The sequence below is a fragment of the Anabrus simplex genome, chromosome 2 (genome assembly GCF_040414725.1).
Source record: "Anabrus simplex isolate iqAnaSimp1 chromosome 2, ASM4041472v1, whole genome shotgun sequence".
NCBI lineage: Eukaryota > Metazoa > Arthropoda > Insecta > Orthoptera > Tettigoniidae > Anabrus > Anabrus simplex.
The window spans coordinates 605056762-605345119 of NC_090266.1; the positions used below are offsets into that span (position 1 = coordinate 605056762).

General features: G+C 40.3%; 2 protein-coding genes across 3 annotated transcripts; both read right to left on the reverse strand.

Annotated features, from left to right (window-relative positions):
• Window positions 1-41080: 41080 nt before the first annotated feature.
• Window positions 41081-189204, reverse strand: LOC136862942 (amino acid transporter heavy chain SLC3A1). 2 transcript variants are annotated; one of them, XM_067139232.2, is made up of 10 exons: window positions 188848-189203; window positions 148323-148499; window positions 142263-142423; window positions 132658-132783; window positions 116609-116781; window positions 109198-109396; window positions 101128-101344; window positions 96006-96201; window positions 69678-69827; window positions 41081-41726 (listed from the first exon to the last, which is right to left on the reverse strand). In XM_067139232.2, the coding sequence occupies exons 1-10, from the start codon at window positions 189158-189160 to the stop codon at window positions 41639-41641; spliced, it is 1800 nt and encodes a 599-aa protein (XP_066995333.2). In that variant the 5' UTR covers window positions 189161-189203; the 3' UTR covers window positions 41081-41638. The 2 variants fall into 2 exon arrangements, with proteins under 2 accessions (XP_066995333.2, XP_066995334.2); XM_067139233.2 differs by lacking the exon at window positions 69678-69827 and having other exon boundaries at window positions 188848-189204.
• Window positions 123420-128679, reverse strand: LOC137498597 (uncharacterized). Its single transcript, XM_068226457.1, has 4 exons — window positions 128235-128679; window positions 127840-128014; window positions 123768-123912; window positions 123420-123646 (listed from the first exon to the last, which is right to left on the reverse strand). The coding sequence occupies exons 1-4, from the start codon at window positions 128453-128455 to the stop codon at window positions 123420-123422; spliced, it is 768 nt and encodes a 255-aa protein (XP_068082558.1). The 5' UTR covers window positions 128456-128679.
• Window positions 189205-288358: the final 99154 nt, after the last annotated feature.

Genomic DNA, 288358 nt, shown 5'->3' on the forward strand with positions numbered 1-288358 from the left:
CATGGCGACGATGGGATAGGAAAGGCTTAAGAATGGGAAGGAAGCGACCGTGGCCTTAATTAAGTTACAGCCCCAGCATTTGCCTGGTGTGAAAATGGGAAACCATGGAAAACGATCTTCAGGGCTGCTGACAGTGGGGTTCGAACCCACTATCTCCCGGAAGTAAGCTCACAACCGCGCACCCCTAACCGCATGGCCAACTCACCCGGTATAGAAACTAGCAGTCTTGATCATGCACTAATTGAAAATAGTTCACATCATGAAAAACATATGGCAGGCTACTCATGAACTCATAAACATGTCTGTCTGTGTCTGTTAGGTCATCGGCCGAGAGGCTGGTTGGATCCTCAAATAGCATCACCAAAGACTATGCAGTTATAGGAAAACCACAAAAACCAATGGCAGTACCAAGATGAGGCGTACTAGGCAAGATGAGGAGTGAGGTAGTCTGCCATGGCTTTCCTCACTGGGCCAGACAGTGCTGTTGTAGCACAATTAACCCTATGAGTGACACCTTTCATGACACTCAGACACACTGGTTGTGCTCTGAATGTCATTAATCAGCACCACCCATACCCCAGCAGCTTCCATATTGTCACAGCCATGGATGAGACTGGGACTTCAGTGGAAGCTACACTTTGCTCTGGCCTGTGCCAAGAGATGGATGCAAAAGTACTGTATCCATCAAGAAATGACAGAAGGCAGGATCATAAACATAAAGTTTAAAATTAATTTCTAACTGAGCTTCAAGGCTTATCTCAGTATTTCCTACTTGAACTTCAGGTCGATACTACGGCATGTTGTGGCATCAAAAATATCTATCACAGCATTGTAGAAATTAGACCTCTTCATTAAATCACTCAGAAATATATTCTCAATCGCAATCAGAGAACGTGCAGGGAGGTGGTGGTGGTGATTACTGTTTTAAGAGGAAGTACAACTGGGAATCCATCCTCTATATAACACTAATCAGAGAGAAAATATGGAAAGGATCCAACACTTCAAAAAATGAAGGTATCAGCCAAAGGAAGACAAGGGCCACGAAGGGCAAAAAAATGAAAAACTCCCTAGCCCTCGGAAATCTAATAGCGTCGGGGTCGGAAAAGAACAAGAGTTGACCGAGGAAGGTTAGATAAGATAGATGAAAGTGAGGAGCCTGGCACAAGTAAGTGAAAGCAATACCAGGACTCAGCTACGGGCCCCATAGTCGCCAACCCATGGTCCAAAGTTTAGAGACCCTGGGTCCCCTTTTAGTTGCCTCTTACGACAGGCAGGGGATGCCATGGATGTTATTCTACCGCCCCTACTCACAGGGGGTGAAAGTGCACAGAATATGTCCTGTACTTGTGAATTTCTTTAGAAGGTGTATATCCTTTTTAAGGCCGAGAAGCTTCTTTCAGCGGAAGCGCTAGATGCCGGGATGGTGAGAATGAGGTCAATCAATTTTGTTGCTTCTGGATTTGCTTTTTTAAGACCACTGGTGTGCAAATATTGGTAGAGGTCACATACATTATTTTTCACAAGGTCCGGCTTTGTGTAAGAGGACAGACGGTTCACTTTTAAGTTTCATGCAGTCAAAATTTCGTCCATAGGTCTTCAGTAACGACTGATAGGATCTGCTTGGGAACTCCTTCACGAAATTGTTAAACTGGTCAATATCAATTATCTGAAGGAACTCCAGCTTGTTAATATCAGAAAATCTACCTGATAGTTGCACGGGTATGGTGTCAATTATTTCCAAATACAATTGGAGATATGATGTTTTCTTAGTTCCTAAAAAAATCAATTCTCTGGTGCTTTTGATGGTAATCTTGCCTCCGTTCATTGTCTTGCAACTTTGACCACATAGTTTCAAAATTATTTCTTGTTGTCTGCAAAAACACTTTAAATTGCTAGATCCATTTGGAGCAGAAGGCAATATCACATATTTTCTTCTGAAGGATCTGATACAGAACATCAGATTGAGGAAGCACTTCAGCAAATAAATTTAATAGGAAATGGGAAACAAAGTCTTGCAGGGTAACATAGTAACCCTTAGCTTGAATTCTCGTTCCACCATCATATTCGTCTGCGTTATCCCTCATTTCTCTGAAGAATTCAAGGAGATCTGTATAGAGAGAGGACACAACTTCAACGACCCTACCAACATATATCCATCAGGTAGGCGCTACTGTTGGTAATCGTCTCTGTATTACTTTGTCAAGAGCAGTGGCCCTTCTAGGGGATGATGAAAAGAACCCTGCTAATCCAAACAAGGTCTGAAAAAAATCTTTGCATTCCTTGATGTGGTTAAGATTGCTGTAATAACAAGTTGAGCCTATGATATAGCAGTGAACAAATATAGCCTGGTCATATTTATCCCTGACTAACTCCTGCAATAATATATAAGTAATAATAATAACAACGTAAACGTTTCCACCTTTTCAATACTAAAATATATTCACAAAATTATAAATTCAATGGCTTCAGCAATCATTTTATAGAAAGGATAATCAATAAACACAAACATCGCCCAAAAACTACCCTCAAAAAAGAAATAACCAAACCTCTAACATTTTCCACCTTCACGTTCAACAATGATATCTACAAGTTAACCAACATCTTTAAGAAACAAGGCGTTAAAATAGCCTTCAAAACCAACAATAAGAACATGAACGTTTTATACAATACTTCACACATCAACAAGACCAGCAGTTTTTTAAAATCAGGAGTTTATAGGATCAAATGTACCACCTGTAAAAAAACCTACATCGGGCAAACCGGGAGAAACTTCATTATCAGATACCACGAGCACACTAACGCAATAAAATACAACAGGTTTTCAGCCATCGGCCAACACATGCAAGATTATAACCATAATTTCACCAATATTGAACAAGACATGGACATCCTCGTATTAGCAAACAAGGGCCCTTTACTCAACATAATGGAAAATTACTACATACACTTAGACCAATACTTTAATGCCAGTCACAATCTCAATGAAATCTCAGAGAAACCCAACATACTCTTCGATCTATTTATCACTTTCCTCAGAAACAATAATGCAGCCAACCTAAACTTAATCCTAAATTTAATCAAAGGTACTTTTCCAAGACAATTACACTTTCTCCCGCACCCTTCAGCCCCACCTTAAGCCCTCTTCCTAAGCCATATATAATTTTATATATGTCATTTCAATACAAGAACTTACTGATTTCCATGATTATAATTTTTACAACACCCCATTTATACTTTATTCTTTGTTAAAAACCTCTTAGTATGTATATTCCTTGTATTATTAACTATTACCATAATAACATCTCATTTCACTTGTTATTCTTTAAAATAACATTTTCTTAGGATTTCGCCAAAAGTGATCTTTGCTCCAATACGGCTGATGATGACCCCTAGATGGGTCGAAACTAGTACCGTGTAATTTATAATTTTGTGAATATATTTTAGTATTGAAAAGGTGGAAATGTTTACGTTGTTATTATTATTACTTATATATTATTCTCAGTTCAATACGGACCAAAAACATGAAATGCATAACCATTAATAACTCCTGCAACCCACTGTGCTGTCCTGCCATCACTGCTGCGCTATCAAATGTTTCTGCTACTAACTTTTCATCACACTGAAATTCTTGTAACACTCCTAAGAGATGTTTAGAGAGAAAGACAGCAGAACAGTCACCGCTTACATTACTGAATCTCAAAAATCTCTTTTGAATTTTGCCTTCGGGACTAACATATCTAAATAGAGTCGAGAGTTGTGCTCTGTTAGAAACATCTGTACTTTCATCCAAAATAACGGAAATAAAGTTTGCTTTCTTAACCTCGTCTTTAATTTCGCTGGTCATGAAGGTAGGTATGGCTTCAATATCATTTTGTATATCAGATGAAAGTCCTGAGAAAATTGTAGTTGTTTCTAAGTGGTGCCGAAATACGTTATCTTTCTTAGAAATGAATGCTAGTAACTCCCTGTACTTACCTCTGTTACTGGATTCTTCAGTTTCTCATTGACCCCTGAAGGGTAATCTTTGCTTTGAAAGAAAACACACAGTATCTATTAAAGTGCTTAGAATATATCTGTTATTTTTACTAGCTTATCGTGCTTGTCAATTTTCTTTCTCTAAGCTGTACTCAAACAGAACTCTATTCTGGACCTTCCGAACTGAATCATATGAGCAACAGCATTGATGTGTGCTTGAGACACCACATGGCATCTCTTTAAAACTCTGAAACTATCAAAATTGTAAACACCGTCTTTATTCCGAGCATTATTTTCTGAGGAAAATAGAATATATGGCCATCAGTACAGTCTATTCATTTTTGCACAACCACATAACCAGTCCAGATTTATGTACCACGAGTCATGAAAATATCGTATTGTTTTTTTCAATTTCTTGAATAAATTTTTAAGAGGAGGCATGGATGGGTCCATCTTTTTCAAATGTTTTTCTTTTCTTCAAAATTTCTTAACGAAAATGACGTGTTCATTAAGCTTTTTATTATACACAAATATTCTGGACCTGCCAATTCACTTATTTTTGAGATGGAAGTGACAGCAGTCATTTTAAGGGTTAATACATTGTGCATTCCTATAGGCTATCCTTACCTAACATAAATCTATATATATAAAATAAGAGTTTTGTCCGTACATTGCTCAGAATTTGAAAAGAATGGTATTTCTGTATCGATCATGTCCACAGTAACAAGAAAATGCATTTTCTACTTTTCCGTAATGTCTGTCTGTCTGTACACGCATCACGAGAAAACTTCTGAAGAGAATTTAATGAAAATCAGTATGTAAAGTCAGGTGATGAACCACTACAATCTAGGCTATACATTATTTTATTCACACAGAATTAAATGGTAGTTTAGGGGAAGGCCTGAAATTTAATTCTCAAATATTTATGTTATTAGTGGTCGTGTCTTAATGAAAATCAGTATGCAAAGTTGGCGTAATAAGTCGACATAATCTAGGCCATACATAATTGTATTCACACTGAGTGAAATGGCAGTTTACAGGAAAGCCTAAATTTTAATTTTCAAATATTTATGTTATTAGTGGTCGTATCTTAATGGAAATCAGTAGACAAAGACAGGAAATAAGTCGCTACAATATAGGCTATACATAATTGCATTCACGCTGAGAAAAATGGTAATTTAGGGGAAGGCCTAAAGTTTAATTCTCAAATATTTATTATATTAGTGGTCGTATCTTCAAAAAAATTGGTATGCAAAGTCGGGGAATAAGTCGCTATAATCTAGGCCATCAATAATTTTATTCACACTGAGTGAAATGGTAGCTTAGGGTAAGGCCTGAAATTTAATTCTCAAATAAGTTATTTATGTTATTAATGGTCGTATCGATAAATACCACATAACTAACATAACTTTAGTTATGTCGTAAGTTAGTAGTAGTTATGTAAGAAGTTATTAAATTTCCGATCACTTATGTCTTATACATTGTTACCGTACCGCATATAGTCGGAGATATTCATGAATTTGGATTTTTGTTACTAAGTCCATATCAGCGCCGAGTCACAAAAAAATGGGTAAACAGAATTTAGTGAAAATAGGTATGTAAAGTGTGAGAATAAGGAACTACAGTCTACGATATAAATAATTTTGTAAGACGCCCTAATATCACAGAGTCGAAAGAAAACTAATGTGAAGGCCTGCAATATAGAAAGCTCATAAACTTTATCAACAATAACATTACATTGGCCATTGTTTGTTGTGATGTGCTTTTTGTCTTCTGTTTCCACTCATCCCCGATAGATAGGATTACTGCTGCCAAATACAATAGAGTCTCTACCATATTTGCTGCAGCGTACCGAGGTTTTTTAATTTGCTTTACATCACACTGACATAGGTAGGTCTTATGGCGACGATGGGATAGGAAAGGAATAGGTGTGTGAAAGAAGCGGCCTTGGCTTTAATTAAGATACAGCCTGGTGTGACTGGTGTGAAAATGGGAAACCACGGAATACCATCTTCAGGGATGCCGGCAGTGGGGTTCGAATCCACTATCTCCCGGATGCAAGCTCACAGCTGCATGCCCCTAACCACACGGCCAACTCGCCTGGTCGTACCGAGTGTAACAGCCTGCCTGTATATTGGCGGGAAGTAGCTGGGGAGTTAGATAACTTTCTTCTTTAGCATGCCATTCCTCTGTTTCATACATTTTATGATATTACTGGTACGTAACACACTGGTTCATCATAGCATTCGAGCTATTCAATCCCTACTCTGAGGCACTGGTTGGAATGAGTAGTGTGCATATTTAACGGAATAATGACAGAGGAGTGTTCACGGCAGTCTGTAACCTGGTTATTCCAGCTCTGGAACTTTGGACTGTTAGATCAGCACCGTAGTACTGTTCGTTGAAAGTGAGAAAGTGTGCAGTTTTTCATTTGATCAAGTATTTTATATGATAACATTGCTTTCATTCGCTACATACCTACTGACGTTTTCGTATTGACCTATGTTGAATTCAGTTAGGAAAACCACCAAGTCAGTCTTTCTGAGAATCCCGTAGCGAAGCACGGGTACATCAGCTAGTTAAATATAAATTCACAGTTTAACAGGAGATGTCACATTGTATTATAATAGAAAACAATAACACAATAATATAACAATGCACTGGTGACTGCAGCGGAATGAACGGATGGAACAGCTAGTACCGACAACATAAGCTCTTGTTTCCAATTTCCACTGTGGTATCATGACTGGAGAACGTAGTAGGATACATCTCAGTGTCAAGGAGAAAGGCGCAGGTGCAGTAATACTCGCCTAGCTGTTAGAAGAGATTCAAAACGTAACCACTGCATGGAGAGGTAACAGCCCCTCGCTCAGCTTTCACCATGGCAAACTGCTGCAACAGAGGTCTCGCAACACATCCAGGTGAAGAAACAAAAATATTAAATATTAATATTAAAGAATATTCTATTTTTATATTTTCAAACTGTTACCAGTGGTCATCATCATCCTAAACCACCTCCAGTTTCCCGGGTGTTGTTACCAGTGGTAACAGTGGATACTAGCATGCTTCGCCACTGGCCTAAGCTAACAAGGATTTTAACTGAGAAATTGTTCTCTCCCGGGCTTCTCTCTAATGCAAGGTTATACCCTTAAGTTTCAAAAAAAAAAAAAAATTTCAGTGATGTCGTTCGGAATGAATCTGCTATAAAACCCTATCATACCACAAAATATCCATAGCTGTTTTAGATTTTTTGGGAATGGTATCTGTTTAACTGCTGCAGTATGGTCAGGGTCAGTCCAGCCCCACGGTGTAGGGGGCAATGCATCCACCTGTCACCCGGCGGCCGGGTCAGGGGTTTTTAACTGTAAATGACTAATATCCCTGGCCTGGGAACTGGGTGTTTGTGTCATCCTTAACATTCCTTTCCTCACATTCAACACTTTACACTTCCACCATTTACAAAATACACACAGGTTCCTCACATATGGTGCAAGTAGGGGCAAAAGATCTTTCTAGGTCAATGCCCTGAACAAGTAGCATTTTCTTTTAAAAGAAAAAAAATAGTCAGGGTCAAGTGAAATACCATTGCTGGAAAGGATGTGGCCTAGATATTTTACTGATGTTCTGGCCAATGCTATCTTAGCTGGATTCACAGTTATGTTAGCAGAATGTAATTGAGAAAGTGCTTCATGTCAATGAGTCATATGGTAGAAAATTCTTGACCAAAGTCTAGTAGATTGTGAATGTAAGGATATATGAATTGACATTTAATGTCAGAAAATAATGAATCCACTAACGTTTTCATTATTTGTAATCCAAAATTTATCCCAAAGTGGACATTCATAAATTCAAAAAGCCCTGTCATGGTTGTAAATGCAGTACACATTTTTCCTAGAGGGATCAAGAGGGATCTGAAGATAGGTGGAATTAACATTTAGTATAGATAAATGTTTTAGCATTTGAGGGGCTGCCTGGCCGAGGTGGTAAAGGCGTGCTCGGTTCGCCCGGAAGGACGTGGGTTCAAATCCCCGCCAAGAAGTCGTAAAATTTAAGAAACGAGATTTCCACTTCTGGAGGTGCATATGGCCCTGAGGTTCACTCAGCCTACACCAAAAATGAGTACCAGGTTAATTCCTGGGTACAAAGGTGGCTGGACATAGAGCTAACCACTCTACCCCATCACGTGCCGAGGTTAACAATGGTGGAAGCCTTTACCTTCCACTCCTCCAAGGGCCTTCATGGCCTCTATGGAGGTGACTTTGCTTTGCTTTTTTAGCATTTGCAAAGTAACACTGTGCAGATGAATGGGATAAGCATCATATACTATTTTATTGTTTAATTTTCAATAATCATTAACTGATCTTGAGGGTCCATCAGATTTACAGACAATAAATGCAGAAGATGTATAATTCGAAGCCGAGGGAACAATGATAGATACTGAAAGCAATTTTTTTATTGTCATTTAACTTTCGCATCCAGAGGGGGTCTCTAGTGGTATGAGAGGAAGGAACAGAAAGGAAGTCGAGTGAGTCAATATGAGATTGATAATTGTTAGCAGTTCCAAAATCCATGGAAATGACATCAGAGAACTTATTTATGAGTTGACTGAGTTGATCTCTCTGTGGCTGAATCTAAAAAAGTATCTTTTTAAGTAGTAGAATCAAAGTGTTCAGACGGACAATCCATATGATTATTAAAGGGATTTCAACTGTACGATTGAAGTGAGAAGATATTAAATGAACATTGGCCTTATATATGAAGCCAATATGAAAAAAAAAATCATATTCTGGAATTAACCCTGGAATTGTATGATAGTTAAAACTTACATAATTTGAATGATGTCGTATTATTCACGATCTTGAGAAAAGCACTTTTTTTGTAAAATGGAAATGAAAAATCAAAACTTATAGAACAAATTTTAATTTTACACACTATTCAAAGCTGAAAATACATTTAATATAAAATAAAAGTTTATTGAGGAACAATGTCAAACATTGTTTAGTCGTCAACATCACCTAGCAGTTAGATCCGTCTGAAAAATTAGGAAAAAAATTGAAATTATTATATTAAATATTTTTAAACAAATTTTATGTTAAAGCAGAGGGCTAAGTGATCGAAACGTTTTGGTAATAGCTTTAAAAAATCTTACTTGCAATGATATGATGTCTTGATGATGCTGCAGTTGATTCACCCACTGCAGTTTTTGCGGACATCCTCGCGGTGCTCTGCGCAGAATGCAGTGTCGCACTTGCTGCAGTAGTTGGCCGTCATTCTTCGTTTTTCAGCTTGGCATATCTTAAAAGTTGTTCTCTTGTTATCCATCGTAGGAAGAAATGGATCTGCTGATTCTTTTCGGCCAAAAACACTGAAGACCATACTTCTTAGCTCCCTCAGAAGATTTCTGATATTGCAAGAAATCAGCTTCATTTCCCATATCAAATCCTATTTATAATGAATCAATAACAGTAAATTTCCACCTTTTTGATACTTATATTTGCATTAAGCAAATCAATCAATCCTCCCCACTCCACAGCCTTGCCTTCCCCAAAGGCGGAGCAAGCTGTGGTACACACACATCATTACTTCACAATACGGAAGGCAGCATCAGCCGTCGCTCCTCCAAGGGCACAGTAGATTTTGTCAACAACAAGGTAGGAAATCACTCTGTTATATACTAGGTTTCCTTGTGCAGAGTTAAAACATGCTTTTAAAAAGCAATTCCCCATTTTATTTCAGTTCAGATTTCAGGGAAGCTCTTTTAATAATAGTAAGACAGGAATCAGCTTCAGGGATCCTGAATTAATTGAATTCAAGAGACACTTTTATAAAAATTAAAACAAACAACATTCACCTTGAAAGGAGAAAATGAATAGAACATCCTTGTAAAATAAAGAACAGTGACAAAGTAAAATTATTTTTCAAAAACATTTTATTAGTGGACAAGCTGAATATCATATATCATATTGAAAAGTGCTGGAAACAAAAACATTTTTATAACATCTGTTCCAATGAATGGATATAGTTTTAAATAGGCTAAAATCCGTTTCCCTCCCATTTCACCACCCCATTCAACCATCCACATTGATTTTAATTTATTTCAATTTTTTAAATTCACATAGATTTTAAGTAAAACAATGTACTTATGAAGATTTTATGAAGAAGATAAATACTTTGTAAATTCACCTAAGCATTGTAATACAGCTGAAGATGTTCCTAATGGAATGAAACATGTACTGTATGTGATTGATTGATTGATTGATTGATTGATTGATTGATTGATTGATTGATTGATTGATTGATTGATTGATTGATTGATTGATTGATTGATTGATTGATTGATTGATTGATTGATTGATTGAGTGATTGATTGATTGATTGATTGATTGATTGATTGATTGATTGATTGATTGATTGATTGATTGATTGATTGATTGATTGATTGATTGATTGATTGATTGATTGATTGATTGATTGATTGATTGATGCAAATATAAGTATCAAAAAGGTTGAAATTTACTGTTATTGATTCATTGTAGATTTTTTATAGTTAAGCACTGCTGATACAACTGATTCAAATAAGATGATCTTGTCATGGTTTATTATTTTCTAGAACTCAAGACCCTGTTCAAAATAATAAGTGAGTTAAATCCTCCGATGTCGATCAAGTCATAAAAAATGCAGAGTGGCGATCGTTTTGTTTTCCTTGTGCTAGATCTGACTGAAACCTTTTGGTCAATAGTATCTACTCCTTCTTTGGTCTGGTTGTAAAGGTCAATCATAACTGCTTTGCCATCTTGATTCATTCCCTTGTCTTGGTGCATTGTGGAAATAAGACAAACTATCTTGTTCTTCTTAGCCTTCTGCGATAGAAGTGTTGTTGTGTTTTTGAAAAGGTATTTTGCATCACCAATGTCCCTGTTCTTTGTTGATCTGATACTCAAAGGTATCTCTGGTTTGTTTAGGTGGATTGTTCCTAAAAGTGTCAGCTTATAAGGAGCCTTGAGCAATTCATCAGCCAGTGGAACAGTTGTGAACCAATTATCCATTGTTATGTTGCGGTTCTGTCCATGAAATGGAGCCATTACCTTTTTCACGTAGTAGTGGGAAAGAGGGCCTTTGACAGTTGTGTTTTGTTTCCCTAAGTATGGCTCAGCAACTAACATATACTTAGAACGAGCATCACAAACCATAACAATTTTTAACCCATATTTAGCTGGCTTTTTAGGCATATACATTTTGAATGGATATCTGCCTCTAAATGCAAGCAGTTGCTCATCAATGCTGAGATACGGGCCAGCCTCATAGTTGTCTTTGCCAGAAATGCCAAACTTAGATACAACATTAGGGTGAGTATTAAATATATTGTAAGAGCCTCCGTGGCTCAGGCGGCAGTGCATCGGCCTCTCACCACCGGGTTCCGTGGTTCAAATCCATGTGAGATTTGTTTTGGACAGAGGGGAGGCAGGATAGGTTCTTCTCTGGGTATTCCAGTTTTCCCTGGCATCTTTCATTCCAGCAACACTGTCCAATATCATTGCTAGGGAGCGGATTTTTATGTGCTAAAAATGTGAAAAATATTTATTTTTTTTGTGCTGAAAAACTTTAAAATATGTGATAAAAATTGAAATTATTTTCCTTTAAATATCACATAACTACTCGCGCTCAAGAAGTAAATAAGTACAATGTTTTGTATTAGAATATCGTTACTGCCGGGACAAAACCTCCTATGTGAAATATTTTAGCTTAGAACTTTGGCCGGTAAGGTTCTGTCATCTAAGGTGCAATATTGTGTGAATATTGTCAAGGCATTCTCGCTCTTCATAATGTATGTGCTGCGGGTCAGTATATCTCCAAAAATATTATCACATAGGAGGTTTTGTCCCGGCAACGACGATATGGTGCTACCAAACGTGCTCCTTAAGGCAAAATGATGTCTGTGTATGGAAATGTGCTGTATGGTATATTAATTTTTGATATTCCAGAGTAGATATTATGAATGGTTATTTTTTAAAGGTAATGATTTGCTTAAACATGGCAAAAGCAACCTATCATCTCTGAAAAAATAGTACCAGTTCGTACTCACCCATCACACGCTGGAATATTAGTTGCTAGAAGTAGTCTCAGAATTGCAGTGAACAACAAAGGTCATCTCCAAATTGTCCATCACAAATGCATGCCGATTATCTCTAAAGAACACCTTATACTGCAAAAATGATCGCTCCATATCACAGGAAGTCAGACGAGCATAGTTAAAGAGAGGAATGTCACCAACAATAACGCCATCAATTTCGCCAACATGAGCACCCTCCAATACATTAGAAATTTGGCACATTGTTTGAAATCCTCTGTTTTTCCTGAACAAATTTTGAAATTTGACCTTTAACAGTCCCTGTACCTGTGAAGCCGGGAGTGAATCTAATTTACTTTCAACAGCGCGCACTTCCTTCACTGTTTCGGACAACAGGTTAGTGGATTTTTCAAGTATGTTTATAGTTTTACACAAGAAGCTTAGATTGGCAGATATAAATGCCAAATCATTTTTCAAAGAGCTGTCTTTTAGTATCTCTTGAAGAATCTCAATTGACGACGCGTCGTTTTTATCTAGCACGTTCACAACGGATGCAAAACTTTCGAAATTGTCTGCGTAGTATACCACAGTGCTAAGCCAGGTACCCCACCGCGTAACAATAGGCAGAGGAGGAAGCGCAAGATCCGGGTTTTTCTCTTTAAAGAGATCGATTCTTGAGGGTGCTTTTACGAAGACTTTTTTGCCATTAGACACTAATTTATCCACTTGAGGATACTGAGCCCGCACAGTTTCACATAACCTGTGTAGAGCATGAACAATGCAAGTTACATATATCATTTTCGGAAAGCTCACAGAAAGGCCTTCGGCTGCCTTTTTCATGTAAGCTGCACTGTCAGTAAGGAAAAGCAATACATGGTCGTATTTTATACCTTTTGGCCAAAGTAAGTGCATGGCTTCATTGAATAACCTAGCTACAGTGACGTGGTTTGCTGCAAGCATTTCTTTACACGCTAGCAAATAAGAATGTTCGCAAGCAGTTTTGTCATTTTTCAACACACCAACTACAACATTTCCTACTTTTCTGCCACTTGAATCAGTGGTTTCGTCAATGCTCACCCACAGTTTTTCGCTATCACATACTGCCCGAATTCTCTGTAAAGTTTCTTCGTAACATTTTGGGAGATAGTTTTTCCTTAATGTGGATTCGTCTGGAGGCCCAAAATTAATGTACTTTGTTAGGAAATTTCTCAGTCCCGGATTATTTATTTTACCAAGAGGAATGTCGGCACAGACAAATGCTCTACACACATCTAAATAATACTGGGAATATTTAGATGGGCCTGCATTTGAAGTAGCTGGTTCAGCTATTAGTAATTGTCGCAAACGCACACGCGAAGCAGCCGCAGTATGCTTATTTCCAGACAAATGCTGGATTACTTGAGAACGTTGATCTGCACGTACTGTTTTACCACACGGTTGGCAAAATAATACTTTTCCATCGGTAGTGAAAATGCTTTTAAATTCCACTACATATTGTTGAAAACATGACCTTGTACTCGACTTCTCTTTTGGCATTATTTTGCAGGTTACGACACACGCATTTATGGTGAATCACTTTTCAATAAAAAGAATAGCAGCGGACACTGAAGGAAATATTTCTTATAAATCCATACAAAATCACACGACCACGGGAATGATATGTGGACCCGAACAGCTAACCTTACTCTTAGGAGTGATGAAATTCCACGACCTAATGGTGGGGCAATATTCTTCCGAGTCTCCCATGTCGTAACGGAATTACGTCACCTTATCTCTCCGTGATTGCCTTTCGCTGATATTCTATAAACAAAACCCGAGAGGGCTGACTCATAAAGAGTTGGAATGACATCATGCAAGGAAACATCTTGTGCAGCAAATCAAATCGCTGTCTAAATATAACGACGTAGCCAGTGACCAGCAAGTTTTAAAACTTATGGAGGGAAGTCCATAAATAGCCGAAACATTCAGATACATTATGTTAAATACACTGTTAAAAACAATACCGTAATCGTAAAATGAATATATGAGCATTGTTTTATAACACAGAAGCATTTTAAATTTTATTGATCAACAAATATTGGCGATTTCTGTGCTTATTATAGATTTTCTTAAAATATGTATTTACATTAAAAAATTGTGAAAAGATGTGTTTTTATGTGAAATAAGATTCAGTTTTTACACTTGGGGATGCACAATAGGAATAATGAACTTCGTAACTTGCGTTAAAACTTAGGCAAAAAAAATATGTAATTACATAAAAATCCGCTCCCTAATCATTTCATTTCATCTGTCAGTCATTAATCATTGCCCCAGAGGAGTGTGATAGGCCTCAGCAGCCGGTACAATTCCTATCCTCGCCGTAAGATGGGGACTTTATTCATTCCATCCCTGATCCGGTTGAATGACTGGAAAACAGGTTGTAGATTTTCATTTTATTAAATACAGTGTAAGTTGGTGGAGAAACTGAGGCATAATAAGAAGCATTACAATAGGTGTTAATGGTATCAGCCTGGGCTGTATCATATAAATAGCTCTAGGCAGGACAAATGGGTTTATTAATTGCTTAACCCATTGAGAAGGACATTGTTTGCACCATGAATATGCCCTGGAGCAGGAATTATTTTAAAGGAAATTTTGGTCCACAACTTTCTGTGAAAAAAATTATAATTAGGGAACTTTCAAACTTTCAAAACATAAAAAGAAAATGAATATATTAAAATACACAATATTGCATGTTAAAGCATATTTTCCAGTCTCTTTAGTATTTCAGGCGTGTGTGGTATGTTCAAAATGGTTTTCGAAATGCAGCGGTACTGTACACTTTTTGCACAACCATCTCACTTCTGCCTTCTTCTTCTTCTTCTTCTTCTTCTTCTTTAAACACACTTTGCAGGCTCTTCAGGGGAACAGTTCGGCTGCAGTGGATGGAAAGGGCATCATGAAATGAGCCTATTTCCTGGACTGTAGCCTAATGGGATCATTAGCAAGGGACAGTCTTCCCAAAATTCTGCGAACCGGAAGTGTGATGTTGTTGAGCATGCTCTCGGCAGTATCAATCCTGAAGTCAGTGAAGTGGAGCTTCTTACAACTAACATACTGATAAACAACATAGGAAAACAACAGGGCCATGTATAACACATAAAAGAATATTTTGTGTTAACCTTTTACTGTCCGATGCATCACAGGGAAGCTAGTGAGGACCTGAGCTTGCCTATCAACTCCCAACATTCCACCATAGTCTATGATAGAAAGTGGTTTCTCAACAACTTCCTCATCACCTCCATTTTTCAGTTTTTTATTTTTTTTAGTAAGCTGCATAGATATGTCAGTATGTACAGTGGAAAGAACACAGACATCCCTATGATCTCTCCACTTCACTGCCAGAATATTCTTGCAACTTTGAGCAACTGCTTCCCATTTCTGAAGTTGCAGTGATTTGAAATCTACTGTCATGTTTTTTCTATTAACCCTGACAATGCCCACTGCATGTAAACCTACTTCCAACAGTTTATGGTACAGTTTTGGGGATGAATACCAATTATCCATATAGACTACATGACCTGCGTGCATTATAGGCTGTACTAAATCTAAGACTACTGTTTCACTGACAGGGAGGTGAGGATTTAGAACCTTGTCATTTCCCATGTATATTCTGAAGGCATAACAGTAGCCAGTCCCACTCTCACAAAGTTTGTACATTTTGATTCCAAACCTGGCACACTTAGAAGGGTTGAACTAGAAATAACTAAGGAGACCACGGAACTTCAAATCAAATCAAAATCTCTTTATTTGCAAATGAGGTGTCTACCTCGGTGGCAAATGGTACACTAAAATACATTATTGTCAAGCACTAAATATTAAATTAACAAGAGAAGAAAATTTTTCCTATAATACAATATTATACAATTTACGCTAACAATGTTTTCTATTAAACACACAGCTCATCCTTAATAAATTTATATTGTTTACAAAATTCTAATTATAATATCTCCTGTACTACTTACAAATATAGTCAACTGATATACAGTATGTAGGACTGCTTCAAATGATACTATAAAACTGGTATAACATTAATATTTACATTGCATTTATTTATTTACTTTTTTTTTTTACCCGTTCTGGATACTAAGTAGCATAACGACCTGCTGCGTCTTAACCAGAGCCCCTTTTGCCACCACTTTTCAGAGTTCCTGAAGGGCCTTCACAGCTACTTGATTAGGCTCTCATCTACCACCACATTGCGTCCCATATTATAAATTCTCAGGATCTTTGTTTCCAAATAGCTAACCACTGGTCGTATTTTACGGAGTTTGTCAGTCTGCTTAGTGAAATTGTCATCAGAAAAATGAAGAAACCTGCTAATTATAAAAAATCTTTCAAAAATCATTGTTGCGCTGAAAATTGGGGTTTCTATAACTTTCACTGTACTCCAGTATGACCTGACATTTGGTTTCCTTACTTGTCCCATAAGGATGTACAATGCAATATAGGCTTTCATTTTGTCAACAGTACAATCACACCATAATGTGTCTGATTTTAGTCTACTTCTGTTACGATCACCCAATAAATGCTTCGTATTGTTGTTGGTTTCTATGGTGATCACATAACGAAACTCATCACCTAGAAATTCTGATACAACTTAAGTAACATTAAGATTATTTCCTAATCTCTGTAACACACTAGCATTCACTCCACAAACTGCAGAACATGGAATATGTTTTATTTTTTATGGTCTTGCACACATATCCAGTCCGTTGGCACATGTACATCACATTTATCTCCTCTTTGTTCCTCCTCCTCTTCATTTACATCACTATTCAATTTGTCATCATCAGAACTAGAACTACTCACTTCATGGTTACTTTCATCGAAAGAATTATAATTACCATCACTTTCAAGCACAGATTTGATTTCTTTTTCTTTCACCTGCCGACAAGCTGCCATATTCGTTTACTTGTGTCAAAGTCGAAGACTACCACTTGAAAATATCAAATGACACCAAACTATTGATGGTTATCGATATATGTATCCAGAGAATGTAAAAAGAGTTGTCACTCACACACATACAGAGTCACAACTATCTCCATCTAATGTGGAATAGGTTAAATTGCATCGTAATGCGTGAACACGGAACAGTTCTCGTTCTGCCTCACGTCCATAGTAGCAGGGCACAGAATGGTTCAGTGATTCTGCGCCAATGGGTTAAATATCAGCTCATTGGCTGAATGGTTAGTGTAGTCACCTTCGGTTCCAGAGGGCCCCAGATTTGAGTCCCTACTGTGTCATAGAATTTAACCTTAAATTGTTATTTCCCCTGGCTTGGGGACTGGGTATTTATACTGTCCCCAACATTCCTGCAATTCACATACCACACACAATACTATTCTCCACTAAAAATTACTTGTGTAGTTCCCACACATGGCAGATGCCACCCACCCTTATTGAAAGGTCCACCTTACAAGGCCTGCACCAGGCAAGCCGAACATATCCTCAGACACTTCCAGCACTAAAACCCATATGATAAATAAATTAATAGCTTATATGTTGGGGAAGCAAAAAAGTTGCACTAAGGTAATTCTGATGATTATGAAGCAATTGCTAACACATCACTGTGTGGTTGAGGAAAGTAGAAGAGAAGGAGGAAGGAAAGGAGAAGGTGGTAGTGTTTCACGTTGGTACTAACAATGTAAGACAAGCAGGTATAAGTACCAACATAGTTGGGGATGTGTGGGATCTGGTAAATGCAGCAAGAATGAAGTTTAAGGAAACAGAGATTGTTATCAGTGGAATACTGTGTAGGAGGGATACTAACTGGAAGGTGATTGGGGATTTAAATGAGACTATGGAGTGGGAATGTGGGAAACTGGGAGTGAAATTTCTAGATCCTAATGGGTGGATAGGAGATAGGGATCTGCGCTCAGATGGCCTTCACTTAAACCACAGAGGTACATATAAGTTAGGAAATTTGTCTGGAAGGGTTATAGGGAGGTACATTCAGGGAAACAGGGTGTGCTAGGGAGCGGTGTTAAGGGAACAGTGAACTGGAAATCAAGTAGGAATGACATAAAACTGTTAGTGCTCAACTGTAGAAGTATTGTAAAGAAAGGAATAGAATTAAGTAATTTAATAGATATATACTTACCAGATATTGTAATAGGAGTTGAATAATGGCTGAAAAATGATATAATGGATGCAGAAATTTTCTCACGGAACTGGAGGGTGTATCGTAGAGATAGGATAGGAATGGTAAGAGGGGGAGTATTCATTCATGTGAAAGAAGAATTTGTAAGCTACCAAAAAATTAAAGATGACAAGCACGACATTCTAGGGGTAAGGCTCATTTCTAAAGATAATAGACAACTTGATGTCTTTGGAGTGTGCAGACCAGGAAAGGGTAGCACAGATGCTGATTCAGAATTATTTGATAAGATAATCAACTATGTGGGAAATGATAAGGAAAGGAACGTGATCATAGCTGGTGATCTCAATCTATGCATATTCTCTGACCAAGAGTTAGTTAAATGGGTGGGAAGTTTGAGATATAATAAAGTAATCGTGGAAATGGAGCGAGTTATGTTTGAAAAATTGCCTTGCTGAAAACAACCACAGTGTTAAACTTTTTCAGTCTGCTGCAGTGAGTTGTGATACTCAAGCTAAAGCTTTCTTTATGATATGAAAGTTAAATGAATGAGTTAAAGACATATTGGAAAGGATATCTGGGATATCAGGATGATATTGGGTAGACTGGCCATTGAGCGGTGCCTGAAATTGAATGTTTGGATAAGGTTGCATCCTACACGTAGAAATAAATGGGTGAGATTTTGACTCGGATAGTAAATTTTGTTGTGGTCCTTCAGAGTTGACTCCCTGAAACCTAGAAGAGGCTTAGGTTGTTCAGAGAATGACATAGTCTGGTTATATGGAGAAGATTAAAGTTAGGTAGTGACTTGTTCAGAACTGGAAGTTCAAATGGGCAAAAATTGATACCAGAATATTAATCAGAAAAATGTGCCATTATAATGGTACAGCACTAGAATTTAAAGCTATAATGTAGGAAAAACAGAACACTGCTACCATGTGATGGTGGGTGGATAACAGTACAATGTGACGTACCAATGAAAGGGTTCTGCTACTAAGTCACGCGACAAGAGAGAGCAGGTATTTATTGAAGGTAATTATGCTCAAATGAAACGTTATGCTAACATACAACCAGATACCATGAAACAAAGTGGAGAAAGTATGACACAAACACGTGCCTAGGCCCATATGTAGAGATCTTTGTGAATGGTACATCAAGTTTAGAACAGGTGTACGGTAGAGGAAATTGCATACACAGACATTAAAAAAAGGGGTAGGGAAAGAATAAAAGTTAAAGAACAAAGGAGACATAGGCACAATTAATTAGAGATTCTTCACTCAGAAATAGCAATGTTCTGAGTAAGAAAAGAATGGAATATCAGTTACAAAAAGTACTAGTAATATAATATCCTCCTTGTGTCTATAAAACCTGCTATGTGAAATAATTCAGCTTAGAATTTTGGCCGGTAGGATTCAGACATCTAAAGTTCAATATTGTGTGACTAACTTCAAAGAATTTTGCTCTTGATGAAATATGTGCTGTGGGTCAGTATCAGGTGCAACAATGATATGAGTTCATACATTTGATTAATAAATATCAAAGAATCAAATCCTACTTTAATAATATTAACCTACTGAGACTTACTGTAATCCAGTTGAGAAACATATTTTACATTGGAGTTTTAGGCATGTTTAAAGGGCAGGAGTTTATGCCCCCAGCCAACATTTTCACGGTGAAAATTTTTATCGACCAACGGGACTCAAACCGGCTAATCACGGTGTCAGACCATATAGACTTCATGCCTTAATGATCATGGCCACCAGGCAGGCTATTAATTACTCTAAGTAAAAAGTTTATTAACCCACGAGTGGTTGCTATATGAGATTTTCTCTCACATTACATTTTATTGTGAATTTACTTCTCAGTGATACAAGGGAGGTGACTGCTCCCTCTTCTATCTGAGTTGATAACTGTCATGAGTAAGGCAATTCAGTTTTGAAGGGTAAGCATCCCATCCTCTAGTCGGAACAAAGATTCGTATGAGTTTGTGCGCCCTGCGTGAGAAGTCCTCTCATCGCGTAACCAGAGCCATTGGTGTTACGTTGAAGTCCAGAGGGAAAATTTCTCCTGTTGTGGGCATTAGTATTTGACTTATGTCGAGTGCAAAATGTTCTCCATTTGCAATTACTGATAAATGAGTCTTCAAAAATTATGAGTAGAGAAAGAATGCTGGGTAACAAGTGCTGTAACAAACTCCATCTAACTCAAATGTTAGAGAGAAGACCTATTGTACTTTATTCTTGTATTTGTGTTATGCTGTCAGAAGATTCTATGTTAATAACAATGTTATTGATTTTACATCCCAATAACTACTGTACTTTTTACAGTTTTCACAGATGTCAAGGTGGCAGTATTTTGTCCCATAGGAGTTCTTTTACATGCCAGTAAATTTACGACTGACGTATATGGGCACTTTCAAATACCACCAGACTTAGCCAGGATCGAACTTGCCAACTTGGGCTCAGAGAGCCAGTACCTTAACCATCTGAGCCATTCAGCTCGGCACTCTTGTGAATATTAAGTACTGACATGTGACTGAATTAATGACCAATTTCCATTAAGTAGTAATTTGTTTCTGTAATATACGGCTAATCATTTTTTTTTAAATCTAAAATATATAACGGAAAATTTGCGTCTCATTTCAGTAATTCATTTCATTCTCACACCCCACAAAATTGTAGAAGATACATTCATTTTAAATTAAGTTTAATGTGAGAGAAAGTCTTGCGTGCAACTACTCGTGTTACAATTTGGCTAGCAACCACTCACAGGTTGATGCTATTAAAAGCAATTGAAAGATAAGTTTCAAATACCAAAAAGATTTGATTATAATTTAGGCCCAAAATTATTTAACACAGATTGTCATAACAACCACAGACAGCTTTTCTCTTGACTTACAAAAATATGAATTCATCCATTATCCTATATTAAGTAAAGATAAAGTAGAGCCTAGAAAATAAAGAAGATTAATATTTTCCATCTCATGACCAAGTTAATTCAGATGTCAACATGTCTCCTGCTGTGCCAAACATGAGTTAACTCAGATTTCAAGCAATTTGGTATTCTCTACATCCAAATTCAGTCTGACACTCTAGTTTCGTTGTTTATCACATGCTCTGTTCAGAAGATGTATGATTCACAAATTGCCTTACTGTATTTTGATTATAATTAAGTGCCTTGTGACTTCCTTTCACAACTGTCTTCTGAGATGGGTGCACAGAAGTGGAAAGAAAGCATGAAGGAAGATAATATTTTAGGGAATGTTGATGAGCCTGACTTTTATGAATATAGTGAAGATCAGTGGGAAATGGTAATTAAAAATGTAAAAAGACTCTGGGATGGGTTTAAAGCAATTGCTGAGAAGTGTAAAAATAGGTTTGTACCTTTAAAGGTGGTAAGGAATGGTCAAGATCCACTATATTGTAACAGAGGAGTAAATAGACTAAGAAGGAGGTCCAGGTTGGAAAGAAATAGAGTTAGCAATGGCTGTGGAAGTAAGGAGAAATTGAAGGAACTTACTAGGAAATTGAATCTAGCAAAGAAGTCAGCTAAGGATAACATGATGGCAAGCATAATTGGCTGTCATACAAATTTTAGTGAAAAATGGAAGATTATGTATAGGTACAGGTTCCAAAAAGGACATTCCAGGAATCATTAATGAACAAGAGGGATGTGTATGCAAGGATCTTCAAAAGGCAGAAGTATTCAGTCAGCAGTATGTAAAGATTGTTGGTTACAAGGATAATGTCCAGATAGAGGAGTTGACTAATACTAAAGAAGTATTAAAATTTACCTATGACAACAATGACATTTACAATAAGATAAAAAAATTGGAAACTATAAAAGCGGTTTGAATTGATGAGATTCAATGGGTTGGCATATAGGACCATATCTGAAGTACTTGTTTGATTATTGTTTGACTAAGCTCAATAGCTGCAGTCGCTTAAGTGCGGCCAGTATCCAGTATTCGGGAGATAGTAGGTTCGAACCCCACTGTCGGCAGCCCTGAAGATGGTTTTCCGTGGTTTCTCATTTTCACACCAGGCAAATGCTGGGGCTGTACCTTATTTAAGGCCACGACCGCTTCCTTCCCAGTCCTAGCCCTTTCCTGTCCCATCGTCGCCATAAGACATATCTGTGTCGGTGCGACATAAAGCCAATAGCAAAAAAAAAATTTAAAAAATAAAAAAATATTGTTTGCATGAAGGAACTTTACCAAATGAATGGGGAGTTGCTATAGTAGCACCTGTATATAAAGGAAAGGGTGATAGACATAAAGCTGCAAAATTACAGGCCAGTCAGTTTGACATGAATTTCATGTAAGCTTTGGGAAAGCATTCTTTCTGATTATAGAAGACATGTTTGCAAAATTGATAACTGGTTTGATAGAAAGCAAAAATGAGTGCAATTGGACTTGACAAAAGAGTAACTGAATGGGTGGCTATGTTTCTAGAAAATACAACTCAGAGAATTAGAGTAAGCAAAGATTTATATGTCCCTGTAATAATTAAGAGGAGAATTCCTCAAGGCAGTATTATTGGACCTTTATGTTTCCTTACATATATATATATATCAATGATATGTGTGAAGAAGTGGAATCAGAGATAGGTTAAGACTTTTTGCAGATGATATTATCCTGTACAGAGTAATAAATAAGTTACAAGATTGTGAGCAACTGCAAAATGACCTTGATAATGTGAGATGGACAGTGGCAATGGTATGATGATTAACGGGGTTAAAAGTCAAGTTGCGAGTTTCACAAATAGGAAAAGTCCTCTCAGTTTTAATTACTGCATTGATGGGGTGAACGTTCCTTTTGGGGATCATTGTATGTACCTAGGTGTTAATATAAGGAAAGATCTTCATTGGGGTAATCACATAAATATGATTGTAAATAAAGAGTACAAATCTCTGCACATGGTTATGAGGGTGTTTAGGGCTTGTAGTAAGGATGTAAAGGAGAGGGCATTTACGTCTCTGGTAAGACCGCAACTAGAGTATGGTTCCAGTGTATGGGACCCACACCAGTATTACTTGATTCAAGAACTGGAAAAAATCCAAAGAAAAGCAGGTTGATTTGTTTCTGGTGATTTCCAACAAAAGAGTAGCATTACAATCAATCAATCATTCAATGAATACTGATCTGCATTTAGGTCTGTCGCCCAGGTGGCAGATTCCCAATCTGTTGTTTTCCTAGCCTTTTCCTAAATGATTTCAAAGAAATTGGAAATTTATTGAATGTCTCCCTTGGTAAGTTATTCCAATCCCTAACTCCCCTTCCTATAAATGAATATTTGCCCCTGTTTGTCCTCTTGAATTCCAACTGTATCTTCATATTGTGATCTTTCCTACTTTTATAAACGCCACTCAAACTTATTCATCTACTAATGTCATTCCACGCCATCTCTCCGCTGACAGCTCGGAACATACCACTTAGTCGAGCCGCTCTTCTTCTTTCTCTCAATTCTTCCCAACTCAAACTTTGCAACATTTTTGTAATGCTACACTGGGGCGAAATGCTGGCAACCATTGTCAAAAAATCCAGAAAAATCTGGTACAGGACATGCATAAGGCTGAAGGGAACTTGGGAATGAAAAGTTTAAGGACAAGGATTTTCACATTTAAATCATAAATATATTAAAATTATGTCTCTGAATAATACCGGTACAATACTTGAAGGTGAACTAACCTTCATACGCTGAGTGAGCCAGGGCCACCAAGTGAATGCAATATGGCACAGTCCATAATACCCCATAAAACATGACAAGATTAAGGGAAAGTTCAAGTTTGTTTGCAAATTTAGTAAAGGGGAACTATACACTCACCATAATTAATAGTACTCAAAATACAAAATAGTCTTAAATATTTTAATGGAATTAAACTTACCAAGATTTTGCTTTCTTTAATTCCATATTTTTCTAAAGGGGAAAGTTTATATTATTGTGATCACAGTCATTGCTTCACTGTTCATGACTGACATAATTCAGTCTTATTTTTCTCTCTCTTATCTTGTCCAGTAGAATAAACATGATGAAAGACATTGTGAGGAGGACAAGCCTCCATAAAACCTAGCAAGTCTCTCACCCTCTAATAATAATTATTGATAAAACATGGGCTAATAAGAGCTGCGTACAGCCTAGTATTTATATGTGCATAGACAGGGGAAAGAACATGCTGGAAATTTCCAGTATGACGTAGAATCAACACGAAGTTCAACATGCGGTGACGACATCAGATATGTATACTCGCTGAGAAATGAGAACAGTTACTGTGATGCATAACAAATTGCTAGGTGGACTGTAGGAGACAGTAGTGAGATGTATTTTCTTCCAAATGCAAGTTCAGAGTTGACAGGAGGGTGAGGGTAAGTGAATGTCACAAAACTTGGCTCAACTCCAGACAAGGCTGATAACTCACACACATTCGAGACAAAGCCGATGACTTGCACAATCAACTCAACACAATTAGTTCAAGATCAATGTGACTGCTCCTCACACTGAACTACTCAACAGGTATCACTCGACAGTAACACACAATGGCCAACACTAACTACAAAAAAAAAGGACTTCATCGTTATTCTCAGACATGCTATTCCTACAGTCCACCAGGGGGCTACAGAGGACTGGCAGTTCATGAGCATTTAACATTGCCCCCTTTAGAGAGCTTGTTGACCCATTCCATTACTTTCTTCAGCTATTCCTTAGTAAGGCAGCAATCAGTCCACCTACACTACATTCATCTCGTTTCATTGGCTCTATTGTATGAGATAGATGACATCATTTATTCTTCTCAAAACATGGTAGGTGCCTTCCCATGCCATGTGGTGTTTTGGGGACAAGTCTCTCTTCCTTACAGGATTATGTAGCCACACTAGGTCATTTTCATGATGTCTAGTAGCATTTGCTGGTCGCATCATGCCTTCGGCATCCCACGCAGTAGAACGATGTTCGAAATCTCGCCAGGATTTTCTTAACCCCAAGGCGACCTCCTGAATTTCCAACATGAACTTGCTATAATATTCCCACAAGGCCATGTACATCCGGAGCATCTTTATATCACTGCTCTTCCAGACATAAATCAGCAATCCATCCCTGGTCACCAGTGGATCCATTTGTGAGCAGTAGAATTTCGTTTTGGGGCTGAGGTTACTGATGTGTGTCCATCCAGGCCTCAAAGCATGGGTACCCTTCCACTTGGCTAGCATTCTAATGTCCTGTCATTCCCCTGTGCATTCATCCAAGAGGCATGACTCCAGTTTCCCTCGATCTCTAATGGTGGTACTTTGGCAGGGAAGTTATTCACCCTCCCTGTGGGAACAGAACTTGTGGTTTTCTGGACAAGATCTTTGGGACAGAGCATCGGTGTTGGAATGTAGGTGACTCTTGTGGTGTTTAGTCACATAGTTGTACTGCTGTGGTCTTTCCAGCCATTGTGCGAGTTGTCCTTCTGGGTTCTTGAAATTTAGAAGCCACCTGAGTGATGCATGGTCACTCCTGATGAAGAATTCTTGGCCATACAGGTAACAGAAATACTTAAAGTTCTTCACAATGGCCAGCATTTTGTTCTGGGCGATGGAGTAATTTTTTCCAGTTCAGAGAAGTCCTTTCAGAATGATGCCACTACCCTTTCATCATTGTCCATGACTTGATACCAGACACACCCAATGAAAAATTTACTGGTACCCATGTCCAGCACAAACTATGCTTCAACTCTGGGATATGCCAATACTGGTGCTGTATACAGGGCATGCTTCAAGTGGTCAAAAGTTTTCTGGCATTCCTCCATCCAGGTATACTGTTGGTCATTTTCCATAAGGCAATGCAGCAGTTTAGTGATGTTATCAAAACCTCTGACAAATCAGTGGTAGTAGGTGCAGAAACCCAGAAAACTTCAAACCTGGGACTTGTGCTTAGGTACTGGCCACTTCCTCACTACCATGGACTTCCTTGCATCAGACCGGACTTTTCTTTTGAGATGATATGGCCAAGGTTCTATACTTCTCCCTGAAGAATCTCTCAGTTTTCCAAAAAGTCCTGTCAAGTTCTTGAGGTGCTCTTCAAAGGTGCTTACCAGATGATGACATTATGCAGGTAGATCCGGCATGTCTTGCAGTGCAGCCCTCACAGTAAAGTCTCCATCAGCCTCTCAATAGTTTATGGGAAGTTGTACAACCCAAACATTATTACCTTGAACAGCCAAAGACCATATACAACCAAAACACAGTCTTCTTTTTGTCTTGAGGATGAATCTCAACTTTCAAATAACAACTCTTCAGATCCATCATAGAGAACCACTTCGACCCTGATATTGTGCCCAGAGTATCATCAGTCTAAGATTGCAGGTAGCTGTATTTCTTTTTGGCATCATTCATTTCCCTGCAGTCAACACAGAACTGAGTAGAGCCATCCTTATTCTTCATCAAAACTACCAGGCAGCTCGAAGGGCTTTCTGAGGGGTATGTTAGTTACTGCTCCTTAATTTCTTCAAACATCTTGTCCTCTTCATGTTGCTTTGCAAGCAGAACTTGTTGAAATGGAGCCTTGATTGGTGTACTGCCTCCTACATCAATCTAATGTTGTACAAGTTTCATCGGGCCAAAGTTGTTGTTGTTGTCCAGGTAGAAGTCATCCTGAGACCCCATCATAACATCTTCTAGCTTCTTCCTTGCTCATATTCTAGGTTGTCGATGGATCTCTCACACAATTCCCACAGGGCCTCTAGCATGATCTGTCCTGCTCTAACTCATACGTCTGCTTGGAGTGGGCTTGGAGAAGGCTCCAAGGCTCCATTTCAACAAGTTCTGCATGCAAAGCAACATGAAGAGGACAAGATGTTTGAAGATGGCTTTGCAGTGGGCAATCCATATAAAAAGTTCACAAACTCTAAGAGGGTTGACTTGGTGGACAGCAATATCATAATCCTTCACGCTGAACAGTCCAATATAAGGCTGATGAGAGATGTTGATCAGTATCTTAGCAATTTGTAACCCTTTTGTTTGAATGTTCTGATATTCTGGCTACACAGTGACTACCAAATGATCATCAGCTCCATCCATGTCCACAGCCATGTCCACCTTCATCCTAGCTGGGAAGGTCAGGTCATCTAGCATCTTCACCTGGCATATAAAGAAATACACACAATAATAATAATTAAATTAATGTCGTAATGGTCCACCTTTCTCAATACTATAATATCCAATATTATTGAATTACATTACTAAACTAGGGACTAGTTTCGGCCTTGGCTGGCCATCTTCAGCCTTAATGTAATACATCTAATAACTAAACAAATGTACAAACACACAATTGACTAAAAACTAATGTACAAACGCACAATTAACATTAAAATCTGGGATGAACTATGTGTAAAATCTAAAAAATTAAGTTAGGCTCTCACCGGGCAAGTTGGCCATGTGGTTAAGGGCGTACAGCTATGAGCTTGCATCCAGGAGATAGTGGGTTCAAACCCCACTGTCGGCAGCCCTGAAGCTGGTTTTCTGTGGTTTACCATTTTCACACCAGGCAAATGCTGGGGCTGTACCTTAATTAAGGCCATGGCCACTTCCTTTCCACTCCTTGGCCTTTCCTATCTTATCATTGCCATAAGACTTATCTGTGTCGGTGCGACGTTAAGCAAATTGTTAAAAAGAAATACCTTCCCTCACTGGTCTCTCATTGATTTCTTCATCCCCATATTCAAGCATGTTGGATCTCATGTCGAGGATGATTCTTTACTCATTGAAGGAGTCGATTCAATGATTACCTCATCCTCGATATCTACTGTCCTCTGTCCCATGGAGAATTCCATCACCGTTTTGCCAGCGTCAGACATCATCTCTCCATTGGCAGTCACATGGTTAAGGTTCACTATTGAGGATGAATTCTCCACCGCTGCACAACTGTTGACTTGACAATGGTTCTCGTTGCTTCCTGTCAACCAGCACACTCAGCAATATCTCGTCGATGACTTCATCTACCAGCAGGCAGCTACTGTAGGGTCGTAGTCCCTTTATGCAGGCATGGGCTGCTGGGGTTTGACTTCTGTCCTGAGCCAACGTTTACCTGCTATGGCTGGCTAATTGACATTTATTGGACTTCTCAGCCATCCTGGCATCATTTGGAGGATCTTTTCTTCATCAGTATTTGCAGTTCTAGCATATATGGTCTCTGTTACAACAATTCCAGCAGGTGAAAAATCTGGCTGGCTTAGGTATCATTCTATTGCCTCATTACTGGGTTCTGGTTGGCTTTGAAAAACCTTGCTGTAGATTCAAGGAAGTCAATGAGAGAGTTATCTACCTGTGGCTGTGCAATTACATCCACTTCCAAGCAATGCACAGTAGTCTGTAGTCTCAATTCCTACTTACCAGCCTCAAACTCCAAGGCATGACAGAGAACACTTCCTAGGGTTTTGTGTTGGCTAAGGTGAAGAGCCTGTTGGGTATCTGGGTCACATAGCCCGTCTACAAGGGTTAGAGCATAAGACATGGCAACTAATTTTTTCCTCATATTTGCACAGTTTTACCACACAATGGTCATATATCCTGGAAAGCATGACACTCACAGTACATGGACACAGCACAATAATGTAATGCATTGGACAGTTACCACGCACAGGACAATGGGACTGCAGCAGTGAGTCAGTCTCTGTGCAGAATGAATGTGATGAGGCAAGAACAACATACCAACAAACTGGCTCTTTACCAGGGTCACAGTACCAAAGAATATCATGGAGAGCTTGCAGAAGTTATGGGGAAAAATGTCCCTCCATACCAAACCCTTCTGAGATTGGCAGCAGCATTTCAGCATGGACATGAAACAAGCAGCAACGCTTGATTTTCCAGAAGAACTGTTAGTGTCCTGACTGATGTGTCGTGTGCAGTAATTACAAGATATGAGAATCATAATACCAATATAAATGGTCCATTATTGGACATTATAAATTTTCCAGCTAACTAATTCCTGGTTGCCAGCGTTTCGCCCTCGTGTGCCAGGTTGGGCTCATCAGTTGGTACCTAGCACACTTACCAAGACGCTGGCTAGTGCATACCGTGGAGGCCACTGCATAGGCTACTTGGAGCCACCGGCAGTGCCAATGCACTATGAGAGACTTTGTCTCCTTACCAAAAATTGATGCCTGCTTGGCTATCAGATGATATAGATGTTGATTCCCAAAGGAAATCTGAAATATTTATATTGGTATTATAAATTTACTCATTTGGGACCAATATTTTTACTCTAGAAGTCATTCAAAGTCTCACCCAAGACATTTTTTACTCGAAACTTTGAAGAAAAAAAAATAGTTATGGATTAATAGATATATATCACCTTTCAGAGGTTTAAGCTCAAAAAGACCTTTCTAAGACCATCAGTTGAGGAGATAATACATTTTTAAGTTATGTTTTCACACCAACCTATTATTTACTCTGAAAGTAATTTAGAGTATCATCCAAGACTTTTTAAACATTCGAGGTTATTTTTACCCAAAATTTTGAGAAGAATCATTTGGAATCATTTTATATATAAACTGTTAGATTATTATTTGTGATAAATTTTTAACTAAAATGAAGTTTTCTAAGACTATTGGTTGGGGAGATGATAAATTTTTAAACTAAGGGATGTTTTCACCCCTATTCTAATATTAGCACATTTTAACACACTACTACAGTTACTACAGTAATGAAGGTTATAAAAAATTTCTACATATACGTAAATACATGGACTGAAGACCTCGATGTTCCAAAGATCCAAATGAATCAACAACAAGAACTTAAAAGAATGGTTCTTTATTGAGAGAGTATGAAACCTTCCATAAAGATAATGTATAGCAGCCATCTTGCCTATTAGGCCTTGCGCCAGAAGCCTACGAAGTGGTGTATGGAAGAGCAGCCTGCTGAGGAGGAGGAGGCTCCAGAACTGTCACAAAACAACTGCTGAGGATATTCAATAACTTATGTTTATGCCAGACAATCCTTTTCCCATACTCATTTCTCAGCAGGTGTTAATTGATCTCGAGTTTGTCTTAAGAACAATAACTTCAGGCATCGTCAATCTACCAGTGAACACATTCGTTACCCCAGCTGCAAAAAAATTTTTTTTTTTTTATGTAAGCCACTGTAGCCCCACTACACTCTCTAAAGTCAACATGACCATTTTATAAGGCTGCATTTTTCATGGAAAGGTCTACCTGAGAAAGGACTTTCAAGAATATTTTCAACCACACTCTCATACATATTTCCAAATTGATATTCACAGCAGTGACAACACCATCATAACTTCATCTAGAGCAAATTTTTAAACAATGTACACCAGGCGAGATGGCCATGCGGTTAGGGACGCGCAGCTGTGAGCTTGCATCCAGGAGATAGTGGGTTCGAACCACACTGTCGGCAGCCCTGAAGATGGTTTTCCGTGGTTTCCCATTTTCAAACCAGGCAAATGCTGAGGCTGTACCATAATGAAGGCCATGGCCACTTCCTTCCTATTCCTAGACCTTTCCTATCTCATCATCACCATAAGACCTATCTGTGTCGGTGCAACATAAAGCAAATAGAAAAAAAAAACAATGTACTTACAGTTTCACTTGATGACGCTTAGTGATAGAACAGTAATTGTTTTCACAAAAATACACTGGGAACAAATATTTGTTTTTAACTTAAACAGCCTAACATAAACCGAATCAGAAAAATTTAACTGGTATTTTAACGTCACCGATATTCTATAGTTTCACTCGCTTACTGAGTATATGTGCATCAACGAAAAACGAGGGGAAAATATTCGTCACGACATAAAACACACGTTATATTCATGAAGAATTGCACAGAACTCACGAAAACTTCACCTATAATCCGAGAGGAACACTGCAAAACTTCACTACACACCACTATACAAAACAATTTTACTTTGCGCTTAGCTCTGTATTCATGTTGGGCAAACCTAATTATTTTTCTGCGGCTATCGGAAAACATACTCTACACGTGGCATCAATAAAATGCTCAAAAAATCTTTATACATGCCGAAATCCAAAAATAAAGTATATTCTCTATATTGCAATTGATTCCACAAACCGGCTCAATTTTTATTAGCAAGATGATGTTCATGTGGTTATACTGTTAACATGTTGATATTTTTCTTGTAGTCTCTAGTGTGTGGCGCTGAACACTTTGAGTGTCAAGTATTAAAACTAACATCTCTTATCTAAGCTAGCTGGCCTGTCGCAGTAAATCGCTGTCGGGGGAGGGTCCACAGAGCCACCTCAACCAAGCAACTTAAATTTTGCTGGGGTAGCTCTCTTTTGCACCGGCAAGGACATCCATCTCGCTGGAGAAGCTGAACTGCGCTAGTGCGAGAGGATTGTTGAGACAGCTGTACTTGGCTTAGACGTTCACAGTTCTTTGTAAAAAGCTTTCTAAGGAATAATATTAACATGTAAATACAAAATTATTTACATCAGCAGCAAAGGGGTAGATGGGGTTCAGTGCATGCCACTGCAATCTACAGTTGTTGGTTCAATCAATCAATCAATCAATCAATCAATCAATCAATCAATCAATCAATCAATCAATCAATCAATCAATCAATCAATCAATCAATCCATACTGAATTTAGGGCAGTTGCCCAGGTGGCCGATTCCCTATCTGTTGTTTTCCCAGCCTTTCCTAAATGATTTCAAAGAAATTGGAAATTTATTGAACATCTCCCTTGGTAAGTTATTCCAATCCCTAACTCCCCTTCCTATAAATGAATATTTGCCCCAATTTGTCCTCTTGAATTACAACTTTATCTTCATCTTGTGATCTTTCCCACTTTTAAAGACACCACTCAAACTTATTCGTCTAGGAATGTCATTCCACACCACCTCTCTGCTGACAGCTTGGAACATACCACTCAGTCAAGCAGCTCGTCTCCTTTCTCCCAATTCTTCACAGCCCAAACTTTGCAACATTTTCGTAACGCTACTCTTTTGTCAGAAATCACCCAGAACAAATCGAGCTGCTTTTCTTTGGATTTTTTCCAGTTCTTGCATCAGGTAATCCTGGTGAGGGTCCCATACACTGGAACCATACTCTAGTTGGGGTCTTACCAGAGAATTAAATGCCCTCTCCTTTACATCCTTACTACAACCCCTAAACACCCTCATAACCTTGTGCAGAGATCTGCATCCTTTATTTACAATCCCATTTATGTGATTACCCCAATGAAGATATATCCTCATATTAACGCCTAGATACTTACAATGATCCCCAAAAGGAACTTCTACCCCCATCAACGCAGTAATTAAAACTCACAAACTGACTTTTAACCCTGTTTATCAACATGCCATTGCCTGCTGTCCATCTCACATCTCGAGGTCACGTTGCAGTTGTACACAATCTTGTAACTTATTTATTACTCTATACAGAATAACATCATCTGCAAAAAGCCTTACCTCTGATTCCACTTCTTTACTCATATCATCTATATATATAAAGTAACTTGTCCTGACTGACTGACTGACTGACTGACTGACTGACTGACTGACTGACTGACTGACTGACTGACTGACTGACTGACTGACTGACTGACTGATTCATCATCGCCGAGCCAAAACTACTGGACATAAAGAAATGAAATTTTGGGCATAGATTCATACTAAGATGTAGGTGCTCGCTAAGAGAGGATTTTTGGATATTCCGTCGCTAAGGGGGTGAAAAGGGGGTTGAAATTTTAAAATGAGTGTATCTATATCTCAAAACTTTGAAAGTTTACAGATTTAAAAATTGATATTTAGAATCTCCTTTAAAAATAAGGAAACACGTATTTTTTTGTTTCCAGAAAATCCCAATAGAAGGGGTGAAAAACGGTGAAAAAGGGGTTGAATGCCTTTAATCAGAATACCAGTACTTATATCTCAGAAACTGAAGATATTAAAGACCTGAAAATTGGTACTTTTGATCTCATTGAAAAATAAAGGAACACGTATTTTTTGTTTTTGGAAAATCCAATTAATGGGAGGGTGAAAAGGGGGGGTGAATTTTTAAAAGCAGTGAATCTACATCTCAAAACATTTAAAGTTTACAGATGTAAAAATACATATTTAGAATCTTCATTAAAAATAAAGAAACAAATATTATTTTGTTTTCAGAAAAACCCAATAGGAGTGGTGAAAAGGGGTGAAAAATGGATTGAATGCCTTTAATAAGGATACTTATATCTCAGAAACTGAAGATATTACAGAGCTGAAAATTGGTAGTTTTGATCTCTTTTAAAAATAAAGAAACATGTATTCTTTTGTTTTAGGAAAATCCAATTAATGGGGGTGAAAAGGGGGTGAATTTTGAAAATGTATGCATCTATATCTCATAACTTTTAAAGTTTACAGATGTAAAAAGTGGTATTTAGAATCTTCATTAAAAATAAAGGAACATGTATTTTTTTGTTTTTGGAAAAACCCAATAGGAGGGGTGAAAAAGGAGTTGAATGCCTTTAATGAGGATACTTATATCTCAGAAACTGACGATATTACAGACCTGCAAACTGGTGTTCGGAATCTCCTTTAAAAGTAAAGAAGCACGTATTTTTTTGTTTTAAAAATTGATATTTAGAATCTCCTTTAAAAATAAGGAAACACGTATTTTTTTGTTTCCAGAAAATCCCAATAGATGGGGTGAAAAACGGTGAAAAAGTGTGAATTTTTAAAATGAGTATATCTATATCTCAAAGCTTTTAAAGTTTATAGATGTAAAAATTGGTATTTAGAATCTCCTTTAAAAATAAAGAAACACGTACTTTTTTTGTTTTCGGAAAATCCCAATGGGAAGGGTGGAAAAGGGGGAAAAAGGGGTTGAATGCCTTTAAAGAGTCTATTTATATTTCAGAACCTGAAGATATTACAGACCTCAATATTGGTATTTGGGATCTAATTTAAACATAAAGAAGCAGGCATTTTTTCGTTTTTGGAAAAACCAAATAACGAGGGTTGAAAATGGGGGTGAATTTTTAAAATGAGTGTGTCTACATCTTTAAACTTTAAAAGTTTAAACATGTAAAAATTGGTATTTAGAATCTCCTTTAAAAATAAAGGAACACGTATTTTTTTGTTTTCTGTAAATCCCAATAGGAGGGGTGTAAAAGGGTTGAATCCCTTTATGAGGACACATATATCTCAGAAACTGAAGATATTACAGAACTGAGAATTTGTATATGGGATCTCCTTTAAAAATAAAGAAACACGTATTTTATGTTTTTGGAAAATCCAATTAATGGCGGTTTACTGGAGTGAAAAATTGGGGTGAATTTTTTGAAAGACTGTATCTACAGAATATCTGAGAAAGGTAAAATGTTACAGACGTAAAAAGTGGGTATTTATAATTTCCTGTAAATGTAAAGAAACATAGGTGATTTGTTTTTGGAAACTCCACTTAAGGGGAAATAAAAAGGGGTGAAATTTTAAAATGAGAATATCTACAGTATATATAAAAAAACTTAACATGTTACAGAAGTGAAAATGGTATTTTTATCTCTATTAAAAACAAAGAAACGTGTATTTTTAGTTTTCGGAAATACTACTTGGGTGGAAAAGTGACTGAAAATGGTGTCCATTTCTTTTAATTAGGCTACTGATATCTCAAAAATGAAGATGTTACATACGTGAAATTTGATATTTGGAATCTGCTTTAAAAGTAAAGAAACACGTATTTTCGGAAAATCCAATGGGGGGAGGGGGGGGGGTGAAAGAATTGAAAAATTACTTGACTTAATTGTATGAGAATACATACATCTAATAAAAACTAAAGTTGTTACAGACGTGAAAATTGGTATTTGGCTCTCCTTTAAAAACAAAGAAAAACGCGTTTTGAAGGGGAAACCATCTTGGGCGGCGGGAGTGAAAAAGAGTTGAATTCCTTTCATGAGGACACACAAATAAAAAACTGAAGAAGTTAAGAGTCGTGATAATTGGTATTTAGAAGATCATTTACTATTAAAGAAACAAGTATTTTCCCCCGGAAAATTCACCTGCGGGGGGAGGGGGGTGAAAGGAAGTGAAAAAAATGTGAACTATTTTTATGGGGATACTTATATATCAAAACTGAAGGTAACAGACGTGAACATTGGTGTTTGGTATCTCCTTTAAACATAAAGAAACACGCCTTCTTTTAATTTTTCTTTGGGGCGGGGGTGTAAATATACTTAACGGCGGTGGTGTGTAAAAGGAGGTGAGACCAATTGATTTTACTTTTCATAACGTACTTATAAGGAGCCTCCGTTTCTCACTTGGCAGCGCGCCGGCCTCTCACAGCTGGGTTCCGTGGTTCAAATCCCGATCACTCCATGTGATATTCGTGCTAGCCAAATCGGAGGCGGGACAGGTTTTCTCCGGATACTCCGGTTTTCCCTGTCATCATTCATTCCAGCAACACTGTCCAATATTTAATTTCATTTGTCATTCATCGCTCATTGCCCCAGAGGAGTGCTTCGGCAGCCGGCACAATTCCTACTGTCGCCGCTAGATGGGGGCTTTATTCATTCCATTCCTGACTCTGTCGAATGGCTGGAAACAGGCTGTAGATTTTCGATGTACTTATTCGGATCATAAACCGATCATTTTTAATCTTTCCTGGGTTCGATTTCAACAGCCATCCTTTCCTTCGGAGAACATTCTTAGATTACAGTAGACTCTCCTGGCATATAAATAAAAATTTAAACACATTTGAGATTGACCGTCAAATTATTCACCTCTATAATAAGGTCAATAATGCACGGAAGTATGTCATTCCTATCGCCAGAAATCCCGCACACTTGCCTACGCGCGACAATGGTGCTGGTCACATTGTCAACAATGACAATGGTAGCAGATGTAATTTACCGCCAAGTAGTGGTCTTGCATCTTGCTGTGGGGTCCAGAACATCTAATGATAATAATAATAATAATGTTCTGGACCATCGTCAAATTGTGCGGACCGTGCTGGAAACGGGTCCTGGCCTGGTAATGACTACGAATAGTCAAGCCGCGGGTTCAGTACCGCCAAGGCACCCAAGACGACACCACGCCGGATCTCCTTCAGGATTTGATCCATACTAAAAATGCTTATAGGAAAAGATGGCAAAGATTTAGGGACCGAACTGACCGCGTGGAATACCTGGACCTACCTCACGAAGTACAAAATCGATTGCTGGAAAGAAAGATTGAAAAATGTGACGAACTTTGCCGTAATCTCTCAGAAAACGAGTCAGATCGCGAATTTCGGAGGATTATATATTAAACATTAAGCATTTAATTATAAATTTCAGTATAATACCGTAGCGAAGCACTGGTATCTTGCTAGTTTATATATATAAGAAAACATAAAGGTCCAATAATACTGCCCTGAGGAATTCCCCTCTTAATTATTACAGGGTCAGATGAAGCTTCACCTACTCTAATTCTCTGAGATCTACTTTCTAGAAATATAGCAACCTATTCAGTCACTCTTTTGTCTAGTACAATTGCACTCATTTTTGCCAGTAGTCTCCCATGATTCACCCTATCAAATGCTTTAGACAGGTCAATCACAATACAGTCCATTTGACCCCTGAATCCAAGATATCTGCTATATCTTGCTGGAATCCTATAAGTTGAGCTTTAGTGGAATAACCTTTCCTAAAACCGAACTGCCTTCTATCAAACCAGTTATTAATTTCACGAACATGTCTAATATAATCAGAAAGAATGCCTTCCCAAAGCTTACATGCAACACATGTCAAACTTACTGGCCTGTAATTTTCAGCTTTACGTCTCTCACCCTTTCCTTTGTACACGGGGCTACTATAGCAACTCGCCATTCATTTGGTATAGCTCTTTCAAGCAAACAATAATCAAATAAGTACTTCATTTATGGTACTATATCCCCACCCATTGTCTTTAGTATATCCCCAGAAATCTTATCAATTCCAGCCGCTTTTCTAGTTTTCAACTTTTGTATCTTATTGTAAATGTCATTGTTATCGTATGTAAATTTTAATACTTCTTTAGCATTAGTCTGCTCCTCTATCTGGACATTATCTTTGTAACCAACAATCTTTACATACTGCTGACTGAATACTTCTGCCTATTGAAGATCCTCACATACACACTCCCCTTGTTCATTAATTATTCCTGGAATGTTATTCTTGGAACCTGTTTCTGCCTTAAAATACCTATACATACCCTTCCACATATCACTAAAATTTGTATGACTGCCAACTGGCTTGCCATCATGTTATCCTTAGCTGCGTTCTTTGCTAGATTAAATTTCCTAGTAAGTTCCTTTAATTTCTCCTTACTTCCACAGCCATTTCTAACTCTATTTCTTTCCAGTCTGCACCTCCTTCTTAGTTTCTTAATTTCTCTATTATAAATAAGGTGGGTCTTTACCATTTCTTACCACCTTTAAAGGTACAAACCTGTTTTCACATTCCTCAACAATTGCTTTAAACCCATCCCAGAGTCTGATTACATTTTTATTTACCATTTTCCACTGATCATAGTTACTTTTTAAAAACTGCCTCATGAGTAAATTTGGTGGATGAGCTTGATAACCCGTCCTTCCAACCTAATCACCATCGAGCATGCGTAGGGTGGTTTGATACCACATTTACAGTAATGTCAACACTCATCACAAAATATAAAACAGCTAATAATGGCATCTGGCTTCCAGAGAAGCCTGATGGTCGGTAGATGCAGAGTGGGTCTCAACTTATAAGTGGTCACGGCTGGTCCATGTTCCAGCAGCTCTGCACTCTGACCAGCCAACCAAGCAGAGGATGGGTGGCCACGGCTCTACCGTGGCTCCATGCCTCTGCATTCGGGAGACGGACAGGGCTGGACATCAAGGCTGGCGCCAACCGTCGGCTGTCCTGAGAATGGTTTTCCGTGGTTTTCCATTCTCGTGCACTAAGGCGAACGCAGGGACAGTTCCTAGTATAGGCCACGGCCGCCAAACCCCTCATCTTCTTCGAGCATCTCCTTCACCGTAACAAATCTCCCGGCCTGAGAGACGGTGTCACCGTCTAAGGGTGGCCTTCCCTTTCAGGGGAGGAATGAAAACATTTTAGTAGTAGAGGCCTGATTCCTCGCCTCTGTAAGGGAGGGGTGTTACCGAAGATGAGTTCTAATTCTGACGACAGCATAAACACCAAGTCCCCAAGTCCTGCGAACTAACCAATGAAGGTTGAAATCCCTGACTCGACCGGGAATTGAGCCAAAGGCCAGCAAGCTGGCCCTGATAGCTTTACAGGCAGACATGAATCAGATGACGGCAGCTTTAAAAGAGGAATGAGCCCCCTTTTATGTCATTACCTTCTCACCAACATCGTGCAGATTATATAGAGACCAGCGGCTCGCCCCACCTTCATTCAGGAATAATGTGTAAGTTACGGCAATAATCCTCACACGATTTCCTCATAGACGACATTAGTGGTTTTTCAAGGCCCTTCCGACAGCCTATTTGTTAACTCGCACCTTTCCCCACATGCGATATGTAAACCATCCCTGCACTTTCACAAAAAAGGACGATGACTCCTATATTATTCGTAAAAATAATATACTGAAAAGAGCACTTTACCTTAAAATGAATGAGAAAAATAAACAATTTATTTTGATAAGGATTAGATGATTGATTTGGTAGTATAGTTTCTAATTTTAAGGTTGATTTTCCATTGCAAACTAATATATATAAACACTTTTTGAAAGCTTCCTTTTACAGATAAATGGGCTGTGTATCGTCGTGCACTTTTTTTGTAGAGCATATTGTGCTCAAAAATCCTTCCCACATGATTGGGGTTGTACAGTTGAACATTTAGGTAGCGTGAGCCAAGAAAGTGCTCCGATGCCCGTTTATTCTTTGACTTCCTTCACTGAGGTCACCTCTGCTCGGTTCCCATTTGTCACAAATTCATGTGACATCAAAATCCATTCAGTTGTTCTGGTGCTTAGCCTGCACCGGTATGAACTTCATTTTATAATTATGTTTGGAAGAAATAGTCATTAGGAGTGATTATAGATAGATAGATAGATAGATAGATAGATAGATAGATAGATAGAATCCAACTGATATTATTTTCGTACTGCCCAACAAAAATAGCATTACTGAAGCGTGACGACCTGATTGGAGTAGTATTACTGCACCCCAATAATAGAAATTTTATTAATCACAGAATCGAACACAGAATCAAAGTGAAATGTCTGTTAATCAAAGTTAGCAGGACTAAGCATATATAAATAATTAAATAATGATGACGGTTGTAAGTCTTGTTCGTATAACGTCTTCAAGCTGCCAATAAAAACAATTTGTGACCCGGACTTAGCAGCAGATGATCCGGACGACAATGGACATCTCTAGGGTGGGAACCCAAGGACTCCTGGCATCAACTTCAACTGAAGGCGCCGTGATGTTTGAGTAAAACCAAATGGTTCAGTTCAATTCTCCTGACAGGGTAGGATGTGAAACTTCCCTTGCATATAAATGTAGTGTATGTGGTTGTCTTCTTATTGTAGAACAGAGATGGAGTTTGATATTTTTGATTTATGAGCATGACCTATTCAATTTAAATTAATGCAATTTAATTAACATAACAAAGATTAATCAATTTAATGTTTAATAAGAGAATGGCACTGCCTGCTGTCATTTCTTGATGGATACAGTACTTTTGCATCCATCTCTTGGCACAGGCCAGAGTAAAGTGTAGCTTCCACCAAAGTCCCAGTCAACATCCATGGCTGTGACAATATGGAAGTTGCTGGGGTATGGGTAGTGCTGAGTAATGACATTCAAGCATGACTAGTGCATCTGACTGTTATGAAAGGTGCTGCTCATAGGGTCAGTTGTGCTGCAATAGTACTTTCTGACCCAGTGAGGAAAGCAATGGCAAACTACCTCACTCCTCATCTTGCCTAGTACGCCTCATTTTGGTGCTGCCATTGGTTTTTGAGGTTTCCTTATAACCGCATAACCTTTGGTGGTGCTATTTGAGGATCCAACCAGCCTCTGGGCTGATGACCTAACAGACAGACAAGAGAATGGCACTAAATAAATAATGATCACGAGTTCAGATACCAGGCGACGCTTCTGCATGCTTGCTTTTTAAAAACCCGCTTGATATTTCAATGGGATATTCTTATTTATTTCATATTCAAGTTGTATAGGTAAATTTATATGTAGGATTGCTATTTATGGTGATGGCATATTTTTGTGTGACAGATTTGTTTGAGATGGTCATCGAGTTTATATTATTCAGTGCAGTATTATGGGACCAATATCATATATTAATGTTATATGTTGCAGTTAATTTCTTTATTCTATGTACTCCAATGTAAAGATGCATATATGGTCGTAGAAAGGATCTCAATTCAAACCCAGGTCATGACTACGATGTGTGATAAATTTTCATAATTCATCACTAGTGATAATCCAGTGATAGTTTGGATTATTAATTAGAAATTAGAGATAATGATTATAAACACTACTGGTGCTCCAAACAAATTTGTTATATTTTTCTTGTCAAACCCACCATTATACAACCAACCATATGCATACAAGGTGTTATAATTTATAAATTGAAATCTAAAAATGAAAGTTGCAGAAGGGGCTATGATTAATACATTCATTCTATATTGGTTCCATGCTGTAGAGATATACATAAACAGCTTCATTACCTATGAAAATTAAATGTAAATAATATTAACTTCAGTTCAGTCTTTCTGATTCATTAAAAATAATTCCAGTCCAATATGTTATTTCACGACAGGAACAAATCTTTATTTTCTGTGCAATTTAGTACTTGATATAACCCCGGGCAGTACAGAGGAAATAGTCGTTAGAAGTGAACATAGATAGAATGATATATAGATAGCTAGATAGATAGATGGACAGATAGAGGGATAGATAGATAGATAGATAGATATACAGATAGATATTGACTTTATTGGTGGCTCTGGGCCCTTTCTTACAGTTAACCATTCCATGATTTGACTAAATGCAACAAAGTTAAACGATAAAATAACTGATAGAAATAGTAATCATATAATAAAATTATATTATATACCTTACTTGTGAGAACTGATCCTTTCCTTATCTCCATCAATTGCAGAGATGCATCTGTGCCTCAGCAGCTTCACTTCTGAAGTAAGTCATTTATTTTCATCTTTGAATGTGGCTTGTTACCGTCATCATTCATGTACTGTGGGCTATCTTGCAAGGTTCCTTTTGTATAGTTTCTCCTCCTCCTTCATGCAACTCCTCGGAGATGCTACAGTTACAAAACTGTTCCTTCCGTACAGTACATCAGTGTAAAATACAGCATTCAGTATTTATTCAATAAAAGGTAAGGAACGAAGTTTCATACCAAAATATATTTTAAAATAGACCAATTAGACATACTGTATTTCAAAATGTGTTCTAAATAGCTGTTCGTAAAATGTTCTCCCTTGTGCCACACTGCTTCAATGAGAACTACAGCACTTTAAGAGTCGATTGGGAAGTTTGGCACGAAAGTGAGAACTACTCCTCCCCGGCCTGGAAAGAATACTGCACGATTTGAAATCTTGCTCCTGTGAAGAAGAAGAAGAAAAGGTCAAATAACTACAGAAAATAATGATGTACATAATTCGAGGTTATTGATAGTACCACATTATGATTAGTTGACATGGCCCTACTAGAAGTTAGACAATAGTGAGAAAGAATATCGTAGAATAGCGTAGTCATTTCCAAATGTAAACGAGAAGGAAAGATGGAAAATGTTGTGTTGTGCTTCTTATCTGTAATTAGATCATTAAATATTAGATGGCAATGTGCGTCTACTAAAAAGTGTAGCCTGACATAGCTCAATGTTTATCTCAGATAGAGTTTCTAACACAGGAGAATTCTCAGCTGCGCTCTAGGGGGCTTTAAAGAATCACGTAATAGAGTCGCTCGAGTACTCAGAAAGGAACACCCTTGAAATACTAGCTGTTCCCGAGTGTAAGAATGAGAATGTACTCAAGGCCGAGAAGCAGTTGGGAAAGGCTTTTGACATGAAAGTGACACAGAGTATGGTGATTAGTGATGCAACAGCGGTTCTGGATTAAGGAGGGTGATTTGTACTTTGCTGAATGAGCATTTTTCATTAGTGCAGCGTCAGCAAAATCAGAGACGTCTGACGTCATCATGATGTCATAACCTAATCCTAATCTAACCGCCTTAACCTAACCTCAAAGGCTCCGTGGAGGAGCTCATTGTTCAGGTTAGTGGCCAGGTTTGATGGGAGAGGGCTCCCTTCCCCCAGACCGTCCTTCCATCCTCCAAAAGAAAATTTGGAGCGCCCCCTTGGTATACAAAATATTGCTGGTCTCCTTAGCTGTCCTCCTCAAGCTTGATGCCCAAGGGCGGTGAACAGCTGGAGAGACCAGCAGTAGGCCAGTTGCTCACCAGAAGACGAACTAGCAGGTTGTACTGACTGACAAATGTTTTCGTTCCCGACCCTGAAGGGGTGGGGTGGGCCACTTAGAGGATTACGCCCTCTCTCTAGCCAAGAGATGCGGGTGGGTTGGAGAGATGTGATTGAGGAAGGAGGGGGTAAAGGAAGTGAAAAAGGAGGAGATGGGAGGGGGTTTGGCTTCTTAGCTAAGGGGTTTGTAACTTTATCTTATTTCAGTATAATTTACAAAAAGTTTTTCTCTTGTTTTTCTTTCTTTCGTTTTGTTTGACATGTACATTGACATCTAAATACGTTCTACAATTTGATAGTACTTGGGATATTAACATAAATTAAAAAGTTTTATCTTTACTGTCAGGTATGAAGGTCTAAAACTTTAACACAGGTTGTAGTGAGCTCATGTCATTTTATAGGGTTGTACGAGGTAGAGAGAGGGGGATAATTGAAAGGCGAAAGGGAAATAGATGGGGCTGTTAATACAAGTTGGCGGTATGGAAAGGTGGTGGAGATATAATTCATTAGTTCGTTGACAGACGGCAGCACGTATGTATTAGTAATCCAAGACGGTGGTATAGTGTTCATTCGTTTGCTTGTTTCCAGATGGTGGAAAGTGTTCTGTTCCTAGAGAGTGGAGCATATGTAGGAAGAGTTAATTAGTTTATCGCTAGGGTGAGTGTACTTGAGTGTGTGTGGGGGGGGAGAGAGCTTACATAGAGGAAGTATAGGGGCAGCACTACTGAGGATGATAAACTTATGCTTTTGATAGCTGATAGATCGCGGTTGGTACCTCAAGATGTTTTGAAACAAAGGGCGCGTACCTTGAATGTTCATAGCTGTTAAGAGAGTGTGTCCAGATGAGCGCATGCATTTGATTTTGACAGACAAACACACAGAGCACGTGAGACTTGTCTATGCATGAGTTCCTCGATGAAATGACGAGAGACAAAGCAGAGAACTCTCGCTGTGATCACGTGGTCAGCAATCTTCACCTATAGTATGCTACCAGCGACTAGAGGCAGCATGTGTAGTAAGTTGACGGTAAGTTTTGAAACAAGGAGAGCATAATATGAATGTTGACATCTCAGAGAGTTCCTTACTTAGCTGATATAGCGCATTTTGAGCTAAAGATTGCGGTTTGAACATGTGTTTCGAGACATGGAGAGAGCTCAGTACAAATCACTTGGTACCTGTTATATCTTTTATGAGGGAGAGAGAAAAGGAGATTTCAAGGTTGTTTTTAAGATTTGAAATAAGTGTCAAGACTCCTATTAGCTTGGCAACCAGGTCTGCTTTTAACAGGGATTCAGCTCTAGAGTAATTCGAAGAGACACAGGTTCGGTTTTCCTTGATATCCAGAAAGCATTTGACAGAGTCTGGCACGAAGGCCTACTAGCGAAACTAATAGACCACAAATTCCACCCAGGCTATATAAGACTTATAAAATCTTATCTGGAGGGCCGAGTTCAAAGTAGACGTTCACAACACACTGTCAAGTACGCGTAGTATTGGAGCGGGCGTAGCCCAAGGGTCCCTTATCGGCCCAATCCTCTTCGTCCTGTATACAAACGACATGCCTACTACAGTACTCACTACCACACAGCTCTACGCCGATGGCACTGCTATCACAGTCACACGCCCTCAACTAGCGTGCACTCGGAAGAGGCTTCAAGTAGCGCTAAGAACTCTCGAGCCAAAGCTAACCAAATGGCGCATCAAGGTCAATGCTGACAAGTGCCAAGCCGTGCTGTTCACTAAGAAGAACGGACGCACAAGCAGACCAGTCAACATAAAACCGCTAAAGCTTTTCTATCAAGATATAGCATGACATGACAAAGCCAAATACCTAGGAGTAGTCCTAGACAGAAAGCTCACCATGCTACACCACATCAAAGATATCCAAAGAAAAGACTTAGCCAGCTATATCCTATACTGAACAAAAAGTCCAGTATAGGCACGGAAGTAGCCATAAACATGTATAAGGCCCTAATTAGACCAATAATCATGTACGCAGCCCCAGCGTGGGGGTTCACTGCAATGACGAATCTGGATAAGCTGGAATTAATACAAAATAAATGCATACGAGCAGCGGCCAGACTCTCTTACGACACACCAATACGCCAACTACGCAATATTGCGAAAGTCAGCTCAATAAGGCACCACATACGTAAACAGACACTAAAAATGTACAGAAAGTCATGGAGTAATAAGATCAACCCATTAGTAAGCGGGATCGGACACTATGACGTCGATCTTTACAAAAAGTATCCCACACCGAAGCAGATTCTGTTCAGCCACAGGGTTGGGTGGGCGAGGGGCCGATAGCCAACTCCCTCCCCTAAGCTGACATCTATATAACACATAAACCCATACACTGCAGACACCTATGTAAATATGTTTCAGCTCCTAGACCCAGGGACCAGGCGAGGAAGTTTAATGAGATGTACAACTTAAGAAGACGACGGCAACGCAGCCAGATGGCCAAGGACGTATCAATCCACCTCCGCCCCCGACAGAAACATGGGAGCGGAACACCAGCCTGCGCCCTACAAACAGCACTAATATCTATCTGTTTAATAAGTTATTTCACTCTTATTTAGGTAGAACGCTGGACATGAGAGCAGGCAAACAGCCGGCACTCCAATGAGAACCTGTATATATATATATTGTGTCGATTGCCACGCCGGGGGAGCGGGCTACGGGGGCCCCCCGTAAAAATACTGAGTAATTCGTCGGTGGATGCAGAGTGGGTTTCGTCCCTTAAGAGGCCACGGCTTGTCCTTGGTCCAACAGCTCTGTACTCTGACTGGCCAACTGAGCAGAGGAAAGTTGGCCACGGCTCTACCGTGGCTCTACGCCTCTGCATTCAGGAGACGGGCCTGGGGCACAGTGCTGGACTTCACGCCTGGTCCCACCCGTCGAATGTCCTGAGAATGGTTTTCCGTGTGGTTTTCCATTCTCCTGCACTAAGGCGAATGCCGGGCAGTTAGTAGTATAGGCCACGGCCGCCTACCCCCTCACCTTCTCCGCACATCTCCTTCACCATAACAAATCTCCAGGCCTGAGAGACGGCGTCACCGTCTAAGAGGCCCGCCTCACCCTTCAGGGGAGCAATGAAAACGTTTAGTAGTAGTAATTGAGTAATTCGGTCGGTAGATGCAGAGTAGGTTTCGGCCCTTGGGTTTCGTCCCTTAAGAGGCCACGGCTTGTCCGTGGTCCAACAGCTCTGTACTCTGACCGGCCAACCGAGCAGAGGAAAGGTGGCCACGGCTGTACCGTGGCTCTGCGCCTCTGCATTCGGCAGACGGGTCTGGGGCACAGTGCCGTACTACACGCCTGGCCCAACCTGTCGGCTGTCCTGAGAATGGTTTTCCGTGGTTTTCCATTCTCCTGCACTAATGCGAATGCTGGGACAGTTCGTAGTTTAGGCCACGGCCGCCCACACCCTCACCTTCTCCGCACATCTCCTTCACCGTAACAAATCTCCCGGCCTGAGAGACGGCTTCACCGTCTAAGAGGTCCGCCTCCCCCTTCAGGGGAGGAATGAAAACGTTTAGTAGTAGTAGTAGTTGAGTAATTCGGTGAGAACGAGCTTGGCAGTCTCAGCGAGAGGACGCATGTGCTTCCCGCTGACTCATCTCTTCTCGCCAGGGGAATTGTACCTTCCCAGCACTAGTCAGGCAACTGTACTTGTTGGTACATCTCCGAAGACCATCGTCTACTGCGTGTACTTTTACGTACGCAGCACGAGCTTGTCAGGAAGCACTTTTTAGTGCCACTTCTCTAACTGGCTTTTATTTCAGGAGGACAAGGATGAAGCAGCTAACCATTCCAGCGAGACCGGTCGACTACGATTGCAGGGCAGCCACAGAGGAACTCCAAGCGAGGCTGAGCTCGGTGCCCGGCCCCAGACATTAGACTCCCTTCACTGATGGTGTACAACCGGTGGGGGAAGAACATCTACCGGGAGACGATTCTCATAATCGATCTCCTAACAGCGATTGCGGAGTTCATCGGAGTGGAGCCGATTATCGAGCTAATCGGCGAGGTGATCCCTGGCTGGGGAGTCGTCATCCGCCCTAGTGAGGCAAACCGCCTCCGAGTCTACCAGAGTCTGACGTCCCAACACTTTCAGGTAGTCCGGCTACCAGGATTCAGGGAGCAGCCGGACGACACAGGCAGCCAGGAGGCAGCCACCCAGACGCAGCCGAGGACTGAGGACGACGGCGGCGCTCCCAAGCTCCGCGACGGTGCGACCCAAGTTGGATCGCTGTACTTCACGAAGTACACGCAGACCAACAAGGCCGCCAACCAGGAACGTCGACCACCTGCCAGGACGAAGTGGACGCAGACCCAGGCCTACCGGGAAGGGCCTGTTACCCGGGCGCAATCCAGGAAAGCGCCGCTGACGGCGGACGGCAGCACAGCAGTGGAAGAGGACGCCCCCTGGCGTTCGGAGGCTGCTATCCAGGCTCAGCGTGTCTGTGGAGCTGCAGAAATCGACGTGCGACCCATAGGACAGGGAACGCAGTCGGGTGTCAGCACCAAACGATGCCACCGCCGCCAGCCAGAAGGAGTGAGAAGACGGCGATGCAGCGGGGCCACCCGCTACCCTGTGATCACCAGGCCGGGAGGAGGACCATCAGGACGAGGCCTCTTTCCTGGCTGAGAAGAGACCCCCGGGAAGAAGACGCCGCCCCCGGACCAGGAGAAGGAAGACGACGCAAGCCCACAAGGAGCGGACCGCCCAGCCACAACCCAGGACTGCCCCCGGGATAGCAGTAGACCGAGGAACCCATCAGGAGTGGATCTCAGCGGGTAGCGGCAATCAGGTGAGATCCAAACGTCCCCCTCAACAGCTCTTGCAGTGTTTCCGCTGTTTGAGGTGGGGCCACCAGCAGGAGAGGTGTGGGCTCTTCGTGAGGTGCAACCGTTGTGGGGGTGATCACCACTACACGGCCTGGGCAGCACTTAAAGAGGCGCCGGTGTGCGCCAACTGCGCGGGGGGTCACCCGGCCTCCCATCGCAGTTGCCCTGTTTACTGGACCATTGCGCGGGCCCGGCGTCATGACCCACCCCCATCCAGGAGGCCCCCGCCCAGGCGGGCTTGGCCTCATTATCCGGGATCGGAGACTGGGTACGAGGGACCCCAAGGAGGCGGCGCTGTGCGGCGGGCCCTAGTGCTACTTGACGCATGGCTTTACAATACAACCGGCAAGGCCAGCGCTAGTCACGGCAGTGCCCAGACGGGCTGATCCCCTGACAACTGGATTGGCGAGACTACGGTTCATGGCTGGTGCATGATACCTCTTCTGAACTAAAACAACCACCTGGACCTATTCAGAAACCACATACTTGCATGTGCTATCAAAATTTGTCAGGTTTTACATGTAGGCTCTTTCTCTTTTTTGCCTATGTGATTTTCCCTGACCCTTAATACCACACCTTAACACCACCTTACCAACACAAACCTTGCCTGGTAACGCGTCTGACGTGCAAGCAGGCAGGTACTCCTATAGTACCTTTTCCACTCTTCCCTGCTATCTCTTTTCTACTTTGAAATTAATAGCATGTCGGAGGCAATGTAGATTGAGTCGATTGCCACGCGGAGGAGCGGGATTCCCCCCCCCTCCCCCACGAAGTAAAAATTGAGTAATTCGGCATGCCGGGACAGTTCCTAGCGTAGGCCACGGCCGCCAACCCCCTTACCTTCTCCGAAAATCTCCTTCACCGAACAAGGCTCCCGGCCTGAGAGACGGCGTCACCGTCTAAGAGGTCCGCCTCCCCCTTCAGGGAAGGAATGAAAACATTTTAGTAGTAGTAGTTGAGTAATTCGGCTGTACATATAGATAGGGATGGGCTGCGAACGGAGTCGCGAAGAGTCGAGACTGCTACCTCTGGAACCAACAGTCGCGACTCCAGCGTCGACTCCACTGATGCACTAACGCCATCTAACAACTATTGTCGTAACTGCTTGGAATTATAGTTCCAGGTTCCCCCTTGGTAACTGGTGATACGATGAATGCAAGATGATTATTAGCCAGCAAACATTAAATATTGTTTCGGAACATTATTATCGTTAGTGTTAATGTTGTAGGTCTATTTTAGCGACGATGCTGATGACGATAATAGTAGTGGTAATAATAATAATCTGACAGTATACTTTTACAAGATCGCCAATATTGATTTCAATCATTTACCGAGCTCGATAGGTGCAGTCGCTTAAGTGCGGCCAGTATCCAGTATTCGGGAGATAGTAGGTTCGAACCCTACTGTCGGCAGCCTGAAAATGGTTTTCCGTGGTTTCCCATTTTCACACCAGGCAAATGCTGGGGCTGTACCTTAATTAAGGCCACGGCCGTTTCCTTCCCACTCCTAGCCCTTTCCTGTCCCATCGTCGCCGTAAGACCTATCTGTGTCGGTGCGACGTAAAACAACTAGCAAAAAAAAAAAAATTCAATCAGTCCGGCCCCGCGGTGTAGGGGGCAACGCACTGCGTTCGATTCCCGTACGGGTCAGGGTTTTTTAATTGTAAGTTATTAATATCCCTGGCCTGGGGACTGGATGTTCGTTTTTATTCCCACTGTGTTATTTATTAATTATTGGTGAGTGGTTCAATCTTTGATATATTTTATTGCTTCTTTTTTGAGGTTGCATTTTAACTGGAGATTTCAGTAATTTAAGCCCTTGTTTTGGATGTGATATTTTATCTTACGAACTTATTTTGTTAAGTTTTTGAATTTGCACATTGATGATAACGGCGAGAGAGTCAACACTCTACACTTCCGTAATTCTATTTACACGTAGATTCCTATCATACGGTGAAAGTCGTGGCAAAAGATCTACAGAGTCGACGCCACGAACAAATATCTTTTACTTTTTTAAAACTTCAATGACGTAAAACAGAAAGAAAAAAGCGTGTGCTTAGAGTATGATTTTACAACAAATATTTTACCAATCATTGTGCGTCATAATAGCCGCTTCCGCAGTCTAGGGAGACCCCGGGATCGATTCCGGCCAGGTCAGGGATTTTTACCTATATCTCAGGTTTCGTGATGACGGTGAGGTAGGGACCGGGTCTAGAAAGCCAAGAATAACGGTCGAGAGGATTTGTCGTGCTGAACACACGTCACCTCGTAATCCACTGGCCTTCGAGCTGGGCAGAGGTCACTTGGTAAGCCAAGGCCTATCAGGGTTGTCTCGGAAAGGGGCTTTTGTATATAATAATAATAATAATAATAATAATAATAATAATAATAATAATAATAATAATAATAATAATATATTCTGACAGAATAATCTTCAACAGTCGCCAACGTGAAACTGAAGTACATAATACAAACAACTTCCATTTACTAATGGAATATTACAACAAATGTTTCACCAATTGATGTTTATAATATTAATATTTTATTATGACAGAATCGTAAGTAATCGCCAATATGAAATTCAATTATATAATAACAAAACACCAGCGAGTGTATTACGTATGACAACAATTTCTTATCAGTTATTTATAATAATAATAATAATAATAATAATAATAATAATAATAATAATAATAATAATAATAATAATAATAATGTAACAATACTTAACGTGGTCCTTGATGGCCCCAGCGAATTATAATGAAAACCTACAACCTGTTTTCCAGTCAGTGACCGGGTCAGGAATGGAATGAATGAAGCCCCCATTTTGCGGTGAGGGTAGAAATTGTGGCGGCGGCCGAGGCCTGTTGCACTGCTCTGGGGCAATGATGAATGACTGACAGATGTAATGAAACGATATTGGAGAGTGTTGCTAGAATGAAATATGACAGAGAAACTCGGAGTACCCGGAGAAAAACCTATCCCACCTCCACTTTGTCCAGTACAAATCTCACATGGAGTGACCGGGATTTGAACCACGGAATCCAGCGGTGAGAGGCCGACGCGCTGCAGCCTGAGCCACGGAGGCTTTTAGTGGTTTAATCTATGTTCGAATTATGTTATTGAATTTACCCGTATTATATTTGTTTTCATCGTTCATGTGCAATTCATAATGATTTACCATCGATATCTGTTTATCAATTTCCTGAGTACGACAAATAAAGACGTGAAATTAAATGCCTGTGATCTGCTGTGTGGATTACTTTCTGACTTGACACGCTTAATTTTATTTCATCTACACCATTACGCTCGTCGTCTTCGTTAACGATACCATATTTTAATTTATAATACTCTTAAAAATCCCAATGGCTAAATGAGCAGCAACATGTATGATATTTCACGTTATTTTCCGCGCCTCGACATGCTAGCGGCCCCGCAATGAGAGTCAAGTTAGCTTGGAGTCGCGAGGCTTCATGCAAAGCGACCGTGTAGCCCCGCAATGTGCATCAGGTTTACTTGGAGTCGTGAGTCTTCATGCGAACCGAGTCCGGTGTTCGGAGTCGATGGAGTCGACGCTCTCGATTCCAGGCTTCAGTCGCGCCCATCCCTACCTATAGATGTCGTTGGCGCTGTGGAAGAGCTATTACGTTAGAAGTAGTGATGGGCTGCAAGTGGATTCACGATGAATCGAGTCTGGGACCGTAAAACTAGAAATGGGCTAAACTGTTATTTTTCAGTAACATGTTCCAACATTCCAGTTCCACTGAGATAACATGTTCCAGTAACATGTTATAAAAATAACGTGTTCCGAAATTAACAAAGCACAATGTTACTGAACGAAGTTTCTGCTAGAAGGCGCCAGATATATTCACGGGTGAGTCAAATTGCGCAGTCTATCGAAAGAGCGGGATTTCTTGAGAATCATTCATGTGCAGTCTATCGCCATGCGCCTCTGACCACACAGCCACATGTAGCGTAGTGTAGCACGCCGAAAGCTGTATACATTGGGTGTGGAAATGACCGGAAACGCCTCCACTGATAGCCGCGACGTGACGGTTTGGATTAATTACTACCGATAAAAGTGTAGCTCTCAGATTTAGATTGGGATTTTTTAAATGAGTGATTTTTGGCTTAAAACAGCCTTTGATCACAAATATACGAAGTGAATTTATTCACGGTGTCGTTCACTGAGAGATATGTCTTTATATAGACTAACCTGTGTTGGATCTTCCATCCATTATATATCTGAGGGGAGATCTTTCAAAACGTTACGACATTATAGAATAACGATACACTACAGGAATTCCAGTGCTGTGGCTGTTGCTGGACTTGCGATGGAACAGTGTTCCACAGAATAATACAACGAAACGTATTAAGAAGCGCGCTTCTGTTGTTGCTTCGGCAGAGTACTCGTTGTGATAGAACAGTGTTCCACAGAGCTGAGGTAGTTACCTCGACAGAACACTCGTTGTGATGGAACAGTGTTCCACAGAGCTGAGGCTGTTACCTCGACAGAATACTCGTTGTGATGGAACAATGTTCCACAAAGCTGAGGCTGTTACCTCGACAGAATACTCGTTGTGATGGAACAATGTTCCACAGAGCTGAGGCTGTTACCTCGACAGAACACTCGTTGCGATGGAACAATGTTCCACAGAGCTGAGGTTGTTACCTCGACAGAATACTCGTTGTGATGGAACAGAGTTCCACAGAGCTGAGGCTGTTACCTCGACAGAATACGCGTTGTGATGGAACAATGTTCCACAGAGCTGAGGCTGTTACCTCGACAGAACACTCGTTGCGATGGAACAGAGTTCCACAGAGCTGAGGCTGTTACCTCGACAGAATACTCGTTGTGATGGAACAATGTTCCACAGAGCTGAGGCTGTTACCTCGACAGAACACTCGTTGTGATGGAACAGTGTTCCACAGAGCTGAGGTTGTTACCTCGACAGAACACTCGTTGTGATGGAACAATGTTCCACAGAGCTGAGGTTGTTACCTCGACAGAACACTCGTTGTGATGGAACAATGTTCCACAGAGCTGAGGTTGTTACCTCGACAGAATACTCGTTGTGATGGAACAATATTCCACAGAGCTGAGGTTGTTACCTCGACAGAACACTCGTTGTGATGGAACAATGTTCCACAGAGCTGAGGTTGTTACCTCGACAGAACACTCGTTGTGATGGAACAATGTTCCACAGAGCTGAGGTTGTTACCTCGACAGAACACTCGTTGTGATGGAACAATGTTCCACAGAGCTGAGGTTGTTACCTCGACAGAATACTCGTTGTGATGGAACAATGTTCCACAGAGTTGACGCTGTTACCTCGACAGAACACTCGTTGCGATGGAACAGAGTTCCACAGAATAATACAACGAAACGTATTAAGATGCGCGCTTCTGTTGTTACCTCGACAGAACACTCGTTGTGATGGAACAATGTTCCACAGAGCTGAGGTTGTTACCTCGACAGAACACTCGTTGTGATGGAACAATGTTCCACAGAGCTGAGGTTGTTACCTCGACAGAATACTCGTTGCGATGGAACAATATTCCACAGAGCTGAGGTTGTTACCTCGACAGAACACTCGTTGTGATGGAACAATGTTCCACAGAGCTGAGGTTGTTACCTCGACAGAACACTCGTTGTGATGGAACAATGTTCCACAGAGCTGAGGTTGTTACCTCGACAGAATACTCGTTGTGATGGAACAATGTTCCACAGAGCTGACGCTGTTACCTCGACAGAACACTCGTTGCGATGGAACAGAGTTCCACAGAATAATACAACGAAACGTATTAAGATGCGCGCTTCTGTTGTTACCTCGACAGAACACTCGTTGTGATGGAACAATGTTCCACAGAGCTGAGGTTGTTACCTCGACAGAACACTCGGTGTGATGGAACAATGTTCCACAGAGCTGAGGTTGTTACCTCGACAGAACACTCGTTGCGATGGAACAGTGTTCCACAGAGCTGAGGTTGTTACCTCGACAGAACACTCGTTGTGATGGAACAGTGTTCCACAGAGCTGAGGCTGTTACCTCGACAGAATACTCGTTGTGATGGAACAGTGTTCCACAGAGCTGAGGCTGTTACCTCGACAGAATACTCGTTGTGATGGAACAATGTTCCACAGAGCTGAGGCTGTTACCTCGACAGAATACTCGTTGTGATTGAACAATGTTCCACAGAGCTGAGGCTGTTACCTCGACAGAACACTCGTTGCGATGGAACAGAGTTTCACAGAATAACACAACGAAACGTATTATGAAACGCGCTTCTGTTGCTACCTCAACAGAGTACGCGTTGCGATGGAACAGTGTTTCAAGGTCACGGGAAACAGGCATATCTCAAAATATCGAATGCTATGCATACCGGTAATACATGGGCAGATAGAATAGGCGGAAGGAGAATAAATCATGCAACTGGTGATAAGACCTATGGGAAGACCCTTGCTTTCTACACTGTTAAACCATATTACAACATGGATAAAAATTGATTTAATCAAGAACCATGCTAGGTCGTAATGAAGTAAAATAACTGCAGTAATTATCAAGTTATGTATAATGATGAAATGACTAATGAATTAATAAAGTATTGAGGAAGAACTGCTACCTATTACAAATATAATAGTGTTAGTTGAGTAACATGTTATTCTGGTAACATGTTAACAGGCTGGAATACTGTTATTTTAACTGTTACGTTAAATACCGCCCATATCTACGTAAAACTCGAGATATTCGATTCCGAAATCGAGGCCGAGGACGCTGTCGGCGTTATCTGCGAGCAATGTAAGATAAGAACACGGTACATAATACTGTAGGTAGGCCAAGGGCAAGTATTGTTTCCGTTTCCCAATAATGAACAGTGATATAATGTTGCGATGCGGTAATGGACATTACTTTAAAGAAGTGTGTGCACAGTCACCCCTTGAAACGGTCGTTAATCGCGAAGCATACGCACGGTACCTTACCAAACAAATAAGTACGATATTATAGGGCAGGACAAAATACCGGAGGTGGAAACAATATAATTACGTCACTCTGTTGTACACCTCACCAAATGCCCAGAGCATTCTTTCAATCAATTGAACGCTGTGGACATTGAACTAGGGGATTCGTTGTACTAATGAACAACCAAGGTAGTTAGAGTAAAAAGAGGTAGGGATCACGCGCAGGTCTCCCCACCACGCTTCGCCGTCAGTGACGTCATCGTGAACCCTCAGCGCCTTGTCTTCTGTATGAGGTAATACACAGCTGTGAGTTATTCTGTTTTAGCAACAAGTTGGAGATAAGAGGACTTCATCGATATTTTAACATCACCTCAGAAAAGGCATTCCATTTCACGATTACGATTAGGGTAGTAATAGGAGATCAAATACAGTGTGAATCAAGCAGCGTTTCTGAACTATTTCCATCTGCACAAAAGGTTGTGACAATGCTAAGGCTGTGATCGCAGTGGAATGGCCATTCCATATGTTCATGTTCTCAACACCTATGATAACAATAACAAGGTTGGTACAAACAATTTTAGGAAACTATATACTGTGACCGTTCATGACCTCGTCATACATATATGGAGACATCCTGTAGAGAGAATATGCCGTTTTCCGCGCGGTTCTACGTTAAATAGCCGCCGAACGGGGATAATTTGACGGTTCCGGGATGCGAGCCGCGCCCCGTAGAGTCACGCGCCTCTCCTCTCGTTGCGCGTAATTGAGAAAACAGGGAGTACAGGCGCCCGTAAGTGGAATTCTTTCTCTCTCTGAACAAGGGAGCTGAGGCAAGCGAGATGTAACATGACTGAGAGGTGAGGTCACGAAACAGCCTCAAAGAAGTCGTCCCAACATTCGAGACGATATCACCCCATGTATTCCCCTAAATATCTGGTGGCACCAATGTATAGCTTTCAACTGTTTCGAGGCTATCAACATTAATAACTCGGAAACACTTGATAGATAATTTCGACTTATAGCTTCGATGAATGAGGCGATTTTATGTGGATTTGTCATCCAGAGAACCATTCTACATAATAAGAATAATGGGAAGTGCGCAGGTAGTGAATATCTTGAAGTGAGAAAGACCAGATGCCCGGCCCTGACAGGACCAGGAAAACTAAAAAAATCTCCGGAGTCAAGCTCCACCTACTTTAAATTGGTACTGACGCTTTGATAGTTACGGGCGAGCCCGTGAAGGATTCGCAATGAAAATTGACCAACGGAAAGTGGAATGTACAGGCTTTAATTTGATACTAAATTCAACGTGTAAATGTATCTGCTATCGGATCGATGTATGACAAGAGGGCGTGGACTGATTCCCCCTCCAGAAATAATTCTTTCTACCATATAGGCGAGAGGCAAGAGACCAGTGTATCCCAGTATATTCTGTGCCTTCGGTCTAATCAACAGGCCTATTCGTGAGTGAACAGTTAGTATGAATACTCAGTGTTTTACATTGTGGAAATTCCTCATCGAACAATGATACGTAGTAATAAATGACGACATATAGTGAGTGACAGTGCGTTGCAAGCTAGATGATCTGGATGTGAATTTTTTATTCGGATTATGTATCAGAGAGGCGCGGGGTGTTCAAGATATAGTTCGATCACAGTGTTGCAGTGAGGTTCGAACCGACGACATCAGTGACTGGCATTCAGCCATCATTTTTTGGTAGACCGGGCAGTGTCCGCCGTATTCGCTCTAACGCAGTGAGTTGCACATTGTATTAAAGATTATTGAAGCGGAGTGGGTCGATTGATGACCGATAAAAAAACATATTAACACGTATGTTCAAACCCTGTGAGTGCGCCCTAGTGTGTGGTGCTCCTAGATTCAACTACAGTATTTATGGAGAATTAGTGTGTGCAAGGGAAGGCAATGGTGTCGAGCTGCAGGACAGATTAACAATCTAGGGCTAGGATACTTGAATATATGAGTACCATTAGCTGAGACAGAATTATAATGCATGACACAATTAGTGCATTTATAACGCATTAATCCTTCCTCATTCCATATTTGACCTTCGAGAACTTCAGGGCTGGTGAGCGGTCCGCTGTATAGTCACTTCAACACATCAGGTATACTCTGGACCTTCCGACGACATCTGAGGATCCAATCGGCATGCGGACGAACCGGCAGATGAGGACTCTGGACAACCCTGCAGATATCAACGCCCCGATGACCGCCTAAGCTGATGGATGTACTCCCTGAGTGTAGCTGATCGCAGAAGTGATGAGTACTCTTTCATTTATCTTGATAGCTAGTCACGTGTAGGGAAGTAAAATCATTTGCATGTAAATACTTTGAATATCATTTGAGTATAACGCAGGTTTCAGGGATTATAGTTGATAAGATTTTCCTGTGAGATTTTCTTCGTGGCTGGAGCCACTCATTTCATTAATTAGGGGATATAATGCATGGTAATTACTAAGGCCCTAGTATAATTTACAGGTGACGTGATGTAAATAAAGGGGAATAAGGTTTCATAATATGATCCGATCGTCCAAGGCTGAGTTTAAATGCTACGAATCATCACAAATTTCCCGATTAGTTATTTAGGATGATACGTCACCTGATGATAGAATTTCCTCCTGTATAGATTTAAGGCTGCATACTACAAGACGGCAATGAACCAATTGTGGGGTGTACTCGAATTTCATAGACCGCGATTAATCATGAATTATTTTTCTTATTTTTTATTCTGAAGGCTAGAGTCTTCTGGTTAAATGTGTACTGTTTTCGGGGTATGAGGATCGAAAGGACGGTACTTGATTTATGAGTTCGTAAGTATAAAAGTACAGTGGTGTTCACATATGTGGATTCCCCCGGTAGCACAGATATATGGGACGATGGAAATGCCGTCATATGAATGAGATGGCTGAGGCCATATGTAGGATGTCACGCTGACAGCGCCGATGAATCGCAGAGAAAAGGTTGTTTTGCGTTAATATGAGTATTTAAATATAGCAAGTAAGTGAATAGCCTTGCTCTGTGGGGAAGAAAAAAAGGAAAATAGAAGACAGGCGAGACGAGCCGATTGACAAATTTATGGCCTAGAGGGGACGAGCGGAGCTCGCTGGCCACTGTGTAAAGGAATGTTCTCAGTCCTCCTTTCTTTCCATAGTAGAACGAAAACATGCATAATTCAAGATAAAGACACCGTCGCACATATCTCAGGTTTGACAAATGAAGGAACTCCTTCCACCTTTATTATTATTATTAAAATAAAAACCGTGATAGGGTTTCCAGGGTTTTTTTGTACACCCCACATATGGAAGTCCTGAGCTCGAAGCTCCAGGGTTCGAAGGAGACTGTTGCCCACATGTGGTAACTAAGCTGAGCTGTACCAAGATCCTGTGTTGTTGTTTTTTTCTTTCTTCTCTGGCATGGAGAAGCAAATGCAAGGTGTTATGTTATTTCTTCCAGTGAGTGTATTATATGCTAGGTGATGCAATTTATTGGTTGTCGTTTAATATGCCTGTTATTTTTAGGAACACCGTTGAAATGAAATGTCACGTGTTATATTAACGCCTAGGTAAATCCCTATGAAACAGGCGTTATGAGGGGCTAATACTCAGCGTGATAAATCAGACGAGGTTATTAGCATAGAGAATGTGACATAGCTATCATGTGTTTCAAAGTGTACTCGATAATTTCAACGACCCTCAATTAACATTATATGATTAACTTGAGTGATATAACTCGTGCCGTAAAGAAGATATGCCCCTTGTAAATAACATATGTGTAAAATGCTTAATATAATAAGATCTTCGTGTGTTAGATAATTCAAAGGGGACGCCCTTTTCAGTGTGTTTAATGATTTGAAGGTTATGAAATGATAAATGCCGATCTGAGAGAAAGACATAAAAGGACATTCAAGCTCAGACCTGATTATGAAATAGTGTAGTGTATTAATAAATATTTCGGCATATCTGTATGTAATGAAATTTCAAGTGTTTTCCTTAGTTAATTAAAAGTGTTTCTGCAAAATAGACGGTATTCCTTCTCATTAATAATGTGTTCGTATTCCTATGATATCCGAGACTCTTCCCCCATACTTGGAATTAAATAGTTTAAGCCCCTTCCGGACATACCACGTACCCAAGCTCTTGATCAAGCCGAGGAAAACTCAAGTAGGGGTGATGGTTTTCGATTCCAGGGAATGTCCAAGGGTCTCGTCGAATAAATCCTTACAGCCACTTTATAAGCCAATTAATATAAATTGTTATGCACTGGAGCCCTGGACAGGTGCAATACAGTGTCAACAATACAAGAAGCAAATGTTAGGAAACTGTCCACAACACAAACAGTACAGTAAATGTTCTCCTCCAAGTGCCAGGAACCGACAAATTCCACGTTAATATTAGATAGGATATATACATTAATGAGCCTGTAAATTAAAATTTTTAGCAGTGGTTTCATATACAACATAAGAAATTGCCTTTCATAAAAATTAACAGGTGTGTTATACACAAAGGATAATGCTGATATTTTTTTCAAAAACGTATTATCAAACACGCTTATGTATAGCATCAGTGGAATTTCATTCCTTTTTCTTCTTTTTTATCGGTATTGTTTTAGCTGAAACCCGGTCTCTTTAATGTCGTACTTTTGTTTTAAGCGTTCTTTCGAATAAAAGAACGGATTCTCATGAAGCAATTTGCAAACTCATAACTTTCGGGGAATTTCTTCTTCAGGATATCCGTAAGGTTTGTTATGATGTCAGAACCCTCTTCCAGTTCTTTCCCATGGTAAATTTGAACTCTTTTTCCATCTGCACTACCGTGTTGGACCATCCCTCTGTAGGCTGCATCAAACTGTCTCTAGACGTCTTTGAAATCTAATTTCCACCCCTTGTAGTTTTACGTGTTTTCTCTCCATAATCACTTTCTATATCAAGTTTCCGCTTCTTTACCCTAAAAGCTATATAGCCAGTGAAATCTTCAAGCAGCTCATCACGATCCTTGGTTTCGGGACTGTCCTCGAGATGTTCAACTAGCTCTTCAAGGACTTTAACGAACCCTTGTCCGCCTCGTTGGCTGAACGGCCAGCGTACTGGCCTTCGGTTCAGAGGGTCTCGGGTTCGATTCCCGGCCGGGTCGGGGATTTTAACCTTAATTGGTTAATTCCAATGGCACGGGGGCTGGGTGTGTGTGTTGTCTTCATCATCATTCCATCCTCATCACGACGCGCAGGTCGCCTACGGGTGTCAAATAGAAAGGCCTGCACCCGGCGAGCCGAACCCTTCCTGGGATATCCCGGCACTAAAAGCCATACGACATTTCATTTCATACTGCCTCCATTTATTTAGGGAATACATGAAAGTGTATGTTTTGTTCCTTCGCGTGCCTGCTATGATTTGTGCAGCCTGCAATGGCACAACAAACCATATTCAAACGTGTACACTATTACTTGCTTTTTACGTTTTATTTCATAAAATAAACACACACGGTTTCTTACGCACCACAGATATGTTACTGTCGTGTATTATTAGCTCCTAGTTTCTGCGTGCACAGCGATTCTTATTCGAACTCCCTCTACCTCATTCAGGGCAGCTTCAGCGCGAGGGTCCTGCGTGACGTCACAGCTCTGCTTTGCTACTGCGCATCTCTCCCGTGATCCCTACCTTGCATTCTACGTACCTTGCTGAACAACAAGGTATACGGCCGAAAATGTACATTATGCCATATTTACATGAATGTATATGCCTCCACAACAAAACCTTATTGCAACGTAAAAAAAAGGAACGTGGGGAAAGTGTATTTCTTATTTTAACTATACTTTCCCCTGACATGGTTTTTGTTGGCATCTGAGTTTCAATTGCTAAGCCCGGTACTTGTGAAACACGCAGTATCGAATACATTTCTCCACAGAGCATCCGGCACGTAACACCGAACCAAATCCACATAAAGTGCCAACCCCAATTAACCGGGAAAAGACCGGGAAGTAGAGGAAGAAGAAGCAGTTGCATTTTGAAATAAACGTAGATTAATTAAAACGGATTCGTTTCTTTTTCTACCACATTTTCTGGTCCCTGGAATGGTCGCGGGTGCGATCTAGGACTTACATATGGACTTCTCCCTGTTCTAGGGCTGGATGTCCTTCCTGACGCCAACCCACTGCATATAGGAATGTATTCTCCAGTGCGTGTTTCTATGGTGGTTAGTAGTGTGATGTGTTGTATGTGAATGAGGAGCTATATACAGGGTGTATCAAAATTCAATACTCAAACTTTTCTGATCGATAGAAGAGACAAAAAGAGATATTTTTATTAATGACCATAGGTCTGAAATACATTTTGAGGTAGTTGAGAATAAAACTATTGCATGTTAATTTAATTGCAATATTTTACAAAAACTGTTCAAAAGTGTGTCTTCCTGCTTCAAAACACGCTCGGCCTGTCGTTCACGTTCAGTTATATCAGGCATGTGAGTGCGCAGCTGCAAGCACCCGAGCGACGAGCTCTTCCTCGGATTAATAATAATAATAATAATAATGCTATTTGCTTTACGTCCCACTAACAATTTTTATGGTCTTCTAAGACGCCGAGGTGCCGGAATTTAGTCCCGCAGGAGTTCTTTTACGTGCCAGTAAATCTACCGACACGGGGCTGTCGTATTTGAGCACCTTCAAATACCACCGGACTGAGCCAGGACCGAACCTGCCAAGTTGGGGTTAGAAGGCCAGCGCCTTAACCGTCTGAGTCACTCAGCCCGGCCTTCCTCGGATTCAGTTAGAGTCTCATACACTCTCGTTCTGCTCCAAACGAATGAAAACATCCTGCATGTTGTTACAGCACGAACATTGTATTACGACGTCATGGCTTATTTAACAGAATACGTAATATTGATGGTTTTGAAGAATGGGATTCATAATTAATTTATACCCCTACAGTACCGTTTCTGATAATATCACTCAATAATTCGTTTCAGACCTGTGATTATTTACCAATAGACGGTTGTTTCGGTCTTTTCTATCATCCCTTAAAGTTGGAGTATTGAATTGGAAACACCCTCCACAAAGGCTCACGCAAACACCCAGTTCCCGAGCAGGAAAGCGAGTTAGACGTGACAGAAATCGCCGAAGAGACCCGAATTTAAATGCGGGACACTCTGAACCGAAAGCCTCAGTGTCGGTCATTTAGTGAAGGAGCGGGACAGATTAATTAATGCAATAAAGTGGAAAAACATGTGTATTATTGGATTCTATTAAACGTACCAAATCTGACAAGAATTCAGTTATTTGCTACTGTAGCTACATATTCAACCTAAATGGTAAAACAGTATTTTTGTATAGGCCTACTCATGATATCACTTACAATATCAATGCTTAGACTATTAGTAGCGTTCTAAAGCGAAATTAAAATTAGGAGCACACATTAATAATCAGTCGATGATCACCCTATGTCGAGCTAAGCAGTTCAGATGTTAGAGCATTCCAGTCCGTGATTTCGATCCCGGCTCACTCCGGTGGAATTTGAAGGTACTCAAATACGTCAGACTTGTGCCAGTAGATTTAATGGCACGGTAAAGAACTCCTTCGGGACAAAATTCCACACCGCGGTCTCTCCGATGTTAGGGGACGTAAGGCAAAACCGTATGACGTGCCGCATGTTTGTGTTAAGCGCTGGTAATTTTAATAAAGGGTTGGGATTGACTTTTTTCCAGAAAGAGAAGATCAGTATGTGCGCTTGATTATTTGCTGTAAAAACTCACTTAGTACCATCATGAAGCAAAGAATACAAGAGTGCGTAACGGGAGAGTTGCCGCAATGACGGTGATACAGCGTGCACCCGAGAGCGTTGACGCAATGATGTAGAAATGACAGACTATTCATAGAAATAACTACTTTTATAACATCTAGTGTGCAGAATATGTACAAAACATTTGCTAAATGTGTTACGTACTATTATAGAATGAACAGATATAAACTGAACATAAATTTAAATTCTAATTAAACTTAATGATTGTAAATCGTTCAAAGTCCCGATGTTTTTCAATTTCATCATTATTCTTTATTAATTACAATTTTTAGATGTGCTTTGGGCTTTCCACAATTATCACAAGTTTCTTATTATATACCGTACATGTCTCATGTAGCCAGTGTTTTCAAACCGTACACTGGAACTAGGTCCGCCTCTGTGGTGTAGTGGTTAGTGTGATTAGCTGCCACCCCCAGAGGTCCGGGTTCGATTCCCGGCTCTGCTACGAAATTTGAAAAGTGGTATGAGGGCTGGAACGGGGTTCACTCAGCCTCGGGAGGTCAACTGAGTAGGGGGGGGGGTTCGATTCCCTCCTCAACCATCCTGGAAGTGGTTTTCCGTGGTTTCCCACTTCTCCTCCAGGCAAATGCCGGGATGGTACTTAACATAAGGCCACGGCCGCTTCCTTCCCTCTTCCTTGTCTATCCCTTCCAAACTTCCCATCCCCCCCATAAGGCCCCTGTTCAGCATAGCAGGTGTGGCCGCCTGGGCGAGGTACTGGTCATCCTCCTCAGTTGTATCCCCAACCCGGAGTCTGAAGCTCCAGGACACTGCCCTTGAGGCGGTAGAGGTGGGATCCCTCGCAGAGTTTGAGGGACAAACCGACCCTGGAGTGTAAGCAGATTGCGAACGAACGAACACGGGAACTAGTCTGTTTTGTGCATTGTCACAAAATAGTTCTTCCAACATTCTGCACACTGATTACTGTCAACTTCAGAACATCCTTTTTCCTCTTCATACCCACAGAATTCAAGTTCTTTACCAATCTTCTATCCACCATAGAGGCACCTTTCCCTTTCTGTTTCTGAGCACGAAACAACAGGTTTTTTTTTCTGGTGTCGTCAGCATTCCAGCTGACCTCTTGCTTGATTTATTTAATCTCTCAAGAGCGGGAATAGGGCTTATTGTATGAAGGTTTTCTTGAAGGAGTTTCTGGTGTCTTCGAATTTGAGGTTTTTCTGAATCCATTCTCAATTTGTGAATTTTGGGGTTATGGCCTTGGATGTTGAGGGTCCTAGCGTTGTCACTATTTGGAAATTTGGAGGGAGTTTCTGTCGTCCTTGATGTGGAAGGCTTTGAGGAACCATTCCCATCCTCTCTTGAGTTGGCAGATGAAAAGGTACTTGAATGTCTGAAACATTTAAGGAGATTGAGAAAAAAGGATCTGGAATAGCACTGGGATCAAAAGGAAACATGCCCGGTATTTTCAACCAATTCACAGCATTCTCAACGGATGATGTATTTTCCCAAGCTTCACCGAACAAACGTCCCGTTTGGTATCTCGTCGGCTTTCTCTTGGGATGTGTCCTATTCCAGGTATCAGCCCGCCAGCTGGAAATACCGCTTGAATGGTCCAAGGAATGTGCGGGCCAGAGGTTGCAGTGCATGCGTTGAATGATAATAATAATGTTATTTGTTTTACGTCCCACTAACTAATTTTACGGTTTTCGGAGACGCGGTTCCGGAATTTTGTCCTACAGGAATTCCTTTGCGTACCAGTAAATCTACCGACACAAGGCTGACGTATTTGAGCACCTTCAAATACCATCGGACTGAGCCAGGATCGAACCTGCCAATTTGGAGTCAGAAGTTCAGTGCCTCAACCGTCTGAGCCATTCAGCCCGACTGCGTTGAATGTGGTGGCAAACAAAGAACAATTACATCGCTTCCCTCCACGAAAGACAGTAATTCCAAAGAGCTGGTATGTCTGCAACGCCTATCTAGAATCAGCAAGTTGCTTTACGTCGCACTGACACAGATATGTCTTATGGCGACGATGGGACAGGAAAGGGCTAGGAGTGGGAAGGAATCGTCCGTGGCCTTAGTTAAGGTACAGCCCCAGCATTTGCCTGGTGTAAAAATGGAAAACGATCTTCAGGGCTGCCGACAGTGGGGTTAGAACCCACTATCCCCCGAATACTGGATACTGGCGGCGCTTAAGCTACTGCAGCTATCGAGCTCGGTGCTAGAATCAGCAGATTGGTTCCGGGCATACGTTGGAGCAAGTAACTGGTTATAAACCAACGCAAGAAGAGGTCATTACTGATGTAACTAGATTTGGGGTTCATGAAAACTTCTTATATTGGAGGCAAACCATCTTCGAACTCAGCCTTCTTGTTGGTTCCTTTCAAAACCTTAACTGGAGGAAAGATCCTTCCATACGCAAATGAGCAGGCAATTGAATTTACAGTTTCTACGTACCTTTCCACCGCAAGTTACTTTCTGTACAACTTTGGAGCCTTTCATTGCAATGACTTTGACGGTCTTATTGATGCAGCGTGCCACCCTTGAGAGCACTGCGTCTTGTGTCGCAAATCTATCGGAGAGACGCCGCACCCTCCTTTCAAGGTTGTATTGAGATAGGAGTGGTGAAATCCTCATGAAGAACCTTCACAATATCCAGTACTGTCTATTAAAACTACTAAATGCAAGTAATTGAATAAAACACAGATAACAAAAATATTAATTAAGGAATTCTTAATTTTTTGTAGGGAAAATATTGTACTTACATGTTTAAAACCAGAAAAACATTGAAAATATACGAGAAAGCGTGTACACAAGCGATGAAAACCTTTGCTACCGAGCGAGCTCAAATACTTTCATCACATTTAGTGACATATAGTGGCATATTTTCCAATTAAATGGGGGTGCGGCAAGTCAAACGTTGCGGCACGTCACCCGGTCTTGCCTTACAACGAATAACATTATTAAGGTCACCCTCCAGGACATTCTTGAAATGATGGCTTGTTCTACACAGAACGTACTGGAAGCTTGCAACTTGTACTTCAGTGAAATGATTGCAGCGTCACAGTAACATTCTCTTGCACATGATAGAAATTGACTTCATAATTAGTGCGAAATCTTGCGAGTAGTTCTTCTGTTACTGGAGATGATAGGCGTCGATGCATAAGTTAAGTAGAAATCAGATTAACGTTGAGGCAATGGTTTAGGTCATCCACATCCACTCCGTCTTCTTGTAAAAGCGTTATTTAAATATGCATTACCTCCAAAATGTGGAGTAGGCCCATCATGTAGGTACCACATTATTTTGAGTACTTGTTATGGGGCATTTTTCAATAACTAGGGTAAAACATTCCTAATGAACACATGATGAAACTGAGCAGTTAACCTCTGTGGTAGTAAGAATTGACCCTCTGCAAGATTACCTTTTACGATACTAGCCCAAATATTGACCTGATATTCACTTGATATAGTGACGGTTTTGTGCAGCATGAAGGTAGCGTCTTGACCATGGGTGATTGTTATGAACGTTGAACATGCTATCTTGTGTAAACAGCGCTTCATGTGCTGACTAAATATTCTAAAATAAATGTGATTTAAGCACCATGTGCTGTTATAGTAGCCGTTCACAAAACTGTACTCTAGAAGGACGGGCAAGTATAGGGATACGATAACACGTGTTTAATAAACAGAATAGGTAAAACTTTAAAGTCATGTAGGACATGAGAGACTTGCCTCTGGGATACACTGATTTCTTGTGCAGTACTGCGCGATGGGACCCTCCTGTCTCTGTCTCTGCCTCTGTACAAATTTTCATGCAAAACATCTCCAATAGTTGTCATTTTAGATATTTGCGCTGCATTCGGGAAACGTATGGGTTCGAACCCCGCCACCGTCGGCTGTCCTGAGAATGGTTTTCTCTGGTTTCTCATTTTCACTTCCAGGCAAATGCCGGGGTAGTCCCTATTCCACCTATCCTTACCCAATTTTCTTTCACCATCATTCATTTAATCTCCATTATCTCCACAAGTGAGATTGAGGTCAGGAAGGGCATATCCCCGACTCCGCAACAAGAAACGGGAAAGGGTAGTTAAACAACAAAGCAATGAGATGTATATTCTGATATTGAATTGACGTGGCATATGATTACAACATTGCTTTGCACCTCACATGGCGTTTGAGTTGCGTTATTCATTCCCTTGGTCAAGGAATAAACAAAGAATCAAGCTGCTGCTTGATCCGCTTTTTCAAAATTTAATTGGCTATCTTTATTTTCTTGCATTTTCTTAATTATCTGGCGTCCGAATTGGTGTGGGTTAAGCCGAGTTTTACGGCTGGAAGCCAACACTATGTTAAGATATGTATTCACTATTGAGTGTTCCCGTGATAGTTGATAGTGCCATGTGTTGTATGTAAATGAAGATGTGTACTAAGACTCTCAAATATCCACCCCGTGGAAAAAGAAATTAACAAAAGGCAGTCAATAACTCGGGACCGTCCAGAAATTGTACCCTGGGCCCTACGCAATAAGTTAAACATTCAGCCGGGCAGTAGTTAACACAATGATTCACTTAAAATGTTGTACAATTCTTCAGATGTGGCTGATCTCCAGGATAAACCAACATGGTTACATTTAATAAAAAACTGAAGTGTTACAGGCGAACAACCACAAAAAGATTTTGTATTTTTAAAATGTTAAATTTGAATAATTCTAAAATATCTATAAACGTGCCTGTTAATCCTGTAGTGGTTCATCTTTCAGAAAAAAACCTCTGCTTTCAACTGGAATGAAAAACTACCCGTATTTGCTTTACTTTTTGGATATAATGATTTTTCCAAAACATGAAACAACATCTTGAAAAGCTGTTAGTAAGCCACTGCATCATACAGAATCATTATTTTTCACAACGTATCAAACGTGTCGGAATGCATTCGATAACGCTGATTGCAAAAAAAACTTTTTGAAATTCTGAAGATGATCGGAATCAAATATGCGAAAAAGAAGGATTATCTACAATCTGTACAAAAATTAGTCTGCAGTGATAAGAATCGGGGGCTATGGATAAAGCATCAATCCTGAAAGGAGTGAGGAAAGGCTGCAATTTCCCCCCCACTCTTTTATAATGTTTACACATCTTGAATCTAAATTCCTATTACACACCTTCAGTGCTTGAGGTGGCGGGGGTTACTAGTATATAACATTTTGAATGCGAACCCATGTCCAAGAAGGTACCGTTTCACTGCTACAGGCAAAACAACACCGCGCGTTCAAATATCCATCGTCTGCTACGACCAGAAAAAATTCCGGCGGTTAATATATAATAATAACAATAATAATCATAATTATAATAAAATGATTCCCTCTCTGACCGATAAGTAATATATAGAATATAATTTCCAAATCTAAGAATAACAAATGTAACAAGACACATATGAATATTTTGTAAGACTCTGCCCCTCCCAGAAATTGTCTGACACTTTTCTAGCGAAAAATATTAAGTTTAAAATATAAATTGGCACTTTGAACCTTATTAATTTTAGACCAGATTCAGGCATTTCATTTTGACGCCTATATGAGACGTGCGCGTCTCTGAGGATAATGCCCTACCTGGAATGAATTTTTGTAATGGCAAGACACATAAACCCAGCCTCCGAGCCATAGGAACTGACCAAAGAAAGTTTTAAATCCCAGACATGGCCTAGAATCGAACCAGGGGAACCTTGGACTAAAGGCCATCATGCTAACTAATTAACCACGGAGCCGGACACCTTTCTACTGATAAGTGGGCCTACACAATTTGAACTCCAGAGATGAAGAATGGTCGGGCCTTGTAATGTTTTGAACATCACAGCATGTACATAAAATTATCAAATTGTGTAATTAATTGGAAAGATGTATATAATTAATTTATTGTAGGTCATTCTAGATTATTATGCGTATATATAGGGTTTATAGTCATCTATTTCACATTATCATCTCATTTATTTGTATCACGGCAACAATGATATCTGAACGAGTTAAGTCTTGAGTAAGGTATTACAACATCACCCGTATTACTAGCTTGCAGCAATTTCCAGTAGCTCGAGGGCAGTGGGCCGGACACACCATGATAATTTTAGCCCTTTACCACGAAAAGGACTTCATCGAGTATACAGACTTACCCTGCTCCACCAATTTCGAGCGAGGCAGTTAGCATTTTTGAAGGTTGTTACCTGACGCTTACGAAGCCCGCGAACTTTCAACCTATGTGAACGACCGTTACGAAACAAGATGATGGATACACAACGATAGGAAGAAGAAGGGATAGAACATCAGATCTTACTGGACCATGCGATATGAGAGATGGAGGGAGATTGTAGTGCCTATATAATTCAACGACAAGAGCTCGAGAGGTCTTAACATCGGAGCTCGTGAAGGTCTTAACGTCTTAGCGTCTGAAAGTTTTAGCGTCTGATGGTCATAATGAGAGAGGAATAAAGTCTTTCTCGTAGTTCTTATTACACGAGAGAAGACAGGACAGATAACAAGAGGAGGTTATCCTTTTTCTTTACAAGTTCACTTCACGTCTGAGTAGAGCATTACTGAAAGTTACTCTCATTGAGAACTGGCTATCTCAATGAGGAGAGATAAAGTTAGCGAGAGACCCGTTTTGACTTGTCTAGAACAGGATATGTTTTTGTTATATCTTTAGTTACGCTACATTTCTGTAATACGGAAGAATACAAGTGTATTCTCTCCATGAACGCAATCCAAAAAGGTTTTGATATTGAAATTAGGGCTCATTACCACGTTATGTAATGAGTATTATAGGAAGTGTAAAGGTCAGGAAAGTCGTCGTCCAATTAGGAGGCAATGTATGAATCGGAAATAGGACTGGTACTTACTACGAGAGATGACAACGGCAGTACGAGAGGACCAAGAAACAGCAGCTCCTACATCGAACGTGTCCAGATATTAAAATCTACAAATTGTGAGTTAATTGCATAAATTACTGCGCAAGTCCCTCCGTAACAGTTCATTTTATTAAATTTGATTTCGTTCAGTTTTTCTTTTGTTTCCGCAAGTTCAGTTTTCGTAAATACGCCATCACGTTTATCATCCTCATAAATCGTTATTTTAATTGGTACTTTCATAAAATTCTTATTAATGATACTTACGGTAGTTTCCTAGTTAGCATGTACTTAATGGTACTGTTTTGTCACCCCACCTCTGGGAGTATATAGAGTCCCATTACTTATTACTATTAATTGTCAACTATTGTCTTCAAGCCATAAGTTTGAAGGGTGGCACCCTAGAGATATTGTTTATGGAGAGGAAAATGAGCGAGTATTTATTTACATCAAAATAAAGGTGACCCGGCACGTCACAACCTACGGGTGATATTGTTGTAATACTGATTGATATTTTTCTTAGTCACAAACCATATTTAAGTCATTGATTAGCTAATCTACATATCTGAATGTTGCTAAAAGAGCTGTACTAAATAAACATACCTGATTCTATAATTATTCGTTTTGTAAGCTGTACTGTATGCAACAACAGATGACATAGGCGGAACGTACTTCATAGCAGTAAGGTCCACAGTCACTTCGTCGTCGTAAAAATTCACAGCAACCAGAAACCCAGGCACCCCTTTCCTAATTCTGAAAATACAGTAATAACACATTGACAATATTTATCACTACAATTTCATTGATTCTTAGATACAGTCAGGCAAATAATTATTTCAATCATTTCAAATGTATGTTTGTTCAATACTATATTAATTATAAACTCATTACTAAGCAAATCACAGCAATTTAACCTAAGTAACCTTAAAGGATACGCATAAATTTTCTGATAAACAGTAAGAAAACTATTCGAAACTGCCCTCCGAGTGTTCCTCAGATATGCTATCCAGTAGTGGACATTAATGCGGACGCACCGCACCCCTTCCCCTTCCCAGTGCTTGTAATTAGGTGTTTCCTTACAAGTTCATTAATGCATTATGATGCCCAACGGGCATGGTCGTAGTTATGCCAGGTGGCATAAACAGCTGAGTCGTAGGTAAACACAGGTATCGACGGGTCCTAACCTCACGAGCTCAATTCCCGCCCAGGGCGTATGTTTTATTTGAGCATTTTAAAGGTATGTTTCGCTGTTCATCTCATACATGTTGTTGCTAGTTAAATTGCTTATAGTTAATTAATCTTAGTAATTTCATTCTTTTGTGTTTGTTATGAAACACTAACCGATTTGTTTGTCGATTCTTGCGATGTCTACGAGAATATTGTGATACAATTTTACTACGTACAGTTTGATGATATCCTTGCGTGTCGGTACGTAGCCTCCGGACTGTGTTGGATGTTGTGGACCAAAGGTCAGCCGTGTTGGCGCTGCGAAGGCTGATTTTTCGGCAACAGAAGCTGGTTGTACAAGACCATTCTTTTAATGAAGTGTCAACTGAAACGAATTTATAACTTAAAAAAGTAATATGAATATTTACTTTAATCCAAATGCATGTTTCTTAAGATACCAATTTTAAGAACATTACTGAACAAATTAACCACTTCCCAGAAACAAATATGAAGAAAATATGTATTGGGCCTACTCACGAAAAGCATTTGTTCCAATACCTCGAACGATACCTTCATATGAACTAATAAGAATGGCACGGAAAGTAACAAGTACTTGCCTCACATAGCAATCGCCAACATTCACGCGCACACAAACACTTGATCACAATTTCAGTTGCCGCGAAACTGAAATTTACAAAATGCTTTACCTTCAACTTCAAGGCTACTTTACACACATATATCAGTTAGAAATGGCACTTCATCCTATAACATTACATACAAAAATAAATTCAGTACGGTATTCGTAAAGACATAAAATAAACACCAGGAAAGTTAGCAATTTTTATATTTTGTGCTTGCGTTCTGCTAGGGAAGGAAACTGTGTGGCCAACTCACAATAATGAAACAGAACAAAATTCGTTAGAAAATCCTAGATTGTTAAGTTACAAATAGAGAAAGATGTATTTCTGTTGCTAATACGAGTTTAAATAATAAGTCGCTAAGTTTCCATTTTAACACGAAAGAACGAAGAATATATTGTCGTTAAAAGGTATAACAGCTGTCAGAACAGTGAAAAAATCGCTATTGCACCCATAAGCGAATGTGCTTAATAGATGCATAAATTAAATGTTTAATAATTCGCATATGGGAATACTGCAGAAGGCTGGGAAAAGCTTGCAGTCTCACAAAGCAACATTCAGGCGCCGTTCAGACTGAAAATATATCCACAGAATACGTCTTAAGGCACGAACAGGAAGTAGCTGGCCTGAGTGGTACGTCCAATTATGTTTATGATGCCGCCGAGAAGTGGAAACTTTCTATCCAGTTCCCACGTGAATCCGCACATCGGAATCTGCCCTACCTAGAAGTGCGACAGAGAAACGAATAATGCCCGTCATCCCTTAGCAGAAAGTGGAAGAATCCAAGCTGCCAAGAGCGCGAACGTCTCAGCCAATCACAAAATTGCAAATTTTAATGTCTTGTCATAGCGGGAATCTACAGCTAGTATTTCGCGATTTGGTGCCCGAAGTAGCTGTGAAAGATTGTGTCCTGACTTCCAAACAATATTTGAGGATTTATCAGTGCAAATGTGTGGTTAATCAGTGGTTAAATAAGAAATTTTCAATTTTACATGGAAGAGTGGTATCGCCCAGGAAATGAACAGTCATGGCGGGAAGGTGCCATACTCTTGCAGAAAATAGAGCCAGTGACGCGCGCCATCGTATAAATTAACCTGTGATCGTTTCTCATAACGCAATGTAACACGTAAATCGGACCAAAATTAGGAACGTTTAGAACAAATTTCCTAAAATTCTAACCTACGGACGTATGGTAAATCGGTCCCAAGTGCAGGATTATTACGCCACATCCCTACCACAGGACTATTTTCGAAGTGGGGGAGGACACTTTACAAAACCAACGACATCAGTGTGGTGAACCTTCAGTCTTGTACGAATCTTCAGTCTTGTTTGAGAATTTACTCTTGTCCGAACCGACAGTCTTGCGGGAGAACTTAAATGTACGGAGGTGACTCTACGGAACGCGATAAGAGACAGTTGTTGGCATCCGAGTGAGTAATGTATTTACTTGTGTGAGTAATATCTTAGCCGAAATGAACACTTTGACAAACTTTTATTCAACTTTAGTTTATGCAGAGATAATCAGGCAATTAAATTAACAGATGACAATGATAGTTATATTCTCAACACTTGCCTTGAATGAACTTATAACATGCTAGGACCGAGATGGACAATGAACCTCTTCGTAACACGTAGCTGCATAACATTTTCCCTAGTTCATGTGTAGCTTGTATATTTCGTGGAAAAGTCATATTTGGAGGACGATTATTATAAAAATTCTCCAAATATCATCGAGAACATTACATTTAACTTTTTTCCACACTTTCATAGAACTATTATTGCAAGTAAGATATTTGGGAGCAGAATTAGTCAAGCCAGTTACAGGGAGAAGGACTTTGTTTTCGCTAGTGGAATGCTGCGGCACTAAGACCTTGAGTCCAGTGTTATGGTCAGAGAAGGTGAATAACTAATAATCCTTTACACAAACAAACTGAGAGGGGTGAGAGAGACGACAGTAGGAGGCTAGGCAGGTAGCGGAGTCCAGACTTTCAACTTCACGTCAGATGCTCAATGCAGTGTCATTGAATAATCTTCATAGGAGTGTTAAAATGCGAGTGCTAATATAAATGCAGACGTGTGCAACGCTATCGTAAAAATGCATCAAGTTTGTGCGTGTGACATCTCGGATAACCACATCAGCTTGAAGATGGAGTACTAAATTCATCATGACGGAGGCCGGAGGGTGATCCGACCTGCCTCCAGCACAAATAAGGTAAATGAGCAGAATATAAATATGTAAATATGTAGGACTATGAACAACCGATGATCAAAAATGTAGTTTAGAATTTTAGATAGGATTGTAAATAATTCACGTGTCGGATGGTATTAATTATAGTTTGATATCATTTTCATTTTTGAGTTAAACGTGAGACTACGACGATTATATTTGATGACTCGGAATATAAATGCCATAGTGTCACAATGATAGTAATTATAAAAATCATGATCGTAATAATAATAATAATAATAATAATAATAATAATAATAATAACAATGGTAATGAGTGTTATTTTGTTGACGTTTTGATTTTGTAGATACCGCCATGTTAGTTTAAATGTTCACTTTTGCTATTAGCGCATCCAGTTTATTATTTCATGTTATGTAATCATTATTCAGATGACCGTTTCCGGTAGCTCTCATACTTTGTACTTAGCGACGATATGGTTGATACGCAAAATTTAATTTCTTTATGTAAAAGTGGTTACACATTTCGATAGCCGTGATTTTGAGAGGCAATCTCGTTATTTCAGTTAAATAATTAGTGACAGGAAGCCATTGATAAGTTAGCTCTAATATTTCATAATGTGTGAAACGGTAGATGATCAAAATAACGAGCAAAGTAATAGTAATATCCCTGATGATCTGCGTTGAAAAATGGAAAATGTGATATTTGGAACATGTCATGAATAATGTCGTAAAAAATGGAGATGTGAACGACACAGTTATTTCGCCCGCCTGATACGAGCGAGGCCGTACGATGAGTTACGATGATCTATTACCCTAACACATGAAATCTTATTTACATAAATGAACATGTCAATGGAGAAACACTGCTAGGGCTTTACGTCGCACCGACACAGATAGGTCTTATGGCGACGATGGGATAGGAAGGGCCTAGGAGTTGGAAGGAAGCGGCCGTGGCCTTAATTAAGGTACAGCTCCAGCATTTGCCTGGTGTGAAAATGGGAAACCACGGAAAACCATTTTCAGGGCTGCCGATAGTGGGATTCGAACCTACTATCTCCCGGATGCAAGCTCACAGCTGCGCGCCTCTACGCGCACGGCCAACTCGCCCGGTGAGAATATTGATGAATAAATAGAATTGAGAGATGAATAATTTAACCGAGAGTGTTAAATATGCGACGACATGTGTGATGGTTGTAGGTGAAAAGCCTGTATTGCTTCAAATAGTTTCCAGGGAAAACAGATGCTCGGAAATATGCAAGTTGGAGTCCGAGGTGAATTGTGAACAGAGCGACCGATCAATGTGTGTTTCGACATTCATGTATAATCATTGATGACATGTAATACCAATAATTATTGTCCGTAAAGATTGAATAGTGTCATGGCCAGACATTTTTCGTCTGAGGTTAGAAGATTGCCATCAAATTCACATAATTCTGCTACTTGGATCAGGGTAATATTTTATATTTCGATATTGCGCATTTTTTATTTTAAAATTTTATTAGGCAGCGATTTTTGGGATCTGGATTTTTGTTATAATATCCTTTCTTTGCATATATTTTGTCACCGTATTATTTTAGAATCTGGTGATACGTGAATAGTGTTTGTATTTAATTTATGTAAATAAAATAGGTGTAGTCAGGTTATTTTAATTTCATTATTTCTTGGGAGCAGTGTTTCTCCATTGACATGTTCATTTATGTAAATAAGATTTCATGTGTTAGGGTAATAGATCATCGATTAGTTCATAGTCAAAACCACAGTAGTGGTATGCTCACACCAGAAGACCGTTAGTAATCACCAAGCCTTAGAAATCCACTACATTTCAGTTAAGCAAATGAAGCGATCTTTAATAAGCAGTTGTATCACAAGTGCCGCAAATGAGTTACATAAATAAGATGGAATCTGCCTCCATCTAGAGTTGGTACCACACGAGTATGCATTCGCAATAAAAATGCAGGCAGCAGCAAACTAGGTAAGGTTAACGATGTAAAGGGATCGCTTTCATTTGAGATGTAAACTTGAGGCACTTGGCCTAATAAATTTAAGTATTTTAAGCGTCCAGACTATCACAGTTAAATAAGTAAGGTTTAACTAATTAAATGAGTGATGGTAGCACTCAGGTTTTTGGTTCAATAAACTTTCTTGTTTTAGCCACGAGTAGCTTAAGTATGTGGCAAAGGTTATATAACGGATAAAGTACCATGTTCATGGTTTTTTCTCTCTTCTTTTATTGTTACACATGGTTAGTGCATTCTATTATTATTTTAGAGTTGGGTGTTTCCCAACTGAATTTGAATATGGGTTAAATATTTGATAGACACCTCAAAGTCAATGTCAATTTGATGAATTAACAAATCAACTAATTAATTACTCAAATTTATTTTGAGAGGACATTTTCCAAGGTATTGCAAATCATTTATTCAAATGAGGCTGTATTTCTGACCAGAGTTTTAAATGTGGTCACGTCATCGTGGTTCGATGTAATCCAGAATATTTAAATTTAATCGACCTTCAGTCGAAATTTATTAAGGCAGATAATTAACTTATTGTAATGCACATCTTTTAATTGTTTTAAATTTTAATTGCATTTCATATTATTTTATTTTACAACATTTTACTTTCATTTTACACTTTGCAAATTTTGTTAAATAAACCATTTTATTTATTTAAATTTAAATTCAGTCTTTGGGTACCGTCATTTAATAGTTTAGTTTACCCCATCTTTCATTTCCTCACCCCCGATCGACCTGTGGCCCATCAACCCGAGGGATCCAAGAACGCACCACGCCTGAGGAGAACAGTCTACATGAGGCGGTAGGTATTTTTAAATGTCATTATTTGCAGGAGCAGCCGGCGCACATATCAAGAAAGAAGACCACCACATTGGGTGCCTTGAAAAGGGCACACTATATTGGTTAGACTGGGTGATGTTTACGTTGAAGTTGCTAAATGCTAGTGGCTGAAATATAAAGCAGTCCGGATATTCTTGTTAGATGCTGCACTCTAGTGGATGTATTTGAAGCGTTGCGTTGCGTTGCGTCACGCGCCAACTGACACACTCTCAGTTCTTAATAACACATATAAAACCCACAAACCCAAGCAAAACAGTTTTTTTTTCAGTGTCTTATGTCAAAAATCGGTGCCCATGAGATCTGGCTCACATACTCAGACAAGCGCCGCCAAAGCGCATATCAGTTGGCGTGCTCGAAGGCAGAATGAGATAGGCACAAATTTTCTTGAAATTTCTTTTAAACTGTTCTTGAGAGGAAAAGATTTAATCATTTGATTTAAGTGTTTTGTGGTAAATTACATGATCGACCAACTAAATTAGAAATCTCAGTAGTATCTAATCCTCTAGGCGTGTAAATAAGCATGGTTATGATCCCACCGTGATGTTGCATGATGCAGGATGGAGGCTTCAACCAACGTCACTTCGAAAAATTACAGTATCGCCCGGTATCTGAATATCTTTAACGTTTGCGTAAGTTCTGTTAATGTATGCAAAAGTGTAACTTAATTATACCGACAAACAATCACGGTACTCTTTGTGTTATGTAAAGAATGACTGCGCAATTGGATTGGAGGAGAGTTGTGTTTCGTTCTGAGAAAATGAGGTTACTCCGTTACTTCCGGGCGCGCGATTCAAATTGACGAACTCACTGTATTTTCTGTGCCAGAGCGCAAGCTGCTGCCCGCTGCTAGGCTTCAGAGGAGGTAAGAGAAGGGAGGGAAAGTGCTGTGTATGATAAATGGAGACAGAGATAATGCTCAGTGCGAATGCATAAGCTTCTCGTCCGTTTCGAGCAGTCGTTTCCCAGGCCCAGAAGGCAGCTTTTCTTTTTATGTTGCTTTTTTCTACACAGAATGGCTACTAAGTTTGCAACAGAAATTACTAAGATAATGGCTCCATTTCGGTACAACAACTATGAAACTGGTGATGTGCAACTAACCTATGGGGCTGTGAATGGCAACGGGAAAGAAGCCACACGGATTTGTGGCGTCCGGCACCCTAATCGCCGCCAACCTCATCATTGAACCTTGTTGTCCAATGACAGGTGACTGCGAGCCTCATATCCTCGACACTGGCAGAGCGACATCGATACGGAGCCCATAGTTTGATGAAACAACCTTAGAATAAATACCCGAGGTCTGCCGCAGGGAATGTTGACGCTTCTCATATTATTATTATTATTATTATTATTATTATTATTATTATTATTATTAACAACAACAAATACATCGCAATTCGGAAATATCCCCGTGGCAATGATCATTTAGAGTACTGTGATAGTAAAGTTTAAACATAATTACCCGACAAGAACAACAACTACTACAAGAGTACAACAAGAAATTCCATGGAAAGAAAATATTACAAGAAATACTAGTAGTATAAAATTCTAAATCCAGCATCATCATATACAATTTCACACACAACTTAAGTATTTTAGTGCTTAACACTACGGCTTACAATACTATACTCTGAGCTTACTACTAGCTTGACATTAACACACCATCATATACAAATACACACGTACCTAAAGTATTTAAAAATTTAAACTATAACTTACAACAAGAACAACAACAACTGCAACAACAAGAGTACAACAAGCAATTCCATAGGAAGAAAATATTACAATGATGGTTTGCAGGGTATGGAAGGATCAACAATTGGTGCACCCTTATCGATATCAATCGGTTCAAGATCTAACACCGCTGGATTACCCACAATGTCTAACCTCTGCAAGGTGGGTCTTAAACAACTGCGAAAATCTTCCACACGTCTTTCCACGGATGAAGCTATATTTCAAGAGAATGCGTGATAAGCTCCATAAATCGGCATTTTATGGAGGAAGAAAACCCACATGTGCCAGTAGTGAGCACGTTTCAGCAGAAGATGGTTTTCTGTGGTCCCGATTTTCACCCCAGGCAAATGCTGGGTCTGTACCTTAATTAAGGCCACGGCCGCTACCGGCACAATCCTAGTGCTTTCCCATCCTTGCGTCGCCAAAGATTTCAATATGTTAATGCGACGTTAAACCACTACAAAAATAAAAATTATCATCGTTTTAGTGTTTCGGCCGACATTGTTGGTGACTATTTACTTGGACCGTACCATCCTTCCTCCTCACCTGAACGGTGAGGAATACTACCGGTTCTTGGTAGAATCACTGCCTGGATTATTAGAAGAAGTTCCTCTGAATATTCGGCAGTGAATGTGTCTGTCTCATGATGGCTCTCCACCGTACTTCACTCGTCGTGTCACGCAGCTCATAAACAATCACTATTCATGGAGCTCGTAGGTCGTGGTGAGCCAGTTAAATGGCCTTCGCGGTCGGCCGATTTAACTCCCATGGATGTTTTCTTGTGAGATTACGTGAAGATTTTAGTTTATTCGAGCTCCGTAGAAACATAATATGAACTTGTACCAGATTCAGGCAGCTTTTCAGGTCGTTCCTGCCACATCACACATACTGAACAAAGTCCAAAAGTCACTACTACGCCATTGCGAAATGGGCATCGAAGTAGAAAAGGTGGGGAAGGGGCAGGGCGCATTTTGAACATTTACCGCAATCAAGCCGTTGGGTGTATTATTTCATTCGTTCAGCATTTCATTCCATTTACAATATGAGTAAAGGAATGCACGACCGTAGGGCGGCAGCGTTGTATCTTCGCGCATCTTAAATAACAAAAACGTTATACAGACTGCTTGGTGTTTAAAGGGGCCTAAAAGCTAACTTTATCGGCCCGTAATACAGACTAACAGACGAGAGGAACGACGATCAGATGCATTCCTTGACTGACAAATGTGTCTTAATTACACTGTGTTCTTGTACTGTGTGTGTATTACGGCTGCTTAATACACAAACTGTGGATATTCCCTGTAAGGGAGTCAAATGAGAAAACTTGGCATTCACGCACTGTAGCAATATGTCCTTGCCCGACTTCACGCCGTCTGATGCGGCAGCAAAACCGTGCATGCTGTTCATATTTATATCTCAAAAAGTAATTGTCCGATTTTGAAAATACTTACATATTTGAACTTGTACGCAGTTGATCTTTTAGGCCAGCTGTATGAATGCGTGCCGTTCCATTTAAAAATATGGAGTTAGTATCAATATCTCGGTTATTAATCACCTCATGAGATTAAGTAGCACGTTGTTTTACAAGTCCCTGGGTACCATGTATGAATATAAAAACAGAATGTCGATATCTTTAACGGTTTAGAAGTTATTTCTGTGTAACATGTTAGGTGAATAACCCTGTATACATGCCTTGCAATATTTTGTTTTTAAATTCATGAATTATCTGTCTTCTTGAACAGGTCTGGTATAACCTAGTTATTTTTGAAAATCGCACCGAAGAAAATATCAGGCTCCGTGCAAGTATGGTTACATGAACAAGTTCTCCATGTAGAAATGCGCGTAGTGAGTGATATATGATGGTTACCGGAAGATTTCTATTGACCGCAGTGATAATGTTGCAGATAGAAGACGAGGATACTTTCTCATCAACCGAATAAACATAGAATTGAATTCAAACCTGACTGCATTATAAGAACAGGCGTGTTTGATAATAGACAACCAGACAACCCTCAGACTATTATTTACACTGAAGAAAATGGAAATTGCAACACCCATAACGAGTGGCGCTACATTACTGCAATTGAACATGCTGGACGAGGGTTAGGTTGTGATTCGATGATTACACTTCCAGGTCCCTCTGACCGCAAGTTTGGACAACAATCACTACAGGATATGCCCACCACGAGTTGATGAATTCGTCGAGGCATGGAGTCAATAAAGCCCTGGATCGCTTCCTGAGGAATTGTGGCCCATGCTTGCTGCACTGCACGGGTCAGTAGTTCCAGAGTTGTGGGTGGCTGAGGACGGTTGGCCAGTTGTCGACCCATCATGTCCCACACATGCTCAATAGAACTGAGGTCCGGGGATCTGGCGGGCCATTCTAAGGTTGTGATGTCGTGGAGAGCTTCTCTGAAGATGCGTGCAGTGTGAACCAGGGCATTGTCCTGTTGAAATATCCCATTAGCAATGTTCGCCATCATAGGGACAACCACTGGATTGAGTACCCTATCAACGTACTGTCGAGCAGTCATAGTGCCCTCAACAAGCACTAATTGTGATTTCACATTAAAGCCAATAGCTCCCCAGACCATAATGCTTGGTGTTGGCCCCGTGTGCCTCTTGACAATAAGATCTGGGCGGCCCCTCTACCCATTATGTCGGCGCACACGATTCCGGCGATCACTGCGGGCAAGACAGAAGCGCGATTCTTCACTAAAGACGACCCTATGGATTCGTCGACCCACGTCGATCCTTCTCGGCACCAGGCCAGCCTTACACGTCGCTGTTGTGGTGTCAATGGAACAACTTCTGTAGGGACACGGGCTCGTAAGCCAGCTGCACGCAGGCGATTACCAACTGTTTGTTGTGTAACGTGGGGTGCCACAGCTGCTCGAATTTGCGCTGCTGTTGCATGGGATTCCATGCGGGCCATCCGAATGATGCGGCGATCCTCTCTCACAGTTGTCTGTCACGCTGGGCCTGTGCCAGGTCTACGAGTGTGGGTACCTTGATTTGACCACTGCTGCCATACACGTTGTACCGTAGATGCCTGTCGGCCAACACGTGCAGCTACAGTCCTTAGCGATAACCCAGCCTCACATAGCCCAATTATCCGACCCCTCTCAAACGGCGACAGTTGTTGATAGCGTGCTCTTCTCTGTCGTCGAGACATGTTTGACGGGGAACACTTCACCGCACAGACTGCAAGTCAACTGCGCTACACCAGAGTCCGTATACTGGAGTTGATTCCTCCGCGACCAATCACGTGGGGAGACCTGTAGCAACAATCCAATGGGTCTGAAACTTTGATCGTTTACATACCTACATGGCATCGTTCCATATCTTGCAATTTCCATTTTCTTAAGTGTAATTAGTTAGTTACCGGATAACATGATTCATATATTGCAGTGTACATGACAACATAAGGTGTTCCTGATATTTACCAATCATTCTTCCTTCGCTCGTTATTACTTCGCAGCGTTTCATAGATCATGGTAAACGTTTTGTATCTTCCGAACATGTGGGAGCACTGCAAGTTCAGTGTATACATTTGAAAACCTGTGTCACATTCTACTGAACGCCATCGTCTGATAGCGTCTGTGTGTACTGGTGGCTGGTTAACAACTCGCAAAAATGTTAGTGTGCTACGCTCTAAGATATGAATAAGTAAGGCCGAACAGCGATCAGACGTGAAAACAGAACTTCTCTGAACCACAAATGCACGTCAGTATCATGCAGAGCTGAGAGAAGCGTTAAGTGGTATCAAACTGCAGAGGCCTTCTAACATGGAGTAGTTGCGATTGTTGAAATGTCGCAGAGTTGACGTCGCGTCTCCACTCATCCACAGACCCTGTTGACCGTTACGAAAAGGTAAGTAACAGAAGGCAGACGTAGGGCTGTCCAAGAATAATTCACATATGGTTTTTCTGTGTAGCTTGTTTTCGATTATGTACTTGTCAGCTTGCATTCGGGAACATAGTGGATTCGATCTCAACTGTCACAGGCGTGAAGATGATTTTCCGTGGTTTCCCGTTTTCACACCAGGCAAATGCTGGGGCTCTATCTTCATCGAGGCCACAGCCGATTCCTTCCCACTCCTACCCCTTTCCTGTCCCATCGTCGGCATAAGACCTATCTGTGTCGATGAGACAAAAAAGTAATAATAATACATTTTTCGATTGCTTCTTGCCACTGAAACCCCTTGTCAAGACCCGACTTGGAGCTAACATTCAGATGCATATTTCAGTCGCTTTTAAATGTATCAAGAGGATACACGTTGCTCGAGTTTTATCGGAAGAAACTGAACCCATCATTCACAGTCATCGAAAGGGATACCCAAATTTACTAGCCAACCTATCCGCGGGATACGTTGTTGTGGAAGGAGCATCCTTTTCTCATCACAACTTGATGAGCACCCAGTGTGTTCTTCATGTTTCTTACCCACGAGACAAGAGCGCTGAATTTGAATTGCAATCTCTTTGGACAAGAAAGGAATGCAGATATGCAAGATCCTAGGGGAGAGTTTCGGATGGATTCGAGCATATTCATGGCTAATTTCTAAAATTAGATAATTATCTAGAGTTAAATTTTAACTTGGATTTGTATCCGGGAGATAGTAGGTTCGAATCCCACTATCGGCAGCCCTGAAGATGGTTTTCCGTGGTTTCCCATTTTCACACCAGGCAAATGCTGAGGCTGTACCTTAATTAAGACCACGGCCGCTTCCTTCCAACTCCTAGGCCTTTCCTATCCCATCGTCGCCATAAGACCTATCTGTGTCGGTGCGACGTAAAGGCCCTAGCAAAAAAAAATTAACTTGGATTGGTACAGTGAAACGACCAGTAAATTTAAAGGAATTGTCATGTAATCAAATCTCTTCTGGCCAAAAATGGAAAGATTGTGCTAGACCGTGGGAAGATACGAAGCTACACGTCTATGTCGTATTGGAGGGGGAAAAGTATTTCTTCAATCACGCTTCAGTGGTTTAGACCATTTAGAGGCGAATTAAAATTATAAAATCAAGAGATTCATATTCCTCGAATTTTTCTGAACATTAGGAATACCAAATCCGGAAATGATACCCGTGGTATAATGAAATTGTGTAATGTCATGGAATTTTTTCCACTTTTCGCGCACCAAAAGCCCAGATATACTAAGGGCGAAAAGAGAGCAAGAAGCATTCCTTCTTCGGCGAGTCTAACCATATTTGAAAAGAGCGGGTTTTTATGTATAATGTCCGTAGGTGGCAGCACTCTCGTATCGGTTGAGTAGTATAAGAGGACAGTTCCGCAGCCACCTCCCCCTCAGGCTCTCGGGTGAGGCTTCCACCTCATTGACTGCGCTGGCTAAGACTGCATGCTTAAACTCACATCCACCATCTTGTAGGGGGCTTAACCTAACTTTTTACTCGTAAGAGCACAAGCCTACCTCATGGAGGTGCCTAACCTCAGTTTTACGGCCGGATCACCTTCCTGACACCCGAAAGCGAGCTTAACCTCACATCCACCATCTTGGAGGGGCTTAGCCTTACTTTCACGTGCAAGACAGCAAGCCTAACCTCATGCAAGGGCCTAACCTCAGTTTTACGGTCGGATGCCCTTCCCGACGCCAATTGCACAAGATGGCGGCTATACACAGCTCCTTATGAGGCGTGTTAAGAGCGCTTGCGCAAGATGGTGCCCGCAAGATTGCTGCTATACTTAGACTCTTATGAGACGGCTTACGGACGATTGGGCAAGATGGCGGTTATCCAATTCTACAAGACGGCGCTATACACAGCTCCTTTTGAGACGGCTTAAGGGCGCTTGCGCAAGATGGCGGTCGGAAGATGGCTGTTATACATAGGTTCTTATGAGACGCCGTAGGGACGCTTGCGCAAGATGGCGCCTATCTAATTCTACAAAATGGCGACTATACATAGCTTCTTATGAGATGGCCTAGGGGTGCTCGCACAAGATGACGGCTATACATAGGCTCTTATGAGACGCCCTACGGATGCTTGCGCAAGATGGTGGCTATACATGGGCTCTTATGAAGAAAGCTAGCTTAGAGGCTACTGCACAAGATGGCGGCTGCTGTTATGAAGATCCTTATGCATGTGGTGGAGGGTAATTTGAAATTCCACATACTCTTGTTTGTAAACAAAACCACGTGAATTTTGACAGCGGCCATCTTTAATCAACAGAGCATCGTGCCGCCATCATTAGCTACTACCTTCGAAATGTGGTGGCGGGCAATTTGCCAAATTCCCCGTGATATTTTGACAACTGTCAGCCGCCATCTTTAACTACATGCACATGGCTTACTACTACTACCTTGACGGAAGTAAAACATTATAGGGCGGGACTTAGCCACGCCGCAAGTAAACAAACTGCCCTTATTACGATCATAGTCATAAAGCAAGCTGCCCTTTTCAACACACTATCAACTTAGTTTTTAAACTAAGATGCTGTTAGAGATGCCATCCATGGGCGATTGCGCAAAATGGCGGCTATACATGGGCTCTTATGAGACAACATAGGGGCGATTGCGCAAGATGGCGGCTATACACAGGCTCTTATGGAGAAAGCTAGCTTAGCTGCCACTGCACAAGATGGCGGCTGGTGTTATGATGAAAGCTAGCTTAGAGGCTACTACACAAGATGGCGGCTATACATGGGCTGTTATGGCCTTCTCCTCTGTTAAGGCATAGTTCTATCGAACAAGTTTAAACATCCATCGCGAAGGCTGGAGTAAGCACGAACTATTAACCTGCGGTGATGACGTCATCATAGTTGTGCATGTTTAGACTTGATCGTTGACTGAAAGCTTTAGTCTTCGAGATACAGTGATAGAGAGTAGAGCGCAAACATGACGAGAACATTAATAGTTGATGTACAAGGCTTTAAAGTAAACAGCAACAAATTTGTGTTTTAAAAGGTGGCTGTGTTAGATTGCAGTGTGTTGTGGGCACCAAAACTTGTTAGTTTAGTATTTAGTCCACCTTTCCCTTACTGTTTGCAAACATATGAAGATAAAAAGCAGACTCAATGGATTGACAAAAATAGGTTTGCAGTGCGAAGAAACAGGAATACCTTATCGTTTTCTATCTTTAATGATGAACGCACATATGTCAAGAGCAGGTCTTGTTTTTTTAAACGGTTGTGAAAAGAAGGAATGGTTGCGTGATTATCTACCATCATCGTGTGAAATTATCGACATGCATGAATTAGGGTGTCCTTCATTTAAAACTCTTCCGAAGGAGCAAAGTAGAGAAACAAGTAAACAGTCTTTACAACATGTGTGCATGCTCTTTGATTGGTTGTGTTGTAGTGCATGCCGGGAGGTGAACATCATATGTAAACTGCAATGTCGAAATAACGTTAGTGTGAAAGAAACATGTGTAGAGTAAAGACATCATGTCATTTCTAACAGATACTAAGTGTAACGGAGTTGAAAAGGCAATCGTAAAGTTTTATGCATACAAAAAGAAACTAAACACTTTTACTGAAGAAGAGTTAAATGCATTACCAAAGGCATTTTTGGTTAATGTAGCTGCGAATGCTGTAAAGAAGATTTGGGATAAGGTGCCTCGTGATTGGACACAAGATCCTGCTTTGTCAGAGCTTCAAACGTGTAGTTTACATCATGAACACGTGAGTTTACGTAGGAGACCTTCTGTGAGACAGTGTTGTACATGTCAACTGATTAAACTGTATCACGGACCTAAAACTAACGAGTTGGCTTCGCTTATAAACACTTATCATGGCTGCGAAGAGAGTAAACAAGAAAAAGGCGAAGAAACGTGCTGGGAGAAAGGTGAGGAAGCATGCTGGGCATGAGGTCATCAATAAAGTGATAGATCTTCTTCCCTTCGAGCTTCATCTTCCTAGTTATGAGTACTGCGGCCCTAGAACACGACTTGACGTTCGCTTGGCACGAATTGTTCCTGGTATTAATATGTTAGATGCTGCCTGCAAAGAGCATAACCTTGCTTATCGACAAAACAATCCTGAGCTAAGACGTGCAGCTGATAAAAATCTACTTCGTAAAGCTATGCTGCATGTGTCGTCACTTAGTGCTACAGTTGCTGAGATGATAGGAGCACTTGTTGTTGTCGGTACAATAAAAGGAAAACTGTTACTAGGTAGTGGCAAAGGCAGTAAAATAAAGAAAGGATAAAACAGATTTACTTGAAGAAAAAATGTATGTATATATTCTAACATAAATATGAATTGACAAAACATATTACAGGTGTTGTTTAATATTAATCCTACAGCTGCTCGACTAAGTGGTATGTTCCGAGCTGTCAGCGGAGAGATGGCGTGGAATGACATTAGTAGACGAATAAGTAATAATGCTAACTTAGAAGAAGGGAGAGGTAGAGGATCGAGAGTTAAAAACACACACAAAATTTAAAGTGCATCCTCTTTATTAATCCATGAATGAAAGCTCTTATTAAAACCAAGCCATTTAACATACAGTTTATTGCCACGACGTCGAATAAGACTTTCAACTAAATAGTGATGAGGATATTTTGTTTTCTGCAGTTCTTCAATGTTTTGCTAGGGGCTTTACGTCGCCCCGACACAGATAGGTCTTATGGCGACGATGGGATAGGAAAGGCCTAGGAGTTGGAAGGAAGCGGCCGTGGCCTTAATTAAGGGACAGCCCCAGCATTTGCCTGGTGTGAAAATGGGAAACCACGGAAAACCATCTTCATGGCTGCCGATAGTGGGATTCGAACCTACTATCTCCCGGATTCAAGCTCACAGCCGCGCGCCTCTACGCGCACGGCCAACTCGCCCGGTATTCTTCAATGTAGAATCCTCCTTCAATAGGCTGTCCTCTGAGATCGCGAAGTAAATACGTAACTGGATTTGCAAACTTAACACTCCTGATTTGAAAAATTTCAGTGCTCCAGTTGGGAGTGTACACTTTTGCAAAAGATAGACCTGTGTTTGCTGATGCGAACAAAATCACCTTCTTTAAAGCGATAGCGGCGTGGATCAGCAGTTTTAATTACAAGGTGAATAGCATCTAGGCGAGGTGTATTCCTTATAACAACACGTGGATTTGTTCCGATAGTGCGGTGAGGTGTATCGTTGTACGTAGATACAAGTCTAGGTAGCAGATCAATCCAACGATATGAACCTTGTGCTGTAAATTCCCGTCACATCATTGTTTTCAGTGTAAGATTAAAGCAGTCTACAACACTTGCCTTGAGATTGTTGAACGTAGAGTAGTGTTGAATGCCAAGTAACTTGAGGTAAGAAGAAAAATCCTTGTTGTAAAACTCTTTACCTTGATCAGTTTGAAGAAGCCTTGGGCAGCGTTTCGATTCTTCAACAATATGTTTAAGTGCTTCTTTGACTTGGGCTGCTGTCTTAGAACGCACACGTTGTGCAAAAGCAAACTTCGAGTACACATCGATAACAGTAAGTAGATACTTATACCCCTTATTGCTAGAGGCATATGGAATCATTTCTACTAAGTCTGCTTGCCAGAGATCACCTTTTCCTCTTGTAATAACGCGTCTGCGACAGTAGGTGTGACGTGCTGCTTTGTGTAACTCATGTGCAATGTTTACATTTACAGGGGAGATCTTCTCTTGATGAGCCATTACAAAATAATACCGGCATGTCGTAATTCTCTCTCTATTTCTAGAATTTCTGATTCGTGGCCTGTGTGACCATCATCTTGGGATGCTCTTAGAAGTTCTGATCGTTCAACAAATAAGTTTGGATCATTCTAATATCTTACATCTACATACGGCAATAAAGGCTTGTAGATAACATCAAGACCACGTGCAGTCGGAAACAGCTTAGAAATAAACTCCCGATACTTGTAACTCTTATTTGCATTTACAGCTTCTATTCTCTTGTAATTACGTCGTGTTATGTCAGTAGCAAAAAGTATTGCTTTATATTTTTTAAGATCATCTTGTAAAATTATATCCTTGTCAGGTATTCGTGAGAAAAGAAGTTCTAAGAGTCCTTTCGTAGGTTTATAGGTAACACCTTTTACAATAAGTTTGTTGGTATTAAACTTAACATTTGAATTTCCTATCCAGAAACAGTCGTCTTCGTAGCGAATACCGTAGGTGGTGTCAGTTTGCCCTGTGAAAATGTTTTGTATATAAAGTGCAAAGAGAGATCCATAGGTGTCTTGAATAAAAGTTCTAAACTGATTACGATACTCTGGCGTGATCATAACCTCAGACAAAGGTGGTAGATCTTGCGTCGATGTAGTAGGTGTTTCAGCAATAAAAAAACTCAACACGCTTAGATGGTGAAGTATCGCTAAGATCTTCTTCCTTGTCCTATTCTTGATCTTTATCTTGCTTCTCCTCTTCCTCATCTTGCTTCTCTTGTTTATGCTTCTCTTCTTCTTCATGCTTCTCTTTATCACATGACGTTTGCATAGAAGCAACACTTGAAGTTGACTGCGGCAATGAAGTAGAATTAAAAATTTCTTTGAGTGGTGTACTTAGTTGCGTTTATAAAAATAAATCCGCGTCTGCTTGAATACGTTTAACCTCGTTAAATTTTCGTCGAATATTGTTTCGAGTTTGGATGATACTCTTTGTAATCTCCTTGCTATATGTTAACATGATGATGGGTTTTGACCAAGTAGTTACTGTAATTCTGTGTTAATGCATACAAAATGATCGAAACCCATGCGATATCGTCCATGCTGAACATCACTTTCTTTATCAATAACTAAAAGGCTCTAACGATGTGATACCAACATGTAGCACACATACGTTTAAAGTCATTGAATGTCATATCAGTGTTAACATGATCATCATACACATGTCGCATGTTGCACTCATCTTGCCGAAAAAGTACAATAACATTTGCGTTGTCGCGTATCAACTGCTTAGGCACACGAGAATATGTTTGGCATAAATGGATGCAATCAACATCCCAAACTAAAGAATGCACGAATAACGTTTTGCTGTTCTGTTGCGACATCGTCAAAGATCATAAGAGAATTAGGAAGCACATCGTCCGGTGATGGTATTTGCTCATGTGAATTAAATTCAAAATATTTTATTCCATCTTAAACCAGATCGTGCATTACAGTTTGTAGAATAGTATATAGCGGTTGATAGAGTGACTTTGCGAAAACGTAAATATTCTCGAAGCGTATACCATTTAAAGAAGTAATGAGTGTAAGTAAAAGATTTGTTTTCCCGCATCCCGACGGGCCTGATATAATACATCGAACAATAATAGGAAACAACGTTCCATGACGTTTTCTTGTAGTTGTACTACAACTAGGTAAGCGATGTTGCACAATGTCGCTAACAGGTAGTGTATCTTGCTGCTTTATAATCTTCATGTTAACTGAATCATAAAGTGGGCAATAGTAATATAAACAAAACAAGAGGTAACAGTTAGTTTATTATTTGCCCTTAACGAGTAAAGTCGTGTGCAGAATGGTGAAACAACGATATCCAAACGACATGAAGCAGAAGAAAACTGTCGGATGGAAAGTTGTTATAAAGGCTGCACAAAAAGCTATTCGAGGGGAATACAATCCGCGTGTAGCTATTACTAAGGCACTACGCGCAGCAAGAGCGAGAATTTTTCCAAAGTGCAGAGCAATGTTTAGTAATCGTGCACGAATTATTCCTGTACCAAAACGAGGAGGATTTCTTCCTGCGCTGTTTGCTGGCCTAGCAGCTTTAGGGTCATTGCTGTGCGGTGCTAGTGCTGTAGCAAGAACTGTTAAGGCTGTAGAAGAAGCGAAACAAGAGTTGAAAGAGTTTGAACGTCATAACAAGACGATGGAGGCAATTGCATTACGAGGCAAAGGTGTTTTTTTGCTAAGGGCTTTACGTCGCACCGACACAGATAGGTCTTATGGCGACGATGGGATAGGAAAGGCTTGGGAGTTGGAAGGAAGCGGACGTGGCCTTAATTAAGGTACAGCCCCAGCATTTGCCTGGTGTGAAAATGGGACACCACGGAAAACCATTTTCAGGGCTGCCGATAGTGGGATTCGAACCTACTATCTCCCGGATGCAAGCTCACAGCCGAGCGCCTCTACGCGCACGGCCAACTCGCCCGGTAGGCAAAGGTGTACACATGAAGCTAGTACCATACAAAAAAGGGCTTGGCATCTACATTTCTTCAAAAAAGTCTACTGAATGCACTGCCACATCGAGCTCTGGCGCATGAAGAAGTTTTTACGTTTGCTAAACAACTAGGATTTCGTTATTTTCGAGAGGTGTATATGCGCGATAAGTACCAGCGTGCCCACGTGAACCTGAAAGTGCCGTAATTAATTTGGACAAGAGTCGCGGACCTGGAACTCATTACGTTGCTTATTTAAAACGTATATCTAAAGTATGGTATTTCGATAGCTATGAAGACTTACCTCCTCCCTTTGAGCTCATACGTTATTTCGGAAGCAGTGCAAACATTGTTTATAATAAAAACCGTGTGAAAAAATTAATACACGCATGTGCGAACGATTATGTCTTATGTTCTTATATCACACCCAGACAGTAGAGAAAGAGCGTTAGTATGCATGTGATGACTATCGGTGAAATAACGTTTGCTGTACGTGGAGAAGGACCTGAAACAACCGTCTATTTTAATCCACCGATCGAACTTGACTATCAGCTACATCGTCTTGGACTAGTATCGTTTGATAGCTACAATAAAATCTATAATGTGCGTGATGGTGTAAACAAGTTCTATTACGATAAGTATGTGCTAACGCTACACTCAGGCAGTTACTCAGTAGAAGATATTCATGACTATATTGAAAGTACGTTAATTGATCACTTTGGAGAAGAGAGTTTTAGTAATCATAATTACAGGTTCTCAATCACTGTAAGCAATATTACACATAAATGTGTTATTGAATCATCATTTAATATTGTATTCAAATCACAACCTGATTCGATTAGACCATTGCTCGGATTTTCATCAAGGGAGCTCCTACCGAACGTACGCTACGAATCTTCACTCTTCGATGATTATCCTGTGAACATTACTTGTAATATCATTACAGACTTGAATAGTAATCTACAATCTTCGAACGTCCTGCACGACTTTATTATTGCAGAGGAACATGGATATACTATTCGTGAGAAACCAGCAGTAGTTCTTTATCATCCTGTGTCTGTAAAACACATTAGTAACATTATTCTTAGGCTTGTAAACAAACATAAGTAGCTTATTCATTTAGATCGGCACGCGTACGTAGGTTACAAACTTCATCTCAAGCCAGTATGAAAAACAACTATAAAACACGGCGTACATTCCGAAGACGTACTACATATTTGCGAAGACTCATCGAGTTAACAGATAACCATAAACAGATATTCCAAGATTTAGGTTAGGCGCTACAGCAATAAAATGGAGGAACTAGACATTATGAATACAGTAGAAACTTGTGAAGGTATAGTATGAAGTGAGCTTCATTCCTATCAACCTTTTACGTTTGGATTAAATAACAATGATGAAATTCACTTTATTATTAATCAGCAAGATGTATACCCCTTACCACATGAAAGCTATTTCTATGTTGAAGGACGACTAGATAAGTCAGACGGAATCGGACCAAACACATCACAACTAAACAAACATGCTCTAGCTTTTCTCTTTTCTGAAGCGCGATATGAAGTAAACAATGTCGAAATAGATAGAACGAAGAATGTTGGTATTACAAGTGCGATGAAACTCTACCCTTCTTTTTGTGATGAAGAAAGTAATCTTTTGCGGATGGCAGGATGGTGTGCAAAAGCTACTAACAACTGGATGATTAATGAAGATGGAACTTTTACGGGTATGTTATCACTGAAACATATTTTTGGCTTCGCAGAAGACTTTACACGTATTATAATCAACGCAAAACAAGAGCTTATTCTGATCCGTGATCGAAGTGATTACAATTCTCTCAAAGCAGCAGAAAAACCAGTGGAATCGAAAATTACACTTCATCGTATTTTGTGGAGGATTCCGCATGTAACCTTATCCGATCGTGAAAAACTTCGATTGCTGAAGATTGTAGAAAATGATGCACCATTACCTATACGTTTTCGAAGTTGGGAGCTGCATGAGTATCCTGTGTTACCACCTACATATTAGCATAGCTGGCCTGTTAAAAATCACGTTTTACTGAGACGCCCCTGTATATTATTTTTGGATTTCAAACCAATCGTAAATTCAATCACGAAAAAGATAGCTCACTGTTTGATCACTGTAAATAAAGACATGTTAGACTATATCTCATCGGAATTGCGTATCCCTACGAAAACATAGACATTAACTTTGAGAGAAAAATAAATCTGGGATGCTCTATGACATGTTTTGTAAATTCCAATCATCATATTATCAGAAAGAAAATCGTCTGCTATTTTCGCCTCAATAATTTAAAAATAAAGCACCGATTGTAGCTATAGACTGCTCTTATCATGAAGAATCTATAAAAGAATCTCGTTTAGAATTTGAAACATCTGAAAACATTCCTGCTAACACAGCTGCAACATTAGTGTGTGCTTCGACATCGTACGCTATGGAACAGAAAGAGTACAACAAACAAAACTGTAAATGTGCATGCTTTTTGCGTGCTCATACGCAACATCTTATTTATCTCACACGGGTAAGTGAGGCTATTAAGATGTTCTATAAACATAGAACCTCATTAGAAATGCCAGAACATCTCATTCAATACTTACCGCCAGGACTATTATCTACGTACGCGGCCCCTTACGTACATGGTTTTTGGGACATCCTTCCTCTACACAGTAAGATGTCAATCGATGTAGCTTTATGCAGAACCTGTCAGCGTCATTACAAGCATCGAGGGGAAAATGGTGATGATGTTTGGGATGAACCAAATCCGAGGATTGAACACTGTACACAGTGTATGGATGAACGTTTTCCAGTACCTGATGACGATGATTCAGAAAAGGAATAAACCACATGAATAACAACAAGGTGAAAAGTGCATTATCTCTTTTGTAAAGCATAACATACTTAGTATAATATATTTCTAAATGTTTTGTTTAATTTGAATGTTGCAGGAGACATTACAATTTCGGAAGCATGCTACCTCTTTGCAAAACGTTGTTAAGAAGCATAGCAACCTTGTCAGCAGCAAAACGAACACTATTGTAGTACATTGTAAATACCTACTTTATTGCATTCAAAATGTTGTATTTACTGCATTCCTTTGCCTCCTTACACCTACTCATTATTGAGAACACGATCAAGTCTAAACATGCACAACTATGACGACGTCATCGCTGCAGGTTAAAAACACGTGCTCACACTAGCCTTCGCGATGCGTGTTTGAACTTGTTCGATAGAGATAAGCCTTAACAGAGACGAAGGCCATAACAGCCAATGTATTGCCGCCATCTTGTGTAATAGACTCTAAGCTAGCTTTCTTCATAACAGCAGCCGCCATCTTGTGCAGTAGCCTCTAAGCTAGCTTTCTCCATAAGAGCCTGTGTATAGCCACAATCTTGCGCTTTCGGCCCCTAAGCCGTCGCCACCATCTTGTGCAATCACCCATAGCCGGCATCTCTAACAGCATCTTGGTTTAAAAAACTAAGATAATAGTATGTTGAGAAGGGCAGCTCGGTAAGTATGCTGAGAAGGGCAGCTTGCTTTATAACTATGATCGTAAGCAGCGCAGCTTGCTTGCTTGTCCTGTTAAATTCCACGCTATAAAGTTTACTTCAGTCAAGATAGTAGTAGTAAGCCATGTGCATGTAGTTAAAGATAGCGACTGTCAGCTGTCAAAAAAGCACGTGGATTTTTCAAATTGCCCGCCACCACATTTCAAAGGTAGTAGCTGAAGATGGTAGCACGATGTTCTGTTGATTAAAGATAGCCGCTGTCAAGAAAGCACGTGGAATTTTTTCAAATTGCCCGCTACCACGTACCTAAGGTAGTGGATAAAGATGGCAGCACGATGCTCTGTTGATTAAAGATGGCCGCTGTCAAGAATCACGTGGCTTTGTTTACAAACAAGAGCACGTGGAATTTCAAATCGCCCTCCACCGCATGCATAAGGATATTCATAACAGCAGCCGCCATCTTGTGCAGTAGCCTATAATCTAGCTTCCTTCATAAGAGCAGCCACCATCTTGCGCAAGCGTCCCTAGGGGTTCTCATAACAGCCTATGTATAGCAGCCATCTTGTTCAAATACATAGCTGCCATCTTGCGCAAGCTCCCTTGAGCCGTCTCATAAGAAGCTGTGTATAGCCCCCATCTTGTAGAATTAGATAGCCATCATCTTGCGCAAGCGTCCATAGAGCGTCTCATAAGAGCCTATGTATAGCAGCCATCTTGCGGCCGCCATCTTGCGCAAGAGCCCTTAAGCCATCTCATAAGGAGCTGTATATAGCCGCCATCTTGTGAAATTGGCGTCGGGAAGGGCATTCGGCCGTAAAACTGAGGTTAGGCACCTCCATGAGGTTAAGTGTGCTCTCTTATGCTAATCTCCATTGCCCTACTACTCAAATAACGTCTCGAGAATACCCATTCCCCTACTACTCAAGATAGCGTCAGGAAGGGCATCCGGCCGTAAAACTGTGGTTAGGCCCTTCCATGAGGTTGGGCTTGGTTTCTTGTGCGTGAAAACTTAGGTTAAGCCCCCAAGATGGTGGATGTGAGGATAAGTTCGCTCTCTTAGGCGTCAGGAAAGGCATCCGGCCGTAAAACGGAGGTTTGGCCCCTCCATTAGGTTAGGCTTGCTCTCTTACGCGTTAAAAGTTAGGTTAAGCCCCTCCAAGATGGCGGATGTGAGGTTAGGCTCGCTCTCTTAACCAGCGCAGTCAATGAGGTGGGGGCTCTCCCGAGCGCCTGAGGGGGAGGTTGCTGCCGAACTGTTCACTTATACTACTCGGTAGGTTGGCAGTAATGCTCTATTTTGTAGACGCTTCGTGCATTTCGCATACCAGACAATGATTTACCAGCATGCACTTCCCCTCACACTACTGTTACAGCAGCATACTACACGTCAGTATTGGCTACAATGAGGAAGCACATTGCAAAGGAACGACCAGAGCTTTCTCGGACTGGGTGGCGACTTCATCATGACAATACACGGTCTCACGTCGCCAATTAAGTCATGCAGTTTCTGGCTCGATTCAACATTACCTGTGTACCGCATCCACCTTATAGCCCTGATCTTACACTCCGTGATTTTTCTTTATTCCCATCACTAAAGGCAAATTCGATTTGAGAAATCTGAAGCGATAAAGAGAGCGATTCTCAAGAACCTGACAAAGAATAGTCTGCAGCATGTGTTCAAGGACTGGCAGAGACGCTGTAAAAACAGTGCTTTGAAGTAGGAGGGGACTACCTTGAAAACGATATTGTAAACATTGAAATGGAGTAATAAACATCTCTGAAATAAACCAGTCTCAGTCTTTATTGATCAGCTTTCCTACTATCGTATGCCTTTCTGAAGTCGACGAATGTAATGACATCATTCTTGTTTGATGAACTGGAAATATTTCATAGAGTTTTTAGATTTAAAATTTGCTCTACGCATGATCATCCTTTTCTGAATCCACCTTGATATTCGCCGATTTCTGGATCCAGTTGAGATTCTGCACGTTTCAAGCGAGCTTGGGATAGAATTTTAAAGGCTATTGACAGCAGTAAAATTCCACGATAATTGTTGGAGTCTGTCTTGCTTCCTTTTTTGTACTGTGTACTCGCCATCTTCCATTCTGCAGGGATTTTTTCATTTCGCCAGATTTAATGCATAATTTCTTTGAGTTTTGTGATTACATTTTCTCCTGCATTTTTTATAGTTCTGCATTAATTTGATGTCTCCTGATGTTTTGTCATTTTTCAATGAGTGAATTCTCCCTTTAATTCCATTTTAGCCTACTTCTTAAATTTTATTTCAAGTAGTAATTAGATTTCATTAAGCTACCCGTCGATTATGTCAACAAGTGACCGAAGAGCACGGAACCCCCTGAGAATAGAAGATTCTACATTTGCAAGAGCCAGAGGCCGATGTTGACTATCGGTAAGAAAGGGTACAATACAACACAGTTGTCGTGACTTATGGAATGACCCTCGTACTCTTCTCTCTTCGCACAGTACCCACAGTCCTCCCGCCCGCTTAGCTGCTATGACCTCCAGTATTCCGTGGTTTCTGATTTTCACACCAGCCAAATGCTAGGGCTGTACCTCAACTGAGAATATGGTAGCAACCTTTCCAGTTCTGATCCTTTCGCATTCCTGCGACGTTAAACCACTAGAGAAATTAAATAATCTCTATGGATTATTGTTTGCAACATCACAACACTCCAAAGTTGATCATTTTATTGATGTGTGTTAAATAGCTGCTCATTGAAGTTTAGGGCTAGAACGGGGCTGTACTCACCTGGTATACGTGAATACATGGTCTCCCAGTAACTTCAACTCCGTTTCACCGTTCATAACAGCCTCAGTGCTGCGCGATTCGACCAGAGCCCGATACAACTTCATGTGACTCCAATCGGCTCGCTCCTCCATCTCAACATTAACAGTGGGGTAGTTGCCGTTGACAGGAATCCATGTGTGATTAGCGCTGGAGAAACCTGTGGGCACGTAAGAAAGTCTGACAATTTTAAAATGGCTGACAGAGAAAGGATTCCATTCCCGCTTACTGACCATATACTGTAAGACAAATTAACCAAGTGGTTCAACCAACATCTTTTTTTTTCTAGTTGCTTTACGTCGCACCGACACAGAGAGGTCTTATGGCGACGATGGGACAGGAGAGGGCTAGGAGTGGGAAGGAAGCGGCCGTGGCCTTAATTAAGGCACAGCCCCAGCATTTGTTTATAAATTATAATCAACGAAAGAATGGCATAACTCTTTCGCAACACTACATTTATTTATAATCCCTAACGAAACAGAATGCCGCTGGGCTGAGTGGCTCAGACGGGAAAGCACTGCCCTTATGAACAAATAATCCAAAATTTAGGCCTAAGTTATATCCTTTTCAGATCACGAAAGCACCTAGACAAGTGCAAAGTAAAAATTTCACTGCCCGTAATTTCAACCCTGAGTGGAACAACATAGTTAGCTGTATGCCTGACAGCCTTTGCTTTCAGGAGTTAACCTGAACTCATTTCTGTTGTAGGGAGAGTGACTCTCAGGACTACGCTCCACGTAACTGTTGAAAGACACATTTCTCGTCTTTCTCGTGAACGATGCAACCCTCATCCCACCAGGTGAACTAGCACATATAACACAAAACAATATTCAACTATATTATATTAAAACAAAAGATATATTAAACATTTAAACAACGCATATATTTGCATATCGGACTACTGTTGAACAATGCGGGAGGAAGCCCACTGCTTCCAGTATTGGAAATTCCTACTTGACTCTTGAACATACCTTATTCCGTAATATAATAATACATACATTTTCATCATAGGCTGCAATGCCTTACAGCATTCAGTCTGCGAGCATCTGTGAGTTTACTAAACGCCTCTGTTTGTCACTAGCTCTGTAGTCTCGTTTACTTCTATTCCTCTTATCTTTCAATCATTAGAAACAGAGTCTAACCATTGTCGTCTTGGTCTCCCCCATGACCGAGTCCTTTATTCTCCTCCATTCGCTTCACATGACTTCACCACCAAAACCTGCTTATGCGTACAGCTTCATCCATCGAGTTCATTCCTAAGTTAAGCCTTTATCTCCTCATTCCGAGTACCTTCCTGCCATTGTTCCCACCCGTTCATAGCAGCCATCATTCTCGCTAGTTCATGTTTGTTATTTCTATCTTATGAATAAGATATCCTGAAACCATCCAGATTTCACTCCCTTAAAGCAAAGTTGGTGCGAAAACAGACCGGTATAATTGTAGTTTCGTCCGGGAGCTGACTTCTTTCTATAAAATACTGTTGATCGCTCATTGTATTAGCTTTGCTGTACCTTGATTCAATCTCGCTTACTAAACAACCAACCTGGGAGAATACACACCCAAAACACTTAAAACTGTCTACCTGTTCCAGCTTTGCGTTCCCAACTTGACATTCAATTCTCTTAGGTTTCTTAACTACTGACATCACTTTAGTCTTGGAAAGGTTAATTTTCATACCATATTCATTGAGCCTATTTTCAGGTTCAGGTTGCAGGCTTTCAGAACAATCTGCCATTAAGACGAAGTCGTTAGCATAGGCCAAACTGTTTACTCCATTCCCACCAAACTGAATCCCTCCTTGCCATTTTAAAACGTTCAGTAGATGGCCCATATAAAATATGAACAACAAAGGTGAAATATTACAGACTTATATAACCCCTGTAAGTATTCTGAACCTCGTCGCCATAAGACCTATCTGTGTCGGCGCGACGTAAAGCCCCTAGCAAAAAAAAAATGTATTCTGAACCAAGAACTCATTCCACCACCAATTCTCACTGTAGCCCAACTTGATTGCTTTTCATAATCGTCCTTAATTCCATAAACCCCCAATACAGCTAACACATTTTCCCTCAGTACACTGTCATATGCCTTCTCTAGATCTACGAAACATAAACATATTCCTCTCGTAGCACTTTTTATTACCTTTCACATAATGAAAATCTGATCCCGACAGCCCCCACGTGGCCTGAAATCGCACTGGATTTCATCCAACTTACTTTCAACCACTGATCGCACCCTCGCCTCCAAAATACGAGTGAAAACCTGGCCTGGTATACTGATCAATGAAATACCTCGATAGTTGTTACAATTCTTGCGCTTCCCTTGCTTATAGATAGGCACAATTACTGCTTTCGTTCAAACAGATGGTACCATACTAACATTCCCTCATAAACTTATTTGTCTATGAAGTCATTTTATTCCTGCCTTCCCGCTATATTTCACCTTTTCAGGTCTAATTTTATTTATTCCTGCTGCTTTATGATAGTGGATTTTTTTCAACCATTATTTCCACTTCCTCAAGCGTAATTTCGTCAACATCATTGGATTGCTCCCCATTGCAACGTCACCAGAAGGATTTCCCTTTACATTGAGAAGATTTTCAAAAATATTCGTTCCCCCTGACCAGTTATTCCCTGGGATCTCTTATGAATTCACTTTATTTACCCAAGAAACTATTCATTTCCTTTTTACCCTCCCACTCTTAGATTGTTCATTACTGCCCAGAAATGTTTCCCTGCCGCTTGACCTAGCCTTTCCAGGTTATCACGAAAATATTCCCACGGCTTCTTCTTGGATTCAACAATTATTTGTTTCGCTCTGTCTTTCACCTAGTTACAATTCACTGTCTGCATCAATCCTTGTTTGGGGCCATTTCTGATACACCTTCCTTTCACATTCCACCAAGATGTTCGCTTTTTCCCATCTTTATATACAGTTGTTCCTATTCATTTCCTTGCTGTTCCTAGTACAGCATCCCTGTATGCCAGCCATTCTCTTTCTATATCCTGAACCTTCTTACTGTCTATTGTTTGAAACTTTTCGCTAATCATATACATGCACTTCTGTCTAATTTCCTTGTCCTGGAGAATTTTTTAACCTTATTCGTCTGCGGGCAGATTTCGCTTTCTCTATCCTAGTCCTAGACATACTTAGTTCACTACAGTATCATCAATAATTCCCCGGAAAAACCAAGTATTCTTAACCAATTTCCTGAATTCAAATTTGGTTGTGATACAGTCCGTTTTGGACATAGCGCTCCTACTCTCCGATATGCAGCGGTGAATTGGTTTGTGCTTGAAGAATGTATTCGTATTCGTAATAGCTAATCCCATACCAGCACAAAAGTCCAGCAATCGCTTCCCATTCCTAATAGTTTCCATATCTTCCCCACATTTACCCGTCATCTTTTCGTATCTTTCAGTTCTACTTCTAACTTTCGCATTGAAATAGCGTATTAGCACTACCCTATCCTTGCTGTTGACCCTGACTACGACAACACTCAGCGCTTCACTTGTCAAATTCATCCTCTTCTGCACCCTGACACGGTGAATACACTGAGACAAATCACGTCCTAATTTCTCCAACAGCTAAAACCTCCCACATCATTCGCTAATTTACTTGCCTAACAGGAACGATGTTGCGTGCGTGCAATATTAATCCAGATGAATAGTCCTACCAGGCACTTTGCCATTCCCTTTCTAATACCTCTTAAGGAAACTTTATAATCTCATAACTCTTCCCCGTTATTTCCCCTCACCCGAATATCATTATCTCCTAACATATTTAGAAGTATCCTCTTTCCTGACTCAGCCAGTTTTAGATTCTTTCTTCCATAAACCCCATTAATATCGATAGCTCTCCATCGAATTCCATTTAATTCGCCAAGTTGTTCCCAAGGACTCCCTCGCCTGTCAAATTGAAGTGGTACTCCATTACTCCCATAGGTCCACGGCTTGGTTATGTTCTGAGCTCGGTAAATTTCGTCAAGCACGATACTACCTGCGTACACATACTTCCAGTGAGAACCTCTCCTCTAACAGGACCACCGATGGATTGTATAGTCCTAGTAGCCTGAGCACAAAGAGGGCCATGACTCAGAATATGTCCGAGATGACAACTCCTATTCCATAGTAACTGGTATACCGACTCTCAGGACCACAAACTAGACCACTCAGCCTTTCCCCATGGTTCACGAACTAGGGCGTGACTAAAGTACTCAAACCACGAACCATAATTACTGTACAAAATTTCATTGTACTGAATCAAATAAATCGGTTAGTAGGCAAAAGCCTGCGAGGGCTATAGTTGAATCCTTCCCTCGGCAGATCTTACATCCAATCCATCACATGTCTCATCTTTCGAGGACCCCGCTGCCTAGCCATACGGTCCACATATATTTCAGTGACACGTGGTCTGTGAGCGGTATTGCTTGAACCGCTGCGTCCCCATAAATACGGTTCCACGAACCCTAATTTGGATAGAATACTTAGTTCTCAGTCAAAAGTGACTATCTTAGGATTGGCAAGACCTCTACATCACCAGTGTAAAAGTAACTGTGGCCATTTCATAGCAATTAATTTATTATAGAAAGATTTCCAAGAAGAGCAATTTATAAGTAGGAAGTCATTTTGGTTTTGTTTGAAGCGAATTATAGACGTACTGAAATATATAGTTTCCAGATTTTGATTAGGGGAATGGCATCCCAAGTAGTATCGAAATAAAGTTTAATTCACTCACATTACAGTATAGACAGCAGAAATCTGACCATCCATTAGGTTCCAGATGTAAACTATTCAAGAACAGGGAAGTTGGACTATCTAGGTAGCCAAAGGAGCGAATGGACAATACGAAGACAGTCACTGTATACACACTCAGTTACGAATACCACTAGGACGAGGCATCAGGAAGCGCAGTGATTCAATTATTAAAATTTCGTACTTCTACCCGTTCTCCAGTTCCTTATTTTACTACCATAACCCCTTAGTCGATAAAAAATTAGAAGATATAATCTGAATTTGTGTCGCTACCAGAAAATGTAAAAATAATGGACTCCATAAAAAAAAATATTAATTACTTACATACATACCCGCATGTTTGTCAGCATTCCACTGCATAGGTGAGTAGGACACCTCCTTTGAATGCGTGGATAATGTATCTTGTGTATCATTAACATCCTCCATTCCGATTTCATCACCATAGTACGTCAAAGGTGTACCAGGCAATAATAAAATAATCATGTTAATAGCATCAGCTAAGGATGGACCCACTCGTGATGCCAAACGGTTTACGTCTTTATCACCCACCTGTTGAACAGACATCGTTTACGGAAAATTAATACTGGAAAGGAAATGGGAAGACAAATTTTCATATTACTGCAAAAGAAGTAATCAGTACTAGGAAATTGTTGCTTGATCTTTCTAGTCTAGAAGGATACAAGTTAAATTGCTCTGCAGATGGCGCTATATCAGTGCCAAATCTACGATAGCCCAGAGATGTAGTACTAAAGAGAGGTGTGAGGGGTTTCGTTCCGGAGATGGAGAAAAATTAGTACCAGTTTTATTTTATTTTTATTTTTTTGCAATCTGATTTATGTCTCACCGACACAGATAGGTCTTATGGCGACGATGGGATAGGAAAGGGCTTGGAGCGAGAAGGAAGCGGCCATGACCTTGACTAATTAACAGCCCCAGTATTTGTCTGATGTGAAAATGGGAGGCCACGGAAAACAGGTCTTCTACTATACAGAGGAGTAAGATGAATTGTTCCAAGATGGCGCAGTATTAATGCCAGATCTTATACTATAGGGAGGGGCTAAGGTAAATTATTCCGGAGATAACGCTATATCTTCTAATACAGAGAGATATATGCTAACTTGTTAAGAAGATGGCGTTATATCTCTGTCATGCCTTTTTGTTACAGAGAAGTAAGGAGTTGGGGTTGACGCTAGGTGAGTGCAGGCAATTTTTACACATGTTCATCGTTCAATCAATCAATCAATCAATCAATCAATCAATCAATCAATCAATCAATCAATCAATCAATCAATCGATCGATCGATCGATCAATCAATCAATCAATCAATCAATCAATCAATCAAACGATCGATCAATCAATCAATCAATCAATACCGATCTGCATTTAGGGCTGTCACACAGATGGCTGATTCCCAATCAATTGTTTACTTGCCTTCACTTAAATGAATTCGAAGACGTTAGAAATTTGTGGCAGGGGCTGCCTGGTCGAGGCGGTAAAGGCTTGTTCGGTTCACCCTGAAAGACATGAATTCGATTCGCCGTGAGGAAGTCGTAAGATTTAAGAAACGAAATTTCCACTTCCGGAGATGCATATGGCCATGAGGTACATTCCGCCTGCTCGAAAAGAAATCCCAGTTAATTCCTGGGGGCAAAGACGGCCGGGCGTACAGCTAACCACTCTACCCAACCAAGTGCCAAGGTTACGGATAGTGGAAGCCTCTACTTTTCACCCCTCCCATGGCCTTCATTGCCTGTATGGAGACTGCATTGCTTTGCTTTCAGAAATTTATGTAACACATCCCTTGGTAAATTCTTAGAATCCCTAATTTATCTTCCTATAAACCAGTACTTACCCCAATTTATCCTCTTGAATTCCAACTTTATCTTTATATTATTACTTTTTCTACTTTCAAAACCTGCATTATTCCTCTACTAATGTTATTCCATGACATCTCCCCACTGATGGCTCCGAACATACCGCTTAATCGAACAGTCCGTCTGCTTGCCGAAACATCGCAGAAACAAAACCAGCTTTTAAGTTGGAAAGGAGTGCCTGACCAACTGATGAGCCCAGATGGCACATTTTGGGCGAAATGCTACACACGCACGCAACCTAACAACATAGGAGCTAGTTCCTTTGAGATAATCTCCTTAATCCCATGTCTTCCCTGCCCAAAGTTTAGAACATTTTCGTTAAACCCACTCTTTTGTCTGAAATCACCTAGAATAAATCGTGTTTCTTTCCATTGAGTCTTTTCCAGATCTCGAATCAAGTAAAAGTGGTGAGGGTCCCATACACTGGAACCACACTCTAATTAATTGGGATCTTACCGGTGACATATAGGACCTCTCGTTTACATCCTTACTATAAACCCTAAATACCCTCATAACCATATAAATAGATCTGTAAACTCTATTTGCAACCCCGTTAATGTGATTACTCCGATGAACAATTTTCGAGATATTAGCAGATAGGTGCTTACAGCAGAGCACTTTCAATGTACCTTTAAAGGTGGTAAGTAATGGCAACGACCCGCTGTGCTGGACGGATAAATAAAGTGATTAAGAATGTGGTGCAGTTTAGAAAGAAATAGAGTCAGGAAAGATGGTGGCAGAAAAACGAGATTTAAGGAACTTACTAGGAAATTGAATTTATTAGAAAAGTCAGCCGAGGTAAACATGACGGCAAGCATAATTAGGAGTCATATGCGTTTTAGTGAAAAACTGAAATGTATGTATGGGTACTTTAAGCCAGAAACAGGTTCCACGAAAGACATTCCATGAGTCGTTAATGAACAATGGGAGGGTACGTGTGAGGATTTACAGAAAACATAAACATTTAGTCAGCAGTATGTAAAGATGATAATAATAATATCCAGGTGCAGGATGCGACTAATACTAGCGAAGTACTCGTATTTCTTCTGATAATAAATATACTTACAAAACGATACCGAATTTGAGAGCTGAAAGAGCAGCTGGAATTGTAAAAATTCCTGGGGATATACTAAAGGCAATGTGTTGGGATGTACTAACATATCTGAAGTAGAAAGTTGAAGATTGCTGTCGAGACTGAGGGCTATTAGACTAAACAAAACAATGATTGAATAGGTGGCTAAATTTCTAGAAAATATGATTCAGAGAATTAGAGAAGGTGAAAAATTATCTGATCCTGTAATGATTAAGATTACTGTTTACATAAAGCAGGTGTAAAAAATGGAGAATTGCTATAGTAGCCCCAGTGTACAAGCTAAAGGATGGTAAACATAAAGCGTGTAATTACAGCCTGGTCAACTTGACACGTGTTGCTTGTAAGATCTGGGAAAGCATTCTTTCTGAGCATATTAGACACGCTTAAGAAATTACTGACTTGTTTGATGGAAGGCTGTTCAAATTTAGGAAAAGTTATTTCGGTAATGTTGAACTTGCAGGATTCCAGCAAGACATTGCAAACGTTTTAGTGTCAGGAGGTCAAATGGGCAGTATCACTATTGATCTATCGAAGGCTTTTGGTAGGGTAGATCATGGGAGACTACTGACGAAAATTAGGATTATTAGATTAGACAAAAGAATGCTAATAATGTGGCCAAATTTCTAGAAAATATAATTTAGAGAAGGCGATTCATTATCTGATCCTGTAATGATTAATACGAGGGTTCAGCAAGGCATTATTCTATAGCCTATATGTTTTCTAATATACAGGGTTATTCACCTTAAGATGCTACCCGGAAATAACAATCCATTGAAGATATCTATATTCTGTTTCCATATTCGTAAATGCTATTAAGGGACTAGTAAACCTTTACGCTATGTTTTTTCCGTGAGATTAGTAATAACGGAGATATCGACACCAACTTCATTTCAAAATGGTACGATAGTCATTTCTGCCACTAGCAAAAAAATCAAATTGTTACAAATTGAGGCTTGTACTTAATTCATTAATTGGCCAATTACTTTTTTTAAATATTAATAATACATACATTGGCTCCAAGAAGTATTCGTCTGTTAATCTCCGTAATGTCATACGCTTAATTATGACGTCCAAAAATATATGCCTTACCGACGTAAATATAAGCTAACGGTTGAGAATGTACGGCTTTCATATTCGTTAAGAACAAGCCAATGGACAGCAATAATTGCTATTCCGATTAAAAACAAACATCAGCGACATCTACCCTCCAATATGTATTCGTCCGCATGCACTAACTCAAATACCGCAGGCTAGCCGCAGTCCATCCAGGGCAGACACCGATCTTACATGGTTCAGGCAGTGTATTATCGCTTGTGTAAGACGTACTGAAGAATGGGACGGTAAAACAAGGAAACAACAGAGGAGGAATGCCGGATTGCCGTACGTCAACTTAAAGCAGGTAAATCTTATAAAGGCATTAGTGAATTAATCTGCGGACCAATTACAACAGTATGAAGCATAATATACAGGTTTACTGAAGTACCAAAATGCTCCCCGAAACGTCAGTCCACCTATCTTGACTGAGAAGGAAAAGAGGCTAGCGGTCCGTCAAGTTAAAAAGGATCCAAACTTGAGTGCCCCGAAACCAGAAGTTCATGTCGCAAATGAATTAGGGAAGACTGTTTCAGAGATATATATATATATTATTTTTTTTTTTTTTTTTTTTTTTTTTTTTTTTTTTTTTTTTTTTTTTTTTTTTTTTTTTTTTTTGCTAGCGGCTTTACGTCACACCGACACAGATAAATCTTATGGCGACGATGGGTTAGGAAAGGCCTAGGAGTTGGAAGAAAGCGGCCGTGGCCTTAATTAAGGTATAGCCCCAGCATTTTAGCCGGCCCCGTGGTGTAGGAGTAATGTGCCTGCCTCTTACCCGGAGGCCCCGGGTTCGATTCCCGGCCAGGTCAGGGATTTTTACCTGGACCTGAGGGCTGGTTTGAGGTCCACTCAGCCTACGTGATTAGAATTAAGGAGCTATCTGTGATAGCGGCCCCGGTCTAGAAAGCGAAGAATAACGGCCGAGAGGTTCGTCGTGCTGACCACGCGACACCTCGTAATATGTAGGCCTTCGAGCTGAGCAGCGGTCACTTGGTACACCAAGGCCCTTCAAGGGCTGTAGTGCCATGGGGGAGTGCCCAGCATTTTACTGGCGTGAAAATGGGAAATCAGGAAAGCCATCTTCAGGGCTGCCGACAGTGGAATTCGAACCCACTATCTCCCGGATGCAAGCTCACAGCCACGCACCCATCACCGCATTGCCAACTCGCTCGGTTCAGAGAATATTGCAAGGAATGTTCTCAACTCAACTGGCTTACGTAGAAAGCCATACGTTAACAAAGTGAATAGAAAGAAGAGACGTACATTTGCATAAACCAACATAAACAGGAATTTCGAATTCTGGAAAAGGGTCATCTTCACAGACGAAACTAAATTAAATACGTATTTTCAAGTCGGATGGGAGAGTGACAGTTCGGAGACAAAAGAACAGTCACTTCTAATAGTACTTCGACAGACTTTGACGGCACAGCGATACGTCACAGACCTTCTGAGTCCGCACGTCCTACCCCTCATGGCACAGCACCCTGGGACAGTGTTCCAACAAGATAATGTGCGTCCACACACAGCACGTGTGTCTATCGACTGCCTAGAGCATGTTGAGGTCCTCCCCTGGCCAGCAAGATCCCCGGATCTCTCCCTCATTGAACACGTGTCGGATGACATTCGAAGGGGACTCCGTCCCACTACCAACCTGCGGAATCTGGATTGACAGCTACAACAACTGTGGACGAACGTACCTCAGGAGAGGAGGCAAAGGCTGTTTGACGCCATTCCGAACCGCATAATGGCATTCATTGTGGCCTGGAAGGGTACGACACCCTACTGACCTAGCACCAACATTCCACCTGTAACTGCCAATGGCCTTGCCTCTTTCATCCCATATTGTAATCAGTGCAATAAAGGCACATGGACTTTCAGCATATCTAGTTTCATTCATTTTCAACCACTCATTCTTGGTGCTTAACATTCTTTTTTCCGTCAGTGTACTTGCCCATGTCACACAGTGAGTTACTGGAACTGCCTGTCTTCATTTTCCACATATTTCTGACATGTGATTATAAAGTTATTCATTGTTCATTGGCCATCTTAATTCTCTTCGAAAAATTAAATAGATCCGATAGTGGCTGTTATACTTGTGCTAGTAAGCATTGTGGGGATTTTTGTTGTAAATTGTATCTTTTAAAGTTCCCTACAGGTAATTTTCACAGGGTATTAAGTCGGGGAATCATGTGAGCTATATATTTTTTACTCATAACTCTGTCGTTAACTATTGAATTGCTATCAAGGAATTATTGGCAGTAAAAGTTTTTTTATAGTCCCGACGGAAAAGCGCAAAACTACTTTTCCTCTCAGTTAATTCAGCGAAAATGGATTGCGAAGTGTTTTGCACAAATCTTCCTATATATCTACCCCATAGTCACGTTTCTTAATATGAGGTCGGGGATGACGTGAGATTAATTTCTGTGGCATTATTTTACGGCCAGGTACCCTTCCTGAAGCCAACCTCAGTTTAGGAGTTAATGGTGATGAAATGAATGACCGTGAGTGAAATTTGGTAAGGAGGTTGTAGCAATCAGCTGTGGCCTATGAGTAGGAAGAGAAAATGGGAAATTTGCACAAATATTCCACTACTAATTGTTATTGTGTCATCGCTAACAGCGCACCACACATCCATTTTCTGACCATGAAAGGGTTCCTCATATGGCAGATTAAGTTTATCGGCACATAGGCTATTCAAGCCAGGTGAATCAAATTTCATCCCGAAACAGAATGAGATAAGGATCAATTTCCGGTTATGCACCTGATTCAAAAAAATTCTACAAAGTATAATTTCAGATATAGGATTACCTGGTTAAATTTTGTGCAAAACAGCCCAAGTTACTTCGTACAGAGCCATAAGAAAAATTCCTGCTTGCTGGGAAAGATGGTTGTGAGATCATTTAGGGGAATTTTCTATGCGATGTGCAATATGAATAAGAGTTTCTTCCGTGAGCACTGTACTTAGTCATTTTAACTTCTAATGGTGAACACCTTCCGTTCGCGAAATTTATTAACTAATATTACGCGATGGAACACCTATAGGAGTTTCTCTTCATATAAACTACTGACAGCTCCAGTGATTCACGTAAGGACACACGAATCGTTAATTAGCAGTAGTTAGGTCTGTAACGTGTCATCGCTATCAAACTCACCTGTTATGGAAGTTTCAATAGTGTGATTGGATAGAAGACAGGATTTTCCGTGACGGCCCGTTGACAGTGAAATAACACAAAAAAGTTAGTCAACCGAATAAAATTTACAACACAAAATTAAAACATGAATGTTGAAATATAAACATCATAAAATACAGAATTACTGGCTTCGTCAACCCAAGTGAGCATGTTCAGATTCCCCCAGTCACACAAATAAAGATAGAAATGACTTTACCAAACATACAAATGTCACGTACAAGTGTTTACGATTTGTTAACTCATCACAGCCCTAGAAAATTAAAAGTGGATTAAATAATCGCAAGGTAACAACGTTACGTGACCTATAAATCAAAACATTATACTGATTCCTAATGTGGATTACAAGTGCGTTACCGAGCTCGATAGCTGCAGTCGCTTAAGTGCGGCCAGTATCCAGTATTCGGGAGATAGTAGGTTCGAACCCCACTGTCGGCAGCCCTGAAAATGGTTTTCCGTGGTTTCCCATTTTCACACCAGGCAAATGCTGGGGCTGTACCTTAATTAAGGCAACGGCCGCTTCCTTCCCACTCCTAGCCCTTCCCTGTCCCATCGTCGCCACAAGACCTATCTGTGTCAGTGCGACGTAAAGCAATTACCAAAACAAGTGCGTTACTACTCGCAATATATATGCTCATTCTTCAGTCCCTATTGTATGTCATTTTGTTGCGTTCCACGAAATTAACTTGACTAGCTCATTCGGCTTAGTGTTATTTTTTACAATCTGCTTTACGCCGCAGCGACACAGATAGGTTTTATGACAAGGATGGGATAGGAAAGGGATAGGAGTGGGAAGGAACCGACCGTGGCCATAATTAAGGCACAGCCTCATCACTTGCCTGGTGTGAAAATGGGAAACCACGGAAAACCCTCTTCAGGGCAGCTGACAGTAGGTTTCGAACCCACTACCTCCCGAAAGCAAGCTGACAGCTACGTGACCCAAACCGCACAGCCACTTGCTCGGTCTGTGTTTAAATTCATTTTCTGGTGATTTGTATTTGCATTGAAGTGACTTGAGGAAAATGAGGACGTCAGCTTCATAGGACGAAGCACGCAATTCTAAGTTTAATAACGTCTTTGTTTCACCTCTTATATTTTAAATTGTTCTCGAATAACTGACTTTGTTTTCTTCAGAACTCTGAGTAACTTACCATCCAATTCGGCCATGCAGTTCCAGGAAGGATATCTAACCACATTTGCACATTGTTGAACATTTCTATTGCCGTTATGTTGGATTCAATGTTCGTAGAAAATTTCGTGCTGATAGCTAAATGTGCGAGAGGTTTCGATGTGTTTCCGTAATACAGCGGAAGAGCGTCCAGTGGGATGTCGTCCTCCACCAGCAACACCCTTTAAACAGCAACGTGAGATTTAAATCAAGACGATTGGAAATTTTAACCGTACAAAAAGAGAAAATACATTTTTGGTGCTACGAAGATAAACGTCCAACTAAATATAAATTAAAAATTGAAATGAAAGAAAACATTAAAATGTCTGATGATATGGGAATCCCATTTCTATAGTATTTCTTACCTCACCTGGACCTGTCAACTTGCTTCATAGATTGAGATAAACCACTTAGTGATTAATTTAAAAAATATATAATCTACAGTTTAAACAAGAAACAGCATTAAATAAAGAATATAGTAATCAGTACCTGAAATTAACATGTGGCTTGATAATAACTGAAGTTTAAAGAAATGTTCACAGTGAATAATCTAATAATATATTAAATCATCTTGGTTATTCTTGCAGTAATGGGAAATCAACTTTTGAATTCTTTAAAATAATACCAGAGAGTTCCAAGAGAGCAGCAACTTGGCTCCTTCTATGTAATTTCAAAAAAATGAGTACTTTTTCTCAATAATCTTGATGCCAATAACCAAATAAATGTTGGATTCTTTGGGAAACAAGTGCAATTCAGTTTTAACGCCGAGTACCTTGGTATCTTATTGTGTATTGGGACACTCTCTGACACATAAAACACACAGAGAGTTGGTTAGTCAGAAAGTATAACGCTGCGAACCCAAATAGCTACAGCTCTGGTCTTTTTTAGCAGTAGACTACAGCATTCAAGCCTGGTACAGAAGTATATCCGTTTCAAAATATGACGTACACTTAAACTAAACTGTAAGGATCATACGTAGCATCCTAGGAAATTCTCTAGTACGAAGATTACAAGTTCTAAGCACCGTTCCGCCATCGGAATTACGGAAACCACAACAGGGGGCAGTAAAAGAATGGAAGAAGATCCATAATCTCTGTTACCTACAGGATCTCCCTATTCATAATACCATCAACCAGTGTTCAGAAACCTTTTCAAACTCACGACACCGAGCTCGATAGATGCAGTCGCTTAAGTGCAGCCAATATACAGTAATCGAGAGATAGTGGGTTCGAGCCCCACTGTCGGCAGCCCTGAAGATGGTTTTCCGTGGTTTCCCATTTTCACATCAGGCAAATGCAGGGGCTGTACCTTAATTAAGGCCACGGCCGCTTCCTTCCACTTCCTAGGCTTTTCCTCTCCCATCGTCGCCATAAGACAGATCTGTGTCGGTGCGACGTAAAACAAAATAGCAAAAAAAAAACTCACGGCACACACATGACTTGACACGGCGCACAACAGTACAGTATTATTCCCCTCTAAAACACGTGATATGAGACTGTTAATGTTGTAGCCTTTAATTGCCATTAACAACTGCCATCTGCCTCGTTTGCATCAGTGGCATGTATTTGTAGGCTCTTAATCTCAGGGCCTTCACGGGATCTCCTTGACACTTCGTCGAATGATCGACAGGATGCAAATGAAGGCGTAATATTTTAAATGAAAGGCGAAAATAGTACTGACTCAAATTTATTTTTGCTGAAGGAATATATGATATTTACGAAAACTGAATGATGAAAAATAAGAAAATGTTCGAACAAACTAATAATTAGTTAAATTAATTGAAAACTACATGGTTTCTCAGCATTCACTAATTGCATTTTGGGGCTGCATTGCTTGAAAACCACCATAAAAGAAATTAAAATCCTCAAAATTACCGGTTTCGGCTTCCATATGACTCTTTGGGTTAGTCCACTTGATTCGTGAAAGTTCATTTTCTCGTCACTGAGCTGCAGACTTTTTAAAACTAAGTTATCCATCGACTGAATACCAGCGCAGGATACAATCGCTGAATGGACCCTTAATTGCATCGGAGTAACCTCCAGTTGTACGTGGACCCGTCCCTAACTATCCATTTATATTTGAAGAAGTCAAATTTGCATATGGCAAAACATGGCGCTTCCAAAATGTTCATTTCAAGTAATTGAGGAAAATACATGCGACTGTATCACTTGTGTCACTGCTTGTCATCATGAAAATACAATAATGAAAATGCTCAAACACGTATAAATACTGAAATTGTTCAAAGAAAGAGATAATTAATTAGGAAAGTAATTTAAATTAGTCTCACAAAAACAGACTTACTAATTTGCAGGTTACTTCTGAATTCTCTATATGAACTTGCTTAAATAGGCACGCACGATTTAAATTTAAGAATAAATTAACATTTATTGACAGATGCTGATGGTGGGTTTGATTAACACAGAAACAACTTATTAACAACTTGTTCTGAAAGAAATGTGGATAATATTCCTCTTATCACATTAACGCTCTGTAAAATTAAAGAAAACACAGGTCAAAAATAAATGTATATAAGCTGTAGATTTTTCTTAAATATTTCAACTCAACCGATAATGAATCTGATCTGCATTCAAATAACTTGTGACATGATAAACAATAAGAATTCACAATAGTATCCTATAATAACCATTAGACACAACACGTTGAAAATCATCTAGAAATTGTGAACACAAATATAACTGAAATATGCTACTCACTCAAACATCCGTAGAATAGTGGTCAAAACTATTCAGTGTTAGTTGGAGTTTCATATGGAGATTATAAATTACATCAGCTAGATTACGCAACACTGAATCAGAATGAGTGTCCCTATGAATCGGTAAATCGCACCATGACCTATCGTGTACCGCACTGGACATAACTCAACCACTAACGACGAGCTTCCAATACAACAATACTTTCCACTACAACTCTCCAAAATAACTATCAATACTTACAAACCAAGAAAATATCTTCCTGTTTATCAATCATATCCATGATAACTATCACTATTTATAAACCCAAACGTTATCGGCGTGAATATAAATCCTCTCTGTGTCCAGCTATTCAATAAAATAATATGATAGTTGACAACACCCCTGTGTTATGAACTGTCACTGATTAGCATCCAAGTAACCTTCTGAAGTCTTGTTGTTTGAATTCTTATTGTTTATCATGTCATAAGTTATTTGAATGCACATTAGATTCGTTATCAGCGGAGCTGAAATATTTAAGAGAAATCTATACCTTATGTAAATGGTCACTCATGAGGATCCACTCAACATGCATTACACCTATCCTCAACTCTGTAATATACTAAAGTGTCCCAACCTCACCAACATCTATAAACTCCAAGCGGTGCTGCGACCGAACAGGGCGCTCTGAGAGTACAGCAATACATCGAAATTAACACAAAACAACCTTAACAAGAGGTTTTACAAACTAACCCTTTTCTTATAACTTCAAATTTCAATTCTTTGAACCCTAAGAAGTTACTTAACACTCAAAAAGCTTCACTTCAACATGTTAGACCAAATCTACCAGAAAACTTTCTGGACATACAGTTTAATACGGAATCTGAACCATACGACCCCACCAAAATATCACTTCAAGCCGTACTTAAATATCGGGGCTTTCCGACAGCTCCTGGTATAACGCACATGACCTTCAACGCGTCTCAGAGTTTCACAAACTTATCATGGACCACAAAATTGTGCTCTAAACAACAAATTACCACATGGGCTCTACAGACTACTATGGACACTATCCACTCAAAATCACCAAGGTAATATACAGTTCGGAATGGCCCATATTAATCCAGACTGATACTATAATTTCCAACGTTCATTTCTACTCGGGTCTCAAATCTGTTCTAAATTACATCGAACTACCACATTTCACTCCTAAAGAATCTGTTACTTATACAAATTCCTCAGGATTATTCGTATTTTATGGGAAAACTTACACATTTATTATAAATTTCGCATTGCAACTGGACATAAAAATAATGACAATTTATGCTTTCTGGACACAGCTGTATTTACTTAACGGTCACTCTATGAACACTCAAGTGTGTGACTTGGAGAAAATGCCTGTTGAAACTTATACACTTTTCTTCGTGTGAGAACATGGACTCTAATTATTTCTCAATTAGGGGCTTGGAAGAATTTCACGTCACGACGAATTAACAATTAAAACTTTACCACCCATGAAGAGGTGTCAATATTTAACAGACATTCAAGTCAAATTGTAAGACTTAGTGGCATTATCAGTACAGACAGGACTGTTGGTAGATATTTCTGTAGTATCACAGTTTATTTTAACATTGTCTAATTCTGAAGGAAGACTTAGACTGAATTGTATAACGGTTACGACACGGTGAATCCAGTCCGGTATTTGAAGGTAGAACAGCACTAATTACTTGTCTGATCTATTTTCTTAGGCCAGGTATGATGTATCAGCTGAATGCGGATTAGACCCATTATGAAGTGTTATTTCCATGTTTTATTTTTGACTCCTTGTGCAAGTTGCGAAATAATCACGGAGATGTGTAGCAAGTGCTTGTCAAGAACCTCGAGCACGCAATGAGAAAGATGTGACGTCCACATGGAGTATAAATGGGGCGGTCTTCAGTGACTGAGGATAATGGGTTCAATATAAATCCATAATGTCTTCAATCTATTATTATTAAACCGAAATAGGCTCACGCGTTTATTACAATTTATGAACTCCAATTCACTGTATATAGTGAAATAAAATAAAATATTCTACTCATACCATTTCCATGTGCCACTTGCATCTGCTTATCTGCACACAGGCGGCTGATCCGTGGTGAATCATTGGCAAAAGTCTCAGTTCTTCATCGACAGATCAGTCCGACTCCTTGGCTGAATGGTCAGCACAGTGCTCTTCGGTTCTGAGGGTCTCGGGTTCGATTTCTGGCCGAGTTGGAGATTTTTACTTTAAATAGTCAATTCCATTGGGCAGGGGACTGAGTGTTTGTACTGTCCCCAACATCCCTGCTTCTCACACACCACACACACAACACTTCCATCCACTACAATAACACGCAGTATCTTATACACGGCAGATGCCACCCACCCTCAACGGAGGATCTGCCTAACAAATGCCACACCAGCTAGAAATAGCCGCACGGAATTATATTATCGACAGATCCGAGTCTCTCCCTCTTTGGTGTTTTAATATTAGTCAATGTCGAGAAGCCCAATTCACACAAATACATAGCTGAAAATAGCAGTAACATATTAACTGCCATCTCGGAGCCGGCTACTCAGTCCATATTGCCAACCAAAATTAATCCAAAGGCACTGCAAGGAATTTGAATTTCATTGTTGTGTCTGCTTTTAATTCTACGAGTTCCTCTTGTATATATTATCGGAAGAGATTCTGAATTCGCAACGAATGGATCACGGACGCAGTCGAAACCTTGAACACTTGTCTCAGGAATACTCCTTGAACTGGAGGATTTCTAAATGGTCTTTAATTAGATCCATCACCACTTTATTCTCGCAAGCAAGTGGTCACACAGAAAAGAACATCTCCTCAAACGAACCAGTTTCAATTCTCTGTATTCACAAATCCTTGAACTTTATCCATACTAGTAAGAATAGTTTCGTTCCTACCTTGCATTTTTATGTCCAGTTCGTTCAGTGTACGAAAACATTGCAGCGACACGCCAACTACTCACCCATTCATCGTTTGCAAATAAATCCGCGTACTCGTGCTTCTCAACAGACAAAAATGCACGTACCCCGTCTTTGAGGTAAAATATCCACGTTAATGTTTGTCCTAGTGATTACCACCGTACTTTTGTATGTACCAGGATGTAGTATATTCTGATTCCATTTGAAGACATAAAACAGAAAACAGCCGTGAATGGGGGGGGGGGGGGGGCGGGGGTCGCGATTTTACGAGGTTAATGCATTTTACTACTTCGTCCCGCACAACCTTCAGATAAGGTGGCAAACATTTAGCAACAAATAGATTCAGTGTGAATAAGACAATGACCACATCGTATGTTAGGATTAACTTCGCGTACTTGCGTTACAAATCCATTCACTCGGCCATCCATAGAAATGGCTCCTTCTGTACAAACCCTAACACAATCCTTCCATCATAATAAATTTTAGAGCATATGTTTATGAGTCACATGGAATATTTATTCACCAATGGCTCAATCGGGAAGTTTTTTTTTTTTTTTTGCTAGGGGCGTTACGTCGCACCGACACAGATAGGTCTTATGGCGACGATGGGATGGGAAAGGCCTAGGAGTTGAAAGGAAGCGGCGTGGCTTTAATTAAGGTATAGCCCCAGCATTTGCCTGGTTTGAAAATGGGAAACCACGGAAAACCATCTTCAGGGCTGCCGATAGTGGGATTCGAACCTACTATCTCCCGGATGCTCGGGAAGTTCTTTGCAGAAAAAAGGAATTAGTTGCAATAAAGAATAAGTAATTACCATCTTACTTCACCAGTGCTGTGGTAGAGAAATAGAAACTCATTAAACAGACCGCAGTACAATAAACGCGACAGTGAATACAATATGTAAAATGTCACGTCACTGCTTTTCTTGTGACGGCATACCGCTTGCAGAACACAGACATAAACGATACCCCTCAACTATGAAAATCATGAAACTCCGTCTACGAAAATATAGATGATTTCCTTGGAGAAGGAAATGGAGATCAAACACCAGTCAACCTGTTATCGTCGACCCAAACTAGAACTACCAGACTAGGCTCTTGAGGTACGGGTCAGGCTTAACCGAAGAGAACAAGTCATGTGATATGTAACTCGATTACCTACACATGAAGATTGCTATTACCTGCATCGTGCAGCCGAGAGGAGAAATAAACAGTGCGTGACAGTGTAATTCATTGTCTTACAATTGTACTTACCATCTCTAATTTTATTCATGTTAACTGTCACATCGATACACTGGCATGAAAATAAATTAGATGATATGTACTCTTCGCTTGCTAATTAAAAACATATTTATCTATTTATTATTTATTTATTTATTTATTTATTTATTTATTTATTTATTTATTTATTTATTTATTTATTTATTTATTTATTTATTTATTTATTTATTTATTTATTTATTTATTTATTTTTCAGAATGACGAAGGATATATGACAGAAGTGAAGTCAAAACGCAATTTTCGAACACCAAGGATGTTCAGAAGACGAAGAGGAAGAGTGTTTATGCATAGGAAATGTTCACACAAAATCTATGTTTCAAAGTTTAATGCACGATTTACGTCGTGCAGATAGGAACATTTTAATGAATTAGATAAAATTTCACAAGCTTCGTACAAAAGTGTCTAGATTGATTCATTTACTCACAATTTAAAAAAATTGCCAAATGGTACATACTTTGTCTCATAGACGGAATTATTATCCATCACTTCTCGAAATTCCTGCAATATGTCAAATCCTTCCACGTTGTTGAAGGTGTAGTTGTTAAAAGTATCATCCTCAACCAGATGCGACACATCTTTCAGCCGGAAGCCATTAACACCACGCTGCAGCCAGAGTGATAAAATATCCTGAAACATTCAAGAATACTCTCTTCGCATACAATATTTTCACATATATTTGTGTGGAGAATATTCTAACACAATTTGTGAGACAGTGCAAAGAGGATGTCTGAATATTCATAACACATTATTATACTCATCATATTTTAGTGTCTTTACATACCCGTACAATAAGGGATGTTATTAAACAGCCGTATTTTGAGGGTGTTAGAGGAATGTAATAAATATTGCATTGTTCTGAGAAATTGGTGCATTATAATGGGTAACTTTCTCAATAGGCAACCATTCATTATGTCAGACATGGTGGAAAATTGCGAACTGGTTTGACAGAAGGCTGGTGGGATTTAGGAAAAGTTATTCTACTGAAGCTCAATTTGTACGAATCCAGAAAGATATAACAGATATTTTAAATTCAGGAGGTCAAATGGACTGCATTGCTGTTGACCTCCCCAAGGCTTTTTATTGGGTATATCATAGAAGATTACTGTCAAAAAGGGGGTTAATCGAACTAGACAAAAGAGTGACTGAGTGGGTGGCTACATTTCTACAATATACAACTTAGAGAATTGGAGGAGATGAAGCATTATCTAATCCTGAAATGATTAAGAGGAGAGTTCCTCAAGGCGGTATCGTTGGACATTTATGTTTCTACTTATAAGTGTTCTGCATGCACTAATGAAGAATGGGATGTGCAATAACTTATTTTCACAGGGGTATTACTGCCCATAGGTTAGTTATATCAGAATACAAAGAGATAACCATCGATGGCCAGTAGCTGCGTGTTCCTGAGTGCTACCCGTGAAATGCGCCCCCTTGCGTTAATAAGCCTCGTTTTCGAAAGCTCAGTAGTAAGCTGGTATTGGGCACGGTAACACTACTGTTTCTATCAACATCTTGACAATAGCTGGTGCGTTCAGCAAAGATGAAGAATTTTAATCTACGGAAGATATGGTCGGAACGCAGCCGAAGCTCGCAGACGGCACGCGCAGGAGTTTCCAAATAGCCGCCTGCCTTCTATACACGCATTTCACCAAACAGAGTTGCAATTAAGAACTAATAGATCGTTCAAGACATATACCACATACGAACAACTTTTCTCTAGATTGGAATGTCTGTACGTGTGTACATTAATGAGTTATTAAACTTTATTTTCTGCATCTTTGGTGTATTTTCAAACGCACCCTGTTACGGGAAGTGTGTAATCAAATGACTGCTATTTGTTTCAAATCCGAAATACAGCACCTTGTAGCGCTGCTTTGTAAACCACCAATTAGGCATCCCATGCATTATTAGATCATGCGGGACACTTATAAGAGAAAGTACGTGACTGGAGAGCCAATTGGTATATAATATATGTAAATGATAAAGAACTGGAATCAAGGATAACTATTTTTCCGGGTGATTTTATACTGTATAGAGCAATAAATAAGTTAAGGATTATGTTCGACTGCAATAATACTTCGATAAAAAGTGAGGTGACCTGCATGTACCTATTCAACCACATACCAGCGCTTATATTTCTGTCAGTACCGGGAATTGAACCCGAGCCCCAAGGACGGCAGCTAATAATGATAACCGTTTTGCCACGGAGGCGGATACCTCGGCAATATTGTGAGAAGAACAGCAAACTATGGTATGATGGTAAACGGGGCGAAAAATGAGATTGTGCGTTTCACAAGGAGGAAAGGTCCTGCTGCGGGGAATCAGTGTAAGTACTGCACCCAAATTACCTTAGGCGATATGGTGAAATATGTAATTACCGAGCTGGATAGCTGCAGTCGCTTAAGTGCGGCCAGTATCCATTATTCGGGAGAGAGTGCGCTCGAACCCCATTGTCGGCAGTCCTGAGGAAGGTTTTCCGTCGTTTCCCATTTTCACACCAGGCAAATACTGGGGCTATAACTTAATTAAGACCACGGCCGCTTCCTTTCCTATCCCAGCCCTTTCCTGTCCCATCGTCGCCATAATATCTATCTGTGTCGGTGCGACATAAAACAACTTGTAAAAATGTATATATATTTAATTTATCTAATTTTTATTAGAAAAAAGCAGCATTTGACAATTCTAGCTAGGAATGCAGAACTTTTCACAGCCCACCGGCGTAGAAAATTTACTCCACCATAGCAGACTTAGAGCACGCTCAGTTGGGGGGGGGGGTGTTAACCAATTTGTCATAAGTGCACTTAGCAAGAAGCCGCCACCCTGGCGTTAGGACCTGTGCACTCGCCGCTACATCCTGGGAACCGAAACTTTCTAAATTTTCCACGCGTCTTTGTTAGAGAGAGAAACCTGAGAAGTACGACGACGAAAGAATATAGTCGAAATCCTTTGAATTAGATGGGTACAGCCCGTAGAAAATGGCACAGCCAATCCAATTGCTCCATTATTAAGCGCCGAAATATTCCGTTGAGAATATTTAGCGTATCTCTGGAATTTGTGAAATGTTGCACGTGAACTGGGCTTCTAATGACTGTATGAGAGAGAATACAATTTTTGGTGGACTCGTTTAAATTTATTACAACTTAATTGAAATACAGTCTTCGTGCGCGACTAATCACGTGTTGATGGCGTGAATAGAAACGGAAGTAAGGAAGTGCCGCCATCAAACAAGTGGTCGATGTTTGGTTTAATGGTGCACACGCCAAGTGAATTACACAAAATGGTACGATCATAAACCTACTTTCAGATCCGAACCGTAATACCAGCAAAATTAGGAACAACGGACACCTGCTAATGACTTGTCGAAGCCTCTGAATTAGTTTGTGGCGCTCCGTAATACACCGGAAGTTTGAGATATAATCACGTAGTCGGACCACTGATCTCTATACACGGATGGCTGGTAGCTTGGGTAGCAGTAAGCCGAATAGAAGATGACTGGCGTAGTAAGATGGCAGCGAGCGCACGGTGCAGTAGACCACGAGGAGCGCGCTTGCTTTGTTTAAGCTTAGTTCCTTCGAGCATATAAACAGATAGAGAGGTCGCTCCCTATGTTTCTACCGGCCAGTCGTGGCACCAACATCAAGCTCTGAGCGATAAGCTGATGTAGGGCAAAACAAGGCGGTCTTCCATAAGAAGAGCATTACGGAGTGTTTTTAAATCCCGTTTTAACGTGCCCCTTATGATTAATTGATTTAAACTATTCAAGATGGTGACAAATGCTATTCCCTTGGAATATTTCCTTTCCTTTTTGAATGAAAAGTGTTAAGTATCACTATATATGTGTAATATTTGGATGTGTTTACATATCAGTTAAGCGTTACGGTGGCATGATTAGGCCTTACGTAGTTACCATTATAATTACTACTTATCTATACACTAAAACAACGCACTATGAACTCTACGCTATAAATCACACATTTACAAAGGAATTAAGATGGAACACATAAATGAAAAATCACTAGTTTAGATATTTCACTCGCTGAATTGAAACCACATGTTACTTCTGCATGTTAGTAACATATAAACAAACAAGGGAGCCATGCTTGTACTACTACGATTAACACAAATACGAATTCCTAAACAATATAAATACGGTGCATAATATATTTAAACTGTCAAAGTATGCAAGTGTGGCAGATATAAATTGAGGACTATTTGGAAGAGGTACAACGTTCTCTCCGTCACTTCAAATTAAATTAAAATATTTCCTTACAAAACGCAATTGTATAGATTATGTAGTAAACAAGTGACTTTCTGCATGCCTAGGTGTACTTCTGTGGCAAATACGCCGCGAAATACTTGAATATCCAACGAAAAACACACAGTAAACTATCATTATGTCATTACAGGAGAAGTGGGTGTGGTTCTGGGCTTTAAATGTCCTGCGGGCTCATATTAAATGGCTTCTACAAGCTTTAAGCAAGCCGGAATGACTAAAATAAAACATTTTCTGAAAGAGGAAGAATTGGGCTATTTTTATGAATTAAAAAACCGAGTTTTTGGCTCAAAATACGAAAAATTCAGTCATACCTCCCCTTAAGAATGCATAATTTCGTGGCATGCATGTATACAATTTACAGCAATGTTTCCAGAAACTGTTTTTCACTCGTATTGTGTTACCGATCGCTAATTGCATATATTCAGCACCTAAGTTAATATTTGTCGGTCGTTATTATACACTCATTTTTATTGCTATCCCGGACATTTTCTGACCTCGGAATGGCGTGTCAGTGTTCCCAATGTCCTTATGCTTTGAGTGAACATGTCCCTGTATTTTTAATTATTCCAATGCGCCATTAATTGCGATTTAAAATTGATTATATTATCATTGCTTCCCCATAAGGAGAGCTCTAGGATGGGTACACCAACATGGCGGACCGCGTGTCAATTTGGCGTACTTTCTCCTGCAGCGGAGAGCTGCCATCAGCGATCCATCAGTGAGTCGGACCGAAGGTTTATAACGGAGGGGTGAACCGAACCATCAGCCAATCTACCTCAGTCTTAGTCTCAGTAGGAGCAGCCGTGTTCTCAGCGTGCGTGTAAAGTGTCAAAACGACTCCGAATGAAAACCAGGCGACCGACTATTCAGGACTTACATCAATATAATTTGTAAATATAAGTAAATACTCACAAACAACATTTAGTCAATTTCATGGGGAAAGTAGGCTCCAAGCAAATGAATTTCTTAGCTTAATAATGCACCATTGCCTAGGACAATGAACGATCTCATAAGGCAAGGTGCAAAATACAAAGCCGAGATAAAGTCAGTCAGTTTATTCTAAAGACGGTTGAGTTGGAGAGGCTAAATTCTGCATGGATAAGACGAACATTCTTATCAGGTAGCAGATGGAACAATTTTGGTAAATAACAACCTCTCTGTGTATTCGCCATTCTTCAAGTTAATAAGCTGTCCTTGAGCTCATTAAGAACATTCCGTTAACCCGACAGTCAGAGGACAATGAACGAGAGGGAAAGTTTGTACACAATTGCTAGCTAGCCTTCCAGGACAGGCATCCCGATGATCGAGATTTTAAAGAGCCACTTCTTTTCCCGCAGAGTTGACCAGCTGATAGGAAATTACGTAACTGCAGGAAAACTTCACATCACCATAATAGAATGATATTATCACCGAGAGTGTGTTAGGTTGACAATTAGTATTAGATCATAGAATAAATTTTAAGAAGAGTGATACGCGTATGCGAAAATAGGTGAAAGCGTATGTTATCAGTGTATAAGTAATATGTGCCAATTTGGATGTACACCAATATTCAATATGACAACGCTCATATTTGATGATGATGATGATGATGATGATGCTTGTTGTTTAAAGGGGCCTAACATATAAGGTCATCGGTCCCTACACCCATATTTACCATAGCCTAAAATCCCTCAGAGGTGCCGAAAGGACAGCATGGGATAGCCTAACAACGCAGCTTGGATGGTGTGAGTACTAGATTATTGAAATATTTAACCATATCCGTGACCACGCTGTCATCCGATATATATAATGATGCAAATTTTTGATCTTATGTTTTAGGAAGGACAGCTAAAGTCGCCTTAAAAATAAATGTTATGTCATGTACCATAAATTACAGTTAAGTCGTGAATTACCGGCATTAAGTCATTATCTGCTTAACGTGTATGATTCCATTACATTAAGGTTTTGGGATATATACTGTATCACTTAGTAATCTAAATTATATCTACCGTGTGCGTAATTTCTAAGTCGTATAATAATAATAATAATAATAATAATAATAATAATAATAATAATAATAATAATAATAATAATAATAGGGCCGATGACCTTCGATGTTAGGCCCCTTAAAAACAAGCATCAACATCATCATCAATAATAATAGTAATAATAATAATAATAATAATATGCTTCGATGCGAATGAACATGTAGTGATGGGTCACGACGATAATGCCTGTTGCTCACGGTCAAATTTTTGGTAAAATTATTTGACAAAAGATTTGACAAAAATTTCTTAACATCTTTTATCAAATATGTTGTGTTGTACACGGTAAAATATTTCTTCAAACTCATACCAGTGCCATCTGTTGGTCAAAACTCAGAATTAAATTTGTTTGGCCTGACCTCTGTGGGAATAGGTCCCAAGTACTGAAACTGATTGTTTTGCTCTTTGGCTGTCAGATGAGCATGTTCTACTGTCAGTGAATAAATCACAAATGCCATCAGTACATAGTAAACAAATTGCAGCTTTAGTTGCAATAGCTGCATGTGCAGTTATTAAAAGGAAAAACAGTAGGAAGAGGAGAGCTATAAGGTGGTGGACCAGACCTTGGGTGGGATGATGGAAGGGGATTGTTATCTTTAGTCCAGAATAAATTGAGGTTAGAGGACACTGAATCATACAGGAATTTCTTAAGAGTGAGTGAAGGGAACTTCAAAACATTGCTCCAGTTAGTTGGACCTAGAATAGCAAGAAAGACACAAATATGAGGCAAGCTATTCTAGCTGCAATGAGACTACAAGTAACACTGCGATTTCTTGCCACTGGTGAATTATATACAAACCTCATGTATGCTACAAAAATACCTTTTGGTACCCTGGGTCGTATAATCCCTGAAACATGTAGGGAGATAGGCAATGCATTAAGGAAAGACTATTTGTAAGTAGGACTGTATATTTATTAATAATGATATCACAACATAAGGGAATTATTTTATTTTATGACATATTTTACTCCATTTCTTCCAGTAGAGCCTCTGTAAGTAAGTTCTGTATTTTTTGTTTAGTTAAAATTTTCACTCTTTTGTTTTTTATTTGACGGAGCTCACAAGCAATGTAGTTTGCAAATGCTTCCTCTGAATCTACAGCTGAAGCTGACATGGATGCTAATACCTGACTAGCACTTGCCAGCACTTGGTCCTCAGGTGAAACCTTTTTTCTTTTTCTGATCGATGTACCTGAAAAGTGGAAAATCCCTCATATTTTAAAAGTATCATTAATGAAACCACGCTTTCCTAAGAATGTTATTGTAAATTAAATGCAGTAACTCCATTTTACTGGGTATATAATGTTTTGTACCTTCTTTTTGTGGAGGCTGGTTCATCACACTCTTTGTGCTAGAAGCAGGTGTGACTGTGTCAGACTCCTGAACTAGGTCTACCAGTGCCCCGTCATCATCTAATGCTATATGATCCATCGTCATCATGGAGCTTCCTTCAAAATTCTGTAAGGAATTAATTTTCATTTCAGGTTCCAGACACAAATGAAAAATGGTTAAATAATGCTCAAGAATTTGAAGAGAAGTGGAACTTCCCAAACTGCATGGGAGCAATTGATGGGAAACATTCATTTTGCAGCTCCACAATCAAGTGGATCACACTATTATAATTACAAGGGCACAAAACGCATTATTTTACTAGCAGTGGTTGATGCAACCTATAAATTTATTTATGTGGATATTGGAACTAATGGTCGTGTAAGTGATGGGGGTGTGTTTCAGAAAAGTGATTTATCTTCAGTAATGCATGACAGAATGCTGATCATACCTCCTCCTCGTCAGCTGCCTGAATCTGACAAGGAGTTTCCCTTTGTTTTTGTGGCTGATGATGCTTTTCCACTGTCCATAAACATCATGAAACCCTTTCCCAACAGAGTATTGACAATGGAGCAAAAGAAATTTCAATTGCAGGTAGAGTCGGGTAATGTGTGTTTGCAAACAAAGTAGTGTTCAGCTATACTAATTTCCATTTCTTGGTAAAACGAAAATGGATACGTCAAGCTCACGATGGTATCCCTCTAAATGAAGATCTAATAAAAGGAAAAAACAACTTGAGGCAGCTCGTGAAGGCCTGAGTAAGAAAAGGGAGTTGAAAAATCAGGTAGGCCAAACTGTTGCACCGTCTACTACAGATTTAGAACCTAGTTGTAGCAATGCTACTGTTGGAAAATCTACCACTAATTTACAGCTTAGTGGTAATAATGTTGCTTTTCATAACAGATCTATTGAAAATCAATCAAATTAAACTAGAACTGAGCAGAAATTATCTGCAGTTTCACCTGTGCTGCTAGGTCAGAGTGATTCGAGCTACATGCTAATACATAGTGCCACTCTTCAGGATTTATTAAAAAATTTTAAATGTCCTGAATATGACCGTGCTAGTCTAAATGTTGTGGTAAAAGATCAGCTTGGTTTGGCAAACAAGCTGCATGTAATATGTAGTGCATGCAAGCATTGTACCATCAAGGTGTATACCAGTCCTAGGGCCAAAGTACAGTGTAAATCTGAAAGACCTCCCTTTGATGTCAATAGAAAAAGTGTAGAGGCTTTTCTAAGTATGGGGCTAGGCCATAGATATATGGAAAGGTTCTGCATATGCATGGGTATGCACTGTATGAACTCCAAGATATTCACCAGCCACATGAATGGCCTAGCCACAGAGGTCATAGATGCAAAAATGAAAATGCTTAGGCAGTCCAGAATGAATGTTCGCAAAGCACATGAGGATGTTGATTCTTCATTAGTGAATGCCAGTGTCATAGACATTGCTGTGTCTTATGATGGTACATATCACAAGCAAGGCCATACATCATTGTATGGCATTGACCTGGTAGCTGATATTTTAACAGGACTGATCATTTACTATGAGGTTTTGTCAAAATTTTGCCACTATTGTGTCACTATCGCTAATGAAATGGATCCTGATATACCAGAATTCATGGTGCTTTCAGGGTATCATAAAAAGAGTGGTGAATGCTGTAAAAATTATGATGGCTCCTCAGGTTCAATGGAGGTCACTGCAGCTGATATAATGTGGAGATCTCTTCAGGAGTGCAAGATGAGATACACCACTGTACTCTCTGACGGAGATGCTAGGACCCACCAGCACCTGAATGAAGTTTCAATGTATGGTAAAGGTGTGGAAATAGTAAAAGAGGAGTGTTAAGCATGTGGCAAAGAATGACCACAGCATTTTTTAAACTAAGAAAGGACACTAAAGACCTAAAACTGGGTGGTCGTGGCCCTACTAAACTGAATTTAGAGAACATAAAGAAACTCACAAGTTACTATAGACAGGTCATTCAGAATCATTTACCAGATGTACCTGCCATGAAAAATGCAATATATGCTACCCTGTACCATTACAGGTCTACAGATCACAAACCAGAACACAAAAAATGTCCCCAAGGAACAGATTCTTGGTGCTTCTATAATAGAAGCATTGCCCGTGGCGGGACTCCACAGAGCCATACCAAGATGTCTGTTCAGTTGTCTGACAGCATGTTATTGAGAATTTTGCCTGTCTACCAGAGACTAGCAAGCAATGAATTGTTAGCTCAATGTGTCAGGGGAGGAACACAAAATTCCAATGAGAGTGTGCATTCTCTCATTTGGAAAAAATGTCCAAAAGAAATTTTTTTTTCTAAAAAAGGCTGGACTTGGGAGCATTCAGTGGAGTTTCTGAGTTCAATATGGGATGCTCTGCCACCCATAAACTGAAATGTGTGCTAAGAGGGGAAGAATATCCAACAGCTTCCTCTACAATTTGTCAGCATCGTGATATTGCCAGAGTAAACGAAAGCAGGTCATGGGTTAAACGAAAGAAAGGGGCACCACATGGCATAAAATCAAGAAAATTGCAACAGGAAGCTGCTAAGAAACAGGAAGGGGAAACTTACAAATCAGGAGCATTCTGAACCTTCAGGTAGGCATTCACTGTACCATGTCAATGTTATTGAGAATTTTGCCTACCTACCAGAGACTAGCAAGCAATGAATTGTTAGCTCGCTGTGTCTACACGTATTACATTTTGTCTGAAATGGGTGAAATTTTCCATTTATGTTCAGAAATAGACAGTGAACAAAGTTATAGAGCAAAAATGCAGGTTTCTTTGTTCTGAGTAAGAAAAATAAAAATTTGTAGGAAAGAAGCCATAAAATTTTAAAAAAATATTATGTGTGATATTAAAATTTATTACAGCTAAATCTTTGAAGTTACTCGAGATATCTTTCTGTAAAGTTCTTAAGCCTGTTTGAGGGTATGTAATATCAAAATACTAAATTTTAATAGCATTGCTAATGTGTGTGGAAGATTTTGATTAATACATGATTAGCAAAAATAATTTAAGTAAAATGCATACATTTTGAGAATTAATTGAATAATTTCAATGAAATGTTGTATACATGTTAGTTTCTAAGTTTAAAGTCAGCTGTCAAAATTTCAGGAAGTTTGGTTCAGAAATATGGAAGTCTGAAAACTCAGTACCAATGTCCCATAAGTAAAATAAACCTGTCAGTGGACAAAGTTGGAGCTATTGTTCAAGTCACCTGTACTTTGCATAACTTCCTTCTGGAATAGAACAAAGCAGTTTACATGTGTCTGAACAGCACAGATCAGGAAAATATAAATGAAGGAAGGCTGCAGCATGGAAACTGGAGGAACAGTCAGTCAATGGAAGGAACTGAGGGGCAAAGTGGAAACACAGCAGCTCAAATACCTCTGAACATAACAAATAATTTTAAAGGTTATTTCAGTAGAATAGGACAAGTGAAGTGGCAAGAACATTGGGTGAACAGCTACCGATTTTGAAGGCAGAACAAACACTTTTTTGATTTCACTATTTGCTGTCTTGTTTCATTTTTGGTAATTAGTCTGATAATATATGTAAATATTATAAAGTATTACTTTACAATTTTAATAGATCTAAATGACATGCAGCTCAGTAATGCAGGTGTTTGAACTCAGTAACCAAATCATCCCTACAATTACATATGGCAATTGTTACTTCATCTCATCAGCACCACTAGCAAAGAGAGAGACCAGTATGATTAAGAACCACCAACATTAAAATCCCCCTACCTTTCTTCTCACATGAAACTTTTACAAGTGTTGCCTGCACTAAAACGTCTAATGTTATTTTAATGAACAGCTTATACAATAGCAACCTTAGAACCAAGCATCAGTGATTTTGTTCTCTTAAATAAACAATATTTCAGAAAGGTTTCTTTATTTAGGCCTAGCCTACTTACTTTTCTAACTTGCTTCTTAATTTATTCTGCTTCACTTTTATAGGATATTTATAATGATGATCATTAGAATGCAAGTTATTTATTTCATAAAATGATTAATATACTTCGTATTCAGTGCACTTACCAAGACTATAGACTCAGTAAATCCATCTTCACTTAGCTGTGACATGTCAAGGTTAGATTTGCTACTTCTTGGCATGATGTGGTCAGTAAGAAACAGCAGTCTGTCATACCACACAAATGATGGCCTGTACACATCATCGGAGCTCATTCCACTCTTCAGTTTGTTAACTTTATTCCTGAAATCGTAATGTCAATCTATTAAAACACATACAGTAGGCCTATCTATAATAGTTACTGCTGCTTAGAAAACATAGGCCTTTCTATGAATGGTTAGACCGAACTTGAGATAGATCATTCAAATAATTTATCACAGGCCGAGTACTAACTACAATAACGGAACAATCGTCTCCCAGATCGTAAAATAATAATAAAGTGAAGGAATAACACTGCACTAACCTTTCGTTGTTGAATTGTGTTCGTAGGCCATTGATCTTGGACTTCACTTCTGAAGAATCCGTGTTTGGCCGGACTTCACACAGTGCCCGCGCAATTTTTGCCTCCGCATCTCTCCTAGCATTCCTGTTATGATACAGTGGAGACTTAACTGCATACAAACACGTATGTTTCATATACTCTTCAATTAAAATTTCGACTGCTTCTTTCGTCCAGCCCGACATGTTTGTTTACAACTTGAGCTTCACAGACCCGCTACCAGATCGCTACTTCATCTCATACACTGCTGTGATTGGCTGTTGTGTCAAATAATTTAATGAAAATAGGACATGCTCTATTTGACCATGATTTGACAAAATACTTTATCAAATCAGGTGTTCCGTAAAATTTGACCGTTAGCAACAGTCACTCCTTATTGAACAACGAGTTGTTCAATAAATTTGGTGAAAAATTTGACCGTGAGCAACGGGCATAATAATAATTGTCATGATATTCTGATTACGTGATTAACTGTAACTATTTATGAAATTCTGTTACGTCAAATAATCTGAACAATAAAACACTTGCTATTTGCATGAGTTATTTAGCTAACTGTAAATTATGGGATTTACAATTTTTCAACATAACGTCATAATATGAGGATATTGATGTCCATAAAGGATCTGTTATTGATAGCCATTCAGTAATAATATACACTTAAGAAAATGGAAATTGCAACACCATGAAGGCATTGGTCGTTTGTGTTGATTTTCAAGATATGGAACGATGCCATGTAGGTATGTAAACGATCAAAGTTTCAGACCCATTAGAGATTGTTGCTACAGGTCTTCCCACGTGATTGGTCGCGGAGGAATCAACTCCAGTATACGGACTCTGGTGTAGCGTAGTTGACTTGCAGTCTGTGCAGTGAAGTGTTCCCCGTCAAATATGCCTCGACGACAGAGAAGAGCACGCTGTCAACAACTGTCGCCGTTTGGGAGGGCTTGGATAATTGGGTTGTGTGAGGCTGGATTATCGCTAAGGACTGTCGCTGCACATGTTGGCCGACAGGCATCTACGGTACAACGTGTATGGCAGCACTGGTCAAATGAAGGTACCCACACTCGTAGAATCACCGCATCATTCGGATTGCCCGGATGGAACCCCATGCAACAGTAGCGCAAATTCTAGCAGCTGTGGCACCCCACGTTACACAACAAACAGTTGGTAATCGCCTGCATGCAGCTGGCGTACGAGCCCGTGTCCCTGCAGAAGGTGTTCCATTGACCCCACAACAGTGAAGTGTAAGGCTGACCTGGTGTCGAGAAAGATCGACGTGGGTCGACGAATGGCATAGGTTCGTCTTTAAGGATGAATCGCGCTTCTGTCTTGCCCGCAGTGATCGCCGGAATCGTGTGCGCCGACGTACCGGGGAGAGGGGCCGCCCAGATCTTATTGTCGAGAGGCACATAGGGCCAACACCAAGCATTGTGGTCTGGGGAGCTGTTGGCTTTAATATGAAATCACAATTAGTGCTTGTTGAGGGCACTATGACTGCTCGACAGAACGTTGATAGGGTACTCAATCCAGTGGTTGTCCCTATGATGGCGAACATTGCTAATGGGATGTTTCAGCAGGACAATGCCCGGATTCACACTGCACGCATCTCCAGAGAAGCTCTCCACGACATCACAACCTTAGAATGGCCCGCCAGATCCCCGGACCTCAGTCCTATTGAGTATGTGTGGGACATGATGGGTCGACAACTGGTCAACCGGCCTCAGCCACCTACAACTCTGGAACAACTGACCCGTGCAGTGCAGCAAGCATGGGCCACAATTCCTCAGAAGCGATCAAGGCCTTTATTGACTCCATGCCTCGACGAATTCATCGATGTATTGCAGCTCATGGTGGGCACATCCTGTATTGATTATTGTCCAAACTAGTGTAATCATCGAATCACAACCGAACACTCGTCCTGCATGTTCAATTGCAGCAATATAGCACCACTCCTGGGTGTTGCAATTTCCATTTTCTTCAGTGTAATTGAGAACTTCTAAGAAATAAATGATAAAAGTTTTGTGTTGTTTACGTCAACAGCGAGTAAATTGATGCAGTGCTGACAGGATGGGTAGAAGTGAGTTGAGGTCTGAAATAAATTAAAAATATCGAGCAATAAATAAATGTTTTTGACAAAGTAATAAAACTCTGCAAGAGGAGGAAAATGTTACGTTGAAGTACCAGTGAAAAAGTCCTGGATTAATAAGTGACGTGTTACGCTCCATTATGAGAGCAAATGTCTACGAGTAAGGATGAGGTAATAAGAGAGAAATTAGAATCTACGTTGAAAATAAGAGATGAAATAAATAGGGATAAGATGCTTTGTGCTTATAAATGCAGGGACACAGGTTATGAAGACCGTCATGATCAGAACATCCAGACGCACTGGGAATACGGGTCGCTAGATAGAAAATATTTAGTTAATTCCAGATTGTGTTCTCTGATATGAAGCAAAGCAAAGTCACCTCCGTACAGGCCATGAAGGCCCTTGGAAGAGTGGAAGGTAAAGGCTTGCACCATTGTTAACCTAGGCACGTGATGGGGTAGAGCGGTTAGCTCTACGCCCGGCCGCCTTTGCAGTGGAGAGATGGCGTGGAATGATAGAAGACGAATAAGTTACGTGGTGTTTATAAAAATAACAAAGTGCACAATATGAAGATAAGGTTGGAATTCAAGGGGACGAATTGGGACAAATATTCATTTATAGGAAGAAGAGTTAGGGATTGGAATAAGCAAAGTCACCTCCGTACAGGCCATGAAGGCCCTTGGAAGAGTGGAAGGTAAAGGCTTGCACCATTGTTAACCTAGGCACGTGATGGGGTAGAGCGGTTAGCTCTACGCCCGGCCGCCTTTGCAGTGGAGAGATGGCGTGGAATGATAGAAGACGAATAAGTTACGTGGTGTTTATAAAAATAACAAAGTGCACAATATGAAGATAAGGTTGGAATTCAAGGGGACGAATTGGGACAAATATTCATTTATAGGAAGAAGAGTTAGGGATTGGAATAAGCTACCAAGGGATATACTCAATACGTTTCCAACTTCTTTGAAATTATTTAAGAAAAGACTAAGTAAACAACTGATAGGAAATCTGCCACTTGGATGACTGCCTCGAATGCAGATCATTGGTGATTGATTGATTGATTGATTGATTGATTGATTGATTGATTGATTGATTGATTGATTGATTGATTGATTGATTGATTGATTGATTGATTGATTGATTGATTGATTGATTGATTGATTGATTCTCTTCAGCTTTTTCCAGTTATTTCTGTGGTCATTGCAGCCATCGAGGCTCATTTTTTAAGTTTTGGCCGAGGATTTAAGGACGGATGCATCTCCAGATGCCGCACGATTTTCAGGGGAAGATTCCAATTCGAACCTCGGCCATCCGAGTGGAAACTTAACAACGAAGCCATTGTGTTAATTACGCCCTCCAACTGGTAATCTATTACAATTAGTGCACATTTAAATGGTAACATATAAGCATGTCAGTTATCAGGCCAGAGGCATGTTTGCTATTCAAATAGCAACACTGTAAGTTTCGCAGTTACAATGCAGCCGCTACGAGCCATGGAGGTTCTATCATGGGGCTACCGGACAAGATGATGAGTGAGGTAGTTTGCCGTTGTTTTCCTCACATTGTAGCTATTGTACCACAGCGGGTCCTCCCGCAGCACCCATACGCACTAGTCGTACTTCGAATCTCATTACTCAGTATGGCTCATATCTCAGAAGCTTCCATGCTGTCACAGGCATAAATGAGACTGAGACTTCAGTAGAAGCTGGATTTTTATTCGAAGAACATCCCGTCCGGGCCTCAATGTTGTCCTTCCTTTTGTGTCTACACATGTTTAACTTGCTTGAATGCATCTGATAGAATAGAATAGAATAGAACATCTCTTTATTGCCCACCCTAGTATACACCATCGGCTTACAGGCAATAAAGACAACAAAACACACAGAAACAAAAAAACTTTGAACAAACAATATCTAATCTGTGTTTCTTAAAACTACTAACTACCTTCCCTAACTAATTTGGTGGCATCCCCCAGGCGGATCACCAGACCTTGGGCTGTGCCACCCTACACTAATCAAACAATATCTACTATTTACCCTTAAAACTACTTACTCCAAACTCTAACTTGTATGGTGGCGCTGCAGAGGCGGATTTCCGGACCGTAAGCATCACCACCCTACACTAAAACTAATATTCTACTATTACAACTAACTAACAGAAAAAAAATTAAAAGAGACAACTGGCTGATGCCTGAATGCATCTGACAGAAAGAGGTGGGAAGCTTTAAAACTTGAAATGACATAACAGTTTACTGCACTTAATTTAAGTATAATATCAATGAAAAGTTCAGTAATAAGGGAATACCTTCATCTCTTGAAGAAGCTCTGGGCTTCGATAGTTCAGATCAGGTTGATCTCTGGAAAACTGGTGAAAATAAAATTCTTTTCGCTCTTCATTCCATTCCCATGCGGACTCACCATTCTCACTCAACTGAAACAACAATTCTGTATTACTGAATAAATACAAAAGATTCATTATTTCCTTAATACTACATTATTACACTCTGTACTAAAATCATGGCCTGGACGTTGAATAGAAATTATATCTTGTTTTTATTAATCAAATTAGATATCCATCTAAGAGATAAGGACATTTGAAATTTAGCAAACGACTGCGAACACTTCACATTGCACCTCAATAACAATGAGTTTGTGTTGTTGTTATTGGTCAAATTAGATATCCATCTAACAGATAAGGAAACTGAAGATTTAGTAAACGATCGCAAACAACTAACTTTCTTTTCCTTTGTTTACAGTTTGCTTTACGTCTCACAGACATAGATAGATCATTTGCGACGATTGGACAGGAAAGGGTTAGGAATGGAACGGAAGCGACCGTGGTCTTGATTAAGGTACAGCCCCAGCTTTTCCTGGCGTGAAAATGGGAAACCACGGAAAATAATTTTCAGAGCTGCCGACAGTGGTATTGGAACTCACTTTCTCCCAAATGTAAGCTGACAGCTACGTGACACAAACCGCTCAGCCACTTGTTTGGTGCTTCACATTCATATAAACAACAATGAGTTCGTCTTGTTGTTATTGTAAATTAGATATACATCTAATAGATAAGGAAATTAGAAATTTAACACATGACTACCAAGACTTCATGTTGTATCTCAACCACAATGAGACTCTCAGTACTCACACCCGAATATCCTTGGTTTCTTAATGATTCCTATGTAAGTCAATCAGGGTGGACACCGTTCGAGAACTTCAGCGGTGTTTGGGTATTCTGACCAGTCACATAAGAAATGGCGTGATTTAACGTTACGAGTTATTTAACCTACTAATTGAAACGGAATCCCATATTGTTCATTAACTTCCATCACACACACATATATATAATAATAGGTAAATATAATGAACTGACAGTTGTATACCGGGTGGTATAGCTGCCACTTTTTCCCCAAATATATGCAACCAGCTAGGAATGAAATGTCTCATAGCCCTATCTTGCACAACATCTTACAGCAATTTTATGTGCAGTTAGTCCGATATAGACTTCCCCGCACAATGCAAAAACGGTACAAGAGGCAGTAAGTGAGGCCCATCTCGAAAACACTGTACCATTTTATGTAGAGCGGAGTCCAATTCTCCAGTCATTTTTACGAAATGTTACTGTATTTTACAAACCATAGCCACTCCTACGGCTATCGGTAGAGAATTGCGCATCTGGTTGGTTCAAGAGGACATTTTCCTTTGATAGAAAATGGTGGTCACGGTATCATAGAAAACGTAATAGGTTAATACCAATTACAGACATGTCAATTCGCTGCCATTTTGTATAGTCTCATCACATCGAAATTGATAGAAACGCGTTTTTCGCAGTATTTTCTAATCTATGGCATGCAAATGCTGTACAGCAGATGTGATACCTTACGCCATGTCATTACTACAGTTACAGCGTTCAATAAACTCATAAAACTGGATCATAAGGCTGTAACATATCACTAACTTTACGAGAGTTGTAGGAGCTGGACGCCTAAGCAGAAAGTACCTGCGCGGAAGGAGTGATGTTAGACGTACCTGGATAAGCTGCATGGAGCAGTGAGAATTCGAAACCTTACTGAGTCATGCCTTTTCTTTATTTTCATTTCGTACTCTTCTAAGCATCCTTTACGTAGACTTGACTTTTCTGAAGTCTCAGATATTTTTCTGAGGAAGTTATAATAAACAGACATAATAATTATCCCCACGTAAACACCGACTACGGACAAATTAATTGTGAATACCACCTGAAACATAATGCTGGACTCATTTCTTTCTTTCTTAATCTGCTTACCCTCCAGGGTTGGTTTTTACCTCGGACTCAGCGAGGGATCCCACGTCTACTGCCTCAAGGGCAGTGTCCTCGAGCTTCAGACTTTGGGTCGTGGGATACAACTGGGGAGGATGACCAGTACCTCGCCCAGGCGGCCTCACCTGCTATGCTAAACAGGGGCCTTGGTGGGGGATGGGAAGATTGGAAAGGGTAGAGAAGGAAGAGGGAAGGAAGCGGCCGTGGCCTTAAGTTAGGTACCATCCCGGCATTTGCCTGGAGGAGAATTGGGAAACCACGGAAAACCACTTCCAGGATGGCTGAGATGGGAATCGAATCCACCTCTACTCAGTTGACCTCCCGAGGCTGAGTGGACCCCGTTCCAGTCCCCATACCACTTTTCAAATTTCGTGGCAGAGCCGGGAATCGAACCCGGGCCTCCGGGGGTGGCAGCTAATCACACTAACCACTACACCACAGAGGCGGACTAAACGCTGTCTTATTCTTTCAAATTTAGGTGTACAACCACCTACTATCAGGTGAGAAGAAACTATCATAGCAATTCGAATTACAAGGTACTTCACGCATTTCGCAACCACTTTTCTTTTAATGCCATTTTCCATTACAGTTGTATCTCTTCTAACCTATACCACCAGCAATAGATAGTTTTCTGTCATACTTGCGATCAAATACAATAACCTTCGGAAGTGTCTCATAGTGAAGGAAAGTCTCACGACAAATAATAAGCTTGTTCCTCAAATGCATTTTGATTAATCATCCTTATTCTGTGCCAATCCCATACAACTCGTCATCACCAACCACCTCCAGAATGAACCCCGAATTCTCCTGGAGTCACCCCTTCTAGGTCGATATCACTAACTCATAATTTGAAGGTGTCTTCGGAGGGCCAAGGCAGTGAATGTGTAAGGTCAGACAGCGAAATCTGCTGAACGACGGAAGACTGATATCAGGGAAGTCAGTGCAAAAGCTCATCTTAACCCACAACATAGAGCAGATGAGGCCACCTTAAGTTTGCACCCACACAACAGGAGCATTACGGTCTGGAGACGATCGGTTCCACTGTAAAATGGAACCAGCCCTTCACCCTGGAACGCCATTAGCTGCAAGGGGTTTTCCGTTATGTTTTGGGGTGGGATCGTGTTTGGTCGACGTACGCCTCTAATTCCCATCCAACTTAATATGATTGGTCTGGTACACAGAGACAACATCCTTACAGGATTTCCTGCCACTATAGGTAAGGGCTTTACAGTAGTGAATGATAATGCACGTGACATTGAGCTAGAGTGGTCAGTCAGTTCCTTGAAGCGAACGACTTACAGCGACTGGTGTTTCCATATATTCCGTGGGCAAGAACCGTGTTGCACGTGCATGGCATGAAAAGAAGAGAGCAGTTGCCCACCGTTCTAATCTTCTTGCTAACATTCAGCAACTGACTGAAACTGCTACCCTAAAGTAGGTTCTGTCCCAAAAGAAGTTGGAATATTTTGGTGCTGATTATGCCTCATCATGTTCAAGCATCCCTCAGGAATCGAGTTGGCTGTATTCAGGGTACTGATCTGTGACACAGTTAAAGAAATTTTGTGTTCCAAATCCCACATTAATAACTTAGTATTTTTGTCGATTTTATGTTGCTTTTGCATTGGGCAGGGCTAAGTAGCTCAGCCAGTAGGGTGCTGGCCTCTTGACCTCACATTCGCTGTTGGATCAAATACCAAATATAATCAAATACTACCGGACTGATCCGGTGGTATTTGAAACTGTTCATGTACGCCAGCCTCGTGCCGGTAAATTTACTGCCTTGTAAATGAACTCCTGCAAGACGACATTTCAGCCCCTCGGCTTCTCCGAAAACCTTAAAACTAGATAGTGAGACGTAAAACTGATAACATTATCATAATTATTTCTGCATAGCTGACATCATGTTTTTATGTACCCTTCGCAATATTTAATTTACGTATATACAGATACCAATTAAACTTGAATATGCAAAACTCTTTTTGAGCACTGTAAAATTTTATCAACATAGAAGGAAGACATTCTGGTAATGTTCAACACATCAGAATTTGGTGGCATGAGAATGGCATACAGTTCAGTTTGAGGAAGTGTGGAGAGTGGTAGATAACCACAGTGTCATAAAAGCTGTCAAACTAAAGCCAGAAAAGGTGAGTCATAATGACGAGGCGGGCATAACATGGCTTTATAGAGCACTGCAATTAGCTGGTCTACTAACTCCCACACGTAGTCCTTCACAGGCTACTCCTGATAGGCTGCCGATCCTAACATTAGGTCGCATGGCAGGCGTATCTCCCTCGCGAAGACCATGATGGCTGGTGTCATTCCTGGTGACTCGTGGGTGGATTCTCCCTAAGCCATCAGCGCTCGTAAACTCTGACGACACGATGTGGCCCAGGTAGCGCCCTCCTTCTGGAGCATATAACACTTTCGAGGATTCAGCTTCAAGTGAGCCTCCCGAAGTCTCTGGAACACTCTTTGGGGGTTTTGGATTTTTCTTCTGACAGTGCGTCGCACTGCGATGATGTGGTTCCGATACACGAGGCAGGCGTTATGCGCTAGTCCTCTCAGCACATATTCCATCAGCCAGTCGATGGTCGCCGGCTCTTTACAGAGGACGAAGGGCCTTACAGTAAACTAGTACAGCCTTGGCCGGCAGAGAACGCTGTCTTCTTCTTGTCAGCCGGATGGAACACCATTTCCTAATACTAAGCCTTAAGGTCCAAGATTGAAAACTACTGCTCTCCATACAACGAGTTCCGGGTATCGTCTATCCGCGGTAACGGGAATCTGTCTTTCTTCGTGACGTCATTCAACTTGTGGAAATCGACGTAGAAATGGAGATTGCCGTTCTTCTTTTTCTTCTTCTTCTCCTTCTTCTTTACCAGGATCCATGGTGAAAACCATGGACTGTTTGACTCTTCGAAGATTTCCCGCTGCTGCATGTCATACATCATTTGGTCAATTTCCACCTTCTTCGCCAGGGTTACACTGCGGGGTGATTTCCGGATTGGTGTTGATGCGGTAGTACACCATGCCCATCCTGACGTAGTCGCCACCCATAGTAGTCCGATCCTCTGATGTCATGGAACATGTGGATTATTTCCTTTAGCTCTCTGAGGTGCCCCCCCTCCAAGTGCTACCGGGCGTCTGAGGTAATCTTCCGGAAGTTGTGCGAATTTCATCTGCTTCCAGGGCGTGTGCGTCTTCATCGTCGACTGGTACGGCGCATATAACTGGCTCAGACGTTCCAAGCTCTGTTTCCCTGGATATCCTCTGATCTCGCGACGTCGAATTCATTATTCGTGCCAGCAGGCAGCTTCGCGCCAGAACGAGCTTCCTGGCGAGGTGAAGTCCATGTTCAGTGGTCATCGGTCTGGATTCTACGAGTAGGCTGTCTCTCTGTGCGAGTCCCTCCAGCCGTGCCGTCATCATCATCTCGCTGTTGACGGGTATCACCCTTTCGCTGGGAAGAGTTAGTCTTCCTGCTCGGGGTTATATTCCGGTGCGTCGGAGTATTATCACTTGTCTACTGAGCCACAGCACATGTTATCAAACATCTGGCACCATTTGTTACCTGATAGAGGGTAGGTAAATAAACACGCAACAGGTAGCGTCTACTGTAGAATTTAACTAACTAATAATTGCTTATGCAACTACACAGGCACCCAATTATACTAATTCGCACTCTCTTCTACTCTCACTGTTCAGTCGCTCTAGTTATTCGTTCTATTACTTACAAACTGAACAAATACACTACGCATTCTCCCAAAACTGGCACACAGACCTTAGGGCAGTTCCCAATTGCACTCACTGTACACTAATCACAGCCACACACACAGTTCACAACTTGCGCGCGTGATCTATACGTCTATACGTGGTAAACAGTCCGTACTCTCACGGCGGTCTTCATTCACTGCCCATCGTCGCTCAGCTGCACTATCCACTGACTGATCCAGTATTTCACGGCAACTGCTCCACAGTAGTACATTCACTCCATAGCACTGCTTATCTGACTGAATCACTGGCAGAACTCAACTGTCTCAATCGATAGAGAAACTGAACCACTGAAGCTCGTCTGGCCTGCCTTAAAAAAGTAGACCGGCCCTTCCAGATATTTGACGAGAGTAGAAGAGCCTGGAATCCTCTGGAATACGAAAGCTCTGGGTTAGCCTTCTAGTCCTTTCTCGCGCCGTCAGGGAGGTCTGAAATGAGATCACGGTGTGGTGGCAGAGAGGGTTGGCCTTTCGCGCTTGGCTCAATCCTGATTGTTTTTTGCAGTGAAGAGCGGGTGGCGCTCTAACACGGTGACGTCACTCGTGGGTGGAGCCAGGCTAACTTGTTCCTCCTAAAGCCTTACAAAGAACTGGCCGACACCGTCACAATATCTGCAACAACAAAATAACGTTTTACCGGATTTAACCACCCGTAGATGCCAACAGACTGCGCAGTATACCATGAACTTTGAACATAAAGCGCGAGGGCCAAACAGAAGAAATTGCAATATACATCGAAACATTTAAAATTTAATATTCCTTGTCAGGTGATTCTAGAAGTAGGAATACCAAGATAATATAAAAGCGAGATTCTTCGCTATTCATCGGAGAGGAGCGAGGTGTTTTACGGTACTTATGTTCGTAGATCTAAGACACGTGACAGAGTACGAAGACCGAACATTTTGATCACATAGGGTTTACGAGCTCTGTCAGTTTGACTAACAGTAAGATGCAAAGCGCCTGCCTCATACGTGGAGTACCTCTTCTAAGACTTTAATCTGGGTCTGAGGGCTGGATGGGGGTTCATTCAGCCTCGCAAGACGAACAGGGGAGCTGCCTGATATGAGAGGCAGTGCACCCCGCTTATGAACTTTCATGAATTTTTAGTTGAAACTGAGTAAAATATTTCGCAAGTAACTGTAATTCAGCCGAGGTACATTCTTCTTGTACTTTTGCCATGACTCGGCTGAATTATATTCACCTTACTCAATTACAATTAAAAATTACTTTTTCAACAGTGAATCCGTAAAGGACAAATTAAAGTTACTTCACACAACGCATGGGGCTGGATGTATACCAACATTTTTAAAGAAGAATATTTAATGTTATTTTTAGCATATAGGCATTAAGTGGCTATCATCGCCCTCCTTCATCTTCCTAGCCTTCTTCCAAATTTAATAGGGTGGTGTTTTACAAATGGATTACCTTCTTGACGTCAATTGTATGTGCAAGTATGTGTTCACAATTGAGTGTTTCTGTGGTGCTTGGTAATGTGGTGTTCTGTGGTGTGTGCAGATGAAGAGAAGTTTTATAAGACGACACAAACACACAGTACCCGAATCAAAGAATTAACCATACGTAGATAACATCCTTGACCCAGCTCCGAATCGAACCCGGGGCCTTATGAATTGAAGGCCAGTACTCTGACCATTCAAGTGGCTATCATCACTAAGGGAGACTAAACGTGATATCTTGGTACTTTCAACATTAATTTTTTCCATACATTTTATTTTGGTTAGTGACTTTCAACCTTTCAAATAATTTGCCATTTTCTTTACACAATAATTGGTCAATTATTTACTGTTTGTAACAGAGGTGTTCCGGCATTTACTCATTATGATAACTTTTAGATGTAGAATTTTACCACAAATTAATCGAATTTAGGAACTTAAGTTTCGAAGTTATTTAAAGTCATCCATAGACCTGTACGTTGTGTTGACGTCAAACCTTCACTCTGCTGGAGGCTGAGGAGGATTTTGAATTAAGTTTAAACTTTAGTCCCTGAATATGATGATTTTTTGGTAAAACCTACATCTAAAACTTATCATAAGCAAATAAAAATAATTGGTTCCTAAAATTATCATCGCTAAACCCCGACCTTTTGGGAAAGTATATCTTTTCCTTTGATGAGAAGACGAGCTGCAGAGGACTTGAAATAATATCTTAATTTTCATTTTAAGAACATCCGTAGAAATTATGTACATTGTAGGGTAAGTGTGATGTCGTTGAAAGTACTGGAGAGCTAAGAAAGTACATCATTCAGCGATTGTGAAGCTACATGTTCCACGGTGGTAGAACTCAACGACTTATCTTCATCACCACTTATATTTTTGCGTTTCTGTTTGCATTATATGTATATCGGTTACTGGAATGTAACGATTACTAGAATGTTAAGATTACAATTTAATTTCAAGAAGTAAATTACGAGTAAAAATTACATTTTGTAAATAATACGACTAGCACTTGTACCCGTTATTCTCACGGGAATATGCAGTGGATAACATGCTTCCTTCAGGATTTTTTGCGAAGTAACATTCGCACGTTTAATGGGACCAGTTAAATTGATATTTTCCTACGAATGCGCGTGGCAGTAACGTGAAGTATGATGAAGCTTTTCGATAAGACAGATATTAAGGGAGGTATCATCAATGTCAGAGTGCCACGCCAGTGGTCAGAGATACGATATGCAACCTGAGAACCATGGAGAATTTCGCACAACTTCGAACCAGGAACTGTACCGTGCAATAAATTAGGAAATCATCCTCATTCTCTCTCGACATCGTTCAGCTTCATCATACTTCACGTTACTGCCACGCGCATTCGTAGGAAAATATCAATTTAACTGGTCCCATTAAACGTGCGAATGTTACTTCGCAAAAATTCCTGAAGGAAGCATGTTATCCACTGCATATTCCCGTGAGAATAACGGGTACAAGTGCTAGTCGTATTATTTACAAAATGTAATTTTTACTCGTAATTTACTTCTTGAAATTAAATTGTAATCTTAACATTCTAGTAATCGTTACATTCCAGTAACCGATATACATATAATGCAAACAGAAACGCAAAAATATAAGTGGTGATGAAGATAAGTCGTTGAGTTCTACCACCGTGAAAATAATGATTCGATGAATTTTTTGTAGCTAATATTAAAATACGGTCTAGAAAGCCAAGAATAAAAACTAAGAGGATCCGTCGTACTGACCACACGACACCTTTACGTGGATGATCAGAATGAACATTGTAATAGACTCATTCGATTGAAATGAGAAGAAACATTCACAAAAAAAGATTGTTAAAATGACTGATTACGGACTACACTGAAAGACAGAGGAACGTGTGTGTGAGGCAAAGTAAACAACACAAACCTTGTCTTAACTGGAATGAGAAACCATATTGGAGGATAATTGCTCTACAATCTTACGTTAAGGCAGAGGAAAAAAAATAGGTTCTCGTATTTCGTCTGTCAAGCAATCGTCATACCCAGGAAGGTTTATTTTAATGTTTTTCCCATGGCGCAAAATCCACGAAGGGTCATGGCCTACCAAGCGACCGCTGCTCAGCCCGAGGGCCTGCAGGCTACAAGGTGTCGTGTGGTCAGTACGACGGATCCTCTTAGTCTTTATTCTTGGCTTTCTAGACCGTATTTTAATATTAGCTATAAAAAATTCATCGAATCATTATTTTCAACAATTCCACCGAAGATTACGGATTCCAATCTAATCTAATCTTGTTAAAGGAGCAACGTCAAAGCCTGCGTTCGAACTCGTGAGTTTTACAGAAGCATCTACTTGTGAAGGGTCACAGAATATGCATGAACGTGGAGAAGAATGCGATACTTACGCAGTCATTAGGCGGTAGGGGTTCTCCATTTGAAGACTCACCTCCTGCACCCCTCCACACATAATAGTAGGTGTACGGATCCTCTCTCCTGACTGACTTCTGAAACCACTGATGTTTATTACTTGTATGATTTGGAATGAAATCCAGCACCAATCTCATATCTGATGAAAGAAAGAGAGAAAATAATTATCCACTAACAATACACTCAGACAGTTTTCCACTAGAATAGATGCTATTCTAAGTCAAAAGTCATCTTACAATATCACCAAAGCTTCCTGATTTTGTTGGCATTTGTCAATATGAAGTAAAGGAATTTGTTGATAATCTGTCACTGTGAAGTAAAGGAAATTGATTTGTTAATGCTAATAGCGTGGACTGTCGTACTATGAGTCAAATAGGTGAGTTGACTCCGTAAGAAGCAGCGCCATTAGTGTTATAATTACTAAAATCTGTCCCGCCTCCGCTTTGTCCAGCACAAATCTCACATGGAGTAACCGGGATTTGAACCACGGCATCCAGCGGTGAGAGGCGGGCGCGCTGCCGCCTGAGCCACGGAGGCTTCAGTAGAATTTTGTAAATAATATAAATTTATTAAGGATGAGCTCTGTGTTCAATAGAAAAAAATTGTTGGTGTAAATTGTATAATACTATACTTCAGGAAAATATCTTCTTCTCTTTTTAATTTAAAATTTAGTGCTTGATAATAATGTATTTTTGTGTATAATTTGTCACCTAGGTAGACATCTCATTTGCAAACAAAGTGATTTGATTTGATTTGATTTGATTTGATTTGATTTGATTTGATTTGATTTGATTTGATTTGATTTGATTTGATTTGATTTGATTTGATTTGATTTGATTTGATTTGATTTGATTTGATTTGATTTGATTTGATTTGATTTGATTTGATTTGATTTGATTTGATTTGATTTGATTTGATTTGATTTGATTTGATTTGATTTGATTTGATTTGATTTGATTTGATTTGATTTGATTTGATTTGATTTGATTTGATTTGATTTGATTTGATTTGATTTGATTTGATTTGATTTGATTTGATTTGATTTGATTTGATTTGATTTGATTTGATTTGATTTGATTTGATTTGATTTGATTTGATTTGATTTGATTTGATTTGATTTGATTTGATTTGATTTGATTTGATTTGATTTGATTTGATTTGATTTGATTTGATTTGATTTGATTTGATTTGATTTGATTTGATTTGATTTGATTTGATTTGATTTGATTTGATTTGATTTGATTTGATTTGATTTGATTTGATTTGATTTGATTTGATTTGATTTGATTTGATTTGATTTGATTTGATTTGATTTGATTTGATTTGATTTGATTTGATTTGATTTGATTTGATTTGATTTGATTTGATTTGATTTGATTTGATTTGATTTGATTTGATTTGATTTGATTTGATTTGATTTGATTTGATTTGATTTGATTTGATTTGATTTGATTTGATTTGATTTGATTTGATTTGATTTGATTTGATTTGATTTGATTTGATTTGATTTGATTTGATTTGATTTGATTTGATTTGATTTGATTTGATTTGATTTGATTTGATTTGATTTGATTTGATTTGATTTGATTTGATTTGATTTGATTTGATTTGATTTGATTTGATTTGATTTGATTTGATTTGATTTGATTTGATTTGATTTGATTTGATTTGATTTGATTTGATTTGATTTGATTTGATTTGATTTGATTTGATTTGATTTGATTTGATTTGATTTGATTTGATTTGATTTGATTTGATTTGATTTGATTTGATTTGATTTGATTTGATTTGATTTGATTTGATTTGATTTGATTTGATTTGATTTGATTTGATTTGATTTGATTTGATTTGATTTGATTTGATTTGATTTGATTTGATTTGATTTGATTTGATTTGATTTGATTTGATTTGATTTGATTTGATTTGATTTGATTTGATTTGACACGCATTCCTGAAATCCACGAAAGCCATATAATCAATCGTCTTTGTCTCGATGTCGTAATTGCGATCAGGGATTTAAGGATGTAAATTTGTTCTGCTCAAAACCGCCCTTTTCTAAACCCAACCTGGTATTTTCTCACCTGCTTGTCTAGGTTGAGGTGCATTTGATAATACCTTGTACGCAATGGGGTGGAGAGAGTGTAATTATTGACGTCCATTTTGTCGCCTTTTTTGTGCAGGGGATGAATGAGTGCATACTTCCAATCCCTTGGGATCTCTTCTGTCACTCATATGTGGGTGAAGAGTCTTTTCAGTTTTCCAGCTGTTTAATCAAGTTGTCACCCGAATACTTGAAGAGTTCTTCCGTGATTATTTATTATTAATACAACTTCGCCCATGAGGAGGCTGCCACAAGGACAAAGTATGTCGACTGCACAGTATTTTGTCTTCTAGGTAACTGGTGAGTTTGCTATTGTGCCAGACAGAAATAACCACCACAAGGCTCAGAAATAAATTTGCAATGAATTTCGGATATGGCATGATGTATGGTTCTTCAAATGTTATATATAGTAGATGATTACGGAGTATGGTTACTGAACCTCGTATTGCGGTTGAGACCGAGAGAGTCCCATAGCTGTACAAGAAATTCAGGAATTGTGCCTCGAGCTCCGATCATGAGTCCATGGACGGAAATATTGTCTACGTGATATTTATCTTTATAGTAGTTTACGGTTGGCTGGTAAATCAACTTCTCTTCGGCCTGGCCAACGTGCGAATCGAAGCGTATTATGGGATCTAAGATTAATCCTTGCTTGCTAGCTGGTTGAAAGTCTATCATACCAATACGCCTGTTACTCCCACCGGTAGCTAGGTCAGAGAAGAAATCTTCCACAGGAGGCTTCATGTTTTTCAATTCTTCGATTATTGTTCTGATGTCTTCACTGTCAACAGGGTGTGAATTTTTAAGTTTCCCTGTAAGTGCGTCTGCTGATCACAGTTTAAAAGCTTTTGGTAGTACTGAGCCAAGTGCATACAGTTTTTCTTGTTTGTCATGATGAGTGTGCCTTGTTCATTCTTGAAGCATGTGTTCTTTGAAGTGAACCCCTTATTCTTGTTCTCGAATAGCTGATGAAAATCCCTCGTGTTGTTGTTCTCAAAACGTTCCTGTACTTGATCCAATTTGTATTTTTGTATTTGCGTTTCTCATTCTTTAGAATTTTGGCTGTACGCTTTCCCTGCTCTCTAAATGCCTCAAAATCTTTACGGCTAGAGCACCATTCGTTCCATGCTTTTGACCTCTCCTGCAGTGCCTCCTGGCATTCCTTGTTCCACCAGTGATGCTTTTCCTTCTTTGCCAGGGATATTGTCTATTCGGTTGCCTGTTGTATTTTCTTAGTCATTTCGCCCCACTCGTATGAGTCCAGAGATTCAAGCTCTTGTCTGTAGTTCTGTATGATCACTTCATCCACTTTAAGTTCCTCAGTTCCAAATCGTTTCTGTTTGAGATGTGTTTTCTTAGTGGTTTATGGTATGAATTGGACCTTCATTCTAGTGAGGCAGTGATCAGAATCCACATTGGATCCACTCTGAACGGTAATATTTATTATTTCCTTGGGTATGGAAGTTGCCACCAGGTAAAATTGAAATTCTCCTAAATTAGGATATGAGTATCGCCATGACATCATCTTCTTGGATTCCTTCATAAACCACATGGATATTGAAAGAATCACAGACTTCAATCAGTCTTTCTCCATTTTTGTTTGTCCTTCTGTGTCCGGGATATTTCCCAACCATCTTCCAATCTATGCGTTGAAGTCTCCCAGACGGATTTTCACTTGATAATCAGGTACTTGCATCATCTCTCGTTCCAGCAGGGATCAAAATTGCTCTACTTCATCAGAATTTCTCCTGTTCTTCTCGTTGATTGGCGCGTGGGCATTGAAGATCACATAAGATTTGTTTCCACTTTTTAGCACTAGAATTGAATGCCTCGGTGACGGTGTCATGAATTCTATGATTGCACCCACAATTGACTTGTGAAGAAAGAAGGCTGTTCCCAGGATGGTCGGAGACTTCCTCTTGTTTGTTTACTTGTATCCCTCATGGTTGGTAGCCCTTTCAATATCCTATAGTTGCCCACAGTGGATATTTCGTCTGGTGAAAACCTAGTTTCTTGCACTGCCATGATCTTAATTTGGTATTCTTCTGGTACTTTAAGCAGTTCCATTTGTTTGCCAAGTCTAAGGAGAGTGTTCACATTAAAGGTACCAAAGAAATACTTCTTTCTCGTTTTCATTTTGCGGAGTGATGGGTCCTCCAACTGATCTAAACATGATCGATTAGAACCACAGAATCCTGTGCCCTGGACGAAGGTGAAGTTAGATCAACTTCTTGGCCCTAGATTTTACCGGCTGGGTAGTCATTTCCGAACGTTTTGAATCAATCATGCCCTGCCATTATACAATGCCCTGTCTGAGAATTAAACCAAGTTGGTAAGACGTGGAGTTGGTTCTTCCACCCTCGAAGCCACTGGGAACACTCCTCTTCCGCCTTATATGCCGTTGACTGGTTTCGTCTTTTGCCTCAATTTATGCGCGGGTGCTTATTTGGCCAGGCCTTATTCACACCTGTTCTGCATATCTGCAGGACGTCCCCCATCAGCCACTGGGAAGCGCCATGTCGGGGTTGAGGTCTCCCACCCAAGTGTTTTACGCACAGTTTTGCCCAATAATCAATTCAGAGATGGACCCCTGTATAAACTATTATTATTATTATTATTATTATTATTCTTTCCGATGAGGCCTGCTAAGGACCACGTGCCAATTTCAATTCAGTTCTTCATTCTTTGTTGTTTTCTCTTCCGCTCCTTCCAATATTCTTTCATCCTTTCACTATGCTGTTTCCTTCTCTCCTCGGACCACTTCGCACCAGGCTTCTTGTTCAATCTTCCTTGGAATCCTTTCATACTTACTACCCTCTTTCTAAAATTTCTCTGTCCAAAGTTTCTTCTTCTCTTATATTATTTCTTTCTTTACTTCTTGAATCCAGCTAGTTGTTGCCCTTTTGTCCGAAAGGTACTTGAAAACCCTTTTTGTTAATCTGTAATCATCCATTCGGTAAATATGCCCAAAAAATAGCAATCTCCTTTTTCTTATGGTTTCTGTTATGTTTTCTATGTTCCTGTATATTTTATCACTAGATCTTAATTTCCATACATCTGTTGTTTTCACAGGGCCTAAGATTTTTCTCATTATTATTATTATTATTATTATTATTATTATTATTATTATTATTATTATTATTATTATTATTATTATTATTGCACGCTGACAATTTAGCGAATGAAATAGCATTCACTGAAGCGTTCATGTGCAAAATCAAAGAAGATTACTCTGGCTGCTATGAGAACGTCTCGTGAAGCTATCAGTGGTATGAGTCAGTAGGGATGGCTACTTTGAAAAAGACAGAAACCACTAGTCTGCAATGTCGATATTTCATTTTCTAAAGTAACAAACTTAGAGCTAACGTGAACATTATGTTGTACAAATTTTGCAGACAATTATTTCTGAACAACCTGCACAGACCAAATAAAGTAATGCTACATATCCATCACCACTTTGAAACTAGAGAAAGTACATTTTTCTCTTCTAAGGAATTCCGTAATATACAGTAAATCTACAGGCTGGACCTCTCACAATTTTAAATGAAAATCAACTGTGCTGTGTTATGCTGTACTGGTGTTCGATTCCACAGTCCCTAGCATAGTGGGCACCTCAGCCAACTGCGCTACGCATCCGGTTTGGCGCAAAATATATTTGTAGGAAGAAACTATGAGGGGTTAAGAGATAAAAGAACTCACTATAAAATTCGAGTAATACAAGAAATCATTAAATGTTATGAACACGAAATTTAATTTGTAACGCCAACGCACTTTCAGTATCCATGGTAATGTTACCACGCAATTCCCATGAATTCCAGTATTCCAATACTGTAACAATTTACATAGCTCCCTTTTTGCTCATGTTATTTCTAAAGTTAACAGAAGGCAATACTTTCAATTATTGAATTTTCATGCCCAACACAATCTCATCACATACCTTTTTCCTGTATTTTCTTCACGAGTTTCATGAAATCCTCCAGTGTTCCAAACTGTGGCGCAACGTTTTTGAAGTCGATCACAGAAGAAGGATCCTTTAACGGTGAATCGAAGATAGATGAGAGGCACACTGTCCGCACACCAAGCTTCTCGATATAATCCAGTCGATTCTCAAGGCCTGTAAAAGACGGTAAATCATTAGAAGATTATTCACCTTGATCAAAATTAAGACTTCGCAGTGCCCAGAAATTTTAAAATGTAATCAGCATTTTTTCATCATTAGGTTCTACATGAAGAATGCCAATATGGACTAAGTATTTCAATTTTTGGAGTGGCTATTCTGAGATATATTTTGTTGGAATAATTTATTAGAAGGCTCATCAGAGTTAACATGGCACTAGAGGTATATTGCATTTGAGATTTGGAACTGATAATATCCATCATTTGGTATTAAATACAATTGCATAGGAATTTTAAGAGACCGTTGTTGCTTCACAAACGGATAATAATACACAGCATTCAACAAAACTACTCACTTAGATGTTCGATACTGCAAATGTGCAAAAGAGAATTTTCTTACTTGCGATATATTTTCTTAGACACTTCAGTATCATCATTTTTGCTTTACAGTTCGCATAAAAGTGCATTTCATTCTTCCTTACGGAATAATGGTAGTAGTCCCAGTAGCAACTGTTACTGTACAGCTTTGTATGTATGCAAACCGTTCGAAAGTCTTCATGTTTTTGCTTACATACGTTTTAAAATATTTCTGTGAAGATTATACATTTCTTTGTGTATAACTAAAATATATGAAATAAATAATAAATTGAGCATTTAAGGATCCAATCCACTTCTCCTCAGAGTTGTGACCCCAAGGCTAAGTGTACCCTGTTTCAGAACGTCAAACCAATCTTCAAATCGTGGCATTACAGGAAATTGAACCCAAGAAGTTACGTGTTACCTCCTAGAACCATGTTGGGAACATCTGTATACAATGATTCTCTCATCATGCTATTTAATAACGTCATATCTATCATAGTGATCGACCCGCATGAATTAGTTTATTCAAGGATATTGTCTATGATAATGAGTATACACAGGATAGGAATCATATACTGTGATACTGCAACATTTTAGTATTAATCAAGGCGTACGATCACAACAGTTTTTGATCGTGTGAAGTGAACTCAGGATATTTTAAGTAATGAATAGCAGGTTCCTAAAAGGCTTACACTTATACTTACAATAGCAAAAATTAAGAACAATCAAAATTAACACCCATACTCTTTATATTATTAAACAATATACCCATAGCAGAGTGAAATTTTCCAAATGTTTCTCACACCTAGTCCAGGGAAATGTATAATACACAGTAGAGTAATAATTTCAAATCAAAGCGTATTTCTTATAAACCTCAGGTAATGTAAATTACACTACACGATAATAGACACAGTGGATACACGGGTTATTTGACAGAATCCTCAAGTAGTGCAAGGAGTCCCTATTACAAATTTAAAAAGACGGCTCGTTCCAAATTATAACCCTAATTACTCAACTCATAAAATTATCGTCAACAGTAGCATCAGTGATGCTAACTATAGTATAATCACATGCGGTTGGAAGCAAAGGAATGGGACAACATCCTAATTATGTGAAAGCGAGATTCGTGAACCACGTTGTAGTGAAAGAACCAATCTGATTGGTGGCAAAGGGATATACGTGTACGGGTTGATTTGAACTCATTCCTAGTGATTATTTGAAGAACTACTTAACAAGACGTGGTTTTTTCTCTGGAGGCAAAGAGCTTCTGCAGCAGTGAGGAAAGATAGGGCTGACCAGGAGGGGAGGGGATCAAATGAGGTGGGTAGTATCGAGACTCTGGTCATGGGGGATACCTTTGTTAGACGTGTGGGGAAAGTGTGTGGAGCAAAGGGAACCAGTGTAGAGTGTTATCCAGGAATTAGGTTAAGGCAGATGTTGAGAAAAGTAGGACAGAAGGAGGAAAGAAAGGATAAGGCGGTAATGTTTCACGTTGATATCAACAACGTAAGGCAAGCAGGTATGAGTACCAACATAGTTGGGGATGTGTGGGACCTGGTAAATGCAACACGGGTGAAGTTTAAGGAAGCGGAGATTGTTATCAGTGGAATACTGTGTAGGAGAGATACTGACTGGAAGGTGATTGGGGATTTAAATGAAATTATGGAATGGATATGTGGGAAGCTGAGATTGAGATTTCTAGATCCTAATGGGTGAGTAGGAAATAGGGATCTGCGCTCAGATGACCTTCACTTAAACCGCAGTGGTACATATTAGTTAGGAAATTGGTTTAGAAGGATTATAGGGAGGCACATTCAAGGAAACGAAGTGGTCTAGTGAGCGGTGATAAAGGTACAGGGATTTGGAAGTCAAATAGGGATGACATAAAAATATTAGTGTTGAACTGTAGAAGTATTGAAAAGAAAGGAATATAATTAAATAATTTAATAGATATATACTTACCAGATATTGTAATAGGAGTTGAATCATGACTGAGAAATTATATAATGGATGCCCGAAATATTCTCACAGAACTGGAGTGTGTATCGTAGAGATAGGACTGGAATGGTAAGAGGGAGAGCATTCATTCAGGTGACAAAAAATTTTAAGCTACGAATAACGTAAAGATGACAAACATGAAATTCTAGGCGTAAGGCTCATCTCTGAAGATAATAGGCAACTTAATGTCTATGGAGTGTACAGATAGGGAAAGGGTAGCGCTGACGTTGATTCAGAATTATTTGATAAGATAATCAACTATGGGGGAAACGATATGGATATAACGTGATTGTAGCGGGTGATCTCAATTTACTAAATGTCAATTGGGAAGGTAATGCGAATGACAGGAAGAATGGCAAACAAATGGTAAATAAGTTAATATAGGAAGGGCAGCTGATTCAGAAAGTGATGAAACCAACTAGAGGGAAGAATATACTGGATGTGATGCTGGTAAAACCAGATGAGCGCTACACAGGAACCGAAGTAAAAATTAAATGGCGTATGGCTTTTAGTGCCGGGAGGGTCCGAGGACAAGTTCGGCTCGCCATGTGCAGGTCTCTTGGTTTGACGCTCGTAGGTGACCTGCGCGTCGTGATGAGGATGAAATGATTATGAAGACGACACATGTACCCAGCCCCCGTGCCAGAGAAATGATGGTGAAATTTCCCGACAGTGCCTGGAATCGAACCCGGGACCCCTGCGACCAAAGGCCAGCACGCTAACCATTTAACTACGGAGCCGGACGAAACCTAAGTAATAGATGGTATTAGTGATCACGAAGCTGTTTTTGTCGTAGTTAAATATAAATGTCATAGAAAAGAAGGCATAAAAATCAAGACTATTAGGTAGTAGCGTATGGCTGAGAAAACAGCTTGAGGGAGCTTTTAAAAAGTATGATCGGTGGAAAACGTAAATAAACCCTGGGCTGGGTTTAAGCAACTGTTGATGAATGTAAAAGCTGGTTTGCAGCTTTAAGGCTGGTGAGGAATGGTAAAGACCCACTATATTATAGCAGAGAAATAAAGAGACTTAGAAGGAGGTGCAGGTTGGAAAGAAATAGAATTAGAAATGGTTGTGGAGGTAAAGAGAAATTGAAGGAACTTACTAGGAAATTGAATATAACAAATAAGTCTGCTAAGGGTAACATGATGGCAAGCATAATTGGCAGTCATACACATTTTAGTGAAAAATGGAAGGGTATGTACAGGTATTTTAAGGCAGAAACAGTTTCGAAGAAGGACATTCCTGGAATCATTAATGAACAAGGGGAGTGTGTATGCAAGGATCTTGAAAGGCAGAAGTATTCAGTCAACAGTATGTAAAGATTGTTGGTTACAAGGATAATGTCCAGATAGACGAGGTGACTAATGCTAAAGAAGTATTACAATTTATCTATGGTAACAATGACATTTACAGTAAGATACAATAGTTGAAAACTAGAAAAGCAGCTGGAATGGATGAGGTTTCTGGGGATATACTAAAGACAATGGGTTGGGATAGAATACCTTATCTGAAGTACTTACCTGATTATTGTTTGCAAGAAGGAGGTATACCAAATGAATGGAGAGTTGCTATAGTAGCCCCTGTGTATAAAGGAAAGGGTGATAGATATAAAGCTGAAAATTACAGGCCAGTCAGTTTGACGTGCAATGCATGTAAGCTTTGGGAAAGCATTCTTTCTGATTTTATTAGACATGTTTGCGAAATTAATAACTGGTTCGATAGAAGGCAGTTCGGGTTTAGGAAAGGTTATTCCAGTGAAGCTTAACTTGTAGGATTCCAGAAAGGTATAGCAGACATCCTGTATTCAGGAGGTCAAATGGACTGTATTGCGATCGACCTATCTAAGGAATTTAATAGGGTAGATCGTGGGAGACTACTGGCAAAACTGAGTGCAACTGGACTAGACAAAAGAGTGACGGACCATCTCGAACACTTGTTACTCTGAATATGCAGGGAACTCTACTTCCTACCTAGAGACCATCACGTCGTAGTCCAACCTGGTTACGTAACATCGGATAAAAAACGGTCCTTGTCAGAACCAAATAAAAATTCACTCTTTGGAACAGGATGATATGAGGCAATATTACAGTCACTCTAAACAGCGTTAATTGAAGAAATTAAAAAATTACCAGCGTGTGATTCGAACCTACTACTAAACAGCTCGACTGATACATGACCAGTGATGCGTGGTTCGGCCACCTGAGCTGCTGCGAGCCTCGGAGCAACTCCACCACGTTGTAGTCGCTACAGACACTTCCTCTCCAAACGTGAGATAGTGTTATTTGCAGCTGTGATCGTTTTCCACATTCATTATTGTTCAAGTGATGGAAATAAAACTGACGTTAATTATTTCTACACCGGGCAAGTTGGCCGTGCGCGTAGAGGCGCGCGGCTGTGAGCTTGCATCCGGGAGATAGTAGGTTCGAATCCCACTATCGGCAGCCCTGAAGATGGTTTTCCGTGGTTTCCCATTTTCACACCAGGCAAATGCTGGGGCTGTACCTTAATTAAGGCCACGGCCGCTTCCTTCCCACTCCTAGGCCTTTCCTATCCCATCGTCGCCATAAGACCTATCTGTGTCGATGCGACGTAAAGCCCCTAGCAAAAAAAATATTTCTACCATTTCGCGAGCATTATGTAAACGATATCGTTCTACTAAGGCCATAAAGAAGCAGGTACTGATGTTTTTCGTATAATTGTGATATACGCGTCCGCCTCTGTGGTGTAGTGGTTAGTGTGATTAGCTGCCACCCCCGAACGCCAGGGTTCGATTCCTGGCTCTGCCACGAAATTTGAAAAGTTGTACGAGGGCTGGAACGGAATCCACTCAGCCTCAGAAGGCCAACTGAGTAGAGGTGGGTTCAATTCCCACCTCAGCCATCCTGGAAGTGGTTTTCCGTGGTTTCCCACTTCTCCTCCAATCAAATGCCGGGATGGTACCTAACTTAAGGCCACGGCCGCTTCCTTCCGTCTTCCTTGTCTATCCCTTCAAATCTTCCCATCCCCCCACAAGGCCCCTGTTCAGCATAGCAGGCGAGGCCGCCTGGGCAAGGTGCTGGTCATCATCTCCAGTTGTATCCCCCGACTCAGAGTCTGAAGCTCCAGGACACTGCCCTTGAGGCGGTAGAGGTGGGATCCCTCGCTGAATCCGAGGTAATAACCGATCCTGGAGGGTAAACAGATAAAGGAGAAGAAGAAGATTTCTAGTCAGTGTGGAGTAGTTGTTTTAGGTCTATAACCAGGGGCTGTTCCCACCTTTTTCTTAGTGCAGAACACCAGAACACAGACTTATGTGCACGCTCTGGGAGAAGATAGAATTATCATGCTTTATTAAAATTAAATACGAGGGATCCATTTTGATGAACTCTAGCGCCCAAACATTCGGACATGTATTATGATTATTATTAGTAGTGCCCGACTCGTTGGCTGAACGGTCAGCGTACTGGCCTTCGGTTCAGAGGGTCCCGGGTTCGATTCCCGGCCGGGTCGGGGACTTTAACCTTAATTGGTTAATTCCTACGGCCCGGGGGCTGGGTGTATGTGTTGTCTTTATCATCATTTCATCCTCATCACGACGCGGAGGTCGCCTACGGGGCGTCAAATAGAAAGACCTTCACCTGACGAGCCGAACCCGTCCTCGGATATTCCGGCACTAAAAGCCATACGACATTAGTAGTAGTAGAAGTAGGAGTTGCTATAGTAGCCCCTGTGTATAAAGGAAAGGGTGATAGACATAAAGCTGAATATTACAGGCCAGTAAGTTTGACAAGAGTTACACGTAAGCTTTGGGAAGACATTATTTCTGATTATATTAGACATGTTTGCGAAATTAATAACTGGTTCGATAGAAGGCCGTTCGGCTTTAGGAAAGGTTATTCCACTGAAGCTCAACTTGTAGGATTCCAGCAAGATATAGCAGATATCTTGGATTCAGGAGGTCAATTGGACAGTATCGCGATTGACCTGTCTAAAGAATTTGATAGGGTGGTTCATGGGAGACTACTGTCAAAAATGAGTGCAATTCGACTAGACAAAAGAGTGACTGAATGGGTTGCTATATTTCTAGAAAATAGATCTTAGGGAATTAGAGTAGGCGAAGCTTTATCTGACCCTGTAATAATTAAGAGGGGAATTCCTCAAGGCAGTATTATTGGACCTTTATGTTTTCTTATATATTTAAATGATATGAGTAAAGGAGTGGAATCAGACGTAAAACGTTTTGCGGATGATGTTATTCTGTATAGAGTAATAAATAAGTTACAAGATTGTGAGCAACTGCAACATTACCTCAATAATGTTGTGAGATGGACAGCAGTCAATGGTATGATGATAAGCGGGGTTAAAAGTCAGGTTATGAGTTTCACAAATAGGACAAGTCCTATCAGTTTTAATTACTGCGTTGATGGGGTGAAAATTCCTTTGGGGGATCATTGTAAGTATCTGGTTGTTAATATAAGGAAAGACCTTCATTGGGCTAATCACATAAATGGGATTGTAAATAAAGGGTACAGACCTCTGCACATGGTTATGATGGCGTTTAGGGGTTGTAGTAAGGATGTAATGGAGAGGTCATATAAATCTAAATAAATATAAATATAAATCTCTGGTAAAAACCCAACTAGAATATGGTTCCAGTGTATGGGACCCTCACCAGGATTACTTGATTCAAGAACTGGAAAAAATCCAAAGAAATCAACTGAGTAGAGGTGGGTTCGATTCTCACCTCAGTCATCCTGGAAGTGGTTTTCCGTGGTTTACCACTTCTCCTCCAGGCAAATGCTGGGATGGTACGTAACTTAAGGCCACGGCCGCAACTGCAAGTTCAGAAGAGAGCATTTGATATCCAGCAGCCGACAGAACTTGAAGAGCATTACGTGTTTTGAGGTTGTGACTAGACTGGCGCGTTTCAAATAGTAGAATAAAAAGTAAAAGGTGTCCTCATGCCAACAGGAGTCTATAATCTAAGTAAAATTACAGTATAAGTGGCCGGGCGGGTTTCGAGACTGGTATCCCTTGCCACATCAAGGACGAGGAGCCAGAACTCCTGCTTATCATACGTGACAATCAGCTTACTAGAGTAATGTAATAAGAACTATATTGCCTAGGCCTACTGTTTCCTGGGAGCTCGTCCATAGCTACAGTGTTTTACGTTGCCTTCATCTTCTCTACAGACTTGGTCGCTCAGATCATCCAGAACTAAGGGAATTATGCGTTATATCTCTGCACTAGCTGCGAATAAAAACAGCATTACCAAAGTAATGGGGCAGACAAACGTACTTATTTCCTGTCTACAAAGGCAAATTTGTAGTTTTACGTGACTGTTGATACCGTGATCAGAACCACGGGATCACCAATTTTACGAAGAATCCGAACCATAATGATGTGATATTTCATTTACAAAATCCTACGTGCATTGACCGAGATTCGAACCACGATCACCTTGATGGGAAAGCAGTGATCATGCCTCATTTCCCGACTTCTAGATTCAAATATAGTATCGTTTAGCAAGTTAAGTGTAGAGTTTGATAAAGAATATTCTGCAACGTCATGGAAGACTGATTTATAAGATTAATGAATAACTAACAGTAGAGTCCGACATGACAATATATAGACTAAGTCTTGAAACTTTGCTATAGAAGAACCGTCATTTTGACAATAATACGTATTTGAGGATAATTATGTTCAAAGTGTGAACTTGCTAGTTTAATGGCAGTTAAATGAAAATCTTCTTATGGTACATAGATTTACCGAAAGGCCCTACGTCCATCTTACCGATGTTAGATATCTGCACATGCTTCTGCGACCTCAAGTAGCTACAACAAACGGTACAGTTGGTAAATGGCTGATAAATCGTCACATTGCCTGCGCTTCCTGCGTAACAAGGGTTGACATGATGTTCGTTGACAGGCAATAACCTAGAGGTCATATTCTGTCCGAGAACAGGCTAAGACAGCGTTAGGCATAATGCATATATTTTACTGTAATAATAATAATAATAATAATAATAATAATAATAATAATAATAATAATAATAATAATAATAATAATAATAATAATAATAATGCTTTACGATGTCCCGGGCATGACGTTAAACTGCGTCCACAAACCGAGTGACCACCGGTATAAGTGGTCCTCCTCTCCCAAGTGCCAACGTCCTCTTCGGAGGGCGGATGAGCGGGTAGAAGTTCAGGGCACTCTCTTGCCCTTGGGGTGGGAAACTGCCCCTAAAGGCGGAAGTGTCACTAGATAGCCAACGGCGTAGGATAATAATAAATCCAGTAGCGTCTGTTCACCTATTTGGTGCGGCAACTGGTCAGCGTCTGTACTCCGAGTTGGAGCGGCTGCCTCATAAAACCTTCAAGAACTCACCCACCTGATTGCACTCCGATCCCTCGGGATCAACCCAATCGCTTGAGAACAAGCACACCGTGATTCGTTCAAGTAAGAACAACATTACTCCAGGTGGTAACCAGTCCACCCGCCAACTGAAAACGAAGGCGGCAACCGGCCACTCGGATTCTGGAGGAGCCAGGCTGACACGAAAGAGAGAGTCGGAGCTCTCTGGCAAACTTCCCACTAAAACGCCCTTCCACATCGGCACGCTAAACATAAACACACTCCTACAAGTAGGCAAACTTCTCAGATTAACATCAGAATTAGATCAGCAAAAAATCCAGCTACTCGCCGTACAAGAGACCAGACTCACTGAGTCGGAGATATCAGAATATGGTAACTACCGAATTTTCAAGAGCAAAACTACACGAACAGTAGGAAAAGCCACACCAATGTTAGGCATGGCCTTTTTCGTACACAAAAAGATCGTGAACTCCGTAGAAGAGATCACACCCATAAACAACAGACTAATGACCTTGCGACTTCGCTGTGCAAATCGCCACTATACCGTTGTAAATGCCCACGCACTCACCAACGATTGCAAAGATCAGAAACAAACAGAAAACTTCTGGAACAAACTTGAAACCACACTCATCAAAATACCTGAAAAAGACACAATCATTCTCCTCGGCGATTTCAACGGTAAAACTGGTAAAGAAAAGTGCTACAGAAAAACCGCAGGAAGATTCTCAGCACACGAAAAGACTAACAAAAATGACAAACGCCTCATCGAGCTCTGTCAACAACACGACCTGAAAATGATGTCAAAATCCCTACGAAAAAACCCCAATAAGCTCTTCACATGGGAATCACCCAACACCTGCTGCGGCAAACACCAGATCGATCATGTCGCCATCTCCTTCCCAGCACAAAAAGAAGTACACAACGTTCAAGTCCGCAGAGGAGCCAACATTGACTCGGACCATCATCTAACGAGAATCAAAGTGAAATTTACCCCAAAACGCTTCTACCAGAAATCCAAGGCAAACAAAAAATTGGACACAGCACAAATAAATACATCAAATCTCAGGGAAACGTGGGAAAAATCCCAGCCAAAACTTGGAACGAATTCCACGACAAAATCATGAAGAGTGCATCAGAGCAAATCCCACTACAGAAAAAGAGCAGACACCCGTTTTGGAACACCGAATGTGACCAAGCCATATTGAATAGAAAAAACGCATACCAGAAGTTCATCAGCAACCGTACACCTGAAAACGAAGAAAAATTCCGCGAAGTTCGCAGACAGATCTCTAAACTCATCAGACAAACCAAGAGAAAATACCTGGAGGACCAACTGAAGTCAGCCGAACAGGACTTCCGCAACTACAACACCAGATATTTTACAGCGTCTTCCGCAACAGATTAAATGGGTACACCCCCAAGAACCTCTGCTTCAGAAAACAAAACGGAAAATCGGCGCTCACAGATGACGAAATCACCAAGGAACTCGCGAGATACTTCGAGTCACTACTTAACTACCCAGAACCAACGGAAAGGTTTCCACTTAAACCCCACCCTAACCCAAACCCAGACTCATCCCCACCTACACAAGAGGAAATACACCGACATACAACGACTGAAAAACAACAAGGCATCCGGAGACGTAGCAGAGCTCCTTAAACATCTAGGAAAGAATTCTCTCCAAGAACTCACACAAATCATACAAGAAATTTGGACAATGGAAAAACTACCATAAAATTGGACAAACGCCCTCATCGCTCCACTTCACAAAAAGGTGGCCGAACAGATGTGAACAATTACAGGGGAATTTCCCTGGTGCAAGTCGCATACAAAATCCTCTCCGCAGTCCTCCTCCAAAGAACACAGGAACAACTAGAACCACTCATAGGCGAATACCAAGCGGGCTTCAGGCCCCACAGATCCTGTGCAGAACAGATACTCAACCTGAAAACCATCTTGAAACTACGACACACAAGAAAACAACCCACTATCTGCACCTTCATGGACTTCCAGAAAGCTTATGACTCCATTGACCGGCAATCCTTCTTCCAAACACTGAGTGAATACGGACTGGACAACAAGACTCAAAAAATCATCAGACTAACTCTCATCAACACAACCTCCCAAGTAAAATTCATGGGAAATATATCTGAAACTTTTCAGATAAGAACCGGTGTCCGACAAGGAGATGGACTTTCCCCACTACTCTTTAACATAGCCCTGGACAAAATCATGAGAGAATGGGAACAAGCTCTAAAAGCTCAAGGAAATTGGCAACTATTAAGTATGACAAGAAAACATGTAAAAATCTTCTGTCCCGCTTTCGCAGATGATCTCGCGATCCTCGCAACAAACGAACAACAGGCAATCAACCAAATCGAAACCCTCAAGAAATGCTCAGAAAAATTCGGCCTACAAATCTCCTTCTCAAAAACCAAGGTCATGTGCAACCACTGCAGCCTCCAGAATTTGAACACGAAATTTGGCACAATCGAAAAAGTAACTGAGTTCCGATACCTCGGAGAAATTATAGTACCAACAGGAAAAGAACAGAAGGCCCTCGAAGTCCGCATCCAGAAAATGAAGAGAGCCCTCGGCCGAACGCAAAACATTCACAACAAAAAATGCCTTTCCATCTTCACCAAAATTCGATATTACAATACTGTGATCAAACCTGAAATACTATACGCGAGTGAAACACTGGATCTCTACAGGAAAACAGTACTCGAAGACATCCTGAAAGAGGAACGTAAAATCATCAGAAAAATTCTCGGCCCAAAACTGACTGACGAAGGATATAGACTGCAATCTCGTACAAAAACTTAGGAGCTCTCAAACCCTGCGGCCGACGTCAGTAAAAGACGCCTGAAATTTTACGGACACATCAAACGCCTTCCAGAAAACAGACTGACAAGAATCTTACTTGAGGCAACAGAAAACATCAAAACAAATAAGTGGACAACGGAAATCCGCCAAGACCTGGAAAAATCAGGAATCAAAGTGGCCGACATCGCTCACCGAACCCGCTACAGAACGAAAATCAACAAGTGCGAAGTAGAGCAGAGAGAAACCACAAGAAGAAGACAGGAGCAAAGTGGACTGAAGAACGAAGAACCACGATGAGAGAAAACTTTGAAGGCTGCCTGGCAAAGAAGGAAATGCACAACTTCTAAGTCAGCTTTGCGTGATCAGTTTTCTGGTCTTTTTCGCATATAATAATAATAATAATAATAATAATAATAATAATAATAATAATAATAATAATAATAATAATAATAATACTTTACGTCACGCTAACTACTCTTTTACGTTCTCAGGAGACGCCAAGAAGCCGGAATTTTGTCTCACAGGAGTTTTTTACGTGCTTGTAAATCTACCGACACAAGACTGTTGTACATGAACATCTTAAAATACCACAGGACTGAGCCGGTATCGAGACTGCTAACTTGGGCTAATAAAACCAGCTCTTCTACCCTTTGAGCCACTCAAACGAGTTATTTGACCATACGAATGAATGTGATTTAATTATGGAGATGTCCTTTGGTCGAACTGATTTCTGCATAACGGTTTTTTTCTCTTTTCAGTTCAGAAGAGAGCATTTAATATCCAGCAACCGACAGAACGTGAAGAGCACGTTGTGACAAGACTGACGCGTTTCAAATTACATTGTTCTTCTGTAAGGCTGTCTCCATCGAACATTCACCATCATACATGATCTTTGGAGTTATTTTAATAACACGCGTTCCCAAGACTTTTTTTCATGTGGGTTCTGGACGCATTAACGTGTTTCCCTTTAACATGCAGTTATACTACAAGTTGAGAAACAATGTTATTTTTAAAAAGTAATGATTAAGGTTAATACGAATGGGTGTAGTATTCGGCTTCTTGAATGCGTGGTTAGCGTAGAGACTTTCGGTTCACAGGGTCCTGGGTTCGATTTCCGGCCAAGCCCAGGATTTTACCCACCGCCGATTAATTACTTGGGGTATTGCTGAGACGGTAAAGACTTGCTCGGTTCACCCGGTAGGACGTGGGTTTGATTCTCGGTATGCCTAGGCCTACACTAAAACAAGTACCAGGTTAATTGCAGGGTGCAAAGGATGCCTGATGTAGACCTAATCATTCGACTCCCCCTCACCCAGCCCCTACAAGTGCCGAGGTTACGGATAGCTGAAGATTTTATCTTCCACCCCTCCAAGAAAGTCCATGGCCTGTACGCACAAACTACAACCATGTCACCAATCACGGTATCGGAAAGGCAGCAGAAAAAGAAGGAAATAAACATTTATGGCTGTAGGCAGGTTTTTAATACACGAGCTCAGACTGAGCCAGTAGGGAAATACAGAAGGAATACCTCTATCCGGAGATTGCGAAAGATAGATTAAATGATTTAACAGAAGAAACATTCATATAAAGTGTTTTCATTTGCTTATTCGCGGGTAAATGGCATTAGAAATAATACTATGTTACGAATAAGACAATGGTCATTTTATTGAACAATTCTTTAACAATTTGCTCTATGTGTCACAAACACAGATAGTTCTTATGGTGGCGATGGGACATGAAAGGGCTAGGAGTGGGGATGAGTCGACTGTGGCCTTGATTAAGGTACAGCCTCTGCATTTAGCTGGTGTGAAAATGGGAATCCTGAAAAACCGTCTTCAGGGCTGCCGCCAATGGGGTTCGAACCCACTATCTCCGGAATGCAAACTGACAGGCTTGTGACCCAAACCGCGCAGTAACTCGCTCGGTACTAATTTAATGAAAGATGACCCAATTAGTACACTAAATTGTACTTGACTATGAATGACAACACTTCAATAATTACTATCTATTTACAAAAGACTTGTCACAGAGAGTCTTTGGCTGGCAGTATTTTTCTGAATCGGATGACTCTGCTGTGATCTTGACTCACAATTTCCACCTTTCACTTCACTTCGCACACAAGTCACTTACACAGCAACTTCATGCAGCCAGTTTCACATATATGCCCGTTGATATCAATAATAACTTCACATGGCTATTTCTTTTTACTTTTTTTTTTTTTGCTAGTGGTTTTACGTCGCACCGACTCAGATAGGTCTTATGGCGACGATGGAAGAGGAGAGGCCTAGGAGTTGGAAGGAAGCGGCCGCGGCCTTAATTAAGGTACAGCTCCAGCATTTGCCTGGTGTGAAAATGGGAAACCACGCAAAACCATTTTCAGGGCTGCCGACAGTGGGATTCGAACTCACTATCTTCCGGATGCAAGCTCACAGCCGCGCGCCCCTAACCGCACGGCGACTCAGATAGGTCTTATGGCGACGATGGAAGAGGAGAGGCCTAGGAGTTGGAAGGAAGCGGCCGCGGCCTTAATTAAGGTACAGGTCCAGCATTTGCCTGGTGTGAAAATGGGAAACCACGCAAAACCATTTTCAGGGCTGCCGACAGTGGGATTCGAACTCACTATCTTCCGGATGCAAGCTCACAGCCGCGCGCCCCTAACCGCACGGCCAACTCGTCCGGTCATGGCTATTTCTAGCCTGGTACAGCCCTTGTAAGTCAGGTCATCCAGCGAGGGCTGGAGGCATATGTTGTGTATCGGAAGCTACGTGTTATTGTGGTGGATGAAAATGTTGTGTGTGGTGAGTCAGTTTTAGGAATGTTGGGACAGCACAAACAGTCAGCCAGTACCCGTGACAATGGTATTAACAATTTAAGATTAATATCCCCGACCCAGCCAGGAAACGAACCCGTGTCCCACTGAACCGAAGACCAGTACGCTGTGAATTCAGCCAAGAAGTAGGACATGCCCATTGGTTATCACAACGTATAACTCGGCTCGACTCCAGACGAGACCGATAGCTCGCACAGTAAATTCACGTAACTGCTCCACACACTGACTGCTCAGCACATATCACTCGACAAGACGACAACACAACACAGCTCAACACCAACAGCTCAACTACGATCACTTGTTCGCGGCGAGCCTGCTTTTACCTAGTGATGAACTAATCCTGAGGTTCACTCAGCCTACACCAAAAATGAGTACCAGGTTAATTCTTGGGGCCGAAGGCGGCCGAGCGTAGAGCTAACCACTCTAGCCCATCAATTGCCGAGGTTACGGATAGTGGAAGCCTTTACCTTCCATACCTCCAAGGAACTTCATGGCCTGTACGGAGATGACTTTGCTTTGCTTTGCTTTTTTTAGTGATGAACTTCTGGTATCTGCGGGGAGCGGCCAGAATAGGCGTATTCTAGTTTTGCCTTCCAGAAAATCTACGGAAGCACCAGATGAGTAGCATAATAGAAGCATAGGCGGTTACATGTCTTTAGGTGGCGGGCAGCTCCCCAAACTGATTCATTCATTCCTTTCAGGAAGTATCGACGGGGACTGCAACAAGGCTGAGAGTTACATGATAGCGTGACATTAGCCCCACTTTAGAGCGAATCATCCCGATCAGTTATTTAATTTGGCTGTTCCTCAGTGACATGCCAAACAGACGAGATGTAAGATCTTAATCTTGCAGCCTGGGCTCCATTGTCTGTGAGAGATGACGTCCTTTATTCTCTTCAGCATATGGTAAGAGCTTTCCCAAGCCTTTTAGAACTTGGAAGACAACACTACTCTCCCTGTAGGATTATAAAACACAATAACCCGTTCGGTCGCCTCCTGTCTTTAGTCTCTTCCATGCAAAGGCATGCACATCGTTTTCCTTGTCAGATCCACGTAGTAGTGGTCGGTCGAAGTAGGATGGTTCTCAGGTCAAACAAATGCTAAATCCACTAGGAGCCGCAGTTTTCTTCCAAACAACGCCGTGCACTGCAGATCGGTATGCCAAGAGGAATAGGGGAAGATGACAATCCCAGTTCCACTGAAAACAATTCGCAGGTGATTCTCGATGGTCCTCTTGAATCGCTCCACCATTACGTGCGAACGGGAATGTAGAGGCGTGGTTCTGATTATATACACACAGCAGACCACACAGATTTTGGAATACAACTGACTCGAAGATCCGTCATTGGTCATAATGTAGCTCTAATGATACGCCGTAACTGCTGACTAACTCATTCAAGAGGTGTTTCTGCAACAAAAGTTGCCGATTGGTTTGGGAACGCATAGCCTCCGACCACTTCGTTAAGTAGTCACTGACGACGTGTTGTTATCGGTCAGTGGTAGGGAATGGTCTACCCACATCAATTGCTCTTATCCCGAGGGGCACCCCCTACCCCTACATTTACATCGCCGCCTTGACAGCTTGCTGGCTGCACACACGTATTTCGTGCAAAAGTACTACACGTTCGATCGGCACCCTACCCAATAGAACCACTCTCAGAATTTCTCCAGGGTATTCCTGATACCGAGGTGTCATCGCGAAGATTCGCCATGAACTTCCTTTAAGACATCCATCACCACACTTCACAGGAAAGCCACCTGCTCGCCGACCTGATTCCCGTCGCTGCTTTTCCAGATTCGTTTCAGCAATCCATCCCTGGTCACCAACGAATCCCACTGAGAGCAGTACAATTTAGTCTTGGGGTTGGAACTACTGACATTTGTCCGTACAGGCCTAGGAAGACGGATAGTCGTCCACTCGGCTAGAAGTCCAATTTCCTTGCCATCCCTCAAACTTCACGGCTGTAGTTTACCTCGAACTCCAATTTGGTCATTTGGCAGAGAACTTGGTGTTCGCCCTCCCTTATGGAACAAAACTTGCAGTCCTCTGGACAAGGTCCTCAGGATAGAGCGTCGGCATTGGTATGTCGGTGTCCCTTGCGGTTGTCAATTACATCGTTGTACTACTGCAGTCTCTCCACCCATCGTGCAAGTCGTCTTTTCGAGATCTTGAAATTTAGAAGTCAGTTGAGTGACGAATGACCAGTAATGATGAGGAATTCCTGGACCAACAGGTAATTACCAAAATGTTTTATATTCTCCACAACGGCCAGCAGTTCTTTCCAGGTGTTGTAGTAATTTATTTCCGTTTTAGGCAGGGCCTTACTGACGTATGCCACTACCCACACTTCGTTGTCCACGACTTGTGACAGAATGCAGCAATGCCAAATTCGCTGACGTCCTTGTCGAGAGCAAACTTTGCTCCAACCATGGGATATGCCAACAACGGTGCTGTGCACACGGAATGCTCTAGGTGATCTAAAGCTTTCTGGCATTCCTCCGTCCTGACTAATCGTCGGTCGTTCTCGGCAAAGCGCTGCAATGATTTGGCAATGTTGGCAAATCCTCCGATAAGTCGACGGTAGTGGGTGCTGAGATGCATAAAAATTCGAAGTCGGGACTTGTCTTTGGGTACTGGTCCCTTCCTCACCATTTTCTCGGTATCAGTTCGAACTACTTCCTGTGAGACAATATGGCCTATGCACTGTACTCCTGACATTTTCGGGCTCAACTACAGTTGGGATGTTCTCTGTTTTCCAGAAATATTTTTCAAGTTTATGAGGTGCTCCTCGAAGGTTCTCCTCAGAACAATGACGTTATCAGAACAGATAAAGCACGTCTTTCAGTGATCCTCGCAGCTCAGTCTCCACAAGCCGCTTGGAAGTAGCCGGGGCGTTCCACAACACGAATGGCATGGCCTTGAACTGCCAGGGTCCACGTTGAATCGAGAATTCAGTCTTTTCTCTGTCTTGAGGATGAATTTCCACAACCGAGTTAGTTGGCCGTGCGGTTAGTGGCCCGCAACTGTGAGCTTGCAATCGGGATATAGTGAGTTTTAACCCCACTGTTGGCAACCCTGAAGATGGTTTCCCGTGGTTTCCCTTTTTCACACCAGGCAAATGCTCGGGATGTACCTTATTTAAGGCCAAGTCCGCTTCCTTCCCACTCCTAGCCCTTTCCTATCCCATCGTGGCCATAAGACCTGTCTGTGCTGGTGCGACGTAAAGCAACTCGTAAAAAAATAATCTCGATTTGCCAGTACCAACTCTTCAGATCCAGTATAGAGGACCACTTCGACACTAATATCGTATCCAGAGTGTCGTCAATCTGGGGTAGTGGGGACGTCATTCATTGTCCTGTAGTCAACACAGAAGCGAATACAGCCGTCCTTCTTCTTTTTAAGCATGATCGGAGAGTTTCAAGGTCTTTCCGTGGGTTCTATTACTAGTTCCCCTTCATTTCTTCGTATTGCTTCACGAGGGGAACTCGGAAAGGAGATAGAGCCTTGATCGGCGCATTGTCACACATATCAGTCCGTTGTTGGTTGAGTTTCGTCCTGCCAAAGTAGTTGCTGTCTAGTGAAAAGACGTACTGATACTCCAGCAGTAGGTGTTCTAGGTTCTCTCGTTGCCCGCGTTCTAGTTGTCGCTAGAACCCGCATGCACCTTCCGCAGAATTTTATGCATGTTCCGCCCTGTTCTTCCTCGTATTCATGTATGCAGTGGTCGATCAGATTCTATGGTCCCGCAGCAGAATATGCATATAACAGGCTCACAAACCCCATGTGCTGTGCAATGGCTGACATGAAAGCCGTTATCGCTCAAATTGAGGAGTTGAATACAAGGCCGATGACAGGTGTTGATCAGCGTCTCGTTTGATTGTTTCGATACGCCGGCACCACTGGCAGTTCCATCCACATCCGCAGCAGCGTCTACCTCGGTCTTCTCAGATCACCTCACAGCTTCGCTTGGTATAAATCAGTGCCTTCGCACGCCGGCCGCTGAGAAATTGCTTCATCCCCATAGCAGTGCGTGTTAGGAACCATGCACAGGATGATTTTATGCTCATTCAGTAGTCCTAGGACGATGATTATCTCGTTCACCATGTCAGAAATAAGAATATTGTGGTTCATTGTCCTCCGTCCCACGGAGAATTCCGTCACCGTCTCGCCGTGGACAAGTGTAATCTCTCCACTGGCAGTCGCCAGGCTAAGCCTCACCGGCAAGGGCCGAATCCTCCACTACAGCGCAAGTGTTAACTTGTCAATGGTCTTTGTTGCTGCGGTGTCGATGAACATGCTCCACATTATCCTGTCAATGGCTCCATCATCCATCAGCTGCTACCGTCGGATCGTAGCCTGGTTACGCAGGCCTGGGTTTCTGGGGCTTGACGACTGTGCTGAGCCAACGTTCACCTCGTAAGGAAGGCTGAGTATCGTATCCTTGACCATAGCCATGCTGACGTCAGCTGAAGATTCCAGTTTTCGGCGGTCTTCAGAGTTCTGGCTACGGGACTGACATGTCTCGGGATGAATAATTTCAAAGACAAGTTAAAGCGTGACAACCTCACAAGCCAGCGTCCAGTGCAACCGATACGAGGAGCATTTATAAAGAGCCAAGAAAGGGCTCGATTTTCCGTTTTAACAGTAAACTAATTATGACAACCTCACAAGCCAACGTCCAGTGCAACCGATATGTGGAGCATTTATAAAGAGCCAAGAAAGGGCTCGATTTTCCGTTTTAACAGTAAACTAATTATGTTCCAAACATTTCTCAAAGTATTCTAAGGTCTCCATAAGGGCAAGAGGTTCACTTTCAAAGACAGTGTAGTATATTTCAGTAGGTGAAAGCAAACTTCCAGAAAATGTATAGGTAAATATTTTTCATCGACAATTCGATTCAAAACGCTCGCTATTGCGATGTCTGCAACACTGGTACGTATGTAGGAATGTAGGCTATGTCTGCCCGTTGATCCCGTTTCCTGACACAGGTTTGGAAAGATGTGAGATGAAATGATACGACATGTTTCCACGGCCGGATGCCCTTCCTTACGCCTACCTCAGTTGAGGAGCTAATTAAGATGAAGTAAATTACGGTGATTTAAATTGGGAAAGGAGGGGGAAGAAATCGGCTGTGACCTATGAATAGGAACTCTCCCGGTATTTGTCTGGAAGTGAAAATGGGAATTCACAGAAAACCATTCTCATGACAGCCGACGGTGGAGTTCGAACTCACGCGTCTCCCGAATGCAGAGCTTTGCTCCGCTCGGTATGTCCGAAGCATCGGTGTGGACCTCAATTTGGAGGCAAACATTGGGATGTTTTAGAATTGGGTCTTGAACGAACAAAGACTTTAAGGTAAGAAATACGTTTTGTTGGAAGTCGATCCATAGAAATTTAACGTTCTTCCGCTTTAAACCCAATCATTCCTAAGAAAGCACGCAACTGTTTGAGATTTTGGGGTGGTAGAATATGAGCGAGGGCTGAAGTACGATCTAAATACACAGATATTCCATTTCCATCCCTGTGACTTCTTCTATTTCCTTCCATTTCGACATTACTTTTTAACAATCTCTTGATAACCCGCCCGATTAGCCTTACGAACATTTTCCCGATCTGATATGTACTCTACTAAATCCCAAGCCGACCATGTTGATCAATTTCTTTCCGAATTTTCTGACATCAACTTAGTTGATGTACGTACAATTGAGAATTTAGAAGGATTAACGGTTAATCCCGTAGAGCGTAATCTGGAAAGCACACAGCGCAAATGAGGATGTGAACGGAAAAGTGCGCTATATATATAAGCAGGTCGTCATTGTACGTGTATATCAACTGATATTTGATATCCGCAAAGAGAGAGACAATGAGCGGTTGTTTGTTCTGAGATTCTAAATTTAGCCAAAAGGGAACATTGGTAAATTCAAATAGCTCGCTAGTTGTAATGAATGCAGTTAATTTCTTAATCGTGGTGATCAGTGGAATTTGATAATACACTGAATTCAAGTCTAGAGTGGAAAACGATCGCGAAATGATGAAATGCACTTTGCATTTTGGGCGTAGGATAAGCATCACAATTACATTTATAATTTAGTTCACGGTAATCAAGTACTAAACGGAAGGATCCTTTCGGCTCGTCGACAACGAAAGTGGGAAAGCATTAGAAGAGGAAGGTACGCTGGCTCCCCTCTCGCAGCATCTTTTCAGTTTCCATTCGGGGAGGCTTTAAGTGGTATGAAACGGGATGCAGTGGCGTGATATCAGTAAGATCAGTATGAGCTTCATAATTCATGACAGTTCCCAGTCTGTCAGAAAAGATGTCAGAAAATTCGGAAAGAAATTGATCAACATGGTCGGCTTGGGATTTAGTAGAGTACATATCAGATCGGGAAAATGTTCGTAAGGCTAATCGGACGGGTTATCAAGGGATTGTTAAAAAGTAAAGTCGAAATGGAAGGATATAGAAGAAGTCAAAGGGATGTAAATTAAGTGAGTGTGTTGAAATAAATCATATCCTAATATAATGGAATTGGTAAATCTTCAACAACATGAAAAGTGTATGGCCGAAAAGTAGTAATGTCGATAGTTAACCAGGCGCGGCGGGTCTATGTATGTCGTGTTAGCCGAGCTAACACCATCTAAAACGAAGGAACAACGAATAAGACTACATAATACTATGGCGTATACATTGTTTATTTAATACCGTATACTATATTATAACGGCCATAAAACCTAATTCTCTTCCATATATATATCACTTTAAGTGACGAAAGCTTCGCACCTGTCGCATGATAAAGATATGTCAATTGTGCGCTCTGTTTGCCGTTTAGCAGAGGCAAACATGAGAAGCTTCAATTCCGCCGGGCCGCGCTTGCGCATTCGATGCACTCGGGAACACTGCACAGAACTGACCATGCTGGCAACTAGATTCGCATGTTTGCCTCAGTCGAGAGGCTAACTTAACAGTAATCATATGCAGTCTTCAAAGGTGGCAGTTAGGAGCGTGTCTCGTGCTTGCTGTAGCTTTCTTGTTGTTAAAGGGAGATTCAGCTATGTTGGAGGATGAATGCGGCTGTGTTATTGAGGACTTATTAACGCATTCATTATCTAGCCGAACTCTTGTTGTTCAGATACAAATCATAGACAATGGGAGACCTACTCTTAATATATCAGCTATGGTTACAGAAAGAAAAGGCAAAATGCGTCATTTTAATTATTCCTGGTACACAAATGATACATGGCTGCGTGGCTATAAGAAGTCGTGTTCCTTATATTTCTGACCTTGCTTTTTATTTTCAGCAAACACGAATGTTTCGACAACAAAGGGAGTTTGTGATATTAACAGTTATTGTGTACTAAAGAAACAAAATGAACAGTTTGTAGACTATGCTAATTATAAAGTAGTTTTTCTGAACTTGGTACTTGCCTTCAAAATTAATTGGAACAAACCTAAAGAAAAAATTAAAGCAAATAGGTATATAGTTAGTTGCCTAATACGTAGATGCTGTTTGTATCCTGGAGGAGCAAGAGCTGCCTTTTAGGAGCCATACTGAAAACCACGACTCAATGGAAGAAATTTTGTTGAATTCCTCCATTGGCCTAATAGAGCCACACATAATGTAAAATTACGGGACCGCTTGGAAACCTGTCCTGCTTTTCTTGGTACTTTGCGTGATATGCAGATCGAGTTAATTTACTCAGTCTCTGCTGTTTTGTTAAATAAAATAAGAGATCAAAGAAGCAGCATTTGTAGCTGTGATAGAAGATGAGGCCACGGATGTTAACACAAACATCTCAGCTTTCTTCTGTGCTTCGTTTTGTTACAAATTATGATATTCAGGAGAAATTTATTACGTTCATTAATGTAAGTACCGATAGTTTCGCTGTTTCTCTGGTTGGGCGTGATTTCACTTTAATCAATGAATTCCAATTTAGTGATAAATTAGTCGCCTAGAAGTACGATGGGTGTTCTGTTACGACTGGAGCACATAACCATCTACAACAGATTATTCTTGCCATGCACACAAGCTAAACCTAGTACTAAAACAATTTGTTAAAACTATTACGGAATATAAAGTATCCTTTGAAGCTCTATCTGCGTCCGCAAATTTTTCTCGAGATCTTCAAAGAGAAAATTTGCATTTCAGGCGTTTACTACTAAGCATTTTCCATCAGTTTCCCCGACCCACTAAATACATACAGATCGTTTGGTTGAAGTAATATCAGAAATTTAAAAAAATCTCAAGACATTCTTCAAGTCAGCCATAAGCAACACCGAAGAATGTGATAGTGAAAGAAGAACCTGTTCGAGAGGTTTCTTTGCCACTCCACAAGATTTTGAAAATATTGTTACGTGCTCAAGCGACCGCCAGCCTTGTCGCGGCCCCTTCGGTATTACCTGAAAGAGGATGACTAAACCAGCTCGGGGAACTTTTTAGCCCGCCTGAGGACATTCCACGGCCCTTCATCTAGTTTCTCCATGCGATTTCTGGAAGATACGACAGGAAAGTTCGATCTCCAGCCAAACCCTGGATGTTCTAGTGGGCCAACATCAGGTATAAATACAAGGCCCCTGCGAGCGAGCTGGTGTTGTGGTGTCGGAGAGACCAGTAAATAGGTGGAGACGACCGAACGGAAGACTATATTGTCTGTTCGTATATTTCTGAGAAATGAGGCTCAGAGAGGGAAGCCACTATCGCGAGTGTGAAGATAAATGGACCTGTGTTAATGTCCGCTGTCGTGAGTATCGTCCTGCTGTTGAATACTGTTGAGCTGTTTAGTTGTTCACTGCATGTGACTCTGAGAACAACTGGACTGCCTGTGGAATCGAACCAACGAACAGTCATCGTGTGTTGTACGACTCGTTGGCTGAACGGTCAGCGTACTGGCCTTCGGTTCAGAGGGTCCCGGGTTCGATTCCCGACCGGGTCGGGGATTTTAACCTTAATTGGTTAATTCCAATGGCACGGGGGCTGGGTGTGTGTGTTGTCTTCATCATCATTTCATTCTCATCACGACGCGCAGGTCACCTACGGGTGTCAAATAGAAAGATCTGTACCTGGCGAGCCGAACCCGTCCTGGGACATCCCGGCACTAAAAAGCCATACGCCATTTCATTACATTTTTTCATCGTGTGTTGTGTAGCCATTGGCACTGTTTTCAAATCCAGCGTTCTACACACAGCTGCTGTATGTGTTGACTCATTTTGGGGAAGTGAAACTAAGGATTAGCCCTCCCCAGGTAACAACGGGCCGGACAGCCTGCGGTGTCATAAGGAAGAGGGACTTGTGAATAGATTTGTATTAGTAAGTGTGGCCATTCAGAACTGGTTAGAACTGTGTGTGCGTGTGTAAATATTCGTATGTGCATTTATTAGGTCATACTGAAATAAGTTAGAGTAATGAAACAAAGAGAGTTTTATACGTAACAGTATTTTTCTTTTAAATTTATTCTCATCTGTATTATCTCAAACAAAAATCTTGTTCAACATTTTGCAAACCAAAATTAATGACATACGGTGTTGTGCTGCCAAAGGTCATGAATTCAAGAGATTTTTGAATTATAAACCCGATAAATTGTTTTCTGTATTTGGAGCATTGCACAGACGAACATTCATCAGTTGTGTCATTTAAAAATTAAATTACAATTAAAAGGCAGCGAATTGGTGATGTGGAAATAGACAAACTGCAGACTGCATTGTGAAGTACTTGATACAATAGTACGACACAGTGCGCACGAACAGTATCGGACACTTCGGAATAGAATTAAAGTAATAATTCGAAATAATAAATTTTCTTTTTACAATCACCTGGCTGAAAATTTAAATGTGTCAAACACTTGGAAACAACTTCGTTCCATTGGAATTGGGAAAGCTTTGCCCCAGCCATGTAATCCAGATATCTCTCTGGAGAGATTAAATGCTCATTTTTCTGAAATAAAAATTAAACCGGAAATGCAGGCAATATCACAGACTATAAATTCTCTTCTGAACCAGCCACCACCAAATAGGCCATTCTATGAATTTTGCGAAGTCACAGAGACTGGCGTGAAACGCGAGGTATTATCAATCACATCATCTGCTGTAGGACCTGATGAAATACCCATAATCATAATACTGTATAACACATCATTGACATTACTCTTCCCGCCATTACTCACATATACAACACGTGCCTCACTAGTGGCCTCTTTCCAAAAATGTGGAAAAATGCCATTATAAAACCTCTTCCCTAAACTTCCTCACCTGTATTTACACAGATTATCGACCTGTTTTCATACTTTTGTCTCTCTCCAAGCCTCTTAAACGCATAGTACACGTGCAAATAAGCTACTATTTAAATAAATACATACTATTTGACCTTTTACAATCGGGTTTCAAAAAGGGACACAGTACGGCCACTGTCCTGCTGAAAGTTACAGACGACATGAGACGCGCTATGGACGAAAGGCAAGTGACGTTACTTACACTTCTTGATTTTAACAGCGCCTTTGACACAGTAAATATAGAAGTACTGGTTGCTAAATTGAAATCACTTCACCTTGGACAGACAGCTCTAGAATTCTTTCCTCATACTTTACCGAACGAAAATAACGGGTAATTCTTCAGAATAGGTCATCTGAATGGGTAATGAAATATTCAGAAGTACCACAAGGCTCAGTACTTTGATCACTTCTCTTTTTATCTATATTAACGATACATGGACACGGCTAAAACACTGTAAATACCACTTGTATGCTGACGATCTACAAACCTATTATCATTCCAAAATTTCAGACATCAATCAAGCAATAGGTTATATGAACTCCGACATAAATAATATATGTGCACACGTTCATAAAAACTCTATTTTAATCAATCCATCAAAATCTAAATCTATTATTTTTGGGCAGACGAAATAAATCAGTGCGGAAAAAAACAAAACCATTCCTCCACTAACTTTATCTGGTAAAAATATTCCGCACGAAAACTCGGTAAGAAATCTTGGTGTAATTATAAACGAGAATCTTAACTGGAGAGAGCACCTTACAAATATCTGTAGAAAAGTATACGCCTCCCTTCACCCACTAAAATATCCTCAAAATATGCCACTACTAAACATGAGAATTAGGTTTATAAATACTCTTATCCTCCCTATATTTTCCCACTGTGACGTAGTACTAATTGATGCCACGAGAGAACAACTAAACCGATAACAACGTGCTATGAACTCATGTATTAGATTTATCTTCTCCTTACGCTATTATGTTCATGTTACCCCTTATTATCGTCAACTTTCCCTTCTAAAATGTGAACAATATAGAAATCTCCACGTGGCAGTATTAATCTTTCGAGTATTAAACGATAATATCCCATACTACTTATCTTCACAACTCAATTTCCAATCCGCTTTCCACCAGCATAACACACGCTCCGGCAGTACACCTCCTATCCCCATTAGCAGGTCAGCAGCATTTAGCCGTTCCTTTGTTGAAAATGGAACTAGGATATGGAATTCTCTCCCCCACAACATCAGAGCCATAAAGTCCTTAAATTCCTTTAAGTCGTCTTGCCGTGAGCATCTCCTCGATGTGTGCCACCAGTCAGAATGAATCTGGTAGAGTGACTGTGTGTGTGTGAATGTACGCTTACTGTGTTTATTTTGTGTCATTCAACTTTTAATTTGTAACGATTGTTTCAAGATATGATTAAGAATATTTATAGTGCTTATGTTATTTTGTTTCATATTTTGTTTCTAGTTTGTAATGGTAGTTTTTAACCCATCAGTGCATAAAGTTAATTTTTTGTGTTTTATTTCAATTTATCTACACTTTTCACTCTTAATAATTGCAGAAACAAGTTCCAACAATCAGAAAGTTCATACAGTTTTATTTACAGAGGCCGTCCGATATATCGGACGCTATGCACTCAGTTCAGTACAACAACACTAGTTACTCAGCATTAATTGTACAATAATGTTGCAAGCTAGGTAGTGTTAGAAAGTTGGATTATCTAATCCAATTTACACTGTAAAGTAGATCTACAATTTCCACTAAAGACTTATCACAATACTGTATACGCTATTTACGGTTATGTATTCACTGTTGATGATATCCACAGAAGCATTTCAGGTGAAGTCCAAACTGGTCAAGCTGATCCACACCTCGGGTGCCACTATAAGACTTGAACAGCTTCCATTGCGGTACAGACACTTTGCATATATTTTTACACTGGACCACCTTCATACACCGCTTATCTCTATCTGTTTGTAGTTCGTACCAACAGTGACAACACTGTTGTCATTCCAGTGCACCAGCAAAGTACCACCGAAACTCCTGCAATCTTATGATTCCTTTCTTATTTTTCTTGTCCACCTTTCTTTGAAGGGGGCACTTCTCAGTCTGGTTTTCTTGAAATGTCCCTGTTACACTTATTCCCTTTGAAGCTTGATGTCTTACCAATTTCAGGAATGTAAAATAGTTGTCAAAGAATATTGTATACGCCATGTTTGATTCAGTTCTACCTGCATCAAAGGGAGGCAGGACTACACTTCCTCCAAGTCCAAATAACTTCAGCCTTTCATTTTACATTGTTGTATACACTTGGAAAGGTGGAAAGGTATCCTATAGCCACTGGCAGAGAAAGAAGTCTAGCAGAATCTAACAATTCTGCGCATCAACTCATGTGTGGGGTGGGACCACCAAATGAGATGCAGATTGTGATCTTTTGCACTTTGGAGTTGCTTCTTGTGTGTTACAATTTGAACTACTAATGCTTTTGGATTTTCAATCAGGGATATGGGAAACAAGGGTACTGGCCCAAACTTATGTATGACTCCCTTTATTTTCATACGACAGCTTCCTTTTGCACGGTTTTCTGGTTTTTCAGTTCCATCTGTAAACTTCCAGTAATATTTTGACTACAACTGGACCTAGCCTTCCCTTTTCCATATTTTGTTGAAGCAATTTGCCCTTCATATTTACTCAGAAGTAGGTTTCTACCAACGTAATTTAGGTTACCCTCCTGCTCATCTGTCATTATCATCAACCGTTTCACACCCATCAACAAGAGGTTTGATGTGCTGCTCCTCTCCAAATGTCGGTTCTTCCTCCGAAACTTCCAATATTTCACTCACCATCCAACTAGTATGGGAATACAAATGTCTCAGACAGCAGGACTGCCTGTGCATAGCGTCCGATTTTCAGGATAGCTATATTTATATGCCTCTGTAACGTCAATAATAACACTAAATTGACATCTTTGTGTGTCAGTAGATTCATAGGAGTGTCAACAATATGGCCCATACAAAAGTTTACAATTGTTGGAAATATTTGTTAATTCATAAATAAAAATCTCGACTGTTGCACAAAACTCTGTACTATCTTGCCACCATACTCGCAATAAGTGTGATTCAACAATGAATGGTAAGGATAAAGAATGATGTATTGTTGGTTCTTCTCAGCTACAGCCTTTCTGAAGCACAAGAAAGTATCGCAGGCTTAAAGCCATGCATAAATATCACACAATTTTATTTTTTATAACGTCCGATTATTCGGACGCTATGCACTAATGGGTTAAGAAAAGATTATTAATATTATTCTCAGATGTACACTGTTAATGAAGTGTGGTTAAGTGTAATGGAGGACCACGAGTCCTAACTTCGCCACTACAATAATTTTTCAAACTTTTTGTTTTGCTTTACGTCGCACCGACACATATGTCTTATGGCAACGATGGGAGAGGAAAGGCCTAGGAATGGGAAGGAAGCGGCCGTGGCCTTAATTAAGGTACATCCCCAGGATTTTCCTGGTGCGAAAATGGGAAACCACGGAAAACCATCTTCAGGGCTGCCGACAGTGGGGTTTGAACCCACTATCTCCCGATTACTGGATACTGACCGCACTTAAGCGACTGCAGCTATCGAGCTCGGTCCACTACAAATAAATGCAAATATAATAATAATAATAATAATAATAATAATAATAATAATAATAATAATAATAATAATAATAATAATAATAATAATAATAATAATAATAACGTACTGAACTCAATAAGCTGGAATTTCTCTTTTGGATTTCAACTTGTTTGAAACATACACGGACTCTTTTCCTGCTCGGCCCTTCGAGTCCCTGGTTAAATAATGTGGTAGCTACTTCAACGTCCTGGTACTCAAAACCGAGTTAAGAAGTCCTGCATACTAGAACTTTATAAATATTTAACATGTTCAGGATTAAATGTGGCATTACCTGAAATAACCAAACTATGTTCTTTAATTTTGACTATTCTTGCTACTAACGCCTCAGACGAAAGATTTTTCTCGGCAATTAAGCGGATAAAAACTTATTGAAGAAGTACGCAAGCACGACAAAGATACCAAAATTGTCATTGATTTCAACTGAGAAGAACCTCCTAAAATCTGTAGGAAGAATCCGGAGTTGAATATTCTGTTATAGACATTTTTGCTGCCAAAATCGCCGGGTAAAGCTGTGTTACACGATGTAGGCCTAATATATGTAGATGTACGGAGAGGAATGATTTATATACGTTTAAAAATGCATGATTATATTTCAGTTTTACATTGTTTCTTACCGAGCTCGATAGCTGCAGTCGCTTGATTGCGGCCAGTATCCAGTATTCGGGAGATAGTAGGTTCGAACCCCACTATCGGGACCCCTGAAAATGGTTTTCCGTGGTTTCTCATTTTCACACCAGGCAAATGCTGGGGCTGTACCTTAATTAAGGTCACGGCCGATTCCTTCCCACTCCTAGCCCTATCCTGTCCTATCGTCGCCATAAGACCTATCTGAGTCGGTGCGAGGTAAAGCAACTAGCAAAAAATAAAAAAATAAAAAATAAAAACATTGTTTCTTTCATGTTTTTACAAACTAGCGTACTAACACCTTGGTAAGGGTCAAGCGCCGCCACTGTAATTAACTGAACTCTACCAATAGTGTCCAAAGACGTCTGATAGACTGAGGTGAAATTGAGTAACCAGGGAATAATTTCAGTCAAGACTTATGGACAGAAGTTCAAATTCACTGATTAGAGATGCCGAAGTTCCCGAATCTAATAATGCAACAGAAGGGATATTATTGAGTTATTACATAAGAAATGTGTGCTATTTCGGTAAATAGGACGGACGGGAAAACCAAGCTTGGCGGCAGACTTTTGCCCTGATTTTGACAGCTGCCTGTGTTACGAGGAGGATACTTGTTGCCCAGGTTAGGGATGGAACAACATATACCAATATCCAATTCCGTGGCACCGGTAGTAAGATACAGAAATTGGTTTAGGTCTTCACAGTCACGAAACAGATTAATTATAAGGCGATACGGATTTGTGGCAATGAACAGCTAGGTAGAATATTCAGAGGTTGAGTACGAGCGGAAAATCTGGTAATGAGAATACTAGCATAATATGACAAATTTCTATCGTTCTTAAGTGTGTCAGTTCACGCAAAATAGTATAAGTGAAAAATAGAAGTATGAGGAGCGAAAGAATTGATCATATGCCTAAACGAAGGCGAAGCATAGAATTGTAATATCGAGATTATCTCGTGGGATATTGGTATATTGCTAAGATATCCGGAATCTAGGTAGTCATACAAAAGTTCAATTGTAAGTTGATGTCGTAAGCCAGAAAGTTTTTGAACTTGAGCACGGACTTAATTTAGGTCTGCGGAATGGACGCATCGATCACAGTCCCCGCATGACGTGTCAATTCAGTCATTGACAAACTATCCGTGTGATAACTTCACTGTGTAGAATGCCGAATTTGCTGTCGCACTCTCTACATTAATGTTCCAGTTTAATCCAACTCTTAATTTTCCTTATCAGCCTAGCTCACTCCACACGCGTTTTAGTCCCACTACGTTCCCGCCGAACTCCACAACTAGAGCCTTGGGGCGAAGAAGATCGAAGGTAGAATAGTTGGCATGGAGCTTACTTAGAACTGAGTATACAAGCTTGTACCTTACACTCTTCAAAGGATTTTTATGGCCTGTAGAGAAAATGACGGATTGCTTACTAGTCCCAATCTACGAAGTAGCTTACTATTATTTGTTAATTATATTCCGTTTTTCGCTATTGTATTTATAATTGTTTGAAATTAACGCCCAGTTTCGCATGAAACCAAAAATTCTGTCAAATCGTACCCACCCTCGTGGGTGAATGCGGCACACCTTTACCGCCTCAGGTAGATAATCCGCAATTAGAAACTAATACTGGCGGTTTTTTAACGAGAGCTGCTTTTGTTAGAGTGGATTTTAGACGCCTTAAAAGCAACCACTGCTTGCTTGTCAGTTACAGATATAAATGGGTTTCCTTCAATACGGACACGGAACGTAGCACTGTTATAGGTTTCCAATATACCCTACATATCGCTGTACGTATCGTAAGTTGTTGATTTGTATCAGAGGCCGCAAACACCGTGTTCATCAGTCCCGGTATACTAGCTGGTATGAAAATATGTCAAAATTTACCTCATGTGGCTATCTAATGAGAAGAACTGAAAGCGACGTGATCCGAGACGAGAATATCTAGATGATACAGCTTCCCAGTCTTACCGTGGAAAGTGAAATAATATTCGTCATCTTATTGGTGTCCGCTTCCGTAGCGTAACAGTTAGCACTATAAGCTGCCGTCCTCGGAGGCCTGACTTCGATTCCCGATATTGCCAAAAATTATGGAATAGCAGGAGGGCTGATATGTGGTTAAAATGATACATGCAGCTCATCTCCACTGGGGGTTTGCCTGAAAAGAACTGCACCACCTCGGGATGAGGACACGAGTTTATTGGTGAGTTTATTGCATATTTTCCAATATAATTTTAAATGGTATCCCTTACTGCTTAAGTATGAACATGTTTAAGTGCATTGATCGTTAGGTATAACAGTACAGCTGTAGACAATTCGCATTCAATAAAACAAAATGTTCTCTACAATATGTTGTCGTTCTCAGTGTTTTCAGGCTTTTTATTTATGATATATATAAACATAACAACTAAATTTGCCTTGTATTATTATTTTTATCTATATAAGTAAAAAATAGGCTGTTTTGTTGCAGTGAATTTGAGAGAACGGCTGAACCGATTGGCATCGTAAAGCATTCTCACGAAAGCTCTTGGCCTATAGATTTGCTGAGTGTCTTTAAGAGCACAAACATTTCTTGCCGTATTTTTTTAATTATTAAAGAATATGTAGCATTTTGATTGGCCAAACCACTCCCCAGTACTTCAAGGCCACCTGAACCGTGAGAGTGCTAAGGCATGTGGCACAAAGAGGAGGTGGAAGGGGTAAGCACGAATGTGCAGTCAGACGTCTTACTGGTCAGCTGTACATCGGCTTCTTCCAGCCTGTGTTGCAGCAAGTCGCTTGGCCGAGAAGAAGCTATTCAGCGCTATTTTACCGTCACTTCTGTAGTTCTCCCTATATTTTCTAGCTTGAAGTGATTTAGTAAAAATTTGAACGTTTCCTTCTCAATGTCATCTCTCCCTCTATTTGTTAGTTTGAGTGATTTGGGAGAAATTTTATTATTTATTATTAAAACTCTGAGGCTGTGAACTTCTTCCATTTCGGTAGTTAGCAAAGTGGGTCCATCCTCCGTGTCATACTAATGTGCTAATTTTCAATTTTGATTTGGCCGACATGGTACTCGTAACAAACCAGGAACAACTTTCAATTATTAATGAAATCATTTATTATTGTTCTTGGGGGAGATTGCATAAAGGATTTACCTGTTTTTACACATGTTTATTGCCAAACGATTATTGATTTATAATTGTATTAAATACTCTCTTCTTTGACACTTCATCAAAATACACCGCTTACATAAAAATATGTGGAAAAAACTACAAAAAATTGGAACTCAGTGGTTTTTTGCAAACAAATCGGTTACGGAGACTATCCTTCTGTAGATGGTGACGGATCAACTGTTACTGAAATACCAGCCAGAATTTTAGCACATGATATCGTGATTGAAATTTATAACAAAACGTTCACTTCTGAGCGAGTTGTATTCATTTTCTGGAAAGTTGCCATTCTTAATTAATTAATTTTAAACTCATTGCGCTTATACCTGATAGTTCAAAACCGAGCTCGATAGCTCCAGTCGCTTAAGTGCGGCCAGTATCCAGTAATCGGGAGGTAGTGGGTTCGAGCCCCACTGTCGGCAGCCCTGAAGATGGTTTTCCGTGGTTTCCCATTTTCACACCAGGCAAATGCCGGGGCTGTACCTTAATTCAGGCTACGGCCGCTTCCTTACAATTCCTAGGTCTTTCCCATCCCCATCGTCGCCATAAGACATATCTGTGTCGGTGCGACGTAAAGCAAATAGCAGAGAGAGAGAGAGATCGTTCAAAACCACACACTAGCGTCAACAGATTAATACTGAAGATAAAAGCTAGCTACTTCAATTTCTTGGAATTAATAGCTTGCCTCGACATATTCTAATTCTAAAAATTTCAGCCATAGTTATGCTTCTTAGAAATCTGAAAGTTGGTCCCAAAACGAAACCAGATTAGGGCCTAATTGTATGAAGTAGGTACGAAAGTTGTTTGGATTAGGAAATAATCAGTGGAGATAAAGCTGGACAGAGTGCTCTAATCTCTCGAATTAACAAATCCGATAAAACACTTTCATTTTCTTTCAAGAGGCATCAATTTCCAATTCGCTTGGCATTTTGTATCACTATCAATAAACCACAAGGGACGTGACGGTCTTTGTTTACCTCAGCCAGTTTTCAGCCATGGCCAGTTAAATGTCTCAATGTCAAGAGTGATATTTTAAAGTTGCAGTAGTGCCAAACGGTAATTGCACAAGGAATGCATCAAGCAACTGCTGCGCGGTTTGGATCGCGTAGCTACCAGCTTGCATTTGGGAGATAGTGGGTTCGAACTCCACTGTTGGCAGCCCTGAAGATGGTTTTCCGTGGTTTCCTATTTTCATACCCGGCAAATACTGGGGCTGCACCTTAATTAAGGCCACGGTCGCTTCCTTCCCAGGTCTAGCCATTTCCTATCCCATCGTCGCCGTAAGACGTATCTGTGTCGGTGCGACATAAAGAAAATTGTACAATAACTAAGTACAAGGATTATTATTATTATTATTATTATTATTATTATTATTATTATTATTATTATTATTATTATTATTATTATTATTATTATTACTAGCTGATGTACCCGTGCTTCGCTACGGGATTCTCAGAAAGACTGACTTTGTGGTTTTCCTAACTGAATTGAACATAGGTCATTACAAAAATGTCAGTAGGAATGTAGCGATTGAAAGCAATGTTATCATATAAAATACCCGATCAAATGAAAAACCGCACACTTTCTCACTTTCAACGAACAGTACTACGGTGCCGATCTTAGAGTCCAAAGTTCCAGAGCTGGAATAACCAGGTCGCAGACTGCCCTGAACACTCCTCTGTCATTATTCCGTTAAATATGCACACTACCCATTCCAATCAGTGCCTCAGAGTAGGGACTGAACAGCTCGAATACTATGATGAACCAGTGTGTTACGTACCAGATATATCAGAAAATGTATGAACCAGAGGAATGGCATGCTAAAGAAGAAAGTTATCTTACTCCCCAGCTACTTCCCGCCATTATACAGGCAGGCTGTTACAGTCGGTACGACCAGGCGAGTTGGCCGTGTGGTTAGGGGCGCGCAGCTGTGAGCTTGCATCCGGGAGATAGTGGATTCGAACCCCACTGCCGGCAACCCTGAAGATGGTATTCCGAGGTTTCCCATTTTCACACCAGTCACACCAGACTGTACCTTAAAGCCAAGGCCGCTTCCTTCACACCACTATTCATTTCCTATCCCATCGTCGCCATAAGACCTACCTGTGTCGGTGCGACGTTAAGGAAATTAAAAAAACCTCGGTACGCTGCAGTAATCCTATCTATCGGGGATGAGAGGAAACAGAAGACAAAAAGCACATCACAACAAACAATGGTCAATGTAATGTTATTGTTGATAAAACCTATGAGCTTTCTATATTGCAGGCCTTCACATTAGTTTTCTTTCGACTCTGTGATATTAGGGTGTCTTACAAAATTATTTATATCGTAGACTGTAGTTCCTTATTCTCAGATTTACATACCGATTTTCACTAAATTCTGTTTACCCATTTTCTCGTGACTCGGCGCTGATATGGACTTAGTAACAAAAATCCAAATTCATGAATATCTCTGATTATATGCGGTACGGTAACAATGTATAAGACATAAGTGATCGGAAATTTAATAACTTCTTACATAACTACCACTAACTTACGACATAACTAAAGTTATGTTAGTTGTGTAGTATTTATCGATACGACCACTAATAACATAAATAACTTATTTGAGAATTACATTTCAGGCCTTCCCCTAAACTACCATTTCACTCAACGTGAATAAAATAATTTGTAGCCTAGATTGCAGTGGTTCATCACCCGACATTACATACCGATTTTCATTAAATTCTCTTCAGCCGTTTTCTATTGATGCGTGTACATACATACATACATACATACATACATACATACATACATACAGACAGACAGACAGACAGACAGACAGACAGACAGACAGACAGACAGACAGAAATTACGGAAAAGTAAAAAAATGCATTTCCTTGTTACTGTGGACATGACAGATACAGAAATATCATTCATTTCAAATTCTGAGCAATGCACAGGCAAAACACTTATTTTATATATAGATTACATTTCAGGCCTTCCCCTAAACTACCATTTCACTCAGTGCGAATAACATTATTCATAGCCTAGATTATAGCGACCTATTCCCCGACTTTGCATACCAATTTTCGTGAAGATTGGACCACAAATAAAATAAATATTTGACAATTAAATTTTAGGTCTTCCTCTAAACTACCATTTTTCTCAGCGTGTATACCCTATATTGTAGCGAATTATTTCCTATCTTTGTCTAGCGATTTTCATTAAGACACGACAACTAATAACATAAATATTTGAGAATAAAATTTCAAGCCTTCCCCTAAACTACCATTTCACTCAGCATGATTAAAATAATTTATAGCCTAGATTGTAGCGGTTCATCACCCGACTTTACATTCCGATTTTCATTAAATTCTCTTCATCCGTTTTCTCGTGATGCTTGTACATACATACAGACAGACAGACAGACAGACAGACAGACAGACAGACAGAAATTACGGAAAAGTAAAAAATGCATTTTCATATAACTGTGGACATGACCGATACAGAAATACCATTCTTTTCAAATTCTGAGCAATGTACAGACAAAACTCTTATTTTATATATATAATAGAAATAGAAATAGATATAGATATAGATATAGATTATTATTATTATTATTATTATTATTATTATTATTATTATTATTATTATTATTATTATTATTATTATTATTATTATTATTGCCTGCACCGTGGTAAAGGTTTAGCGTGCCTGCCACTCACCCGGAGGTCCAGGGTTAGATTTCCGGCCAGTCAGGAATAATAATAATAATAATAATAATAATAATAATAATAATAATATCATCACTTTCATCTTGATGTTGCCGGGCTGAGTGGCTCAGACGGTTGAGGCGCTGGCTTTCTGACCCCAACTTGGCAGGTTCGATCCTGGCTCAGTCCGGTGATATTTGAAGGTGCTCAAATATGTCAGCCTCGTGTCGGTTTTTTACTGGCACGTAAAAGATCTCCTGCGGGACAAAATTCCGGCACCTCGGCGTCTTCGAAAACCGTAAAAGTAGATAGTGGGACGTAAAGTAAGTAGCATTATTATTATTATCATCTTGATGTTAGTGCCACAATGGTTTAACGGTTGAAAAGTTGGCTCCCAACTGGCAAGACGGAAGTTCGATTCTCGGGACTTACAAGGATTTTGGAGCTTAAGCCCACCTCCTAGAAGACACGCGGTCCATTCAGCTGGCCGTCCAAATGAGTATTAGAGGAAATTTATCCATTAGTGGATTCACCATTGCAGTAAGGCGAGGTTCGAGGGAGATTTCGTTCATATATAGACTCAAACGTACCGGGCGAGTTGGCCGTGCGGTTAGGGGCGCGCGGCTGTGAGCTTGCATCCGGGTGATAGTGGGTTCGAACCCCACTGTCGACATCCCTGAAGATGGTTTTCCGTGGTTTCCCAGTTTCACACCAGGCAAAAGCTGGGACTGTGCTTTAATTAAGGCCACGGCCGCTTCCTTCCCACTCCAAGGCCTTTCTTATCCCATCGTCGCCATAAGACCTATCTGTGTCGGTGCGACGTAAAGCAAAGTTGTAAAAAAAAAAAGAATCACACGTTCCTAATTCCCCACTGGTCAGAAAAAGCTCTTTCCCTGAATGTCGAAAATATCGTCATAATAATAATAATAATAATAATAATAATAATAATACGTGTCGGACTGAGTAGCTCGGATGGTCGAGTCCTGGCCTTCTGAGCACAAGTTAGCGAGAACGAAACCGGCTCAGGCCGGTGATATTTTAAGGCGCTCAAATATGCCAGCCTCGTTGAGGTAGATTTTCTTTCTTAATCAGTTTATCCTCCAGGGTTGGGTTTTCCCTCCGACTCAGCGAGGGATCCCACCTCTACCGCCTCAAGGGCAGTGTTCTGGATTGCAAGACTTTGGGTCGTGAGGATAAAACTGAGGAGGAGGGCCAGTACCTCGCCCAGGCGGCCTCACTTGTTATGCTGAAAAGGGGCCTTGTGGGGGGAGGGCAGTTTGGAAGGGATAGACAAGGAAGAGGGAAGGAAGCGGCCGTGGCTTTAAGTTAGGTACCATCCCGGCATTTGCCTGGAGGAGAAGTGGGAAAACCCCTTCGAGGATGGCTGAGGTTGGAATCGAACCCACCTCTACTCAGTTGACCTCCCGAGGTTGAGTGCACCGCGTTCCAGCCCTCGTACCACTTTTTTTCAAATTTCGTGGCAGAGCCAGGAATCGAACCCGGGACCCCCGTGACCAAAGGCCAGCGCGCTAACCATTTAGCCATGGAGCCGGACAGTACGGTACTTGTACTGATGGGTGTATTTGTCATCACTTTGGGGCTAAGTTCGGAAAGGGACTTTTATTTTGTTTGCTATTTGCTTTACGTCGCACCGACACAGATAGGTCTTATGGCGACGATGGTATAGGAAAGGCCTAGGAAGTGGAAGGAAGCGGCCGTGGCCTTAATTAAGGTACAGCCCCGGCATTTGCCTGGGGTGAAAATGGGAAACCACGGAAAACAATCTTCAGGGCTGCCAACAGTGGGGCTCGAACCCACTATCTCCCGATTACTGGATACTGTCGGAAAGGAACTGATAGTTTCTTAAATGTTAGGTGCGATCCTAGTATTTGACTGAGATTCAAGTGGTAAACCATAGGAAACCCCTTCTAGGATGGCCGAGAGTAGAATTTGAGTCCAGTTCTCTTCTCATCAGTTTTCATGAGGTTCCAGCACTCACATCAGTATTTTTCAATCCTTCATAACAAAACGAGGATTCGAACCCATGTCAATTGGACGTGAAGCAGAATTTTGTAGAATTTGACTGATCACACTAGAGAGGTAATGGAAGTATATCATGAATGAAGTCATAGAGCTGGTAAAGAAAATTAGAAGGAAAGGCACATTGAAGATGTACTGACAAATAAATGGACAAACGTCATGCAAATGTATTAAAAGAGAAATCAAAACTTGCTAGGCCACGAAGGTCCGTTTAGAGATCGCTTTTCTTTTTTTTTTTTTTTTTTTTTTTTTTTTAGGGGCTTTACGTCGCGCCGACACAGATAGGTCTTATGGCGACGATGGGATAGGAAAGGCCTAGGAGTTGCAAAGAAGCGGCCGTGGCCTTAATTAAGGTACAGCCCCAGCATTTGCCTGGTGTGAAAATGGAAGACCACGGAAAACCATAAGTTAAGAGATCGAAGGTGAAAGGTTTCCGTAACCATAATCTCGGGACAAACCAGGAACCTACTCAAGTTCGAAGTCGCAAGTGCATTGCCTAGTTCCAACAATTTGAACGTGTCCATACAACAATGGTTCCAACTAAATATTAGCTGCTAATGACTCAACTTGTGCATAGGTGAACGACAGGAAACGAACTTACGGGAGCAACCTACTGTGGAATGTATTTGGTACACTAGATGAAATGGAAATCATAGATGTTCACAAAATGTTAAAACAATCTTGTGGATTAGCGAATAAAAATGACGTGCCAGGTTTTCCATAAAATTTCGCGCAAGCAAGTTCAAAGATGAACACTCTAGGAGTTGTTAAGATTGAACAGATCCGCTCTCACAGAAATTCCACCGAATGTGAACTAGTATGTCGTAAAATTTGTCGTGAAACTGGCTATCCTTGGTGGGCATAACTGCAAATGGTGTCATAACAAGTATTTTAGGCAACGAAGAAACAAGCATCATGAAGCTAAATTTGTCCAGTGGTTGCAGGTGGTATGAGTTTTAACATCCACGCTTTCTAGGAGGGATAATAGGCCTATGTAGAACGGTTTGAGTCAAGCAAAAGCAAGTTATTGTCGTCATTATGACGTGACCACGTTGTACCAACATGATTTATTTATACATTCTGTAATAGTAGATACCTAGCTGATCTTCCTAAACGCAAGGAGTTCGTCTTTCTGGTATAAATTTCTGTGATCTCCGTGGTGCGCCATTTTTTTCATTCGCTACACATGGTGCAAGCTCTAGGTTTGTTTTGAATAGTTTTTGAACGTCTATGGTGCCTATTTAGCGAAGTGTGCCAAATATGTATGAAGGAAAGGTGCTCTGTGACCTCCCGCGCATTCATTTACTATCATGCTCCTATGATTATGGGGAGCCGTAAGGAGCTAATATTTTGTTATCTCCGTTGTTAGTTCCGACACTTTCTAATGATCCTAAATAGACATTGCACTTGCGACTCTGCACTCAAGTAGGTTCCTTGTAAGTGGGATAGCGAGGTTTACGATCAGCCGCCATTGAGTCCTTGAGTTACGGTACTCATTTCTATGGTGGGCTATGTGCATCCCGGATCCTTGTGCACCTCCAGAAATAATTTCATTTCTAAATTTCTCGATTTCTTGACGACAAATCGAATTCATATCCTATCATTGAACCAGCACGCAATTTCTGTCTCGGCTAGGAAGCCCACATGGTTTCTTCAGAAATTGGGAAGGACGTTAATTAATTATACAGTGATACAAATTAATTTCATTAAATATCGTCGACATTTCATTAATTAATTAACATTCTACTCCAATTATTCACAGGCAAAATAAGACCCAAAAATTATAAAGCAGAAATAGCAAAATATTCTTCCGTGTACTGGGGTACTGACCTGTCGAAAGTAATTATAGAATTATTCTCAGTGAAGTCAACAATTAGAGAAGGGTTTTATTCATATCTGAGTTCAAAAGCAGGGTGCGGGAAGTGTCAGTATTAATGTTATTGGCTTTACGTTCCACTAACTAATTTTACGGTTTTTTGGAGACGCCGAAGTGCCGGAATTTATTCCCGCAGGAGTTCCTTTACGTGCCAGTAATCTACTAACACGAGGCTGACGTGTTTGAGCACTTCCAATACCACCAGACTGAGCCGGTTGGGCTCAGAAAGCCAGCGCCTCAACCATCTGAGCCACTCAGCCCGGCGGATGACATGTTACCTCAAGGCATATCCAAATGTGAAAACTGAATAATTTATCTCCTCAGCAACATGATATGTTAGAATGAACTGAAAATACTGAAAATACTGAAAATACTGAAAACTGAATAATTTATCTCCTCAGCAACATGATATGTTAGAATGAACTGAAAATAAAACAAGTCTATACCTGTGGAATGTATTTTGGAATTTCAGTCTCCCTGTGAACCTCGCCATATCAACACAGAACTCTAAGATCACATGCAACTCCAATTATCCTCGAAGTTTTAGTCATGATTGTCTCAGAAGAGATGAAGAATTCACCAAATTTTAAGAAAGTATAAGGTTTCTGTATTTAGTTAGTGCTACACTACACTTGCCTGCAATGTCACCCTGGCCATTCACTGGATCTCCGCCGTCGCTGAAGGATTCTACTTGTACCTGGTATATGGGAGAACGCTGCCACCACTCCAGGGGTTGAGGGGAGTTACATTTGGGGGCATTCTTGATGATAACCACTGCCGTAACCAACATGATGAGCCATGCTAACCAGTAAGCAGTTATCAGTGTTCCTCGGAGCCATACCCACAAAGGCCGGTACGCGCACTCAAGAAGCTGATCCTTAGTGAGTCCTGCTGCGGAACCGAAACTCGACCCGTCAGTCGCTGTAGCAACGTATCCCTCCTCCGGCATGATCGAGAAACGACTGGTCCGATTTCCTCCGCGCGACTGTACCTTGGCCAACACCAAGCTATTCTCGGAAGTGCGTGCGCACAAATAATTCACATGCGGCCGAGACTATTGAAGAAGGTATCTAGGCCGCCACACGTTCGCTATTCAACAATGACATAAATAGATACCAACATGACTGATAGAAGTGACATGCGCTTAGATGATATCCAACGTCTATACACTGAAATCTGGGTTTCCATTGACATTGCTTCAGTTTTATCCCGTCAAAAAGCCTTCATTAGGTACGATTCTTTGATCAATATAAACTTTGTTGAACTGATCTTCCCTCCATATCGACATCTTAGTAGCATATCATGCTTATTTCCAAAGTAACTTGTAACTGAAGTCCTACATGCAGAATCGTAGCCGGCAGGACAAAAGAGATGGTGCTACCATCTAACGTTCAGTGTGCTACCATCCTGTGATAACACATCCTTTTATACAGTAGTGGGTTCACCGGGTGAGCTGGCCGTGCGATTAGGGGCGCGCCGCTGTGAGCTTGCATCCGGGAGATAGTGGGTTTGGTAGACAGCCCTGAAGATGGTTTTCCGTGGTTTCCCATGTTCACACCAGGCAAATGATGGGACTGTACTTTAATTAAGGCCACGGTCGCTTCCTTCCCACTCCTAGCTTTTACCCATCCCATCACCGCCCTAAGATCTACTTGTGCCGGTGCGACGTAGAGCAAACTGTAAAAAAATAATTTAAAAATAGACTATAGCTCCAGTATGTGGATTGGCTATTGGCTCGGACTAGTTTAGTTTTTGAACAGATTTTCGATTCTCATGGAATTGTGAAAAAATGGGTTCATATGTGTAATATCCGAGGTGAGTGTTAACAGTTTTAGCATGGCCTCGGCATCACAAATGTTCCACTTTCTTGTAGTTTCTGATTAAGCTTATTTAAATTAAGCCAGTTTACAGTAGCCGTGTGTTATTTTATTTCTCTGCTAGAGGTTTAACGTTGCACAGACCCAGGCTTGCGGTGACGATGGGGTAGAAAATGGCTAGGACTGGCTTGGAAGCGGCCGTTGCCTTAATTAAAGTAAAATTGCTTTGTGTTAAAATGAGAAATTACGGGAAAACTATCTTCAGGCCTGTTGCCAGTGGTGTTTCAACCCACCATCTCCTGAATGCAAGGCTACACTTAAGCGGCACGTAAAACGCAGCCAACTCACCCGTCTTTACGGCAATTCTACTTCGATATCAGTAATGAAGGATCGACTCAACTCCATTTTGGCAATTTCACTCCAACGTACAACGGCCTTATCAAACAAAAAACAAAACTGATCATGGAATGCTACAAGGCCGCCCCATGGTGCAGAGGTAGCGTGCCTGTCTCCTATCCAGGAGCCTCAGGCTCGATTCCCCGCTCAGTCAAGTAGTCACTCAGCTTCAAGAGAACAAGTGAGGAGCTATCTGGTATGGGAAGCAGTAGACTCGATCATGAAAGCCAAGCAGTGGGGTTGAGGATATCAGCGCACTGATCGTGTGGTACGCCAATATCTGAAGACCGTGTGGCTGGATAGCAGTCGTTTTGTAGGCCAATGCTCTTCAAGGTGGGTGGGTTGGTCAGTCAGTTAGTTGGTAGAAATACTGAAAGTGTCACACATCTGGCGCAAATAAGAATGTAATATAAAACTTAATATACAGGGCAAGTTGGCCGTGTGGTTAGGGGCGCGCAGCTGTGAGCTGGCATCCGGAGATAGTGGGTTCGAGCCCCACTGTCGGCTGCCCTGAAGATAGTTTTCCATTTTCACACCAGGCAAATGCTGGGGCTGTACCTTAATTACAGCCACGGCCGCTTTCTTCCCACTCCTACGCCTTCCCATCCCATCGTCAGCATAAGACCTACAGTATCTGTGTCGGTGTGACCTAAAACAAATTATATAAAAAACGTTATAGTTCTAATATCGAGATTGCCAACTTAAAGATGCGTAATGTACGAGCCCTCACTCTTGATGAATGACAACACTGACAACATAACAGCACAGTATGAAGAGCATGAAAGGGACGTGATATAATTCCATAATTCTCAACCAGGTGACCGCGGCTCGTTTCCCAACCAATGCATGTGGAATTTTGAATGGATTCCACGTAAAATCGGAGGTTCCGTGGCTATGATCGTGATATCAGGCGTCACGTAAAACTACAAGCTTGCTTGATTAGTAGTAGAAGATGAAACAATACCGTAATATACAATAAAATAGTAGTAATTTTCAGCCTTCCGACATTGTTAAGGGTTATTTAAAACGGAATTATACTGAAAATAGAAACGCAATAGAAAAGTATGATTAAAATTTTGAATTATAAATGCGTCTTTCCCTATTTTCTATAGATTGTGTATTCGATTGACATCGTGCAGAGTGTATCAGATCCTGTACCTCTTATTCTCACCTCCTTCTGTCAATTAGTGATTATCAGCCTTCGGATCGGAAAGTGGTGAGTTCGAAACCGCCAGAAGTAGCTGGATTTTTCAAGGGCAGAAAAAATTACATTCGATACTCCATGTCGTACGTTGTCGGCATATATAAGATCACTGGTGATACACATGGCGTTTACCTGACAAAATTAATCAAAACTCTGTCGTAAATAGCCCAACAGAGATACCTTCCTCTGTCATCCTGCAGAGAAAAATTGAACGTCCAACTTGACTCGCGGGTAGCCTAAACGGCGTCAAATCAAAGTAATTAAACACGATTGCTAAGATCATGCAATTATTATTATTATTATTATTATTATTATTATTATTATTATTATTATTATTATTATTATTATTATTATTATTATTATTATTATTATTATTATTATTATTATTATTGGTTCATGGTGTGGGTTACTGTATTCGGGTCCTAGTTCTTGAACCATAGGCAATGGCTGAGTGGTCTAGTAAGTGATCCTGGGAGTCGGGATTTGAATTGCTATGGAATAGGAGTGGACATCTCGAACATATTCTCAGTCGTGGCTCTCCTTGTGCTAATGCCGCTGGGAATATACAATCCAACGGTGGTCCCTAAACAATTAGAGGAGAGAATCTCACTGGGGATACGTATGTGTAAGTACACTCATGTTCATAAAAACTAGAACACCTTGAAAGACTAGAGATATGACGTTCATATTCACAAGACATGTGCATTGGTATGTTCTGAAGAAATGATTAGCATTTGAACTATGTTGGCCCTCATGTTCAATGTCCACATCAATATTTCGGCGCACCACCACCGACTGGTAAAATGTGCCTGCGGCTCTCGTTGTCGCTATAAACTGAAGGTAATGGATCAGTGTGACTTGAGCAGACGTGCAGGATGCCTCGCAGACGTATGCGACAACCATTTCGTCAAATGAGCGAGTTCGAAAGAGGTCGCATTGTTGGCATGAGAACGGGATGCATCTACCCGGGAAATTGCTGCTCGTGTGGGACGAAGTGTGTTGGCAGTGCAACGGGTGTGTACAGAATGGTTTACAGAATGCCGTAGAACACAACGAGATGGGTCTGGTCACACCACCCAGACCACCCCCCTGGAGAAGATTGACACCTCAACCGAATGGCATTGCAGGATATATCTGCGTCCTCCTCGGCTCTGGCGCAACAGTGGAGCAGTGTAACACATCGTACACTATCAGCAGTGACAGTCCGTCGCCGTTTATTACGGTCTGAGTTACCAGCGCGTCGTCCACTTCTCAGCCTACCTTTGATTAATATTCATGAATATGCTAGACTGAAATGGTATATGGAACTACGTCACTGGGGCACGAATGGCAGCAGATAGTGTTTTCGGTCGAATTCAGGTTCTGTTTGTTTGAAAATGATGGCCGCATTTTGGTTCGCCGCAGACAGGTGGGGGGGGGAGGCAACACATTGACTGCATTCGCACAGGACATACAGCACCAACTCAAGGCCTTATGGTGTGGGGTGCTATTGGGTACAACCACAAATCAGAGTTGGTGCATGTCCAGGGCACTGTGACCAGTTCGACCTACGCGAATGACATCCTGCGACTCGTAGCCATACCCTTTCTGCAAAACACCCCAGACGCCATATTTCAGCAGGACAATGCGCGCCCACATGTTGCTGCACGAACACGTGCCTTCTTGTTGTCGCAGGATGTCAAGACTGTTGCCCTGGTTCGCCCGATCACCGGACTTGTCGTCAATTGAAAATGTGTGGGATATGGTGAAACGACGGGTGCGGCGCTGTGACCTAGTGCCAATCACCAAAGATGAACTGTGGAACCAGGTGAATGTAGCATGGATAGCTGTACCCCAGTACGCCATTCACGCCTTATACGCGTCGATGTCATCACGCATGAAACAAATTACCATTGCCCATGGAGGACCCAGTGCCTACTAGGCAACAGGACACGTGCTGAACCTAGGTGACTGAAATGCTAATCGTTTCTGCAGAACATACTAATGAACATGTCCTGTGAATATGAACTTCTACTATCTCTAGTCTTTCACGGTGTTCCATTTTTTATGAACATCCGACTTCACGGATATTACTGAGATCAGGATGCTTAAGCAGGCCTTGGACCTAAGGGTGTAATGTAGTTCCACTTCTATTTGACAGGCCAGGGACTCCTTGGAAACAACTTGGCGAACGAAATAGAATTCGATAGGGTACCCTAAATATTAGCGAGGTTTATGGAAGAAAGAAAGAAAGAAAGAAAGAAAGAAAGAAACAAAGAAATAAAAAAGAAGGAAGAATTGGCTGAGTCAGCAAAGATGCATCTGTTGTGTTAGGAGTTAGTGATGTTTGGGTAAGGGGCGATAACAAGGAAGATATAGGTGATTATAAGTTGTCTAAACAGGTGTTAAAAAGGAAAGGGCAGGGTTGGAGTAGGACTGCTCATCAGAAACACCATAGCAGGCAACATAGTTTATGTTGGGCACGCAAATGAGCGAATGAATGTGATAGATTTAGGGGTTGGAGGAATGAAGTTGGGAATCGTCTCAATATATTCACAATGTGCGGAAGCAGATGACGATGAAGTTGACAAGTTTCATTAACCAATGAGTAACATCGTGGTCAGGGTCGACAGCAGGGACACTATAGTGCATATGTGTGATTCCAGCGTGAGAATTGGACATAGAACTGAAGGATATGAGGAGTAAATGAAGAGAAGACATGAAAGCAAATCGAACTGAGAAGTGTTTACTGGGGGTCTGATCTAGTATGGGATTAGCAGTTGCGAATTCATTCTTCAAGCATAACGCTATTCACCGTTGTACATGAGAGGTAGGGGAACCAGATACATAAAGGACTATATCATAACTGATTTTGAATTTTTAAAATCTGTAAGGAATGTGCGTATAATCCGACAATTTCTCAATGATACAGACCACTATCGGATCTGCAGTGAACTATCACTAGACCAAGACAGAGAAAGTGAAGTCTGTCTGTAGATGGATAAGGGTAGAAAATTTCCAGGACGAGGAAATTAGACAGAAGTACATGGATATGTCCATTGAAAAGTTAAATGGATAGACAGTCAACAGATAGAGTATGTAGAAAAAATAGACATACCGCGGTACTTTAGTAGAAATGGTAAAGGAATGCTTAAGAACATCTGGGTGTAACGATAAGGAAAATCGAACGTCTTGGTGGAGTGATGAAGCCAGGGTAGCTTGAAAACGTAAGAAGAAGGCGTATAAAAATGACTCGAAACAATAATTGATATAGATAAGGAATTGAATGTGGAGAAAAGAAACTAAGCGCTGCAGAGTCCACGAAGAAATCATGGGGACTTTTGGTACTAACCTGGGAACGCAGCAGGGAAACATTCCTAGAATGCAATAAAGCATCTTAGAAAGGGAGGGAAAAGAGAAATACTAAGTGTATCAGGCAAATCATGCGAACTGACAGAAGATCCTAAGGAATCACGGGACGGGTGGAAGGAATATTTGGAAAACTTCTCCACGCAAAAGGAAATATTTCTGAAGTCGCGAAAAATTGAGTTCATTGAGGAGGAGAACAACAATCTGAAGATCATCCAAGAACAAAAATATTACAGATCTGGGGGAGGTTATATTCGCAGTTTTATTAGGGCTTTGTATAATTTTGCGTTCCAGAACGAAAGGAAGGCCAATTTTACCTACAATCAAATAAACTGATGTAAGCTAAGTTCGAATATTTCAAAGCAATAACTAGTATACTTTTTGACAAGCTACTGTTACGAATAAATCACTGTCTGTCTTAGTGGCCTCATTTATTTTAGTATGATCCAGTCACTACACATCAAAGTTTTGACAACAAGGTTTGTCGCAATAGTTTTTTTCACAGTATTGGTTTACCTCTTGTTGAGTGCTCAGCCTGGAGGTTGGTTTGGACTTCAACAGCTCCGCCATCAGCCATCATAGGTGGCCCAGGCGTCACTGAAGTGGCGTAATAGGGAAATGAGGAGTAAGGTAGATTCCCGTTACTTTCCTCACTGAGCCAGAAGTTACTGTTACGTATCAGTCTGCCAAGCCAACTGAAATGACCGCACCAACCGATCCTATGAGCAATATTTTCACACCACTCATAACAGGGTTTAGCTGCATACGAAATGGCATTACTACCATCGCTCATAGTACCTCGGTCATTTTCATGTTGTCAAAGCCATGGATGAGACTGAGACAGGTGAATGAAAGCAACAATTTGTTCTAGCCCGTACCAGAAGATATAGTACAGGGTAAATACTAGGTCTTGCCAGGAAGGCATTTTATAATATTCATAACATAAAATATGAACAGCTAAAACCATACATAAAAACGAACTGACATTTTGGGGGTAAAATATTGTTTGTAACAAAATCAAATTTGAAATTCGAATCGCATAAATGTTTTGACAAACTCCATTTGGACAAATCAAGCAAACAATTCTTCATTTTCTCACTGTGGTAACTTATATCTCGTTGCATAGCCTTTTGCTTTTATACCAGCATCATATATCGCCGGCATGGAAGCAATAAGGGACCTAATTTTCTCTTTAGTGATATTTTTCCCATTCAGATTTCGAAGTGTTAAAGAACTTCGCTTTATGTGTACGTGATCTTCTCCTTAGACGTGTGCCCAGCATCTCCCGCATGTGCTCTATTGGATTTAAATCCGGACGTTGACTTGGCCATGGCAATACTTGTAACTTCTTCTTTTGCACCTAATCCGTTACACAATTACATTGATATTTGTTATCATTATTATGTTCAATACACCATTGTCGAGGCATATTTCTACTAGCACACGGTAGCATATGCTTGTCCAAAATATCCTTGTAGTCAGGATCCTTGATTCTACTACCGATGCGCACTAATGGACTTACGCCAGTAGTATAAGTTACGGGTTCGGCGGTCTCCACCTCCACAGGCCCTCCGCAGAGGCCTCCTCCACAATGACTGCGCTGGCTAAGACTGCATGCTTAACCTCACATACGCCATCTTGGATGGGCTTAACCTAACTTTTGACGCGTAAGAGAGCAACCCTAACCTCATGGAAGAGCCTAACCTCAGTTTTACGGCCAGATGCCCTTCCTGACGCCTTAGAGAGCGAGCTTAATCTTACAGATGCTATCTTGGAGAGGATTAACCTAACTTTTTACGCGCAAGACAGCAAGCCTAACCTCAGAGCCGCTATCTTGGAAGGGCTTAACCTCAGTTTTACGATCGGATGCCCTTCCCGACGTTGTCTTGAGTAGTATGGCAATGGGTATTCTCGAGATGTTATTTGAGTAGTAGGATAATGGAGATTAGCATAAGAGACCACACCTAAATTCATGGAATAGCCTAGCCACAGTTTTACGGCCGGATGCCCTTCCCTACGCCAATTGCACAAGATGGCGGCTATACACAGCTCCTTATGAGACGGCTTAAGGGCGCTTGCGCAAGATGGTGGCTACCTAATTGCACAAGATGGTTGCTATATATAGGCTCCTATGAGACGCCCTAGAGATGCTTGCGCAAGATGGCTGTTATCTAATTCTACAAGATGGGGAATATACACAGCTCCTTATGAGACAGCCTAGGGGTATTTGCGCAAGATGGCTGCTATACATAGGCTCTTATGAGACGCCCTAGGGACGCTTGCGCAAGATGGCGGCTATACACGGCTTCTTATTGAGAATGATGACGGCTATAGGCGCTCGTGCAAGATGGCTGCTAACATTAGAAAGCTAACTACTAACGTGATTATAGTTAAGAGTGCTAGGTTAACCCACGCATTTGTCGCTAAAGGGCGTTACAGTCGTCTCATGTTTGACGCTCAACCTAACTAGACATGATCCAAGGACCTTGGTGCTGTGAGATTAAGTCTGAACTACCGCGGGGATAAATTTAGGACGTACACAGAGATTACATCGGGTCTCGTTAGGGGCACTTGTCAAGTTGTAACAGGAAAAGTGTGGAGACGTCAAATAGCGAGTTCATTGTTTTTTTACCTAGCATGCTAAGACTGCACAGGCCAGTTGGAAGTATTTTACTGACACAAGGAATACAAAGTTCATTGTTCGTATAAGTTTGCGACTTCAGTACATACATGCAGGAACTTCTCTTCATACTGAATACCTAATGTGGTGCTGGAATTTTAGCTCGTTACGTTCGATACTCCTGCAGGCCTAACGTTGCGCTGACTACGCATGAACCTCCCAGGACTTGCTCAGCAGGATTTCGCGTCTTATTAGAATTCCCCGAATACGGAATTAAATCCATACCTACACTTCACTATACAGGCCTAATGTTGCGCTGACCACGCATTAACCTCTCAGGACTTGACATGGTACTAGGAAGATGGTGTAAGACGTAAAGGGTACAAGATGGCGGTTATACACAGGCTCTTATGAAGAAAGTGAGCTTAGAGGCTACTGCACAAGATGGCGGCTGCTCTCATGAGACGGCTTAAGGGCGCTTGCTCAAGATGGTGGCTACACACAGGCTTATATGGAGAAAGCTAGCTTAGAGGCTACTGCGTAAAATGGCGGCTATACAAGGCTCTTATGAAGCTAACTCCTAGAACGTGGGTCAGAGCAAGATCGCGGCTATACATAGGCTCTTATGGAGAAACCTGGCACAGGGGTGACATAGGAATTAAGGTGGCGGCCTAAGCCTGATTGCGCAAGATGGCGGCCGCGTACAACTTCCTAGTGCTAGGGACCCCGAAGCAAGAACGTCGTATACATTGGTTATATAGGACTAACTTTGGACTAGGAGCTAATGGCGATACATTGTTTTTATAGGCCTAACTCTACAGAGCTGCCTCAGGGGCTCACAACTTGTAACTTATGACCTATTAGTTTGATCAGCTTAACATTCGAGAAATGAGACAAGGGCTACTATGCAAGATTACTGCTATACTGTATTCGTATAGGCCTTAACTATAGGGCTGCCTCAGGGGCTCACAACTTGTATCTTATGACCTATTAGTTTTACCAGCCTATCTTTCGAGGGACTGAGGTAAGGATTACTATGCGAGATAACTGCTATACTCTGTTCGTATAGACCTTAACTAAAGGGTCGCCTCACGGGCTCACAACTTGTAACTTATACATATTAGTTTGATCAGCCTGAAATTCGAGAAATGAGGCAAGGTTTATTATGCAAGATAACAGGTATACTCTATTCATATAGACCAGATGGCGACTGCTCTTTTGGAGAAATCTAGCTGAGGAGGCCTAGTGCACAAGATGGAGGCTATACACAGGCTCTTATGGAGAAAGGTAGCTTAGAGGCTACTGCACAAGATGGCGGCTATACATAGGCTGTTATGACTTCCCCTTCCTCCTCTGTCAAGGCATATCTATATCAAACAACTTTATGCATGCATTCTACTGTGCAAAATCCGGTTATACACAGGCTCTTATGAAGAAACCTAGCTTAGAGGATACAGCACAAGATGGCGGCTATACATAAGCTGTTATGACTTTCTCCTCTTCCTCTTTCATCAAGGCATGGCTTTATATCTCTATCGAACAAGTTTAAACACGCATCGCGAAGGCTAGAGTGAGCACGTGCTATTAACCTGCAGCGATGACGTCATCATAGTTATACATGTTTAGCCTCGTTCGTTTTCTGAAGCCTTAACCCTTTCCGGCCCTTAGCGCCCGAAAGCGCCCGACTGTTCATTTAGCCTTCCGGTCCTTAGCGCCCGAAAGCGCCCGGCTGCATTATCTGCATTCGTCTGCGATCTGCGCGATAGTTTTTTATTTTTCTCATCAGTGAAGTGTTTATAAGGCATTTATGAACACGCAGTGCAATCTACAAGTCTTAGGGAATAAAGGAAGAGAGATAATCTGTCTTGACGTTGCCTAGGCAACGGTCTTGAACTTCCGCGAGCGCGGGTCAGCTGTTTCGTCCGTAAACATGGCGGGATTGAATATCGCGTATATTGAAACTGAGCTGAATATGGGCGAAAAAAGTGACACAGAATCCTTGAGTAGGGGAGCAGGTGAATTTTTAATGAGTGAATAATGTATCAACGAAGATAATTTTAGTGATAACAGTGATATGAATGAAAACTAATATCGATAAATCGGACCTGATGGCGATGCCACGGCAATTCAGGTAACACAAATATTACGTTTCGTTGCTCCGAATGATTAAATGGATGATGTTGAACCTGCGCACAATTCGGAAAGAGTATTAGGGGAAAGAGATTGTTTTTACGTATGTTAGGAGGAGAAAAACTATTCAGTGGCATAGCCTATTGCGCATATAACAATGCAGCCTTCAAACAGTCGCATTCCGGTAAGATAAAAACAGAATAGGAAGACCCTTGCCAAGATGAAATAAAATCTTATATACATGGGCATCATTCCACTTCCAAAATCACGTGATTATTGGTTTTGAGGGATTCAGACAACATGGAAATGTGACAAATGCAGACTGTCTCTGTGTCGAGTATCACGAGGAGTGGGAGGGGGGGGGAACATATTAAGACTCAATAAACAGAGAAATGGATGTGATGGTATATTTTATAATGTTATTGAAAATTTGAATTCATTGTGACCAATAGTTTTTACTGCATTTAACTTTTTCTGAAACAATACGGTCTGTTTCAGTTTTTGCTAAATAATAGGTTGAAACCTGGGGATGAGCGGAGTGAAAATGCGGGCGGGAAAGGGTTAATAGATAGAATGAGTAGGTTTAAGGAGGCAAAGGAATGCAATAAGTACAACATTTTGAATGCAATAAAATATTTATTTACAATGTACTACAACAGCGTTTTGCTGCTGACAAGGTTGCTATGCTTCTTAACAGTTTTCTGCGAAGAGGTAGCATGCTTCCGAAATAGTAATACCTCCTGAAACTTGCATTTATCAAGACAAGTTACAATTAGCAAACACTAGAATTGATTGTAGAACAAGACGAAACATGTTGGCTATCAGCGTTCAGAACAGAAAAAATTAAAACGCAAAACATTATAAGATTAATCTCTCTGTTGATACAGTCGCACTCTTATGCAATCAGCGCGCACACATAGAATTGCAAATGTTGTATATCTCCATCCGACATACTTCTTCTTAATCACTGCAGATAAAATGATTTTACTACTTTGCAGGGAGGATATATTTGTCTTAAGGAGATAAATTTTTCGGCATTCGAACACATGCGACAGAAAAAATCTGTATAGATTTCGAACTCTGATTTAGTTACAATAGAAAAAAAAAACAGATTCAGACCCTGTTCTCTTATCGCAAACACGGAAAGTGAAATTAAACAGTGCTATAAGAAATACACTGCTTATATTTAACCCCCTAGCAGTCGAACAAGTTATCGCATAAACATGTAACATGAAATATCGGTTCGGAAACATATTATTTCAATCTGTTGGCATGGGTTGCAAGCATGTAGCTCATGCGGAATGTGAAATTAAACAGAACGCTCAGTGCTATAAGAAATACACTGCTTATATTTAAGTCCCTAGCAGTCGAACAAATTATCGGATAATCATGTAGCTTGAAATTTTAGTTCGGAAACATATTTCAATCTGTTGGTATGGGTTACAAGCATGTAGCTTGTGCAGGAGAGGACTACTATGCAAGATGATTGTAAAATGCTGAACCGAAAAGTAATTGTGTACGCACATGTTAGGGAAAGGGACTCATGGGTCACGTCTTATCAGAAGGGCAAAAGGATAAAAGGACATTTCCTCCTAGGGATAAAGGGCTAATAGGCTAAAAGGCTAAAGGGCAAATGTGCTAAAGGCCTAAAGGGCTCCTTCTCCTCTGCCTTACCGCGACCTCCTCCTCCTAGAAGGAGTTAGCTGAAGTTGGTACATTTTTGACAGCAGCAACACCCTCATCGATTGTTATCTGCAAGAACGCTTCTACTTTGTTAGATGTAGCAAATTAATCTCTATTAGTAAATTGTTTAGGCCGTCACCTTAATTCCTATGTCACCCCTGTGCCAGGTTTCTCCATAAGAGCCTATGTATGGCCGCGATCTTGCTTTGACCCACGTTCTAGGAGTTAGCCTCATAAAAGCCTGTGTATAGCCGCCATCTTGCGCAGTAGCCTCTAAGCTAGCTTTCTCCATATAAGCCTGTGTATAGCCACCATCTTGCGCAAGCGCACTTAAGCCGTCTCATAAGAGCCTGTGTATAGCCGCCATCTTGCGCAAGCGCCCTTAAGCCTTCTCATAAGAGCAGCCGCCATCTTGTGTAGTAGCCTCTAAGCCGTCTCATAAGAGCAGCCGCCATCTTGTGCAGTAGACTCTAAGCTCGCTTTCTTCATAAGAACCTGTGTATAGCCGCCATCTTGTACCCCTTTACGCCTTACACCATCTTCCTACTACCATGTCAAGTCCTGGGAGGTTAATGCGTGGTCAGCGCAACGTTAGGCCTGTGTAGTGAAGTGTAAGTAGGCATTTTATTCCGTTTACAGGGAATTCTGATAATATGCGAAATCCTGCTGAGCAAGTGCTGGGAGATTCATGCGTAGTCAGCGCAACGTTAGGCCTGCAGGAGTATCGTACGTAAAGAGCTAAAATTCCAGCACCACATTAGGTATTCAGTATGAAGAGAAGTTCCTGCATGTATGTACTGAAGTCGCAAACTTATACGAACAATGAACTTTGTATTCCTTGTGTCAGTAAAATACTTCCAACTGGCCTGTGCAGTCTTAGCATGCTAGGTAAAAAAACAATGAACTCGCTATTTGATGTCTCCACACTTTTCCTGTTACAACTTGACAAGTGCCCCTAACGAGACCCAATGTAATCTTTGTGTACGTACTAAATTTATCCCCGCAGTAGTTCAGACTTAATCTCACAGCACCAAAGTCCCTGGATCATGTCTAGTTAGGTTGAGCCTCAAACTTGAGACGACTGTAACGCCCTTTAGCGACAAATGCGTGGGTTAACCTAGCACTCTTAACTATAATCACGTTAGTAGTTAGCTTTCTAATATTAGCAGCCATCTTGCACGAGCACCTATAGCCGTCATCATTCTCTATCAGAAGCCGTGTATAGCCGCCATCTTGCGCTAGCGTCCCTAGGGCGTCTCATAAGTGCCTATGTATAGCAGCCATCTTGTTCAAATACCCCTAGGCTGTCTCAAGAGGAGCTGTGTATAGCTCCCATCTTGTAGAATTAGCTAGCCGCCATCTTGCGCAAGCATCTCTAGGGCGTCTCATAGGAGCCTATATATAGCAGCTATCTTGTGCAATTAGATAGCCACCATCTTGTGCAAGCGGCCTTAAGCCGTTTCATAAGGAGCTGTGTATAGCCGCCATTTTGTGCAATTGGCGTCGGGAAGGGCATTCGGCCGTAAAACTGTGGTTAGTCCCTTCCATGAGTTTAGGTTTGATCTCTTACGCGTCAAAAGTTAGGTTAAGCTCATCCAAGATGGCGTGTGTGAGGTTGAGCATGCAGTCTTAGCCAGCGCAGTCATTGTGGAGGACGCCTCTGCGGAGGGCCTGTGGAGGTGGAGGCCGCCGAACCCGTAACTGATACTACTTACGCCCGTTGTGGAGAAGCATCCCCAGGCCATGATGTTCCCCACCAACTAGTAGCGTGGATGGTTTCTTATCTCTGAGGGGACGAACGTATTGAATACCATCAGATTACATCGTATTATAATTGCTTTCATCATTCCATAATACCCTACACCAGGGGTAGGTAAAATTTCCACATTCGCGGGCCACATATTCAAACCTTCAAGTTGGGGCTGATGACCTAGATGTTAGGTACCTTTAAACAACAAGCATCATCATCATCATCATCAAACTTTCAGTACCTCGTGGGCCACGTAGAACTCCAATTTAATATTTCAAAGTTGTTTAAAGAATCTTTAGTTACTATTCAATAATATTATTTTTACGTCATTAGACATACTTTTAGGAAAAGCCTGAGATGTCTAGGTATAATAATTAAGGGAAGAAACATGTTTAGGGTTTTTACAATACATTTTTCTTAAGAAGAAAATAAATATGAAAACAAAATGCGTAGGCGTTTTTAAGTAAGCAAAAGATATCATTTAAATTTCGTATTATTGTATTTTCAAGGAAAAAAGAAAACAACGCACATGTATATATTGGCTTTTACGACTACTGTTGGCAAGCAAAAGAGATCAATTGCACTTAGAGTTTTAAAATGTAAGAACAGTTCAATGTGGAAAGGGCAGTCGGTGCAATACTTGGACTTCCATCTTGAACGCCAGCTTAACAATATCAACTTCGGTGTTAGTTGTGCACGTTCTTAAGAGTTGATGTACTATAAATGTTCGTCTATAAGTCTCGATCGCATCGCACATGTAATCCTTTTCATGTTGGAAAACGTTTTCTCGCATATGTAGGTGCTTCCGAAGACATCATGCCGGCCACAAATTTTCTTAAATATGGAGAAGGACTCCGGAAGACTGGCGTAAAACACAATAATGGCGTTATTCTTGAACGAGTCCTGCAATGTATCATTGACCGGCTCCATGCTAAATGGTTAGCGTGCTGGCCTTTGGTCACAGGGGAATCTGGGTTTGATTCCCGGCAGGGTCGGGAATTTTAACCATAATTAGTTAATTCTCCTGGCACGGGGGCTGGGTGTATGTGGCGCCTTCATCACCATTTCATCCTCATCACGAAGCGAAGGTCGCCTACGGGATTCAAATTAAAAGACCTGCATCTGGCGAGTCGAAGTCCTCGGACACCTCCCGTCACTACACGGTAAAACCCATACGCATTTCCATTTCCATTAATGCATCATTCGCTTGTAACTCAATAACCTCCACTTATAACATTTCTGGATTTTTCGGGACATCCAGTTACAAAAAGATTTTGAAGCAATCGGATCTCATTTGCATAATCATGAAGTTCGACAAATCGCACGTTAAACTCCCATTCAACAAGTTCTCTTGCTTCTACACATTTGTGAACAAGAAGTTCGTGGTCTTTACCTTGATGTTCGATAGATATACTCTTACAACACGGAAAATAAGCGAAGTTAGTTGAGTTGGATTACTGAGTTGTTTTTAAAAAAATTTCCATTTGTTTCCAAACGCCCTTACAAATGAGTACATGTCGCTTACAAATTTACCATTTTCCTGTAATTTTAAATTTAAGTTAGAATTCATATCTACTATAAAGCCAAGTCACATATCCACCCGAAGCCTGAAAAGTTCTTCTTGTTAAGTAACAAGGATTCTATTTCCAAACGCATGTTGAAAAATATTTCGAGGACTTTACCGTGGCCAAGCCAGCGCAACTGAGAATGATAAATAACATATCTACGAAGGGCGTACTATATTGTATTACACTTTATTGTTTATAGCCAAATGAAGTACATTACACATCAGTTGTTACGCCCACCTTCTCAACATAATCTCCTTGTAACTGCATGTACTTTTGCCATCGATGTGTTTCAGTCTCTCCAGACCTTCCTGAAACCATTCTTTCGGAGTGCCGCGTACCCGTGCCTTGACAGCTGTGTCCAGTTCTGATAATTCCGCAAAACGGCGACCACGCAGAGGATTCTTCATGCTCCCGAAACAGCTGATAATCACATTGCCTTGGCGGTGGACTACCCTATACTTCCATTGCATCGATTGTTGTTTCGTTTGTGGCTCATGGTAATGGAGACATGTCTCATCACCAATCACAAGCCTGGCCATGAAGTCGACTGGATCTTGATCACGGCGTTGCAAAAGTTCTATGCACACGTTCACACGCCTCTGCTTTTCGTCTGCAGACAAGAGTCGAGGCACCCACGTGGATGACACCTTTCCCAACTGTAAGTGGCCGTGCACGATCCGCTGCAGGGTGTTTCGGACAATTCCCGTCGCTGCCTCCATTTCCGCAAATGTGATGCAGTTCGATCCGGGCACTGTTGGCTGGTGTTGACAACGTCACATTTCTTCCAGAACTGGTTCCCTTGTCCACCGAGGTGCGCCCGTTTTTCCAACCTTCCACACAGTCGTAAACTGTTTTCCGTGACGGCGCATGTTCTCCACAGACTGCCACCAAGCGCCGATGAATTTCTGCAGTGGACACGCCTTATTTCCATAGGAACCAAGTCGTACAGCGCTGCCCCTGACGGTTGCTTTCCATGTTGTCTGCTCCTACCCTGACAGTGTTGCCATGAAATGGCTATGTCGAGTGAATTCGTTGGCCGCTGTGCGTGTACTGCTACCAGCGTTGGAACAAGACACTAGTTACACGTCACCACCTTCAAAAGTGAAATGTGAACCATACCCGGACGTACAAAATATAAAGTGTAAAACAATATAGTACGCCCCTCGTATGTTTTAGCGCTTCCGGTACATCATTCAATACCTAGCTCGGCCAAAAACTCCTGAAATTGCCAATGATGACGTCCATGACTTCTTGTAAGGTTTACAGATTTTACAACTAAACACATCACGTGATCTCACTTTAAAATTTTATTGCAAATCGATTGTTGGTGGATAATACGATTAACTTTGGATAATTGGAACGACACTTTGAAACTTCTTGTTTTATTTTAGTAACGAGACCACTTTTGCGTCGTACCATATTTCGAGCTCCATCAGTTGTAACACACGTTAATTTCGCCCAATCCACTTTAAGTTCCTTAAAAGTGTCAACTCTGATAATCTGCCAGCTCTTCTGTTATAACGGAGTTATGATCAATAGCGCTGGCGCAGATGGGTACGCCAGGTTCACAAAATCGGCAAAAACTGTCTCAAACTCTTGGAGAGTTTCCGTACTCCTCGAGTTAATCATGGCGGCACTACAGTAACTACGCGATGAAACTTCCCCAGTGTTTTTTTACTTTTGAAGGTGTTCAAAGAATTTGAAGAGTTCTCTACTTGTGATAATTAATCTTGTGCATGATCAGTACATAGTAACGGTCTGAGACTTCAGTAAATTTAATACATGTGAATTTAGAGCTAACGCAGATTTACTTCCCTTGAACATTATTTTCAGCCCAACGACATAGATGAAAAAGTCTCCTTGTTCAATACGTATATCTACTCCCTCTACGTGAAACGTGCTCCAGAGAAGTGAGTGTACGTTAAGCATCAATCAACACCGTGATTTATCAAAGCAATTAAGTATTTGATAAAGAAACACGACAAAGCTCGGAAAGAATTCCTCAAAACAAAACTTTCCCTTGATTATGAGAATTTTCGAATTGTACATAATAAAATCAAACAAGTAATCAGAAAGTCGTTTTCCTTGATTTTATGTCTTCCTATGGGCAAGAAGTGAACATTGGCTTACCCCAAGGATCAGTGCTTAATCCACTATTTTTTCATACATATATATAAATGATATATCCGCAGTTTTTTAGAATAGACCTTACCATATGTGCGTTGATAATCTTCAGGCGTACATTCATTTTAGTCTCAATACAGCAAACCGGCATATAGAATATTTCAATGAAGACATCACCTGTCTTATTCAGTGGATCCAAAATAATATCTTCAGTTAAATATTTCCAAGATCCAGCTCATATCTATTAGCTATAACAAACTATTGAACTCTGTGGATTTCAATCCTCTTTCGCCGATACCATTGCTAGATACTGACATCCCCTACGGGAATACAGTCAAAAACGTAGGAATGATTTTCGAGAGAACTTTGCCTTGATTGGAGCACACGGCAGCTGTTTGGGACATTTTTATTTAGTCTTGCAAAATATATGTGAAGGTACAGTTGAAAAGTTAATAAATATGGTGTTTGAAGTTACATTCACAACATCGGTCCTCCGGTCTGGATACGGATTTCAACGGAAAACTCTACGAACCTGGCAAGTTTTGGCATTTACAAGGTATCAAAGGATATAATGTACTAAAATGCTATTACTTACTGCATCAATTTTGTAAAACATATTGATTTTTGTGTGTTTTCAATGCATTGCCTTGGATATTTCGATTATGGCATCTACCGTAGCATTTACGAACTAACCTGTAAAAAACAACGAATCGCACATCGTTATAATGACAAGTAGCGTCATCTAGTGTGACATATGGGAACTAATATCCATGGCACGGAAATTCCAACACGGTTACATTCGTGCCGCATAATTCACAAGGCGCAAATTAGACGGAATTGAAACTTAAAGGCGACACCAGTGCTTCGTAAGTATTAATCTCTCCACGCGCAACATGGATCCCGATACAAACAGAGCTCTGATCAAGAAAAGATCCGTTCTTAAAGCCGGTTTAACACGCATACAAATCTTTGTGAGCTCTGAACTTGATGCGGCAGACACAACTTTAATCGAAGTAAAACTGAATAGGCTACTTTCTGTAAAGGAAGATTTCAAACACATTCAAACTGAACTCGAGCTAAATGATGACGAAAATGTCGATTCACATATCGATTATCACCAGGAATCCGAAAATATTAGCGATCTTCTGGAAGGTAAGCTTAGAAGAGTTATCATTTCGCAGACTTCAAGTTTAGCTGACGAAGTTCTCTTTCATCCAATGATGTAGGAAGGCAAATAAAATTGCCAGAAATAAAGCTCGCTACATTTGACGGTATGCTAACAACTTGGCTTCACTTCAGGGACACCTTTCAGAACCTGATAGTTGATAACAATGATCTGGCAAGTATGGAGAAGTTTCATTATATGTTAACCCCGCTTAAGGGCAAAGCCAAGGATGCCATTAGGAATATTGGCAATTCAGACACCAATTTTACTGAAGCTTACGACCTTGCCGTGAGTAGGTATCACTCACCCAGATTAATAGCTACTGAATATATTAAACAGGTCCTAGAATCACCGGATAAAATATGTTCAACCGAAACAAAGATACGCCAACTAGTAAATACATTCCAAGGTAGCATTGATGCCTTGAACGCACTAGATACCGTAAGGTAAGCATTCTAGATCTTCTCCTAAACGAGCCATTACATTCACAAGTGGACAAGAAATTGAGACTAGAATTCGAAAATAAGCACTCTCACCTCGAAGCTGTAGAGTTTAAACAACTTTTTAAGTTCCTGGAGATACGTTGTCAGACATTACAACTTTGTGCCTCCAACCCTTCCCCCAGTCTATCGCAAAACCTTCAGACAAGTTCAAGGCCAAACATCGCAGCTCAGCAGTCATATAATACTACGTCAAGACATTGTTGCATTTGCTCAGACGAACATCAGCTTTATAGGTGCCCAGACTTTCTTAAATTAGACTGTGATGAAAGGTTCAATGTACTGAACAATATAATCTATGCAGCAGACGCATGAGCTCGTCCCACACTTGGAAGGCATGCACATAAGAAACATCATGTAGATTACGTAACAAATATCACCACACATTGCTGCATGATGAGAATGGCCACATATCATCTCCTGCACATCAAAACAACAACCCACAACAATCATCTTATCATTATCTACGAAGCAGATCCAAGAATCTTCTGAGTGTGGATTTAGTAAGGATTATGGACGATCAAGGAGATTCAATTTAGTTCGTGCCATACTGGACAATGGTTCGCAGAGTAACTTTATATCCGAACACATGGTGCAACAATTGAAACTGAAGAAAAAGGAAACCAACGCCATAACATGCAAGTCCTTGATGAACTCACATCCCAAGCAAACACAGCAGTGGATATTGAGATTCACTCAACAGTGAACGATTACCACTTCAGCATAGGATGTATTGTTCTTTCCAGAAAAACTGGCAATATATCTGTCTCATTCATCAATTACAATGACTGGAACATTCCACAAGATATCACTCTCGCTGATCCTGACTTTCACATCCCAAAGGCTACCAACTTCCTGATTGGCACACAGTTTTTCTTACAGCTCCTGAAACCCGGAAGGAAAAGCCGATAAGGGTACCCGTGATTACAGAACACGCAGCTAGGATAGATTCTCAGCGGCGAATATTCATAACTCAATCGAGAAAGGGATAACGAGACACCAACAAAATCGTTCATCAGGTCTGATCTCAAATAAGAAATACAAATTCAGAAGTTCTGGAGCCTCGAGGAAGTGAATCATGTCGCATACTCGCCTGAAGAGAAGGAATGTGAAGTTCATTTCAAGGACACCACAAGAATAGTTGAAAATGGAAGATTCGTCGTAGAGCTACCCATTAAGGGAGAGTTGAAACTTTGTAACTCAAAGCAGATTGCCAGCCGACGTTTTCAACTCTTAGAAAGGAAACTACAAACTAAGACGACCTTCGTTAAAATGACATCACCTTCATGAGAGAGTACCAGACCCTTGGACACATGAGGAACTTCAGTCAGAACCCGTAGAAGGAGGAAAATAGTATATGCCTCATCACGCTGTTATCAAGCATTCTAGCAGCACTACTAAAACAAGAGCCATATTTGACGGATCAGCAAGGACCGACAACGGTACTGCCATAAACGACATCTTGATGGTAGGACCTACAATTTAAGAAGATCTGTGCTCAATAGTTATGAATTCCGCACTCAAAACCTTGCCTTCACCGGTCATATTGAAAAGGTGTACTGCCAGATAATGGTCCACCCTAAACATCGACTCTTACAGTGCATCCTATGGAGAGACCATTCTCAAGATAATCTTAACACTGTCACATACGGCACGTCTTCAGCATCATTTCTGTCCGCAAGATGTCTCCAGCGATTAGCACTCGAAGAAGCGTCCGAATTCCCGAGAGCGGCCGCGATCCACAAGTGTGACTTCTATGTTGATGACTGTCTTTCTGGAGCAGATACCTTAGAAGAAGCCCTGGAGCTGCGAATCGAGTTACAACAGCTTCTCAGTCGTGCAGAGCTTCCTTTGTGAAAATGGAGTTCCAACAGCCCTGAATTACTGAACTCCATCCCAGAGAGCTTACGAGAAACTAATCGCTCGTTCAATGACAACGTTAGTGATATGGTAAAGACCTTAGGGTTGACTTGGCATCCATCCATAGACAAGTTTCAAATGAACAGTAATGCAAATTTACAAGAGTTCAAGAGTGATACGACGTTCACAAAGAGAATTGTGCTCTCAACGATATATTCAATTTTCGACCCATTTGGATTCATAAGTCCTGTAGTAATCAGCTTCAAGCTTTTCATGCAACGTCATTGACAGGAAAGGTCAGGATGGGACGATCCTTACAAGTAAACTTACTTTATATGTGGTTGAAGTTATATGATCAGAACTCTACGCTCAACAGCATCAAGGTTCTAAGCAGTATTCTCGCTGAAGGGAAAATCAAGTCCATTGACATTCATGGTTTCTGTGATGCTTCACATTACGCCTACGGCGCCTGTATTTACGTGAGATCAGTAAACAACGAAGGTGACGTTCTTATCAGGTTGTTATACGTAAAATCGAATGTCGCACCTTTAAAGCAAGTCTCAGTTCCCCGACTAGAATTGTGTGGTGCCTTACTGCTCTCCCATCTCCTGAAGAAAACACTTGCCTCTCTACATCTTCCATTCATTAAGATACAGCCTTGGATTCACTCGACGGTTGTACTAGCGTAGTTAAATGCGTTCCCCACCAAATGGAAGATGTTTGCAGCAAATAGGTTTACAGAAATTCAGGAAATTGCTTCCTCGAATCACTGGTCTCATGTTAACTCACAGGATCACCCAGCAGATCTCGTTTCGCGAGGCATTGAACCAACAGACATCAATAACAACATGCTGTGATGGCACGGTCCAGACTGGCTAAGCTTAGATCCCTCAGCTTGGCCGAAACGAGAAACTAACTCCAACACTAACAAGATCCCAGATCAAAGAATATTAATTTTACTTGTTATTATGCAACATAACGACTCATTTCTGAACACATTCTCCTCGTTGAACCAACTACTCATGACGATTAGCTATTTCCTCAGATTTGCTTCAAACTGCAAGAGAAAACACGTTGTACGCGACATGTCCCCTTTACAGCGGAAACACATTGCTGTCACTTCACGTGAGTTCGCGCGTATCGTGACGCAATCGAACCTATCAAGAAAGATGTGCTATGCCTTTTCCACACTATATGAAATGTAGAGTGATCACACTGCACTCATGTCACGGCTGTTGACGTCAGCTGACGTCATTGTGACGTAGAATCTGGTGACAGCGCTCTTCACGTGGAGCACATTTTTCTGCTATAGCACATCTCTGGCGACGTGAAGTGTGATTAGAAGCATTTTTTAGCGATATGGAAGAAATGTTAATTGAATTGGTGCGAGTGCATGAGGATCTGTATGACATATGTTCGATTAACTGTAGAAATCAGCAAATATGGTACAAAATAGGAAAGCACCTATTAATTTTAATAGGCATTCAGTTGTTGAAAACAGTCCACAATTGTGCTTATGATTATTATCCCAATAATAATAATAATAATAATAATAATAATAATAATAATAATAATAATAATAATAAATGAAATGGCGTATGGCTGTTAGTGCCGGGAGTGTCCGAGGACAAGTTCGGCTCGCCAGGTGCAGGTCTTTTGATTTGACACCCGTAAGCGGCCTGCGCGACGTGATGAGGATGAAATTATGATGAAGACACATACACCCAGCCCCCGTGCCAGCGAAATTAACCAATGATTGTTAAAATTCCCGATCCTGCCGGTAATCGAACTCGGGACCCTGTAACCAAAGCCCAGCACACTTACCATTTAGCTACGGAGCCGTACATAGTAATAATAAATTAAATCCTACACAAATTACAAATAATCCTATTGAATTAGAGATCGGTGAATAAATATTTATAGTATGATCCATTCACTACCGCACAATTCTTTTCTTCTTTGTTCACTTTATTCTTCCATGACGAACTGTTGGTAATTGCCATGGCACAGAGCCTTCAAGCGAGTTGAAGTAAGTTTTGAAATTTTCTCATATCTGTAAAGCTTGTGTAGGATTCCTCCGAATCAATTGCAAATGCAGGGCGTACTTCGACCAAAAATTTCTTCCTTGATGAGATTATGTAAGTAGTTGAATTCATTTTCTTTTTCAGCCTGAAGTACATCTGAAATTTTTCTGGAAGCCCATTTAGCTCCCTTACTAAATTGTGGTATTCACCGCAAATTACCTTCATGTACACACAGTCGTTTGCGACAGACGGTACTCATGGCAACAGAAACATCACAGGCAAGTGTAAGATAATCAGAATCCGATGAACTGTATTTATACTATCGTAGCTTGCCGTCGGACGAAGTATACTGTGATCTGTGAACGTGAGGACAGTGTGTTTCGTGTCTTCACGCAGCATGCAGTGACACCATCAACCTCCCCTCCACGCTGACTCAGCTCAGAGATAATTCACGTGAAGTGACAGCAGTGTGTTTCCGCCTTTAAGGCCTCAAGAAATAAGTTATGCCCTCAATGTGTGTATCAACATTGTTCAAGCAATATCCTGTCACGAGGAAATTCGATGCCTCGAGCAAGGAAAGAACATTCACTCACCTAGCAAAATTAGGAATTTAAGCCCGACTCTGGACCAACATGGCTACCTTCGGGTTGGGGGAAGACTCTACAATGTATCATCTCTCTCTTATGAAGCTAAACATCAACTTGTAATTATTACCTCCCCAACATCACCTCACGAAACTTATTATTTTAAGTGAACATCATAGATTAGTCCACACTGGACCCCAACTCCTGATATCATAATTTCGCGGGAGATATTGGATTTCTAGAATTCGGCAAGTCTTTAGAGGGTGTATTCATTCATGCTTGATATGCTACAAATTAAAATCAACAAGAAATCAACAGAAGATGGGAAATCTTCCTAAGGAAATAATCACCCCTGCAAGACCATTCCTGAACGTGCGGGTGGACTGTGCTGGTCCATATTTATAAGAATTGGAACACTGCAAATCAAACGAACAGGCAAGGCCTACGTCGCCAACTTCACTTGCCTTACCACAAGAGCTGTACATTCGGAAGTTGTCTCAGATTATAACGGATGCATTCATGGCAGCGCTGCGTCGTTTCACGTCCCGCAGAGAATTTGCATCAAATATCTATAGTGACAATGGCACTGTCTTCGTTAGTGCTGCCAAGGAGCTGAAAGAAGTGCAAGAATTTCTGCAAAGTTCTGATCAAAAAAAGAAGTATTTTCGAAGCTGCAGCCACAAAGGGGATTATCTGGTATTTCATCCCTCAATCAGGAACAACATGCTGTGATGGCACGGTCCAGCCTGGCAAGTCGTTAAAGGGTGTATTCATTCATGCTTGCCATGCTACAAATTAAAATCAAGCAAAAAAAACAGAAGATGCGAAATCTTCCCAAGGAAAGAATCACCCCGGTAAATATTTGTGTTGATACATACATCAAACATTTGAATGTTAATAAATACGGTGTTTGAAGTTACATTCCCAACAGCAGCTGTGGTAAAAAAATGATTTCATGGATACATGCCATAAAGAGTAACTTCAGTACTTAAAACTTCGAGATTCCATGCTGAAATCTTTCAAGTACCACCTGCAAAGAACTATGGGTAGCACAGTGTTTACCTTTGAAGAATTAACTACCCTTTCTTCCCAAATAGAGACCTGTTTGAATTCTCGTCCTCTAACAGGATTCAGCAATGGTCCTACAGACTTATCTTATTTAACCCCACCTCACTTCCTAATTGGTGAAAAATGACAGCACTTCCTGATCAGGGCCTTATTCACTATTCCATAAATAGTCTTTCCAGTTGGCAACATCTGGAAACAATGGCACAGAGATATATTAACACTTTTCAGCAGCGCCACAATTGGACCGAGGTACATTCTAATCTTCGCATTGGAGATCTTGTAATCATCAATGATGGCAACCTATCGCCTCTGTAATGCCGAATGGGCATAATAGAGGTGATTCAACTTGGTGAAGACATCCTCGTACGAGTCGCCACTGTGAGAACAAACTCCGGTCGCATAAAACGACCCATCAAAAAGTTGTGTGTTTTGCCGGGGAATGAGCAAGAATACCAAAAGTGTTGAATTACATAGTGATGTGATTTATACCTTTATGAACACTCTGGCTATCTTTGTTATGTGCTAATTCCTGATATGAATTATCTTCCTTCTTTCCTTCTCGAACGGCCAGTGCCTTTTGGTGGCCGGTATGTTTGGGAAATTTTTATTTAGTCTTGTAAATATTTGTGTTGGTACATTTATCAAACAGTTGAATGATAATAAATATGGTGTTTGAAGTTACATTCCCAACAGCCGCTGTGGTAAGAAAAAATATGATTTCATGGATACATGCCATAAAGCATTCACTACAGTCCTCCCAATTTGTGTAAGCCACATATCGAAGCTCTAATATTTCCAGTCATCGACTATGGATTGGCTGTGTACAGTTATTTATCTGATACGTTTAACATAAAATTGCAGAGAGTTCAGAATGTCTGCGTTCGTTACATTTTGGATGTTAGACATGAATAACACATTACACCTTATTACGTACAACTACAGTACTTAAAACTTCGTGAAGGAAAGCAGCCATCCATTACGCTACTTACGAACAAAGTATTGCATACTAAGATCCCGGGTTATCTCTATAAACTATTCCGATTAATGAACACCATCCATGACAGAAATAACTGATACACAAAATCACACTTCAGACTCCCATACATCGTACTGTAAAATACAGTAGATCTTTATTCTGCACAACATCAAGGATTTTAATACTTTTAATCTTCACCGATGTATGGATTCTGCAAACATCGCGTCTCTCAAAGAAGAATGAATGACCTGCTTCCTGTATGAATTAAACAAAAAGTGTTAATTACTGAAGAATTCATTTTCATGGTATGTTTGTTAAATCATCTCATTTTCCATAAGCTAATGTTATTAAAATTTTATTTTCTTTTAACCTGAGTAATTTCATTCCCCCGCAAATTTATTCCTTCCTTTTGGCAGCATTTCAGACAATTACACTAACTGATTGTTGATCATTAGCATAGCTAATTAATGCAACCAAGTTAACCGACCGATACTATTGTTTATTACACTTGTGGTTAACCAATGTATATTATTTTATTTAGTTTATATTTATAATGATGAAGTGTATGTTCTTCAGCTTTCAGACTTCAACTTTAGTTTAATGTTCTCCCTCTTTTATCGAGTAATATAATCGTTTTTAATGTACATGCTTCATAACGGGCCTCATCAACCTCGGTCGCAAATTCTAACTAATAAAGTCAAATACAAATTCGAAATACTCCTCCGAGTCCTGGTCCGAAGCTGAGTCTGGTGGGTCTGTTAGAGGTGGTTATTTTCGTATCGGTCGTCCATTTGGTCTAGGACCCCAGTGTAGGTGCATTGAGCCCCGTCTGGTTTACCCGCAGGACATTGAGGGCGTCCCATATCAGAGCCAGGACGGGGGATATAGCTTTGTTCCTTTCGCTCCACCGGTTGGCAGAGATACCACCTCGATCTGCCGCAGGTACGTACTTCATGACATCTTCTTGTCAAACTCGGTACTGCAGAAGTTGCCTCCTCCACATATGTCACTCTCGTACTTTATCGCGTAGCTGGGTGATTTTCCTCCGCAGGTCCTGGCAAATAGTGTAAAATTCTTGGTCAATTGCAACAATTTTCCCCTCATCTCTGCCTAGTTTTTCATCAATACTCTCGTCAACCTCACGCTGTACGGTGTTCATTTTTCTTTCCGGAACGTCTTTCACTTCGCTATTTCCGCCAGCCGAATATGCTTTATCCCGTGGTGACCCTCATTGATCTTTCTCTGACAGTCTTCTACCAACTTCTGGTCTTCTACCAACTTCTTCTCCATCTTCTTCTGACCTTCTCCCATCTCCTTCTCCATCATCTTCTGGTCTTTTATCATCTCCTTTACAGCCTCAATGAGAGCATATAACTGTGCCTCCATTTTCTATTGGCCTCTAGTCTCAATTGTCTTTCAGTATGTAAATTACCACAGGAGAAAATAGGAAGATTGATATGTGTGTGTACTCACTATACACGGATGTCGAAACTTGTTGTATTCGGTCAGCAGGTTCACGCCGATTACAATTATGTGTCACACATGGGGCCTTTCCGGCTTCTGACGCCAGTCTTATTACGAATAACATACTGTTTCATTGGACTAATTCAGTCTAGGATGACCCAATCAATACACTCATACACACACACACAATTTACTTTGGAAACCCTTCTCTAATTAGTGACTATTTATAAATATCACTTAACCTCAAAGCAGGTCTCCGAACAGCCGGTATTTACCTGAAATGGGCTATCCCTCCATAATCATGATTGACAGATCTCACCTTACACTTCGCTTCGTACGCAAGCACCAGTCACTTCACACAGCAACTTCCTTGTAGTTGGATTGGAGCACACGAGCGTTGCCATCACGACGCACGACTATTGTACACATAGCTCGGCTCAACTCACGTGAATGCTCCGCACACTGAACTGTTGATCATGTAACACAACTCAGCTCAACAGCAACCACTAAACAACGACAACAACTGCTCCATCAATCCACCATGACGACACTCTCTCAGCACTCACTACGACACTACTCCAAAACACACATACGTGTTCGTAGCTAGCCTACTTTTATATACCCGGTGATGAAATTCCAGTATCTTCGGGGTACGTTCGGAACAGGAACATTCTAGCTTCACCTTCCCGAAAATCAACGGAAACACCAGACGAAAAATATAACACCAAGGAGTGGCCGAGGCCGTCACATGCTCTCAGACCAGCTACGAGCTTTCCGGCTTGATTGACTCACCCTTCAAGGAAATACAGGAGTCTACAGAGGACTGGTAGTGGCATGGGCACGTAACACTGTGGTTATTCTCCATAGTTTTTTTTTGCTATTGGCTTTACGTCGCACCAACACAGATAGGTGTTATGGCGACGATGGGACAGGAAAGGGCTAGGACTGGGAAGGAAGCGGCCGGGCCGTGGCTTTAATTAAGGTACAGCCCCAGCTTTCGCCTGGTGTGAAAATGGGAAACCACGGAAAACCATCTACATGGCTGCCGACATTGGGTTCGAACCCACTATCTCCCGAATACTGGATAGTGGCCGAACTTAAGCGACTACAGCTATCGACCTCGGTATAGTGTAACAGGTTTTGTAGTTCCATAGATCGTTAACAGTCAATGCGTAGTGGATGTTTGCACGAAATTAGAAGAAACAATCAAGTAGAATCTCGGTTCGAAATTAGAATGAGAAAAATTAGTGGATTCCTTTTATTCGTTGCTCGTGTTTCTCATAGAAAATTTAAAGTGTGATTAGATTTAGAAATATATATATCTTCTTCAAGTCACTGCGCTGAACAACATGGGATTCATTTAGGAGTTCTTCAGAGCCATCCCCATATTTATAAACACGAGTTGCGATAGTCCAAACAACCGTACAATTCGGCCAATACCAGTATTAGACCAAGCGAGATGTTGTCCACACAACAATTTAGGCTATCTTTAGTTTAAATTTTACTTTAGTTAAACAATATTTCGAATTACAAAGGCAGCGTTATAAGAAATTGAATAAAATCATTCTTATTACGGGTTTACTTCATTCTAAATAATTAATGAGAATCACACGGAAACTCCAAGTTAAATATGCCGTAGCTTCAGTAGTTAAAAGGTCTACAGATCGTGAATTCCTGGTACACACCAACACTGTGTATCGAATTCACTAAAGAAGCCGTGATGGTGGGGCAATTCAACGTGACAAGTAGAGGCACATATTGGATATCAAATGCCTTTCGAATAGCGACGCTGGGAGTGAAACTGCTGCTCCATCTTTAAGGAAGGAATTCATACATCCGTTGGTGAAAGACAATGTAGAAACAAAAAGGGCTGTTCAGAGAATTAAAAAATAGCAGATGAACACCCGAATGAGCCGCTAGGTGCAGTGTTATGAAAAGGATTACAGAATATTACAGATGAGCGTGTTTTGATCTGTCCCCCAGAAGGAAACACATTGCTAAACCAAACCCCATGGTGCAACAGCCCCGACGAGCCTTGGCCAACCAAGCGACCGCTGCACAGTCCGTCGGCTTGCAGATTACGAGGTGCCGTGTTGTCGCAACGACGAATCCTCTCGGCCGTTATTTTTGGCGCCAGGCTGAGTGGCTCAGACGGTTAAGGCGCTGGCCTTCTAACCCCAGCTTGGCAGGTTCGATTCTGGCTCAGTCCGGTGGTATTTGATGGTGCTCATATACGACAGCCTCGTGCCGGTAGACTTACTGGCACGTAAAAGAACTCCTGCGGGACTAAATTCTGGCACCTCGGCGTCTCCGAAGACCGTAAAAGTAGTTAGTGGGACGTAAAGCAAATAACATTATTATTAGTTATTTTTGGCGTTCTAGACCGGGACCGCTATCACGCCGTCAGAGAGCTCTTCAACTGTAATCGCTAGGGCTTAGTGGACCTCGAGCGACCTCGAGCTAGCCCTCAGATCCAGGTCCACTACCTGGCCAGGAATCAAACCCGAGGCCTTCGGGTAGGAGACAGGCGTGCTACCCCTACACCACTGGGCCAGCTGCAAACACATCACACTGCTAAGAAGTGTTAATAATGCACAAAACCAAACAAGTACCTCAACTGCCTAAAACAATGCAAGGATGTAAAATTCGATCACCATTTGATCTGACACTGAAAGCGAGCATTTTCTGAAATATAAATAAGGTACAAATGGCCCAAATAGAGGTTATTTTACACAGGAACTGTACTTTGGAGCCTGTGTGCAACTAAAGTTATTCATGGTGATGGATCATCTGAACAGTACTGTCGCGGAGAAAAGTATATACACCCGAGTTTATACGTTAATAAAAAGTTTATCCTTTGTTCCACATAGAAACAAGCTAAACCAAAATTTAGCTTATTTTATTCTACGTTTAATTATGTGTAGTAGAAATTTTCATCATAACCAGTTAAAATTTTAACGCAGATTGAACAAAAAAAAGTTCTTGTATTACTTTTCCATTTCCAACGGAGCTCCCAATTTGAAAATTAAAATTATGTCTGATCATTACCAAACTTCAACACATCTTAAAGCAACTTATTTTCGATCTGTATACCAAGCTTTTATTTCTTCTGATATTTTTTGATAAAATATGTTGTAAATTTTGTGAAACAACATTTTCTCACTACTTGGTGATCACAGCTGTAAACAATCCGTCCTTTTATGAAGCTCATGAGAATGTCAGGCTAAAATTAAAACTGTTTTTGCTTGCATGCAATTGTTGATTTTATATTGACTTATATTTAATTGCGTGGTTTTGTGAGAAGAAAGCAGCTTCCGGCCGGCGAAAACAATGCACTTGGTCCTGGAAACTCTAGCGACGTTGCCAGTTTGAACATACTGGGCGGTCCCTGCTATACAATAAGTGGGTATTTGTCGGTTCGTCAGTTCCTTAAAACCTTCATTGAACTAGCGCTCGATATATCAACGATAAAATTACGTAGTATATCTTGTATTTCGCCGTAAGTTCCGGCTTATGGGGGAAACCTCTTCAGTTCGTTAGTGATTAATGCATCAGTTCACTTCACAGAATTATTTGGAAACTTAGTCTCCTTAGAAATAGGGAAGAAGTCAATATTTCTCCAAAATGTCTCATTTCTACCTGAACTTTAGTAAGAGGGTATAGATTAGCCTACGCTGTCGCTAACAACTCCGGTCAGTAGATGAGCAATGTATGTTCTAAAACAATGGGTGCTGAGTCAGCATTTTCCCACGAGGCAATTAACCCCTAGTTGAGTAGTAAGGCTATGCCGCTTCTGGCGCGATGTCATTGACTCCTACTTGAGTAGTAAGGCTATGTAGGTTGTACACCATTGAACGCGGACTAAAGTCATTACCTTGCATACGAGAACAATCCTAACCTCACAGACTCCATTGCAGAGGCCCAATTAGTCAAGAAATGATCTGGGGTGCTCTTAACACCCTAGGTGTGGTTATGATATCATACGCATACGTACAAGGGCAATGCTAACCTCATTGGCCAACCTGGAGTGTATTGACCGCTAGGAGAAGATATGAGGTCATACCCTTACGTACGAGGGCAATGCTAACGTCATGGACCACTCTGGAAGAGCCGAATCGGACGCGCCCCCTTGGAAGAGCCGAGTCGGAAAGGCCTCACTGGCCAAACAAGTGTGTTTTGACCGCTAGGTGAGGTTATGACATCATACCCTTACGTACGAGGGCAATGCTGACCTCACATATCACTTTGGTGGAGCCGAATCGGACGGGTCCCCTTGGAAGAGCCAAGTCGGGAAGGTCGCGGACCTCTTTGGAGGAGACGAATCGATCGGGCGCCCATGGAGGAGCCACAAATAGGTTAGGTGACCTGCAGATGAGGTTAAGATGACATAATGACGTGTTAACATAACCTTGCGCACGAACGCTAACCTAACCTAACACACACAGGCTCCCCATGGAGGAGTTCAATCGGTTAGGTGAGTGGTAATTGAAGTTATGACGTGCTAACCTAACATCAGACGGGTTCCCCTTGGAGGAGCCGAACTAGTGAGGTGACTTATAGGTGTGTTAACACGTGTGTCAACCTAACCTTGGCCACGAACGGTAACCTAACCTCACACAGGCTCTTTGTCGTCTCTCCCCTGGAGGAGTGACGGAACTGTGACAAAATAAGCGCGGGCGATTTAAAAATGCGTGCTTATCTTTATACAACCGAACGCACAGGCCTTCTCCTGACAGAGCTGTGACGTCACTGCGTGACAAATGACTATCAGATCCCCCTACAGACATATCAGTGCGCTCTCGCGGTGACTTTGTGAGTTCCCAGGCGATTTAAAACTGCATGCTTATCTTTACACACCCGAACGAGCAGGCCTTCACCTGACAGAGCTGCGACGTCACAGCGTGGGTGATTTGAAATAAGGACTGCCGGCTAAGGGTGATGACGTTATAACCTAACGTGCGTCCATTCCTTGTACCGTTTCTCTACGGTGTTGGGTTTGTGGTGAGATGAATCTGTTCAGATCGAATTTTTATAACGTCACCCTCATCAGGGAATATAATATGAAATGAATGACATGATATATGGTATTAGGAAGCAAGAGGGTAAAACCCGGTAGTGCACACAGCTTTCTCCTCTCGATTAGCATCGTGAGATCTGCTCAAGGCTTTACATCTCGATCCGACGGACAAATAACTATCAACATTCCCCCTCCTCCTCCTCTTCTTCCTCCTCCTCTTCCTCCTAAAACGCATCTCTACTTAGTTAAGCACCTGTGCCAGAGTTGACTCCGTTTCAGGCTTTTGTACCATTTATAAAATTTCGTAACAGAGCTGCGAATCAAACACATTGTACATGCTTTACGTGTAGTTCTATAACATCGGGACTGAGCATGTGCCACACTGTTCTAAAATGCAGCGATCACGTCGACATGCCTATGCACGTTTAGATTTGTTAGTTATCAAGGTCACTCTCTAGTAAACTCAAGCCTTTATATATGCTATAAGTGAGAATATTTTCATTAGTTAGATACTGTGATAGAGAGTAGAGCTCTTTATTCCATCATGACAGGAACGTTAATAGTTGATGTACAAGGCTCTAAAGTGAACAGCAACAAATTTGAGTTCGATGAGGTGACTGTGCTGGATTGTACTGTGTTGCAGGCGCCAAAACTCGTCAGCTTAGAATTTAGCCCACCTTTCCCTTACTGTTTGCAAACAGATGAAGACAAAAAGCAGACACAATGGGTAGGAAAAAAATTAGGTCTGCAGTGGGGAGAAAAAGAAATACCTTATCGCTTTCTAGCTATGATAGTGAACGTTCATTTGTCAAGAGCAGATCTTGTTTTTAAAAGAGATCTGAAAAGAAATAACGGTTGCGTGAGTATCTACCATCAACATGTGAAATCATTGACGTGTATGAATTAGGATGTCCATCTTTTAAAACGATTCTCAAGGATCGTAGTGGAGAAACAATTAAACAGTCTTCACGCCATGTGTGCATGCTCATTGATTGTTTGTATCGCAGTGTATGCCGGAAGGTGAACAACATATGTAAATTGCAGTGTCGAAATGACGACAGTGTGAAAAAAACATTTGTAGAATAAAGACATCATGCCATTTCTATCTGATACAACGTGTAACGCAGTTGAAAAGGCAATCGCAAAGTTTTATGCTTGGAAAATGAAACTAAACACTTTTACTGAAGAACAGTTGAATGCATTACCAAAGGCATTTTCGGTCAATGTAGCTGCGAATGCTGCAAAGAAGATGTGGGGTAAGATGCCTCGTGAATGGACTCATGTTTTGTTACAGCTTCGAAAGTGTAGTTTACATCATGAACAAGTGAGTTTAGCTAGGATACCTTCAGTGAGGCAGTACCGTACATATCAACTCATTAAACTGTAACACGGACCTAAAACTAACTAAGTAGTAAGGCAATATATGTTCTGAAATACCCTGTCAGTATTTTCGTGCTGAGTCAGCACCCGAGGTCATTGACCCCCGGCAAGGTCATTGCCCCCTAGTACCACGTGCTAATGTTTACAAACAAGACCACGTGCTTTTGTTTACAAACAAGACCACGTGCTCTTGCTTCGTGTAAGGCGCGGAATTTGAATAAGAGTGCAAGGCAAACCTCACAGATGCTATCTTGGAGTGGCGTAATCTCTCTCCACGTGCTTTTTGTTTACTAACAAGACCACGTCCTCTTGTTTCGTCTAAGGCGCGGAACTTGAATAAGAGTGCAAGGCTAACCTCACACTCGCCATTTTGGACGGGCTAGGATAGGTTAGGGAACCGAGGTTTTTGTTTTTGTTATTTTCGGGGGGAGAGTGGAGAGTTGCGCGTCCTCTCCTCCCAGGCCCCATACCAGAAATAGGGGATGGGTGAGTGAGAGATGTGCTCTCTCTCTCTCTCCTTGGAGGTCAACCGCCTTGGCGATGACTCCTCTAGCAAAAATATTGCCCCGGTTAAGAAGCCTGCGCATGGTCACCTCACTCGAGGCGATAAAGTGTTTCCGGCTTGCGCATCGCTATTTATTGCGCTGTGGAGTGGGAGATCCGCGAGCAGTGGTGAGGGTAGGGTGCGCGAGCTTCTGAGTCTGCGGATATTTGCACTCTCTCGTGGGAGAGATTGTTAGGTCATCTCGAATTGAGATTGTCGGTTTGAAATGGAAAATATCGATTATGGAAGGGTGCGCACGTATCTGCTTCTGCATAAGGCCGCTTCCTTCCTACTCCTAGACATTTCCTATCCCGTCGTCGCTATAAGACCTCTCGGTAACGTAAGCAATTTCTAAATAATAATGGCATGCGGCCTTTAGAGAGTCTTGGTGCAGATCTTTTAATATTATGCTCTCGTGGGCGACCTGCGCGACGTGATGAGGATAAAATATTGATAAAGGCGGCATATACACCCAGTCCCTATGCTAGGGTAATCAACTCATTATGGTTAAAATTCCTTACCCTGCCGAGAAACGAACCCAGAACCTAGGTAAAAATCCCTTACCGGCTGGGAATCGAACCCGGCGCCTGCGAGGAGCGACGTAAAGCAATTGGGAACATGCATCATTTTCAAAAATATTTTTTTTGAAAAGTACACCAATGAAATAGTATGTAAACGTTTTACATTGTGGTATGTTGCCTTGTTTTCTACCATTAAAAAAATATTTAATAGTGCCTTTCCGCAAGGCGAGTGAAACGGCCTCTGACGTAAGCGGCGCGCTGTGACGTCACGATCCAGTACCGCATGGAGCTCTACCAGCCGTTGTGCATCAGCCGTTGCTAAAAGCCGATTGTTTATTATTCATGATCGCGAATAACTTCAAAATGACAGAAGGAAGGTTCAAAACAGCACAATCAGACAATCTATCATGTGTAGATGTCATCATTCTTGAAAAATAGTGACTTTTGTGGCCGCAGAATTTCGCGGATAAAAAACAAGTTTGTAAGTGGCATCTTTTATATACGTGCAATGTACTGTAACCCATAGTATTAGGATAACAACTGAACCTGGATAGATATCACATCACTTTCAACATTTCCTTCTAGACCGATTCCCCTATTAAAGAATAACATTACATTTTCGGGCTTTCAGCATTAGTAAAGTAAGAAATCGGATTTCAGCACTAACATAAACATATAGGTAGCATTATAGTACTAGTCCGCTTCTGTGGTGTAGTGGTTAATGTGTGCCACTCCCGGAGGCCTGGTTTCGATTCCCGGCTCTGCCATGAAAGTTGAAAACAAATAGTACGAGGGCTGGAACGGGGTCTACTCAGCCTCGGGAAGTCAACTGAGTAGAAGGGTTTCGAATCCCACCTCAGCCATCCTCGAAGTGGTTTTTCGTATTTTCCTACTTCTCCTCCAGGCACCTAAGGCCACGGCCGTTCCCTTCCCTCTTCCTTGTCTATCCCTTCCGATCCTCCCATCCTCCAACAAGGCCCCTGTTGAGCATAACAGGTGAGGCCTCCTGGGCGAGGTAATGGCCCTCCTCACCAGTTTCATCACCATACTCAAAGTCTCACGTTCCAGGACACTGCCCTTGAAGTGGTAGAGGTGAAATCCCTCGCTGAGTCCGAGAGAAAACCAACCCTGAAGGATAAACTGATTAAGAAAGAAAGAAAGAAAGAAAGATCATAGTACTATAGGGCTATAATCTATCATTCCCCCCAAAAAATATATTTATGGTTGGGACAACTGGCCTACCTACTTCCGGGGCCCATGAAAGAGAATTAAATATCTTTGTGGAGGGAAAAAGTTAAACATGATAAAGGTAAAATAAAGGTAAATATGACTTCATCTAGTTTTCACAAGTCGGGCTGAGTGGTTCAGACGGTTGAGGTGCTGGCCTTCTGACCCCAACTTGGCAGGTTCGATCCTGGTTCAGTCCGGTGGTAGTTGAAGGTGCTCAAATACGTCAGCCTCGTGTCGGTAGATTTACTGGCACGTAAAAGAACTCCTGCAGGACAAAATTCCTGCACATCGGCGTCTCCGAAAATCGTAGAAGTAGTTAGCGGGGCGTGAAGGCAGTAACATTAATTACATTTGGCTTTTAACAAGCTGAGCATATCAGGAAAGAAAAGTGTCCTGGTCCTCAATACAGGAATGTCTTTGGGTGCTGTGACTTTAATTTTTTTTTTTTTGCTGTTTGCTTTACGTCACACCGTCACATAATGGCGACGATGGGACAGGAAAGGCCTAGGAATGGGAAAAAAGCGGCCGTGGCCTTAGGTACAGCCTCAGCATTTGCCTGGTGTGAACATGGGAAACCACGGAAAACCATCTTCAGGGCTGCCGGCAGTGGGGTTCAAAACGCACTATCTCCCGGATGCGAGCTCGCAGCTGCGCGCTCCTAACCGCACGGCCAACTCGCGCGGTATTTTTACCCTTCGGTTTATTGACTTGGCTTGTATAACCTAAAACTTAGGCTAAGTTGGATTATATTTTAAACACCTACATCACTATTTTTACCTGTGTGCAATTATGTTATTTATTTCATTAATATTATGATAATTATTATAATTGAGCATTGTTAACTTATAAGACTCCAACAGACAAGCATTGGTTTTGAGTAGAGTTATACATTTGTTAAATTCACGTCGTTTCCTTTCATGATGTACACGCCTATTCGTTGTTACATTATAGGGTATTTAGATATAGCCTAAATTTCTTTACCAATTAAGCTCTTCAATAAAGACATACATAACTGTCCCATGCCAAGATATATTGGAATTAGAGCTGTCAAAATGGTTCATAACCCCTTTGATTTATTATCTTGACATGGATCACCCAAAACATAGGTTAGGTTTGGAGAATACTTTAATAATCAGATTTATTTAATACACCGTTTATTACTTTCATATTCCAAGATGTAATTGAAGCATTTAAATAAAGCATCATATATTAAAATTTAAAGTTTTACCACTAGAACAGCTGACCTGGAAAAGTGATTTGAAAATTCAAACAAATTCATCTTACGTTAAAATCTTCAAAAAATAAACTGTAGACTTTTCCGATATATCACCAGCATTTCTCCAGCTCGCCAAAATCCATTTCTCCCTAGTTTTCGCGTCTTTGGAACGTTTATAAACAATTTGTTTGGGATGGTATGTGATGTGCTATTGCACATCGGAACTCTACACCATTTATAAGTTTTCTGCCTCACTGTCTGCGCAGGATTCATTTTAAGTCTAAAATATACCACTCAGATTATTATCCAATGTATAGACCTCGAATTTAACCATACTAGACACTAACGTAAAGTAGAAATACGCGAAGTGTATCCTGCTTCTCACAGCACACTACGTGTTATTTCGTCTGCTAATTCAGTCAACCTGTACGATGACGTCAGGCCAATGAGATCGCGTACTTGCGTGACATGACATTTTCGTAGATTTTTATCATGTTTGGAGTTATTATTTGTACATTCTGATCACATTTTTGAATTCTGCATGCAATTTTGTATCAGATTAGCATATTTTTAATTAAAACCCCGGATCATGCATGTTCCCTATTTTTAAACAATAATAAAAATGCGATGTGGCCTCCGGATAGCCTGGTGCAAGTCTTCTGTTAGAGGATGAGCCCATAGTAGCAGGTAAAAATTCCTGACCTGGTAGGATTCGAACTTTGGGGTTACCGGGTAAAATTTTGTGACAGAGGTGGGAATCGAGCCCGAGGCTCTGGTGATGGTAGTTGCTATGCACACCCCATAATCATTTTATATTGTAATTGCCAAGAATTGTACACAGGGAACCCCTCCTTATTGCTGTTATTCAAACCTCCGCCTGAATATTAAATATTATGAGCACAGATTGTCGCGCGTGCGAGAAACGAACCTGGGACCTAGGTCAAAATCCCTGACCTGGCTGGGAATCGAACCCGGGGCCTGCGAGGTGCGACGTAATGCAATTGGTGCAGGTCTTCTATTAGAGGATGAGTAAGCATCGAACCAGCACATAGTTGCAAATAAAATTTCCTGACTTGGCCAGGATTCGAAGTCTGGGGTAACCAGGTAAGAGACAGGAACGCTACCACACGGCTGGCCCCCCAACATTGATTAATTGTTTATGTTTCTGTTGTAACAGTACTGTATGTGAGTTTGGAACGGCCAAGCATACAATTATACGTGACTTACAGAAGAATGCATTCGTTTGCAATTTACTTGATACCGGATGTGGACTGTACACAAGTTCCAACTGTTCACGGCGATGTTATGTGTAGAGAATGAAAAATCCGCACTCTGTTTCCAGTTATTCGACTGTAACAGGGATAGAAATGTATGAAGCACCTATCTAGTCGGTATGGTCTTGCACTTCAAGTTACATTGATGGCCCCTCCAAAAATGGCGATGGGAGGGGTATCTGTTAGGCCTATGACCGGACAAGTTGGCAGTATGGTTAGGGACGTGCAGCTGTAAGCTTGCATCTGGGAGATAGTGGGTTCGAATCCTACTGTCGGCAGCACAAAAGATGGTTTTTCGTGGGTTCCGATTTTCACACCAGGCATATGTTGGGGCTGTACCTTAATTAAGGCCAAGCCCGCTCGTGAATAACACGAACACGGAACACGTTTAATGATGTATAATCGTTTATTACATTTAAGAAATTGTAAACATGTAGAATCAGACTTTAGCATTTGCCTGGTGTGAAAATGAGGTATCACAGAAAGCCATCTTCCTTGATCAGTTACGAATAACGGCCGAAACGGTCGCTTGGTTGACTATGGCTATTAATATTATTATTATTCTTGTTTCAGAAAAGTAGAAAAATTGTTATTATTTATTATCCATGAATAATACGAACACGGAACGAGGTTAATGGCGTATACTCCTTGATTATATTTAGGAATTTGTAAACATGTGGAACCAGCCCTCAGCTGCAGATAAAAATCCCTGACCTGGCCGGGAATCGAACCCGTAAATAGCATTTCTGCCACATTAAATAATTAGTCAGTTAAACAATTATTGCACTATTTTACGTAATCGAATGCGATTTAACATGTGCCTGGAGTGAAAATGAGGTACTACGGAAAGCCATCTTCATTGATCAATTATAATGAGCGAGACGGTCGCTTGGTAGGCTATGGCTATTAATATTATTATTCCTGTTTCGATAAAGTAGAAAATTATCATTATTGATTATCCATGAATAACACAAACACGGAACACGTTTAATGGCGTATAATCGTTGATTACATTTTAAGAAATTGTAAACATGTAGAATCAGTCCTTAGAATTTGCCTGGAGTGAAAATGAGCTACCACGGATATCCATCTTCATTTATCAGTTATAATAACTGCCGAGACGGTCGCTTGGTAGGCTATGACTCTTAATATTATTATTCTTGTTTCGAAAAAGTAGAAATATTATTATTATTATTATTATTATTATTATTATTATTATTATTATTATTATTATTATTATTATTATTATTATTATTGATTAGCCATGAACAACACGAACATGCTTCATCTGAGTATTTAGCAATCAATCAATCACTACTGATCTGCATTTAGGGCAGTCGCCCAGGTGGCAGATTCCCTATCTGTTGTTTTCCTAGCCTTTTCTTAAATGATTGCAAAGAAATTGGAAATTTATTGAACATCTCCCTTGGTAAGTTATTCCAATCCCTAACTCCCCTTCTTATAAAGGAATATTTGCCCCAATTTGTCCTCTTGAATTCCAACTTTATCTTCATATTGTGATCTTTCCTACTTTTAAAGACACCATCCAAACTTATTCGTCTACTGATGTCCTCCCACGCCATCTCTCCACTGACAGCTCGGAACATACCACTTAGTCGAGCAGCTCGTCTCCTTTCTCCCAAGTCTTCCCAGCCCGAACTTTGCTACATTTTTCTAACACTACTCTTTTGTCGCAAATCACCCAGAACAAATCGAGCTGCTTTTTTTTAAGGATTTTTTCCAGTTCCTGAATCAAGTAATCCTGGTAAGGGTCCCATACACTGGAACCATACTCATGTTAAGGTCTCACCAGAGGCAAATATGCTCTCTCCTTTACATCCTTACTAGAACCCCTAAATACTCTCATAACTATTTACAATCATATTTATGTGATTAACCCAATGAAGATTTTTCCTTATATTTATACCTAGGTATTTACAATGATCTCCAAAGGGAACTTTCACCCCATCAACGCAGTAATTAAAACTGAGAGGACTTTTCCTATTTGTGAAACTCACAACCTGACTTTTATCCCCGTTTGTCATCATACCATTGCCTACTGTCCATCTCACAACATTATCGAGGTCATTTTGCAGTTGCTCACAATTTTGTAACTTATTTGTTACTCTGTACAGAATAACATCATCTGCGAAAAGCCTTATCTCTGATTCCACTTCTTTACACATATCATTGATATATATAAGAAAACATAAAGGTCCAATAATACTGCCTTGAGGTATTCCCCTCTTAATTTTTACAGGGACAGATAAAGCTTCACCTACTCTAATTCTCTGAGTTCTATTTTCTAGAAACATAGCCACCCGTTCAGTCACTCTTTTGTGAAGTCCAATTGCACTCATTTTTGCCAGTAGTCTCCCATGATCTACCCTATCAAATGCCTTAGATAAGTCAATCGCAATACAGTCCAATTGACCTCATGAATCCAGGATATCTGCTATATCTTGCTGGAATCCTACAAGTTGAGCTTCAGTGGAATAACCTTTCCTAAACCCAAACTGCCTTCTGTCAAACCATTTATTAATTTTGCAAACATGTCTCATATAATCAGAAAGAATGCTTTCCCAAAGCTTACATACAATGCATGTCAAACTGACTGGCCTGTAATTTTCAGCTTTATGCCTATCACCCTTTCCTTTATATACAGGGGCTACTATAGCAACTCTCCATTCATTTGGTAAAGTTCCTTCATGCAAACAAAAATCAAACAAGTACTTCAGATATGGTACTATATCCCAACCCATTGTCTTTAGTATATCCCCCGAAACCTTATCAATTCCAGCTGCTTTTCTAGTTTTCAACTTTTGTATCTTACTGTAAATGTCATTGCTGTCATAGGTAAATTTTTAATACTTCTTTAGTATTAGTCACCTCCTCTATCTGGACATTATCCTTGTAACCAACAATCTTTACATACTGCTGAATATGAGCACAGATTGTCGTGCGAGCGAGGCAGAGCAGAGTTGTGCATTAGGGTTAGTCGAGAAGAAATGTAATCGTCTGCAATCTCAAGAATGTCACGTATTGGAAGTCAGGGGTAATAAAAGTTGTCTCTTGCGAGCTTAACAGTCTCCTTTGGAGAGCTACGAAGAACGTAAAATAATAACTCCCTAGTTGTCGAATGTCCTAATAGCGTTATGGGTTAGAAAATAACGTAAGTTGACTAACGGAAGTCAGATACGACAGATTAAAATTAAGGAGCCTAGCACAAGTAAGAGAAGTATTGCCAGAATTCAGCTGAAGCCCCGTAGTCGTCCAACCCACGCTCCCTACGGGGGCCCCATTTAGTAAGGAGCCTAGCACAAGTAAGTAAAAATAAAAAATCCCTAGTTGTCGAATATCCTAATAGCGTTGCGGGTTAGAAAAGAACATGAGTTGTCTAACGGAAGTCAGATACGGTAGATAAAAAGTAAGGAGCCTAGCACAAGTTGCCAGGACTCAGCTGAAGGCCCTGTAGTTGCCCAACCCAAACTCCCTACGGAGACCCCTTTTACCCGTCTCTTACGATAGGCAGGGGGAACCATAGGCGTTCTTGTATCGCCCCCTACCTACAGGGTGGGTGTCCAAAACAGTCAACCTCAATGCAATAGTAATTAACTCAAATCCTCGACCCGACCCTCCAGCCCGGGATATCGAAAAAGTAATAGCATGCAGTCTCCGGAGAGGCCGGCTGCAGGTCTTTTGATATGACATCCGTAGGAACCTGCGCTTCGTGATGAAAATGACCCGGTAGGCTCCCTCCAAAAAATGGTGACAGGAAGGACATCCAAAAGTAAAACTGCGCCGAAGGTGGTGATTGTGTAATTAGGCTCCCATGAATGTGCGAGTTGGCTGTGTGGTTAGGGGGGCGTGCAGCTGTAAGTTTGCACCTGGCTTGAACCCTACTGTCGGCAGCCCTGAAGAAAATATTCCGTAGTTTCCCATTTTCACATCAGGCATATGTTAAGGCTGTACCTTAATTAAGGTTACAGCCGCTTCCTTGAGGCCTGGTGCAGGTCTTTTTGACTTGTCGTCTGTAGGCGACCTGTGTGTCGTGTTGAGGATGACCCGGGACTAAAGACCAGCACGCTAACAATTTAGCCAAAGAAACCCCAAGTCGGCAACCGTAAAGGTAGTTTTACGTAGTTTCCTATTTTGACGTCAGGCAAATACTGGGGCCGTATCTTAATTAAGGCTACAGCCGTGGCCGGGAATCGAACTCGTAAATAGCATCTACCAAACAAATGCTAGGGAGGTTGTATTATTCAAATAATTAACAGTTTACTATTTTAAAATATTTGAACAATGATGATGATTATTATTATTATTATTATTATTATTATTATTATTATTATTATTATTATTATTATTATTATCATTGACTCCTTGTTAAACTATTCTCCGTCCCTCGACTGAATAGTTAGCGTTACTTGTAACCGCTTACGGTATCCCCTGCCTGTCGTAAGTGTCGACAAAGAGGGGTACGCATATGCTCTCAAACAAGTGTACGATGTTGTTGATATTTCAATAGACTAATAATAGAGTAATTGTTTATAGAATGGAGGTAATTACCATGACTCGCTACTAAACTTAAGGTTTTTAACATGTCTGACATAATAATAATAATAATAATAATAATAATAATAATAATAATAATAATAATAATAATATGGATTATTTATGTCACGGTGTGCAAACTCATCTCCTTTGGCAATGCCTGTCTCACTTGTATGGCTTATCATTTCGTTTGTGAGAACAAAAAAAAAACTACAGCGCAGTGCTTGTGCAGTTCTGTGCAGTCTCTTGGTCGGTTCGACTCTGTATGAGTGCGCTTATTTAACATTTAGTATTGTAAAATTCAATAATTACTATTTTCGTTGATCGTTAACAGCAGGGTATAATCATAATATCTGTGTAAACGTGGACCCAATCCAACGTGATCATTGTTTTTAAAAAGTTCTGATGGGTAATGAACTTTGTTTGATACGTGTGTGTGTGTATATATATATCAGCGCTCAATCATTTACACCCTCTCTCTTTTATCAAGTAGCTTAGCGACAATATCAGCTAAGGTAAGCACGTGTACTGTTTGCAAAAGAATACATATTCATATTTAAAAGTAAAATGAATCATAATATTACATTTTTACGACTTTCTTAGAAAAATCATCATCATCGTTGACTTTTATCTGCCGTCTACTCTCTTCATCAAATCTTGCAACTTAATTTCTACATTTATCTGAAAAGTAAGTTGATTATAAATTTATGAATTATTATTATTATTATTATTATTATTATTATTATTATTGATAATTTTTATTGATTTTTGTTTTCTTTTTGATATTATCTTCATTTTGTGAAAAGAAACACAATATCAGAGTGAAAACACAGCTGCAACCACTTCGCAGAAAGGTCGGACCCATAAAACATTTTTTTAAGGTATGATTTTTATCTTCTTAAAAAACTACCGTACGTTGTTAATATTGCAAATATACTAATATTAGTACTTATTTTAGTATGGAAACTAGTAAAATCCTCGGACGATTCGCAGGAACCTCTACAAGAAGACTCACCAGACTTCCTGTTAATGAACAATTTAGAGTTATTTCAATTCAAAGATTATCTACCAGATTTGGACAGAGAATATTATGAAGATGCGAGGAATTTAAAATATTTCTACCTAATAGATTTAATACACTAACCGATTCTGATCTCGATAATATAAACCAACGAACAGTTGCCTTCTCATATCACGAATTAGGAAACAACACATGTATTGTTAGTTTCTTCGATATTTAATTGAATATTATATTACGTAAACAACAACGCGCGCATAGCATGAATTGAATATGAATTAATTACATATTTTCATTTTTTACATATTATTTTTAATGACATGGCATCTAATTGGGAAACTATTAATACATCTTTTTCATCACGTATAATAAGTGGTATTATAAAAAATTCAAGGAATATTCTAGATCCAAATTCGTTTTCAATAGCATGCTATAATGTGTTCGAAGATAAAGTATGTTCTTTGCTAACAACACATTCTGCACTTAAGCTAAATGCCTCATTATCATGCTCATTTATTATTTTTCAAGATAATGATAAAATTCATGAAACTAATCATATAACGTCGAAAATGAGAAAGCTGTTATGTTCTGATAATATTTCAGAACGGTATCGTGAACACATTGCAGATGAATTGCTTTCTAAGTTTCAATAGTTTGAAGAGGCTGCGAGCAGTAAAGCACTACAAAGTATTTATCATCTTCTGCTTAATATCTGTAACTTTGGTCCAATGAATTCAGGAAGACAATATCCGAAAGCCATTGTTGGTTTTTAAAAAAAGCTGCTGTCGATATACGGAATAATGTTGACGATTGCTTTTTATGGTGAGTTGCAATGGCCTCAAAACTAGCAACACATAATTCTTAAAGAACTTCACTGTATAAAGATAAGTTCATTTAGTTGTTACATACGTTAAATTTTGACAATTTTACTTTTCCAATAGACATAACAAACATTTCCGAATTTGAGAAGAACAATCCTGATTTTTCATTTTCTGTGTACGGTGTAAAGGGAGACATAATTGTAGTTCCGTTTTATAAAGAATCTTCACTTAAACAGCATCATATATATCTTGTGTATGTTTGCAGTGAAAACACAAGTCACTACTGTCTTATAACAAACCTTTCACGTTTGCTCAGCTCTCAACTTTCATCACACACAGAAAAGAAGTTTATATGTGACAGACGCTTGCAGGACTTTTCATCAGAAAGCATGTTAGCTAGTCACTTAGTTGGTTGTACAACACACCCAGCCGTAAAGCTTATTCTTCCTAATTGTGATAATGCAGAAATTAAATTTGAGAATCATTATGGTCAGAAACCTGTTCCGTTTACTGTTTTGCAGATTTCGAATGTTTTACAGCACCTTTTCATCGTTGCCAACCAGAATTGACTGAACCATATACTCATTACATACAGAAGCACACACCGTTTCCTGTTGCATACAAAGTTGTTTGTTCATACTGTACCGGGAGGTACACCCCAACGCCGCGCATTTAAATCTTGCGCCAAAAAAGAACTCCTCCACTGGAGAAACCGTGAAATTGAACCTGGACCTACTTCTAGATTTACTCAGAAGATGTCACTACTGTAATTTGACGTAATTTTGTTATTGTGAAGTTTACAGTACTGTGTGAATTTCTACTTGCTTTGTTTACCCTTCATCAAGAAGTTTGGACATTCTTCCATAGATGTCACTGCTGAAAATCTATTATCATGCACCCTGGTGCGAAGTGAAAGAACCTTTGATTTGAAGAAGTTTTGTATTGATAAGTTTTTGTTTACTAAATTACGTTCATTCATTTTTGGGTTGGCAGTATTTATATTTTCTTTCCGCCAGTTTTGAATTTAGCCAATCACGAATTTCTGTAATTAATTTTCCGCCTATCACAGGCTTCTTCCTCGATTCTGAGTGTCACTTTCGAAGTTAACCAATAAAACCCTGTGGGTGTGTCTTGATTATTCGTGAAAGGTCTCGAACTTTCCCCGAGGGTTTATAAACTGCGGATTTTCACGTCCCTTGGCCAGTTGATCGTCATCTGAACTACTGTGTGTGTCAAGCAGGAGGCGGAAGGCGCCTCTTTCATCAGGCAGCAGTACAGCGACAAGGTAATGGCCAATTAACAGCTTTATTTCTTGCTAGCTCTGCAGTTTAACCCGAGGGAGAGGTCCGAAACTTTAACTATGTAACCTACTTTTCTGAAAATGTAACTTCTGCCGGCTTATGTAATAAATTCATAAAATCTTTAACTGTGAATCGGGGATAGAGAGTGATGTACCCTCTCGAGCTCCCCTTCATATTGGTTTGAGGTGACTACGTTTTGTAACAGTTTTTTTTTCCTTTCCGTAAAGTCTTAATTTATTCTTATACGAGTCACCTCCATAGTTTGGGAATAGTCCCTGTTTCATCGGCCTAGTGCCCTTTACGTTTTAAGAATTCATATCTAGGAGTGCAAGCAATCGCCTCCTTTCATTTCGTGTTCGGGCCATTTATCTAACTGCTATTTCTTTTTACACGAAGGCTCTGTAGGTTGGGTACGAGATACCCCTCTTTCAATTTGTAAGCTGGGCCATGGAAGGCCAAAAGATGTAAGATATTTTTGGTGTTACCTTGAGTAGGCTTGAAAACTGAGAGCCTGTTAGCTCTTTTTCAAAGTAAGATTTCTGAATGCCTTTTGAAAGCTGGATATTGTATGTTGGGACGAAGCGCTCCAGGTATTGAGGGATTTCTGCCCTTGTGTAAATTTTTGTCTTTTGTAAATTTGAGCTGGGAGCTCAGGAACTGTAAAGTGAGGGCTTGAAGCCCAAGATCTGTTATACCTTCAATCTTGTCTTTCCTATTCCTACTGGTACCTGTCACATTGCTATTTGTTGATTTTTGAAATTCTAAAGAAATATAACCTTTGTTAAAGTTTTAAATCAATTCGTGACATTGTAGTTAGACACATTCACCCTGGCACCATCTTTCACCTCTGCTGGTCCACGGGTAACTCCGTAACACATACGATTCATCTTTATAATATTTTAAGATTTATCGCGGAGAAAACTGTACTGAATGGCTGTTAAATGAATTACAAGAGTTAACACAGCGTGTTCATTTACTTATATCACACCCAGTTCCAATTCAAATGACATTTGATAATATGATGATGCATGATGCAACAAATTAATGCCACATCTGTAAACAGCCTATTACATTCCCAGAGATTAAGGTTAGAGATCACTGTCACTTTACTGGAAAACATCGTGGACCTGCACATTATTCATGCAACATTTTATATCGTGTTCCTAAATTATTCCTTGCTTTTTTATTAACTTCTCCAGCTACGATTCCCACTTCATCGTTCGAGAGTTTGCACGATTAAAATGCACAAAGTTCAATGTAGTTGCACAAAATCATGAATGATTTATATCATTTAGCCAACGTGTAGGCGATATGAGCATTCGATTCTTAGACATATAAATGTATTAACTTTATTCTTGATACGCTTGTAAATGGACTTTCCAGATCCTGTGAAAATTAAACTTTGTATTAGGAAAGGTATTCTGCCATATTCAAAGCTTTGAAACGTTAGAAGAAACAAAATTACCTCCTCAGTCTGCATTTTCAAGTGTATTAAATGAAAGTAGTACACCATCACTAAGCTCATCATCATATGATAAGCATGCAATACACATTTCAGATGAAGACTACTTGCATGCATGTAATGTGTGGTCAACATTAATATAAAATCTTTAGGTGAATATGCTGATTTGTATTTAAAAGTAGATACACTCTTACTCTGTGATGTGTTTGTTAAGTTCCATACAATGTGTTTAACTCTTTATGGATTAGACCCTTGCTATTACTACATGTCTTCTGGCCTTTCGTGGAGTGCAATATTAAATTATACAGGTGGAAGACGTGATCTTCTAACTGATGTTGACATTCTTTTGATTTTTGAACGCGGACTTCGCAGTGGACTTGTTTCGCTTGTTAACAGATATGCAATTGCAATTAATCCATACCTCAAGAATTATGATTCAGAGAAAGAAGATTCTTATCTTATGTATTTTGATGTTAACCCAAGAAGTGCCAAGGATCTCTAAAAGTCGCTCACTGCGCCTTACTGTGGTGCCAGGATCGCTGTTTGAGATCCTCAGTAAATGTGTGTTTTCTTGACTGTTATGTCATCTGTTGGTGAAACATTTGTACTGCACCAACTTGAATGTCTTTAGTTCTCACTTATCACCACTACTGTCACTTTTGGTAGTATTTGTTAGAGTTCCATGTCTATACAAATCCCGTATCTAGTAGTTGCCATGTGACTGTAGTAAACAAACACGGTAGCGTCGAAATCAGAAACATTGCTGACTGAATCGGATATTTTACAATCTTTTGATGTGGGTAGTGACTTTAGTGAAATTGATAGTGAAGATGATTCTGAGGACATTGAAAATCTAGGTGAGGTTGTAGGAAGTTTAGATAATTTGTCAGGTACCGATACACCACTTCAGACATCTGAGGAAGTGCGCTGTATGTGTGGCAACAGGAAAGTGATGGCGATCCAGACATTGGTATCCATATGAAATGTGGGAGTCCATGAAACATGTAGGGATCAATTGGAGCACGTCTTCAGAACAATGAGACACAAAAGGCAGAAAGCCCAGGAAGAGGAAGCGGAATCAGAGTAAGCTGCAAGGAAAAGGGAATATTTTCTTTTCCCTTATTGTGGCAAAGTGCTCTAGGAGTGCTAACTACATACAAATATTCTTGAAACTTTCAGGGGTATTTCAGCATAGTATGGGGAAACGTTTGTATAGTTCTGCTTTTTGTTATGATGAAATTTTTGTGCAATTTCACTTTCTATTTCCAAGATAACAAAAATTGAAACCAAGAGGAAGTTTGCTTTCTATAAAGCATCTTTAATTCCAATATTTTCAGATTTTATATATCTTATTATCGCGAAACAACTCTTTCTGATCTAAATGGTGAATACATTGTAGGTTTCTGGTAATGTTACAAAATACTTTCTAACCCTTATAGTTTTAGCATTAACGCATGGCTCTGCAGAATATAGCGTTGGCACTTATAAGGTTAATAATCTGGACGGGTATGCAATGTCACAGGCTTTACCATATAAAGAATTTGTATGGCTAACAGAAAATGAAATTCAACATTTTGATGTTTATGTTGCTGCTAATGAACCTAATCGCGGTTTCGTGTTAGAGGTTTCTCTTACTTACCCTTCTAATCTACATAATTCACCTTCTGACCTTCCTTTTTGTGTTGAAAAATGTATTTCCCCTGACAATACATCAAAACATGTTAAACTGCTAGCTACCTATTCCCAAAAAGCGGTATGTTATTCACACACAATGCCTTGTTCAATGTCTAGAATACGGTTTACAATTAGAGTGCATTCATCGTATTATAGCGTTTAAGCAGGAAGCATGGCTTAAACCGTACATGGATTTAAATACAAAGCATCTTCAACGTGCTACTTCAACACTTGAAAGTACGTTTTTCAAACTCATGAATAACTCCATCTATGTAAAAAGTATGGAAAATGTACGCAAACATCGCGACATTCATTTAATTAATCAATGGGATGGACGGTATGGGGCACGCAAGTACATTTCGAAACCGAATTTTGAATCCTATCATGGCATTGATCGTGTCCTTATTTCTGTTGAAATGAAAAAGCTGAGATAGTTCATACAAAGCCAATTTATTTGGGAATGGTCATACTAGATTTCTCAGAACTAAAAATGTATGATTTTCATTATGGATTTGCAAAGCAGCAGTTTACAAACCTTTCAATTTTGTATATGGATACAGAGAGTTCTATTTATCATGTTACCGAGCTCGATAGCTGCAGTCGCTTAAGTGCGGCCGGTATCCAGTATTCGGGAGATAGGTGGTTCGAACCCCACTGTCGGCAGCCCTGAAGATGGTTTTCCTGGTTTCCCATTTTCACACCAGGCAAATGCTGGGGCTGTACCTTAATTTAGGCCACGGCCGCTTCCTTCCCAGTCCTGGCCCTTTCCTGTCCCATCGTCGCCATAAGACCTATCTGTGTCGGTGCGACGTAAAGCCAATAGCGAAAAAAAATTATCATGTTCGAAATAGAAACGTCTACGATGTAATGCGTAACCATTCTGAATACTTTGACACTTCTTTTTTTTCACCATGTATTCAATTTTGCATTAAGCCACATAATAAGAATATAATAGGTATTATGAAAGATGAATGTAGTATGAATATTATGACTGAGTTCGTTGGATTTGCACCAAAAATGTATGCATATGAGACAGAAAATTCACAATCTGTAAGAAAGGCAAAAGGTGTGCGATCAAGAGTAGTTAGACATTTATATTTTCAATCCTATCGTAGTGTACTGGTATCTAAAAATGCTGCTTTTTGTAGACAGATGAGAATACTTTCACGTAGACATCACGTTTTTACTATTGAAGAGAATAAATGTTCATTAATTTCATTTGATAATACATGACAGTGGAATAGTGATTCCCTTACGAGTGTACTATGGGAAGACAAAAACATATAGCTGTTTGTCATGCCATGATATTTTTTGTAAATAAGCAGAATACAAAAAGTTCTCATAGTTTATGATGTTATAATATCGGTTTATTGAAGAAACATTCATTAATGTAAATATAATGATTAAGTGTAAAAGAGGAAAGATTATCTAAAATATTGAAAATGGATGTAAATACATGAAATGAAAAAGATTATTACATCATCATTTATTTTAAATTCTATTTTTATTTCTATATTGAAGATGTAGTATTGTGTGAAATATAATATTCTCTAGAATTTTTATCGCATATATCTGCATTGAAAATGAATTCGATCTTTTATCATTTCAATATTAATTATATATGTTTGATTATACGAAAAAATCACTAATAGTGTTCATCAATTATTTTCTAATTTCTAATTTCATTTACATATTGAATTTAATATTATGTTTATTTTCGAAAAGTCATGAATATGTAAAAACATTTTCAAAAAATTATAACATTTCAATTTTTATATAAAATCACTAATAGTGATGATAATATTTGTTTGCAATATCCAACAGAATCTCAAATGATGTTGTCGATGATGATGATGATGATGGTGGTGAGTAATACAAAAAGAAGAAAACTATATTGTTTGTTTTACTATAATAGATCAACATCACACTTCTATTCCTCATCCTTTATCCTTCTAAATATTATTTTTTAATATTACGCGGTAGAAACCTGTTATGAATGAGTGAAAAAGATTGGAAAAGGGTAAAATGATTAAAAAATTAATGCTACACAAATTAAATCCATCACCTCCTCCTTACCGTGCCCTTGTCATTCATCCACCGCTCCCTCCTCGTCTTTTATCTGACAAATGGAAAAAATTAAAAAAAGGTAAGTAAAAATTCCTAACTTATGGCACACATCTTATCAGGAGGTGAAAAGGACAAGAGGAGATCCCTTCACCATGCTCATCAGTTTCATGTCATAACAATAACGTAAGTTTAGCAGTCAAAAAGGAGAGTAATTGCTTTTTCATTGTATTTAAATGATTATTTCTTATACTTGAAGTGAATTAACATGTAATCACCTTTTATAAGGTTTCATTAAACTTAAGACAACCAACTGGTGCATAAATAAATTCAGTGGCAACAGTAACATCTGACTAGAAAGTGTCAGGGAAAATATACAAATAAGGCAACTTTAAAACTTGATTAAGACATGTCAAAGAGATCACACAAATAAATTATATCATTCACCCCCTAGATAATAGTCCTTAAGGTGGGCATGACAGCGACGGATTCTTGTGCTCCGTTTCAGTAGCTGGTCAGGAGTGGGAGGGGTGGTTGGACCCCTTTCTTCTGACCTTGATGGTTCAGGAGATTCCGTCTCGCATGGAGCTGGATCTGAAGATCCGGGTGATGAGACAGGGGCGGGGCAATGTTCTGGGCTTCCATGGGTATGTTGTCCATCTATTACTCCTCCGGCATCTTCTTCCCTCTTTATTCAGAAATGCCTATTGAAGACGGCAATGGTGCCAGGTCTCTAGTCGAAACAGTAGTTTCCCTTCCATCTTGGTATTGAAAATGAGCATACTCGGGATTTGCTTCAAGTAGAGTAACTTCTTCCACGAGTGGCCCGTACTTAGATTGCCTGACATGCTTCCTTAGGAGTATTGGACCTGGAGTCAGAAGCCATGAGGGGATTGAGTGTCCATAACTGGATTTTCTCTGGTGCTTAAACATTCGCTCGTGGGGAGTTTCATTGGTAGTAGTACACAGCAGTGATGTGACGGCATGGAGGGCATCATGTACAACTTCTTTCCACTGTCGGATATCCATCCCCCTTGATTCTAAAGCGAGTTCTATAGTTTTCCACAAAACTCCAACATATTTCTCTGCTTGGCCATTGCCTCTTGGATTGTATGGAGTCGTCCTGCTTGTCGCCACACCAACAGCCGCGAAGAATGTCTTCAGTTATTGGGACATGAATGCTGAGCCTCGATCGGAGTGAACATATGAAGGTAATCCAAATCTGGAGAAAAGTTGTTTAAGTTCAGAAATAACAGTGGACGAGGTGACATCTGGGCGAGGAAACGCGAAGGGGAATCTGGAATATTCATCAACTAATATGAGGATATAACGGTTTCTAGATTTGGATGGTAGAGGTCCCTTAAAGTCCATGTTGATGCGCTCAAAGGGACGAGTAGCTTTGACGAGATTACCCTCATGCCTGATGAATCTAGGTTTCAATTCAGCACAAATTTTACAAGCTGATATGACCTTCTTTACATCTTCTGGTGAATAAGGCAAGTTCTTCGACTTAATAAAGTAATTAAGCCGTGTTATACCAGGGTGACATAAAGCTTCATGGAGGATTTTCAGTTTAGGTCCGCAACACTGAATAGCCAAACAAACTCTGGAGAAGGCATCTGCAGTTTCGTTATGTTGTCGTGACCTGTAAACTATTTCATAATCAAAACACGAGAGTTCAAGTCTCCAGCGCGGTATCTTCTCATTCTTCACCTTGCCAAGATGTCTGGTACTAAACATAAAGGCTACTGACTTCTGGTCAGTGATGAGTCGAAAATGTCTTCCTAGCAGGTAATGTCTCCATTTTTTCACGGATTTAATGATAGCCTGCGCTTCTTTCTCCACGGATGAATGTCGCTGTTCAGAACGGTTTAGTGTGCGAGAGAAGAAGGCAATGGGGCGTCCATTTTGTGTTAGTGTTGCTCCAATGGTGTGTTCTGAAGCATCGGTCTCTACAGTGAGCATAGCTTTATCATCTATAGCTGATACTAGTGCATTTTTCACATCATCTTTCAGCGCTTAAAATGCTTCAGTAGCTTTATCGTTTAATGGAAAACTGCAACTTGAAAGGTTATGTATTTTCTGGGAGAATCTTGGGATGAAGTTGGCAAAATGAGCGAACATGCCCATCGCTCTTCGAAGAGAAGCAGTTTCAGTTGGTAATGGGAGCACTTGTAAAGGTGTCAATCGGTCAGGATGTGGGCGAATTTCATGATTGGAGATGATATTACCCAGTAGCTTTATTGTTTTGAACGAATACACACACTACCTCTTGTTGATCGTAAATTCATACTTTTCCACGACTTTCAGGAACTTCTTCAAATTGAAGTCGTGTTCTTCCTTGTTCTTGCCACCCACAATGATATCGTCTAGGTAAGCAGTAACCCCATTAAGTCTTTCATTTTTGATGATCGTGTCTATTGTTCTTTGGAAACAAGGTACTCCATTTGTGGTGCCAAATGGAAACCGTTTGTACTGCCAAAGTTTACTGCATCCTTCGAATGCTGTGTAAGGGCAATCCTCCTCCCAGATGGGGATCTGGTGATAGGCGTTTTTCAAATCAACTGAACTGAACACTTCATAATTTGCTACCTTATTGACTATATCCTCGATACGTGGGAGTGAGTAAGCATCTAGTTCGGTATACTGATTTATTGTTCGTGAATTGTCAACTACTATACGGCGCCTGTGGCTTTCTGATTGGGTAACAATAACCTGAGCACGCCATGGAGAAAAGCTTTCTTCAATAACATCCTCATTCAAAAGTCTCTGAACTTCTTGATCAATGAATTTGGTATCAGTTGCTATGTGGCGTCGGGACTTTATGGCGATTGGCTTGCAGCCTGGAGGTACATTTCGGAAAAGTCGAACAGGTTCAACCTTCGCGGCTGTTAATCCGCAGATACTCAGAGGTTTTCTGTGACCCCCAAACTTAATCTCTACAGATGAATGACGGCCTAGGATATCATGTCCTAAAATGATATCAGAGCAAAAGTCTGTCAAAATGTCAAGTTCAACATCTTTGTAAATGTGGTCTTCAATTGTTATATCTACACAACAGGCTCCTTTCACTAAAGAGCTAAGCGACGTTGAAGCCATAGTGACAGTGAGGCCAGTAGTAGAAATAGGTACTTTGAGCTTTTGGACCAGCTTCTCGGCAAAAAAAACCTGTTGAACTGCCCGTATCAACAAGAGCATTGGTCTTCATTCCGTTCAAACGGATGGGTATTATCGCTTTAGATAAACAACCCATTGGAGAAATAGAAGCTAAAAGTATGGTATGGCAATGGCAAGATTTGTTGGAGCTTGAAGATTTTGAGCGCTTACACACCTTTGCGCAGTGGCCGATTTTTTAGCAGGCACGGCAAGTGGCCTCCCTTGCTGGACAAGAGTTCCTGTTATGATAATTAAGTCCACAGAAGTAGCATTTCTTTATTGTTGCAACGACAACCTCACCTGATATTTCAGTACCCGCCGACCTACATTCACGTCTTTCGCCGATTGAGTGAAATGGACTAGAGAAACGATGCTCCTGGACAGTATTGACTAAAGCAGGTCCTTGGTATTGAATAGTGAATAGTGCCGACTCTGAAGCCTTTGCTTTAATCGAAGCCTCCTCGACAGTAAGATTAGGATTCTCCAATAACCTCTGACGAATGCTTGAGTCGAGAAGGCCAGCAATTTTAAAAGCATCGCGAATGCAATCGTCTCTGTTCACTTCCGCTGTCACAGCTTTAAAATTACAATCCTTGCTCAGAAGCTTTAAAGATTGTATATATATATATATATCGATACAGTTTCGCCAGATTGCTGCTTCCTAGTTGCCAGTTTGTGTCGGGCAAATATTTCGTTCACGGGCTTGGAAAGAAATACTAATCAAGATACTAATGGCATCATTATAAGTTTTGGCTTTATTGATATATTCGTAAACGGTAGATGAAGCATGGTTGATCAATATGCGTAATTTGTCAGCGTCACTTACTTGATACTCCAAAATGAAGTTCTTGAACGTGCTGTACCAATGTTTCCATTCTTGTTGAGCTTTACTCGATTCTGGGTCAATGCTTAAACGTTCCGGACAAAGTAATTTTTCCATTATCTTGCTTTCTTCTTAAGTTTGATAAATTGAAGTGAATTAACATGTAATCACTTTTTATAAGGTTTTATTAAACTTAAGACAAACAACTGGTGCATAAACAAATTCAGTGGTAACAGTAACATCTGACTAGAAGGTGTCAGGGAAAATATACAAGTAAAGCAACTTTAAAACTTGATTAAGACATGTCAAAGAGATCACACAAATAAATTATATCAATACTTATTACCTAATTCTGCTGTAAAACGAGGTGATAAGTGTCATGGAAGTATATATATCATATCATTCAGCCTGAAGGCTTGCAGATTATGTTGTGACTTGTAGTCAGTACGTCAGATCCTTTCAGCCGGTATTCCTTGCAAATCTAGACAGGGACCGTCAACAGATAGCTTTTCAATTATGACTTAACAAGCGAGGGGTCCATTCGTTTAGATCACAGTGTTGCGTACGAAGTGTTATCAACCTGCAAAATGTTCTGTTACGTTTTATAATGGTAGACCCTTTCCGAAATAACATCTGTGTAGAGGAGTAGGAGGGAAGATGCCGTCATCCTGATGAACAGCCATGTTATTATTATTCACACATCAAAGAGGATATGCATATTTTTCTCTGTTTTACGGGTGGACGTCCTTTCTTACACCAACGCAATATCGTAAAAAGATGTGATAACCACACCTTACTAGTTAACATCCTCTAAGGGGAGATAGAAAATAGCAGGTTAGATAGTTGCATGTAGGCTGAAGAAAAATGAGAGAGATTTGTCAAGATAGCGGCTGGTACGTCATTGGGTTGTGTGTGCATGGCAGTAAATAGTTAATTCATAACTCACTCGCATAACAGCGCTAATATAAGCATACGCAGATGTACGCGCACCCTACTTTATTCTATATTTTCCATTTCAACACGACAATCGCAATTCGAGATGACTCAAAATCTCTCCTCTAAGAGAGCGCTAATATCCGCAGACGCTGATGCGCGCGTACACTACCTTAATCGATATTTTCCATTTCAACACGACAGTCGCAATTCGAAATGAATTTACAATTTCGCCCACGAGAGAGAGCAAATAACTGCAGACGCAGATACGCGCGCAGTACCCTCTCCACTGCTCGCGCATCTCCCACTCCACAGCGCACCCCACCCACTCAACGATGCAGTAAATAGCGATGCGCAAGGCGGAAACACTTTGTCTCCTCGAGTGAGGTGACAATTCCCTGGCTTCTTAGCCAGGGCAATATTCTTGGTAGAGGACTCATCGCCAAGGCAGTGGACCTCTAGGGAGAGAGAGAGCACATCTCTCACTCACCCATCCCCTATTTTTGGTAAGGTGGCAGGGAGAAGAGGACCACCTCTCCACCCTCCCCACCCCGAAAACAACAGCGCAAAAACCTCGGTTCTCTAGCCTAACTTAGCCCCTCCAAAATGGCGAGTGTGTGGTTAGCCTTGCACTCGTATTCGAACTCTGCGCCCCATACCAAGCAAGAGCACGTGGTCTCGTTAGCAAAAAAGCAGGTGGAGTGAAGTTACGCCCCTCCAAGATAGCGTCTGTAAGGTTAGCCTTGCACTCGTATTCAAATTCCACGCCTCACACCTGTCAAACAATAGCACGTGATCTTGTTGTTAAACAAAAATCACGTGGAGTAAGGTTACACCCCTCCATGATAGCGTCTGTGAGGTTAGCCTTGCACTCTTATACAAATTCCGCAATACACACCTGTCAAACAAGAGCACGTGGTCTTGCGTGTAATCAAAAGCTCGTGGTCTTGTTTGTAAACAATAGCACGTGGTAGTAGGGGTCAGTGACCTTGCCAGGGGTCAATGACCTCAGATGCCGACTCAGCACAAAAGAATTGCTGACACGGTGTTTTAGAACTCATTACCAAAAGCACTTTTGGTCAATGTAGCTGCGAATACTTTTAAGAAGATCTGTGAAAAGTTGCGTCGTGAGTGGACTCAAGATCCTGTTTTGTCAGAGCTTCAAACGTGCAGTTTACATCATGAACAAGTGAGTTTAGCTAGGAGACCTTCAGTGAGACAGTGCCGTATTTATCAACTCATTAAACTGTATCACGGACCTAAACAAATGAGTTGTCTTCGTTTACAAACACTTGTCATGGCTGCGAAAAGAGTAAGCAAGTTATCGGAGATAAAGGTGAAGAAACGTGATCAGAGAAAGGCGAGGAAGCATGCTGGGCATGGACACATCAATAAGGTGATTGATCTTCCTTTTGAGCTTCATCTTCCTAGTTACCAGTACTGTAGCCCTGGAACTCGACTTGACGTCGTCTTAGCAGGATGTGATCCTTTTATTAACATGTTAGATGCTGCCTGCATTGTTTATCGTCAAAACAAACCTGAAATAAGACGTGTAGCTGATGAAAATATGCTTCGTAAAGCTATGCAGCGTGTGATGTCACCTAAAGCTACAGTTGCTGAGAAGATAGCAGCACTTGTCTTTGCCGGTGCAATGAAAGGAAAACTGTTACTGGGTGGTGGCAATGAACAGCGAAGAAGGTACAAATAAACTACGTAAAAAGGACAGAACAGATTCACTTGAAGAAAGAAATATGTATATATACTAAAATAAATACGATTTGTGAAACATAATTCAGGTGTGGTGCGATTTTTAATATTAATCCTACCCCCACACCAGGTCCTAAATTAACTAGTAGTAATAAAGTTGACTTGCAATTTTATACTTGTCTTATGCGGTAGAAGAAAGGAGAGATAGAGGTTCTAGAATTAAAAATTCAAGTTTTATAGTACATCTTTATTAATCCATGGATTGAATTTGTTACTAAAACCAAGCCATTTACATATAATTTCCGCAACGACGAATAACTCGTTCGATTAAATAGTGATCAGGATATTTTGTTTTCTGCAGTTCTTCGATGTAGAATCCTCCTTCGAAAGGCTGTCCTGAAAGATCGCGAAATAAATACGCAACTGGATTAGTAAAATTAACACTCCTGATTTGAAAAATATCTGTGCTCCGGTCAGGTGTGTATACTTTTACAATGATAGACTTGTGTTTGCTGATGCGAACGAAATAACCTTTTTTAAAGTGATGGCGGCGCGGATCAGCCATTTTGATTGCAAGATGAATAGCATCTAGGCGTGATGTATTCCTAGTAACAAGACGTGGCTTTGTCCCGATAGCCCGATGAGTTATATCGTTGTCGGTAGACACAAGTCTAGCTAACAGTTCAATACAACGATAAGAAACTTGAGCTGTAAATTCTCGTCACATCATTGTCTTGAGTGTACGATTAAAATGTTCTACAACCCACGCGATACCATCCACAATGAAGATCATTTTCTTTATCAATAACTGGGAAGCTGTAACGATGTGATGACTAGCATGTAGAACACATACGTTTAAAGTCATTGAATGTCATATCAGTATTAACTCATCACACACTGGTCGCATGTTGCAAACATCTTGCCGAAAAAGCACAATAATATTTACGTTGTCGCGTATCAACTGCTTAGGCAGACGAGGATAGGTTTGACATAAATAGAAGCAACCTGCATCTTTATGTCGTCTCATACTAACGTGTGTGTGAATAACGTTTTGTTGTTCTGTAGTGACATCGTCAAGGATATTAAGAGAATTGGGAAGCACATCATCCGGTGATGGTACATGCTGTACAAAGAGTAGTGATGAATGCCAAGTAACCTGAGGTAAGAATGAAAATCCTTGTTGTAAAATTCGTTAGCTTAATCGGTTTGAAGAAGCCGTGGGCAGCGTTTTGATTGTTCAAAAATATGTTTAAATGCACGTAGTGAGAGTGATGGCGTAAACAATTTCTATTACGATGAATATGTGCTAACGCTACCGTCAGGCAATTATTCAGTAGGCGATATTCATGATTACATTGAGAGTACGTTAATTATACAGTTTAGTGATGATAGTAAAAGTAATAATCATTAAAAGTTCTCAATTACTGTGAGCAACATCACGCATAAATGTGTTATTCAGTCTTCATTCAAGATTGACTTCAAATCACAACCTGATTCGATTGGACCATTGCTTGGATTTTCACCAAGAGAGCTCATACCGAACGTACGTTAAGAGTCAAATCAACCTATAACACTCTTTGATAATCATCATGTAAACATACCTTGTTATATTCTTACAGACTTGTATAGTAATCAACAAACTTCACAGGTTCTGCACGACTTTGTTATTACAGAGGAAAGTGGTTACACTATCCGTGAGAAACCGTAAGTAATCCTTTATCATCCTGTGTCTGTAAAACACATTAGTAACTTCACTCTCAGGCTTGTGAATAAACATAATCAGCCCATTCAATCAGGTCGAAACACGTACGAAGCTTACAAACTCCATCACAAACCAGTATGAAAAACCTATAAAATACGGTGTACATTCGGAAGACATACTACATGTTTGCGAAGACTCAACGAATTAACACATGACCATAAGCTGATTCTCCTAGATTTAGTTTATACACTACTACAGCAAAATGGAATAAATGCTAGACTTTATGAACACATGAAGCTGTAGTACGAACTGAGCATGATTCCTATCGACTTTTCACGTTTGGACTCATTGACAATGATGAAATTCACTTTATCATTAATCAGCGAGATGTGTACAACCTACCACACGAAAGCTACCTCTATATTGAATGACGCCTAGATAACGCAGATGGAACTAGACCAAGCACACCTCGAATAAACAACCATGCTCGAACTTTTCTCTTTTCTGAAGCGCGTAATGAAGTAAATAATGTCGAAATAGATAGATCGATATATTTTAGTATTAGAAGTGCAATGAAACCCTATCCTTTATTTTTGATGAAGAAAGTAATCTTTTACGGATGGCAGGATGGTGTCCAAAAGCTACTAACAACTGGATAATTAATCAGGATGGAACTTTTACAGGTTTGTTATCATTAAAACATATTGTCGGCTTCGCAGAAGACTTTAGACGTATTATAATCAACGCACAACAAGAGCTAATCCTGATTCGTGATCGAAGTGATTACAATTCTCTTAAAGCAGAAGAAAAACCAGTAGACTCGAAAATTACACTTCATCGTAAATTGTGGAGGATTACACATGTAACATCATCTGATCGAGAAAAACTTCGATTCCTCAACACTGTATAAAATGATACGCAATTACCTATACAGTTTCGAAGTTGGGAAATGCATGAATATTCTGTGTTACCACCTACAAACAAGCATAGCCGGGCTGTTAAAACGTCACGTTTTACTAAAAAGCCTTTGTGTATCATATTTGGATTTCAAACCCATCGTAAATTCAACCATGAAAAAGATAGCTTACAGTTTGATCACGGTAAATTAAGAAATATTAGACTATATCTCAACGGAATTACGTATCCCTACGACAACATGGACATTAATTTTGAGAAAAATAAATTTCGGTGGCTCTATGACATGTTTTGTAAATTCCAATCATCGTATTATCAGAAAGAAGATCGTCCGCTATTTTCACCTGAAGAATTTAAAAATAACGCATCGATTGTAGTTATAGATTGCTCTTATCACGAATAATCTATAAAAGAATCTCCTGTCGATATTCGCTTAGAATTTGAATTATCTGAAAATATTCCTGCTAACACAACAGCCTATTGTCTTATTATTCATATGAGTGACGTCACTTACCATCCACTAACGAATATTGTTACAAGACTATAAGTAAGGATAGCCCTTCATCATGATCATTAGTGTGTACTTCTACACCGTACACTATCGAACGGAAAGTAAAAAGACTACAGGGCTACAGACAATCGTCTTGATAAAAACGCAATACTGTGAATGTGCATCCTGTTAGCCTACCAGCGAAACTAATACGCTACATCTTATGTACCTCACTCAAGTAAACGAGGCTATTAAGATGTTCTATAAATATAGAACCTTATATCAGATGACAAAACATCTGATTCAGTGTTTTATCACCAGGATTTTTATCTACGTAAGCTGCTCCCTCGTAGATGCTTTTTGGTACATTCTACCTCTCCACAGTAAGATGTCAATCGATTTAGCTTCATGCAGACGCTGTCGACTTCATTACAAGCATCGAAGTGAAAATCAAATCGAATGCGATTGCGATGGATCTAATCCGAAGGTTGTAAGATGTAGACAGTGTACGGATGAACGTTTTCCCTTCATTACATTACCTGATAATGATTCAGAAAAGAACCGAACACATGGATGACATTAACGTAAGAACTGCATCAACTTCCTTGCGGAGCATAGCACGCATAGTATAATATATTTTGACAACTTAATTTCATCAACAATAAATATTTTGTTTAATTTGAATGTTTCAGTGGGCAATACAATTTTGGAAGCAAGTTACATCTTCACGGTAAGATTTTTAGGGGTACAGCAAACTTGTGGGCAGCATAACAAAGACTATAGTATAACCGGTAGTAGTTTGTTTAATTTTGTAAATAATTACACAATAAATATTTCATTAATATTAAAATATTCTTATTATTGCATTCCCCTTGCCTCCTCGCACCTATCAAATATTTTCCTAGTCGTCACCTTTTTATTTTGTAGGCTGAAGAACTTCTAGTTCTCTTTTCACCACAACCGTTGTTCGTCCGTAACCACGCTCCTATCTAACCTACCTTAGTCATCTCTTGCTCTTTTTGATGTCAAACGCACGGTATTCCCTTGCTTCTATACACATACATACAAAAGTTTAAAATTAGCGCCTATGTCGTCAGTCATGCATACATTCTTGCGACACATATCTGAAGGATTGAGAACTGCTTGTTTTTTCTATAGATAGATAGCTCCCCACACCCCACCCACACTCCCGCAATCCTACTTTGTCCAACGGCTAACAGAGTGTGTGAGTAATCCGTTCTACAATAAGTTGCAAACTCGTCGTTACAGTGTACCCTAAGCTGATGTTCATGCGCAAAAATGGTTACTTGTAACTAGCTATATCTTGCATAACAAAGATAGATTTTAAAGGAAATGCGTTAATACATGTATTCACGTGACAATCAGTTCTACGTTTAATAGAGGATCAGTTGTTGTTATTCTACTTCCTCGGTAAGTCGTTGTAAGACCGCACTGTCATGTCTCTAGTGGGATTTTTGTTACAGTAACTGACGAAGACGCCACGTGAGAGCGCTGATATGTCTTCCCTCCCCCTCCCACACAGCTGAGCCAGGAATGAACTTGAAAAGTTTGCGACGGAAGAGAAGCGTCTCAACCGTCTGAGCCATTTAGCCTAGCCGTGTAAGGTAGGTGGTGGTATGCAGTTTCTAATTACTAGACTGTGTGCACGAAAAGAGCCTTGATTGAATTCCAATCCTCTCCGCAGTGCTCACATGGAGTGAGGGCATATAACGCTGTTGATGGTTTTTCTCCGTCGGATGGAAACGTAAAGCCTTGAGGAGACCTCTTGGTGCTATTCGACAGGAGAAGGCTATTTGCCACTACCGCGTTTACCCTCTCCCTTCCTACTAGCATATATATTGTCATTCATTTCATCTTATTATCTTCCCTGATGAGGTTGAAGTCAGGATGGGCATCCGGTTATAAAAATATCCATCTTAACACATTCAACTCACCATAAACCCAACAACGTAAAGAACGGGACATGGAATGGGCGCACGTTAGGTTATAACATCATGCTCCATTAGCAAGCAGTCCGCATTTCAAATCACCCACACTGTGACGGCACAGCTCTGTCAGGGGAAGGCCTGCGCGTTCGGTTGTGTAAAGAGAAGCATGCATTTTTAAATCGCCCGCGCTTATTACGTCACAGCTCTGTCACTACACCAAGGGGGGAGACAACAAAGAGCTAGTGAGGCAAGGTTACCCTTCGTGGCCAATGTAAAGTATGTACGAGGTGTTTGATTCACAGATCTCTTACGAAATTCGAAAAGTGGTACAAGACCTGAAACGGAGTCAACTCTGGCACAAGTTCTCAACTAAGTAGAGATGCATTTCAGGATGAGGAGGATTGTTGATAGTTAATTGTCCGTCGGATGGAGACGTAAAGCCTTGAGCAGACCTCTCGATGCTATCCGACAAGAGAAGGGTATGTGCCACTATCGGGCTTTACCCTCTTCCTTCCTACTATCATGTATCATGTCATTAATTTCATACTATTACCTTGCCTGATGGGGTTGACGCCAGAAAGGGCATCCGGTTATAAAAATCGATCTTGACAGGTCCAATCCTCGTCCCGTTTCTCTCGTGTCGTGTATGACGTAAGGTGAACCTGTAAAGTTTGCGAAGGAAGGCCAGCGTCTCAACCGTCTGAGCCATTCAGCCTAGCAGGGTAAGGTAGGTGGTGGTATACAACTTCTAATTACTAGATTGTCTGCCCGAAAAGGCCTTGATTAAATTACAATCCTCCCCGCAGTGTTAATGTGGAGTGAGGGCATATAACGCTGTTGATGGTCATTCGCCCGTCAGATGAAGACGTAAAGCCTTGAGCAGACCTCTCGATGCTATTCGACAGAAGAAGGCTGTGTGCCACTACCGGGTTTTACTCTCTCCCTTCCTACTAGCATTTATCATGTCGTTCATTTCATCTTATTATCTTCCCTGATTAGATTGACGACAGGAGGGGCATCCGGTTTTAAAAATATCCATCTTAACACATTCATCTCACCACAAACCCAACTCCGTAGAGAAACAGGACAAGGAATGGACGCACGTTAGGTTATAACGTCATTCAACCTTAGTCAGAAGTCCGCATTTCAAATCACCCACGCTGTGACGGCACAGCCCTGTCAGAAGAAGGCCTGCGCGTTCGGTTATGTAAAGATAAGCATGCATTTTTAAATCGCCCGGGAACTCACAAAGTCGCCGCGAGAGCGCACTGATATATCTGTATCGGGATCTGATAGACATTTGTTACGCTGTGTCGTCACAGCTCTGTCAGGAAAAGGCCTGCGCAGTCGGTTATCTGAAGATAAGCATGCATGTTTAAATCGACGCGCTTATTACGTCATAGCTCCATCACTACTCCAAGGGGGAGACGACAAAGAACCTGTGTGAGGTTAGGTTACCGTTCGTGGCCAAGGTTAGGTTAATACACGTGCTGACTACCCCTATAAGTTACCTCACTAGTTCGGCTCCTCCAAGGGGAACCCGTCTGAGGTTAGGACAGCGTTTCACGAAGCGGGGTTAGTTTAACACGTCATAATCTCAACTACCACTCACCTAACCGATTGGACTCCTCCATGGGGAGCCTGTGTGTGTGAGGTTAGGTTAGCGTTCGTGCGCAAGGTTAGGTTAACACGTCGTAATGACATCTTAACATCATCTGCAGGTCACCTAACCGATTTGTGGCTCCTCCATGGTCGCCTGATCGATTCGTCTCCTCCCAGTGGACCCGTGACCTTTCCAACTCGGCTCCTCCAAGGGGACCCGCCCGATTCGGCTCTTCCAAAGTGGTCCGTGAGAATAGCATTGCCCACGTACGTAAGGGCATGACGTCATGCGGTCAAAAACACTCCTGGTTGGCCAGTGAGACCTTTCCGTCTCGGCTCCTCTAAGGGGGCCCGTCCAATTCGGCTCCTCCAGAGTGGTCCATGAGGTTAGCATTGTCCTCGTACATAAAGGTATGACCTCATAATTTCACCTAGCGGTCATAAACACTCCCAGTTTGCCAGTGAGGTTAGCATTGCCCTCGTACGTATGTGTGTGACGTCATAACCTCACCTAGGGGGTCAAAAGCACCCCAGATCATTTCTTGACCAATTAGGCCTCTGCAATGGAGTCTGTGAGGTTAGACTTGCTCTCGTACGCAAGGTTGTGACGTTATTCCGCGTTCAATGGTCTAGAACCTACAGAGCCTTACTACTCAACTAGTAGTCAATGACATTGCGTCAGAATCGGCATAGCCTTACTACTCAACTAGGGGTCAATGACCTCGTGGTAAAATGCTGACTCAACACCATTGTTTTAGAACATGCATTGCTCATCTACTCCAGACAGCTGATCGCGCGGTGCACAGTAACATTCGCTCCACAACGATATCTCGTCGCTCCGTGAATCCAGTACGGTAAAGGTCGAAAACCGTGTTCTATCTCATTTTTCGGTTTTCAGATACAAGGGTCCCGGGTTCGAGTACTGGCCAGGTCATTGAAATGTATCTTCACTCGGAGCTAGGTGTTAACGTTTATTCGAAGTGTATCCTCGCTTCAAGGTATCAGTAGTAATGGTGGAATGCATTCAACTTTTGAAATGTCTTCTATTATTAGTTCTGGGTGATGGGAGGTAATACCACAGTTCTTTATCTATCATGTTATCCCCTGATTCTACTCTCTTACCCCGACAACACAACACATTCATTGTGAAGTAGTTCTACATGACTCAAAACTGATGCAGAGCAATGACAGAGTTCAGTTGGCGTGGCAAATATTGTAGGCCAACTGGGCAACACTGCTCGGCCGATAAACTGTTTTCTTCTCTCAAAACCACCCAGTTAAATATAAATCAATAATTGCATGCAAGCAGAAACCGTTTTAATTTTAGCCTGACATTCTCATGTGCTTCATAACAAGTCGGATTGTTTACGGCTATGATCACCCAGTGATAAGAATGTTGTTTCACAAAATTTACAACAACTTTTTTCACAAATATCAGATGAAATAAAAGCTTGGTATACAGATCAAAAATAAGTTGCTTTAAGGCGCATTAACGTCTGGGTACGATATCAATTTCCACTACACGTAATTAAACGTAGAATAATATAAGCCAAATTTTGATTTAGCTTGTTTTCTATGTGGGACAAAGGATACACGTTTTATTAACGTATAAACTCGGGTGTCTATACTTTTTTACACGCTTAGGCTATTTTACTAGCAGTATAAAGTCCACGCAGTAGTATTCGGTTTAATTTTTCTTTTAATGTCAGATGTTTGCTCTATAAAAGGTGCATTGACAAACACGGCAATATTTCAGCGCATTCTGGTTGCAACATTTCAATTACAGCTAGATTTTAATCCAGAACATGCTTTACTGGACTAGGTAATCAAAAGCATTTATGTTGATAATCGGCCTGCAGTGGGAAATGTTAGATTGAGTTCTTAGTTCAAAGTAGCTATAGGGGTTAGATCCTTGTTATTCATAGTATGGATCATTTGCTGAAAGGTATAAAATAGTAGGGAGGAAGTCACTTAGGTGGAAATGTAGTAAGCAGTTTGAGCAATGCTGATGTTTCGGTGTTAATGGGATAGTGTGGTGAGAGAATACCTAGGTATAAACAAATATTTTCCAAGACTAAGGCCGGTGTTTACAGTCAGCGAGTTTTTTATCTAATAAGGACGACTTAATAAAGTTGTGATTATTTGTAAAGTTCACTTAAACGCTTCTAGTATTCACAGGACTTAAACGCTTCTGGCATTCTACTTTATTAAGTCGGACTTGACGACCGTTTACCGCAGCTCATCTAGTCACAAGGATACAATATATAGATAGATAGATAGATAGATAGATAGATAGATAGATAGATAGATAGATAGATAGATAGATAGATAGATAGATAGATAGATACAATTCAAATTTAGTCCACACACCAAACTTTCGGCTCAAACTGCGTTTTTATCTCGAGTTAAGTCGTACATAGGATCAGTTCAATTTTGTCTGTCTGTCTGTCTGTCTGTCTGTCTGTCTGTCTGTCTGTCTGTCTGTCTGTCTGTCTGTCTGTCTGTCTGTCTGTCTGTCTGTCTGTCTGTCTGTCTGTCTGTCTGTCTGTCTGTCTGTCTGTCTGTCTGTCTGTCTGTCTGTCTGTCTGTCTGTCTGTCTGTCTGTCTGTCTGTCTGTCTGTCTGTCTGTTCGAACATCACGAGAAAACGACTAAACAGAATTTCTCGAAACAGGGTATATAAGTTCGGGGATAGCCGGGGAGTGCACTACGCTATATTTTATTTGATGAACGTACAGTGGCGTAGAATTATGGAGGAGACCAGCACAAGAAATGTCAGATTTCTTCGTTAATATTCGCTGTATACAAACACGCACAATGAGAGTCATGCAAAATATTATTTTCAGTCTTCTATGTTTAATGCGCTTTTACCTTCTGAGGAATAACAACGGACGCTCGTAATTACTATACTTTTCACATACTTCCAAATATATCCATAAATATTTGTTCTAGATAAACATTGTACAGAACAAAAGTTATAGAAACGACCATTTCTTACCGTTCATGTATTTTAATTTCTCACAGCACGGGCTATGATAATGGAGATATTCACGAATTTAGATTTTAATGCTAAATTTATCAGCACTGAAAATCGCTAATATGGAAATGTTGTTCAGTCATCATGGTGACAAATTGAATGGTGAAGATAGTAGTTGATTTTTAAAGGTTCAAAACCACATGGTCATCAGCGCATTTTGATAAGGGAGACAATGAATACGATCATGGAAGTGAGAAGGAAAACGTGAAGGAGGAGTTAGGGAGGGAAAGAGAAATTAAAGGCTCCTTTGACCTCGGATGACCCAATATAGCCGAGCCGAATGGCCTACAGTGGTTTAACCCATAAAACTTGTAACTAACTGTAACAAACTGAGTTTGAGTTTGAACCCCCCCCCCCCCGCCATACCGTGTGGCAGCAGTGAAATCTAATAGAGACTAATCAAACTTTACCATATCCAAGAAGTTCTATGTATGTTAACTAGAAGTCTCTACTGGTGATTCTAAGTGCCACCTAGTGTTTCGAAGTGTAATTTATTTGATTGAGAATGTTCATGTTTTAAGGTTTGATAACCTGATCGCCTTCAGTTGTTTTTGAGTTTGCACTACCGTCTGTATATTGATCGACCAATCAGACTTCTGCCTCATGACGTAATGTCCCACCAATCAAACATATTACGTCATCATTGTTCTAAAACAGTCAGCCAGCCTCACTACATATTGCTGTGAGTTTTCAACCTAAGCTGTAAATCTTCATCGAGACTAAGAGCGTGCTACGTTAACTGAGCTCTCACTCTGTAGACTAGATGAGGTGAGGGCTGGCTCTGGCGTAAAGAGCAGGATTCAGGAAAGGACGGTCCTGTGCGGATCAGATATTTACCATCAAGACTTTAATCAAAACTCCAACTTTAGCAGCGGACAAGAAGGTAATAATGACATTTGTAGATTTCAAAAAAGTATACCACTCTGTCGGCAGGGATAAATTAATAAAAGTGCTGAAATAATTTGCAATTGATGACAAAACAACTAATATAATACATCAGACATTAACAAACACACGGTCACAAGTAAAATTCCTTGAAGAGCTATCAGAACCGTTTGAAAACAAAACAGGTGTGAGGCAAGGATATGGCCCCTTCCCAGTGCTTTACAACAGCGTCTTGGAGTTGGTGATAAGGAAATGGCGAAAATAAATGAGTCAGCAAAATATCTCGAATGGAATCAAGATAGGACACAAAAAGGCTGGGCTTAAATTTGAATGTCATGCATTTATAGACGACTCATTGCCTTCGCTGAAAATCTAGAGACTGCCACTACACAGACAGAGGTTTTGCAAGAAACAACAGAAAAGGCAGAACTGCAAATATGCTTTGAGAAAGATAAGTACATGTACATAGATCCCAAAGAATCGACATGGACAATGAAGACCAAGTATGGTGGCATAAAGAGAGTCCAAAAATTCAAATACAGTATCTAGGGGTGATTCTGACTCCTAACAACAACAACAAGAAGCCAACTATCGAAGAAAGAGCAAAGAAGATGGAGTTTACATTCAGACTATGCCAGGAAACTTATAAGTCCGAATCCCTCTCCTATCAAGCCAAACTCAGACACTACATTACCGCGGTGAAACCTGAATGCCTCTATGCAGCAGAGACAATTGCCAGAAAAGAGATTACCGAAATAGAAAGGAAAGAGCATAAATTTCTGAGGAAAATCCTGGGACCCAAGAAAGCAACAGGAAATGAGTTTACTATCCGTTTGAGATCAAATCAAGAGCTGTATAAAAAATGCGAAAACATTTCAACCTCGATAAGAGAAAGGCGACTAACTTTCCATGGAAACCTGGGAAGAATGCCACCGGAACATTAGCAAATAAGACCCTCATCTTCCAGCAAAGAAGAAAGACCCAAATACCATGGCTGAAATAAGTTCATCGAGATCTAAAAAAATGTGGCAGTGAGGAAGGAGATATTACAAACAGAACAATGTTCAGAAGGAAAATTGCGGAGGTGACGGATCTGTTCGTAGAGAAACCCAGGAGAACAAGAAGGGTGGTCTCTGATGAGGAACGAGCAAAAGCGAGCCAGAGAACGAAGGAGTATCGGCGTACAAAAAAGAACAAAAACAGATAAGGAAGTTGTGTAATCGCAACCTATAGGAGGTTGAAACTATCCTAAATAAATACAAAGTGATGCAGTGATCACGCATTCTAAGTCAGCGGTGCTCTTTATGAAAGAAGTGAGTTCTCGGACAAAATTGTCTTTACAAAGATCTGTTTTCAGACTTACTTTGATGTACGAGAGTGAAAGTTGGGTGAGCTGGGGATATCTTCGTTATAAATAAGAGCCATGAAAGTAGCGAGAAATACTGCTAGTACAAACAGATGGAAACAAAGACGGGAGGGCACTCGTAATGAGGACATAAAGGCTAAGTGTGTAGTAAACTCAATGGACGAACCTGGACGCATACACTGGCTACGGTCATTTGAGATGAATGGAGGAAGATAGGTTACGTAGGAGAATAATGTACTCGGCCACGGAGGGTAAGAGAGGTAGAGAGAGAGACCAATGCGACGATGTTTAGACTCGGATTTTACTTTTTAATGGGATGTGGTCCTCGAAGAGGCCTGGTGCAGGTCTTTCAAATTGAAGCTTATCGGCGAATTGCACGTCTGTGAGGATGGGGCCCTTTCTATGATGAATTCCAATGCTGAAGACATCACATGTGCACAGTCCTCGGGCCAGAGGAGTTAACCAATCAAGGTTGAAATACCCGACACGGCCGGGAATCTTACCCGGGACCTTTTGGACCAAAAGCCAGCACGCTAAACTTTAATCAGTGGAGCCGAACTCGTTTTGTAAATAATTGGATGATGGAGATGTGGAACTAAACGAGGCCACAGAGCTATTTGGAAATGGAGGTTGTGGAGGGGCTTAGGTAACTCGCAGAAACTTTCAGACTGAAGGCTAGCTGAAAGGCATGACAGTCTATAATAAAGAAGCAAGTACCGGTATATTATTATTATTATTATTATTATTATTATTATTATTATTATTATTATTATTATTATTATTATTATTATTATTTCCATATATCAGCCGTAATGTTACCTTCAATAGACGTTCATCCTCTGTACCTGCCTTAAATAAGATAATATTGTAACTATTTGATGACTACCAATAAATAATAATAAAATATATCATGAATAATATATAAATAAAAATATGTAAATAACATTACTCAAAAACTTCATAGAATACTTTAAATGAATTACTTTAATAAAAATAGTTAACCGAACTGTCCGTAGTATGGGCGCCAGAGTTCACCAGAATGGATCCCTCGAATTTTGATAGAGCATGATAAACTTTATATCCCAGGGCGTGTACATAATGCTGCGTATTGGTACATCTGTTGCAGGCCTTACCTAACCTCCTGAAAACGACTAAATAGGTAGGAACTGCACCTAGGTTCATCAATAACTCCACTGATTCTAAAATAGCTAACTATATTCTTAACAAAATCCGTGCATGGGCACCTCATCAACATACAACATTATACATATAATACACACATAAAATATTGCTGGAAGACTCCATATTTACAACAATAATGAAAACCGTGGGAAAACGAAAACGAGAACTAAGCTACCATTTGTAGATAGTCCGATGAACAATGTACATGTATGAAGATAAATACCCTTCACTGTCTCTATATCAATTCGACTTACCGATTCTCATAATCGGCAGTTATCACATCACACAGATACTGTACCTTGTAATACTGTGTTCACATATTTTAACACTTGTTGTAAAGATATTGTAACCTGACAAACCCCGGTCAGATATTATTATTATTATTATTATTATTATTATTATTATTATTATTATTATTATTATTATTATTTATTCATGTGTATATTTCAATTATGTGTGTATTTAGCCGTCGCGGCTTAGTAACTCTTTTTGGAACTCTCATTATTGTATATAATCTCGATATTTATTTGGGACTAGCGTGTTTAGTTCACTCAGTTTATCTCCTGGTTGTGTACCTACGTGACGATTCTCCGAGTGGATGTTTACGTGTTGACGGAGCTGAGGTAGAGAAATTCCCGGAACTGGGCTATTTTAAGATGCTGTTGTGTTGGCTTGGGCTAGTGCGGTGCAAGCACGCGTCAGTAGTTGGAAGTTGCAGCTTGCAGTGTGCAGAGGTGATACTTGTGGTAATCAGTGAAGTGTTTGGTACGAGTTGAGGGAAGAGGTCCATGCCATGTTGGGAGTTTTTGGAGATCTTCAGTTGACGGAACCAGGAAGAGTGATGCTGGAGTGGGACAATATTCTATGGTTAAGAATATCTACATCAGGTAACGTGTTGGGCCGTTCCAAAATACAGTATAACAACGCTATCAGCAAAAGGGAGTCCATTTTCGAAAAAGTCATGACTGCGTGTGTATAATATGCGTTTCGGGATGAATTGAGTTCCTATAGAGAGAGAGTTACTTCATAATATAGAGACATTAATTATTCATATTAATATTCTGTTTATTTTGCTATATATATATAAGGGTGTATTACGACGAGCTATGCTCAGATTTCAAGATATATTCTGGTTTAATTGATTAAGTAAATTTGTGTGATATTAAGATATATTCTGTTTAATTTCATGGGTGGGGGAAAGTACCAGATGGACTCCTTTTCCAATATTATTTTCCATGTATCAGTGATTCAGATCTCCTTGTTACAAGGCAACGACCCTGGAAAATGAGTCTCAACAGCCGGCAAATTTTAAGAATTATTTATTTGTATATTTATGGCTCCCAAATTCCATTAGTTATTATCAGTTTATATTTATTAAATAGAAAGATTTCAATATATACACACGTCTGTCGATCCTCAACATAAATTATGGAAAGTCTGAGATAGCTTTCACCAACATCTAATGCCAGACCTCCACAAGTACAACAACACTTAATGCGTGTGCCCTCCACAATTTGTTGATCAGCCACTTTCCACGAACATAACAAGACTACGCTCCACGAATGTTTGAAGTCCAGTCCATTGCAGCCGTGTCACTCCAGTACCGTGTATCAGCACCACTTCCTTCCCGTACAGTGTGTTAGTTGTCGTTCCTTCATGCAATGTTACTGCTTGTAGTTGTAGTTGTTTTCCTTCTCGTTCCTTTACAATCACCCTGGTTGCCGCCGTATGATCAACCTTTATAGACATCAACATCCCCTCCTCTCAGATGATACGTCTGGATTGGCGCTTGCCAGCCAATCAGGAGTGAACCTCTTGTCTAGAACTGAACTTCTCCTTGCTCCCAAGAGATAAACAAACTCTGGGGTTTATTACATGAGTCAACGAACTTCCCTAATACAACAACAAGCTCATCTCATCAGGCTGGGATATATACATGACTCATGGAATATCCCGACACACAAGTACATCACAACAAACACTGGGGTAGCCATATGACTCATCCAAATTACCAGAGTTATTAAAGCAATGTTTTCCCACTCGTGCAAAACAAATTACTCATACCTACATATGTGGATATCTTCCAGCTTACCAATATAAATGGCAAAATATACAAATGAAATAATGATAATAATAATAATAATAATAATAATAATAATAATAATAAATCGAATACTGACAATAATATCTCTAACTTCTACATATAATTCGGGGGTGTGATATACGTACTATCACATAACGCCCGCTTGGTGAATCGATGATATCATATATTATGATTCACCATAAAACAGAAATTCATACATAACCTTATAATGACATACCTGAACACTTAATTTATTGTAATAATGATATATACATTGCGTCTACTGCATTGTATTCGCACACACGAAATACAAATTGTCCAAACAATAATAATAATAATAATAATAATAATAATAATAATAATAATAATAATAATAATAATATGGCTATATAAACACAACTCTGATTGTTTCATATACCACTGAACACAATCCATTCTTGCTATTGTACACACAAAATAAAATTGATAATATATACATCCAAGGTGCAGATCCTATCTCTTATATCTGCGAAGGCTATAGATATTAAATGTCCCAAGGACCTCGCTGTCAGTGGTTAGAAGCCTATAAGCACACTTGCCTATACTACTGTCCACAGTATACGGACCCTGATATTAATGAAAAAACTATACATGAACTTAATATTGGCATCGATAGACGAGGAATCTGTACAGTAATAAAATCCGAATACATCTCGAATACAATCTATCTTACACACAAACATTCATCCTATCCAGTCACACAAGAATCACACAGGCTTTCATTCAGAACATTCATAATAAAGAAATCCCTATTTCTGAAATATTCGGGAATCTTACTATGTTTTCTCTTCCACAAACCCATAATTAATGAAAGTAAACAGATCACATACTATTTCACACATTCCACATCGATATCACTCAGTACGTCATTCAAATCATTCACACAAGTCTCAGAATTAAATAAAACATTACGCACTCGCTTTAACAGACTTTCTTTCATCTCACGCACACTTTCATTCTCACTTCCCTTAAACATTCCCAACACACGCACATGATCTCTGACACAAAAATTTCTCACAAAATCTTCAAACCCTGAATCACCATACAATTTACGACCCTTCTGATGAATCCCCTTAAGCACAAAACTTGACGTACAATTCGCTTCAAACAATCCTTCGCGAACAACGGCCTTAGTTAACTCACACTTATCAAACATACGTACTTCAATTATCTCAAGCTCATTCACACCACACTTAGCACACGTACCATCACTCACGCTCACCCTACTACTAAAAACATCACCATAATTCACTATGAAATCGCTATCATTACTACTTAATGCCCCAACAATTAAACCATCTTCACCCCATTCCATATCAGCTCCCACTCGCACTACCTTCATGCCAACAACACTGCTACTCTCAACTCTCCTACCAGAAGTTTCATTAATCTCAAAGTCATCATTTTCACACATAATGGACCTAACTTTACTCTCCTCACGTACACTTAAATCAACAAAAACATCCTCATGATGTATACTCCGTAAAAACTCTTCACTTACTAAACAACCTTCATCAACTTCACAAAAAACTTCACTTTCAATTTCAGACACTTCCACAAGATTATCGATCACAACACCGCTATTACCATCACCACTAGCACAAAGTAAGACATCCGACACATCTTTCTTACTTTCATCACGCCCCCTATTCTCAAAATCTCTCTGATAAACGATTTCACTCCCTACTTTATCAAATGCCGCCATTAACACCTTACCCCTCTCATCAATCTTACTGGACAATCCATCATACATATTATCGATTTTACTGGACAATTCAACATTACTATTATCGATTTTACTGGACAATTCAACATTATTATTATCGATTTCACTATTAATACTGGATATTTCATTACTTAAGGAATTCAGTTCACTCTTCAACTCTTTACTCTGACTATGAAGTAGCGATTTAAGCATACTGAGCATTGAAGAGTCGCCTTGATCCCCTATATTCTGAGTTTGAGACGGGTTACTCGGTTCCTCACCTATTGTTGCCAAATGATCTTTCCTACTATCAGCCATTTCGCTATTCTCACTTAAATTCGATAGACTCAATGTGGTGGAATTCTTTTGACTTCTCTTATCCTGATTCATAGTACTAGCAACTTTAACAACCTCTCTACTTCTCAATTTTATAATACACGACTCGCTACAACATTTCTTCATACTACAACATACATATCACGTACATATAAAACACTTCACTTACATAGTTTGCAGAATTCCAACCACACCTGACAAGTGCACCTACGCTTATAAGCCTAACAGATGTACCAATCATTCAGCCACACGTTGGGAAGCCAATTGTAACTTTTTGATGAATACCAATAAATAATAATAAAATATATCGTGAATAATATATAAATAAAAATATGTAAATAACATTACTCAAAAACTTCATAAAATACTTTAAATGAATTATTTTAATAAAAATAGTTAACCGAACTGTCCGTAGTATGGGCGCCAGAGTTCACCAGAATGGATCCCTCGAATTTTGATAGAGCATGATAAACTTTATATCCCAGGGCGTGTACATAATGCTGCGTATTGGTACATCTGTTGCAGGCCTTACCTAACCTCCTGAAAACGACTAAATAGGTAGGAACTGCACCTAGGTTCATCAATAACTCCACTGATTCTAAAATAGCTAACTATATTCTTAACAAAATCCGTGCATGGGCACCTCATCAACATACAACATTATACATATAATACACACATAAAATATTGCTGGAAGACTCCATATTTACAACAATAATGAAAACCGTGGGAAAACGAAAGCGAGAACTAAGCTACCATTTGTAGATAGTCCGATGAACAATGTACATGTATGAAGATAAATACCCTTCACTGTCTTTATATCAATTCGACTTACCGATTCTCATAATCGGCAGTTATCACATCACACGGATACTGTACCTTGTAATACTGTGTTCACATATTTTAACACTTGTTGTAAAGATATATACACACGTCTGTCGATCCTCAACATAAATTATGGAAAGTCTTAGATAGCTTTCACCAACATCTAATGCCAGACCTCCATAAGTACAACAACACTTAATGCGTGTGCCCTCCACAATTTGTTGATCATCCACTTTCCACGAACATAACAAGACTACGCTCCACGAATGTTTGAAGTCCAGTCCATTGCAGCCGTGTCACTCCAGTACCGTGTATCAGCACCACTTCCTTCCCGTACAGTGTGTCAGTTGTCGTTCCTTCATGCAGTGTTACTGCTTGTAGTTGTAGTTGTTTTCCTTCTCGTTCCTTTACAATCACCCTGGTTGCCGCCGTATGATCAACCTTTATAGACATCAACATCCCCTCCTCTCAGATGATACGTCTGGATTGGTGCTTGCCAGTCAATCAGGAGTGAACCTCTTGTCTAGAACTGAACTTTTCCTTGCTCCCAAGAGATAAACAAACTCTGGGGTTTATTACATGAGTCAACGAACTTCCCTAATACAACAACAAGCTCATCTCATCAGGCTGGGATATATACATGACTCGTGGAATATCCCGACACAAGTACATCACAACAAACACTGGGATAGCCATATGACTCATCCAAATTACCAGAGTTATTAAAGCAATGTTTTCCCACTCGTGCAAAACAAATTACTCATACCTACATATGTGGATATCTTCCAGCTTACCAATATAAATGGCAAAATATACAAATGAAATACTGATAATAATAATGATAATAATAATAATAATAATAATAATAATAATAATAATAATAAATCGAATACTGACAATAATATCTCTAAATTCTACATATAAATCGGGGGTGTGATATATGTACTATCACAATATCTTCAAAATACAAATAGTTCGGTTAATGTATTTGTATTCGCATACTATGGTGTATATTAGTTATTGTAGGTGCTTGGCCATAAATTCTGTGCATACGTGTGATACTGTTCGAAGATACAGCCTCAGCATTTGCCTGGTGTGAAAATGAGAAATTACACAAAACCTTGTTTAAGGCTGCCGATGGTGGGTGGAAACAATACCAGACTTAACTGGGATCATCTGGTCGTCACTCGAAGCTCATAACTTGCGATCCTCTGTTGAAGTAGATGTAGGGTTAGAAATATTAATTCAAATAACCGATTTGCGACTTTCATTTTTCAGATCCTCAATATAATTAAAAGCAGTACTTTACATCCAGTCCTCTAAGCCGGATAAGCTGTCTGAAACAAGTGTCCAGCAGATGTGGTGCCTGGTAAACGTTTTGTGACAGTGACAGAGATGTCGTACCGTTAATTAATTGCGAATTCCATTAGAGAGGAATCGCACACAATAATAATAGACTGATAACGAACTAGTCTCTAAATGTTATAACGTATTCTGCTTTACGTTCCGTCATATTCCTTTTCTATTTAGGGAAGGTTTACTGCATGTTTTCTTGTTTTAGTTGTGGTTTTTTTGCTAATATTAAATGAATTGGTGCATCTGGACCTATTTTTATGAGAGGGTGCCTAGCCGGGAGGGTGGGGGTTAAGGCATGCTTGGTTTACTCGGAACGACGTGGATTTAATTTTCCGGCAAGAAGTTGAAAGGTTTAGAAACAATATTTTAACTTACTTAGAATCATATGGTCCAGAGATTCACTCAGTTTATATCAGGAAGCATTATCTTGGGGTAAAGGTGGATAGGCATAGAGCTAACCACTCTATCACCGAGGTTATGGATAGTGGTAGCTTTTACTTTCACCCCTCCTTTCGAGAGCTATACGGAGATGTCTCTGTTGTTTCTTTTGTTTTATTCTGTTATGTTTTCCAAATCTCCTTTTCTAGGTTCCAAATGAGAAGAATGATGAAAGATGAGTTACCTAGGGGACAAAAGACCCTCATAGACTGTGAGAGATGTAAAAAAGACATTAAAATAGACATAAAGAAAGTGATAGTGGACTCTGTATCGTATGACTAGAAGGTAAAAGATGTGGACTCCAACAAAGTTACAGAGCTAACTCCATTCCAGACCGAACGCTAAAAGGCTCGTCAGCCGATAATGAACACGCTTCTTTGTATGCATACATGTATTTATTTATTTATTTATTTATTTATTTATTTATTTATTTATTTATTCATTTATTTTTGTTGTATTTTATTGCTAATATTAAATGAATTGGTGCGCCTGGATCGAATTTTGTGAGGGCTGCCTAGCCGGGAGGGTGGGGGTTAAGGCAGGCTTGGTTTACTCGGAACGACGTGGATTTTATTTATTTATTTATTTATTTATTTATTTATTTATTTATTTATTTATTTATTTATTTATTTATTTATTTATTTATTTATTTATTTAGTTAGTTATTTGATTTGTTCATGGATGAATGCATATATGTGTTTGTCAATGCGGATTTTTTCTGAACAAATGGTGGAGGAGCCCTGGGTAAGACTTTGCCATGCGAGAAGAAAACATCCAGTGTGCGTCGAAATGCCCATGAAAATAAGTTCCTAATGAATCCTCGAGAGGACGCGTAAAAATTACCCCGCGAGGAGGCGTGCAAGGTTTTTTAGACCGGGTCGGGAAAAAACTAGCACAAATTAAGCAAAAACTATTTTTAATGTTACAAAACCAGCAAATAATTTTTGAACCAACTCTTAAATAATGTGCAAAGGTATTTTAATACAAAAATTGGATGTTAAACAATTGACATCCATTCTCCGTCATCACTTGATTCTTAACTTTCCGTACCGCACGGGACACATGTCACTGCCGAGTGTTCTCTTCAGATATGTCGCTAGCATACACGGCATCTAGTCTTGGTTTTCTGTTCTTTTATTCAGTTGCAGTAGGCGCGTCCTCCAGGACCTTCTAGTTCTTGTGGAGCTTCAGAGCGCTGCTCTTCTTCAGGCAATCCTAACATTTGGCGAATGTTCCTTTAATAAAAGTCTTTCGATTTCTCGTCCCCTATTTCCATCCATGATGCGTTGGACTTCAGTATATACGAAGGCACTATTTTATATGAAAATTAAACAAAACTGACACATTCTCACTATATTAACTGAAAACCTAAGATAAAACTTAACTCATAAACACGCATACGACATGGGGCGCGCCAGGAATTTTTAGGCCGGGTACATAGAACAATGGACTCCGCCTGAAACTGAAGAGCGTGAGGGGTGAATTGTTTACGTCCACTGATAGTGGACAAGTCTAACGTAAGGTACTGAGGGCATGGAATCACGTGGCCCACTACGTTAAGAACTATAAACATTTATCTCTGAACCCGGTCGAAAAGACCGTGACGCGCCCTCTCCAGGGTTAACATTATAAACTGTTCTCATTTGCTTGAATTTGCTTGAACACTACGCTCTTTACTTCTGACATCTGTTGCAAGATGACGACCTCTAAGTAACCAAGACCGAACATAACCCTCAGGCTTGAAATTAGTTAATAGAGGTCCAACAATTCTAATAAAAAAGAAGAATCTAAATAGTGTTAACGAACATGGATGATTTCTGTGGTGTCACAATTGCATTTAGTTTTGAATATCCTTTCTCACAGTCACTTGACGAAATAGCACCAATGTCCAGTATACACTTTAATTATCTGATTTTTCTGCGATCACTTCTGGCAATTGCAAGAAATCTCTAAATGCACGAATAGCTTCCCTTTCACCCAATACGAAACGTCGAGAGAGGTGGTGAGCTTCACCTTCGCCAATCAGCTCCAGCAAGCCACTTCCTTTGATCCAAAATCTATGCATTCCTTGACAGTTCAACATCTTCCGTTCAAAGAAGCCGTCTCTCTATAGATTATTTAAGATTGCCATCGAACGTGCAAGAAAAAAGTGGTGGGTCTTTTGCTTTCATACTCTGATAGAGTGGAATATTATTATATACTACCTGATATTTTGCACAGACTTCTAAGCTGCTTTACAGGCTGTACCGTTTCAGGAGGACAGAATTATTTATAAATTAACTTGTTCGTTCTATTATCAAGGTAGGTCATAATATATGTTGCTTTTGTATTATTTCAACCAATCATCAATTATCTGCATTTAGGGCTGCCACCAAGGTGGCAGATTCCCCATCCACTTTTCTTAAATGTTTTCAAAGAACTTTGAAATTTATCGAACATTTCCCTTGATAATTTTTTCCAGCCCCTTACTCCTCCTCATATAAATGAATATTTGATCCAATTTGTCCTCTTGAATTCCAACTCTATCTTCGTATTGTGATCTTTCCCACTTACAAAAGCTCCACTCAAGCTTATTCGTACACTAATAACATTCCAAGCCATATCTCCACTGACAGCTCGGAACATACCACTCAGTCCGTAATTTTGTCTCCTTACTCACAAGTCTTCCAAGCCCAAAGTTTATAACATTTTCGTAACACTACTCCTTTGTCGGTAATCACTCAGAACAAATAGTGCTGCTTTCCTTTTCCAGTTCTCGTATCAAGTAGTCCTGGTGGGGGTCCCATATACAGGAAACATACTTTAACAGGGTTCTTACCAGAAACGTATACGCCGGGCTGAGTAGCTCAGACGGTTAAGGAGCTGGCCTTCTGACCCCAACGTGAGAGGTTCGATCCTGGCTCAGTCCGGTGGTATTTGAAGGTGCTCAAACACGCCATCCTCGTGTCGGTAGATTTACTGGCACGTAAAAGAACTCCCGCGGGACTAAATTCCGGCACCTCGGCGTTTCCGAAGACCGAAAAAGTAGATAGTGGGACGTAAAGCAAATAACATTATTATTATTATTAGAAATGTATACGCCCTCCCCTTTACATCCTTACTGCAACCCTTACATACCTTCATAACCACGTGAAAGGATCTAGAACATTTCTTTATAACCTCATTAATGTCATTACCCCAATGAAGATCATTCCTTATATTAATACGTACGTACTTACAATGATACCCATGAGGAACGTTCACCCGCAAAAACACAGTAATTAAAACTGAGAGGACTTTTCTTCTACAACCTGACTTTTCATCCAGTGTACTATCATACCATTATCTGCCGTCCATCTCACAAAATGGTCGAGGTCTTTTTGTAGGCGCTCACAGTCCTTTAAGTTATTTACTACTCTATACAGTATAACATCATCCACAAATAGCCCTATCTGTGGTTACAATTCTTTTCTCGTATCATTTATATATACAGTATATTGAACCTATACTTAGCCATGTCTCATGATAGTTACCTGTTCGAGATCGTCAACATGAAATTGTAGACTCTTGTATCGATCCCTTCCATCGCTGATCGTCTGCCTCGGCTGCTTCAGTAAAGCAATGTCGTACTCTTCGATCTTGGGGTCGTTGCGATTTTTTTCTGTCATTTCATTGACCAAACGGTAGGGTTCAGAGGAGACCATAACTACTTCAAATGAGGAGCAAAAATGTTCTTACTAAAATATCTATTCAATATAAATCACGAATATTTCATTTATTAAATTGGCAAGAAAAGTCACTTAAAATTTTTAAAACATGTTTTAATGCAGTCCCAAAGCATAACGTGAGTGGTAGATTTTATTAAAATTATTTATTATTGTCTGTCAAATAGTGAAAACGTAGTGTAAAATTCGTGGACAGCAACAACCAGAAAACGAGAATAAAACCTGAAAATCAGGCACCAGTGATCCTAACGATAACTGAGAGATAATACACACGACCCGTGGAAAATCTGACCTCCAACAAGTAGAATTCCAGATTAACATTTAATTAAGGTTATCCACCAGTCTACTATCCTATCGGACATGGGAACATCCCCGAATGGATCCTTAATCGAACCAAATCGACTATCAGATGCTTTGGATAGGTTGCGAAATATTTCCAGAAAACATGGTGTTCTTTACAAGTTAACAGCAATTGTCACAATCAAAAATAAAATTCCACCATGTACTTGTCATCTTCTGACACACTTAGGTTACAGACAAATTCCGATGCTGAAACATGCATCACCACAAACAGATGTTCAGAAGGAACCAACAACACTTGATCCGATGGGATCTTACGTTAAATAGTTCTGAAGAAACGAAATTGCGAAATGCAGAAAAACATACATTCATTAGGCATTTAGAAGAACTGCCAAACACTGAAGTTAAAGAAAAGTGATAAATCACTTGAAAATGTTCTTACTAAACCAACTTTCAGGTTATAAAACAATTACGTCGTTAAGTTTGTTAAAATACAAGTCCACAATATGACCTAAATAAAAGGAAATCTTTCCAATTTTCTATAACTACGACTACAATTACAAATCTCTCTACCGACATTTGTCCCATTAAAGCAAACTGCAAGTAATCGGTAGATCAACGTTTCACATCAATAATGTGAATAACAAAAAATGAAAATAAAATATACTAATCAGCTGACGAATCGAAACCGCATTCGTAGTGTAAATCCTACATAAATGAACTAGGTGTCACCCCGCAGCATTATCAAAATACTGGACACACGAACAAATGAAACTTAAAGTAAAAACAAGCAAACAGAAAACAAAAAGTTCATCGAACTTGAACACGCGTGGATAATCAGTAGTGATCAGTCTCCATTAGCCAGGTTTCCGCGCGGGACAACCCTTACATTCATGCGCTAATGATGCAACGCTATTATGGGAACACTTTATGGCTAGTCAGAATTATTCCAAAAAATGTCCTGAATAGACCTGCTAATATTTTTCACATTCGAATCCACTACTGCAAACACTAACATCGTTCAAGTCGATTCGCATAAATGATTAACCTATGACTTGACTATGTACAGACGACGCCCTAACTCTGTCGTTGAGCCAACGTTACTGTATACCCATCCTTAAGTTATATAATACACGCAGCATCCTAAATCTATCGTTGAGCCAACGTTATGGTATCTACACATCATTCGTACTGCCAGGAGAAATCAAACTTTTAACACAATTTCCGGATATTTAAATCTGATCCTCGTTGAAACTCTAACACATGAACTGAAATTCGCTATAAAAATGAACTCGAACCTGGAAATAATGTATTAATGGCTATTTCCTACAATAAAGGGTGAAATCGAAATTAAACAACATGTTTAATCTATTCCTCAATACAATCTCAACACATGCAATGAAGTTCGCTGAATAAAAATAAACTCAACTCTCGTTTCATATTACGTAATTATCACTGAAAAGATAATCACTTACATCACGATATTCACGGTATAACTCGAGTGCGAAGCTCCAACTGGCCTATCACGTGAACACTCCAAACAGGTATCACCGTGAACTGTCCAGTGAAGTAACTTTTCATCAATCTACTCAAACTAAAATATAATTCTAATAAAATTCATTTTTCACAACGCAATATTTCTAGACAGCGCTATTTTCATTTCGTAAAGTTTCAAAATAGAATTCATTTTTCAATAATCAAATATTATCTTGACTGTGTGTCGGAATGGACTTCGTGAGGTCGGCTATCACAAAATGCACTTCACTAGTATTAAATAGAACCGTCACTTAGACTTAATTGCCGTTACCTACGGTCTTACATAAAATAGTAATCTTGGGAGAAATATCAACTTGTATTTAAAATAGGCGTTACAACGCGCTCACTTGGATTTGACAACCTTTACACTCATCACATGTTCTGAATTGCTACAGGACATCACTCCTCATATACAACCTGTCTCAGAAATATTACACCTCAACCTATACACCATGTAAGAAAAATTCCACTCCGTCAAAATACAGGGCCTCTCATTCTTGGTATTCTGCTTATTCTACATCACTCATAAAATACAGGCTAACACTGCCTTTAACATCTTATTAACTATTCTCATACCGAGCTCGATAGCTGCAGTCGCTTAAGTGCGGTCAGTATCCAGTATTCGGGAGACAGTGGGTTCGAACCAAACTGTCGGCAGCCCTGAAGATGGTTTTCCGTGGTTTCCCATTTTCACACCAGGCAAATGCTGGGGCCGTACCTTAACTAAGGCCACGGCCGCTTCCTTCCCACTCCTAGCCCTTTCCTGTCCCATCGTCGCCATAAGACCAATCTGTGTCGGTGCGACGTAAAGCAACTAGCAAAAAACTATTCTCATAATATTTCATTTCCATTACGATCCATTTCTTCTTGTTTGACACCTTTTTTAATACAAGCGATCCCATTTTCAAACAACTTTATAATGATCTCACAATTAAATTCTCAAAACTTTTCCTGACCTCAGGAGTAAAATAGCAAACCGTGATTTTCTCTATCAAAAATACACGGTGTCACAAAATTTAAGATTCCTAAAAATACCAACTTTATCATACTTCACTGGATTTCGATATAAGTCGCAAATCTCGTTTGACATTACAGCTGAACACATAATTTATCATCTTAATTTTTATTCTGACGAAAATATTATTATTATTATTATTATTATTATTATTATTATTATTATTATTATTATTATTCCGAGGTATCTGTGGATCAGCAGAGGTGAAAGAAGGTGCTGGGATGAACAGGTCTCAACTTACGAAATTAAAGTTAATTTAAAATTCAACAAGGTTATATTTTCTTTTCGAGATCAAGAAATAACAAGTACAACAGGAACTTAGCAACAAAGTAAGAATGTACAATTACAGTTTATTAATGTATTTTGGGCTTCGAGTTCCAGAAACACAATCCCTGAGCAATGAGCCCAACTTTACTTATACATAAGGTTTAACAAAGGGGCAAAAAACCCCAATCATGCCCAGGAGCACTCGCTCCCAATTACCCAGAAAAGCCTGCTCGAGGCACACAGAAACCAAATTTCAGAAAGAGCAATCCGCTCTCAAAGTTCAAGCCTATCAAAGGCCACACCAAACTCCACTTTCAAGCTGTCCTCCAAGCACATGAAAACAGGGGTAAAAATACCCAACCTACTGAGGCCTATTCAATAAAGAAACAGGATAATTACATGGCCCCCAAAATACCAACTAGAGAGGAGGCGTAACAGCACTCCTAATACACTTCTTTAAAACCTATTTGGCTCATAGGCCGCATATACAAGGGCTAATCCCATACTACGGAGGTAACACGATAGGAAAACTTGATTACATTATGAAAGAAAGAAAAACGGTTGAGAAAACGTAGTCACCTCAAAACAATATGAGTGGGAGCTCGAGAGGGTTAGGCACTCTCTATCCCAATTTGTAGTTAAAGAAACTGAATTTGTACCAAGTGTCTTTTACATTTTAAATATAGGTTACATGAGGAAAGTTTCGAACCCGCCCCGAGGGTTAAACTGCTGAGCTAGCAAGAAAATAAGTTATAAAACGGCCATTACCTGATGGCTGAACTGCTGCCCGAAGAAAGAGGCGCTTCCCGCCCCCTGCTATATAATCACACAAAGAAAGATGTTACTGAAGTGGCGAGGAGACCAGAAAATCAGCAGTTTATATACCCTCGCGGAAGATTCGAGACGTTTCATGAATGATAACACCCGCCCACAAGCTTTTTATTGGACGGCCAAAAGATTACATGTCAAAACTGAAGAAGAAAACCAGGATTGGTGGAAAATTAATTACAGAAATTTGCGATTGGCCAATTTCAAAACTGGCGGAAAGAAAGGGTTAACATTGCCAACTTAAACAATAGCTGAAAGAAATTTAATAAAGAACAAACTTATAAATACTAAATTTCTTCAAAAAAATGTTCCTTCACTTCGCACTAGGGTGCACAATTGTAGTTCTTTAAGAGGTGCCATCTAGAAGAGAATGTTCACACTTCTTACTATAGAGCAAACAAATACACATCGAAACTGACATAGTTCAGAACACTTCAAAATTTACCGTAGAGACATCTTCTGAGAACTCAGAGAATTAAAGTGGAAGTTAAAGTTCCGGCTTCCTCCCGTAGAGGAGTTTCAACTGGCGCAATGTTTGAATTAGCGGAGCGGAGGTGTACCGCCCGGTACAATTATTATTATTATTATTATTATTATTATTATTATTATTATTATTATTATTATTATTATTATTATTATTATTATTATTATTATTATTATTATTAGTGGATAACTTGGTGTTCGACGTAATCACACTCACAACGGTTATTTTATCGTTATGATTATTGTAACTTTTACCGGCCCGAACATTATTTCATTGATTTTCATTGCAATCATTTAATGTAACACTTATTTTTTCATTTTTAAGAAATTTAAATACATTTTAAAGTCCCGCGCACTGACATAAACAACAGACAATTTGCCTCCACACTAGAATAACGACAAGACGTCATCGTCGTCGTAACACTTAAATTTCTTTTTTGCTATTTGATTTAAGTCGCACTGACACAGATACGTCTTATGGCGACGATGGGAGAGGAAAGGCCTAGGAATTGGAAGGGAGCGGCCGTGGCCTTAATTAAGGTACAGCCCCGGCATTTGCCTGGTGTGAAAATGGGGAACCACGGAAAACCATCTTCAGGGCTGCCGACAGTGGGGCTCGAACCCACTATCTCCCGAATACTGGATAGTGGCCGCACTTAAGCGACTGCAGCTATCGAGCTCGGTACACTTAAATTTTACACACGTCAAATATACCACGCGATGTTATGAGTCATTAATTAACTAATTAATTAATTTAAAGGGACAAGCGTTTACATTTCCAACTACAAAACATGATATTTAAATTAGACACACCTGTAATTGTGCAGTTTGACGTGGAGTTATCTCAGCTTCATTATATGCCAGCCACCACAAACTTAGCATCGCATAATTGCAGGATGCATTCTTCACATAAATATTACCTTATACATACACAGATTTTACACTTAGCTTGAAGCAACACACGTTACCGTAAATTATTCTATACACATATAACAGTTCAACCGCCTCGCTTGGTGTCAAGAACTCAACTAATACAGTTTGTGGAAATCTCCAACTCGTTCCTCTCCAGATGTTCCACAGGTGCAACTGACCGTGAGACACAAGCTTATCTCGGCCAGCCCACAACAATTCTTTCTTACCGATTATCAAAGTTATATCGACAGCAATAATTCACAACAGCTATCTATGAATTTCCTGTCTCCCTACGCAGAAGTTCAGGAATCCTACAATTATTTAACTTATGATGTTTCCTCCCCGACCATGATAGACGTCATAACTACAATGTTTCAATAGCTAATTTTGTCTTCGTTCACTATTTACCACTTGGTTAAAGATTCATCCCTCACGCCGAATGGATTTAGAGATATTGCCTGACGTAGGCTCACAATTACGGAACATAGAATAAAGACTGATGCTCCTGGTTGAGGAGGGATTATTTATGCATTTTCTAGGGACACTATGCTTGGCGTTATCTACTGTGGTGCAAACATTCCAATTGACACCACTGGACCGATTTCTTTGAGACTCACATCAGAGATTCCACCTATATTTCCAGTCATGATGATGTTGTTTGCTGACTTTTGCTGTTTCTTTAACGGGCGTAATTAATTAATTTCGTGCAGGAGAATTTCCGCGCATTTTGACTGCATGTCCTTGACACGTGTCACTACTCGGTCAGTATGGATGCCTACTTCTCTCAAGGTCTAATTAAAAACATTTCCACCCTGTAGACTTTAGCTTCATCAGATATTTCCCAAAATTCTTAATTATGTATTTCTTTGTTGATGACAGTGCCCAAATCTCTCGCATTGCGGGTTATTATCCAGAGTTTCATTATTAATTACCTGAGGTATTCAGAAATGTTCCGACCTCGTTCGAATTGGTGGGTCGCACCCCGTTGTGAGTTGTCACGCCACAGAACGCGAGGTGAACTTGCAGTAAAATATATGGTTGCACTCAATCTTGTAGTTGCAATTTTTAGCAAGGTAGAATTATGGGTTCATATTCCACTTACAGCGACGAAATATTTACATATAAAGTGGAAACATTTAAATATTTTATCAAAATTTGAAAGGTATGGAAGAAATTTGACATCAAGAATGAACCATAATCCTACAGCGGATTCTCTGATCGATCTCGTTCTTGACGTAGGACTTCATTCCTCTTCCTCATCTTACGGTTTTCGTCTGTCTCCAACAAAATTTCGTTGCATATGTCATCGACAAAATCTGATATTAAACACATGCATTCTGGACATTCCTGGTCTTTCTGCGGACTACTGTTGATATCTGCAGTTCTCTAGAGTGGCTCTTCGGCCTGTTTTCCTCCTGTTAAAGTAGCAATATTGATGGCCTGTAGGACCTCTTCTTCTCCGGCGGTCATCATCCCCGCTGGTATAGCAACGTCATCGGGTTGTGCAATTCTATCTTCTGGAGCACGGTATACCTTCAGGTTTGCTGCATTAAATATGGCCTCCTTGCTGCCGTCCAAACTTTGAATTTTATAGGAGTTTTTCCTGACATTTTTAACAATCTTAAATGGTCCAAAGTATAATGGAGCAAATTTCTCGTAGACGTTTGCCTGTGGTTTAGACATCAAGGATCCCATTACAAGCACAAGTCCATTTTCTTCTAATGGACGACGGAATCCTAGGTTTCACACTCTACGTAACCGGAAATCTGCCTACCGACGTAGGTGTTCAGCCGTGTCTTGTATACATAATTCCTGGGATGGTCAAGGGTCACTGGGACACAGAACCACATCATGCCATGATCTCGCAGGGTATTTGTTAAAATGAACGACGGATGGAATTCTCCCTGTAGAATCTTGTACGGTGTAACACAATTGACTATCAGGGGTAACACCTCAACCCACTTAAAGTGCTCTTGGGCGCAGTAAATCCTGCTGAATTTTGCAATTACCTGTATTAACCTCTCGCTAGGATTTCATTCAGGATGTCTAACACTGCAGAGAATGTGATGAATTTCCATGTTCTGAATGTCCGTCCTAAACTCTGCAGAAGTAAAATGGGGACCATGATCTGTAAGAAAGAATTGCGGCTTTCCCATATCTAGAATAACGTTACGGAAAATACATCTCAAGACAAGCTTGGAGTTGGCTTTCTGCATAGGAAACAGGGTCGTAAATTTGAAGAAGACGTAAATGGCCACTAAGACAAACTTGTTGCCACTCTCTCCCTTCACAAGGGGCTCATAAATATCCACAGCGAATATCTCCTTTGGTTGTGAAGGCAAGAGAGGGATAGGTGCCTGTCGAATTCAGTAAGGGTTTACCTTAACCCGTTGGCATGTGTCGCGTGTAATAATGATTTCCCTTATATTTTCCCTAAATTCACCCAGGTAAAGGTCTCTTGAATGTTTGAACAACAATATCGATCCCTCCATGACCCATAATTCTGTGCGCGTAGCAGATTAATCCCTTTTGTAGTTGCGGTGGTACAAAAATCCGGGATTTTACATGACCGCTGCCTACAAATTTCACAAGCCTGTTGTCCACAAACAAGTAGTTGTCAGCGAGTTTCTGGATGGCAAAGTATCCTGGATCCTCAGCTGGAATTGTCCCTAGAAGGGATGAAATCATTTTCCCACAAATAGGGTCTCTCGATTGTAGGTCTCTTAGTTGTCCCAACTCTATCAGAAATTCTCGATCTTCCTGGGTTAGATCTAGGTGGGTTGCCACAATCTCTTCCTCGTTATGGTACCTGTTTAGTAAGTCCGCCAAGACATTTGACTTCCCCGAACAATGCCCAATCTCAAAGTCAAATTGTTAGATAAACAGTGTCTACTTGGCCACTCTTTCCCTCGCAACAGCGGTCTTCATTATAAAAGTGAGTGCCTTGTGGTCTGTCTTAATGATGATATGAAATCCATAAATCGTCCTTTTCCAGTGCTGCATTGCCTGAACGATAGCCAACATTTCCAGTTCCGCCACGTTGTACCTGATCTCATGTGATCTTAGTTTCCGACTAGAGAAGGACAAATAATTCCTGTCGGTGGGCTGCTCCGAACTTTCCTGATATACAAGTGCAGCGATTCCCACAGTGGACGCATCCGTTTGTAACATGAAGGATTTCTCAAAATCGGGATAACCTAGCTTGATGCTGTTCAGCAGTAGCTCCTTAGTCTTCCTCAGTGCTTCCTCACATTCTGGACTCCATCTGCACCTATTGTTTTCATGAAGCAAGCTCTGAATTGGGAACACAACTTCGGTATAATCTGAGCAGTGATCCGCAAAAAATTGGCACATTCCAAGGAATTGCCTAACAATTTTAATTTTGAGTGGCCTCGGAAACTTGTCTATGGCCTGGAGTATCACCGGATTTGGGTGAACTCCCTCGTCATCAATAACACGACCTAGAAACAAAACTTCCCGCGGACAAAAGTGGGACTTCTCTAAATTTACGTTGAAGCCTAATGCCCTTATTTTTCCCATCGAAATGTTATCATCGAAACTTCCTGAAGCAAACAAAATATCGTCCACATAACGAGTTGTCACAGCCTTAACTTCTTCGGTGAGACATCGATCTAGGGCGCGTATGAGAGCTGCACCGGCGTTTTTAAGGCCGAATGGCAAGGATTGACAAACTGATCAAAAATAAAGCCAGTAATCAATTTTGACTTATGTTTCAGCCCAATGCGGTGGTATGAGGATGTCAGATCTACGCTGATGAAACGCGATTTTCCTCTAAAACATCTAATAACATCTTTAATGGGCGGAGCTTGTCCTTGCTCGGGAATCAGCCTTTCACTGAGGGCACAAGCGTCCAGATACACTCGCAGAGACACATCTGGTTTCTGAAATACCACTAACGGATTTAAATATTGTGTCGGGTACTAGGATATTAACACATTTTCCTCCATCTCCTTTATAATTTTAGCAGCTTGGGTGTAGTATTTATCCGGTAAAGGATAGGTTTCCTCTTAAAAGGCGTCCAATCCGTAACAGCTAAAGCATAAGTGAAGTTCGGGATTAGACACGGTCTGGAATCGAACACTGATATATATTCCATCAAGAGATTCCTCAGTTGCTCCTCTTCCTCCGCAGTCCCAGGACATTCAGCTACATTTAATCTTATCATTGCTTCATAATCAGTGTCAAAATCAACTTCCAAAACGTCAAGTAACTCCTCACGATGAAATCCTTCATCCTCTATAACCTCACTTTCACCAGAATTTACCTGTAGTGAATTTACAGGATCTGAAAATTGGACGTCCTCTTCGCCATATTCAAATGTTCCCTCTTCTACCGATTCCTCATTTAATTGAACAAATTCCGATCCCTCATCTTTCCTGAATTTAATCTGATTTCTACTTAAGTCAATCACAGCATTAGTTTCTCGAATGAAATAGGCTCCTAAAATCACACTGTAGTGCATCTTGGACATGACCACCAATGGATGAGGGAACGTGGAAATTCCAATCTGGAGATCTAAAATCGTTTGTACCGTACAAACCGCAATTTTGTCAGGTATGACCCTCGTATTCTTACATACGACCCTGGAATTATTGGGAACTTATGTCGTTGTCTCAAATCGTTAAAATGGGCTAGAGAGATGATGCTGATACTGGCACTAGTATCCAGCAAGGATTGGACCTTAAAGTTACATTTGCGGATACTGATTAGGGTTAGTTACTTTTTTTGATATTTGCTTTACGTCGCACCGACACAGATAGGTCTTATGGCGACGATGGGACAGGAAAGGCCTAGGAAGGGGAGGGAAGCGGTCGTGGCCTTAATTAAGGTACAGCCCCAGCATTTGCCTGGTGTGAGAGTGGGAAACCACGGAAAACCATCTTCAGAGCTGCCGACAGAGGGGTTCGAACCCACTATCTCCCGGATGCGAGCTCACAGCTGCATGCTCCTAACCGCAAAGCCAACTCGCCCGGTGGTTAGTTTCTTTACTTTGTAAATTTCCTGTTTCAAGTGGTCTTCAACTAGGTCATCGGATGTCATGATCCAAGAGTCAATTTGAGCAACCACCCAGTCATCTGACGTTTCGCATTTTTAAACTGGGATTGAGGACTGAAATTTCATGTATTGGATTTTGAAGTTCTTTCTATCAGGTGACGATTGTGAATCACGTTCAAAACTCGGCGCAGAACGATTTAAGGGGTGGTGTTAGCCCCTATACTAACAATGTTAAATTGCCATACTTTGTGACCCGTTTTCTCTGGAAACTTTAGCACCACAAATATCAAATTCGGTATGTCCTTATGGTGATACCTTGTATGTACACTGAGTTTGTTTCAAGAAGTTCTTTATGAATATGAAATTTAAAGGGATATTTTTCTGTAGTACGCCATTTTAGTACACTTTTCATCAAAAATGTATCTGTAACATCCATACAACTGCAAGATGGGAGTTAGGAGTAACTCAGTAGATTTATCATTAGCATAATTATGTATTAACAAAAATTCCTTTTTCTTTGATGAGAAGTTTCTGAAAATGTTTCATTTATAGAAAACAAATAGTTTCCAGAAAAATGAACTTAAAGTTTCAACACATATCAGTGCATCCCTGCAGCATACTCCGGGTTGTCATCATGATCATCCTCATCCTCAGTCTTTCGAAATTGCCCCTTGTTTTTCCTACCTTCCTTAATAAAGTCTTTGATATCCTTATCAGCTCTTTTAACTCTAAAACTATCAATTTCCATAAGCGCTCTCACAGTGTTTTTACCGGGTTCAACGTGTAAACGCTTCAAAACATATATCCTTCCAAAATTACCATCATTAAAGGTCAATACAGCAACAGATACACCAATTCACAGAGTTTCCAGGCCAACAAACACATTCTTAGGGATTCGAGTCCACACAACAGTGTTAAAAGTCTCTTTGGGGTTTTGCGTCTTGCCGTGCAAACATTTCTTCAGCAAAATTGGATCAGCAAGAGCTGATTGCATTATACAGCAAATCCAATTATACAACAATATATACATCGTGTGAATCATCTTCATATTCATACGAGTTCTCAAAGGATAATAGTTTGCGTCTATAAGCACTTCCAATTGATTTGGGAGTTGTATTTCTAATATCATGATCAGGTCTTTGCTCTAACCTCACATTTTCAAGTGGACCTCTATTGTTGCACAAGACAAGTTTTATTTTCCTCCAACACCTTTCCTCTTCTTGAAAATACCTTTTGGTTTTGTCATTTGAAGTAAACACGAAACACACGATTTGAAAAAGTAAATACGTGAAACAACGATAAAACAAAAACAATTGTCAAAGATAAACAAAGGAACAAAAGAATAGCGATGTCGGCATGTCTACTAGATAACTTACAGGGTAGCCAACATGTTTTACACCGAAAACAAAATGTCTCTACTCGAAAGCATAAAGCTTTTCAGAATTATACAAGATAACTGAGGAGCAAAAGAAAACCGGGGTGTGGCACCTAAAGGTGCGGTTTCCTATGTGCAGCCATCGCTTGCGATTGCTGCATGCAGGGGGCGCATGCGTTGGACGCATGGCCTTGGCAGTTTCCATCGTGCAGTTGGTGTGCGCGCCTCAGGAGGGCCAGTCTACTTGTGCAATGGCGAGTGTTGTGACACAAGCTTGGTTGTACATTTTAAAACAAGAGGAAATGGAAGACAGTATCATCATAGAAATAGAAAAAAAGAGAAGGAAGAAGGTAGATAATATGTATTTAAGGAGAAACGAGGAAGGATATCATTCCAATTTAATTTCCAAGCACCTACTGGACGATAAAATAAAGTTTCATCATTTTTTTCGTTTAACGAGATATCAGTTTCATTTGTATTGTCTGCAATTAAAAGTGACATAGGGAAACTTCCGTCCAGAAGAGTGAGGAGAGTAATTTCACCCGGAGAGAAACTTGCTTTGACCCTGATGTAAGAACTTTTAATAAGAGAATACATTATTTTAAAATCACCACCACACGCAATTAATCCAATATTATCTGCTTTTATTTATAGAATATTCAATATTAGACATGTTCATAAAAACATAAAATCGACTTTATATCTCAAAGAGTGGTTCATTTATACAGTTATATGACAATAATTTGTGAATTAATTATGTCTGGTGATGACTGATTTTATATTTATATTTAATTGCTTTGACAGGAGTTGGAATTATATGGTAAATAATGAAGAAGTTAGCATATTAAAATTGAACAAAAATACTCATTATTGACTCGTTGAAGGGAATACAATAACACCATTATTGGTAGGTGCCCTAGCTTTAGTCTCCAGCTCCATCAGTACTTGAAGATGGCGCAACTTGGCTTCAGACGGCTGTAAATAGTCCGGCAGTTTTTATACTGACAAAGCCAAACTTTTATAAAAGAGGTCTATTTCGTCATCCTTTTGCACATTGTTAATAGACTCTAGTAACTGCAGCCTTTCTTTACGCGATTGGTGGAAAAAGTTCTCAAACTACTCTCAGTTCTTGGCCGTTTTCTTTTGTTTTTGCCGCTGCTCGGTGTTTCAAGAGACAGATTTTCGTTTGGTGCAGATTGCACGTCTTCTTGGAATGGCCTTGCCATTTCTTTCATATCTTGTGAATCTGCAGCCTCAATGCTTCCAACAGCCGTCCTTTCCGACTCCACAAATTTTAAAAAATCGATAAATGGAGCCAAATGCCACTTCCGCTTTGCCTGTGCCCCCGATCCCGTTCCAAGATTCCCCTCCTTGTTCTGCCTCTTCCAGGTATCTCGAATGGATCGCCACCTCTTCTTGCAGAATTCACCTAAAAAGCAATAAATAATACTGCACACCGGTAACCTCTTTGCGTGCTTAATACTCATTTTCCGTAATTTTCATTTCATATCATGTATGATTGCAATTCTTATTTATGAGCCTTTACTTTTGTTACCTATTCAATTCTATTTTCCAGTTACATTAAGTGTATTTGAATTAATAATAATAATAATAATAATAATAATAATAATAATAATAATAATAATAATAAAGCACCTATACTGTAATGTTATCCTCTTTTGCAGGTACTTAGCAACAGGAGAAGCCTTCTCTTCCCTGAAGTACGCTTTTAGAATTTCTCATAGTTACATAAGTTTAATAGTTAAAGAGGTTGTTTCTGCTATTTGTACAAGACTGCTCAACGTCTTGATGCCGCCACCAACAGAAAGTATTTGGAAGTCGAAGGCCACTGAACTTTGGAATAATAGCAAAAGTGACGCTAACCAATTTACCATTCATTGATTCTCACTCTTTAAAACTTTTTAAATTATCGTACACAGTTCACGGGTGTATTCATAACAAGAAAGAAAAACCAAGTGTGTGGATGTGTAGTGTTGTGAAATATTATTATTATTATTATTATTATTATTATTATTATTATTATTATTATTATTATTATTATTATTATTATTATTATTATTGAAATCCGTGGATCACTTGCATACATCAGTCAAGATATTCGAGTGGCATTCAAGAATAGATATTGATATGTTGTTAAAGTTTCCTTTCATAATTTTCCGTTTTTCCGAATGCAATGCAGAAACAAATCTATCGGAAAGCAAAATCGGTTCCTTGGAACTCCACCTTCATCTGTATATATATTTTGTACATAATGCACTTTTCCGCTTGTATAAACGTGTTCCATTTCAATATTTTAAGCAGTTGTGAAATTATGTAAACACTGTCAAAATAATTCAAAATAGAGAATATTCATATCAATTGGTATTCACAAAGCAATGTTTCCATTGTACGGTATGATTATTTGTAATTTTCATATTTATTATAAGCACATGAGTCATTCATTAAAATGAGATGTTAACATAAATATATTGTTTTTTGACAAATATCCATTGAAGAGCAAATAATATACTAATTTTTGTTTCCCACTATTCATAAAATGCTATGTGACTTGAAAACTTTTGTAAATACGTTGTGTAAACATTTTATAGAAATGAAACCATGGGGCAGTTAAAATAATCACTCACCTGTTTTATCATTGAAATTGGAAGCTATTTCTTCCCAGATTTTGTCTCGGAGCACAATATTTTTGTAGTCCTGATGGGAGCAGTCATATAGTTCCCGTCTTCCAGAAACAAACTCAATAAATCTTGCCTCTTCGTCTTTGGAAAAAGCTCATCATGAGATAATACACGCACGCGTCCGCTGCACCCGACTGGTATACTCAGCACTGCCTGCGTCTACTGCATGCGATGGTTTCTAGGAGCTGCATTAAGGAAACCAGTCCTACAGCATTCCATTGTAGGAGTCAGGGAGGGGATGGATGCAGTAGCGGTCGGCAACAGACGCATGCGACCGCTGCACATAGGAAACCGCACCTTAATGCAGCATGCTTATTAAACGTCTATTTAAATTACTAGGAGAGTCATTAGACGTAAAATTTTGCTTTGGACACGTAAGTGAGTTTATAAAGGACACACAACACACAAATTTTGTTGTTTGATTTTTTTGACCCAATTGGGATAACACCTCCCCTTAAGTTGGAATCCCGCTGATCCTGGTGATTTTCTCTCTTGTACTCTAACCTTTCAACACCAAAACAATCTGTGTTTACTTCCTGGTGTTGAATGGCACCCTTTCACTTTCCTTTCTCCTCAGCTCTTCTCAGCCCATCAGTATATCGAACCCGCAGTCGATACCTCTCATCGTCGTTGTGCCGAAAATTCTTGGCTCTGTTATTTCCCCAGTCTTTTCGGTTATTGTATCCATTCCTAAAATGCCTGCGGTTACCTCCATTACCATCATACAGTCTCTAGTTAGGATTCCCCTTCTGGCGATAATTCCAGTTCTCCCTAGGCTTACTCCATTCCTCTAGGATGTGAGTGTTCCCAGTTGTTTCTAAACTCTCGTCTTACTTTGGTCGATTGTGGTCTTCCCTGGCCTGATATTTCCTGACCTCCCTCGGGAACCTGACTGATAGTATTCACAAGGTGTTCGTGGGATGATCCTCCTCTTGGTGGTGTTTGTTTATGCGTGTGGTCTAACTGTCTGCGGATCATCTCTGCTTGTATGGGCGACTCTACCTTTGATGCAAGGAGCATCCTTTGAAACTCGGGAGGCAATTGCTTTTGGATAGCTTGAACTAATTCCTGCTCCGACGGTGGTGCTTCAAGTTCGCGAAATTTAACAAGCTGAACTGTAAAATATTCTAAGTACTTGGTAGGGCCTATTGCTTTGTACCTTAGATTCTGCTGAACCTCTGTACTCCCAACTTTATTCAGAAACGCCCGTTAGAACTCGTCAAAGGGGTCGAAATGGTAACGAAAGCATTTGAATCATAATAACGGCGCTCCTTGAAGGTATCTTCCGGCCACCTTTAATTGCCGCTCTTCAGGAATCTTAGCATCACGAATATATTCCTTAAGACCCTTAAGGAATCCTTTCGGAGTTAGACGTGGGCCTCCATTAAATTTCTGAGGCTGGTCCTCATGTATCCTAATCATGTTTTTAACATTCGTAACCCCTGAGCCTTGAGATCGACTAGTTTCAACATTCGTACTCTGACCACTAACATTGGCATGACTACCATTTGGCAATTGACAACCAAAATCTCTATTAGGAACTGTCGTGGGTTGATTTAAATTTTATCCACCTTGGATTGCATGTCAGCCACATTACTGATCAAACTACAAACTTCTTTCTTAATGTATCCGACCTTCTTATCCGTTTCCTTCTGGGCTAAAGTAATTTCTCTCAAATCCTGCCCAATGCTACTGTTCCTAACGTTGGACTCTCGGGTGTGCCCAGTCATGTTCTGCTTAGTGTCTCTCAAGTAATTTCTCATTTCAACTAATTCTTCTTGAATTTATTTAATCGCGGTTTCGGAATCCGCATTAGACACAATGAGTTTACCAATTGCTTCCTCGTGAACTGGCATTATTCTCTTCTCCAATGTTTCGGCTTTCAGCGTTAACGAACTGTCCAATTCTCCACTAAATCGCTCTATCTTACAATCTAATAACTTAATATCAGCTGATAAAACTTCACGCTGCTCCTCCACTTTTGACTTTGATAATTCTACTGCCTCTCGGCAGATAGAAAATTCTTCCTTTTCAATACGTAACTTAGAATTATTTTTGGTGCTCTACAAGTTAACTTGCACTTGTTCTTGTAACAAAGTAAAGATGTGGACAATAAACTTTGACACTAGTCATGTGTGCCACTTCACTGTTCTCAACAAGATCCAATTGGAACAAAAATGGAGTTTAAGTCATCAGAACGTCGATAATAAAGCGTCAGAGTACTACTATGAGCCGTAGGAGTAATGTTTTCGTCATGCGCTCGGCAAGAAAGGAGCATAGAAGGCGGTGGTAAAGAAAGACGTGTGAAGATTGTTAAGAGTTATTATTAAAAAGTTAACATTGGATTCGCATAGAAGGAGAAAGTCATGGTCATACTTAAGAGGAAGAAAAACATCATTTTATCAGAATACTAGCCATAAAATGGAGTGAAACCTTCGTTCACAACTGTTTATGAAGTATTAAGGCTCAAGAATATTTCACGCCGCGAAATTAAATTATACTTTAAAATATAAAGACTTTCACATTGCTACGTTACGATATCCACCCAAGACGACGTATTAGCCGATACCATCAATTCCGAGAGGCTATAGAGCTGTAATATCGACAAGGAGAGAGAGAAGAAGAATATATATACACATATATTTCCATAATTCAATTGGAATATTCTTTTTTACATGTTCCAAATTTTAGAATACTTCCAAGATCAGTTTTCTAAGAGCAATATTCCATTATCATATTCAGATTGTAGAAAAGCATATCCATAAGATGACGACATTAACCAAACTGACGTCTTGTTTTATTCCGATTGCTCGAGAGACCAGCAGCATGCACTAAGCAAATGAAGGCGAGGTTACCTAGATGATGGAGGCACGGGATGACGTTTCCAGCCCATAAGGACCTATAACCAGCCGAGACAGTCCCTGATGTTCCCAAACAGATGAGGGAAATGCCGTGAGCTGTGCCCGCATGTCCATCCACCCGGACATGAGAAAACTATGGGGGAATCAGAGCAAAGATAAGTTTCTTTAAGTCAATGCTATCGATGAAAATTTATTTATTTATTTATTTTTCAAAGTACTATTCTAATTAATGTCAGTGAAATGATTATATACGGGAAGACGAATAC

Coding starts and splice junctions, on each gene's coding strand:
- LOC137498597 (XM_068226457.1), bottom strand. CDS start 128,455: ATGTCGGGCTGGACGAAAGAAGCAGTCGAAATTTTAATTGAAGAGTAT. Junction 123,913..127,839: donor TTACTGAGTCTATAGTCTTG/GTAAGTGCACTG, acceptor AATTCCTTACAG/AATTTTGAAGGAAGCTCCAT. Junction 123,647..123,767: donor CCAGCCTCCACAAAAAGAAG/GTACAAAACATT, acceptor TCCACTTTTCAG/GTACATCGATCAGAAAAAGA.
- LOC136862942 (XM_067139232.2), bottom strand. CDS start 189,160: ATGCCGGAGGAGGGATACGTTGCTACAGCGACTGACGGGTCGAGTTTC. Junction 148,500..188,847: donor TGGCCAGGGTGACATTGCAG/GCAAGTGTAGTG, acceptor CGTCTTTTACAG/GCCTTGAGAATCGACTGGAT. Junction 69,828..96,005: donor CATGTATTCACGTATACCAG/GTGAGTACAGCC, acceptor CTGTATTTTCAG/AATTAGGAAAGGGGTGCCTG.